The following is a 274583-nucleotide window of genomic DNA, read 5'->3' on the forward strand; positions in this document are numbered from 1 at the left end:
ACTTGTAAAAATAAAGGGGGGGATGGCGGCAATAAAAGTCGTGATGAGTCAAGGAGATAATTATGTGTGATAGCAGGGTTTCTTTGGCTGGGGACCAGCAAGAGGCACTGTCTGCATCCAGGCATCCAGCCCCTTTGGGATGAGGATGACAGAGCAGTTTGTGCGGCTCTGAGAGAATGCAAAATCTCCAGACAGGAGAAAGGTGAGGGAGAAGGCAGCAGTCTGAGATGGGGCTGGGCCTAATTCAGACACGCACAAGTCGTTAAGCTAATGTCTCTTGGCTAATTACACACACGGAGTCATATCCTGCAAGGAAAACAGCGCAAGAAGCAGCCTCATGGAATGGGCACTAAACAAACGCATTAGGCAGGGGAGCAGTAATCCCTTTTTGATGCCAGCGGGGTGTGAGGCATTTCTCATCCCCAGGACTGCAGCCATTCAGTCACGCTCAGCCCACGGGAATCCCACAGAAGCAAGAAGCTGCAAGAAGCTACAGGCCCCCCATCACCGCTTCACATACAAAGACTCGGGGCAAAGAGGAAGAGATCTGGCCGGTGATATGTGCCTGCTGTTAAACACACCTCCCTAAAAAGAGCTGAGAGCCCCTGGTTTAGATTTAGTAATAAGCCCCTGAAATGGGAACAGAGGAAGGAGGCTGATATTTCTGGGTATTGTTTGCAGCTCTGCCTGTGTTTGCTCAGTGATTCAACACAGCATTATTGGGGCTTTCAGATGGAGGCCATGAGTCACCCACAGAATTTCTTCCTTCCCTGCCTGGAAAACCCACAAGCCAGGAGGGTGAACATGGAGAACGACATTTTTCTTGATGAAACCATTCAGCCTCACAGGTTTCCCTATCTTATCTGATGTCAGGTGTCTGTATATCTCAAGCTCCTCCAAGCAGGAATGGAGTATACATAGCCTGATGCCCTCAGGGCTCAGTGCTGGGAAGTAGGACCTGCTGTTCTTCAAAGCCAAAACCAGAAGAGACCTCAGGAGCACAGTCCGCTTTCATACCTCCAAACAGCATCAGCTCTACCAGAGCCACTTCTGACAAGCGCTTGCCTCACCTCCAGCTTAAAAACTTCCAGAGGTGACAATTCAAGCACCTCGCTTCTCCACTACATGGCCATCCTCATTGCTGAGAAGTTGTTTCCTAACACACAACTGTAGAATAACTGAAGCTGGAAAGGACCTCTGCAGGTGTCTGCTCCAACCCCGACTCAAAGTAAGGCCAACCAACACCTAACCTGTACCTCCCTTGCTGCAGTTTCAACCATCACATTGTGTCAGGTGTGCCGTGGGTACAGGGAATTGATGAGACGCCTTCTCCTTACGGCAACCTCTTGCATACTTAAAAAAAAAAAAAAAGCCCTTCCTTCTCCAGATCCTTCAGACTTCACTCACAGGTCATGTTTTTGGGACTGCTGATCTTATACGCCTTATATGCCACAAACAATTGCAAGTTTCCAGCCACAGAGATCCTGGAATTGCCAACCTCATGAAGACTACTGGGAAAAGTTAGAAGCACGAGCCTCCACAGGCCTCCTCCACGGAGAAAAGAAGGCAGAGGAAAGGCAAGCAAAGCAGAAACAGCTCATCATACGCTCTGAACACCAGCCTTCCCTTGGGCCCCTTCCTCTCACGTCTCCCATAACCTCAAGCACAAAGACACATAAAAACCCAAGTCCTCGGTTCAGCTGTTGATAGCTGCGGTACTTCTGGCTGTGCCAACAATGCTGCATGCCCCATTTCTTCCCCAGGGCTAGCAGCATAAAAGAGTGGAAAACCTAACTCACGAGACATTCTTGTTATTGTTTTCTAACAGGACCATGCTAAAAACCCTCAGCCCAGAGGAAAGCCCATCTGTGCCATGAACAGGCCAAGCACACCCCTTGCCTCCAGCTGCTGACAGGCAAATGGGGAAGAGTGGCTCATGGACCAATGCTTTCCTCGATATCCAGAAAAATTAGGACCAGGCCACCCTTGGCTGGAGGCCCATGTGTGAATACCCTCTGCTCTGCAAACCCCTTAGCTGTGTCACCCCACACTCCTCCTGGCTCTGCTCTAAGAGCTCTGCTCTGCCATCCCTCCCTGCTTGCCCCGTTCTGCAGAGCATGTACAGCCTCAAGCAAGAGAAAAGCCCTCCTTGGACTTCTCTTTGAACCCAGTCCCGCATTCTCTCCACGTCCTCCCCTTCCCCAAATACACGTGCATTTTAGGGCTGAGAAACTCCAGTCAAAGAGAAGCAGCTTTAGGAGAGCAAGGCTTTGCATAGAAAGGGTCTTGCCATTTTAACCAGAGTCTCCTGCCAGCGAACAGCACAGCCCTTGAACGCGCAAGGAATTTTGACCTCACATAGTGAAATTTCCTAGAACTTTAAACCTTTGTTGTTGTTGTTGTTGTTGTCGTCGTTTCTTTGGCTCTCTCTCGCTTTTCAATTTTCCACTTGGCAACCGTGTTGAAATGATGCAAGGAAGTAGCCACTGCTTAACTGCAAGTTATTAATTAGATGCCAGGGTGTCTGTGCGTGACTGCACGCAGGGCACGGGGTGGGGGGAGTCCGTCCCCTGCATTACAAAATCAATGAACCAGATTGGTGTTTCTTTTCTGCCTAGAGATATAATTTAGAGGCACGTCTCTGTTTGCTTCAGCACCAATTCCTGAAAGAGAAGGTACTTGCACAGCCTACTGGGGAGGGGAAAGGGGAAGAAAAAAGCCCTCGGTGACCACGGGCTGATCCTTCAGCTGTTGAAACTCTTTCCTAAGAGTCTCAACCTCTGTTAAAACAAACGCTAATTGTTCCTCACTAGAAACAGTCCGAAGACGTGCTGCTGTAAAATACCAGTCTGACAAAATTGAGAAAGACTTCAGGCGCTCGGGGCTACCCAGCTCTCCAGGTTTTCCCAAGACTTACTGCCACCCCAGCGGGAGTTGACACCCCTCCACTGAGACAGCGTGTCTGGCCACACGCGCCCTCCCAGACTGCTGCCGCGCAATTGAAAGTAGATTTGCACAAGCCATGGCTGAAGGCGCTGCGGTTTTCGGTGTTGAACGTACACTTTGCCCTAGACACGTCTCTGCTCTGAGGATCTCATAGTTTAAATACCCAAGACCAGCAAACATCCCAGGGGGAATCTGTTCCAATGGGTAATTACCCTCATTGTTAAAAATTAACAACAAAACAATAATCGCAGACAGCTGGGCCTTTCGTGCCTTTTATAGCAACATTCCCATAGCTCTGCTAGGGACATTGTTTGGGATTTGTAAATAAATTTTCACCCCAATTCAGGATAAATCCTTAGTCGTCTATATCAGATGTTTTCCCAACAGGGAACGGCTGCTTCCCATGAGGCTCGAGCCATGCCATATCTTCCTGGCATGCACATCCCAAGAGGTAAGTCTAGGGTCTTTGATGCTTCAGAGAGATGAGTTCCAAGACAATGCTGGTGCACCCAGAGTTGCTGCAGCCCTCATTTTCTGCAAGGTTTAACCCATGGCGTTGGCCAGCATTGACACTGACAGAGGCTTGGGAGCCTTTGGTTGCATCCTTCCCTCGAGGTTCACTGGTGACAGATGGCCCAGGGCAAAGGGAGGCTCAAGGACAAGCGTAAGCATGAGAAAACTTGCAGCCAGCTCATCTTCAAGGGGGTAGGCGCAGGTGGCCAGGAAATGGACTTAATTGCAAAGAAAAACAACCCCATATCTTCCAAGCCAAGCTGATAACCCAGGAGAAGAATGGTGGAGGCCTGACAAGAAGGGTGGAGGGAGGTTGGTTAGCTGTAATGATGATGTGTACCCTACAAAATCAGAAGGCCATACTTGGTTTAGAGTGCTCCTGAGCGCCAAATCCTGAGTGGTTTCAGGACTGTCATTTGGAGGCAGACCTCCGCTGTCCCATTGTCACGTTGACTGTTAAAAGCAGTACCTAATTTTAGGTACTAGTTTTAAAACCAGTACCTAAAACGCAGTACCTAGTGAGCCAAGAGCACATCTAGAAAGCCTGGTTATCACCGTGGTAAGGATACTACACCCGGAAACCAACCTTTGACAGATCTTTCTCTCCCACCTTCACTTGCTCCTACATACTTGGCTGCAATCCCTTCTCTGGAGGCAGTTAGGTCAGAAAGGAGGAGGTAGAACATCTTTCTTTGGCCCTACATCATCATTTCGGGACTGTCAACTCAGCAAATGATGTGCTCTGCACCCTCAGAGCCCTTCCTTGCTCAAAGGACGTGTGGCTGGGGGAAGAAGGGGGTGATTCACTCTCCTTTCTGCATGTAAAACTCCTCGTGCAGCTTCCTGCGAACCCAGGGCTTCAACCTCAGGCTTGGGTCCCTCATCCTTCTACCACCCCATTCAACAACAACTCATATTTCTGTATGCCTGGAAGAGCTAGCCAAGACCAAGGGCGTGGGCTTGCAAGTGGCAAGAAAAAGCTGCTGCGGGTCCCCTAGACACAAAAAATGATCACCACCTTGCTGAAAAACCAGAGCAGCAGGATGACACAGCCCATCACATAGACACTGGCGGGGTCAGCAGGAACAGCCATTGCTCGGTCCCTGCCCCGAGAATCAGAAAGCCTCAGTAGTCCAGACCGAGAAACATCCCCAGGGAATCCGCTCCACTGGTTAATCACCATCGCTCTTAAAAATTAATAACAAAACAATAATAGTAGACAGCTGTGCTTTTCATGCCTTTTATAGCAACGTTCCCACAGCACAGCGAGGGACATCATTTGGGGTTCACAAGCAGCTTTGGGGCTGCGTTTGGGCCTTCTTCTCTTTTTCCATGGCCTACCTCTCACCTGCTAGCCTCTGCTGACCAGAAGGCAGCCAGCCTGCCACTTCCACTGCAATAAAATCAACCAGACAGCAGAAAAGCACACGCACACGCAGCAAGCTTGGTCCTAGCCTGAGTGAAGCTTAGCATTCCTTCACATTCTGGGTTGTGGAAAGAGTTGTTCAAACCAGGCTCATAGCAACCTTTTAGACGTCGTACTCAGAGTTATGTAAAATATTTTCCCTGCTTTGGTAGTTGGCAAACTTTGTTTTATAAGACAAATGGAATTTATTAATGCAAAATATTTATCAAGTCTTTGTATTTTTTTTCCAAGGGAGTGGAGAGGTTGACCAGGAGTCTTTCATCTTTGTTGGCTTCTGAATGTTAAAAATGCAGCTGATTTAGAGCAAGACCACAAGCCAGAGTCTCTTTCATTTCCACATAACCCCTTTTTCTGCAAGCGATAGCAAGCTCTGCCTTTGAGAAACGTGTCTTCTTCCTGCGGTGACGGCAGGGAACGCTCACGACGCGCATCCTCAAAAGCTTGGGTGATCTCCATCCTCCAGGTGAGCAACAGAGGTAAAAGACGGACAGCAGGCAGGTTCCTCTGTGCTCAGTCCTCCAAAGATGAGCAAAGTGAGATGTTCTGTGCCTCAGGGACCTCGCATCCCCCAGGAGAATGCATGTAAGGTGGGAACACAGAAGAAAGGGGGAGTAGCAAAAAAAGGGAGGACAGCACGTTGGCCAAACAAATCATCATCAAACAAGCACCCTCATCTTAAGCTGCCAGGCACTGCTTCCAGGACAATCAGATCACAAAGCACTTTCTTTAGGCTTCCATATCTGCCTGATGGTTTATCATCCACCTTTTCTTTGACTGTTTTCTTCAGTTTGATAGGTACCAGCATAGTCTTCACTGGAGGTTCATAAGGATTACCATGGCATATGTAACATTTTTGTCAGAGGTGGGTCCACTCTGGAATAAATATCTCTGCTTGCTACAGGAATTTGTATTTATTTTCTTCTTTTTCTTCATGCACAAAGAATAACAGTTTCAGGAGGCTAAGGTTAAAATCAGTTGTTTGATGCCTGGGTTATTTATTTGTTCCTCTTCTTCCCTTTCATGACTTGGGTCCGCTCTGCAATTAAGGTTTTAAATGTTCCTTTTTATCTCAAGTGCAATCCATTACAGTAAAAACAGTTTCAAGTCCAACAGCTTGAATGGAAACAGACATCGTTGTCAGAGACCAGGTTCCTATCTTTAGGCAATCAGTGTGGCCCCACAGCTGGGATCACAGAATCGGAGAATGGCTGAGGCTGGAAGGGACCTCAGGAGGCCACCTCATCCAAACCCTGCTCAAGCAGGGGCACCTCGAGGAGATTTCCCAGGACTGTGTCCAGATTTTGAAGATCTCCAAGGAGGAGACTCCACAGCCTCTCTGAGCAACCTGTGCCAGTGCTTCTTCGCCTGCCCAGCAAAGTGCTTCCTGGTGCTTAGACAGAACTTCTTGTGTTTGTGCACGTTGCCTCTTGTAAATAACGGGATATCAGGGAATCCTGCTCTGCATCAAATCTTCTCCCTTCAAAGGTGAGGTCCAGTAGTAGGTGGTGGCTCAGAAGAATTTTATTGAGTGAAGAAGCCAACGGCCCTCTTGGTTCACCACTTAGCGTCTCCTGGGAAATAATATTTATTTGGAAGAGTCAGGTCTTCTCTTCACACTTTCAAAGAACTGGAACTGGTCCAAAAATGCCTGAAGGGAAGAACAAAGCAGTGACTTGAAGGACATTTGTCTCAGGGTGGCCAGGCCTGCAGAATACAATGTTCCTCTTACAATATTAGACTTAATCAAAGAAATGGAGAGAGGTCACAGAGCAAATTCCTGACTCCAAATTCACGAGTTATAAATAAGTATTCCCTGGTGTGGACAGAGGTCCCTTCGGAAAAGCCCAGTGAGTCAAGGCTGAAAATATTCCATTTTGGTGGACAAAATACAAAAGAGAAGTCATCGTTAACATGAGAGCCAGAGGATCCATGAGAGACGGTCCCCTTCACGCCAGGTAAACAGCCCCACGTTGCAGGAATGGGCCCAAACCAGAAAGCCCCAAGCAGAGAGAAGACAGAAAAGAAGCAACCGAGTGTAAAAGGGGGAAGTCATCACCTGGCCTGGACCACCCTTCCAGTCGTCTCCTATCAGGTGTCTTCTGGGCCAAGGTCTGCTCTTGGCTGTCCACCCTCTGCTCACCTGGCTGTGATGGGACGAACGCAGGCTCCGCGGCCCCGCAGCTCGGTCTCCTCTGCAGCAGCTCCCCCACAGCCCCTTCTTCATGCTCTTGCCATGAAGAGCAGGCAGGACTCTGAACACAGGGGTGCCCAACATCTCCAGCCTGAGCAGAAACACGCAGTCCCGAAGCATATCCATTAGATGCCTGAAGGCCAGGAGAGGACATCTGAAGCCGAGCAAATTCCAGGGAAATCTTTTACATCACTCACATTTCAAAAGCACAGCCAAAGCCTCTGCTGGTGCAACCTGGCAAGAACGTGCCCCTCATTGCACAAAAATAAGAAACCCAGGCCAGCTCTCCCTCCGCCACCACAGGGGCAAGGGGCAGCCGTGACAGTGAGCACCACAGCAGAGCTGGGGAGGAGAAGCCGGCTCTGGTTTGCCTTTCCTGCTGAGAAATCAGGTGCATCCCTTGGGTTGGGGCGTGCTGCCAGCAGAGCCCTGAAGGTGCAGCACAAGGAAGCTCAGGAGCTTTCCCGGTGATGCTGCTCGTGCTCTAGGTCAGGAGAGGCACAGGGATGCATAGCAGGAGGTGAGCGATACAGGACGAGAAGAAAAAGAGGTGGGTGAAGCTCAAGAGGACACCAGCCCTTTGGTTCTCCAAAAAATGCTGCAAGACTGGCCCAGGTAGAGCTCAAGGGAAGTTTGTGGCCTGACATTGAGGGATGCCAGAGCCCAGGGAGGTTTCTTTTAGGCAGATATTGGGGTTTGGGCAATGCTGTGCTGGCTTCTCCCCCTTTTCTTTGCTTTTGTAGTTTGAGGTGCCATAGTGGCACTGCCCTTTGCTTGGGGAAGAGGGAGATGCTGAGGCCAGGCCTGAAGCTCCGTGCTGCAGCTCCGGGCATCCCAGCCCAGCCGCAGGCACCAGCTCCAGCACCAGTAGGCACACTGGGGGGAACAAAGAGGGGGCAGGCGAGCTCATTCAGTTGCTAATAGGCTACTGAAAGCAAGACATCACATTTATGATTGCCATGCAGGGATACGGTCCAGCTTGCTAAAATCAGAGGGAAAAGCATGACAGGGCAAGAGAGAAGAGGAAACAGATTGGGTTTTTCAGATGCACCCCAAAATCCACACAACTCGTAGGAGCCCCAGGAGGCCGAGCAGGGCAGTGACACTAAGCTGCTGAGCACCCAACAAGAGTTTTTCTCAGCTCTGGTTAGAGAAACCCTTTCCTGCAGAGCTGCCACTGTTCGTATGCTTGGAGCAACGCTGTACAGAAAGGAGAAGGGCTGTTTTTTTTGGGGGGGATGGGAAGGGGGAGCACAAACCCTGCGCTGGGAAAGCCACACCGATGAGCTTGTTAACATTTGAAGAGACTGCCTGGCGTGATTCCTTACACAGATCCCTGCCAAGAATTTGCAAGAGGAAAGTATATTTAGCAATCCAAGGCATGCCAAAGCCTTGTCAAGAGAAAAAAAAAAAAAAAAAAAAAAAAAAAAAACACTTTGAATATGTGGAATAGCAATTAGACATTTTCTAAGCAGCCATTTTCAAAATGCATCCAGGCATCTAATAAGGGCACCTGAGGCATATCCACAACCCCGCCACGCTCCGTGCCTCAAAAGACATCCGCTAAGGGGCGAATACACAGAGCAAGGGCACGTTAGCGATGGCAACTGCCCACTTGCAGGGCACTGGGGCTGGTGCTAAGCTTGTGATCCTCTGCCACCCCCCCGACCCACTGCGAACACACGGTCTCGTGCCACTGCGTGTTATTTCGCAGCATCCTCTGAGGAATGATTTCTCCTAAAGCCGTGAGCCGTGCTGCCTGAGCAGTTCGATGAGAGCTGTGCCGCCAGCTCTGTGATGCTTTGTGTCCCCAAAAGGAGCAGCTGGTGAAGCTCCAGGTGAGAGGAGCAGCAGCTGGAAGCTGGGACAAGGCGTAAAAGCAAATGGCAGCTTGCAGCCAACTACAGTGCCCCCAGCCCTGGTTGATTCTCCTCTTGGCCAACGTGCTGAGCTGTAAAAGTGTCAATAAACTTCATCGCTAAGCTCCTTTCTTGCTGGGGAGAGACCTGGATATGTCTTCCAGGACAGGGCACGTCTGCCCCAGGAAGGTCACTCACCTGCACTGATTCTGGAGCAGCTGCTGGGAGTTTCCCTGGGGTGCAGCACGGAGAAAGAGGCTCGGGGGAGCTCAGGAAAGCCACGGACACCTCTTGATCTCACCCAGGGATGAAGGCAGCCAAGCACGCAGCGAGGCCACGACCTTTGCTGCTCGTGGACGTGAGAAATCACACCAGGACGTGCTCCGTAGAGCGTGGCACAACGCCACAGCACCTTCCTAGGACGTAGAGATGCTTTTGACAGAGCAGCTCCACCAATTCCTGCCTGCTGACCACCGCTTCCCAGCCCCCCCGCTCCCGTTTATTCCTCCTCTTGGCGCCGAGCCCCCAAATCCTCACCCGGCTCCGTGCCAGGAGGGCGTGAGAAAGCAGCTGGGGAGGGGGACAGGTGAGCAGGGGACCCCCGAGGTGGGCAGGGAAGGACGGAGCCAGGCTCAGCCCCCAGCCGCAGCGCGGCAGTGGCGCCCGCTGGCCGCTCGCAGCATCGCCCCGGCCGCAGCAGCTCTCGGCTTCGTGCTCTCGGCTCCTGGCTCTGGGTTTCTCGCTCCTGGCAAGGCAGGAGCAGCTCAAACCCAAATCCCAGCCTCATTTTCTCTTCCCGTTTCCACCCTGCCCTTTTTCCACCCTCCGCCCACGCTAATCCCCAAGGGAATCAAGTCGTTTTGGGGTATCGAGGTAGTGCGGATGTATCCTCTGCACCTGCTACCGAGTGGCTATTTCATGCCAGGTGGGGAGGCTTTAATCAAAGCCACGTGCTTTAATTACGGTCTGTGCATTAATGAAGACAGAGGGCTGTTACATCACAACCACTAGAAATGAGGAAATGGAAGGAAACATCCCCAGCACCCCGAGTGGGGAACAAAAGGCAAAACACGCAGACCCCCACCTGTGCTTCTAGTGGCACCTCACGAGCTGGTACCACAACTTCCTACATCCATCACCACAGGCTTCAAGGGAGTTTTGGTGCAGTAGAAGCATCTTGTGCAGGAATCTCAGACCTCTTCCACACCCTCTCAGAGAGGAGAACGCTTTTTTGCTCCTTCCCTGATTGCCAAACCCGCTGCTCACAGTGCCTCCCTGTGGAAACAGCTCAAAACCCCGTGTTTTATCAGTGAAGGCTTCCATGGGATGAAGATGCAAAGCGAGGCACCAGCGCACAGCCAGGGCCTCATCACAATTTTCTGAGAAAAGGACTCCCGTTTTAAATGAAAACACCTTAATAAGGGAAATTGTCTTTATTTTGATGCAAGTTAAGCAAAAAAACAAAAAACACTTTCCTTTAGTAAGGGAAGCTTATAGCACTGAACTTTAAAATAAAAGGAAAGGGGTTCAGGGATGCCAAATTCAAACATTTGAGTTGCATGAAGACTTTTTGCGCTCCTATTTAAGTCCTCTTCTGAATACAACTTCCAAAGACATCGGGCTCATTAATGACATTGGCTTTATTGTTTTTAAGTTGGAGCAAGAGGACTTAAATATTACTTTACTATTTTTCTTTTAGCCCTTACCAAGGCTATTACTAAGACCTGTGTTTTCTGATGTGTATTGTGAAGGACCAGAGAAGTGTTGCAGTGACCAAAAAGCCCAGCTCATAATCCTGAACTAAATCAAAACTCACTTAACAAATCAACTGTAAAAAAAAATGTTCCAGTATCCCAAGCTTGATAGTCTAAGGAGGTGATTTGGAGGCAATTATTAGCCTAAACAGCAGCTTTTCCTCCAAGATTGATGGTCCCAGGAGTTGGCTCAACATGAAAAGCATGAAAATGGACTCAGGAACTTGAACACACAGAGATGAGAGCCCTACCACAAGTAGGGAGAGCAACCCAATCGCAGCATTTGTGCGCGCTGATATTGAGATCTGCACACAGCAGAAAACACCACGGGCTGAGGTAAGCCACCATCTGCAGCTGGCACTGAAAATGAGCAGCACCAGCCAGCAGCAGAGGATGACAGCTGCTCTTTATTCATTTCAGTCTCTGCCCTCAAGCCACGATGCTCTTTTCTCTCCTTGCAGCACATGCACGGCTCTCCCAAGCCCTCCTCAAAGACGAACAGGAGAAGGCAGGCTGATGTTCCACTTTCTCTCCTCTCCCCTTCCATCTGCTCGCTCCTCCACTCCTCCATTTGCTCTGTGCTATTCCTCAAGGCACAGACATCAAAAGGGCACCTCAAGATGTGCCCAAGTTCGCCTCACGTTCACCTCAGTGCATTAAAGCAACAGAACCAGAGTAGGAAATTAAATGGAATAGAAAATTGTTTTTTAATGACTTAACCAGTAATAAGAACTTTTCAACTACTGGATAGAAATACAAATGCCTCCGTAGTTATACCAATAAATAAGACAGCGCTTTCCATAGAAAGATGAACATGATTCCACTCCATATCACCTTTTATTGTTAAAGGGACAGATCTTGACAGTGGAGGAAACAAGCATGTTTCAGAAGGAGAGCAGGGTGCAGCATCTACTGGTCCTTCAGTTCCTTCAGCCTTCTGATCGCAGATTTGACTGTCACTGCAGAGGTGGTGCTGAAAGAAGCAGCAGAGTCATTTGCACAGCGCAGCACAACAACCCGCACCAGTTATTTTTTGGACAAAGCACTCATCAAATACTTCTCGCCCGACTGCATTGTCAACAGGAGGCTACCTCCACGTCGATTTTCCTGACAACAAGGCGTAGGCCCATGCCTACAGACGCGCACACAACTTCACAGCTACCTCTCAATCCAAATTACCCCGGCATCCAACAACTACGTGCACAAACGCGTGGGCTGAGTCCTAGCGACTGTCGTGTGGGGTAACCGCGTCCTCTACCAGAACGGGAGGGGGCAAGGAGGGTAAAGAAAGGCATGCAAGGGCACCATCACAATAAGAACTGTAATGATTCAATTGTTTTAGGGAAAAAAAGAAAGTTTTCTTTGGATTTCAACTATTGCACCTGTTTCTCTGAACTGGGAAGGCTACTGCAGTAACCACAAAAAGCGCTGCTTAAACTTCAAAATAAGGAGGTTGGAGTGTCTTTCCAAAACTACGCTATTTCTACAGCCAAGAAAACCAAGGGAGGAAAAATACACCCCAGATCAAAGACAATAATGCATCACAAGCTGTGAAAATATCTTTTTTTTAAATAGATTGGAAGGAGAGCTGTCAGGTCTCAGCCATGCAGCCTGTTCCACCCAGAGAACAGCTGAATGGATCAGCCTTTACCTCTGCTCCTTTCCCTCCAGCATCACCAGACAACTGGCCCACTCGGAATACTTCCTGTAAGCAAGAAGTATCGTTTGCATCTCCAGTAAGAGATGCTACTACAGCAGAGCCACAAGAGAGACTGCTTAGAAACAAATGTTTGCTTCCACATTTGCAGATGTTTGGATTTGTTGATTTCAAGTTTGGGAAAAGATGCAAAAATTGCTTGTTTTTTTCTTTAAAAAAAAAGAAAAACAAAAACAACTGCTTTGGTAAAGTCCAGAGAGATTATGAGATTTTTGGGAGGATACACCAAAACTAGCAGGAACTTCATGGCTGAAATGCAGTATTGGCAAAAGCTGCACAACAGATACTGGAAAGAACAGCAAGTGCTTCCGTCTGATCAAATTTTATTAACCAAATTGAGAAAAAAACACATCACTAATTCAGTACAGATCTACTTAATGATTAGCAGATTATAATTAAAAAATTTTAAAATCCCTCAGTTGTCTCAGTCACATGAAAATGAATGCTGATAGAAACTTCTTTACTGCCTTACTTGTAAGTCCAGGCACCACCAGCAACTGTCTTCATGCAGGATCCGCAGTGCCAGATCCCAACAGCCTTCCTCTTCATTTTGGTCTGTAACAGAAGAGAAAAAGACACACTCTCCAACAGCTGAAAAACCCACAACAACTCATACTGTTATCCTAAAACCCAACTTCAGGTGAGTAGTTCAGCATCACACCACAGCGCTGCCTGTAAGGCTGTGCTAAAACACACAAGGATCAGAGGTTTTCATTCCAATTTCTCAAAACGGAGAGATCATCTGAAATATTTTTTTTTTATTCGTATATGGAATAGAAGGGGGTTATTTCTAAATGCACCATCAAAAATCTATTTTTTTAAAGGAGAAAAAAATATTAAGGAGTTATACTGGTAATAACAACTGATATTCTCCCCTGGCATTATGACCAACGTTGCACTGCTGTTATTTGCCCTTTATGAACATCCCAGGATTGCTCTGAACCAAATGCTCTTTGCACCTAAGGAGTGGGCACTTCACTCTCTTCACCTGGGGAAGTCTCCATCATCTTGCGGAGATAACAACGGGTTTGCTCAGACCTACCTTGGTCTAAGCTATTCAGATGGAGATACCAATGTTCTCACTTCACATGTGAAAGCCATTAAGTATAAAAAAACAGACAAATTCTTACAGTTTTCTAGTCACCTACACATACCTACTTTACAGGTATCAATAGTCTGGGCAAAGAACAAGCTGCTGGGCCTCTCAAGCTGTCAAAGCCAAATTCAAGTGAATTGTGCTCACACATGAACAAGTAAGACTCCTCCTTATCAGTACTCATTCCCCATCCAGAGCTATAAAACACATACAGATGTAAACAACCAAGTGCAGTCAGAGTTGTAAGCGGGAAGAGAGAGGTCCCTTCCTCCCCAGGTATGCTGTAAAGTTAGTGAAGGAGGAAGAAGAAGGAAAAGGAAAAGGAAAAGAAAAAGGAAAAGGGAAAGAAGCCCAAGTCATGCCTTAATTATCAGGATTACAGATACGTTGTGTAAATTCTGCCAGGTCTTTTCATCAGATCCCTACAATACACAGTCTGGCAATAAAATAAAGATTTGTTTCCATTTAACTACCAACTGTGCATTCACCTGAAATGTCTATTAAGTCCTTTTATTTTATAAGGTGACCTAACGTTCACAAAAAAACTATTTATTTTCCTTAAACCAGCCAAGCAGAAAAAAATCCAGACGCAATCCATTCCCACCACCGCTAACAGGCCGATTTTTGAGTACAGCCGTAGGAAGCCGGGCGCCTCACCTTGCCGCAGAAGGAGCAGGTATACTTGGCGTGCTGGCTGATCTCGATCTTCTTCACCATCTTCCTCAAGGACGCGCCGTAGCGGGTCCCGTACTTACCCACGATCCCCACCTTCTTGGTGCGCTTGGCCTGCAGGGAGGCGAACAGCACCACACCGCCATCAGGCGCGGCTTCACCCAGCTCACCGCCTTCCCCAGCGCCTCCTCCAACAAACAGGGACCACCGCGAGTCCCAACCACCAAACCATCCCCTACCACGGCGCACACGGCGTTGTTTAATTAAATCCCAGCGCCTCGTGCTGCCGCCCCCCCCCCCCCCCCAAGCTTATACAGGATCCCTGCACCGCCATCCCCAGGCCCGGCCTCCCCCCTCCCCCCCCCCCCAAGGCCTCCGCTCGCTGCTCCCCCAGCGCCGCCCCGCCGGAGGCCGCCCCCCCGCCATCATTGTTCCCCCCGCCATCATCGATCCCCCCGCCATCCCCTGGCCGCTCCCCGCGGCCCCAGCGCGGCGGATGGCGGCGGATGGCAGCGGATGGCGGCGGCCCCCTCCCCGCTCACCATCTTGCCGCCCGGAGCCGCCGCGGAGAGAGGAAGGCGCAGGGCGCATGCGCGGGGAGGTGAAGCGGCGCCGCCGGAAGTCAGCGAGGGCAGAGAGGCCGGGCTTGTCTGCGCCGCTTGGAGGACTGAACTCTATGGTAGCCCCGCCTGACGGGGCTGAGGGGAGGCGCGGCCCCCGCTGAGGGGGCCCCCGAAAGAGCCCAAATTTGGGTTAAAATAGGGCGGTGGGAGGGCTGCGGGGGGGCACCTTCACCCCAACAAGAGGGCAGGGGAGGCAGCAGAGAAGCAGCCCTCGCCGTCCCCGCCTCCTTTCTGGTGGCTGTTAAATAGAAACGGGATAAAGGCTCAGCAGCCCCGCTGCAGGTGTAAAAGGAATAAATAAATAAATAAATAAATAAATAAGAACACATTCTAACCAGCCCTAAATTTCTAACAGCAGCCCTAAAAGCAGAGGTTTCAAAACGCCCAGCTCGCAATGCCCATACACCCGTGATTCCCTCCCGTGCCACCCCATACCCAAATAAATGGCCCCAAAACCCCCCTCAAAAAGGTGGAGGGGGTTCCCAAAATCCCAGCAGTGCCCCCCCCAGCTCCCCAAAACACCAATATCAAAAGAGCAAAGCAGTGCAGGGAGGGATTTCTCAGCCCGCTGCTGCTCTGCAGTGCTGCTAACAGGATTAACCACCCATTAACCCCCATTAGGAAATATAATCTCGTTAGCCCAAGTGCTTTTTAATGCTCAAAGCTGGCTGCAAATTCATCGCAGCCCCGAGGAGGGAGCCCAGGCGGCTGGGAGCCCACCTGCTGAAACCATTGCCAGGCACTTTTTTGCAGGTGCATTTTTCCGTAGGGCTGAATTTATGGGATTTAGCTCTCTGCTGAGTCAAAGTCTCATTTAACACAGCCTAGGAATATATTTGCCCTTTTCAGAACCTAATGATGACTCACGGGATACATCTTCAGTACCAATGTATTAAGAAATATATATAATAAAAGGTTCCTTTCGCTGCTTTGTGACTATTTGGTTGGAAAATAAAAATAAAAAGACAGCACATCCAGGACTGAGGATCTACCGCTGCTCTCCAGTCTGTATTTAGAGTTCAGGGTGGCTGTGGCAATACAGTCCACGGTCATATCCTTCACCTACAGTTATTCCAGACAGCTCTGCCAACAGCAAAATGCAACCAACCCTCTCACACTACAGCCTCTTCCAGCATTGAGAAAATAAATGCGTATTTCCAAGTGACAGGGACATGGATAGGCGCAGACAGGCCAGCAGAGCTCCCAGAGCTTTGCCTTTTCTCAGCCTACCGCCTCACCCTCTTCGGCATGTCCCAGGCTGTACAGCTTCACATACTGCTGCCGTCATTCAAACTGCTCCTTTTCAGTGCTCAAATACCCGTTGTTTCTAGTTGGGCGTCCTTCCTGAAAATGTCACCTCAGTAAAATGCTCCAAGCTCCAAGCTCAGCTCCACTACAGTAGCAGGCAGGCTGCAGTTCTGAGTCCGAATCTGGAAGGGCTTTTGGTGTATCCAAACACACACACAGTTACCTGGTAATTGGGGTTGCTCTGGTAGCGCCTCTTCCTTGTTTAAAAGAGTGGTCAGCATGTTTGTCACTTCCATTTGCGCTGACAGCACAAAGACATTCTGCTACAGTAGGTCGGGTAGGAAAGAGTCTTCTCGTTAAAAAGCTCCCAAGAACATACAAAAACCAAAACAAGTGGTAAGAACCGCAGAAGACACCCTACTGAAACAGTGAAGGCTGTAGGCCCATAGGAAGCCCCTGGTTTCACAAGCCTTGCCACGTGTCATTCCAGTTACATTACTGGGATTTAAAAATCAAGGCTCTAGTGTATTCGACGGGCAAATGTAAGAGTCCCCAAAGGGTTGCACACTCCTGAGGCTGCCTGGAGGTCTCGCTGCCAACCTGCACGCTACCTTGTACAGATTCTCATCAGCAAGCCTTGGAGGTCCTGTCGAAGCCTCCTGGCAGCATCCCAACCTCCTCCTCCTCCTATTAATGACAGACTAATGGTGTAATTGGGCTAAGGCACGCACAATTTTTTTCCAATGCCTTGATGTAATGACTAAAAGCACTTTGCTTCAAGATTCTTCTCCCTTTTTTTCATCTAGTACAGTTAAAGTGAATCTCAAGTGTACTTGAAGAGCCTTTGTAACTCCACAGCAATCCAGCTGAGATTTTTATGGGTCCTAACAAAGAAAGAGTGCACCTTGCATTCTTCTAGCAGGGCTGGGACTTATCAATATATGGGCAAGATAAATTGAGTTTATGAGAAGCAGAATTCTCCAAGGGTACTCTCAGCAGATTTCAGAAAAAATACTGTTTTGAAGTAGCTATAGCTTTACGAGGAGGAAGAGAATTACTCCTGTAGGAGATGACATTATGGGTACACAAATAATGCCTTCCATTTGTTTTTCAGCAGGCAGATGGCAACATTTCTCACCCCTTTCTCAGAACAACCTTCTCTACAAGTAGAAAGATCATGTGTCCTAGAAACAGATTAAATACTCCACATTCAAGAAGGAAGCCATTTAAAAGTGTTTAGAAGTGTGTATTCATCTCCTGGCCAACTGTTGGCACAGGAGAAATGATGTTTAGCTCTCACTCTTAAAATCCAGAGACTAAACACTTCCCACAGCTGGCCAGTCACACGATCTCTGGTCTGATGCCTCTGCGCTTGTACGCACATCAAAGCACCTTTTGCAGTCATGAATGAAAAGCCAGCACAATTGCAAACACAGCCTGTAGGGCATTTCCATGACGACACTTGCTGAAAACGGGGTAATCGAACCCTTTGAAGCAGGAAAAAAAATGTATCACGCTTACTATCAGCTTGATCTTGTAGCACAACCTTTTTTTTTTTGTCCTCAACCATGGAAGAGAGGGCTTTTGGCCACTGTCTGCTATCTATCTGTACACAGTCAAGCATGCTGCCTGCACAAAACGTTAGCTGCTGGTCTCCAGGAGCCGAACATAAGCCTTTAGTTTGCTGTTTCCTCACCCTTATCCACAGATTAAGGCTGTAAAACACATCTAACTGGTCCCTCTGAAATTTTATCTTCTGTACTCCCTGGTCACGTTTGTACAATGCTATCACGTTTCCAAGTATCTTCCAGTATTAAGATCAGAATTGGGAAAGACAGGAATTCTTGATTACGTTACGCTGCACTGGCAACAATATTCACACACGAAAAGACAACCACGCAGCACTGCCTGAAAAGACAAGTCATGATAAACAGAAATTTGCCTTTGTATCAAGCCCGCATTAAAAACGGACTCCAGAATTTTGGTTGAGCCATCACAAACCAGAAGTATCACCGCGTCAAGCAACAGTGCTGCTTTTGGCAGTCTCAGTGTAGCCTGCACAGAGCTGTAAGAGGAGTGAATAACAGGTCCTAACCACCCTGAGTATCTCAGGCATTAGCTGTCGATTCACCTCTAAACGAAGTATCGTGTGAGCTTCCCTTCATGTTTTAGGAAGCACAAAAAGCATCGCCAGACAAACCAAACCTTTTGGCCACTATAAATTAAAAAAAAAAAAAAAAACAACAAAAAACATCACCACACTAATTCCCACTACATCATGTACTTTTCAAAGTTAAGAACCAAATGGGCGACGAAATTCTAAGACAGAAAAAGCACTGGAAACTTGGGAAACATGAGTTAAAAACAACTTTTTATTTAAACAATTCAACCCGGAATCAGCTTCCTACAAAAACAGAAGTCTGCACATCCTCTTCTGCTCACTCATCTGTGGAAATGAGTCTCGAGTCTTAAAGAAAACACACACACACACGCGTTCCCCTGAGCAACCAGTCTTAATCCCTGACAGCGGGTGCAGGCTTCACCCTCCACTGAAGTGAGCATGTGCCATGGAGCTGGTCCTAAAATGTAGAGAACGAGGCCAGAGATCAGAGTGCTCACGCAGACTTGTGCTTATCAGGCAAGACGCACTTGCTAGCAGGCAGTTACACTGCTTGGTTTCAAGCTACCGACTGCCCTGCAGAGACACAAAACCTGGGTCTCTCCTTCCTCTCCCCCCACCTCCAAAAATGTTAAGATCTCTCTAGATCCCAGTTTCTTTTCTCCTCGCTACTCAAGTGAATAGCAGAGACAGTTCGTGAGGGCCTGTGAAGTGACTCCTCAAGATCCAGTCTGAGCTTCTCTGAGATGGAAGGCTCAGACATGAGTCCTCAAGAACAGCTCTGCAATGTGGACAGACAACAGTTACCTGCTTTCTAAATGAAACAGCTACAGAAGATGACTTACTAAAACAAAGCAGCATGCTACTTGCCCATGGCCACTCAGTCATCAGCAGAGGCAGGACTGCAAGACCTGCAGGCTGCCAGCTGTGCACTACTCATCCATCATGCTGTCAGATTGTCTCCTCATCCTTTGAGATGAAACACGCTAGAGATACAGAAAAGAGTCTTTTATTTCTGAAAATTCAAAAATAATACTTGATTCCTTTTGTTGTGTTTTTTTTTTTTTTTTTTTATATTAAAAACTGCTAGCCACCTTTTTTTTTTTTATGTTACACTTTCAAAAACCTCCTCAATACGCCGCTTTTTGGGGGAACTCACTGAACACCTCTCTTCGTTTGTGTCTTTACAGGCACTGCCAGAGTCAAACTCACAGCAAGCATCAGCTGCTTCCAAAAGCAAAAGTTCATCGTCGTCATCTCTGCAATCAGAGAAGGTCCTCTGGAAGAGTTCATAGATGGTCTTCTGCTTTGGATCTGGCTGAGAAATCAGAACAGGCAGAGTCTGTATATGCATTGTCACACACAGTGAAAGTAAGCAACCATCAAAGGGTAGTCCCATGGCCCTTGACCCATGACCCTCTGCCATTAAAGGCAGAACAGGTGTGAGGTCAGACTGCCCATCACATGCAAATCTAGAAATACAAAATCTCAAATGCATTCAGCCTCTCCCAGGGACCTCTGCCATTCCCTCAGGTCAGTTACCTTAGGACAGTAATCGGTGGATTCAGCTGTACTGGAAAAGTTGGTTTCCGAAAGACCAGCTTCCCCCAGCACTTTTATTTTCTCTTGAATCATTGGCCTAGGAGAGAGAAACAGATGTTATTGAAAGGAAGAAAATAACATGCCAGATTCAATGATCCATTGGGAAAGACACTGTCATTTACTACGTGTAGATGAAAAAACTATAACGGTATAAAGATGACTTTTCTTCCAAAGCTCATTAGCTCCTTAACCCGCCCTATTATTGTTTATGATGACTGTATGCTGTTTTGGGATATCAAATCTAAGGAAGCATCAATCCAATTTAAATGAGAAACAAGAAGAGGATGTGATTTCAGGCTACAAATATTTGGAAGGGTCGCATATCCAAGAGAGAAAGTGGCAAGACTAATGGTATGAAGTCAGAACAAGGAGATGCAGGTAAAAGGAGCCAAAATAGCCTGTCCTCCAAGGCAAGCAGCGATAATCCTCAGCAACAGATGCATCAGCATTTCTGGGGTACCTCCCAACGTACTGCAGGAGGAATAATCCCTCACTGGCCCATGAGGTCTACTGAGGTCCCAACTGCACCTCCACACTGGAGGCTTTGAAAGGGGCAAAGGCCACAGCACGACACCACATTTACCAAATAGCCTTGTCTTTTTCTTCTTTTTCTTGCTTTTAAAACAGATGCTCCTGTCCTTATTTGAAGAGCCATGCTTCCATCCAGTTAAGCATTAACGACTGCATGGACAGCATTTCACAAATAAAGGCAGAATTACTGTCATTAAATTTCCGTGAAACGTGGGCGACACATTAGTTTCCAGATCCCTTCATTGTAGGGTTATAATTATTTGCCATCATGATATTCTGGGAACTGCACAAGTTCACTTACTCCATTCGCTCCTTTAAATGAGGTAATAAAGAAGTAATTTTGGACTTTAAATGAACCAGCTGGTAGATGATTACTTTTCATCATTTGCAGGTCAGCTCCCTCGCAGCTTTAAGGATTCCCCAGATCCTCCATTCCCCCAGGATGTCAGATTCCCAGCCACAAGGACTGCTGCACACTGACTGCAGCCCGCAAGGCGCAGACCCCATTTCCCCAGAGCTGGGTCAACAGCACTTCTTTAATCCATCAAAGATCTCGCTGAAGAGCCAAGAGGAAAGCAACAGTGCAGTTCTCCTCCATAGCTCCCTGTCCAAGCACTCAAATGGACAGATTGCTCAGTGACTACTTTTATTCCTCCTTGCTTATCACCCACTTAATTATATCCGCTGTGGCCAGGCCGTGTCACCCACTTACAATCGGTTGGCAATTGCTGCTCCTCCCCTTGCAGGCTGTGGAGATCAGCACTACCATTAAGCAACTTACATCACGTGGGACAGACTGAAAACAGCCAGGAGGAGAACCAAAATGTTCCCCTCCACTTCCTACCATAAGAAGTCATCCGCTGTGCCTTTAGCCACCAGGTAGTGGACGTTAACGGAGCTGGTCTGTCCAATTCGATGTGCCCGATCTTCTGCTTGGATCAAAACCTTTACATAAAAAAGGTGACAAAGAGAATTAATTGAGAACTGCGATGTCGAAGAAATAACAAAAATGCTAGAGAACATATGTGGCTGAGATTAAGGGAAATAGATAAACAAACTAGGAAAAATCTATGCTCTCTTTGCCCATCACATCTCCTCCCAAAAGCCAGCATTTCTGCTCTCCAGGCAGCATCCAGCCCCTGACACTTCCAGGATACGTACCCCTGGATTCCAGAAGAGCTCTGCAAACACCACCAGGTCCGCAGCAGACAACGTCAGGCCCATGTTTGCGGCAGTGAGGGACAGAACGGCCACCGCCTGCTTCTCTGACAACTGGAACTTCTGGCACAGAGACTGCCGCTCAGCTGAAGAGGTGGAGCCATCAATGCGGATATATTCAACACGCTGAGAAAAGGCAGAGAAAGAAGATAGTACTTAGCAGCCTTGTGTCCCCTTTCCTGTCTTCTCCCTCCATATTTTAGTGGATTCCGTTTCCCTTCCCCATGCCAGAACCAAGAAAGTTAAAAATGCAACTGCTGTCTTTTTAAAACCTGTCACCATTTCAAGGCACTGTAGCTCAGCGTGTAATGTTCTTCCCCTCTGTCAACAACATCTGCCTCGCTCCTGTCCATTGCTCCCACACTGATCCGGAGCAACAGGAAGGACAGCAACCAGCTGGCAACTCAGGTACAGTGGAAAGAGAAGCAGCTTAGCAAAAAGCAGGATATTATCTGCACGCTGATGTTACAGCCTTTCCAGCCTGAAGTCTTCCTCTGTTTACAATGGAAGGAGATGGGATCTTACATATCTCAGTTGCTCTTCAGGAGAGGGATGATAAACTTGGATGAGGCAGGGCTGTAATTCACGAGCTCCAGGGCAGATGATGGAGATCAGTGAAGAACACTGAATACAACAAAAGCCATTCAGCTAATACAAAGTGCATCCCATGCTGCACTCCCCCGACAGCTCAGCTCCCTTGGTGAAGGGCACATTCAGAAGCACAGCAAGTAGAAATCATCTCTGCCCCTAACTTTAATAAACCAGCTGACCAGCCGTAACTCTGGGGAGCTCTTAAGCAGCTGTGAAGCTGGAATAGTGATAAAGTTAAGAAAACTCAGTTGTTACTTACTTTCTTCTCCAGCTCTTCAACTATTGCATCCAGCATTATCTTGTGATGAGCAAACACCAGGAATTTATCTTTTCCACTTTCTAGTAACTCCAAGATGTATTCTCTATATGAAAGAGAAAAAACATGAATTATGTGCTAAGATAATACAGACTTTGCCCAAACCAGATTTTAAAGAAACTTTTCATCCTACAGAAACTAGGAAATAGGTTAGCATAAAGCGCTGCAGTAAAATGCAAGTAGCAAGTCAAGTCTCCTACAGATTGAAAGAGATATAACACGAAAATCCACTCATTTTTCTTCATCCCAGCTGGACAGCTGCCTACATTTGTACTTGTATATCACTGAGAATCAATTTATTGCATCCTACCTTAATCATGACACCCCAAACCAAGGAACAGGAATCGCCTGTACGTTTTGACTAGTCCATCCAGCCTTCTGTATTTCTGACTTTTGCACGATCACAATACATTAAACTAATCTGTACACAGTGTTTACTTCGGATTGTTTTTATTTTAGAACAATAGGTGTCTAAACGCATGCATCAGGATATGGTAAAAACCTTTTTCTTGTAAGGGTTCATATTAATATTTACTACAGCTTAACCTATATACATCAGCTATTTCCAGGAAGCATCCATATGCATAAAGGCTAATGACAAATGAAAGGCAACTAGATTCAGTTCAAATCCAGTTAAACAGTGTTAATTAAATCAAAACGTCTGGCATTTGCCATGGAGTAATCACATGCATACCAGCTGAGTACCGAACACATGTCTATCTAGTAACTTGTGATACAACTAGGTCAACTAGAAACTAGAGCTCGAAAAACATCTAAAATCCTAAAATTTGTAAGTAAATATAGCAACAGCCTTCAGAGTAGATTATACAAATGCCTTCTTTTCTTTGGAATGGCAAAGTTGTTGCACGACCAGGAATACCAAGTTCTTTGCTAAATAAAAGACAGCTTAGGCCAGCAGCAACTGGCAGACAACACCAAGCAGGATTTCCAGCACCATACGAAGATGGATCAATGCTTTGCAGCCAGCTCCCTGGATTCTGTCATGTTCAGATCCCAATTACAGAATATCAGCTAAGAAAAAAAATCTCAGAGCAGGATTACTGGGTTTTAAAGTAAAATATCAAAGTGAACATTCAGTGTAGCAACCAGATGCCAACAAATCACAATTATTTTATAGCTCACCCCCATACACCCAGTTACAAAGTGGTTAGTCATTTCAGTGACTCCGCAGAGTGGCAATGAAAACTGTCATCAGGGGTAAGGAATGGGAGGTGCTAATGTTCATATGACAGCACCATTAGCTAGATGGAACTGTACATTAGCACCTTGTAATGTCTGATACTTTAAATGCTGCTAAACCCTAGAAAAAAGTGGACTAGCTCCTACTTCTCAGTGCCTGTAGAGTCAAGTAAACACTTCATGGTTTTGTATTCAGTTCACACTTGCAACTGAATATAAAAGGAAGAAACTCTACTAACTGTTCACTAACACAAAAGGAAGAAAGTCCTCTACAGAAATGAGAGCTGGGACTCTGAAGTGCAGTTCTGTGCCAAACAGACAGATTTTGCAGCAAGGTCTGAGATTGTGAAATCAGTGCACATTAGTTGGTCCTCGCGTTCAGAGGGCTGTGGAAAAGTAAACTGTTTTCATGTTCTTAGCATGCTTATTAAAAAGTCATGTTAAATGGCCTAAAGCAACTCCTTTGCAGTCCCAGCAGAAAGGCTAAGGATGAAAGGGCATGGAAAGTCATAGAAGGGAATTATTCCTACAGAAGACAGTTAAAAGCACATCTGTGAGAGAAAACTTTTGCTACTGAGGTCCCATGTGAGCTCTGTGGAAGTGCCAACAGTAGGGGCTGTGACACCCTCAGAGAACAGTATAACTAAAGCTCAGACCATTTCATAAGCTTTTTGGCTCAGGGCTCTTGCTGCAGTACTACTGCAGTATTTGTTTTCTCAAATTCTGTTGATACTTTTAGTTTCATTACTCCACCCCTCCTTAAATTGAAATAGGGTCTGGAGCAGGGAGCTTGATCCAAGTCCCAAACACCAAGTAATTTCAGACAGTTCAAATGACAGAGTTTAGAACCGTATCTGGAATGAAATCAGAAGACTTGTTCAGCCTAGGAATTCTAAGAGAAGAAAATGTTTAGTGCATTGTAATTAAAATCAATTTTATTTTTTTTTTAAGCTGGCTTGAGGCTATGCTTCATGTCCCTGCACTGTTATCTCTAAGGCACCATTTTCCTGTTCTCAGCGGAAAAAACACATTTTACTAGGCAAGAATGAAGGAGTGACATGCAGCTTACACGACTGAGTGGATTTTAGCTTCTGCTGTTCTGTTGTAGAAGAGGAGAAGAGCTTCTTTCTCCTGTTGTTTCTGCAGAGGGAAAGAAAAATAAATTTGAGTCCAAGAAATGGCTTTTCTACCTTCTTGCTTACAGATTTGCAATGTCTGTTGCTGCCCATATACACTTTGCTAGCAAAAAAAATATATCAGCCTAAAACCGTAAAACAAAAGGGGATTGGAGGGGGAAGTCTACACGCCACTGGGCATGGCAGATACTCACACTCCTACTTCTGACACCTCCATTCCTATCTCCCACTCAACTCCTACAAGTGGAATGACAAGCATAAGACAAACGCAGTTTGAGTTGATAAAGCACTTCCCAACTAAAATGGCAAGGAAAAACTCCCAGGTTATTACAGAACTGTATTAAGAATCTAGGCATCTAGAAAATGCTTTTGCCATCCATAGAAGAAAAAATTGCAAAAATCCAGTCTTTACATTTTTGGCTACTGCTGTACTCTGCAACTCAGCTTCAGCAAGGCTGTGTTTGTACGCCGAATGGAATTATAAGGCAAGATGGAAGAGTAAACAGACAATTAGAGGGGACTAACAAGAAGAAAGTGAGAATAAATGGTATTTGACACAAAGGGATAAAGCAGACCACTTAAAAGGAAAAAAAAGCAGATCTGTTTTGTGTTGTTTAAAACTGTGCCTTGAACAGTCTTCCACTGTGCCATGACATGAGGTGTGGCTCTGACTTTCTTTGAAACACAGGACACTGCTTTTCCACTGATGTTTTTAATTTGATTTAACAAAAAAAAAAATAAAAAAAAAAATCTCCTCATCTGAAAAATAAAGGCACCTGAAATACCAATGCTGCATCATGAAAATAGTTTCTGACTTACATTTCCATATCCTTTGGCCATCTTCTTTGCTTCAACTGCCAAGGCAGCTTTGGTCTTTGCATTAATGCCTTCGGGAGACACCACAACCATTTTGCGTTGCTTTGCTGGAAGCTGGGAAAGCACATCTGATTTAAGACGTCGTATCATGATGGATTCTTCCAGTAAAATTTTCAGTTCGGCTAAATTGGATGATCCAGAGTAGTCCCAACCCCACGGCATCTGGGAAAGACCAAAGCAGTTATGAGCGTCAAACTCAAGAGACTGACCCTCCTGGTCTGCAGGTGGAATAAACTTCCAGAGAAAACGGATAAAGAGAGAACTCGGCGATCAGTAGGAAGAGAGATTTGGTAAAATTGGTGGTAAAACAGAAGGGTACAAACCCACCCAACAAGAGAAGGCTACTTGGGTTCGGACAGGAGACCAGTAACGTTTTTAAAATGACTGAAAGGATAAAGAGCAATCTTTTTGCTGAAGTTTCACAAGTTAAGTGTATGAAATACAGCTACTATAATATTGAAAGCCAAGTAGGGGGGAAAATCTTCGCCACAGCTCTGATTCCAAGTCTTGCTAGCAGCGTCACCAAGAAGTACAAGTTCTGATCTTCAAACAATCCCAAGCAAGCAGCCCCTACACATTTGTACCTATAAACTCCTCGATGGCCTGTAACAGAAATGTGGGGAGCCTCAGCATGAACCCCTTTGATCTGCTGCTCTGTTCTAATTGTACCACCTGAATTGCTAAAATAAATTTAACCGGGAAAAAAAAAATAAAAAAATCTGTATTTCCTTTATTTGCCTTCCCCAAGAGAAAGCTGCTACGACAAGGAAATGGAATAAAATAGGAAAAAGCTCTCAAGTGTTCACTGCAACCTCTATCCTTCTGTAGAATGGAGGAGACCAAAATAAGAAAAATCATCCCAGACACATGGTTAAGCACTGCACTGACTGTATGAACGGATAGTGCTTTGGTGGAACAGGGGTGAGAACATGCTTTGAGACAGAACAAGGAGGAATCAAACCGGTCACAGGCAATTAAGACCACTGTGGTATCTGGAAGCAAATAGTCCTACTTCACGTAGAGACTTAACAGGACAATCTGCCATTCTATGGCCATATTGTAGTGCTGTGAACCATCAACTAACTACGGTTTCTGGCACCTATGGTCATCATTAAAACTCATTTGACTTAATCTATTCCTACATAATGATGGTGCCTTCTGATTATCTGTAGTTGGTTCATTAAAGCTAGAAATAATTCAAAACCCTGATACAAAGCCAGACTGGGTCCCATAGAGCAGAGAATTTGGCTCTGAGAACAGCACCGCGGTGTAGAGCTAGAGGTAATAAACCCACCTGGATCTAAGCCAAGCCCTCAAGAAGCCAACGTGGGTATTCCTGCTCTGCTTCCCTGAAGCCAGGAGTGCAATGCAGGTCCCTCAGGTCCACGAAAAGCTGGCTCGAGTCTAGCTGGGTTTATTAGCTGTAGGCAGGTGCTGCGTGAAAGCTGACAGGGCTGAGCCCCAGTCTTTTTGCCCCCTTTCCTGCCTTCAAGGCTTCAGGCTCAGCAGAGCAGATGTGCTGACCCGAGAAGGACCTGGTGCTGCACCCAGTGCAATAAGCTCCCTGGTCACACTGCTCAGCGCTCTGCCAGTGAAGGAGCAGGAACCAACGCTGAGGCTGCTGAGCAAGACCTGCTCTGGGACCTGGACACCTCCCGCAGGCTCATTCTACTCATGCAACCCACGTTATTCCCCTTTCCATTTCCCTACCAAACAAGCGATGCGTGTATTTTGCAGCCACGTAGCACAATTCATTTCCGAAGAGTAACATCACTCTGACTGAAAGAACAGGGCAGAAACGGAGCCAAGACACTCTCTGTTGTCATACTGAAGTACAGCCAGGCAGAATCCCAGCAGTATGCTCCTATAAGGTGACCGTGCTGCTGGAACAATTTGCAAACAAGGAAACATTCTGGTTCTGTGCTGCACCTAGGTGATGAGAATTATTTCTTGGAATTATTAAAATACATTTTAGTATGCACTGGGATGAAAAAAAAGAGAGAAAAAAGGACAATTATTTTGCCAAAATACACATCTGGCTTTGATCCATAACATTCCAGAACAAATGCATCCAACTGTGATTTTCTTACCAAAGTGTTACAGCATCTTACATGAGTCAGTAAACTTATTACAGCGTTAGCAGACGCTGCCAAACTCTTACAAATTCAGAGCATGTGCTCAGATAGAAATTATTTAATATTTGCCAACATCACCCAGTTTGAAAAATGAATTCACAGCATGTATTTTGGGAAACAGACTTGAGCTATTTTGTAAATAAGCAGGTGACATTTCACTTGCTGCATTTTTTAAGAGTATAGATGCTGGGAGGTTGAATTGCAAAGTGACAAACTTTTATTTTATATCCTTCCTAATCACATCTGCCAGGTATCTGCAATTTTCTGTCACGAAATCTATTCTCTTCAAACAGAAAGTTGTCAGGTTTTGGTTTTACATCGAATGGTTCAGGTTTGTCAATTTTTCATTAATCTTCTAATGCAACCAGATTTACAATTAACACCAAAATATTTTTACAGAGTACCTTTCATCCTGACAGATCTCCAAAAGCTTTGCAAAACCTCCCTGGTTTTGTGCCACTCCACCCCGCTTACAATGCGGCCACTTTCAGGGCAGAAGGAAGAACCTATTTGAGTAACACCAGCAAAAGTACCACAACGTTTTTTCAGAGAGCTTGTAACTCTTAACACAATCGCAGGTTAGAGCTGCAAAAACAAACATGAGGGACACACTGCAACCATGAGGGAAACACTACAATCATCAAAACACCTTTTAGTTTACTCAGAGCTGTGTGGATTTTCAGCAACCTAAAATGCAGCAGTCCTACTTTTATTTTCAAATACTATCCACATCTCTTCGTTTCCAGCAGTCCCACTTCTGGTCTAAATAAGCAAATTCCTTCTAGGTTCACGGTATCATTTACTGCCACTAACTGTAGCAGAAGTCCCAGGTGAGCACTGAGAAGACCAGTAACATCCAACTGTCTAGTAGAGGCGGCTCAAACAAAAACAAAATTGGACTAGAAACCCTGCAGAGGCTCTGAAGGGGAGCTGATACAGACTGTGACCTCCATGCTGAGTTCCATTGTAGGCTGAAAACTCATTTATAAAGAATACATTGGTACAACCTGGATCGTGCAGAACAATTTTATTTCTTTTATCCAATTCCACATCTTACCTGAGGTCCATATGCCTTGTAATTGAAGCAACAGCAAGTCATGCAGAACTTTACCCTCAAAGGGTTTATGAAACTCCAAACCTATTTACACTCAAAATTCACCCTCCCTTTTACTGCAGAAAGCCAACAAGATTAAACTGCATCTTTTCATTTCCCTCTAAAAAGCACACTGGACACTGCTCAGACAGGGATCTCTCAGCAAAGATAATGAAACTCAGTAGAAATTGCAGCCTTCTGCCTCCCATCCAACTCTTACTATGGATGGAGAAATTAGAAGTTCCACTCCTCTGCCATGAAAGCAGAGCTTTGCTAACATGAATGCTGTTATGTTCTCATTCTCTCTCTCTCTCTGTATATATATATAATCTATATGAACTTGGTTTGGGTTGGAAGGAACCATAAAGATCATTCCAACTTCCCTAACTCCCCTGCCATGGGCAGGGACACCTCCTACTACACCAGGTTGCTCAAAGCCTCATCTCCTGGCCTTGAACACTTCCAGGGATAAGAGAAGTATTCTTAGAAGTACTCCTAGAAGAGAAAAACACTTCCAGATAAGATAAATTAATTTATTTCCAAGTTTTGTTGGGCACCACATCCATTTCCTGAATTGGAAGAGGTGGAATACAGACTCTAAGTCTTAATTTTTTTACCTAGCTGGAGGCATGAAATCCAAAATCCTAAGCAACAGAAGCCTCACGTTGTTAGAACAGTCACTAAGCCAGACCAGAGACTGTTTTTCAATCAATTGGCCCAATCCTAGAGCTGCTTAAAAGGCCCACAGCCACTCTGCCCATTTAAAGCTGTCGTCAAATTCTTGTCAGAACAGGCTCCTTTCCCCACACTAAGGCCAATTCTGTTTTTAGCTTTTTATTTCTGTGCCCTTCCAGGGCAGCTTTTGACAAGAAGCTTTACTGCCTCCATATCTCAGGCCCACGATTTATTTGCAGCACCTACCGTTTCTAAGGCTGAGAGCTTTCAAAATATTACTTTGGAGTGAGACCTTCTCAAAAAGAACACATAATATCATAGGGGGAAAGGAGGGAGAGAAAAAAAAAACACTACTGCAGTTTAAGAAAACAAAACAATAAACCAAAATGCTGTCTGAAGAGTCTCACTGAAGTACCTGCTTCGCATCGCAGTAGCGGAGCCCGAAGGTGTGGAACTGAGGGAAGAAGCCTGGCTGGACAGCCGCGATCTGCGTGTAGAGCTCCATAGGCCGGGACATGGCAGGGGTTCCCGAAAGCAAGATCACTCTCCTGGCCGCCTGGGAAAGCAAAGTGGAACATCCCTTATCAGACAGCTCACGAGAGAGGCAGCACCTGCTAAGAAGTCATCCCCGGCCCCAAAAGCCATCGTTCAGGCACCCTAAATGGAAGGGTGTTTCACCTTCCAAAGCAGGACAGCCTGCAGCACGTCTTATTCATCATCCACATGCTGGAAGGGAAGGGGACATCAATTTTTATGACAGTACTTTCCAAATTTGCATTTAGGCACAAGGCACGTTGATGCCTTACGCCTGGCACAAGATTTCATTCGGCACCAGACGCCACAGGAGCATGACACACACACCCCTCGCAGGTACATCCTCACCTCCAGAATAAATCCTCTTGGAATAAACCATGCCATAAACAGACCGTCTTGCTCACAAAAGCAGAAGGCATCTAAAGAAGTAGGATTTTTCAGTCTGTTAGTTGGTTTTTTCTTTTTGATTTTTTTTTTCTTTTTAAGTTCTATTAGCAAGAAGAGATAGACGATGAAGAAAGGCCAGAAGATGTCTACCTAGCAGCCATGGCAAAAGGCACATAAGAATACTGTAAAAAAAAAAAAAAAAAAAAAAAAACAACAACAACAAAAAGCTTTGTGTCTGATACAGGAGGGGAACAGACAAACAAGCCTCACACGGTATCTAAAGTAGGTGTTCCCAAAATTGAGGGAAAATTATACCACAAACAAGTGCCTCCAAGATGCATTTCTAGCCTCTTATGTCCAGTATTATCTAATTCTATCATTAGATGCGAGAGATGAATTTCTCCTGCTGTAAATTCACCTATAGTAGTTAAATTACAAATGCCCTGTAATTTCCTGCATGGTTTAAAGCAGGTTCATTAAAATAACAAAAGGGATTCTTGAGTGACATCTGTACCAACAGCTCATTCACATTTAAATGAAAAAGAAAATGAAATTCTTTTATCATTTCACCGAGATCTACCAGTCACCCAAATCTATTCAGCTGATTCATCCACTCACCAACCAAAATCTGGTGGAAAAAGTTCACAGCTCAGCTACCGGAAATTAATTTCAGGACTTTATCAGATATATAGATATAGGTTGTAATGAAGGTGGGGCTTGCCTTCTCCCTCCAGCCCTATTAAACGTGTCAGAAGGCAATGCAGTCACCAAAAGGATCAGACAATTCCCACAAACATTTTTAAAAAGCAGGATGTTTATCGAACTAAGTAAGAGGAGGTGTCTAACCTTTAGACGTGTCAGAAGTTTAAGTGTTAGTTCACACAAGACAAAGGTCCCTGTCCTGCTCAAAGGGGGTATGGGTGAGAGAACCCAAAGATTTCAAATCCCATGAGGCAACAAAGTGATAAAAAAAGAAATTGGGTCAGTTTTCAAAATGAAGCTAGCAGTGGAGGACAACCAAGCAAAACCTAGACCATATCCAGTGCTTTGCAGAAGCCTTTGAGGAGTTAACTGAGGAGTTAACAGCACTGCTGGGACACTTCCAAGCAATGTGCATTCAAAACAAGCCCAGGACATGCTAAACGTAACGTAAAATCAACTGTGTTGAGAGGTCTTACACCATTCCCAAAACTCCCCCTCCTTGGAGGGGGCTCCTCAGGAGCTATGGAAGACCAGGTTGGAACACTAATTCCCCAGTAGTGAAGTCAGCTGGGCTCCTTGCTCCTTCTCCAATCCCAAAAAAAGGTACCAAGAGAGGGAATGATAAAGTTACAGGTTATCTGATTTTTAAACTTGTCCAATTGCTGCTTTTGTGTGCAACGTATTTTTGAACAGAGGTAGTTTCCAGCCACTGCAAGTGCTTACTAAGGGTTGTGATACCTAACCGCTAATCAACCATTTTAAAAATCAAGATAAGTAAACAAATCAAAAACAAGAACCACCACCACCACAACAAAAAAAAAAAAAAAAAAGAAAGAAAGAAAAGAGAGGTACAACCTAAGCAACAGCTGCTAAGAACGTGCAGAAATTAATTCCAGAAGTAGAACATAGGTGGTCTGACTCATTATCCCAATAATTCCCTTCAGTTTTAAAATCCATGACAGAAGAAGCCTAAGAGAGGGAAGAAAAATCCTAAGCTGAAGAGGTTTCAAGTGTTGAAGACTTTCTTAAATTCTGGATGAAAGCAACAGCTTTGATTCACGTTTCTTTTGCTACTGGCAACTCATTTTGAATAGATGCCAACAGAGATTTGCTCCTGTAGAGAAGTCTCTGCTGATCACTGCTTATTCTTGTTTTTCTGATGAACCTTCTGTGGTGTCAAAAGTGAGTGCTTACCCTCTTTCTTACAAGGTCTATCAGGACAACATGGATCAACAGCACAGAAAATACGAGCGCAGCGAGCAGCGAGGATTTTCCAGCAAAAACAGAGCTGTCAGCAACTGATACGCATCTCCATTGACACTTCAGCTACTTGTTTGCGTTTAGGTATGAAAATAAATCTTCGACAGGAGCCCTCCTCTCTCTCGTGTCCCTGTGACTATTCTTACAGCTACTTTCTTATGAAACTGCTTTAAGGAACTCTGACAATAGCTTGAAAAGGTGACACCTCTTCTGTAGCCCTCATTTACTAAGTCACCTAATTGTAGCATCACACCTGCACACGCACAGAACAGCAGCAAGAATTAATTCCACAGCTGTGATAACATTTACAAAAAAAATTACTTTTGAAAGTCAAAGGGGAATTTATTAACCCTGACGGCACTTTCAAAACCCAGCACCCAGCTGACTGGAAGGAGAGTGATTAGGGGGTGCTGGGGAGCGTTATGCCACAAAGAAGTAAGGGAACATGCAAAGAGCCTCATTAACATACAATGACTGTCTCTGTTTTAAATGAATTTCACAGCATGAGCTCTGCCATATGCTAACAGGCTGACAGACTTTTTTTTTTAAACATAAAAGTATGGCTGGTTCTGGCTATACAATTACTCGTGTCCCCAATTTTTGCTTACTTTGTAATTTTGAGCTGCTTAGCATAAGAATGCATTATCTTGTGAAATGAAAAATCTGAGAGTGGCCATAATATAATAGGGATAATACATAAAATAGAAGATTTGATAAAGGGAAAGGGCTGCAGCTGTTTTGGGGAGTCTATTTCTGTACCTGGGTCAGGTAGTGCTCTGCATTTTATAAGATGATCCTAGAGTGGTCATTCCAAAAATATATATATGCCTTTCCCTATTCTTAAGTGACACACAGAAAGAGAATGTGTGTCAGATAGTGATAAATCACTGTGACTGAAGCAAGTTACACTACCTCCCTACTTCGAGACGGAAGGGAAATTGGAAGGTGCCAACCGATCTGGAGATGCCTCCACAGCTTCTGTGATCTAAAGATGAAGTTCTTCCTCTCAGCAGGTGACAACAAGGAAAGGCTTTTTTTATCCAGTCCACGTGGATTTGTAATGCCTAAAGAAATCAGCTATTTATTCCCACCAGCGAGATTTTTCTCTTCCCTCCTCACCTTCTACCTTCAGCATTGATCTAATTCTCTTTCTTATTTTTAGGCATCTCTTTATTAAAACCAGCCCAGAGTATCGTATTCCAGCTACACAATGCATTTGGACTTCTGTAATAGAAACAAAGACCTTTAACCCTCCACAGATCAGGATGTGTGTCATGCTCTTAATCTGAGCAGCAGCTCAATACAAACAATTGCATGAGTAATATTATCCAAACGTCGGGGGGGAACATACAGAGAACAACAAAAATAAGCCCATTTTATGCCACTGGAATCTTTGATTAAATGCAACTATGTTTCTCAGTTTCTGATGCTGTTCTTCACTGAAAACTTACTGTCATGCCTCCAAAAAAAACAAAAAACTCATCCATATTCCAGCAGAACCTTCCCCAGTTTCCACTGCTTTGTGATACTCCACGCAATTGCAGAACAAAAACAACACAGCACTTTGGCTGGTTGAAGGATGTAGAATCCTTTTCACCCAAGTTCCCAAGAGATCCCTCCACAGATCAGTGAAAAATTTTGTTTTCTTCTTTCTCTGCTTCCCTTCGGGCTTTGGTGCTTTATGGATATTGGTAGCATGTACACTCCCTCGTCAATCCTCATGTCTCTGGGCCGGTGTGATCTCGAAAGGAACAAAATGCATACAGAAGATGTAACACCATGGGAAGCAGACGTAGGACAGAGGTAAAGGGAACAAGTACTGACAGTATGCCCAGGAGAACTTAGTCTGAAGCATGAGACTAAAGAAGAGAGCAAGGTGACAAAAGCAGGGCCTGCTACTGCTCACCTGCTGTCCTCAAGCAAAAAACTTCCCTGTATCTCCACCAGGGTAGCAACTAAGTAGGTCGTAAACAATCTTGAATACTACTCAAAGGTTTGTTTGGTGGGTTTTGTTGTTGTTGTTTGCTTTTTTAAATGTTTTGAAGATGTCTAGAAGTCCCCAACTGACAGACTTCGGCCGCATGTTTAATACATGGGCTCTGCTTGACAATTCCATACCACGCTTACCCTACCATATATTCAACAGAACAGGGAACGATAAATTATAACTGAGTGGTTAAAAATACCACTTCATTTTGAAAAATAATCAATGTCAGATATTAAAAGTAAAATGAGACTTTAAATGCTGTAACCATGGGTTAAATATTTCAAAGGTAGAGATTCAGCTTGGCTGTCTAATAAGGCAGATTCAAAATTAATACCCAAGGTAAGTCATCTTTATTATGAATGTATTGATTTAATCTGGTTATTGTGCAGTTCTGTCTAAACTCCCACAACAATTTTTATATTTTACTTGTTATTCAAATGGAGAAGTCACAGGAACAGATTCTACCAAGATGCAAGGAATTCATTAAGAACCAATGGAAAGGACTGAAACATTTCAGGCACGGGAATATTTTAATTTAGATCCATCCAGTGCCATTATGGACTCATAAATCTTTGTAACAAGTAAGGACAAAGGATCACATTTGTTTGTTTCTTTTCCCCAAATTTCAGCACAAGGCTAAGCTTTCATGCTTAAGGATGTTGAGGACCTCATAGAAAATAAAGGTAACTAAGAATTTAAGAAATTTTTGAGTAGTATGCTCCCAACAAGAGTTAGATCACCTAGACAAGGCATGAGTTGACTCCTCAGGTTCTTGTTACAGCACTGGCATGGCTTTGCACTTTGCACTACCCCCCAAGGTAGGGACTGATGGACAAGGAGCATTGTGCCTCTAAATGGTTTGTTTTGGATACAGCTTTTTGGGTCTCTTCTAAGAGACTCACTACTGCTCCTTTTAAATGTAAGGAAAGCAAGAGCAAGAATATTATCCTTAGTTCTCAAACTTCCAGCAACAATAAACTGCAGCCAACTTTATCAGTTCCTCTTATCCAACAATTTTGAAGTATCTTGTAACAGATACTGAAAATAATCCCATTTTTACCCCATTGACTATTTACTCTGCAGACAACAGGATAGCTTTTAAATCCAGTATTCAGGTCATGAAGGCTTGTCACATCTTGGTTGTTCTTTCAAATTAAACGTCGCTGTCATGTGCTCAGCATCACTCACTGGTAGCTGAGGACAAAGCTGCCAAATGGACTAGTTTTAGAACAAAACACACGTTGGAAAGCGAGGAGGGCAGAGGAGTGGCTATTACAGCAAATACTCACTCCAGAAGTTGTAGTCAACAAATAGGAAAACACAATTTATGTGAACACCAAGCAAGAAGTGCCTCTAAAGGTTCTGGTCCTTTCTTATTGTATGCTGTTCATGGGTGAGAAAGTGCATGAGGAGAACATGAAACCCGTAACGCTTTCAGAAGGGTGAAATTCAGCTTCAAGAGCAGCAGATCGCAACGCTGTCAGACCAGTGATGTGATAGCATAAAACTGTACATTCTCAGTAAGTTCATACAGACAATTAGCCTCCATTTAACAGGTACCATCTTTCATATCTTATAGCTTGCAAATAATTTTTATGAGGTGATCCTCGTAAAGCTACAAGGAAAGGATAAGAAAACTTTTTGAGCATTCCACAATGAGGTAAAAATTGTTATTTTTCCATCATTTTCGGACATAAAACTTAACTACTGTACTTAAAACTGCTTGTAAAATTGGACCTCCTACTGAGTTTGCAAACATTAAAAGCCTCAAGTGATTTGAAAGCAAAGAGAAGACAAGAGCCAGGCCTATAAAGAGAATGAAGAAGTTACCCAAGTACAACCACCTTTAACCTGCCATTAAAAATCTTGCATATAAAAGTCGGTTGCTGTAAAGCCATCACAGATCAAACCTTCTCTTTATGCACACTTACGGATAGCTGTTGAAAAAGCACTGCATTTATCTTGTTCTAATGTACAGACTCTGCAGTGCCTAGAAGCTACAGGTAACTTTAATCTCCTAGAGGCTACCAGGGACAATTTTATTCTTTGATTCGACACCAACAGGCAGAAATTAAAATTTACATTTCTCCTGCTATCACATACTTCAATATTCCTTCCCTTCTGGCGGCCACTTGTCTTGCTAACCTCCCATTCTGCTGTTTCCTGCTGGTTAAACGCAAAGAACTAGTAGGAGTGCTCTCATATGCCAGCCACACAAATACGTTGGAAGCTTGCAGTAACAAAGCAAAGGTCAAAACTAAAGCCAAGGACGGGACCTAGGTAACATCATTTTGATACACAGCAGCAATCTGAGTGCCAAGTAGTAAGTGATTATGATTTTACACTAAGCAAGCTGCGTTGATATGGCTATATTCTTTCTACTCTCCACTAATACATGTATTTTCAGTAAATTTTGACATTCCCTTTTTCCCCATCACCATAAAACATCAGCGTCGGTACCACAATTAGATCAAGGGAGTTTCTCAAGTTCTTTCGTTAGTTTTTACCATCTAACTTTTGTATTGAAATTAGTGGCTAAGATAAAGACAAATCTTGCTCTTGAATCAACAGTTACTTGGACTTCCACTGGTACAACAGCAGAATTCAGCGGCTGGCTCCTAAACTGGTAAAAAGAGCAGCACATGTTTCAGAAATCTAGCCTTAGCTGCTGGATGTTAGACACACAGCATACGTACCTTGAGTAGAGGCATGGCAGCTCGACATCGTGCAGTTTTTACGTTCTTTAGGTAATGAGATTCATCCTGAAACAAAACAGGAATTGAAATGAAGACAGCTCTGATCCATAGCCCAACTGCAGGATAAAGGACAAATTCCCAGTGTTCTCAGGTATCTAAAATATTAGATGCTTATCCTTCCAGAGGAAACTTCAAGCACTGGCATAGTCGCATCAAATTTTAAACATGAAGGCAGCACGTGGAGCAGCAGGCTTCCCACATTCAAACCCACAGTTGCACACAAACGAAATGGAAATCAAACCTTAAAGCCATGAATCTCAAATGACCACAGGCAAGTGACCAGAGGGGAGGAGGAAAGGGGAGGAGAAAGAGGAACATCATCTTCACCACCGATGCTCGTTTGCCCCTGCATGTCCTTTAAATGCAGCAAACACGGGAGGCCTACACAGTGCTACTTTCCTAACTGAAGGGTTAATGAAAACAACAAGGAAAAAAGAAATCTAATTAGGATCCAACTGCTCTGCTGATAGGGCTCACCAGGTGGATAACAGCCTCCTACTTGAGCCATCACCCCCAAACAGGCCTCATTTCTTCTGCTATAGCAAAGCAGATCTTGGACACAAAATCTAATCGGCACCCTCCAAGGTACATTCTCATCTCTCCACGTCTGGATGAGCAAGCAACCATGCGTGTAAAGACAATACAACTGCTTAGCCTCCCAGGCACAGTCCTCTCCCTCCTGATTAACAAATAAGCTACGTTGCTGGCCCCAGTCAGCAAAAGAATATCGGAAGTAAAAGCAGGAAACCTCAGCACTCAGTAGAGCTCCTAGCATCTGTAAAAACTTACAGAGTGTCCATATCTGAACATATAAACACAGGAAGAACGTTTTCCAGCTCAGGACTGGTAAAAGGTTCCAATGTAGTAGCCCTACAGTAGCCTGAGTCCCTTTACTGAAAGCAGCAGCCCACGTAAGATAATCTGCACTTCCACCCTGAGAGTAGCTTGGGGAGAAAAGGGGGGAAAAAAAATCAGTTCCCTCATGAGCAGTTCCGTCTCCAACCCTCTCTCCACACCCCCCACCCCCAACAACTTCCATATTCCCATCTGATGCTGAGAAACAAAAGGTCTGTTATGTTCCAAGGGTTATATTTTTGGGGACAGGTGCATCTGTTAACTGAAAGCTAGCCTGAGAACACGAAACACAGGAAGCTTTGTAGACACTTTTGGTCTTTATTGATCCAAGCTGGATTTGAAACACTGCGTGTTTTGAATTTTTACAAACTGAAATCTAGAAAAATGCCTTTTACCATGGCTCCTAGGAAGGTGAAAAAAATGGATTTCAAACTAATTTACAAAAGCAAAGATACTTGTGACTGGAGAAAGCTTAATGCACTCTGTCAGCGGAATCCAAACAAGGGGAGGTTTTTTTGATGCTTTACCCACATAGGTGGTGTTGAGAGGTTATCTGGCTTACTTGATAAACACTCAAGTCAACCTGAAGTCCATTTCCCTCAAAAAGATACAACTCCAAGACTATCACATGGATACAACACACCTTGCTCTCCAGCAAGGGACACGCTCAACCACAATGGAGCCAAAGGTGCACCTTAAGCATTAAGGCAGAACATACAGCCTCAGGAATCAAAAAAGTTTCATAAAATCCCACTGCTTTTGCTCCTGAAGAGATCTGTGATCACAGCCACAATTACAAGATAGTTTCAGTCCTAAAAAACCTCTGCCTCACGCTTCTCTGCTGTACCACACGAAGGATACATGACTTGCAACGTATAATTAACCTCAAAATTCCGGTGTACTACTTACAATAATAACTACTTGGAAAGTGTTCTTGAGTTGTTTGTCCATCTTGCTGAGGAGATCAAAGCTGATAATGTTAATCAAGCTTCCCGTCAGGTTGTCTTTGCCAGTCACGATGACGTTTGTGCTACCTGGACGCAAGGATGGAAGCCACCTGTGAAATGCCTGGAGGAGAAGAGAGAGCAATTTCATTCCGGTGCTCAAACCCTGTCAGGATCACAGAACCCATCACAAATTATAACACGAATGCTTACAACAAGGACTCACCCCACCCACTATCAGACATGAGCTGAGGGAACAGAAAGGGTCAGCAGCATTCCCGCGGCAGCACTGCCAGTCATGGGAAGATGAAGAATAGCACAAGGCTGTAAGGCCAAATCCACCTTCCACAGCCAGGAAGGCTCAAATTGATTTATTCTTGCTCCTTACTGAAAACAAAGTATGGTCTGCAATAGAAATGGGTGCCACCTCCTCACGATATTACTTGCTATGTTCACAGACAGAGAATGCAATAATTTCCAGTTCTCCCAACTCAGCAGGAAACTTAGGCTGTGAAGTTAGGCTGTGAACTTCTGAGAGGTAAACATCTCTCATTAATTAATTAATCTCTCATTGACAATAAAGCATAACACATCCAGACCAACAAAAACTCTTCCACTAGCCCTCCTTCTTGAAAAGTATACCAGAAAAAAACACAAAACCATTATAACAACAACAAAAAAGGAAGAAAAGATCAAGCCAACACCACACCATCTGCTCTGTGACAGCAAAATGAACTTCACGTGGTAATAGGCACTCAAAACAACCTCTTGAAATTCTCCACACCCCTTAGGAAGATATCCTTCTGCAAACCCATCTGTTAGGCACCGAGCACCTGCCCCTTCCCTTGTAAATCTGACCCCAGCGACACCAATCTCTCTGCAACATTTGAGTCCTGATGGCCTTGCTCTGCAGAGGACTGGCTGGGGCTCCACTAATCAGGATCTGGTCCCTAAAGAAATGTTTTCAAGCAGTGGTGATGGGAAACATCTCTGCCTCCAGGCCCTTCACTTGCAGAAATCCCCCAAGCCTCATTCTTCTCCTCCATGCAGCAACTACGTGTTGTAGTCAGGCGAGCCAAATACCAACAGCATGTGAGAAACCAACAGCTGGCTGTCAGGCACCACCTGTAAGCACCACAAACAAAATACACCGCCACATGGGCAAGGCTAGATTTCAACCAAAAAACACGTGGCTGATGCTACACAAACTTGAGTCAACGGCTGAAGCAGTGGGAAGGTATCTAGAAGCTCCTACTGTGCTGCTCTCTCCTCTTCTAAAGGTCACTCGCCTCATTCACACCATAAAAGTGATCCTATACTCGATGCTGAACTTTGCCTGGAACAAGGACTTTGAGCCCTGAATCCAGGTTAGGCGTTGAATCACAACTCCACAGGCCTTTGAAGTAAATCCTTTTCTTTCCCATCCGAAACACGAGGAGCATTACTCCCTTGTTCAGGCTTTTTTTTTCTTGCCACCCAGTGTTTTGTTGCACTACTGGATGTGAAAACACAAGCCGAGATGCTCTAACAACCAGATTTACAGAACAACACGAACAGAAAAAATGTAAGTAAATCCCCACCAATCTACTTCTCATCAATGAAGCATCACGGGGAAGACTAAACTCCCACCCTCTCCGACTCAGACATAAAGTTACAAGCTAAAACATCTGGCTTACATTTTTCTCCCACAATGAGCATCTCACTGGCCTATGGCAACCCAAGAGCCTGTGTCATGACTGATTTCTTTCAACAAATCACATTTCCCAACCACATGAGCTTTGTTGAGCTTCTGTTTAGCAGTGATAAAGGGCTCCAAGGACTTAGCATCACACAGTGGACATGCTAAAAGCCATGTTATGATAAACATTTAATGATGATGATAATGGGACCTCTTGGAAAGAAGGAAGAATAACAAGAAGCTCAGCATCTAAGTCCTGCTATAAAGGAATTGAATACAACAGGCAGTTGCTTCAATGCAACTATTGTCTTCGGCACTAATGAGTAAAATGCCTCCTTGGAGCTGGCTGACTTGCAGGAACAAAGTTAACAAAGGCTCACAGGACATATTTGCTCTAAATCTCCATCTTTTCAATAGATCAGCTGGACTGCAAGAAGAAAATCAGCCAGCAAAAGGCAGCAGGCTTCTATCACACGGTCAATGCCAATGCTACGCAATTTTGCCCATCTCAGGTTTCTAAACAGGGACAGATTTTGCCTTCTTACCCTTAAAAGCCATCTTAAAATTTGAACTTGCACAGACTGCAACACAGAATAAATCACCACACGTGCCCTCTACTGGCCATCTCCGTAATGCTAAACTCACGGTACCTCTGCCCACGTGAACCTCACAGAAGAAGGAGTCACCACCAGCAAGGGCCATTCCTTTCGGTAATAGGCAGCCACGCAGATCGCCTGGATGGTCTTGCCCAAGCCCATGTCGTCCGCAAGAAGTAAACGGCCATTTCTGAAAATTGCAAAACTGGGGGAAATAAGAGGCAAGAAATGGGTTACCGTCTCTCCTGGCGTCCAAGGTGAGCACAACTCAACAACTGTCTGAATCAGAGGAGAAGCACTTTCTAGAAAAATTGAGGAAAAAAAGAGAAAATCCTTCTGCAGATTGTGGATGACACCACAGTGAGCATCAACTGCAGTAAATATCTGTCGTGGTTTAACCCGGCTGGCAGCTAAACACCACGCAGCCGTTCGCTCACCCTCCCCCCTCCCTCTCTGGGACGGGGGAGAGAAATGGAAAGTGAAGCCCGTGAGTTGAGATAAAGACAGTTTAATAAGACAGGAAAAAAAAAAATAACAAAAATAATAATAACAATAATAATAATGATGATACAATGGTGATAATACGAAAGTAATAATAGTATGTACAAACAAGTGATGCACAATGCAATTGCTCACCACCCGCTGACCGATGCCCAGCCTAACCCCGAGCAGTCCGGCCCCCTCCCCCCGGCTAGCCACCCCTATATATTGTTTAGCATGACGTCAGATGGTATGGAATACCCCTTTGGCTAGTTTGGGTCACCTGTCCTGGGTCTGTCCCCTCCCAGCTCTTACTGCACCCCCCAGCCTGCCCGTTGGCAGGACAGAGCAAAGGCTGAGATGTCCTTGGCTTAGTATAAGCACTGCTCTGCAACAATTAAAGCATCGGGGTGTTATCAGCACTCTTCTCATTCTAAGCCAAAACACAGCATTCCACCAGCTACTAGGAAGAAAATTAATTCTGTGCTAACTGAAACCAGGACAATATCTTTAGCCTGCTGCATGGTACCCAATAAACTGGGGATGTTTTGTAGGTTAAGCCTACAACGTGAATTGCCTGGAAGTAATCTGGGTTCTTCAGTAAACCTGGACCTTCTCCATTAGTTTTAACATAAATAAGCAGCTCAAAATTCTTCTCCCAAAGCTTGGATGGTGCAGCCCAGACCTTAGAGACACTGATTTCATGCAAGAAGTAGATGCAAGACCTCACAATTATTTAAAGCACGTTTTCCGTGCTATTATTCATGCTCTGTCTGGGCTAAGAAAACATTAACAACAATGCCATTTAAATAGCAGTAAATACAGACCTTCCTGGGTTGCATCTTGAATTCAGCAGCTAATAGCTGTATATGGCACAGACAGGCACATTTAAAAGGTTCTCCCTACATACAGTTAGCCATTCCAAGCCTTTAATGACCAGAGTCCCATTTCCTGGCACTCTCCATGTACTTTAGGATTTGGAGAGGAAAAAAAAAAGTTACTTGGGTAAAAAAAATGACCTTACAAAAAAAAATCATATGACAATTAGGCACATATTGAATCGTGGGAGAGAGATCAGAGATGTACCATTTGAACAGTTCTGTAAGACTAGCAGGATGATATTTTTGTCCTGACTCATGATGAAAAATTCTAGCTAGAAACGAATAGATGTGTCATTCAATCAAACAAACAAAAAAAAAAAATCAAAGAAAACAAACCACACCAAACAACCAAGAGCCCAGACTGGCAGAGTGTGACAACCCAAGACTCCAGAGAAATGTAGAGCCCTCTGTGGAAGAGAACGTGGCCTGGGCACCGATATAAAGCATACAATTCCAGGCAAAGACCAGCTCTAACAGCATGCAAAAAGGACCTACTTCACACCTTCCCGCTGAAAGGGCATGAGGCTCGTCACAATTTTAGAGTCCACTACTGAAAGGTCAGCCTCGGGAAGGTCTGTCGTCTGCGACGTGGAGCTCTGAATTTGAGCAGCGAAGGTCTGCACTACTGCCTCGGGAAGTGGCTCCACTTGCACAGACGCGAGGCTCTGGAACATTTTCACTGCAAAGAACAGAGCAGTTTGTTAGCAGCCGAGGTGCCATGCACACGACTTACATTACTGACACGAGAGCACATCCCTTGACCTCATCTACAACATTATTTCCTACCCTGAAACAGCTGAAGAAAGCACTGCATCACGCACAGGTGTTGGCCTGGCCTCTTCCCTGAAGTCTATTTCAGCACCACATGATGAATCACATCCCCTCCCCTTGTATTTAGGCTTTATTATAAAAAACTGAAAGTCTGATGCCATCATTCAGAGATGATTGCTACTAATACAGCTGGAGCTGGATTATTCACATTGAGGGCAGTTTAGGGCACATTTTACTCAGGAATAAAAGTGTGGATTGGAACAAAAGAGCTCTTGAAGCCTAGAAAGTAAGAGCACCTTGATCCTGACCTTGGGATTCTGCACTAAATTTCTCTGAGGTCTCTACCACCCCTTAGTACGTGACCAGGAGTGACCTGAGACAGTTAAAGAAGGTCATATGAATCCTCAGCTTTGACAACTCTTCTTCTCCTCTTACCCAAATTCACACAGGTTCAGCTCTGACTAAAATGCACATCACCCCACTTTGAGCATATTTGGATAAGAAAACGGGCAGTGCCTCAAGACTCAGAGACCCTACCCTCGTACCACATTGTCAGTGGCACTCGGCCAGCCATCCTTGCCTCCCCGTCCCGTCCCAAAAGGGGATAAGTATGTCTTTTTAATCCAGCTGCGAGTTTCTATGAAAATAAATACAATTTTTAAACATGTGGGACCAGGAAATCAGGCTCAGTAATCAACCTGCGGCCACTGACCGAGGAACAAAAGACACCTCTACACTAGGAACACAAATGCATGTGCACGGATCCTTTCCTGTGAGGAGCCACTTTTACTTAGTGGCTTGTATAGGAAGTCAGGAAGATATAAAAACAACCCTGCTTGCAAAAATGACCAGTGCTACGCTCCCTGAAATAAGAACTCACTACACCAGCAGTAAACGCACCTCCAGAACCCAGCCAGGTATTCTCGTTTCAGTTAGCTCCAGGAGGAAAGCAGCATTATGGACCCCTGCCACATGAAGGGGGAAAGCAATTCAAAGGAATATACATATGAAAAGATTTCCATTTGCGGTTGGGCAATGGCCAAACTTTCTAAACTCTCCAGCTTAATTTATACTTCTTCAATAGCAGGAACTCTCTCCGCCCGAAGTAGAGCACAAGCTTGTTATTACACTCACAGACTGAGCTATGTGTTAGCATAATTGCTACAATTTGCTCACTGATAATTCTGTTGCTATTGTTCTGTACATGAGCTGGGAGAGTGATTAAGATATATCTGCCACCAGCGTGATTCATCCAACAGACACTTTTTACTGAAGTGACCTTTATATAAAGATGACTGAGCAACTAGGCAAAGAGACATTAACCTCTACAAACAGTTCCAAACTAACAGATATCACTGCTGGAAATGGCAACCAGCCTTTTAAAAACATTGTTTTTTTTTCCTGACGTAGGTAAATGAACAGGCACAAAGCGAATGCTGTCCCTCAGAAAGGCACATGCCACAGGAAGCCTCAAATGCCCTCACAAACTGAGCATCTCTGGAGGTTTTTGGTTCAGGATTTGGTGGTGGTGGTTTGGTTTGATTTTTCTTTAAATCTGTTGTATTCTGGATCCTTCATGCAATGTGTAAAACCGCCAGCACAGCAAAGAGAGTGACAGACTGGCAGATGATGCATTTGTTCTCACTACCTAGCTCTAGCTACAAGATCAGGCCCTTTGCACATACAAAAGATCCAGGTCTGTCAACAGACTGCCCCAGTCCTGGAGCTTCACAGCCTCCAACAAGGCACACGCAGTTGTTTTCATGATTTGCCATTCCTACAAGGCCTCACCACGTAGCTCTCAGCCCTACGACCATTATTAACATTCCTGAGGCACGCACCATAGCCACAGAGAGATGGTCAAGAAGCACGCTTCAGTATCCCATGGAAGCAGGAGCCTGCACTGAAAGAAAAACCACTCCGAGCATTTCAGCTCTGAAATGCTCAGTCCTACACAACATGCTTTCTAAGGATGAGTGCAGAGCACCTTGCTTATTATCTTTCTGCAGCTTACCCCAATCACACTCCACAGCCACACACCCTCCCGTAAGTAGCAAGGCAAACACAGCAGGCCAACTGGGATGATAAATAATAATTATAATACTTAGGACTTGCATAATGCTGTTCATCTCAAAGCACTCTATAAACTTCACTAAACATAAAAAAAAAAACAAAAAAACAACAACAACTAAGAAGCAGATGTGCTAGGAACACGCTGCTTAGACGGAATTGTTCTGCAAAGTGGCATCCATTAAAAAACAGCAACAAAACCCAAAACAAGAGTTCTGTGTTTCAGTTCAGCCACAGTTCCACCAGCACAGCGTGGATGCACTAAGGCAGGAGTCTAGCGGTCAACTTCTGCCAAGAAATGAACGGTGCAGCAACACCTTGTTCTTTGATTCCACTTGGGAGAAGAATAAACGATGTTCTTGAAAAGATTTTTTTGGGGCAAGCTTTCTTTTAAGCATCTATCAACTAACACTGAAGCATTCTAGTGGGATATGAAATTCTGCATCAAGACGACTACTTCGAGCAGATCTGCACACTCCTGCAAGAGAAACAAGCAGCTCTTCTTGTTTGGCCAACAACAAATACAGCTACGGGAGAAAGCTGAATTCTAACCTGCCTCGTACACCAGCTGGAAGCCTAACATTGTGTGACATCCGCAAAGACATTATTATTAACAGTAAAATGTATGCTGAACAAAACCAGCTGGAGCCAACACCCTAACTGTGCCCACACAGGAACTGTTGTTACAGAAATCATCGGCTGATTTGAAAACCTCGTGCTCTGACCTGAAAGACAGAATTTGCTAAGTGTGAAACAAAATAGCGTGACACCCTGCACACTACTGGAATATTGTAGCTAACTAAGAGGAAGAACTGGAAGTGAAACAGCCTGGTAAGCTTTGCTCTGTGCTCTTTTCTGAGCAACGGGTGGCTGTGCCAGTTTACAAATTGATATGTGAACAAGAGGGAGCAAAACATTATGGGCAGGCTGGCGCTGAGGATTAGAGGAGCACTCCTAAAAAGAGTCTGTAAGACAGAATTTCCGTGAGGACAAGAAGGCCTGGTTGCCACCATGCCTACCTGTTCAAATATGGCAGGAGAAGAGAGGAATTTGTTCTCCTGCAGCTCCTTAGAGTTCAAGTAGAGCTGCTGTATGTAGTAAGCAGGAAGATTTTTGTGATAGCAAATACTGAGACATCCTCTAAGAAGCTGTACAGAAATTCAGCACAGAATCTTATAGAACAGGGCCACTCGCCCAGTGAGATGGCACGAATAATACACATATATAAAGTTTTGAGTCTGGGGAAAAAAAAAGGAAGTCTGACAAAAGGGGAAGGTGGCCATTTCATAGTCTGTTAGCCACTCATCTCCCCAGAGTGGAAAGGCTTAGTCCACAAAATGAAGTTACAATTCATTCACCACTCCCAAAAATAGCCCTAGCCAGAAAAAAAAAAAAAAAAAAAAAAAAAAAAGCTGCAACTCACCCAGTTTGGGATAGTCCTCCAGCAAGAAATTCCACTTTCTGGTCTTTGCATCTGCAATCGTTACAACAAACACTGTCACAACTCTTAAAATAGACTGAGCTCTCTGTCCAGAGGAACACGGCCATCCATCCATGCCTCTTCATTTCAGAACTGAATTCACAGCACTCCAAAAGCAGCCCAAACAACAGCAAAATAATAACAGACTCACCGTAATTTCTAGAATTCATCTGTTTGAACACTCCAATAACTTCTGCAGAATATCCAATATCAACCTCAAAGCGGAAGCGAGAGATCAGCACACACTTCCCTTTGACGAGGGCTGAGGGTTTCTTCCAGTTCTTGCACATCTTCAAGAGGGACACCACATCAACCCCACTGTCACCGAAACGAGAGCCTGATGCCAAGCCAACCACATTTTCTCCTCCTTCCAGTGGTTCCAGAATCACTGAAGAAAGCCGATTCGCCGCTTCCACTAGGAAGAAAAACCATGAGATAGCATGGAAAGAACAAAGGACACGGATAAACGAGATGCACAGGATGCTTTGGAAAAGGATGACAAGTGGCTGACAAGCAAGCCAGACACCTTCACATTGAAAGGGAATAATGACTCCTTGCTTTAACTTGCAGGGACAAAGAATAGGGAGAGTGGTGGCTCAAATTGTGCAGGAGGGGCAGGGGAGCATGTGAGAATAGGGGAACTAAGGCCCAGTATTGTCATTGTGTGAGGCTTCTGCTATCAGCAGTCCCAAAATGTGGCTTACTAGGCCAGTGCAGGCAACCTGCAGAACCACACTGAGCAGTAAACTGCACGGTCACAACACGGTATTTTCACTTAAGAAGCCAAAGGGACAGGGGTATGGTGATCAATAGCATGCGCCTGGAAAGGCTGGAAGGTGCTTCTGCAAAGAGCAAAGGAGAAAGACCTGAACACAGCTGCCTCGTGTTTCATGTGGACCTCCGATACCCAGTAGGAATGCCCTATACTCATAATACTCTAGGAAGGAATCTAGGCCAAAACCTCAAATCTCCTCTGTTACAATTGAAGTCCATCACCCTTTATTCTAACACACCTTGCAGCTAGGCTTGTACTTGCCCCAGCCATCCGGGCTCCTCTCTTACCGATTACTAGCAACCACAGCTGTCACGATGCCAGGGCATGGGGAGAGAAGGGACAGATCATTTTGCAGCTGTTAGTCAAAGACCACGGCTAACAACGCTAACTAATGGCACATTTTTCCTTCTGCCTCTCTGCTAATCTATACCCATATGTTGTCTTTATTATTATCGTTCAACTGTGATGGTTTAAGGGAAAAAAAAAAGCCTGACATGACATGATTTCAAAAAAAAAAAAAAAACAACAACAACAAAAAAACATTCTCTTCATTTGCAAGCTCCTTGGTGCAGAGACTCTGCTCTCATCTGTACTTGACAAACTTCAAGTAAACCAGCAGCACTTAAATAATGAATGTGCGGCAACCCACATGGGAAGCTAAAATACCAGCACTCATCTGTGGGTTTTTCAAAGTGCTCAACACAGGCCCAGTTCTGTTCCCACTGAAATCAATAGTGATTTATCACTGGCTTCAATACAATGTGCTTTTGAAAAGCTTACCTGAACTGTTTGCCTCTGTCATCTCTCAATCTTTCCAGAACAAAATGACAGTAGACAAAAAAGATAAAACCATCCTTGCTATGTCAAAAAAGGCAACTTCATTTTCAGCCTTGCTCAGAGCTTTAAAGAACTGTATTTTTTCCTTTTCTGACACCCCAAAATTAACAGGAAAGTAAAAAAAAGATCTGTTTAAAAAGAAAATGCTTGAACAGACCTAGAAATTAATCATGAGCCAGAGGAAAATGCTCAGGTCTCCATACAGACTCTAATAAAGTATCCACACAGCAGATATTTTCCCTATGATATGGTTTGTTGACTCCTAAGCAATTCAGCAAGTGCAGGATTAAGTCTACGCTTGGCATTTATATTACCTCAAAAATCAAGTTATTTCTAATATACTACACCATGTCAGAAGAATGTTATGAGCTAGAAGTCGAAAAGACAGGCATTATGTTTGAGTACCACTGTTTCTTTTATTACTCCAGACAATAACAAAGCTAAATAACAATTATGGAAAGGTTGCAGGGGGGAATGTTAAGACTTAGATCTCTTTTTATCATTCAACAGTCCATTTACTTACTGAAACTGATGTAATCTTCCAGGCTGAAATTCCATTTTTTCATAGTAGGATCTAAAATAGGGCAGAATATGAGTCATTTAGGGTAGAATAAAGCGGTGCTATAAAACGTTCATGCCTGGCAAGATTGAATTCATTCTACTCATGCAAAGTTCTTGATACACATCTGAAAAACAGCATGCACAGGCTTACAGCTACCTGACACCAAAAAAAAGCCACAGGGCACATCAATACTAAAGCAAGAAGAATGCATCAATCATTCACAGGCAGCAACAACACAGGTGGGGAAACACAAGTAGAATGTAACAAATAAAGGCAGGGAGAAAAGATCAGAAGCAAGCTGAAAAGGTGGAAACTCCACTACTCTCAATAACCCAGTTAACAGAGCTAGCCCATCAACTCTGAACTACAGCTGAAGTGACCCATTTTCCCATACTAATTCATGGATAACTTCTCCTCCCTCATTCCCAAAAGGCTCTGACCAGCAGCCAACACTAACCTTATTGGAGCACTGTTCATAAAGCAAAAATTCTGGTTTCCTGGCTAAATCCAAGCTCAGGATATCTACACACAGAAATTCTTCCCAATTTCAGCTGCCTTCACTTGTGCAATCCCCCATTAATACCACATATGCCATCCCAACAGCAGCTGCACTAAGAGCTACTACAATTCCAGCAGATGCTGAAACTTCGATCCAACATTAAGACAGAGATAAAAGCAAACAATCAATTCTTACCATAGCTTTTGCTTGGTATTTTCTTAAACACAGCAATGAGTTCAGCGTTATACCCTATTTCAACCAGGAAACGGTCTTCTCCGTATTTCACACATTTTCCTTTTGTAACATTATTCACTTTCTTGCGAGAGGCAGCTTCAAAAGTAGAGCCTGCATCAGCAGAGCTGGGCAGCTTCTGCACCTTAGCACTGGCCTGAAAGGCACCACCTCCCCCCTGGCTTTCTGTTGGTCTGCTTCTGTTTATCAGTGTTTCTGAATCACTCGGGGTGGCGCTGCTCGGCGCTGAAACATATTTTATGGCAGATTTGCTCCAACTTTGTAAATCTTTAATACCATCAGGGTGCCCGTTATCAATTAATTTAGGATGAGATGGTTCTGCAGGGTTTTTGGAAGCTGGGTAGCATGTGGGCTGCTGGAATGTACCAAGATTAATTGAAGCTTGTTGTCTGTGTTTCTGACCATCGGCATCTGAGTTTTGTTGATGGGAATAACTCAGAGAATTTGGGATCGTTGTAGGGAACTGCTTAATGCCACTTGCTTGCTTAGCGTCCTCTGAACAATTCTTTTGTTGCTCTCCATGTGAACCAGCCATCTGTTGGTTTGCAGAGTAATGATTATAATTTTTCTGAAGATAGCTCTTCTGCTCTGCAGGACTGTGTGGATTCCGTTGGTCTTGGTTAATGAACCTGACATGATTGTTTTCTTGCTTCGAGTTTTCCCAATTGCCTGGACTCTGTTCTTTTACCTGAGGTCCCGCAATCCCCACCTGTCCGCCTCTCTGTGCTGCCAGCCTCTCTGCTCTCCTAGCCAAGGCCTTCTGGCGGTTCTCTTCAATTCTTTTCTTTTGCTCTTCTGTAAGGCCTGATGACATCTTCAACAATTCAAACAAACCCGAATCAAAACCGCGTCAGTATTTAATCACAGAGGCACCTGCTTCTTTACAGGAGTGGAGGCCAACCTACGTAAGAAAACAGCAGAGAAACACGAAGTTTCAACTCCATCCCCAACAAAGTTCTTATTGCAGTGACAGCTCAGTATTATTTGTGGTTAGATGTTACACTAACTGCTCCTACACAAAAATCTAGCTGTCAGACCAATGCTGAACCACTACCAGTGAGCGAACGCTGATAACCACCACTAGGGCTTTCCATGCTAGTCCCACATTGACAAAAAAGTATGGGGAAAAAAAAAAAAAAAAAGGGAAAAACCTCTATTTCCTAACAGCTCTGAGCACCCTCCTTGGCAAGTCCTAGCAGTTACCAGCCCTGATAAAACCACCCAGCATGGGGACAGCCTGCGAAGGCAAACGCGGGCAAAGCAGTAAGCCTCTGTGAGGTCTTATGCAGGAAGCATTTTATATGTCTGGTTCCTAATAACAGGACTGCACAATAACAAGGAGGCAGCTCCAGCCCAAGGCTTTCTTTTGGCTGCACCGGGCTCCCACCACACGTCCCCTCACGCCCTGAGGCGTCGCCCACCTCCTGCAGCGCCTGGCCACGGCCGTTCTCCACTCTCTGCACAAAACCAGGCTCCCCCCTTGCCTCCCCTACAAACTGGGGGATGTCCCGACCCCCTGGAGGCCCCGCTGCCGCCCCACAAGGAACCCCCCCCCCGGCCCCCCTCCATCCCGCTGCCTCCCCGCACCCTCCCGCTGCCCCCACACCCACCGGCGGGCAGAGGCCGGCCACGGCGCCAAAGGGCGCGCGGCCATGCAGGGACTACAACTCCCAGCAGCCCCCGCGCTCGCCGCCCAGCGGCATCGGAAAGCCGAGGGCGGGCGGCACGCCGGGAACTGAAATAAGGCGCGGGCCGCTGGGCACGCTGGGAAATGGAGTCTTCACAACCCGGCGCCATTTTAGGGGCGCTGAGGGGCTCGCTGGTGAATTAGGGGGCTGGAGGCAGCGCTAATTGTGTTGTTTGCCCCTGTCCTCTGCACGCATGCGGGGTGTGAGGTCCCTGCTGCAAGCCACGGGCTGGGGCTTTGTCCCCTAGTAGCACCCAGAGCTTGCTTACCAGCTGCCTCTTGGGCCTGGTGCACTGAGGCACCTGTCTGTTAAACAGGTGCAGAATTAAAAGTAGGAGTAACACATGGGCAACAGCGATGCTACCTTCATAATAATGCAATTAGTCATATTTGCATTACATTTCTGAATAAAAGTGTTTCCCTGGGTTTTTATTATACGCGGGGTGTAATCATACGCACGAAGCCATCCCTCCTGGACAGCTGTAATCCTTTCATGTGTGGCCAGAGTGGCTTTGGGGCAAAAAGGCAAGGAAACAGTCCCATGAAGTGCTGTGACCCCCTTCCATCGCACACTGTCACTGCCCTTCCCAGCAGCAGGTCTGGAGCTGCCATCCCTGTCCCCAAATGCCATTTTCTCTCACCCAACAGATCCCTCGGTTGGGGACACAGAAGCCAGCTGGCTGTTTCACAGTTTATTTATTCATTCTTCTCTCTGCTAGTTAATTAAAAAAGGTTATCCTTAAATTGCTTCCTGATTAAGCAGCAGTGACTGTCATTAGTCAGGAGCTCGTCAGCTTGAGAAAAACAAGGCAGGCGGTGAGAGCGAGGTGCGACCTGACATACAGCACAGCCCTGGGAGTGCTGTTACTCACCACGTGTACACACAGACCCTTGAAAACACACAACTTTTTTTTTTTTTTCTTAATTAATTTAAAAAAAAAAAAAAAAAAAAAAAAAAAGAACTGAGGAGATTCAGGTCCAGGATTTTGTCTCAGCTTCTCTTAGAAAGCAGGAAAATCTGCTTTCATAAAAGTTGGATGTTCCTCCAGACTGCAGCACCGTATAGCATGGAGTGCAAGAAAAGGGTGCTCAGCCCCATCATCTCCTCTCAAATCCTTTCTGTTTACTCCTTTCCCCCCTGCAAGCTGGCAGATTCCTGCTGGCTGTGTAGCAGGGAGAGAACAGAATGGATGAGAGACCTTTTTGTTCCTTCTTGTTACACTTTTAACTGCCCAAAGCTAAACCAAATCCCAGTGCCATGTATTGGCACGAGTGAGGACACACACAGAGCATAAGCCTGCAAGTATTTCCAGCCACCTTCTCCCTTCCAGTAACTATACAATTCCAGGTCTCACGTGATGGCTCCTTATACTGTAGGAGATGAGGGGGGTAAAAAACAACACTTGGGAAAAGTGGAGAAAAGCTGTTTTTGGGGTCTGTCCACAGCTCATGAGAACAATAAGAGCAGAGAATTGTTTGCAGAAAGAAGAGCTCTTGGGTTGCACGGTCAGGCAGACACACAGACAGACGTTAAAGCATTTGCTCCATATGGCACAACTTCAGCAAGGCACGAGGAACAGCTCAACCATGCAGAAAACAGGCCTACAAAATGAGAGGCTGTTTGCGAGCAGTTTGCTGGTAGCACTCCAGGTGTCCTTTTGGTCAGAACATGCTTCCAGCAGTGGCTTGGACTCACCCTCCATACACTGGGTCAGGGAGCAGGGATGCAGTAAGAAAATCCTGGGAGGACTGGTGGGTTAGCACACCCCAGCTCTGCTGGGGAAGAAATGGTTTGCTCGCTTCTGAAGATGCTCTCCCATCAGGAAAATATAAGGGACCCAAGCCCCCAGAGCTGTTCTGAAATCATCCTCTGAGTGTTTTTGAGCTGTTTGTGGAGATCCTACCACTGAATGTCCTGCTGAGCATGTCCCCTCTGCTCCACTTCCATTCCAACACACCTTCATGGTTCTCCACACGGGCAGAGCTGTCCACCTTCTTCCTGCAGTCTCTGCTGAGGCTGAAATGCACAGAGAGCCGATGTGTGCAAGATGTTTCAGGAGGTGATTGGGAAAGTTCAGCCCACATGGATGGCCCTTGGATGCCCCAGTTTCTCAGAGGTGTTTGGAAGCCCACACGCAAGCTCGGAAACACCATGTCCAAACATGCTAATCTTCAAACAGCTGGGAAGAGCTTGTAGTTGCTTCTTTTCAAAGAAATTAATTCCATGTCCATGAACGTTATCAGCACCTTCCCAGATAAAACCAGTCAAGTGACTGGACTGGGGGCAGGCAGGAAAGGTCTCAGGGCAGGAGAAAGGCCCCTGGACTTGTAGAATTTCTTCTGGTTGGGGGAACCATTTTGTCTGGTTTGTCTGCTTTTAGCATCTGACCTGAACACTTTCTATAGCACCTGTCCTCTGGAGGCTGAGGGGATGTGTTTGGGGTCTTCAGCAGGCCCTGAGCTTCCTAATGGGGTACCAGAGACCCAGGTTCAGAGTGCCAGAGGGTGCTCGGCCTGGTGCTTGGGTTTTGGGTTGGACTTCGGCACAGTAGCTGCCCCCACATCCCCCTATACCAGTTCTTCTAGGGTTTCTGTTGTTAGACAGCTGTTGATCCCCTGTGTTTTCCCTCTGCTGCTGTACATAAAAGACCGTAGCTTGCCCATTTGACAGCCCAGCTGCTACCACAAGTTGACTCTGAATCAAGCAATTTCCCTGAGCATCTCTGTATCACCAAAGACAAAAAATTGAGTTTGCTGAATCCAGCTGCCATTAAAACCTTGATGAACGATTTCCAGAGGCTTTTCTGTGAGTTTTTCTAGCATGAAAAGGTTGCTCCCCTCCTCTGACTGCTAGCTCAGTGAAGGCCACTTCTTTTTCCCTGCTCTTTGGCCACCCAGTGCAAGGAAAATTAGTTGCCGTCCACTCTTTTGAAGCAGCCTCTTTTATCTATGCAGCTTGTTCTTCCCTGGCACGCTGAAGCCTTCCTGCTCTTGTTTATAGTACAGCCCCTCCAACAGATTGCAGGGTCTCTTTTCTGCCTTCTGTCCTTCTTGGCTGGATTCCTCTCCACAGCTCCAGTCCAGAGCAATGGTCTGCACAGCACATGGCCTCCACTTGGCTGCCAGGCCACTGCCACACTCACATGGCTGCTGCAGGGCTGAGACGGCTCTTGATCTTTGATGTGATACAGCCCAGGTGTGGAGGACATTTCATTGGCACTCAGAACAAAGATTTAAAAAAAAAAAAAAAAAAAAAAAAAAAAAGAGAGAGAGAGAAAAAAAGAAAAAGAAAAAGGAAAAATAAAAAACCCGTAAGGATGCAAATGATGTTTCCAAAGCTACTGTGTTGCCAGCACTTAACACAACATGAGCTGTGATCCTGCTCAGGGAGGCACCGGCAATGTGGACCCTCTGATGTCCTATAGTATACTTGAGCTCAGGCCAGGGCATGTCCCTCTGCCCTACACAACTGCTTTATTTTTTTTCCTTTATTTTTTTATTTTTTTTCCCCAGACACTGAACAGATCTTTATCATGGTGAAACACAGCTGAACTGGCAGAAGGGTGCAAATGTAGAAGGGGAGACCCATGTGCACACAGAGAGTTTAATTGTATAAGCTTTATTTCCTTAGGAAACCAAGCTAAAGAAACAAAAGTTGCATTCCCAGTTCTATTCTGGAGCTTAAATTGCTGGCCTGGTTTTCAAGCTCAGAATAAGCAGCTAATCCTATCGCCTTAGTATTGATGTGAGGCCAACTTTTGAGATCCTGTTTGTTAAAGCTAACTCCAATTCTCTGTGTTTTCCCTTCTTGGGGGACAACAGACCCAGAGATACAGAGAAATTCTTTAAGCAGAATCATTAGAGGTCATTAATGGTAAATAATTAACTACCAATGTAATATGAATGGCCCTTTGCCCTTGCACAAGACCAGGACATCTCCTTGGAAGTTCTCAAAGCACATTTCAGACCAAGAGGACTTGGCCAAGAGGTTCTGAACTTCTTTGGGATGCAAAGTCTGATGCCAAAGGGGTTTCCAAGAGAGACCCAGGGTTGTAGCACACTAGAGACTTTCCTAAAATCCCTGATCTTACAGTGGATTCTGGTTCTGTTTTACCCACATCTGCTGTGGCCTTAGGAGCAACATATCACCACTGATTTACTGAGGAACATGGACTCAGCACAGGACTCTCTGCTACCTTAGTCTTCACTCAACCAATGATGCAAGAAGGTTGCTCTCATCTTAGAAACCTCCATGAATGCTATGCATGGAAAGTGAGACAGAATCTGGCCTTGGCAAACTGCAGACTTAAGGACACACTTAACCTGAAGTGTGTACTTAAGCTTGTTATTAAGCCTCCCCCTTCAACAGAGATGATTTTCCTTTATATTGGGAGTCTCATCTGCTACAGAAGGGGGGAGTCACAAGGTGATTTGTTTGTGATATTTTGTATAGCAGCCTGATCTGAAAAGCACTTGCTGTCAGCTGCAGTATTTTGCTACCAGCTTGTCTCAGTGACTTCCACTGGGCTCCTTGGGATGGCAATTATTGCACAACAGAAAGTGCTCTTGAAGTTTCAGGGCAGCATGCTCAAAAGGTGCTGCTGCAGTCTCTGCCTGGGTGGTGCTATACATCTCTCCTTATAAATAGCAAGGGCTGTGGGCACTGGGAACACACACGCCTTTATTTATGGGGGTATTTCCCCATTTTGATCACAGTAAGAGTCGTGATAGCCAGATCCTGAGAAACAGCTCCAAAGGTTCTGCTTAAAAGAATGTGACTACAGAAAGCAGATGCTCATCAAGTTAAATAAGGAATTTAATTAGCCTGCATTTTATCTTGTTTTCAGCAATATGATGACAAATCGCATCTTAATAAAATAACATTAGGGAGCAGCACAATTCCAGTGCTTCAGGAAATGAGAAGCAGTATAAGTTATAGGCCTGTTCCCACTGAAGAAGGCATTCTCATTCAGAAATCTGACATGATGTTAAGATGGGTGATGTTTTAGCAAAATGGTCCTTTGGCATTTAGAAAGATTTACAGCCACTTCCAGTTTTAAAAGGCTGAATGTAGGGTGATAGGGGAGAAAGAAGTGGCATGAAGAACTCAAGGGAGTAGTAGGGCAATTAATATTTTTTTATTCCTCCAGGAATGGAGGAATACGGCACAGGCATGCAGGGTTCTTTACAGGTAAATAAGAAGAGTTGTCCTTTCCTTTTACGGGGCTATAACTAAATATAGATACTGTACACTGTACAACAAGCAGCAGTTTTGCTTTTGTCATGTAGTCAGATATGTCCACATTCAATTACAAGCTCGCATTTGATCGAGGAAATCAGTTTTGTGTAACATCATTAGCATAAGACTCACCCTGGGAAAGGTTCATGAAGGATCTATAGAAATTTCATTCCAGTCGTGGCTTGAAGGCTGGAAAAGTTTGTCTAAGCTCAGCTGTAACTTCTGGGACTCAAGAAACTAGCATTATTTGGAATATTTCTGTCAAGTAAAAAGGGTTACAAAATGCAAGAGTTACAACAATTAAAGACGATGACAATTAGTTTCATTATAAGAATACAGGAACTATGCATGCCATTCAGAGTCCTTTCTTTTGTCTCTACCAGGGAGCAGATGCATGCTTTAAGTAATAGCTTGTGGGATTAGGTTTTTAATTGTCCACTATGAAATGCACTGTTTGATATCTCGAGGCAATAGATTTCACTTGCTGATCATGTGTTGTAACAACATTTATTCCTGGTGGTCCATTTGACATTTTCCATCTTTCAGATTCTCTGGATGCTCCATAGATCTTGTACTAGGAAAGGAAGAGAGTGCATGTGTTGTCTGATTAGACCATGTCATGTGAGGGTACGCATATACACAGTCAGTCCATGCATTAAGTTTATACATGTATGCAAACGTGTGTATATAAAAATATATATATATATATTTACTAATAGGGTCACTTTATGGTTTCATGACCTAATCTGTTAATCTGAGTTTATGCTGCTCTTGCTGATGATGGAAATCCTTCAGAGGTCATTGGTGAATTGGGAGTCTTCTGCCGATAACTTCTTGGCCTCAGTTTGGGTTAGGATGATGACGTTTGCAAGCCCTTCCTCTCTGACAGCTGTTTACTGATGTATGTGAAATGAGTTTATGATTCTTTCCTAGAAAACAGACATTCATGCTGCAAAACACACCTTTGTTATTTAGACCCTCACCAAGACCAACCGGAGGGATGTTGACAACTCTGCTCATCGGTGTTGGGCAGCCTTGTATCAGATAACTGCATAAATACGGGTTGGGAGCAGGCCTCATCCTTTAACAGGCACCAAATTCCTTTTCAAATGGTCTTGCAGGAGCTAGATTTAAGACTGAGAGTGAAATGGTAAGATTTTCCCTTCTGTCTATCAGTGGAAAAATTTTCGAAATGTATTGACCTGGAAAATCCAAGCTCAGAAGCAGCAGCTGGGTTTTCAGCAAGTCCCTTGCTTCTTTCCCTGTTGTCCATCTGGATTCATTGTAACACAGAGAAATCAAGCATTGCCTCAGAGGTCAAGTAAAGTTTGGAAATAGCCATCATTTCCATACAATTCTGCCAGGGTGGGTGGTGCTGCCCCATGCTTTGAGTACAGCACTTGCCAGATACGAAGGGCTCAGGTCTGCAAGGAATGGTGGGGTTGACTTTTCTCATTTGCAGAATTAGACCTTAAGCCCTCCTGGAGCACATTGTGAAGCAATGCACAAATCAAATCAAGATGCTGACAGTGACTGCATCGCAGCACAATATCATGCTGATAGAATTTGAGGCTAAGAGCACTGACATTCATGTCTAGCGATGTCTAATACATCATACGGTTGTAAAGTGACAACTGAGTCCTGGAGGACAAAGACTCACCCCCTGAAATGCCCCGCCAATATTTTCTACTCCACAAGCAAGTTAAAGATCAAGTCTTGAAAATCATTTGATGGAGTCTGAACTTGATCTCTTAACGGCAGAACAGGTAGTTCCCTCTGCATTTGCACATGCTGACAGGTTTTATTTACGGTCATGACACCATGTGGTATTAATGATCCCCATGGATGCAACCAACTTTTTTATAGATTTTCCAAACTTTCACTAGTTGCTTAATTGGTGCGCAGTAATATAATAAATGGAATGTGTTCCTATAGGACACTCATACTTCAGACAAGCACCAGACTATTTGCAAAGAGAATTAAAAACAAACAGGAGAAACATTTTCTGTTGTCCCTGATTCATCCCCAATTTCAGCAACAAAGCTGATATATTGCCATGTGCTGATCCCACTACCTGGGATTTGTCCAGGTTGAGAACTTATTAGTGCTCATTTGAGGGAAGGGAGAGAGAGAGAGAGAACACAGCCTGCATAAATCAGATTAAAGTATTGACAACTCCTAGGCAATGCTCATTCCAGGAACAGGCTCACTACGTGATAACGCCACTGCTATAAAAGTAGTGCATTTTGAATGCATGCCACTTTGCAAATACCTGCTGGGTCATGAGTTCCTGAGGCTTACTTCCTAGAAGAAAAAACGGGCTTCCTGGAAAAGACAAATACTCTAGATGAAGATTATCTGAATGATTTAATAGGTGAGAGACTCAACAGCCACCGGACCTTGCTTTGCCTGTAGCTGATAGTTCAGACTCATCTTGGGTCGGAGAACATTAGAAATTGTTACAGTTATTATGGACTACATGAAAAAATAAGGTCTTGCCCTGGGCGAGGTACACAAAGGATTGCAGTACATACCATGATCAGCTTCAGCTGGCACATTAAGCAGGAAAGGCACAGTTAAATGCAAGCCTAGAAGAGCAAACCCCTGTCTCTCTTCTCAGTGTGGATGCTGGATGTCAGGACCATGAAATATTAATAGTCAGTGGATGTTAAGTGTCCCCCATCTCTGCCTGGGCCACAGACAATGTGCATCTGTCTCTGCTTTCAGCCACAGAGCTCAGCTCAAGCTGCAGACGCTGGTGCTTTTCGCCTGGGAGCCCTTGATGCACTCGGCAGCACAGCAGCTTTGCCACTGGTGTTTAGTCTGGGCTTGGCAGATGGCTCCAGCTTTGTGACTACCACTCTGGCATCTTGCATTAGCACTGAAAACACTCTGTTAATTTTCATTTACATTAGATTATATTTTTTTCCCACAAAGCAGAACACCAGCAAAGTGTTGGAGGTAGTGTGACATGACCAGACCAGCGATGGAGAGTAGGGTGGTATGAAGGAACCAGGAGAGCTACAATTGAATATGGAGAGATCTTCAGTGGCTCTACCAGTATCCCAGCCCCTTTCCCTCTCCCTCCTTCATGCACACAAACAGGAATTTGAGCAGTGGTAGATAGGAAAAGAAAATAGATAAATAAAAGTGTCAGGAGGATGGATTGGTTTGCACTTGGTCTCCTCTCATCTCTCTGCATTTATCTGCTGGTATGTAAAGATCAGACAACCGAGGGACTTAACATTGACCCAGAAAATTTGTATCGCTTAAAATGAAAATGAATCAAGAAAATCCAAAAATATAGGGAAGGGATGGTCATGGAAGAGAACAAAAGGAGATTGGTTTTTGTTTCCATGCACATCAGGACTTGGGATTTCATCGGGACAGCAATTTTGTAAGAGTGCGTATTGCCAGTGCCACTGCGGGAGCAGCTCGGCCTCAGAGAAGAGACACCAGATGGGAAGGTTCTGCAGCTGAGATCCCCCGTGGTTTTAATCTTTATCAGCCTAAATGAGGGCACCTCAAAGGACATCAGAGCTGGACAGGGGTGAGCTCAGCAGCAGAATCCCAACACGTGAAGGATCCAGGCAAAGACACCCTGTTTCCCTCTGCGGGCTTCCCCTATATCACGCACCCAAACCAGACCAGGGGGGAAGCTGTACCTCAGGGTACTCTGAGCCAGTTCTGTGGTGGTTTTCCAATTTTCCAATAAGCTCAGTGCCCGGAGGAAACTCCTCTGCAGGGAACCTGAGCAGACTCCAGGCACTGTACCAGGTCAGGGTGATGGCTGGGAGCAGGGGAAACAACAGCCACCAGCTTCTCCAACAGGGCCACATTGGCCTCGAGCACTGGTCCCTTTTCCTCCAGGGCTAGATGGGGAGATATCAGGGCCATCCATGGGCTCCTGGGGCCACTCTCCAGGCCCCCAGGCATGGCATGGGAGCCTTGCCCATGGCCACAGGCAGGAGCAGGGCTGGGATGGGGTGATGCTTAAATTTGGCCTTGCCTTCTGCATGGCAACCTTCATTTTCAGAACATGCTGGAAACTTTTTTTTCCTACAGCACTCTCTATCCTCCAGGGCATCCTTTCCTCCTCTCATTGCTAGTTTCTACACAAATGCAGGATCTTTGGTGTTTAGTCACTCCGCTGTTCCTGCTGTTTATTTCCTCCGACGGGCGTAATTCTCCGCTCGGGAGGCCTCTGTGAGTTGCTGTGGAGGAGCCGTGGGCCGTTGTCATCCCGTTTCCAGGGGGCAATAAACAGCAGCAGTCAAACTTCCATGTAACAAAGATCGTGTGGTTATTCAGCTGTAAAAAAAAAAAAGAGAGAAGAAAAGCAGATATATATTGTGCGTGTGTTTATTTGCACATCACACAAAGATGTGCAAATTGCTCTCGGAGGAGAACCTTGCCATGAGGTAAAATAGGTCCCTACGTAGCACTTTGCTGCTGACTCAAATGAATATTTTTTTCTCTGTCCGTGCCTCAGTTTCTCTAAAGAAATCAAAGGGCTTATGGGTCTCCCCACATGTCAGGGCCAGGTGCTCAGTCATGCCCAGTCAGAAAGGAAGGGATGTGACTTTGGGGGTGACACGGGGGGGGGAAGTGTTTCTCAGGGTAACAGCATGTGTTTTCTCCCTCATCTTCAATGAGACCAAGTGTCTGTTCAGGAGGAAGACCCAGAGAAACTGCGTTGGTCTCAAGGTGAAAGGGGCCGGTATTGGAGCCAGTAGGCCACCACAGTGACCTGCATCTGACCCGAGGAATAAAAACCCACCGAGACAGCTAAAGCCCCTTAGGAAAGAAAATCCCCTTCATCATCAGGGAATTGATGCCTGCATGGAGGCACTGGCTCAGAAGGAAGCACTTTTGAGGGGCTGAGAGACTGAATACCTCAGTTCTGTGTGGCCAAGGCATCAACTGCTGTATGACCCCTAGGGCCCACGAGGATTTCCAGCCCATCAGGAGGGATGGTTCAGGCCTCTGCTCAGCACCTTCCCAGAGGTGTTCTGGCACCATCTATCCCGAAAATGTTCCCCCGGCCATAAAGTGTAATTATAAAACCCCTTAACTACATTAAACTTTATTCTAAATCAATTAATTATCTCGGCAAAAAAAATGTATATGGTTTTGAAATCTCTCTTTAATTAACACTAAGTCCGTTTGGGAGTGGTAAATCTGGGCCATCACTTGGAGGTAGCATTCTCTCGCTTGACGTGCTCCTGAAGACCTGGCAGAGTCACTGTGGTGCTGGAGCTCCCTTGTGAATGCTGTCCCTGGGCCACGTGCAGGGCCAAGACCCCTCCTTTCACAGCAAGGTTTCCAGGCTGATGTACTCTTGCGGGGTCCCTCCTTAAAAATGGAAGGGTCAGAAATCAAGTCTTCATTTCACGGGTGTAAATCCATTAGTTTTCCCCACTCACTGCTCTCTCGTGTTTCTCTGTTTCCATCTCCAACAGCCCGACCTTTAAATCCTATAATATTCTCCACTGTGTGCCTTTCTCTGACCTCCAGTGTCTCCCCCCTTCTCAAGACCCTATATGCAGTAAGGTCACTTAGGGGAGACCTAAAACACTCCTCATGTCTGGATCTTGGCCTCTGCCAACACAGAAACTCATCTCCTATTGATGAAACTAATAAGATTATCTGGCTTGTAAGTGACTTCACTGCCTTGTATTTATGCAGCGTACATGCATTTGCCTGCTGATCCAGAAACAAGCTGCTCTAGCTGAGGAAGTTATCTGGGCAGCCTAAGATGTTAAATCCTAAGATATGGATTTGTAAGACCTTGGGGAAACAGTGTCTCATGTTCAGCCTGCTCATTGTACTGAGGCAGAGCTGCAGCTCAAGAGGGGACCCGCCTCAGTGCAGGATTTATCTCCAGGACATCCCAGCACCGTGTCACTACATGTGACAATTTTGTGCCAGGAATGGGTGCTTCCATCTACCAACCTGATTGTGCGGGGCACAGAGGGACCCACCATGGGAGAGATGCCGTGGGGGCAGGCTGCATCCCGGAGCTGGATGTAAATTTGACATCCTGTGGTTCTCCAGTATCCTGTGGGGAAACAAACGTGTAGCACCATTTAAAACGGTTCCCCTTTTTTTTGGTGGGAAGCTGAGACACCAGCAGCCTGGATGAGGCCTCTACTTCTGGCCGAGCAGCAGTCTAGCTTTCTCCAGAGCTGCTTTCTCCAGAGTCTGGAGGCTCTGACCAGCAGAAATCCCCTGAGCCCCTGGCAGAGGTGAGACCTCAGGATTAGCCTTTGCTCTGTTCTTCCCCAGTGCATCTGGGGCTGGGGCTTCTTCGAGCTGTGAAGTGCAAATGGCCCAACAGCTTCTTCAGTTTCTCCCCAAAGGTTAAAGCGTCTCTGAGATGGATCTTTTGCTGAAAGACCCTCCTGAGGATAAACATTCAGTCTTCCCATACAAAGTTGCTTCTATTTCCTTAAGCTGAGTATGGCAGTTTTGTGCCACAGTAAAATCATGATGATCCTGTGGGGAATATCCTCGGTGTTACTGTGTCTGATTGTGAATCCCAGTAGCTAAGCAAGCATCTGATGACACGCTAGAACCTATCAGCTCACCTTAATTTGGGGAGCACCATGTATCTCTCAGGATCTGCCCCTAATGGACCTGTTTAACAACATTATTTTCTCTCTTAATCCCATGTCAGACAAGCAGAGCTAGTTCTAGGAGTGTTGCATGTCACCAAAATAACTGATACATCTGAGAATGCAATTAGAGACTTGCAACAAATGTGAGTTGACTCAGGAGAGAGAGTAGTTGGATTACACAAGGGATTCCTGTGATTATATGTTTTCTCTTTTTTTTTCTTTTTCTTTTTTTTTTTTTTTTTTAATGTCTAAAATTCCATGTCCTTTTATGTTTGGGATTTCGTGACAATCAGTGCATTCCTAGATAGTTAAAACCACTCAGCATCTGGCTAAATGCCTAATGAAGCTATCCTGAAATGCAGCATCTATTGCAACTGCTCTGTTCAAGTTCTGACTAGTCATCCTCAGGGACAAGAAATTCCCTTGCTATTGGTTACCGTAGGACTTGATACCAGGAAAGCCCCATGCTTGCTGTTGCCTAGTCCTGAAGAGTAGTGCTCTGCCTTTTGCAGGTTTGAATTTGAAATCCTAAAGGAGGAAACGTGGGTCTGTCCCCATCAACCTTTGTGTTGTGTCCTCACATACTCCTCATGCACTATGGCTAGCCTCAAGACAGCTTGCCTGAAAAAACAAAGACCTAAGCCCAAGGAAAAAGAGATGCGCAGTTGTGCTTCTTTGCTTGGACTCCTACTGCAGGACATGGCTGATTTAAAAATAAATAAATAAAATCCCTTCTCTTCCCACAGCAGAGAGCAAGCTGCTGTGGAAGTAGAAAAATTTGCTGTGTATCAGCTCAGAGGCAGACCACGATCCTCACAGGAAGAGAACAAATGCAAGTTCAGTCACCGCTTGGGGAAAAAGCAATAGCACGGGGACTCTCCAAGAGCAGAGCCATGCGCTTTGCTGCAGCCCAAGGCAGCAGGGAGACCAAGGCACAGCACTCCAGAAATTATTTCTGATCTCCTTTGCGAAGATCATTCCAATCAATACATGGATTATTTCTGGATGCTCGGAGGATGCGTAACCCCCCACCTGCTGAGCTCTGCTTCCCAGCAGCAGCATCCTTTGAGTCGGCACATATGCAACTGCCCAGCAAGAAAGACAGACCAAAGAAAATGTGCCAGAGCCCCCTCCAGCCCCCATCTGTATCTGCCCACAAGCTTCGTCAACTGAGTTATGGTAATTACATCACTTGAGATCTATTTAATATCTCCATCTAGGAAAAAGAACCGGGAAGTCTGGCTGTGACAAGCAATCAGAGGGTACTCAGCTGATGAGCAGCTCCCCATCACTGAGAGAGCAGTAGGAACCTTCGATGGATTGGATTTAAGTAATGGTGTGCCAGAGGGACGGGGCCCACACCACGGCAATCAAAGCTCCCCTGCACCATTAAGGAGCTGTAAGTGGAGCAGGAAGCGCAGTGCAGCTATTGACCGAGTAGGTGGGCATGAAAATGGGTTTAGGTAACTGTTTGCTTCCCGAGAGATGGAAAACACAAAGGGATGTTTCTCTGGCAGCTCTCTGATCCTGGCTGTCCACATCAGCATTTGTGTTGTTTGTCTCTCACATAGTCATGCACGATGACTGCTATGCTGTGTTCAGGCTGTAACGCTGCAGTCCACACAGAGTTTTCCTGCTTGCATTTGCCCTCTCAGTCTCTGCCTTTTTTTTTTTCTTCTTTTTTTTTTTTTTTTTTAATCTCTGGCCTGACAACATCAAAACAAACAAACAAACAAAAAAGATTTCCAATATGATCTGATATCAGACTGCCACACAGGCCGATAAGTATCGCTGCTTGCTCCAGCCACCCTCTTCCTTCCTTCCTTTCTCCACCCCTCTGCACTGAGCAATGGCTTGCACAGAGAGGTGAGGAGAACACATAACCAGCAACACGTCTTTTTTCCTTGAGGGGGTGGCAGCTAAGGGCCAGTGGGCCCACGCTCTGCTCCAGACGATAAGAATTGGGATATCTGCTGTGAGACCAACCTGCAGCCTGACCCCCAAACCCAACCTGACACGGGATCTGGAGCAAACTCACCTCCAGGTCTGTGCTGAGTTACCCGGGTGTCTCTGCTTCTGCCACCTCGTAACACGGCCTTGAGAGCCCACGGTGTGGATGGCAGCAGATGTGGTGCTGAGGCCCGGCCTGGATGGGTGTTTGATGGGTTCATCCCCTTTCCCAAGCCCTCTGCCCTATGCAGCGTAGAGGATGAAGATACTCTATGGGTTATTAACGCTACCGCTGTTCTTAACAATAATTAAGGGGGAAAGAGAGAGCATCGTGCCAGGATCCTGGCCTAATTTGAAGGAAGGAAGAAAAGCAGAGGAGAGGGCTCGTTGAAGGGAAGATCTGTCACTGACACAGAGAGCTAAAGGTCTGCAAAAGCTGGCTGGGCCATGCTTCTCAGTGCTCTGCAATGCCCTGACCCTCGGGTCGGTTGCATGGCCAGAGGGGGACGCTCACCCCAGCAGTCCTCACTGCCTGGTTCCTCTTCAGCAGCTGCAGAGCACAATCATTTCTCATTCCCAGATTTTGCAGAGTTCAGACGTCCCAGACTTTTGTTCTTTCTGTACCCAAGGAGGGCAGGATGCTCTGTGCCAACATTGGTGCCTCCAGTACGCTCCTTCCCAGTGTTACCCTCACGACTATTGATGGGTTCAAGAGACACAGGGTCAAAACTCCCAGAGTTTTCCATTTTCTGCTCCACGCTGCTTTATGTGGAGCAAAGTTAGGCAGCCTGCATTGCCCCCCTGCTCTTCTGGGATCTCACCAAGGAGGCTGAGGCCAGCTCCTTCTGGCCTGAGCTTTCTAAGCAAGGCACCTCCATCCGTATCAAAGGACCTGAATGCATCATCCATGTGTGAAAACATTGGCCACTGTCCCATTTACTGAAAGGAATAATAGTACCCACTCACCTCTGGGAAGCATACGGAGCACCTCCGATTTATTATTTGTTTTATTTATTTTGTCACATTTATCAGCCATTCAACTCTCTGGGCACACAGCCCATACATTAAAACCCTGAGTATAATACAAAGATCTCCTCTATCCTGAGCGCATCCTTTCTGAAAAACCAGGCATGGGCAGGAGGGAAGGATGAAAGATGCTTTGCACACGCAAAGGATGACAACAATATATTTGTCTCCAATTCTGTTTATTGATGGGACCACTCTGAAAACGTTAGCGACATCAGGACAATAGGATGAGGGTAATAACAAGAGGGAGGGGGGTTGGATGGAAAGCCATGCTGGAGGTTGGGCACTGAGACAGCTTCTAGCCAGCCTGTCTCATGCTCAGGAAGTTCCTAAAATGCTCTTTCCATTATTATTCCTCTAATGACCCCATTAGACACACGTGAAATTCTGAGAAGCCTTAAATATGTTGTAGAGATCCACACTGGCGAATCTGCCCAGCTTTTCTGAGAAACAGCAAGCTGCAATGATGAATGTTTTAACATTGCAGCATCCCAATGTGTAATTTATTTGCTGGAAATTAATTGCATGTGCTGGTTTCATTTTCCTGTAGCGAATAATCAGTTTTGCTCCCTTTTTAATTAGGTAGCAACGTAGATTCCTCTGCTGATCATGGCACAGGGGTTTTTGCATGTCTCATCTTATACTAAAGGAGATTTCAAATCATTGTCTAGGGCCCAACACAACTTTTGAGTGGGATTAGATTCTCCGCCAGCTGCACCTCCTGGGTCACCACTGGTGCAAACCCCTTTACATGCCCCTGCCTGAGAATCCAGCCTGGGTTTTGGTGGCCCTTCCACCCTGCCAACTAGGAGTTTGAAGAAACTCTGTGGAGAAGCCAAGTGAAGGAGCCCAATGCAATCCCAATGCTGCTGACATGATTTCACCAAAAAAGCGTGTCCCATCTGGAGGCGGTCCGCTGGCCCACGAGCTGTGACACCGCACCGATGCTTGCAGGACCTCATAGCCTAGAAGCTTTTGGATAATCTGTATCATTAATAGGGTTGGTCCACACCACACCCAGCACCTCTCTGAGCTCTTCCAGCAGGACTGAGTGCCATCGGCAGCCTCGTGTTTGTTGGGCAGCCGGATGGGGCTGTGTGGACACACGGAGCACGTGAAGGCTGAGAAAGCCACCTCTGCTGACGTGTGCAGGGGAAAGCTTGACGGACTCCAGCCGCTGCTACTTAAAATGTTCGAATGGGATGAGGAGAGTAAAAACTTTCAGCTCCAGCTGCCCTTGGTCGCTTTTGTTGACAGCAAATGTTGAATTAAGCTGCAGCGGTCAGCCGGATTTAGCTTCCATGGGGGTACAAGGCACCCATGCTTCTGAAATACACTCTCCTGAAGCCAAACAAACCTACCGGTGAACCAACGCAGCCGGGGTGAAACGAGAACAACCGCTTCCCATCGCCGCCAACCCGCGAAATCCTCCGCCACGAATTAATCTGCAAGGGAAAAGTTAGTTAGCGGGGATTCCTGCTGCCTGCTGGGGGCCTGCCAAGCGGGGCCCCTATCCCCGGGGCACCCCCAAAAACCGCTGGATTTCCTCGTTCCTGGGGGCGAGCAGCCCGTGTGTGTGCCCCGCTGCTGGTGGTGGCGGCGGGAGCGCGCAGCGCGGGGGCGCGCCGAGGCGCCGTGCCCGCGCCCGGCGGAGCTGTCCGCGGCTCGTGGTGCTGAAGCCGCAGCGGCCGCCCAGCCCCTGCCTCCGCCCCCCGCCTTCCTCCCCGGCGGGGGCTCCTGCAGCCAGCCCGGGGCATCAAAGGCTGGGGAGGGTCCTCCCTTTGATTCTTCCTCTTCTCCCCCTCCCTTCCTCATCTTCACCCCGCCTTTTCTCTTATTTTTTATTTTTTATTTTTTTATTTTTTTTTTTTCTAAAAGCCGGGGGAGGGAGGAGAGCGCGGCCACGTTCCACCCCTCCCTTCCTGCGAATCCCCGCTTGCACTGCAAACAATCTGCCTTCCCCATTGCATCCAAGGGAGATAGCAACAGCAACATCATCACCGCAAGCCGGATGGGAGAGCAGAGAGGAGGCTGCTGAGGGAGAAAGGCACACACGCACACGCCAGCTCGGTGTTGCCAAAGCGGTGGGAGCCGCACGAAAAATAAGCCATGCTGCCCCGTGTGTCTGGCGCATTGTGCTCCACCGGAGCCTTTTAGGAGGAAGAAGAGAATTATCTGCTCCGATTTTTTATTTTTTATTTTATTTTTTTCCTGCCAGCGAGAGTGCGACAGACTTGCGATGGTTGAATGTCAATGCCTGTGAGAGAGAACAACAGTCAGAGGAGGAGGAGGACAGAAGGGGAGGAAAATGAAGGTGGGGACGGTGGTGGAGAGAAAGAAGGAGCCTCGTCCAATGCATCAAAAGGAGGTCCCTGCAATCGCCGATAGAGCCCTGGCCGCCTTGCCATCCACAATGGTCTGTACAAGCTGCCAATGCGTTTGATGACGTTCCTGTTTTGTGAAAGGAGGAAAGGAAACGTGACCATGTAAGATCCACGTTTCTCCGGTCAATTACATGCGAAGAATAGATCCGATTTCGACGGGTTTTTTGGTCCAGGATGGTAACAGCTTAGGGAATAATACAGCTGCCTTCCCTCACCGATTTTGCTCTGATTATTTTTGGTGTGGTCCAGACAGCTGCTGGAAGAGAGAAGGTCAGAATATATAAATAAATATAAAAATATATATGATATATATAATATATATTATATATATATAATATATTTATCTCAGTACCTCTGGGATTAAGCTCATTGAATGCTAATTATTTCTTTCAGGACTTTTAATATTTACAATGAAATCTTTTAAATGCAACGCTAAAATCTGAAGCCACCTGGGAGTACAGTGTTGGAAACGTAGGGTGTTTTCCCACAAACAATGTGAAGGTCTTTTTGTCAAAGAGGCAATTTTGATAATAACGACAGCTACCAGTTTTGCATTTTGCTAGCCAGACTGGCTGCTATTTTGTCTGGGTGCACACCGGGTCTCGCGTGATCGAGTTCGATTTTTTTTATTCGAAAAAAAAAAAAAAAAAAAAAGAAGAAGAAAAAGGAAAATTACTTGAGATGCCAAATACTGTCGACGGAACCACGGCCTCCCTCTACCCCAAACCCACCGGAGACGCGGACCCTTCTTTTTTCCAGGCTTAGGAGTTGCCGGAGCAGAGCCGGGGCTGTCTCCCGGGAGCGCCGCACCCCGCGGTGCCCGCCGCCGCCCCTCGCCCCCGGACCCTTTGGGCGTGGGAGCTGCCTGGGCGCCCCCCGCCGCTGCCAAACAAACTTGAGGAGGAATCCACCCCGCCGGAGGGGGGAGAAGGGCGATAAAAAAAAATCCCCCGGGGAGCGTGGAGCCGGTCGCTTTATTTATTTAATTCTTTTTTTTTTTTTTTTTTTTTTGTAATTATTCCGACCGCTGTTGCTAGCCTCGCACGGTTGCTGCCGGGGATTTCCCCCCCCCCCCCTCCCCGCCCTCCGGCCCCTCTTTTGTCGTCTCCCAACCTGCGAGCGCATCCCATCCCCGCAGCGCTGAGACCCCAGCAGAGCCCCCCGCCCTCGGGGCTCCCGGCTCCTGCCCTTTCTTTTCCCCCCCCCGTCTCCTCCAGCCCAGGAAAGGCACATGTTAATACCACCCGGCGCTCTCCTTTTCTGCTACTGCTGCTGCGGGCTCCTCCGTCCGAGACAGATGTTGCGAAACCAAGGCCTCCTCAAGTGCCGCTGCCGCATGCTCTTCAATGACCTGAAGGTCTTCTTGCTGCGGAGACCCCCCGCCCCTCCGCCGCCCTCGCCGCCGCCGCCGCTCCCCATGCCCGGCGGCGCAGAGGCGGGGGCCGGCGGCACCGCTGCGGCCGGGGGGCGCGGGGCCGGCTGGCGGGGGGCAGCGGGCAGCCCGGGAGCCGAGGAGTGGGGGAGCCCCGCCGGGGAGCCCCCGGCCTCCCTGCCCAGCAGCACCTCTTCGGATGACTTCGGCAAGGGCAAGGCCGAGGACCGCTACTCGCTGGGCAGCAGCGTCGACAGCGGCATCCGCACCCCGCTCTGTAGGATCTGCTTCCAGGGGCCCGAGCAGGTGAGGCCGAGGAGGGCGGTTGGGGTGGGTTGGGGTTGGGGTTGGGGTGCTGGATGGGTTCTCCAAGGGAATATGGGGTGGGGGAAGGCTACACGTCCCCCTCGCTGCAGCTCGTCTCCAGTCTTAGGGCCGTGGTGGGGACTCGTGGACTCGGTGTCGGGGGCTCCTTGTCCCCAAGTGGGGTCCTGGATGTGCTGATCCCAGGAATGATGCCGAGGTTGTGTTTAACGTGCTGTTTGCTCTGAAAAATGCGACGGGTCTGTGTAAACACGTGGCGGGAGGCAAACCCACCTCGGCAGCAGCGCCTGGGAATGGCCAGCAAGAGCTCTGCAGGTTGGCCAACGCGGCCATGCTCCCGGCTGCACTACCTGGGGGAGGAAACCGCTGGCTGCAAGTGTGCCTGCTGGAGCTGCAGCCTGGAAATGCCCCTTGGTACAGCCCGAGGTTGGGCCGGGGAAGTTTGCTTCCCCCAAACAGGAGAATGACACAAATGCAGCCTCACCATAACATCAGGTGCCAACCCGGGGCGTTATTCTCCCCATTTAATGACAGCTGCAAGAGGCTCATGTATTTTCAGGCTGGCAGTAACACAGCAACATTTGTGCTTAACGTGTCACAACTGTAGGCAGCAGGGAAGGCTGCAGACCTCTACTTGTAGGATCAAGCCCGGATAATATGCAGATAAACCTTATTGCCCAGGGTAGGTCTGTTACCTCTGGTGATAAGCGATCCTTGCACGAGCATGGGCTGTGAGGTTGGACTTGGCTGACACCCAGTCCCGTTTTAGGCGCGGATCCTGGCACAGAAGGTAATATCTTGAGACCTTGAGCAAAACAGGCTTTGCTCCAAGTCTTCTTTCCCCTTGGTGGACCTGTGTGCTCTGCTAAGGAAAGCCAGCACACGCCTGATGGTGGCCACACTTGGGCACACACCCTGCCAGCCCGGAGGGCAATGCCCACGTCTGCTGGGCAGTCATCGTGTTTTCCATGGTGCCAGCCCAAGGATGGGAGGGAGATTAGGGAAAGTGGGGAATGGGCTCACGTTCGTCTTTGGAAGAAGCAGGGCCAGCCACCAACTCATCCTAACACCCCTAGGTCTCACAGATCAGAGCTCAGTGGACTGTAGCCTTCTCTAAGAGCTTCTGCAGCTGACCGATAGCTGTGAGAGATGGTTTTCACCATAGGCTTTTAGATGTGGGTAGGGGAAATCATTCTTTTTCAGAGATGCTCTATGCCTTCCTCACTTGACTGTCTCCTCCCCTGTCTCTTCTGAAAGTTGGAAGCCGTGCAACTCCCTGACTGGGAATTTGCATTATTCCACGTTTCTAGTACTCGTCCCTGGCTTACCATTCTGCTGTGTACACGAGACGTAGCGCCCGCAAGATTGGCTTGCGTGTGTGAACAAATAGAGCCGAAGCAGAATTAAAATAGAGGCAACTCGCATCCTTGGCGAACATCAATGCTTGAAAATAATTGGATGCTAATTTTCACACTTAAAACCTGTGTAGGTTGCATTGTAAAAGTGGGACTATTTGCTGACCATCTGCCAGCCTACCTGAGTGAGAAGCTGAGCAGACGTGACTGGCATCTAATAGAGTTTCAGCAGGATTTCTCTTCTTTGCTTCTCACAGTTCCTGACTGATATAATAAGACACTTACAGCTGGATTCTGCCAGTCGTCCTTGAGTAGTACCTCATTCTGCAAATAATTTCTTCTTCACCAGCATGTCGAGGAGTGCCTGAAACCCTTTGCCCTGCAGCAGCTGGGAAGTGCCAGTCATAATGTAGGCCCAAGGTGTGGGGCTGTAAAACACGGTCAGATCCTGACACAGTTCCCTAGAAGTACAATTCAGAACAACCGAGAGCTGAACCAGTGCTACTCGAGACCTGCAGTTTGGTTTATTTGTCCCTTACATCCGACAGGGCTAACTCCTGAATTCCATGTTCTTTCTTGTTATGGTAGTTACTGCTGGTTTAGCCTTTATTTCCCATTTGTTTTCCAGCTGAACTGCTGAGCACGGACCTTCATGTTTCAGACCCTTGCAGCCATAGATGTCACAAATGCACATAATTCCATACCACCCTTGCCAAGATTGTCATGAAAATATCTCCGCTTGGAAACAAAATGTAATTGCTAGTTCTTTACTGTGCAGATTAATAACAATGACAGAAATAAGCAGTTTTATTTACCTGTCAAAAACATCTGAAACTGCTGCAGCTGTGGGCAAATTTGCAGGGCTGCATCACAGTACCAAGAACAAAAGCCTTCATTATAAATTGACTGTTAGGCGCTCTAAGCTTATTTACCCAGATAAAATGACAGTGAGTCTCCAAAAGATGTTTTAATCCTTTTTTTTTTTTTTTTTTAAATACAACAGCCAGAAAGGTTTCTTACTAATCTGGCTTCACAAGTGGATTTTATTTAATATCTAATGCAAACCAAAATCTGTAGGGATTTTCACTTTAAATTTATGATTGCCCAACATGCATAATACTTCAGGCTACTGAATTGCTTATATCTTAAGCTCCTCGTGTTTGTTTGTGGCTGCTATGGGTAAACTGATTCTTTCATTTAGAAATGTGCTGAGGGCTGTAGGAAGGAGTAAATCTCATTATTGTAAAACTGCTCCCATCCTTTCATGTTACTCGAGAGAAATCAGTAATGCAGATGAGAAAGAGTGGATCTGATGACCAGGTGAATGCACTGTCTGGGCTCCCATTTTGAGGGTACAAAGAGCAAGCTCTGCTTAGGTCTGGCAGTTGAAAGAGGCCAATTGCTTTTATTGAAGACTAGGGCATGAAAACTGGTGGGGTGGACTCTGCACTTGGGAATGGCATTGCCTGTCAGGGACTTGCTTGGCATTTTCAAATGTTTCACTCAGTAAATGTCCTGCACCATTGTGTCAGCTAATTCTGAGGCTGTGGATGGAAAGGCGAAGCTTGGGGGAGAAAGTGAGAAAGCAAGATGCTGGAATATTTTCTTCTGTTTTGGTTAATGCTCTGTGTTTGCAGAATTGTGTCTGCTTTCCTGGATCTTTGACAATGTTCTGCAAGAGAAGGAAACTAAGATGAGCTCTGCTCTCACAGATGTTTCCTAGTGCTTGGTATAGATCCAAGCTGAAAGCAAATCATGGCGAGTAGCAGGAAAAGACATGGGTGAAAAGTCCCTTCACATCAGCAGATAAAGTGTTTGCCCATGTCACAAGAAGTTAGCAGTACGGCAGGGCTTAGGATCTCCGAGTTGGTGCTGGCTGTGCCAAAAAAAATAGAAAAGCTTTCTTAGATGAAACTGAGATCATTTGGAAATCAGTGTCTCAAGGATTGCTTGTCAGTCAGAGTGTGCATGCATCTTTTCTTACCTGTCGGTTTCTGTCTGTGTTTCTCTACTTCTCTGTTCAGAGGAAAAATACCATAAAGATGGGGATTTGAAAAGTCAGTGTGGATAGGATTGGTTGGCTGAGGAGGATCAGGGAGAACAGACTGTGACTCTTTTGCCAGCAGGCTGCTAGCTTGGACGTAGCTCAGTACTCAAAAGAAATGTTTGAAAATAGACTATTCTTCCTCCCAAAGTCCCCTCCAGACTTTAGGGAAATCAGCTCATTAATATGTGAACACGAAGACCTACAAGGAAACTGGAAGGGAAGACAACTGACATGGATAGTAGGACATGCATTTCTATGTGATATGTCATTAGGCAGTGGAGCTCCTTGCTGCAGGACATTAGCAGGACAAAGTGCTTAACTAAGTTTAATAACGGTTGTAAAGCCATGTGGATACCAAAGGATCTGGAGTCATCAGAATTAATGATAACACATCTGAAAGTAAAATCCATGCTTTAGGTCTGAATCTCAAGATCAGGATAATACTGAAGAGGAGCAGAGCCCCAGGGCTGGTCTCTAGCCCCAGGGCTCACCAGCCCCTTGTGCACAGCTGGTGAGATCTGCCCCTCCAGGTGCATGTCTGGGTTTCATGCCTGTGCACGTTCATGTGGGTACCTGCCACACTCAGGATGTCTCTGGAGCTAAGATGGCCACAGATGTGAAGAGAGTCCCTTCCCCTGCACCAGGACTGCACCAGGGTACGCACAAAGCAGCTCTGCCCCCACCTGGCAATTCCTTCCTTGTTCCTGCTCCTAATTCCTCAGTCTGGATGAAAATGCTATTCTTGGTGGTCCCAAGTAGACGCAATGCCTGCTTAGTACCGCTGAGTCAGGATGTGCCACTGGAAATAACAAGTGACAACCTCAACCCCGTTCCTGTTGCAAATACAGGGACACGCAAAAGCCATCATTAGCTTGCTACCTGGTAGTGTCTGAAGTCATGAACTAAGCCAGGAAATATTGCCACTCTACAGACTGGGTATCTCAGTAACACAGAGGAGTGCAGTAAATCACTGGGATGCTTGATTTCTGATTTACAACATTGTAAGACAGGGCAGAATTAGGTACCTCCTTCCTGGAGTGAGATAAAGAGGAAAAGAGGTAACCTGTGGCAGAATTTAGGGCACGAGCGTAGTAATGAATGAGAGGAAGAAGAAACAACTGCACAAGTAGCATTACAAGCAAGTGGAAAGCCGGGCAAGCTCAGGAAAGGAGATGCAGGTGTTTGGTGGGATCTGTCTAAAGTGGCTAGAACATCAGCACACTGTTTTCGAACATGTTGAATCACATAATGACAGTGCAGGCGTCCCATCCGAGTCCTTTTCATAGGTGTGTTCCCACATGATTCATTTACATGGTGTTTGAAGGAGAATTATTCATTGGAAAACAGCCAGTCCTGCTAAAAATGAAGTCTAAGAGATCCTGGGATGCAGCCCTTTAGATTTCAATCTGTATATTGAAATACATGGCAGAAAGGGAAAGAGAAAGCTTCCTGTGACATTCAATCCACCTCTCTGCTTTCCTGTCTTTGACTTTCAACACCTCTATGGCTAGTGTCCCCGGATCAAATCTCTACTGTGCAGGCAGAACTTTTTTGGCTTCAGCAAAAGCTTTGCTTGAGCCATCAACTGAATGGAGCCCAGGATGTCATCTATTTTAGATTTAGACTCTGTTGCCACAGAGTTGATTGGCAAAGCTCCCATTAACTTCAACAGCAAAAGGGTAGGCATCCAGTAGCAGGGACTTGACCCCTGTATTTCAATAATGTTGTGCACACAGCGGGGTTTCTATAAATAATACTGAAGGCCACTAATCCCATTGACTTTTAATTGCTCCAGGAGACAGGGTTTTCACCTTTTGTGCCTCCTGAAACTCTGATGCCTGACCCATTTATTTTAGTGCCACCAGCTAGCCTGAGGAGCAGTTTTTCTTTTCTTTCACTTTCCCCCATATAAAAGGCGTCGTGAAGGAACTTGTCTGTGTTTGTGTCACTGTTTCTTAAATATACATTTCAGACCATGATTAACAGTGGCTGATGTCAGTTAGTGACAGAACAAGCAATGCACAAGCATGTAGCTTCTTTGTTTGCATCTGTAAAGTCACTGATATTCCCACAAAGGCAACACTTGCTCCTGGAAGGGCTCTGTTTGTACAAAACCGACTTGCATTCAGGTTGTCTTTCAAGCAAATATTCATTCACAGCAAGGGCCTCCTGTGTGGCAGCCTTTTCCTCACATTGGTGTTTTTCCATTCAAGGATGGTCCAGAAGTCAGAAGTACGGTTGTGCCAGAATCTGGATGATTGATAGTGTCTGTGATGCTCTGTGTCCTATGTGTCCACTGCGCACGCAGCTCCAAGTCAATGAAAGGTGAATGCATCTGTAAAGCTTCCAGCTTTGACTGCACTCCTAGAGACAGGCCTTGGTCTAAGGCTTCTAGATAGAAGCTGTCCTTGTATCACTTCCCGAGGAGCTGAAAGTGCTCAGCAGCCCTTCAGGTTATGCCCACAGAGATCCATTGCCGAGGGGAGGAATAAACCAATTGGAGATCATGCTATATGCGTTTATTTTTATGCAAGAGACAGCAGCTGAACTACCAGCCCCACACCTAAACCGCTGCTTTTGCTGGCCAGAGAAGGAGGACACACCAGTCTCCTTCTAAAGAGGCATTTCAACCTCCGCAGGCAGTTTACTACACTTTAGCTCCCAGCAGAATACCCGCCATGGGGAGGGATGATTTAATGATGTGGACTGAGTTAAAATAATCTGAGCTGAAAAGTGGGTTATGTTTTCCTCACTCCTGGAGTAAGAAAATAAGATAGACCACAATCAGTATTGGTCCATATCTGTGGCTAACCTGTCTCTCTTATTGCTGATTACGAAAGTCAAAAAGCCAAGTGAAGGTGTTAGTTGTTAGACTGTATGCTCATCAGATCTTCTCTACACCTTTTGGTTGATTTCAGTCAGGTTTGGCAGGGAGTGGAGATCTGAAAGGTGTTAAATTCCTGCAAGTTTCAAGAAAACCAGCTGGATGAAGAAGAAGAAAACTAGTAGTGTCCTGTGTGGGAAGGGTTGAGCCATTGTCTCCGATGCACTATACACGGTAGAGTCCATGCAGCAGGACAGAGCTTCAGCTGGAACCAAAGCTTTAACTGGATCATGTACCCCATTAGACAAGGGAAAAAAAAAAGAAAAAAGGGTATGGTTTCCATGGAAAACCAGACTCAAATAATACAGAATAGCTTGTTAACTTTTTATCCTTTTCCTTTTCCTTTGTTAATCAGGGTTACTTGCCTAAAAGGAGTTGCTTGATGTTGAAGACTTATTTAGCTTCCCCCATCCTTTAACAACTGACCTTTTATCCTTTTCTGCTTTATCAGTGGTTACAGTAGAACAGATTAGTTTGTTGGCAGTGAAGAGTGATGAGTGATGGCTTTCCTCTGGTGAGGAAAATAAGAGCAAGACCTGGAAACCTATGCAGGTAATAAATCTGCTGTTGCTCTACCCCTTTGTGAAAAGTGATGAGATAAGGCAAAATGTTGGTGGGCAGACTGGCTCCAATGACAAGGCCCAGGTCCTGAAATCCTCACACATCAGTTCTTCTGTCATGGTTTTAAGTTCTTTGGTGCTTCTCTCTCAATTCCTTCTCTTCATCTTGGTCAAAGTCCAAAGATAAACCAGACCTTGGTGTATCTCACCAGACCACCCGTCCCATCTGGCTCTGCTCTGTATAGGTTCTCTGGCGGTCTATGTTACTGTCTTATCCAAGCACCCTCTATTTGCAGCTCAAACACTGGTGGTGCACTAGGTGTCATCTCCCATAACAGTCACATAAGTTTAACCTACTTCCCTGGGTGGGAATGAAGAAAGGGATGGTGCAGAATGGAAGAAGGGTAACCAAAACTATGTTTTGCAATTTGTTTTATTCTTTCGTATGGAGGCCAAAGACTGCTACTGTCTTTGTGGTGTCCCATTGTGACATGTCACCCTTAGCAGATGTTTACCAGGAGTTGGCTGACATGATGTTTATGTTAAAGGCGAGGTGAAGAGGTCACCTTTGCAGAAAATACAAATCATTTGGGATCACCTTTAAAGTCTGTAGTGCACTGAGCATTTTGGAATGTCTGCCACCATGTGATGAAGGCAGCCCAGAAGCTGTAGCCTCTGTAAAGTCTTTTCCTGTGACTACCGGAATAACCTCTGCTGCTACGTGGGTTTAGCTTCTGTTACTTAATCCATGCACTGATTCTGCCCAAGCACTAGGCAATGCCCAGGTCTCAAGAGATCAATTAGTCCACCTATCCAAAATCCTGACAGAGGCTGTTCTAACCAGTTCTTAAGGGTAAGCGTGGCTGGAGACTCCAGTTGTCCCTAGGCACTCTGTTCTAGGACTTCACGATCCTTCTTGTTAGCAAATTTTATATAAAGTCTGACCTGAATCTTTCCTGCTGCAGCCCATTTCTTCTCGCACTGCCCATTAGGATGGCAGCAGATTATTTTTGCCTTTTGCTTTTCTTTTCCAAGTGGCAAGTAATTGAAGGTGTTATCCAGTAGTTGGATGTAAATATAGCAAAAATTGATCTGCTGAGGACTTAGCAAGTTGAAGTGACACATAAAGGCATGATGCTTCGTGTTCCTCTGTAGGCCAAACAATCGCAAATCTACCTTTGCTCTTATGACATGCTTTCTAGACCTCTGATCATCCTTGGTGTTCTCCTCTGGATTTTCACCAGATGGTCCATATTTTGCTTTAAATGCACTGACTGAAGTAAGAAACAATCATCCAGTTGAGTTCTTGTCAATGCTGAGCCGTGCAGAAAGGTTTTGAGTCCTCTTTAACAGATAATACACGCCATCCATTTCAGGGTGATGTTTGCCCTCTCTTTTAATTAATTAATTTTTTTGAGCAGCAAAAAGTTATTGATTGTTTTCAACTCATGAACCCATATCATCTCCATGTCCTTCAGAACTGCTCCATCTGTCAGTTCTCCATCCTAGATCTGTGCAGTTGAAATTGCTGCCTTGGTGGAGGACCTATATGTGGCCCTACTGAATTTCATCATTTTTTTCAGTTTTCTCCATAGCAGCAGCCCCTTCCAGGTAGGCCTGCAGATGCAGTACACACTCACTGTATTGAATCTTCCATGTCATTAATGAGTTGATCTCTTCTCCCCTGAGTCTTGGAGAGAGCTGGGAGGAAGAGGCTGGAGGAGCAGCTTTAAGGATCCCCCGTCTGTCAGAGATGAGCCTTATGGATGGGACTCTTCCTGTCACTGCTCACATATAGCCATGTGTAGGATGGGAGAAGGGATCCCCACTATTTCATTGCAGGTGTCTATGCTCTGCCCCCAGCTAAAGTCACTCCCAGTAAGGCTGAATATGGTCTTTCTTGGCAAATCCTCCAGCCAGTCCTGCCTGAAATGTTGATCCAGCTACCTATTTCTCTCCTGCTTCTGCAGTCACTCTGTCACTGGTGGGATGGCTAACATTTCCTCCACAGTCCCTTCATGAATTCCACAAAGCTCCTTTCTCTTTGTCCTTCCCATTTTTCTCCAGCTTGTCTACTTCCTCCATTATGCCAGCCCTTAAGGCAGGTTTCATTCATTTCAGTCCAACCCCAGAGGTCTTTCTATTTCCCAGACTTCTCTTGCTGAATGATCTGGCATCACCTCAGATTTCTTTTATCCAGCATTTTCCTCTGTGTCCACCTTTTTTTCTGCCTTTTCTTGGGCCGGCACTGTCACTCAGGGCATTAACCTTACCCTCAGCTTAAGCTTCTTTCATTTCCCAGCTATGTGTACAGGTTGTGCTCAGATCTTTTGGTGCTTTCTTCCGTGTCACACAAACACTTGCTCAGATCCTCATCTCTTGACTTCATTTCTGTGATCTTTTTTTCTCCAACCTCCCCAGCGCAGACATTGCCTTCCTTTAGTTGAGTCAAGACCAAGATGTGAAGATCATTTTCTTTGATTGGTACTTTGATAGAAGAAGAGGTTCCCCTGAGAACCGCCACGTGCGCCTCCCCTCCCAACAGCGCTCACTGTCATTACCCAGGTGGATCCTGTCCAGTTTTTACTCCAGTCCCCAGTCATTGGCAGAGCCAAGAAAACCTTGTAAATGAAACCAATGAAGACACATTATACAGCATGGACACTCAGACATCCTGCTGATATTTCACTTATGTCATATCAGCATCTACCCTGGCAATTTCATGTGGGTGATGAACTAAAAGTTCAAGGGGGGTTTGCGTTTTCCACAAGTACAGGGCCATGAGCTAAACCTGCTCCTCCAAACACCCCAGAACCTTTAGTTATGTCAGGCCTTCTTCTCAGTCTTGCATGACCTTGCCCTGTCCAGTGGATGAAGTTCTTTCCGTCTCCTTTTCCCCTGGTTAAGCGCAGTAGGACCTGTCAGGATTAAAGGTGCTGGGGAAGTACAAGCTGATTATTATCCCATTCCAAGTGATATTAAAAGAACATTAAGATGGATCAGATGAGCATTCAAGAAAAGTAGGTAATAATAAAGTATTATATCAGCAGAGAAATGGCAGTTAAGTAATTAAAGAGAAGGGTTTGCACAAGAGGCAGAAGTAAAGGTATGGGTGCTTCTGGCCTCTAGACCATTCTTTATTTTAATACTGTGGTAACCTTTAGAGGGTGTCAGTATGTCAAGCACCGTACCAAGAAGGGAAGCAAGGCTTTTCCTGTACTAGAGAGCACACAATTTAGCACATAGAAAAAGAAAAAAGAAAAAAAAAAAAAAAAGAAAAAGAAAGAAACAACAACAACAAACATTTCCTTAACATTGAAGGGAGGTGAATTCTGACAAGATTTAAGGCCAGAGGGGTATTATTGGACTAGTATAGTCTGAACCTCCTTATAATTGCAGTGAAAGAAGTTCAACCAGTGAAATTCATGCTTGAAGGTTACTAGCTGAGCAAGGGCAAGAGGAGAAATACCCCATCCTAATTTCAAAATCTCTAACAATGGGAAGTTGTTGCAGTGCCCAAGGAGAAAATCTGGGGAAATAGAGAACTGAAATTGTCTTTGCATATAAACTTTTGTCTTTTCTGTCACAGAAAGGACCAAATACTTTGTACAAAAAAACAGCTTCTGTAACCCTTGGGCTGCCTGGCAAAGGTTTCCAGGTTTCCCTCATGGAGAAGCTTTGTGTTTGAAGACAGTTTTACTCCACATCAGATTAAAAACAAGAAAGTTTCAGACTGGGCAAACATGCATGGGATTCAGCAAGTTAGGAAAAATCAGTTCATAGCCTCCTCTGACATATGAGAGCAGAAATGTTGTCACCTACATTTAACCCACATTTGGAAAATTTTCTTCATAGACAGGATGGCTACATCATTTCTAAGAAAAAGCTTTCTACAGCCCCCATAGCCTGCAGGGAGGACTCCCGCATAAAATTCAGCTTACTAAACTGCCATGACCTGACCCAGCTGCCATCAGCTTTCTCTTTCCCAGTCCTCTTGGGTTTCTTCCTTGCCCTTCATGCAAACATGAAAATCTACAGAAGAGCCCCTGGCCATGCTATCTTGCAGCTATTCAAGAGATTTCCTCTCTCACCTTTTACTTTATGTTGCCAGGCAAGAAGAGCTTTACCTCTTCAGAGGTGTGCTCAAGCATATGGTGGTGTGCTCAAACATAAGAGGACAGTGGCAATTCTGAGTGTCATAGCTCAGGTCAAACAAAATTACATGACCGCAGAATTATTTAGGGTGCAGGAATCTCTGGAGGCCTTCGTCTCCAACCTCCTGCTCAAGCAATTCGTCCTAGGTCAGGTTGCACAGGGCATTGTCAAGCTGAGAGCTGGGTACCTCCAAGGATGGTTGTTGCACTTACCTCTCTGGGCCCCCGGTCCGGTATTTGAATTCCCTCCTGGTGATTTATTTTTTTTTTCTGATTTCTAATCAGAATGTCTTATGTTCCAAATTGCATCTGTTGCCTCTTGTCATAACCACGTACCTTCGAGAAGGGTCTAGCTCTGTCTTCACTCTGCCTTTCTGTGAGAAGGCTGAAGACAGCCTCCCCTTAGCCTTTACAGTGAATTTAGGAGGAGGTATATAAAAGATAGGATTAAATGTCTGCTCTAGCTCCCCAGGGTGGATTTGGACAGGGGTTGAAATTTTTGTAATGGTAGTCAGATAAATATCAAGGGAAACTAGCTGCCCAGCCACAGATTGAAGAACGAGAACAAACATTGCTAATAATAGCTAAGGCTCAGATATTTCTGTTTGTCATAGCCAAGACATTTCTTGATCCAATAATCACTAAACCTCCAAGAGGTGATACTATTTCAAAACCAAGTCACAGGAAAACCGGTCGTAGAAAAGCTTGATCGAGCAAGAACTATTTCTGTTTAAATTGAACAGAAGGATAAGCAAAAAGAGATTTGTAACTAAGGTTTTCAACTTCGCAAAAGTAGATTTTGAAAAATTAGGAATCTTTAAAAATATGCAATATAGCAGAAATTTATTTTACATTGTCTAATGACTACCAAAACAGCCATTAGTCTCTTTATAACAAACAAAAGCATTCTGTTACAATTGCTGCTTTCTGGCAGCTCACAGTCATTCTCCCTTCTACGGGCTATTTTTGCTTTCTGCTTTCACTTAATTTGACTGGAAAGCTGGAAAGCTTCAAAGCCTGTCCCAAGATGTATTTTAATAAAAATAAAAATAAAAAAAGAATATTCTTCTCTACCTCTAGCTTGCTTTTCTAAGCAACAGTGCTTATCCATGTAAGTTCTGTTTATAAATCCATTAGACGCACTCAATAACAATTAAACTTCTTGGCCAAAGTCAGCCACCTTTGACAAATAAAGGGTGCAGAATTCTCAAGCTCTTATGAATTTCATGAAAACATGTGGCCAAGTGGGACATACCCCCACGCTGGGTTTGTGATGCCATGGAAGAGAACTGTCATAAGAGGTTCACCCCTACTAGACATCAAAGAAGCCACCTTACTCCCAGGTACAAATGTGAGAGAACCTACACTTCATTTGGCTCCATTGCCCATTGCTCTCAGAATTTTTTTTATTTATTTTTTTTCTCTGTTCTGTTAGAAGAGTCAAGAAAAAGATCCATCTGCTAACAGAGGCTGAGCATAGTAAGTTTGAATATCTACATATTTCAGAAAATTATACATTTCGGAAAACCAAGGAGCCGCATAGTAAAAGTTTTGGATCTTCTCCACTGATCACAGTCCAGGAGCTGTTATTTCAATTATTCTCTTCCAAGAGCACTTCACAACAGGGTGGTCGCACCCACCCAAAACAGTTACCCCTCAGACAGTGCAGACATGAAGGTTAATGTATTGCCACACAGGCAGCCCTGAAAGCCTGAACCAGCATCTTTGGTACTTGGTTGATGGCAGCACCTCTTCCCCAAGCCTGCAGAGCCGTGTGTGTCACTCAGTGGCTGTAGCAAACCCAACTGGAGCGGAGAGCCAGGCGCTGGGGTGGGGGGCAATTGCAGACCACTTGAGTATGCACTGTATGGGTGCGTACTCAGAAATATATCAGAAATAATTCTGTCCTACTTAGTGAGAGGAGGAACTTTGATAAGAGGCAGCCAAAGTGCCTCTGTAAGTGGGAAAGTGAAGTAAGCTGCTGGAACTCTTCAGAAGTTGATATTGTTGTGGTAAACCAAGGGCAGTGCCGAGACACTTACAAGGCTACAGCCTTGCGGATTTCCACAGAGCAGTCCAAGAGGCTCCACATCAGAGATTATTTGCAAACGCAAGGCATACAAATGTGTGTGTGTGTAACCGAGCTGCTCTCTGTGTGTTCAGGAGGATCAGAAACATACGGGGTGAATGTTGCAATCTCCTCTGGAGCTGGCAGGAGGTTTGCTACCATATCAGGGCTCTGTTTTCTGTTTGGGTTGGATCCAGTTATTTTTCCCTATAGTGGATGTGAGGAGGCCACTGAGATCAAGTTTCTCTGGTAAAGCAGAAAGTGCAGGCGGGTGATCATGGCAGACTGGAAGCCAGAAAATGCGTGCTCTGCTTCTCCAACCAGCACCAGGCTGTGTTGTACCTGCTGGAGCTTCCCCTGTGTGCTCCTGAGGGGACCCCCCCACCACCAGGAGAGCCCAGTTACATCCATCTTCCACAGCCCTTGCTTCTTTGTGTCACTCCCAGTTCTCCCATCCCTGTTTGTGTAACTCCTTCCACAGGATTTATCACATCGCCCCTCTCCAGGTAATGTCCCTTTGACAAACCAGGGGGATTTAGCTCACTGTCTTTTTTCACCAGACAATCCTCTGCCCCTAAGCGCTACGATCAGAGCAGCAGTGCCAGCCCTGCAAGACTACAAGGGAGGTTTTCACCTGCTCTAACTACATCCTGAATGTTCCCAGTTTTTCAGCGTGCTCTGCATTTCGGCCTGATTAGGCTATTTGTTCTGTTGTATTGCAGAAACAAGGAGTGGTACTTAGGCACAGGAGAGTATGTTCCCTCTGTATCCTGTAAAATAAGATAAAATTTGCTCAGCTGGAAATGAAACAACCTGGAGTTCAAAATTCACTTCCACGGACAGCTGTTCTGCATTTTCCATATGCTTACCAGCCATCAGTGTTGGCCAAGGTCTCTCCCCCAGAGTAAATGCCCCCAAGGCATTTAGCCATTTGTATGCTGGAGATGCCGATGAGGCAACAAGAGGCTGTACAAGCACATGGAGATGGGGAAAAACATCCAGATCTCTGCCATTCAGCCTGCCTTAATCTATGTCAGGGGCAAGTCTGGGTCCAGTGAGTCACCTGTCTCAGACTGCCCTGTTGTCTTCTGTTCCCAGAGGTGAAATAAAATCTCTGAGTCCTCCTTGCCCACACTCTGCTGCTAGAGTTCGGTAACCCTCTGACACAGCCTCGGATGATGTACCAGGTCCCTCAGTTATGGGTGGGTGGCAGCATGAATAATAGCCCTTCCCAAGATTTATATGCTGTGGGGGGAGAGGGAGGGATCTTTGCCATATATATATCTACCTATAAATGCATATGGCATAACTGCTGGGACCCAGCTGCACTCACATGACTGTCTTTAATCTGTTTCCTTTTAAATCACTGTGTCTACATTGCCTTGAGCTGTTTTTCTTCCATCCTGAAATGCACACACAGCATTTGAGGTAGGTACCTTCAGTGCACTGCTCCCTCCTGGACTATAAAACCCTCCAGGGTTTTCTTGAGATGCTGGAGGTCGGGGACTTGGGTTCCCACTAACACACTCCCGGACCCCTCTGTATTTCAAGGATCAGTGTGATTTCCAAGCAGCAGCCACACACTGTCGCAGTGTGCACTGAGCCCAGTGCTCATTATTAGGCAGGGATTTGCTGTGCACAGATTTGCGGCAGTGCAGTGGAAGGCAGATGCCACGTGGCTGAGCCAAATTGGATAGAGAAGGAGATTAAACGGTCACTTGTGGGTCAGCTTTTCCTGCAGAGGGTGGCCTGGGGCCATGGTGCACATCTGGGCTGTTAAGCAGAAGCAGCAGTTTCAGGCTATTGCAAGGCACTTTCTTGGAGGTCTCTCTGGAGCTCACCACAGGACTGGAGACACCACACACCAACCAAGAGCTCCCCATCCAGGGATGTTCCCCTGCAGAAAGCAGTCATTTTGGAAGGTGACTACTCCTCGCTGTTGCTGGTATGCTTGTACTCAGAGACCAGCTCTTCGGCTGTTTCTGCCAGTACCGTATGCATGGCACGTCCAGTGCAGCTTGTGGTGATTTGCAGTTTGTGGTGATTCGCAGTTTGTCACAACTGGGCTGAATCACACCAGCCCACGGGCTAGGCCTGAGTGTCTTTTGTTGTTTTTCTAACCCCTATAATGGTGCTCTGTGACCATCCACTGAAAAATGTCTTTCCATCTGGCTGGTCAGCTGTCAGGTTCACCAGGTCATGTGTACAGGCTGGCCTGGACGTATTTAAGACATTATGACTTGGAGACCAGGAGCTAAGAGGCTGAGGTGATCATTTAGGATACATAGATCTGATGTGCTATGCAGAGTTGAGCACATTCTGACACTGGGATGGATGTCAGGGCTTGACTGTGAAACAGCAGTGAGCCCTTGCTGGACAATACAAGTGGTAAAGAAAACTTCTCGATCGGGACAGTTTTTAACCCATGTGGGGACTCCTCTCAGCAAACAGCACATCATGAAATGGAGGAAAAGCACACAGCCTGCCCCCGTGAGTGCCCAGAAATGGGCAACTCTGCTTTGTGAGGAGCCAGGCTTTGCCTTTCTGCTGGGGAAAAAAAAAAGTTACAACAAAGGGTGAGGGGAACTGAGCAGCAAACACAGCCCTGTAGGCTGATAGTTACCCTAGAAATCAGTATTAGCAAAGACCAGGTATTAGGGTCAAGGTGGCAGCTCGGTCACTGGTTACTAAACAAGCCCCAGCCCAGGTGCAGGGAGGACACGTTTAGAGTAGTTTCACAGTGACAGCTTGACTGGAGGTTCCTCTTCCAGTTCAAGGGGATGAAGGAAGATGAACAACAACCCAAGAATCTCAGCTTCTCCTCTGAGCTCTGTAAACAATCCCTGATCCTGGGCACATCATCAATGCGGGATGCAGCTCCAGACTGCAGACACCTCAACGTGAGTGTCGCAACGTAGGTGTTTGCATGTGGACTGGGTGTCTAGGCAGTGAAAATCAAGAGCTTGACTCATGCCCACACAATGATTTCTTAGTGGAAAACATCTCAAGGTAGGTAATTGAATCGTGCCCCTAGTCAATACAGTCAGTGGAGCTGGAGAGCTAGACACCTACATTTGCTCAGCTGACTCACTCGTGGGGCTGCACTGTCAGCATTGACTAGACCTCCATCGATTATACGGAGCACAGATACCCACTGCGCATATAGCTACTGCTTCTAGATATAGTCTGTCTGGACCTGGATTCACCTATGGTGATACATACAGCCATTTCATCCCGTCATAAAATGAAAGTAGGACTATTCAGTTCCCCCAAGGAAAGCTGTAAAGATCCTTCCTCGCCTCTACCACACCTAAACCCCTTCAAAGCTAGGTGCTCCGTGGATGCAGAGTGATTGCATTATTGTAAGTAAGCAGTAATTTGGAAATGCATGCAAAACATTGAAGAGTAGTAAACAGATGGGAGACGCTGCCAAGTAAGGCCACGCTGAAGTGGTGAGCGAAAATAAGTGTTAGAGACAGTCTGACATCTTTATAAGGAGACAGACGTGGCCAGGGTTTGAAGTGTATAGCAATGAAATGGGGTCAAGGAGGTGAGCTGCCTTTCCTTGGCCAAGTTCTCCTCCTGCGGGGCAGTCCCTTCTGCACTCGGACCAGCAAGTGCACCTCTCTGCTGGCCTGACTGGGAGTTTTCGAGATGATCCCAGCCTGACCCAGCTCCAGTGGGCAAGGCAGGAAAGATGATCCTGTTTATGATGAGCTGCTGTGTGGGAGAGTAGAGATTTTAAACACATCCTTGAAGTCACCAGGTTACACCAGCTCTGGGCTGAGTTGAACTGACAGGTACTAATTACGGAGAGAAAAATGACTCACTAAAAACCAATAATAATTGTCTTACATCTAATTAAAATGGATGATTTACAGTCAAATAGAAGACTACAGTCTAGGCACAGGGGACACGCAGGATGTGATGGACAACCTGCAGCCCCACATAGCTCTTGCAGAAAGAAAAGTTCAGAAGTTGTGCGAGGCGTGCTCTATTTCAATTAACCGGAGCCCAGAAAGGCTGTTCTGCAAACCTAGGCAGAAACTGCACATCAGGACTTCCCGGCACAACGCTGAAAGTCCAGCCTGATGCTGCTAGCAGCAAAACTTCCCTGGCTTCTGAGGAGTCAATATATTCCCTTTTCTGGAATATGTATTTGATATATATTCAATATATCAATATATATTCAATATATTCAATATATTTGATATATATTCGATATATTCCAGTTCTGGAACTGCTGCTGGAAATGCTCCCATGGGGAAAGGAGAACATCGGCATCTCATAGAGAAATGGTGAGGGGGGCAGGCGTAGTAAGTGTGTGACAGGCATTTCTGAAAATTCACGTGCCTGTTGAAGGCGTTAAAACTATTTCCTGTTGGTGTGATAAGAACGTATGAAATATCTGGAGGGATTTACACATGCGTGGATTATAAGGAAAGCTCTTGTATTTTAAAGGATTACATACTTTATTAGAGTATACGCTGCATAAGTAATACTGAGAAGAGTTCCTGTGTATGTGTGTGCTGTGAAGGAGTAGTAAGCAAAAGACAAGTGGTTGTCCGTGCTTGTAGGTGTAATTTGGATGAATAGGCACAGTTTCTCTCTTTTTGGCATACAGAATTTTCTCAGCTCCACAAAGTGACCTGTGGCCTGTAAGAAATCTGAGCTGGCAGCGTTGAGGCTCTCCCTCTTTGGGTGTAAATGCCTCCACCACACTTCATGGGCATCAGAGCTCAGGGGACCCGTCTCTGGATCCCAACTCACTTTTTAACCTTGGGCAGGTCATTTCCAATCCCTGTTTGGGGAGAGATTGCTCAGCAGACCTAGGTGCTGAATTTCAAGCTGCTGGGCCCACTCAGCAACCAGAGATGTCTGCTGGGGAGCAAGGCACTCAGCACCTCTGGAAACTGCACCGTCAGTTCAATGTCATTTTCTTCCAGAAAAAAAGTTGGCTTGGCCTTTCAGTTACTGTTACCTTTCCACGTGTATGTTGATAATTCCTTGTCATTGGATCATTCCTGTTGGTAAAGCACTTTAAGGTCCCTTTGTACAGTTCAAGGCCAGCGTGGGACATGTGCTTCCCTGAGACAGAGATGTCCTGTTTGTCTCCTCTTCTCTCTCTTTCTCTCTTGCAATTGCTTGAAAGTTCCCTCAGGATCTTGGTTTTATGGTTTGCCCTGGACTAAGAATAGTAACAGCTTTAATCCAGGGGACTTCTCTAATCCTGGGGTCCGAGTGGGAGGCAAGTGATTGCTCTGAGCAGCAAGCCCATTTCTGCAAAGTGTTTCATTCTCTCAGCATCACTGTAGAGGAAGGACGAGATTAGAAGGATATCACTGGCAAAGTGACTAAGAGATTTATATTATTCATAGGCTTGGCTCATACTTAAGGAATTTACATTATTGGGATTTTTCAAAATCTGAGCTGGCTGAATCTGTCCTTCTTCCAGCAGCATCACAGACATTCAAGGGCTGTTTTTCTGTTTCTAGTTCATACCTTCCAGCACAGATGCATTGCTCTCATTTCTTTCTCTGTTGTTTTTCCACGATTGTTCCCAAATAGCAGGAGTCGCACAGCCTCCGCCAAGTCCCTAAGAAATTACCATAAGGCAATTCAGTGTCAAGATATTTTCCCAGATATTCAGCCTGTTTTTTTGGTTTGTTTTGTTTTGTTTTTCTTTTGCTTAATTAATTTCTTCCTGATTTGTCTGGTTAATACTGTTGGGAAGGATTAAGAGGGGTACATCTCCCTCTGACACTGACATGTCTGGATATTTATAACAAAGAAGAGTTGGGTCTCCTTGAAATTTCTAGGTGAGAGAGCTCCTCTAGAAAGGGAGCTGGGCCTGATCACAGGATGGAGGAAGATGTTTCGGTGCATCTGTCCTGAGTGGAAACCCTCAGGAGGGGATCTCAGGGAGCCCTGGGGTGGGATGCCAGCGCTAGCTCTCAGCTTGCAACACTAAGGGAAGTCCTGGAGTGCCTTTTCTCTGCAAGTAGCCTGTATTCAGCCAGCTTACTTCTGAAATTGTATCAGGAAAAAAAGCCATACTCCTCTGCTAATAAAGGCTGACACCTTGTTGGTGGCTTCAGAGAGGTGACAGGCTGAGTTGGGTGCAGGGTGGGGGTGGCAGGACTGGGCTGACACAGACGAGTTGCTCTGAGGAAAGGCTGCACGGTACGAGACGTGCAGTGCTGGAAGCAAAATGTCCATGGTGAACAAAGTCAGACTGAAGTCAGCTCAGAAACTGTGTCCTCCCAGCGTGGTGTCTCCCTGCTCAGTGACTGAACCAGGAGCCGCAGGGACATGCCCATGAAAAATAAAGGAGTTCCTGAAGTTAAATGAGAGAAGATGGGTATCACTGAAAGGAGGCAAAATCTATAGCCCTTTCCTCAGCATTTCAGTGACTTTCTGGTCTCTTGGTGGCGTGTGTTCACGAGCAAGCTGAGCCCGTCTAAGCCCATGCTGCTACAGTGAGCAGCAACCTCAGCATTGCACTTCCACCCTCCCCAAGCTTTAGCACCACTGACCATACAGCCAGGGACTTGATCCAACAAGAATCCTTTTTTTTTTTTTTTTTCCCTTTTGAATTTTGATTAGCTTTTGCTTGGACCAGCTCCTGGATCTGATGGACAACCCAGCCACCAAGCACCAGCACGGAGGGGCAGGGCAGTACATCAGTGGGCGAGGGGAAGGGAGAGATGGCAGCACGGACTTGGGCTGAGTGTGGAACTGCATCTTAATAGCAAGGATTTAGCTACTCCTTTCTAACGATGATGAAATTTAAGTATATTTGAAGATACACCATGGCAATTTCAAGGAGATTATCGTAAATTCAGCCCAGTGAGAAAGAGCAAGTTTGGGCTCAGCTCTTCTAGAAAACAAGCTCCCTGCCTGGCCTGAGATCTGTGAAACTATCCCAGAAGGGTGTCCCTTTCTAACCCTGTAAAAAGGAGAAGAAAACCAGTGGCACTGGGGGCATGGAGCCATGCTATTTGTGCTCTCACACACTGTATTTTTTTTCCTGTGCAACCCTGAAGTTGTTCCCACTCCTTGCAAGCGGTTGGTCTCTCTCCACATCTCATAGAGCAGGAACCCAGGGTCCAGGACAGACACATGGACACATGCACCCGCCCACTTGCCTGCCTTCAGATGTGGCTGTGCCTGCAGTTTTCCCAGTGGTGTCCCAGCTCCTGTCTTACTGACCTTTACACGCCTCATCTGGCCCGGCGTGAGAGCCTGCCATAATGAGCACAGCAGAGGCAAGGCCTCGCCGCTGCTTCCCCCCAGCAGCAGAGCAGGGCTGGTGATGGGGCCATGCGCTGAGCTCCACATGGTGATGCCACCCTCGTGGTGACTCTTTAAAATATTCTTTAAAAATGTTACTAATTTCCTCTTTTTGGAATGTTCTCCCATGCTGATTTGGATCAGGTTCCTGCCCCAAATCCTCGGTTCACGGAGGAGCCGTCCTCCTGGTGTCGGCTCGGGGCTGGGCTCGTGCTCAGGCTGCCCTGAAAGGAGAGGAGGCACCAGGGAATGGGTACGAGGCCCCCGGGGAGCTAGACCCAAGCAGAAGTGTGAAATGTCACTGTGCTGGTGGGGAAGGAGGAAGAAAGTGTGCTAATGCTTTCGAGAAGCACGGTCAGGCCGCAGACTTCATTTCTCAGCCATCCACCTCGCTGTGCTGCTCGGCAAACCGCAAATAGTAACACCTCCCTCCCGCCCGCCCTCCGGAGAGTAGGGAAGCAAAATTAACTATTGCAAAGCCCGCCAGGCATAGGAAACAAAGAGCCCAGAACCTTTCCACGGTGTAAATTCTCACCTTTGACGTATTTCAGGCTTTTCATTTAAAAACCAAAAAAAAAAAAAAGTAAAAGGAGAGACGAACCAACTGCCGGCGTGCAGAGCTGGGCGCGTGTGCAGGGCGGGTTTTGGCTCAAAGCAGGCTCTGCTCCTCGGCTTGCAGAAAGGAGCCCGGCCTCGCGTTGTGCTGTAAGAGACAGAGCACAAAAGGACGCGTTCTGCGACGAAGCAGCGCTGCCTTTCTCTGCCACCATTGTTCCACCTTCGTTAGGGCAGCGCGCCGCCGGCAGCAATTAGGCAGAACGCGTTTTGTTCTCGCCCAGAGCACGGGCGTCAGCGCGGCTCTCGTGGAAAGGTTGCTTTTTGCTGCGAAAACGTGGCTTGGCTCAGGAATTTGCTTTGTTAAGCGGTGCTGCCACGCAGGGCAGGGCCGGCAGGTTTTGTTCGGAAGGCGATGAATGCGAAGCCGCGGAGGGGGGGGGTATGGTCCGGTTAAAATGCAGCGTGGTGGGAAGGACGGATGCTGGCACTTGGAAGTTCATGGTGCAAATCCCAGCTCCACCAGAGACACCTCCCACGTGTCCTCCAGTGCATCCCTGCCCGTGTGCCAGCACCCGGGGACACCGTGCTGTCCCTTCTCCCTGGGGAGCCCGCAAAGGTAAAGGCATCGCCCATCACACGTCCCCCAGACAGCAAGAAAAAGGGAGACACGCACATGCTCCAGATAGCCACTATTAACCTTGCCTTATTTTATATATTTTTACAGCTGCAGCAGATGTCTGTGTGCCTCCCTGGAGGGACATTAGGTACTTAGAGCCCTTTCAGAGCTGCCTAGAGGAGCTGATGGCTTCTGCCCTGGCTCTGCCAGGCTCCCTGCTCACGGGCAGGCTGATTGAAGCCGGCTGAAATGTCCCTGCCTTGAAAGGGAATCGCCTGCGAGAGCACGGCTGGATTGCAGCAGCCAGGTCAGTGCTGGCAGCCGCTCACCCAGCTCTAATTGCAAGCTGGGGACATAAATAAGACAAAGGATAAATAAGGAGGGATACGCTGGGAAGCCTCACAAGAGGAAATAAGGATATTATTATTGATTAATAAAGATAATAACAATAGTTGTTATTGACTCAGTGTTGCAGTGCCGGGCACACCAGCCATGTTGTGCTAATGCAGGAGAAGCGAGAGGTGCAGCAACCCCTGCACACCAATCACGCAGCTCATTTGCTCTCGCTGAGCGGAGCTGGAGGGAGCACATTTGTAAAATGCAGCCTGAATATCGCAAGCTAAAGTGACCTGTAGGATTTTCCCACTACAGCTTGCAGCAGTAGGCCAGAAATATTTTTTCCATGGCATCAGAGCAGAGGGCTGTGGGGACCAGCCGTGCTGCCTGTGCCCATACATCCACCCCACAATTGCCTGGCCCCACCTGGGCTCCCCCTAGCAGAGCACAGATGATGCCCATGCCTGAGACTTGCTCTTCCAGGCAACCCGGATTGAGCAGGGACTCAAAACAGCCAGGAGCTGGATGCCCTGGTGGGCAGCTCCCCACCCCATTCATGGCCCCAGCATGGGCTTCTCTAGTCCCGGTCCTGCCTCCCACTTTCTTCACTGGCTCGGTTTCCAAAATGCCAGTAGCTACCTGGAAATCCCCGTGTCAGAGTAAAGGAATTTCCCAGCCCCTGGAGTTGTTTTGTAGGGCAGGTTTGGATGCAGGATAGCCAGAGCCCTGGCACATCCCATCTCTGCAGTTTGCAGCTGCTCCGTTTGCCCTGCTGCTGCCTCACCTTCCATTGTATGGGAAGGACAAATGAGAGTAGCCAGCTTTGAGAGGTGCTTGGATGCTTAATGCATTAAAGATCGCATGGCATTTAGATAGCCTTGGATGAAAGCAAATGGAAAATGGCTCCACATGTCTATTAACATCTGCATTTCTTACCCTGCGCTGTGTGCTGCCTCCCCAGGGCTACCAAGTCTCTCGCAGACCCAGTACAGGTCTCGTACTGGGCAGTGCAGGGATGCTGTGGGACCAGTTACATGGCCCTGCTGTGAAATGGGGGGGCTCAACGCTGGCACAGCTGTCCCTGGAGATGTTGTGTTGCAGGACACATCCCTCCCACTATGACTCCCACATCCTGGCCCCTGCCCGTGGTGGGACTCAGCCCCTTCTGCGGGGCAGGGAGAGCACCCAGCTGCCCACACAGCCTTGCAGGAGCTGCAGGAAACCTCCTCACCTGTCCCATTTGTAAGGCAGGTAGCTTATAATTGAGGAAAGAGCTGCTGGGAAGCTGCAGCAGCTGCTGGCTTGGAAAAACAAGTTACAAACAACCTGGGAGGGGAGGAACAAAGAGCGCAGCTGAGCTGGCAGGTGACCCTGGTGCACGGGGATGGCAGCAGCCGTGACCCGGGTACCAGGCTCACAAGTCTTAGGGTGTCAGGCTGTGTGGCATCAACCCCGGTTTGCTTCGTCCTCCCGCCCCTAAATGTGATGCAGGATGGCCTCATCTAATTGGAAAATTGCTTTATTTCCCATTCCTTTGGTGTTTTGGCCACCCTGCTAGTGCGTGGATGCGCGTGTGCGCGGAGGGGTGGTAAGCCCTTTGGAGCATGAAATGTGCTCGTCCTCCCCGCATGCGGTGAACCTGCGCTGCAAAGGGAGGTGGAATTAATTGCACAAACCAGAGAAGCTGCCTGACAACATCACAGCGGTGGGGAGGTAAGTCTGCAAAGGGGTGAACTTTATCAAAAAGCTGAGAATCGGCTTAATCGGGAGGGTTTTTCTTCAGCCCTGAGTGGGTAGCTGGAGAGCAAACACATCTGAGGGCATTGGTGCCTGAAGGCACGTAGGGAAGTTGGCCACAGATAAATCCCTGGGAATGCAGGGTACAAACGAGGGCTTGAGATGGAGCTGAAATCCCAGATTTAAGAGTGAATGTTGCAGGTGGCAGTTCTTGGAGGAATCTGACCTGGCTCAGAGGATAAGGGATCCTTAGCTGCCAATGCCACGTGAGATTCAGGCTGGTGTTTCTGGTCTTAGAGCATGGAGCTACTGCTCCAGGGTAAGGCACGGTGCCAGCTGGAGTTGCCTTTACCATGCCATAGGCAACACGGACCCTAATCTGCCCTCTGACCCTCTACCCATTGCAGGAGGCTTTATCGATTATCACCATAAACCCCAACCATTTTGCAAAACGTACCAATTTGGGTTCCCCATTAGGACCCGTTCCTCTGCATCCCCAACCTGGAGCCTGTCCCTCCTCAGTGGCACCATGGAGAGGTTTCCTCGCATACGACCACCCAGGCTGCTCACTCCAAGGCACACCGTACTGACAAACTGCCCCATGGCTCTGCCTTTTGTTGCAGGGCTATCGCCACCTTGCCCGTGACATGCACATGAATCATTCTGCCCAGTGGTTGGGAACAGCCTCCTCCAGAACTGCTGCTGGTTACTCATGCACAGCAGTGCTACGTGCTGGCTTAGCGCCCCAGGTGTCCTCTCCAGCTGTAGCTTCAAGATGCAATTTGGAGGGGACTTAGACCTGCCCCATGCCATAGCTGATTGGGGTCAAGGCCTTAAATGTGCAGAAAGAGGGGTAGCAAATCGCCCCTGTGTCTTTATGGAGAGCAATGCTGCTCAGGGGTTCTGCTGAGCATAAGGAAGAACCAAAATTTCCATCCTTGCATAAAATCTTCCAGGCTGATCTCAGCAGGGGCAGGACTGGGCAGCAGGACCCTCAGCCCCACTTCAGCTCAGAGCTGCTTCACCACCTGACACAGGAAAATGAACTCGGGTTTGTTGTCAGCAGAGACTTTCTCCCCACACTAATCTGGTCTGGCAGGGGAGGCAGAGCGAGGTGCCAAAATGGGGCTTTTTTCATTTCTTTTCCATCCTCATTTTAAATGGCAGTTCAGCTGATGGGCAAAACACGGCCTAGAGTAGCATTTCAGGCAGCAGAAAATTAGTTCAGCTTTTACCCTCATTAGCTGATTGCCAGTAATTAACATTTTGTCATTAACTACAGATGTTTATGGCCTGGAAGAGAAGTTTGGGTGTCTCCACATTAGCTCTCAGAAATGCACTGATTATCTCCATTTAATTGGCTGGCTGTGCCTCAGTTTCCTTATCAGCTCAGGGAAAAAAAAGATTCTCATGACTCATCCCCATCCTCTACTTCACATCCCAGCCTATAAGGGCTGTCAAAGGAGAACCTGCTGCCTTTGGATATGGGTCTTTTTAGGAAGTTCAGCTTGAGGAAATGGATTTTTTCACTCCCTCTAGCTTGCCAGCCCTGGCCTTTAATGAGCCTCATTGTCCAATAGATCATAATCTCCTTGGCATTAAGTATCTTTCCATTGAGTTCCTGGGGCTTTATTCAAACTATTATCTTCAAATGAGTGTAGATGCCCACAGGTTCATTAATGCCTGTGTGTTTTTTTTTTTTTTTTTCACAGCACCAGTCTCTTTTGCAACTGGTAACACTGAGGTGCTTTAATGAACCATAGCTGTGGCCCAGGTGGACCTTCCCACCCTGAAGACCCCACTTCTGGTCTGGAAACACACGTGCAGCCCAGCACGTGGGCCCCAAACCCAGTGGGATACTGCTCAGAGGCGGTGACAGGCTTGGGTACGAGGGGACCGTGAGATTTCTGGTTCAGAGGAGCTCGGCCGTTCGCAGCACGGGCAGGGCGAGTTTGCCTGTGCCAGCAAAATGGCACAACGATTCAGCCTCACACACCTGCAAAGCTGCTTTGGCTGCCGAGGCTGTATTTATATCACAGCGGCACCCAAGCCGCGCTGTTAATAGGCGTCAGCATCAGCAGAAGCAGATCTGACAGCCCCCGGGGAGAGCGTGTCGGATGGATCAAGACGTGAGGGCACGAGAGGTGTCCGGGCTGGGGCTATTCAAGGCAGGATGGAAATGTTGGTGTGGGAGGTCAAGCACAAGCCTGTGTGGAGGGCAGGAGCAATGGGCTTCCTGTGATGATGCCCAATCCTTGGGTTTTCTTGCCCCGTTTCCTTCCCTCAGGCAAAGGGCATGGTATGGCCACGCCTGACCTGGGTTGTGCTGGCTGTCCCACAAAAGCTTTTTCTCACTATTTTATTTTTCTAATAAAAAAATTTAGTTCAGTCCATTGATTTTCCTACATTGGTGTTTTTTGTCTCTTCTATGTAGTTCCCTATTTTCAAGAAATAACAGCAAATTTATTATCTTGAAGACCTCTAGCTCTTGACAAATTTGGTCATACTTAAAGACTACATACCAAAGACTTAAAAAGGAGTTAGTGGGTGGTACACAAACATTACCAGCAATGTAATAAACCCCATTAACATTATTTTTATTAAACAATGTAGTAAACCCCATTAAACATTACAAATTGTGCTAAAAAAGGGACAAGCAAAACCTGGTGGGACCCCATGATATCTGATGAAATGAAAAAGTGGTGATGGGGGGAGACAGGAGCTTATACAGTTGGCATTGATAAGAGAGCAGAGGTGTGGTAGTCCTGAGCACACAGGAGAGATGGAAGAATTAAATTTGGCAGTGCGTGAGGCCACTGAACTTGAGGGATGTGTCTGATGTACTCAGGCCAGAGCGTGTGCTGGGATAACCAAAAAGACTCTGCAGTTCTGGCCAAAGGTTGATAGTTCAGGAGTGACTGAGCACTAGTCTGAAAGCCTCCATGCTAAGATCCTGTGGATGTCCTGGAGTTCAAGCTGCACAACCCGGACAGACCTTTGGCAGGCACTGGGAATGTCAGAGCAGGGCACTGAGTGGTGCACACATTTCTGCACACGTTATTGCACAAGCGCATTATGCCCTGGGGAAGGGCTTCAAGGTTGGACTGCCAAGGTGTCTCAAAGAGTTTGGAGACGAAGGTCTCTGGCAGGTGCTCCGTGTGCCAATGAGAATGGAAAATGCCTGTGGGACATCTCATTGCATAACTGTGAAAGAATTGCCTTGATTCTCTTGACAGCACTCCCGTGTCCCTTTGGTCACCAGATGGATACCAGCAGGACCATTTTGCTTCTGAGAAGTGTTTCAGTTATTCAGAGCATAACGACTTATCCAGAACAACCACTTCCAGGTGGGGCTGGAGAGGCATCTGGGACTCAATTGTGAGCCTCTGCAGCACATGGAGATCCTCGCCATGCCCCAGCAAGCATGAAAACAGGGATCACAATGTGGAAACACGTTGTGAATGGGGATCCAGATGTTCTGGCTGGCTCAAGGCACACTCACAGCCTCTGAGCAGATCCAGGGGGGAGGCAGAAATGTAAGCACCAAAGAGATCTGGGGGGAAAAGAATGCAAAAAGAACGTGGGAACAGACTAAAAGAGCTGGCAGGTTATTCTGGTCATGTACAGGTGTGGAGAAGAGGTCACAGTTACTGTAGGGCCCTTGAAAACTGAAGCAGGAGAGGAGGAGTATGTGCAGGTGATTAAGAGCCTGATTAACATCCTCCCATGGAGAATATGTGTAACCACACGATGCACAACTCATGGCTGGAAGGCAACAGCTATTATACCGAAATTCAGAAGCCTTTAGGAAGCAAAGGTAAATTCACAGATTTTTAAGTGGGTCTTTTATGAACCAGCTGTAGTGATTTCTATGTGAAATCGTAGCAGGTCCCCTCACTTCAGACCTGGTGACATCTATCATTTCAAACATAATGAGGTTTTGTTTAAGACTTAAGGAGCTGGGGGACCTGGTGCGTCTCTCCATAGGTTCTTTAATGGCTAATTGCTTTCACTGCTTCAAACAAAAATGCACCTTATTTCTAGACTGTAGCTGCCCACCTTCATCTTCCGTCCACGGGATCTCATTCTGCCTGACTGCCGGATTAAAAAGCCCTCCACTGTTAAAAGCCTTCTCCCAGTGGTAGTACTTAACAGATTGCAGTCACGTCACGTCTTCACCTTCTCTTCATTAAGCTAAGCAGATTAAGCTTCTCTCTCCACTCACCAGAGAGGCAGGTTTTCACAAACATGGACACGCAGCTCTGCTTTCCACTGCTGAAACTGGAGCAGGGCTGTGGGGAGTCAGGGTATGCTCCAGATGGCCCAGATGGCCAGACTAACCTTAAGTCTTGAGGATAAGGTGCTGGCTGCTTATGAGGCCCTGAGCATGCTCTGAGATGCTGATTTGCCAGAGTCTGGTCTGTGGAGATGAAGTATCATGGAGTATGGTCATGGAGACCCTTCCTCTCCACTGTATCCTCTTCCAGGAAGTTTTTATAGGAATTGGAGGTCCAAGAACATTTCTTAACTTTCCTGACTTACAGTGGGTCCTCCCCATGTCTGGCACTCCTTGGGTTAATCTTGCACTTGGAAGTTTACTGATTTGCAGAAATCTCCTGTTTATTTCTTGTGTACACTTTGTTAAGGAGAGGCCCATATGTCCTGTCTGCTCAGCTAGCATGAAGAGGATTGACACAAATGAGTGGTGCCATCCACAGCCTGATCATACTTGGCATCCTTGCATTTGGCAGAGGCTATGGATCTAGTTTTAAAAAAGAAGAAAGAAGAAAAAAATGTACGATGCTGTCAGCTCAGCTTTCCTAAAGGGCTTATTAGAAAGTATGTTGTAAGAATCTGCTCAGCATTTTTGTGATTTGATCAAGAGTACCCAGGAGGGATGAGTGAAGCAATCTGGAAGGAATAAGAATTGATCTGAGGCTCAGCCTGAAACTTATTGGGAGCCTGTAAGTTTGAGCAGATTCACGTAACTGTTCCCATCACTGGTTTTGTGAGCTCCTGCCTTGCTAACATGGGGAGCAGGGTCCCAAATAACAGCAGAGCTGCTTTAAAACCAGGAGATGCCCTGCCTGACCAGGCAGGCCAAGACTTGAAAAGGATCTCTGGCTGTGGGATTTCCGGCCAAGCCACACTCCTAGACCACATGTTCCTCCCCCGGTGTAAATGCACATTTTCTCATCCAGGCAGTCTGAGAACATGCTGTCACTGCTGCCACCCGGAGCAGTGGGTGGGATAGGCCTCTGAGCTGGGGACTGAAAGGTGTCCAATTCTGCATCTTCGCATGTTGTTTGTGACGTTGTCTTTGAAGCATGAATCCCTTTTTAGCTCACTCAGTTTAGTTCACTCAGATCATTTTTTGTCTCAGGTACCCAAAGTGTTTCTGGTCCTCTTCTCTCTGAGGAGACTGGAAAGGGATGTCTGACCAAAACCTTGGAGACTGCCCAAATTTGCCAAGGACTGAAGTGTCCTCAAGTGGGATGGCCAAGAAAGATGTAGTGAGGGAGAAGACTAAGAAGAAAAAAACTCCGATCTTCAGTGGGGAGAAAAGGAGTGCTGTTGTGGTTGGAAGTGATCCCAGTGTCACTGTAACAAGCCTGCCTGCTGCTTGGGGACCCCCTCAGAACAGACCAACAGACTGCCTGAAGCAGCATTATTGAGTTAAGCAGTTATCCCCCACCTGCCACCAGTCCCCAGGGTGGTGTTAGGGCTTGTGTTTGTCTCAAGAAACCTGCTTTTGATCAGAGTGGAAGTGCCCGGTCCCACCAGCAGGAGTGAAAACTCTCATGATGCTTTTGGAAAGGACATCCAAAGAACAGCGTCCTGGTGAAAGGGCATCCAAACAGCAATGTGCTGGCCACTCGCCAGGCTGGGGAAATCACTGCTCTTGCAGTCTGCCTACATCTCTCCTTAGAGATTTTAAATTGTTGGAGGCCTACCAACACTGGTAGCACTGAGGGTAAATTACTACTTTTAGTAGCAGTCTGTCGCCTCTCTGCTTTGGGTCCTAATCTAACATGTTTTTAGGTACCTACTGACATACGGACACCTCCTATCCAAGTGTCACGTAGGTAAGATATACACTGAGCAGAAAATTCAGTGCCTTCAGGTGGCATTGGACCTTGCAGAACAATTCGTCTCCTTTCCCAGGGGGTGATATGGTGACAGTTGGGCAGCAGCCCAGGGAATGCCTCCCATGTGTCACACCATGCGATGGAGAAGTGGTTGCAGGATTTTACGCCTAGCGTGTGAAGCTCAGCAGATACAAGGCTACATGTTAATCGTGGAGTTGTGCAAATACCACCTGCAAAAACAGGGCCCAATTCCCTTTCTCTCCTGTTAGCACAGCAGAAGTGAAAGGTATTAGGTATGTTACCCACTGAGCTGAAGCGCAGATACACTCAGTTATGGACAATGTTCAGACTAAAAATAATTAATCCTTATGAATGCTGAGAAGGAGTTTAAGGAGCCACCTGTCTGTTTGATTATAAATCCTAACTAAATTCATTTACCACAGTCAATCAAATATGTCACTTAACACATGGTATATTTCTTAATAAGCAATGAGATAATCAGGTGTCTGGGCAGGAAGAGTGGATCAGCGTTGGTCCTTAGAAGTCACCACTCCTGGGGTGGTTAAAATGCCCCCTCCAGCTTCAAGTCATGGGTGATAACTTGAAGCCTGAGGAGGCCTGTGAATGCTATACCTACTAAGACTACAGAAATTACTGATCAGCTTTGAGGAAATCTTCTGCCACTGCCTTTTCCACAGAGAGCTCAGGGGTGTTCATAGTATATACCTGTACAGATTCACCTTCCTTTTTGCACCTTAAAATCACAGAATGTGAGAAGGTTGGGAAAACACAAGGTGTAAAAATAAAAGGGTTTCTTTGCAGAGTCAAAGAAATAGTGACCACGGCATGGGCAACCTCTTCTGGGGGAGCCTGGGCAGAGGATGGCTTCTAAGGTGGCCATGGGCACGAAGACCCCACATGATGAGAGGAAGTCATCAACGACATGTTTAGCCTAAGAAAGTAAAGTCTGAAGGAGAGAAGCTAGGTTATTCTGGCTCTCCTGGGGGTGGCAAACCACAGCATGAAAGAGAGATATAAGCTGGGTATTCAGGAAACAGGAGAAATTGCTTGTGGTTAGAAGAGAGCTTCTAACCAGCAAAGGCAAGTCCAAAGTAGAGCCTCTCAGTAAGAATAATAAGGAACAGCAAATGACTTTTATGAGGGGCTTGACTCCTTTATTCTGGATTCAGGCCTTTGTTGGGTGTCGTGTGACTTGATCTATCCAAGTTCAAAGTCTCTTCTACATAAATGGTCATTTCAGAAAAGTGTTATATGTATCAGCCTCCCAGAGCGTATACCCCAGAGCCTGTAATCCTATTGTTCACCAACGCAGCACCCATTTGCCAAAGATAACACGTAAGCTGGCTACAGGTAGGAAGAAGGTAAGATAAGGTTTTATTTGAGAGAAGATTTGCAATCCCAACATTAAGTACATATTTCTTTATGTACAGCTGATAAATTCCAGCTGGGTTTGTTTGTTTTAGTCATTCAAGTCATCCACTAGCAAAAATAAAAATAACTTCAAACTTATGACTATTTCATCATCTCTGGTTTCTTCTTCCTGATCAAAAACTAGAGATATAAATTAGTTCATCTTTGAAATCCACATCCAGATAAAGAAATGTTCCTCTGAACACAGAGCATTAAATATGGGAAAGGTCTAGGTCTCCACACATGCTCTTCATCACACCAAAGTAGCCTGGTCTGCTGTCAGAAGGTGTGGAGAGGAGCTGAGACTTGCTGTGGTCCAGTTCCTGCTCTTGCAAACAATGGCACAGCAAGCAGATGCAGTGCCACGTCCTGGCTTTGCCTCAGCTCTCATAGCAAGAAGAAAAACAAGACACAAGTCATTCAGGTCCATATTTAAACTTCCACTCGCTGTGCAACTGGTGGTCTGCCAAGATATGGCTATCTAAGGACACCTCCAGTTAATCAGCAGACAAGTGGGTTTTGTCTTAGCTGTAGCTAATTACCTCTAACTAGTGCAGGCTCTTCAGAGGTAGTGTCGAGTGATGGTCCCATTGTTGTCCCTCAGCCATCTGTGCAAGGCAGTGCAACCTCTCCAGTACCTGAAGCTATGAACGTACCTAAAGCCCTCTGCTCGAAAATAAGCAAAACACTCCCAGGAAGTGCACCTGGGAATCAAGCTCTCTGCACAGGCCTAATCGAGGGGCACCAGATGCTATTCCTCAAGCTCTCGTTCCCTCTTTCTTCCACCCAGGCCTCAGCATCATACTCTTTGCTGAGTATCAGCCAGCTGTGTAAGGGCTTGCTGCCCAGCTCTGCTGTAGGTTCATTGCAGGACACCCCTCACCTCCACGTCACACTCCCAGCTCCTGCCCAGTTGGCACAGCCTTGCCAGGGCACAGTGGACCCACTGCACAGGCTGCTTTGTCCACAGCTCCTTTGCCCCTCAGCTCCAGCATGGACTTAGGAAAGAGCCCTCAGTTCTTCCCAGCTGAACACTTAATGGCTTGAGTGCGCCCTGCCCTCAGCCTGTGCTGTGGAGAGGTATAAATTACCCAGCCCCTGCCAGCTGCATTGAGAGCATTAAATGACTCACTAGGCTTTTCTGCCAATTTGGGCTATTTTTTTTTTTTTTAAATCTTTTTTATTATTATTTAGCCTGAAAAAGCATTTTTGGAATCCTCTTGTCTGCTTTTAACAGAATGCATTTAGATTTCCTTTTTTTTTTTTTTTTTAATTATTATTATTTTTTTAACCCAAGATTAAAGCAGGATTTTCTGTTTTTAGACTTGGGGTGGTCATTATCTCTGTCAAAATTTTTGGTATGTCTGTGGTTTCTTTTCCGTGTACGTTAGAGAGCGATGGACTTGAAGCAAGAACAGGCGTCTTACATTTAGACACCGTGCCTGCCATGAAAACCATCTCTTTTTGAAATGAAATCTCGTTATCTCAAAGATGCCTCTTATTTCTACTGTGGCAGCTGCCAGAGAAAAAGCATTCTCCTTCCAGCTTATGCAGTGTGGTTGTGGTGGTGTGTGTAGGAAGGGAGGAGCATTTTTCTGGAAGGACCCTTTCCCCGGCTGCGGATGCCCTTCCAGCATAAAATCCTTGCAACTGGGACAAGGGACATCACGAGCAGGGAAGGTGGTGTTTGCTCCTCAGGAAAACATGGGAAGAGTAATTGAGATGAATGGTGTGAGCGTGTTGCATTTTTAGGAAGTCTTTACTTTCACTCGGCACTGGCTAAGGCTGCCATGCCTGTCTAGGGGGACAAAGGGCCTCTCAATGCCTCCGAGAGGAGCAGCACAGTGCTCAGTGCCCACCTACACAACAGCACATCGAGGTCTCATTCCCAGCCTTTCCTGAAGCCTTCGCCAGCCCTGGAGATGGAGGCGTGTGTGGATGAGACGGGTGCCTCTCGGTGCAGCTCTCCGAATTACATCACTGGAAAAAAAAACAACAAGGAATGCAGGCAGGGCGCAGGGGAGGCAAATTGGAAGGATGAACCCAGGAGAAGGCAGGGGAGAGGAGCTCAGCAGGATGCCAGGAGCAGAGGCCAAAAGATCGCTCAGTGCTGTTGCCTCAAGCCTGCACGCAGCCCAGGAGGATCAGACATGGAGCTTGGGGGTCCCGAGGACTGTGTGTGGCTGCGCTGGGACGTGTGGGTGTATTTGTTATCTGGCAGAGCCTGTGCAGCAGCAGTAGCATCTCTATCTAATATCCTGATTGTGATTAATGCTGTTACATGGCGTATCCAATGAATTTACTATGGCTTCCCACTTGTGGCAGCTCCCAGCCCGGCAAGTACATCAGCTCCTGCCTGGCAGGTGCTGGCACTGGTGTTGCTGGTCCCAAGAGCAGAGCTCCCCGCTGTGGTAACACGGTAGCTGGGGCACTAGCAAAAGGGCTGGAGGAGATGTGCAAAAGGCCCATGTTGGTGGCAAACCCAGCTTTGTCACAGGACGAGCAGGATGGCCCATTGTGCCAGCAGAAATGACAGCAAAGGAACAGCTTGCCGGTTGAGTGGAGCAGAAGGCTTGGGGAAGTACGAGTTGCCCATCGGGATCAGGATCCTGCATGCCTGCATCTCCCCTCTTCTGCTCTCAAAAGCCTTCCTGGTCCTTTGCCCACTGGCAGCCACGTGGGAACAAAGGAGGGTGGTGGATTAACAGCCGCCAGTGCCTCCCGTTGCAGAGGATGGGTCTCCCTCTGCCTTCCCCTCACCCAGGGACAAAGCCACCCTTTGGCATCCCCTTCCCTGCTGCCCCCCCATTGCCATCACTCCATGTGATGTCTATTTTTTGTGGATGGTTTTTGATAGCTGATAACCTGTTACCATGACAACCAGCCTCTGTTGTGACATCGGTCTCGAAGCGAGCCCAGTCCCACGGTTTTCAAAGTTCCTGCATGTCTCGAGCAGTCAGAGGGCTGCCTTTGTGCCCTCGTACATCCCTGGCATGGCTCCGAGGCCGAGAGGAGGAGGCTAAAGTTTCCCTTTAATGAGGGCAGTGGGTGCCTGGCTACATTTTTATGTATTAGTGACTCAGAGAAAGATTAAAAGAAAGAGGCTCCACTGAAGGATTAGCAGATTTGGGTATTCAACTATCTGTTTAAATTATTATCCCTTTAATTATGAGTATGATGAAAGTCCACTTGGTGAGGGATTAGAAAAGTCAGATACAGCACTTGGGGCTCTTGTGCTAGCGCCTGGCTCTGGAGAAGATCTCCATGTCGTGCTTTTGTCTGCTCTGCTCTGCCCTTTCTCATATGAGGTGGGGAACAACTCACTGAAATGTGGGGCTGAGGCCTGGAGATTTTTTTTATTTTTTATTTTTTTTCTGCTCTGAACCCAGTGAGATCTCCCATGTGTAGGCAAGCAGGGGAAAAACAAAGGTGGGCAGGACCCCCATCCCCTTCCTGGCTCCCTGTCATCTCCCTTTGCTTCCATCTCTGTTTGAACACGGTTTCTTTGTCTTCCCACCTCACGACACGATCAGAGCCTCGCCATCATTTGCAGAACCCCTCGGAGTCCTCACATATGCTCCAGACACAAAAATTATTAGCGTTTAAAACCCATTCGATCTTTTCTACGTGCAGTTCTTTTGCATCTGCTGCATTATTTTCCACTTAAAGGGCTTCAAGGACAGGACTCGGGTTCCTGCAGCTGATGGTGCCGGCGGTGGGAGGGAAGCAGAAGGCGACTGCCACCAAAGACACAACAGGTCAAACAGGGCCAGACATGGGCAGCGTTTGGGAAAGGAGTGAACAGAAGGACAGGGATTTGCTTCTAGGAGGAAAGCTGAAATTTGGGCAGGAGTTAGGGACCAACCCACCTATGCCTGCAACGTGCATGCAGAGAGGCTGTAGGACCCTTTGGGGTGCTGTTACCCATTTTCCTTGCAAGCTGGCACGCTCCTTCCTGGCAGTCTGTGGAGGCTGGAGTGGGGAATCAACCAAGAGGCAGAGTTGAGCACCGGGGACCAGAAACAGGCCTCAACTCATGACTTGTTCTAGTTAAGCTGCCAGTTACCTGCACGGAGGATTCATGCACCCTCCAGAAACTGAGGAGGGCCGGGAAGAGGGAGAAACATCTGGGGTCAGCAAGGCTGGGTTTTGGCAGAGCCCCATCCCACAGGACAGGCAGACCTTGCTGGCAGCTGAGAGGGGGACCCTACAGCCCTGTGTGAATTGTACCTGCCCTAGAGGTCTAGGGACAGCGTATCAGGAGCCCCAAACCCAGCCACTGCAGTGTGGGCTCGCAACATGTTTGACTGAATAAAATCTTTTTTTGGCTTTGGGCGTTTGGGGGTGGGGGAGAGAAGGGTAAATAACTGGCAAGAAATGGAAACGCAGCAATTAATAGGATTAAAGTGTCATGTTTTACAGGACTGCGTACATGATTTACTATAATGGGAGTTGTAATTATAAGCACTCCCAACTGACGGGGAAGGCGCAGCTCCGCGAGTCAGAGCGCCTTATCCAGCACGCCACAGCATCCCTTTGGGACGGGGAGGAAATGAGCAGCACTGCCTGGGAGCGGTGTCATTTTGGGAGAGGAGAGGAGCTGTTACATCAGCTCGTAGGTGAAAGCTGAGTGGTCCCAGGTGGGGGAATGGAAACCCCATCCAAAGCAGCATGGGCAGCTGAGCATCATCATCATCATCGGACTACCAGGCTCCAGGTTATGTCACGGTGACCACAGCAGTGTTGCTTCCAAACAGTGCTAACCGTGGTGTTGCTGAGCTGTTTGCAGAGGACAGGGGAGAAGATCAGAGAGGAGGTGAGAGACCATGCTTAGATCACTGCTTTGGCTCAGCAGAGATGCGTGATCTTCTGGTTTCTCTACAGCAGGGACTTTAGGTTTGTGCATCTGGTGGAATGAGAGGGGATGGCATGCAAAGAGCACTACAGCCAGAGGGGATGGCAGCTCAGGGGACTTAAAGGGCTCCTTGGGCAGGACTAAGACCCAGTGCCTCACGCCACAGACATCTTCCCACCCATGTCTCTGCATTCTCCCCAAGGTGGCTCCATGCTCAAAGGGAAGGTCTATGGGGTCTGCTTAAACCATTAACAAAAGCTGAATTTTACCTGCTAGTTTGCAGTCCTGGCACTGGTTTTGTGCTTCTGTTGTGCTGTGGCAGGTCCAGACTCAACTGGGACTGAACCAAGAGCCTGTGCTCCTCAGCACCACGGTGATTTACACCTGCTCCCATGCCAGCACTGTAGGAGCAAGGACATTCAGGCAGGATCTGCCCCTTTTGTTTGCCTGCCAGAAAGCAGTGGAGCTTCCCATAAATTGTTCCCTCAGTACCACGAGTACAGTCCATAAAGGTCTCATATTTCCAGAAAGGAAGCCAGGATCAGTTTCCCCATAAAGATCAGCCTTGGCATCAGCAAGTCTCCAGCTGCAAATAGGGTCAGGCTGCTCTCTGCATTGTCTAAAACACCAGAGCTGCGACCTCTGGCTCAGTAGGTCCCAAATTAGGGCTTTTCTTAGACAGTGGGGTCATGAGCCCCTTGGAAATACATTCACAAAGCTATGAAATGAAGCCAGAAATGGTCTAGGAAGTGGATCGTTCATATGAAAGTCCAGAGGGTGGGCCAGGTTTCCTCAAATCCAATTTAGCTGAGATTTTTGTATGTGTTTACTCTGAAATTCACAGCAAGGACTGAACGGAGCTCGTGCAACACCGGCTTCGGCAAAAATAAGTGAGCAGCTCCACCCTGGGGGGCTAATTCCCTATGGACAAGGAGAGCAGGAAAGCAAACCTTCTCCAGGAGGTGACATGCCCACCTTCCTGCAAGGTGCTCAGCAAAATCAGGCCCCTCCTAGCTCCATGCAGGTGTTGTCCCTGCTCCAGTTCTCCTCCAGGCTGGTTTTCTGATGTCCAGCACAAAGCAGAGCAACTGCAAGCTCCCTGCCTCTTCAGGCAAAGGCTTTTCCACCGTGTTTCAGTCGCAGCATTCAAAGTCACACTCTGCATGGATTTAAAGTCTCCCTCTCACTGATTTAAGTGTTTCACAGCTTGCAGAGCCTTAAATGAGTTGTGTATTATGAACAACAAATTACATCACAGCATGTGCAATTGGGCTCAGCCTAAACATGAAACACTCCTCTTCCTGAGTCAGCGAGTTTTCCTGGATAACTTTTAAGGCCATTTGTGTTTAAATGTCATCCGCACAGAGGATTTGGGACCTGTCTCATCAAATGCTGAGGCCAGTAGCTGCCTGCTGAATGCCAGCAAGAGCAGAAAGGATGCCAGTTATCCCCACTCCTTTTGCCAAGGAGCTTATTGCTTTTTTCACAGAAGTTGTGTGTGCTGGGGCTATTATATGGGATACAATATTATACATTATAAAATATGACAGGAGATTGCACTGTTTGGTGGCTGGAGATCTGCGCTCTGTTTTGGGTTTGACTCTCAAGTCCATATTTAGTCCCCTGAGGCATTTACTCCTCCCATGACTCAGTTTCCCCATTGGGAAATTGGAAGCAGTCGTAGACCCTCCATATAAACTGCTATGATGCAGTTCTGGAAAACATTTCAAGAAAGAAGGGTTATATTTCTCAATACAGTGTTAATAAATACTGCAATAGGAATTATTTGGTAGCCTTATATATAATTATATACGCTCCTTAATTATTGAGCAGATGTTTTAATAAAACATGAATCAAATAAAATCTATTCAAGGAAAATAGATGTGAAAAAATTCTTCCTGTAAATATGTACAAAAAATAATCTGTGTATTATTTAAAAATCAGAGCTGTCCCTTGCTCTATCTATAGAGAATAATTGAATAGAAAAATATTGAAGTTAGTAAACAGCAAATTAATAATTCACGCAGTATTTACAGTCACCGTAGACCATATTTTCTACCAAGTGCACACTCTCTTTTCACCAGTCAACTGAAGAGATGCTGCAGTTGAAGGCACCAGTGGCCAGGCACTTTCGTGAGCTGTTTTATGGCCAGGGGATGCTGCTGTGAGAGGACTTGTCAAGTTGTCCTTCTGGCATCGTGACTGATGGACACTTGCCAATGTGGAAAGCCAAACACTGACCAGAGATCTGCAATGTTTCAGCTGCAGCATCTGGAGCAGAGCACATGCCCTGCTTCATTTGAGGGCTAATGATCTCATTTGCATACTCTGCATCCTGGTGCCGGTATCACAGACTGGACCCAGCTTATGGCATGCAGAGAAATTGATTTTAAATGATTTTGTTCAATCCTGGCTCTGCAATGGTCAATGTTGGAGGTGATTGTCCTGTGTTAACATTAATTTAAGGTGCTCATTTAAAGAGGAAACAAGGGTAGGAACCCAACTATCCCCTGACCACCTGTGGGATCTTGGTGAATCACTCACAGCCAGCTGGAAACCATCACTGCAATGTGTGAGATAAGGCAAAAAAGGCCTAATTTGGGTCACCTGCTCTCCTGAGAGGCCTGCACCCTTCCTACCTAGATACAGGGTGCTGAGGTCTTAGTGCTGAAACAGGGCTGTAAAGGGGGTGGTTGGAAAGCCATTGCTCAATTGTGGCAAGACAAGAAGGTGTCTGTGGAGCACGTTGTGGACAATCACCTCGTATCCCCCAAATCCATCAGCCTGGGCATCGCCCCCATCCTTGTCCCCAGCCACAAAAGGAGGAAGCCGTCCTCTCTCCCCTTTTACCAGAACAACTCAGACAGATTTAATGTGGGCAGCCCTTTGGGGAGGGCTCCAGACTTGAACTCAGCAGCTTTTGGACTCCTTCTGTTAGGATCTTCTCCAACTTTCTGCCTTTTTTTTTTTTTTTTTCCCCTAACAACACTACCCAGGGCAGGTCTCCAGAGTTCAGTGTGTTTAAAAGCCATCCTTTTCTGGTCCTAAATCTTGGGGCTGAAAGCCTTTTTAGAGGCTCTTTGAACAGGTTTTTCTAAGATCTAGGCTTCCATTGTGCTCCTTCCCTTTCTTCAGGTCTGAAAATTAAGTGCTGCCTGACTTTTCCAGGAATTTATCCCCCGAGCGCTCAGGTTTCGCTTCCTTTCTGAAAACCCAGAACATTCACAGCATCGGTGAACTCAGGGGTCTGAAAACGAGGAAAAAAATAAAGGTTTCTCCTTTCCAGCTCACTGTCAGGAGAGGAGCTGAACCCTTCAGCCAGGATTTAGGAAAGGGCTCAGCCCACAGGGGTGGAGGTGTCTCCCGGCCACACGACTCCAGGCCGCGAGCCCTCAGCGGGAGCGTCTGGATCTGTTGATGAGGGTGGGGAGACGAATCACCAGAGACCAGCATCGGGGGTTATTTTTTCAATCAGGTTCCTCTCCTGTTTCCTCCCGAGAGCCCCTGAGCGGCAGCTCTCCGGCAGGGAATCGTGTGGTGCTGTCAGTCATTCATTACCGCTGGAGACGTTACGTGCTGACGGCAGCCGCATAGGAGCAGGGGGTGTCTGAGGGACAGGAGGTAAATTTACCTCCATCTATCATCTCCCCCTCCTTGCTGGGGCTCGCGTGACTTTGTATCCACCTCGCAAAGCCAGGGCTATTATCTTCTTTTCTGTGACCGGATTTTAATGAGGCGACTCTTTTATTTCTGCTTTACATTCACTGAATGCCTGGATGCAGAGAGGAGGCATTGCACAAGGATTAAACCAGTAGCAAATCTGCCAAAGTGGCAAGCCAGAGCTGCCATCCACATTCCCCATCCCAAATCTCCCACAGGGGCTGTGGTGGCCACCTGGCTCCAACCCACAGTCTGGGGTTGTGGTAGGGGATGGTCAGGGGTTTTGGGTGAAAGCTGCCCTTGAAAACCCACTTCTTACTCTTCAGGATTAAGGCTGTAAGACTACAGAGCACAAAAGACAGCCATTGTTTTCACAAATGTTGCTTCGCCACCCCTGCAGATAAAGGATCTGGGCAGAGATAATGACAGGAGACTCCGCTTGTGCTCCTATGTGGTGAGAGCTGGTAGTGCTGAGACTAGAGATATATTGGTTACATCCTGGTGGAAATGAACCCTTTGGTTCCTCTCCTCTTGTGAGTTCGCCTGGATGCACAGAACCACATGAGATAAAGCAGAGGAAAGTGAAATGATGTAAGCCATACAGCAGCACCCACTATTTTCCCATTCTCCATGCTCTCCCACATGTTTGATTCCCATCATCTGTAACCTTTTGCTTGGTCAGAGTCCCCACTACAAGCCTTGCCTTGGCCAGAGCAGGATCTGGAGAAAGATGCTGTGGGTTCTACATGGCTGTCCCTGGCAGTAAGATCTCCTCTAACATCCAGGTGGAACCTTCCCTTTTTTAAGGGGATGCTCCGACCCTTTATAGTTTTATCACTGCAAATACTTTACATTGCTACCATAAGAACCCTTTTTCTGAGCCTTTGGCATGTATTTAATGTATTTAGCATCTGCTTCATGCTAATGCTGCTGTTTGTGTTTGCTTATGTGAGAGCACCAAAAGAACTGGTGAGGTACAGATTTTTTGTTCTCCCAGAAATATAAAGGGTATTATTCACAGTAAAGATATATTTAAATCAACTGCAACAGAAAGTCCATCTCCTACTTTATGTACATATAATGTAATTTCAACTACAATCTAAAAATGAGGAAATTTATCCCTATGAAAGCTAATTATATTCAAAGACAATTAGTATAAATGAGATGTCAAGTGATCAAAAATATTTTTGCATTTATAAGATTTATATTCTACTCAGCCTGATTGTGCAGGAAAAAATAATGTCACATTTCAGATTTCTTGATTGAATTTCTGCCACTGAGATCCAAGAAGAGAAATTTCCAGGCGCACAGGGAAGGTGACCATGCTGCATCCTGTATACTTCCAGAAATGTCCAGAAACCAAGCAGAGTTGGCCCAGGGCACTATTCTCAGTGATTACTCAGGGATTAATAACAGATATGGCACAGTGAGGGAGCATCAAGACTAATTCATTGGCCATGGCTACTTAAAGGTTACTGCTACAGCTCACAGCCTGAGTCTCATTTGAGTATCATCACATCAAAAAGCAGGTGCCTGCATCTGCCTCAGCCTCCATTAGGGCTGCAGGGCAGGAATCATCTCCCCAAAAATAAGTCAAACCAACCCTGCCCTCTCTCACCTGTCTTGGCAAGCCCCTAAATCAGGGGCACAGGGAGACAGCCTCAGATAGAGATGTCTGCACAGGAACATTGCATGTTAGATGTGATAAATCTCACCCTCTGTATCTCTCAATTGAGGCATTTCTCTTGCTGTCAGTGACTTTCTCAATATTCCTCTCTATTTCAGGTTTTTTAAAAAAGGCTGATGTTGTTGCTATCTATAGGTTATGCAAATGAAACTTTTTCCCAAAAATACACTACCTTGCTTTGCTATGTTTCTAGATAGAAGGCAGCTAAATAACTAGATCACCTTGACTTGGCAAAGGAATAATAGTGGGGGACTATAGGATATAAATATAAAATTAAGGGTAGAGTAGAAGAGAACCCGTAACAATTAATTATTCACTGCTTCTTCCAATCTAAACCAAAGGAAGTCCAGATACCTGGTCTGAACACAATAACAGGAAAGTGATCCCACAGTGCATCAGCTAGGCAACTCATTTCCTCAAGATGTTGCAGGAGTGGAAAAAAAAAAAGACACCTGAAAAATGGATTGGAAGTTATTAAACTCAGTAGTTCAGAAGTGACCTCTGTGAACTTTTGGTATGGCCCTGTTCTTACAAAGATTGCTGGTGTGAAACATCAGCTCCAACCACTACCACAACCCCAAGAGGGATGCTAATTAAAATGCAGTTCTCCAGTCCAGGGCAGAAGGTGCCTGGTGGTGATGGGAGGAGATTCAACAGATATTAGCAGCTTTAGAGGCAACATGGTCTTCTGTCAAAAAGACAAGGAGCCCAGCTGGACTCTAGGAAATGGGAGGCTGATCTGCTGTGTGGCCTCAGGCAAACCATTTCCTTGGTATTGTTCTTGACCCCAGTCTGTTTTATTAATATGATGGTAACCCCTGTAGGGCAGGAGCAATATTTTACCACTTGTGTGTTCATTTCTTAGGAGAAAACAACCCATCTCTCAGACAGGGCCTCTCATTGTGCTTGCAATATAGACCCAAATGGATAATTTGGTCTTTTAAGGAAAAAAATCCATTCCAATGTGTATTTTACCCTGCATATTTGAAGCTGTTCCATTTACAGACACCCTCCATGTGTCACTCCACTTAGAGTCTCTGATGCAGATGGTTCAATTATTTATTAATTTGGTTTTCAAAATATCCTCAGAGCATTTCAGCAGGAGACACTTCCTTCAAGGTCCCATTTCCACTAGTCACTAAGAGTTTTGCTGTTGAATTTGATGAAGATCAGGATCAAGACTTCTCCCATCCTTTCTGACATTTCCTTTCACACACAAACAGCATCTTGGACCCGGAAAGGTCAGTTACTCTTGTGATGCACTGATATTTTTAAAATGTCTAAAACTGTGAGGATTACAGCTTAAATTTCTACTTCCATCCCTAGAGTGTCCTCACATCCTCATAAGCCATGGCAGCATGGACATGAAAAAAGGCATGAAAAGTTATGTAAATTATGTGCTGAAAAGCTGGTTTTCTTTCTGCAGTCCATCCCAGAAGACTCAGGACATCTGGGATGTTGGCTACAGGCACTGGTTTTAGTGGCAGCTCTTTGGATTTTGCCCCACTCTTTGCCAGAACATGAAGCTGACCAGGCAGTTCATCCAACTACAGCTGGATTGGGCATGCCCATGACTCAGGGTTTTTCCTTGCTGTAACATCAAAGATGTCTCACTGAAGAATAAGCATGGCCCATCTCCATTAACTAGCCATGGAGCAGGCCACCAGATGCACTGATGTGCTAGGACAGAGCACGGAAACCCAAAGGCCAAATTCATCTGAACCATGGGGGATTCAATCATCAGCTTGGGTATTATGCCCTTTCTGTGGGAGGAAAAAAAAAAGGTAGGGGGAAGATGCACAAAAGGGGTCCAGAAGGCACTTGATCTATGCCAGCAAGCTCAGTGCCCTGCCCCACATGCAGGAGCAGCTGGAGAGGTATGGAGGACATGGACAGGTCCTTGTTTGGCCCCATGCCCTGACCCGCCTCTCAGAGTGCCTGTCATCCAAATTCAGCCACAGCCAGGTTAAGCCCCCTTTTGATGCACTGAGTAAATTTAGAAGCAGTTAGTTAATTGGTACATTTGTCTCACACACACTGAATTACAGCACAGCAAAAAAAAAAAAAAAAGAAAAGAAAAAAGATTTACCAGGAATAAAATAATTGTGGAAAATGAAAGGAACTGTTTAATTACCTTCTGCAATGAATTATTTGGACAATCCAACATTTGAACCAAGGAGCAGCAAACAAAGGAGTTCTGCTGTTCAGAAGCGCAGGTTCCCCTGGCACTGGTCCCCCACGTCCTGGGTATGAGCATCACTACACCTCAGGAGGAAACAGACCATGTAATGCCACAGAGACATAAAACAGGGCTTTGTTGAAGGAAATCTTCAGCTCGCCTGGGCTTTTGCGGCTGTGCCACTTCATGTTTTTCCTCATTTTTTAAACCTCCTTGTAACCAGGGGTTTCTGCCATATAACAACACTTTGTGCTTTAGGAATAGCTCAGATCCTTGCTCTGCCACTAAAGGAGGCAGCATGCAAGGGAACAACTCAGGGTTCAGTCCCAGATGGGACTTTGGCTGGTCTGGAGTTGATCTACTGGTGAGCAGTGCCAGAGATGTGGCACCCTCTCAGAAAACCTAAGTCCCTAATGCACAAATATTAGAAGTTTGATAAACATGAAATTTTCCAAGATAACTTCTGAAGTAGGCTGGTCTCACAAGGCTCTGATTTACAAGGTACTGTACAAATAATATTCCTACACTTGCTACTGTAAAGTCCTGCAACACATCATAGGAAGGAAGATGTTCATTTTCTTGTGTCAGACATTTCTGTCCCCAGAAAACTGAAAACAGCAGAGAAAAGGTAACTGAGCTCCTTGAGGAAGCCTGGTATCAGCTCACTTGTAACACAAAGACCTTGGTGGAATAGTTGAACATCAAGGTATTTTTGAATGACCACAGTGCTTATGGGCTGGAAAAACACAAGTATGATCCTGCAACATGGTGAAAAACAGTCCCCTGCATCATCTGAGCAGTATTAATGCCTCTGTCTGGCAGCTGGGAGGGCTGTGCAAGGCACAGATCACCCCTTCCTAAAGGAGTGCTTCAGTCCAGGATCAAGACCGAGTGCTTCAAGGACCTCAACGTCTCTCAACGCCCCTCCCCAAAATATTTTGCAACAGGAATACAGTGGCTAGAGGTACAGCTGGAATGTATTTAAGTTGGAAACTTATAAGTAAGTTTCTAAGTGACAAAGTAGAGAGGTTTCCAGAAGTTGGGGCATCAAATTGAACTGATTTTATAGTGAGCAGAGCACATTTGCAAGCAAATTTATATGGCATGCAATAACAGGAGGCTGAAGCTGGCTGCTGAAGCAATCTCTGCAATCTTTTATCTGCCTGTTCAAAGCAGACTCCAATTTCTTGAAGTACAGGTGATTTCTCAGTTAGCAAGGGGAGATGCGTGGCTGTCCACCTGCACCAGGACCTTTCCCCATAGCCCAAATCTGCTCCCCACCATCTGGGATCTTTGTGGATATGGACTGGAGGATGACAGGTCTATGGAGATAGAGTCAAGGTAGAGGACAGAGCAACAGAAACCTCTGCACAAAAGAAATGCCTTCCTTCTAAAGTCAAACCAGCTGTGCTCTTCCCAGAATAATCTTCCTCAAATGCCTTTGGGCCTGTTTCTCTGGCTACAGGGATAGAGGTGTGATTTTTAATCCAGAAGCTGTTCAGAAAAGGCATTATGGCTCATGATACATGACGGTGGGCCAGAGTCAGAGCAAGGAGACAACCCTGCCCAGGAGAGCATCACCCAGGTTAAGGTGGCCCCATTTCTTCACTTTCTCACATTGCTTTTCTTTGACCTTTGCTAAATAAGCAGTTTTTCTCCCTGGTCCCGCAGCTCTCAGCAGGCCACATTTACACTGGGCTACCTGTTCCTCTCCAGCCTTTTGGAGGACTTCTAGCACAGGCATTCTCCTCTCCTCCAAGTTTTGTAAGCTTGAGTCAGGGCAAGCGATCCTCAGGTAACCACTGAAAGCAACCAGCTCTAAACTTGCACACTTGTGAGGGATGAAGTAGACTCCAAATTGGTAAACAGCTTATTGCTGTTATTATCATTCAGCAAAGCTCCTAGTTCACTAATATAACTGGGTGATTTAATTCCAATTACCATTGAATTGATGGGAAACAATTGCTAAGGAGCATCCTCCAAAATCATTCTAGGTAGGTGGCACTTGCCTAGCAGACAGCTCTGAGCATCCCCCAAGTGAAACAAGTTCTGTTTCCACCCAAATAGGATTTAGCAAGCCACTCAGGAGAACAGAAAAAGAGTCTAGGAGAAGAGTCATTGCTCTGAAGAAAACATCCCAAAGAAAAAAAACAGCCTCTCCAGCCTGCTGCTGGCAGAACTTGCCCCTTGGATAATACAGGTCAAGAAGTAGTTTTATGAAAGTTATGAAAGTGTGAGAACTAGTTGCTCGGTTTCCTTGAAGAGTAGTATTACAGCCCCAAAGCTTACCTTGAATAACCCATCTGCTCTATTGTAGACCCATCCCAAGCAGTTGCTGAGCAGCAAGACTTTAGAGGAGGAACAGAATATTGCAGCCAAACCCTAACCCTCCCCTCTTTTCTGCTCTTAAAGGGTATACATGGGATGCTCAGGTTCATCTAATAATGAGGGACCAGGCTGGGGAAATGAGCCCGGTGACATGGCACAAGTGTTTTTAATAACTAAATTAAGGAGAAGTCCTGGGTGGAAGTCCTAAGACCCATTTTGGATATGTGTGTTGTTGCAGCAGCTGCAGGGTGGCACTTCATGAAAGCTTGCATGGCATGAGGGAAGATAACATTTTGGAAACAAAATTTTAAAAAATCATCTGCTACTGCTCATCCACTTCAAACAAGGACACAAAAATCAGACTAAGGATTTGTGTGTGAATGTATTGAACAGGAAAAGTCCCTGACTACACGGACGTGCAGGGCTACGATAACTTCTTTTCCCTCAAAGGATCTTTTCCCTTCCACACAACATTGGCAGTGCTCTGAAGGGCTTTCCACATAAACAGGTGGACAGGGCTGCCCAAATGGACAGAGCAGACATGGGCTGCCCTGGTACTCAAGGCCAGGGCATGCTCTGACTGCCTTGGCAGCAAATGCGTGCCAGCAGAGCTCATTTTCCACACAGTCTGGTGGCTGGCCACATTTAATCACCTGCACTTCAACAGCCTCCCTTATTCAAGATTTCAAAGCCCCTGACAAATGCTGATAAATGAAGCATCCGATCGGCTGTGTGCAGTGGATAAGCATCATTATCCCTGGATAAAGCCAGGCTCAGGGCATGGAAATTGCCCCAAACCCAATGCCACCAGAGCTGCAGGAGGGGCTGGGGCCTGCCCATGTTGGCCCGGGGGCACCGCGGGCCACGAGGAGAGCTCGTGGCTGCTGCAGCTCTTTCCCATTCCCACAGCATCACCGTGGAGGGTGATGGCTGGTAATGAGTTTCTTTAGTTTTGGCTGAATGCTTTCAGCTCTGCAGACACAACTTCTCTGTGTTCAGCACCAAAGAGCAGATGAGTAGCTGATTACACACTACCTTGCCCTGAACACAAATCTTCACAATTAGTGGGACTTCTCTAGGTAATACACATCTGTAAATAGTGATCATTTCTCTGCTCATCTCTTTACCAATCCCAGTTCTGCAAGGGCTGGGGAAAAAGAAATGGGAACTTGCAAAAACCTCTGAAAATCCTTCTAGAATAACAAAGTGCAGGAATGGTGTGCTCACAGATCTCAGGGCCCTGTCAGGGCCCAATCCTCAAGCCTGTCAGCTGGGCCCGTGTCAACCTCATGAAGTGCAACAAGGTCAAGTGCAAGGTCCTGCACAATGGTCGGGGCTATGTCACTGTCATCCATCGTTGACACATGGTAGCTGGGATGAAACTTTTGGGTAAGAGTGTTGAATGTAGGAAGAAAGGAAAAAAGTGATGCTTTTAGCTCAGGGAAGGATGGAAGGCTGGGAAGGACATTGCCAAGGCAAAAGAAAAGCCCAACCAGGATGAGGCACTTGGACATTCCCTGTGCAGAAACACAACTTGCTAAGGTAACTGCAAGTTTTTATGGAGCAGATGTGTTGTTTGAGAGGAAAGCAGCCTAATTCCTAGCCGAGGAATATGTGGGAAGGCCCTTCGCAGCCCAGAGACTGAATTAAATAATCTAATCCAGGTGTGGTAGGAAGAACTTCACATGGCAGAAAAAGGTTCCATATTTGATAGAGCAAAAGCTATGGGGAGGGAGCAGGAGAAGTGATCTGATAGTGTACAATAAAGACCAACAACAGAGAGGCTAATAATTCATATTTCAATAGGGCATCTTTCACGCTGAAGGATACAAATGAGTTTTTCCTTTTGGCCACTGTTTGAAATTCAGCCACCTCTGGAGCGGAACATAGCCATGCATAACATCTGACACTGCCTCAATGTTGATGTATCTGTTAATATGCAAATTGCCAATCAGTATATCTTCAAAAGGTTATTGCAGAGTCAGATAATAAATCAGCCCTATGTAATGCTTATTATCTGTATGCTGACAGTGCCAAAACCTCGGAGTCCTGGCATTGTTTATGTACACACACGTCTCTGTGTGTCATTCAGTATGCCTGATATTGTTCTTCTGCAAAAGGAGGACCAAAAGAAAGAAATAGAAAATGGCCTTTGCAACCCACTTCACTGCAGTTACTTCACTGCAGTTACGGCTGTTCTGACATTAGTTTCTGCCTTTTCTCCTCTCTGTTTTATATTGTCTGCAAAAGGGAAGGCTGCCTGCATTCTCCAGGTGGAGGAGGAAAACACAAGGCTTTCCACCAGGAGGCATGTGCAGGCGAAGTCTAAAACACGTAGATTCACACAGCTTTGGATACAGGAGGTCTTTGGCCAGGGCAGCACCAGAAAACCAGAATTAATGTAGTGCAGCTTCTCCCAGCACAGCGTATCTGGCACCTTCATTCGGTCCTCTTGAGCTTCTCTCGGCTGCAAAGTTGTCATGTGAGGCGAAGGGATTTGGGGGTTGAGCCTCCCGCTCTCCTTTCCCATGGTCTATTTTTGCTGCCGGCACCACAGACATTTCCCAGGCTGTCCTACAACTCCTTCCCCTGACCCCACCAGGTGGTGTGACCAACTCTGCTGGGGAAACACTCAGTGCTGCTGGCTGGTTTCTAGCCCACTGCCAGGAAAGGCAGCTCAGCCTCGTGCAGTAGCTACAGCATTTCCAAAAGAGCTCTGCCTCTGGTGCATATTCTTTCCAGCAAGTGTTTTGAATTTTCTCCAAATATTTAAGTGACCTTCTGGCAAGATGTGAAGGCTGGGCTCTTCAGCTCCATCACCTACAGTCCCCAGGAGCCAGGATCCTCCCCTCCACTACTTTCCTGGTGTATTTTTATTTAGTATCTCTGCTTGCAGGGCTGCCTGAGACTTTAAAAAGAAATGCCTTCCCCACTAAGATACTCTGTAGTAATAAGGAACTTGATCTCACACAAATTGGGATGTTCTGAGAACCGTTTTAATTTCTGCTAATCGGCAGATGAAAAATGAATTACTTCAGATGTCATGTACTGCCGCGTGAACCTCGTAACGTTTGGAAAAGCTGTAACAGAGTTATCCAGTAATTGAAGGGCTTTACATGACTGAACTTTGTAATTGCATATTCTTCTCCTTGGCTCTGGAAGGCAGAAAGGAAAAGCAGATCAGGCCTTGTTTTAATGAAACAGTTGAGTCCTACAGTGCTACCAAAGCTAAAAGTAACCAAACTGCTCTCGTTATTAGGTATTGCAGCTCCCTACACCAGAGCATGTTGGGCCCTGGCACCCCTGGGTGCACCGCAGACCAGCTCCCAGCTGGGATATGCTGGGAACACTGGGAAGATCCTCTGTGCTTTTGTCTTCACGCCATTACTGGGTTCCTCTTATTTAACATGCATGCAGACCCACTGGTCCCCTGCCCTTTGTCCGGGCTGGGGGCCACTTGGTGTTGCAATGTCAAGCAAGGACAAATATTGCAGAATTGGGATTCTCTCAACTGTTGTGGTAAAAGGTTTTTCAGCTTTCTTAGGGGAAAAAAAAATAAAAAAAATATATATATATATATATATATATATATATATAAATAATCCATTGCTGTTTATTTCTTTATCTTTGAAAGCAGGATCTATCATCCGAAGAATCCAAGCAGCATCTATTTCTGTGGATACTCCACGGCTGCTCCTTAGTGGCTGATGGCATAACGTTGTCTGAGATGGCCATTAGCTGAGTATCGTTATGAACAGCTTCCCAGGGAAGTAGCTGCAAAGTTCAATTTGCTGAATTATGAGCACATCTCTGAGAAGAATTGCATTATATGGTACTTGCATGCTGAAAGCATTAACTTTATACTTTGAACTTTTAAAATACTCATTGATGGATCTGATGAGGATTGAAGAAGTAGAAAGGTGAAGGTCTCAATGGATTAGAGATAATAAGGAATAATTGGTATCTTTTTTCCAAGAAAAAGAAGTGGTATACTTAGTAGAATTCTATTTTCCTGAGGCTTTTTCACTAGAAGGAAAAAAAATTAAAAAAAAAATTAAAAAGCCATTTGTATAAAAAAATTAATGGAAAATCTCTGTAATTGGTACAAACCATAACTTAAGGGCACTTGATTTGTGCTGAAGAGCTATTTGGCTTCATGGAGTCACATCAGATTTACCCCAGCATCCTTGGGAGGTACACTCTTGTATCTCATGCAGAATAAATCTAAGTGTTGTCTAAAATACTTTATTTTTTAATTAAGAAGAAGCAGAGTGAAACAACAGTGAATTTCTCTTTCAGAAGAGACTAGATCATTCTGTCCCACAAAATGGATGGGGTCCACAAAAAAAAAAAAATTCTCCAGAAGTTTAAAACCTGGGTGAAAGCCCAGGAGCTATAGACTCGGACACTTCTTCTCGGTGCTGAGACAGCTCCCGCTCTGTATTCAGCGCCAGTCGGCAGCTGAACGCGCTCCAACACCCAGGAGCTCAGGGGTATTCAGGTAGCTTGATTTCACATGCGCAGCGCCGTGATTTCTGTGCACCGAAGGCACTTCATTTAATCGGTGCTATTATCACACCTGATGAGGCACAGCAGGTGATATTTGAGATGCTTGCCTTTTGATGCCTTGCAACTGAGCAACATTTAGCAAGAATTACTTAAATCAGCTAATCAAAAACAAGTTCAATGACATTAGGATGAAGTGGGCTTCAGAACACCTAAGCAAAGTTATTTATCTTGTGGAAATCCTTCTTTAGAAGGAAAAGCAAATAATTCCCAATGTGATCTATAAGCTCTCTGCTCTTTGGGCAATGGATAAGCAGATATAATTCCTGAAAATCCTTTTGTTATTCCATATTTCAGGCAGTGTTTGAGGTTGTTCTTGTGGAACAGATCTTATAACCCTGTACAGCCTGGAGCCTGCCTCTTGGAGCCAGGGAAGCGGGGTGGTGGGGCTGCTCGCAGGTGGGATTTTGGTGCTGATGCATGCAGTCGGCGGTAAGGCACAGGGCTGCCCTGGGGGTGACAGCGGCTTGCCCAGAAATCCACCTTCGACCCCATTCCCAGCAATGGGGGTGGCCCAAAGGGACCCTTAGGGACTGTCCTCCCCTCTCCCTCCTTCAGCAGGAGCTGTCCCTAAGCAGAGCCAGCCCCCTGCATCCCCACCGCCCTCCTTTCACAGCTGGGTGGGGTTTGCATCGCTCTCTGCCCTTCACCAGCCCGAAACCAGAGTGTCAAAATCCTCCAGAGCCCATTGAATGAAAAACGCCCTGTGATTCTCTGCTGCTTGGAAAAAATGTGTGTTTTCTGCTGCTTTAAAGTGCTTCTCCTTAAAGGAAATTGATGTTAAGCCATGAGACACCTGGTCCCACCTCCCTCTGGCCTTTCCCAGCGGAGGCAGGGATGCGCCCAGAGCTGGTGCACTGTGCCTGCCTGCAGGCAAACGCATCGGCAAGTTACTGTCAGCTAAATATTGAAACAGCTCGACCGAGCTCTTTTTCTTTCTTTGTTTCCTTTTTTTTTTTTTTTTTTTTTTTTTACAGAGCCCTGTGTGGGTGCTGCTCCAGGCAGCATCAGTACTCCCAGGCCAAAATCCCACACCAAAACCTTCGGGTGGGCAGCCACAGGCTGAAAACCTTTCCTCTGAGGCTCTGTGTGCCCTTCTGGCCTCCCAAAACCTTTCACCCCCATCCAGCCCCAAGCTGGAGGGCAATGGTTATCCTTCAGAGCAAGGCTCCCATGGCTTACAGACCTGGCCACAAGGCTGGGAACCATTTAGGAGTCCTGGAGAGATGCCACCCATGTGGCAGTGCTTGGTGATGTCCCCGCAATGTGGGAGACACGTCTGGGACACATTGGGTCCACTCACTGAGCCCACACTTAGCGTCAATCTCTGACAATACCAGAGAATTTCATTCAGCACACACATATTTATATCCTTTAATAGCTGAGAGAGAAAGCACAATGGAAACATGTGGCTTCAGGTTTTCGGAGGTAGTTATTAAGTGTCCCCTGTTGTCTGTTGCTGGCTGGCACAGCGCTCGCACACGGGAGGGGACACAGGGGAAGCATTTGAGATGCTGGTAGCAATGCGCGTGTTTAGGTTTAAAAGGATGGAGGGGCAGCTCCTGTAAGTGAGTGTGAAGACAGAGCAATTATTAGCACATATTTATTGGAGTTTACCAGCTCTGTAACAATGGGTTTCTCTTTGCCATCAGACTTAATTCCTCTGTAATTATGTTCCTAATATAGAAATCATTTGGCATTTATTTGCCATAATAAAACTTCCCATTGCATTTAAATTCAATGTGAAGTTAAGTGTATTTAGGAGACTCAGCTGAAGACCTGAAATTAAATATTCTTGGTTTCCTTTTCCAAATGAGACAAACTCCGAGGAACCCTAGCAGTCGGGTCCACGTGTGCAGCTGCTCCTGTGAGCAGTGGATGCTGCATGCAGGTACCCAGCGGGAGGTGCCAGCCCTGCTTCCCCCTGCCCTGCTCTTCCCTGGGGCACTCATCCTGCAGGCGATGCTAACACCTGATGCTACTTTTTGGAGCTGAGCAGGGAAAAGGCTCAGCCGAGGAAACGCTGCAGGTGTTAGGACCACCACCAGCCGTCCCAGTTAGCAGTACAGCTCGCACTGGTTTTCAAACTGCTGGCTCTAGTAGCTGGGGAAAGAGGAGGCTGTGAACAGGGCTCTTCCCAGCCGAGCTGGCACGTGGTTGACTCTGATGTAGGTCAGCATGGCCACGTCCTTGCCCAATGCCACCACGGGCCCCAGCCCATGACCACCAGCTGGCAGGCGAGCAGCCACAGCTTCAGCAGCAGCCTGCAGATGGGTTCCCAGCACTGGTAAATGACAAATAAAATGGCCAGGGCACCACACTGCCATCAGCATGCAGGAGGGCTGACGCTGATCCTGACGTCAGTATTTTCTCCCTGGATATATCGAGCGTCAGAAGTGCGCGCTGGCAGTAATGTTTTTCCCATCCTTTCTCTGAATTCCTCCCAACAGGCGGAGAACAGCAGGGCCCAGGCAATCCTTAACCACTCTGCTGTGCCGCAACGGGCTCAGAGTGGGGTTTTGGATGGAGAGGGCAGAGCTGGGACAGCCCCGGTTCATCTCCGGCAGTGTGCTCCTCCCCGGGGTGAAGCCAGGCCATCCTCTCCTTGCCTTGCTGCTCCTGAAGACAAGCTCCCATCCTGGATAACAAACAGCAAGGCAGGTGAATTCAAAGCCTGCTTGGTTATTCCAGGGGGACAAGATGGTACTGAGCAAGCTGAGGATGGATGAGCCAGGGAGCATTTCTCCACCAGCTGCTGCCAAAGCCAACATGCTGCTTCAGCTGATCCGAGCGAAGGGATGGAACTCTACAAAAGGAAAACTGCCAAAAAAAATATGTTGGGAACGATTTTCTCCCTTCAAAGGGTCTTTGGAGAACAGTCTCCAAATGGGATTGGTGGGAATGCCATTGTCTGAAGCACTGGAGGGAGCGCTGTGCAGAGCCGTCTGCTGTAAACCTGCAGGAACAGACGTGGGGTTTAATTCCCAGCTCTCGGGGCTGCGATCTGTGCCTCGCTCTGGGCTTGCTTTTGTGCCTTCTTCGCAGAGGTCCCTGCGCAGTGATTCCTCCGTGCCTGTCACAGCCAATGGGCCGTTCCTAAGCTGGCTGTGCAGCCGGCGACAAGGCTCCTTCCCCTCTGCTGTACAAAGGATTTATTCCTTTAATATGCCCCCGGTGTTTATTTTTCTGCTGGTACACGAGCGCCTGTGCCCGCGTGTGCATGCGGCAGTGCTTTACGAACGCCTGCTGTGGACAGAATTGGGCTTCACAGTATGCAAAGATAGCTGTGTGCCACACACAAGGATATCATCCTTCACACGGCTGGAGAAAATGCGATAAATCAGGTTTTTGCTGGATTGGCAAAAATGAAGAAATTGGGGGGTTCATCTCCACGGTCAGCCCTGAGCCCTTGCAGGAGGTGGCTGGGCTGTCTGGGATGCAGCATCCCAGTTAGGGGAGGGGGACAAGGTCCCCACGGTGGTGTGGGATGTTTATGGGCATCTCTTGGCTCCGAAGAAGTCAGATTTCTTTGTCGCATTTACTCCAGAGACCAATAAGACACAGCAAGTCTCCCCTGTGCACCCCCACAGCTCATTAGACAACACCCGGGTCATTCGCTCGCTCCGTGGAGCCCCACAGGAGACCCTGGTGTGTGGTGTGGTGTCCTGAATAAAAGTTCACGGATCCTAAAGCCTTCCTTGCTTCCCCCTCTTTTAGTCCCCTCTGGTGTGTGATGGAAATCAGTGGCAGGTAGAGCCGAGCCTGGTTTTGTAATGTAAACAGTTATTTACAGTTGTGCTGAAATTTCACGGAAGATGACATTTTTAGGTCACCTCGCCGAAGCAAATGAAATGATTAATGCGTTTGCATTAGGTTTCATAAAAAAAGGCATCACTCTTGCCCAGCGTGACTCTTGCTTCCTTGGGCCCTCAGACCCTGAAAGCGAAGGCAGCTTCCCACCGGGTTTGGCAGGAGCAGGATTTGGCCTCCTAACCTCGGGCAGCTGGGGCGGTGGGCATCATTGCTGCATCCAGCAGCCTCAGGTGGTCACACTGGGGAGGACCACGGGGCTGATCAAGGTATGTAAGAAGAAGAATCCTCTCTCTGGCACCAGAAATGTGATGCCAGCCTTCCCCATCCTATTGACATTCTCATCCTGCCTTTAAAAGCTTTTAAACCTTGGGGCCCAGCTAAACAAACGCCCAACTGGGGGCTCTGCTGTGGCTTCTAAACGCGGAGAGGCAGGGGGTAAAACTCTTATTTAGGTTCTTCCCTAAATAAGCGACAGCAAATGACTGTGAAATGAGCTCTGAGCTTGGTGTGCAGAGGGGAATGTAGTCCTGCGGTGAACAGGATGACAGCACCTGGGTCAGAATAATATCGGGGTTTGCTGGGTACCCCTGCTTGAGCTATACCAGGAGCAAGGGAGCGAGGCAGGAGGGCAGGGCTTTGGTCACTGCTTGTAAACCAGCAGCCTTGCTCTGGAAGCAGAGGGCCAGAGGCCTGAGCAGTGGCTTCCAGTTTCCAGCCGAGCCGCATCCACTTGTTGAGGTCTGGTGTGGATGCTCTGGTGTCTAGGAAGAGCTGTGCTCGCGGAGCTTTTCCGCTAGCAGTGATATTAGGAGTCTCTCACCTACCCGGGTTTTTCTTTTCACAGAAACTGTAAAGTGTGAGTAGCTCAGACCTCTACATCTCTGTCAAACTGTGTTCGCATCACCCAAGAATTACTGGAGGTAAAAACTGATGAAAGCAGCCCTATTACCCAAGCCAAACCAGGGGAAGCGGGACCGAGAGCGAATGGGTGGCTGAAGGAGCGCCTTGGCCAGCTTCTGTGCACGGCCTCCTTGCCGTGTGGGAGGAGGGAGCCCCGCTGATGCCGTCTCTCTTTTGCAGGGGGAGTTGCTGAGCCCGTGTCGATGCGACGGATCGGTGAAATGCACGCACCAGCCATGTCTGATCAAATGGATTAGTGAGAGGGGCTGCTGGAGCTGCGAGCTGTGTTACTACAAGTATCACGTCATTGCCATAAGCACAAAGAACCCTCTGCAGGTAAAGGTACTAGAGACATTTCAAAGTCTATTTATTCTTGTTCCTCTTTTTGTTTCTGGGAGCAACTAGGTTTTGCTGGCGTGGGTTTTGTCTCCTGGCACTGCGATCCACGCGTCTGAGCCGTGTAGGAAGGGCTGTGGGGGCTGCTCCAATGAAGCCCCACGTCCTGCCTGGTGGTACGGGGGGCATCCCTCAAGGGTCTGCTCTCTCTGACCTTTGACAACTCCCACATCCATTTTCTTCCTGCTTAAAACACCAGTGCGGCTATGGTAGTGCTGTAACACCTCACAGCCCTTCAAATGCGTTTATTTTTTTGGAGACCACAGGTATGCCACCATCTCCCAGCACAGATGGGGACACGAATTTGAAAGAGTGTTGGTGCGAGGGACAGAGGGGGTGAAGGGAGGGCTCTTCCAGCTCTCCTCCTGCCACCCTTTTCACTTCACTGCTCCCCAGGATCAAATGTGTCCCAGCACAGTGCTAGAGGCCCTGGCTCTGGTGCTCTGGTCTCAGTGGATATACACAGGTGTGCACACAGCAGGTAAAGCCCATCTTGATGTACGTGTCTGTGAAAGGCAGCCGAGGACCCGCCTTCTTTCTCGTGTGAGTTCAAAAGCACCGCAGCTTATTAAATCCCACTGCAGGCTAGTAATTCAAAACCAAGATACAGAACGGGGGAAAACTGTGTGACTGTTAAAAATGGGATAATTTATCCTTAATAGCTATTGATTTATTGCTGGAGCAACACCTGAAGACGGACTAATTGCTGCACGCCTTTGCTGAGCACCATTAGTGCCTCAGACGTAAGGAAGCATATTAGACTCAGGCACTACCATTTAATTAGCATCATCTGGGCTGGAGAGACATCGCAACAGCATGCTGTGCTTTAGACACCGGAGCAGTGTCTGTAGGGATGTCTGTCCGTCCAGCACCTGGCTGCACTGGCTCTCTGGTCTTCTCTTTCTCCAACAGCCTTTGCCAGTGATGGTGCCCAGCTGTATGGGGTGGGGGACACACAAATCCCTGCTCTCTCCTCCAAATTGCCCTCTCTGTGTGTCTTTCTCCGGGCCTGAGGTCACTGAACACAGTGAAGAAAGAGGCACAGCCCTCCAGGGCTCCATACTGAAATGAAGCAGCAAAATTAGTGGGACGTCGTGGGGCAATTTTGCTGGGGGGAAGGAAAAGCCTCCCTGCTCTCTGCAAGTCCCTGCAGCTTCCGATTCGATTTTCCCTGTGCCGTGGCCTGGAGAGATCAGTAGTTTCATCCCAAGCCCCAGACCCAGGGTGCTTTAGTTTCTTGGCTCCAGTAACTCAGACCAGATTGAAACACAGGGTGGGAGATGTGGACACAGCAGCTTTTGTTTGTTTCTGGAAATCTGGTCCATGAGTGCCCTCATGCTTCATGCATCTCGGGCTGGGGGAGCGATGCTGAGCAGTGCTTGTGGCCGCAGATTTGTGAGCTTGTGTGTGGCCAGCACTGCCTTTTACCTCCGGATGCTCTTCTCCGGAGGAAGAAGCAACTGGAGTGAAAAGCCACTCGCTCTGGGATAAATACAGCCTGTGTGGAGCCGCAGCTGTGTGCTCAGGCACCCTGTCTGGTGTCAGCACGAAGGCACTGCTGCGAAGCAGGTGCTACACCAGCACCAGCACGTGAAATCCTGTGGGAACTGGTTCATGGACGAGACCCAGACTTCCCAAGAGGACGAAGGGGCTTGGGACCCTGTAACACATCACCCTGCACATCGCCGTGCTCCTCGGTGGTTCTCACCATCCTCCAGCATTGCAGCATGGGTGGGTGGGAAGCGTGTCCTTTCTGCTCAGCCTTCTCCCCACGTGTGGACACCAGGACACGCTGGCATGTCTCTAAGCAAAGCAACAATCCCTGGCCTTTCTCCTTGGGGTCCGCTGGAATTTCTACCCAGCTTTATTCCTCTTAGAAAGCTCTGAATTTCTCAGGCGCAGGTTTTGGAAGGTAAATGCTGTAGGAATTCAGGGCCGTCTGTTTATTCCAGACTAACTGTCACACAGGCAAGGCCCACCCAAAACTCACCTTGGAGTCAGCTTGGCAAAAGTCAAATGAAGTTAGGTTCAGATAATGCTCTGAGCCTGGCTAGATCTTGCCCATCAAGGTGGCCCTGCCTGCCCTGTGTGACTGTCCCTGTGTCCTCTCGTGGGACAGCCCACAGGCAGCTGGCAGGCCCTGGGCTGCCTGGGCCACGTCCAACCGGGCAGAGCAGAGCAGCACACCCAACACCCCCGTGTTTCCCGGGATGTGCATGGATGTACATCATTCTCTGCTCATTTTGACGTGTGCTGCACATTTTCTGGAGAGCCTAGGAGCACGGCATGGGCCAGATGTGCACGGCATGGGCAGAGAAGCTACAGCGAGGGGAGCACGGTTCATACATAATTAACACGGATTCCTTCCAGCCTCCAGGCTGTTATGCTGTCTCATACCAGAGAGGGGCCTCCAGTCCGGTATTTCGACAGAACAAATCTCTATAAATTAACCCGCCAGCCCTGGATTGCTGGGATTTAAGAGCAAAAGTCTTCAAGCAGCAACACTGCAAACCTGCTGAGACTGGAGGATTAAAGTTGTTGGAGAATCTGGCAAGTGTCTTGCCAAGCTGTGGTCAGTCAGCAAGTGAGCAAACACCTCCCGCAGGCTGTGGGCGATCGGAAGGTCCAGAGCCTTCATCTGTCCATCCGTCTGTCCATCTATCCATCCCCGCTGTCTTCCAGTCACTGAGACAAGAGATATAGGCATGGGGCTCTAAACGCTCCTCTCCACTGCAGTATTTGTGCAAAGCCCATGACTTTAATAATGCCTTGAAGACACAGGGTTTTGGAAGCAGGTACCTGCTGCAACAGGACTCTGCAGTGGATCTCATTCACACAGCTCCTTTGCAGTTGCTCCTGAGCCAGGTTCATTCCGATGCTCTGATTTTAACAAGTACAAGATCAATTTGAATCAACTTCCCAGACCTACTGCTGTCTGCAGTCTTGGGGAGTTCAACACTGCTTCAAGGTTTTTATCTCTGATTTTTCCTGTTTTGTGGGTTATTTCAACTCTGAAGGTCCTCAGTTATGGAGTGTTGGGGTTGGGATCACATCCCAGTTCTCCTCTGGCTCTATTTTGACTTTGGAGATGCTCTGTTAAGAGCTGATGAGTGTTCATTTATATGGCCTCTTCATCGGGACCCCCACATCTGCAAGAAATGTGGCCGAGCTTCCAAAGTGTTTGAACTTCAGCCTGAACTCCTGAGCTAAAAAAGCTTGAGATGAGTTCACTGGGGTCTCCTGATTGTCCCAGCTTGCTGGGTCACTTGTCATGAGTATGAGCCCTGGCTGGTGCCTGCTGAGCTCTTCCCTCCAGCTGCAGCCTGCAAGCAAGAGACACCGTGGGCTGTGGCTCATAACAGGAGCTTTTTAGGATGTCAGCACTGTAGCCTGAATCTTACCAGATGCTCTGGCACACAGAGAAGAAGGAATTTCATCACAGCCCTGGAGCTTTGGTAATGGGCCCTCCTTTCTCCCTGCTCTCTTTCTTGCGCCTGAATAAGCCAAAGCACCTAGAAATGTACAGCAAGGAAGCTACCACAGCTTTTAGGATAAATTTGCTTGGTGAAATCACAAAAAGTAAAGCCATCCTCCTAAAGATAATTGAGGAGGTTAGCCAGGGCCTCGGGACACCATTGAAGAGAGAGCCAGACCTAAGCCGTGATGGGAGTGGGCCCCTCCATCCTTCTAGGAAAACCTCTGCTCGCTTGTGATCCTGGGTCTGAAGTGAAATCGCTGACTAGCAGAGCTCAGGATGTTAATGATACGTACTAAGGGGACGTATCAGATACAGCAATAAAAATAAACCGAACTGCCTGAGGCAGGCATGGAGGAGCTCTCAGAGGAGTGTAGGAAGGCTTTTCTAGCAAGCAAAGCTTCTAAGCAAGCTGCTGCAGTAAGACGTAGATATCTTCTGCAGGCAAATATGTGCCTTGGATCTGCTCACACTGGTGCTTGGAGTCTTCGGAGGCTGCTGGTGCCAAAAGAAAGGGAAATATGGATGAGGCCCTAAGTACTACATTAATGACATTATTAATTGGTGTTACATTAGCAGCGAGGATTTTTGGTCACAAGGCTCTGAGCAGAAGCACTGAAGCAAACAGAGGAGCAGGCTTGTCCCAAGTATAAGCCGTCAAGTATGAAACAATGCAAGAGATCAAGCGTGATATGACAGCCAGGCACCAGTCCTGTCCTGGCCTCTAAGTTTGTCACAGTCCTGGGATCCTAAGAGACCTTTTCAGAGGCGTGTGGGACCCAGAGGTTTGCAATCTGACCACCTGTAGGGCTTTCCACCTGCCTAAAACCACGGTCTTGGTTGACAACGTGGGTGAGCTGCCAGCTGGTAAAGGTGTGCTTCAGCAGAGCCCAGCAGCTAACTGGGCTCAACTCGTTATCAGCTGAGAAAGGCAGTGCTCGTTTTAGGTCTCTCCCCTGCAGGGTGGGATTGCTGGACACTGTGACATCGCGAGGGCTTGAACTTTTGAGCCGGAGATTTTGGAGGGAGGGGATTGCGTCTGCAGCCAGGCATCTGAATAAACAGCCTTGAGGGTTTCAGGCATGCTGCTAAAGGGAATCTGCAGTGTCACTGAGCCCTTTCTTGGCAGCTCTAGCAGCGTCCCACTAAATCCCTGTCTGCTGGCTGTACTAATTGTGGAGTGGGGTTAGGAGAACAGGTGACTTCTACAGGCTGCTGTGGAACCTGAAAGGCCCCGTGCTGTGATAGAGATGGGCTCCTAAGGCTGCTGGTGCAGGCATGCATCAGGCTTAGCTCCTACAGCTAAAATTCATCATGTTCCACCTCTGAGCCGCTCTTGGACTCTGGCTTGCTCCGTTCTTTCTCTCTGAACAAACCTCTTACCATGGAATGTGTAACAACATGGAAATAAAAGATGAAAAATAATGACCCCAGTTATTGGTAGCTTGAGCTAGATGTGTGACACTCAATTGCAGTTCTCAGAATTTCCAGAGAGGAAAGACAACATTTATTGGGGCTTGGGGTTGTTTTCTTTTTTCTTTTTTTTTTCCTTTCCTTTTCTTTCTTTTTTTTTTTTTTTTTCTTTCCCTCTATTTTTTTTTTGGTTATTTTTCCCAGCATTCAGCTCTGACCCATTTACCTCTTTGCCAGAGGGTAACCACCTTCTGAGCAGAGTGCCACCTCCTGAACAGAGTCAGGACTGCTGCTGTGCGTGTCGCTGCCGCTCAGTGCCAGCTGCCGGGGGAGAGCCTCTTTCATGACCAGCACCGGGCAGCAGCCTTGCCTGTGTTCCAGCATCTCTGTTCCCATCCAAAGGGAGGTTTGAAGCTGGTGTTCAAGTGTAGCTTTTCTGTGCCCTGACTCACATCCCGTTTGAAAGTAGAATATATTTAATACCGTATCGATGCCTCTCTGTCTCTGTAAAACAGTGGTGCCAGCTGTACGCAGCTGCTAGCTGTAAAAAATATCTCCTTCTTCTTCTTCTCTCTTTAATTGCTACCTTGGAAGGACCTGTTGCTGCCACAGGCCTTGCAGTGTGCCAGACAGATGGTGAGGAGCCAGTCCATTACCTCCTCTCGAGAGAGAAATGATGCAGAATGATTTGGCTGGCACAGGCGCACGCAGGTCAGCATGAGGGACCCGCAGCAAAACCATGGCAGGCAGCACTAGGAAAGGCTCCCTGCGCTCCCATCCCCTCAGCATCTGCCAGAGTTCGTGGAAGGGGATAGGAGGTCTGGGGAGAGCTGCAAAAGTGAGGGTGCAACCCCACGCACCTACCCAACCCAGTGCCTCTTCATGCCTCTCGTCCTGGAGCTCTGAGCTGATGGCACCATTGCAAATTTGTTCCTCTTCAAAACCAGCCCTTTGCAGGGACTGCATTCAGTTCAAGGGTCTGGTAGCAATGCTATGTATTCCTTTCCCAGCACAACTCACCTTCTTGTCCTTCAAGTAGGGTTCAAAGTCCTCCCTACTGCCCAAAAATATGAGTGACTCCTGGCTGGCCTGGGCATTAAAGAGCAACATAGCAACTGAACTGCTTTCTTGCCCTGCAAAATGAGGGGATGGGGCTTGACAGGTGACCCTGGTGTCCCAGGATGTGTTTGACAAATGGGCAGGGTGCTCAGGACTCTCCAGAGCTGTCACCTCACAAGAACACTGAATTTGACCTGAATCCAGGCTAAACATTTTCAGTTCCTCTGAATCCTCTCCACCTGCATGACGTTGAAGTCTACTTTTATTTATCCTACTACCAGTCCCACTGAGATTTCAAGGGCATGTATCTTACTGCTAAAGGTGGCCTATATACTTTAATGCCAGGAGACACTATCTCTCCACGGCCAGTTTACACATTTGATTTCTGATTTGCAGGAGGCATTGTGGACGATGTCCCCGAGTCTTGTCAGAGAAAGCAATTTCAGCTCTTGGTTTTTACTGGGCAGTTCCCTCAGAAGTGTAAATCTGAGTAAGGAGGTTTTATTCTAGATGACACAGAAAAGTCTGGGCTTAGGATATTTATACTGTAGCTTATACAAAGCTGTTTGACATAGTGAATGGATTTGGGGAAGTTACTTTTTTTTTTTTTTTTCTTCTTCTGAGGAAGAAGCATTGTCGTTTACCTTGGAAAACAGCCTGAATGTGTCATCACCTAAAGGCAGGGAGCCTTGGTGGCAGCAACCTGTGTTGTTTGTAACATGTTTTGTGGGGTGTGTGTTGCCTCCACAAGAGCCTACCTAGTGTTGTCATCCCGTCACATTTCAAAGTAGCACCGAGCCAGCTCATGGCTTACCTGGGAGGCCTCCAAGCATGGAAAAGCATGGCTAGCTGAGACACTTCCCATGGTACCAGGATACCCTAGCCAAAGCTGGTGTCTGGCTTCCATTTGAGATAGCAACTGGATGTCCTGGCTTGTGATGGCCAGCACAGATCCACTGTTCTGGAGATGGTATTTTCAGGGTCTTGCCCACAGACCTTCCTGACTCCTACTGGTCTTTGTGGTTTCCTGGTGAGATGCAGGATTCCTCCCTATTTGCTTTTTAGCAGCAGTGTCAAAAAACATGGGGCCGTGCACTGTCAAACAACTGCCACGCTCCACCGTAGAGGTGGACCAGGTGAAGGCATCTATGTGTAGGATACACATATAAGTCACAGGTGATCTTTGGGATCTCCAGAACCACCACCACTAAGAAAAACAGCAGTGTCTATCAAGTAACTATTTTCTTCTCTTTTTTTTCCCTCCTCCCTCCCCCTTGCGCCCTCTCCTCTCCCTGTTGCTGTCCCTTGCAGTGGCAAGCCATCTCTCTGACGGTCATTGAGAAGGTTCAGATAGCAGCGGCCATCCTGGGTTCCCTCTTCCTCATCGCCAGTATCTCGTGGCTCATCTGGTCGACCTTCAGTCCTTCAGCCAAATGGCAGCGCCAGGACCTGCTCTTCCAGATCTGCTATGGAATGTACGGCTTCATGGACATTGTCTGTATAGGTGGGTGAATGCATCTCACGGCACAGCTGAGGGCACCAGCCCACCCGCTCGCTGGCAGAGAGGAGTGGGAGATGGTGTGGAGAGCCGGCTGGTACAGCTCTGCTCCCGGATTGAACCTCCCCTGCTTTCCCCCCACCTTTTTTTTTTTTCTTTTTTTTTTTTTTAATACCTTTTTTTGCAGTGCTCTCTGCTTATATGTGCAGCCCTGGGGTATCTCCTTGGCTGGGCTGGCAGAGGGACCTGCAGCAACCCCAGAGGGAAACAAATTTATCTTCATTGGGCAAGGAAGTGGGGGGGAGGCTGGGCAGTATTGATTAACAGTGGGAAAGAAACTCCTTCCTTTCTGGAACAGCTAATTTAGGGACTGCCCTGTGTGTGGGTACGGCAGGGTCCGGCCTGCACCTCGCAGCCAGCACCTCGCTCTCTCCACATGAAGTCCCAGCTCCTCAGTCTGGTCTCTCAGCCCGGCAGGGGCGGCTGCCCCTTCTTTGGATGGGTTGAGAGCAAGACCTCTGCCCCCTCAAGCATCCTGGGCCTAGCAGGGTCTTTGAGCTGTAGGCCCAGTGCAGGCATGCAGGGTTGGGGAGGACATAGCTGGTGATGCCTAAGGGCAGAGGAACCCACCAGCCAGGCCACTGAAAGAGCAGTGGTTACCGAAATAATCAAGTGAACACCAACCACCTCCAAACACTGAGTAATACCCACCCAAGCACAGGCCACCAGATCATGGCAATTCAAGTGACCCTGCCAGGAAGATAAGAGGGTTCCAGAGAGCTCCTTACGTCTGGTTTCTTCCATTGTTGGTATACATGCAGAAGGAGCTTCCCCCACCAAAAAAAAAATATATATATATATAAGAAATAATAATTAAAAAAAAAAAAAAAAGTGGGACAAGACAGTACTCTTGCCTTGGTGGATTTGTGTTTGTATAGGTAGAGCCACTCCTGAAGAAAGGAGCACAGCCCCCCAGGTCAACCCTCAGAAAGAGCAGGACAGACCATCCGAGTAGCAGTTGGTGAAATTGGAGTACAGAAGTAAAACAAATGAAGCGTCAGGGAGAGAGGTCTGGACAGCACACCCCAGGTCTGGGTTTAAATGGCTCTTGGTTTCAGCATCCTTCCAGCACAAGACTTAGGCCTCCTGAAACCCAGCTTGGTGCTTCCCACTGTTGCCATCATTGCACGGACGAGAGCTGAGCTTGGCCTGCCCCTCCATGAGGTGCTGGTGCAGCTAGCACAGCTCAACAAGGGGTGGCCAAGGAGGGTGAAAGAGAGGCAGGTAGCACCCACATGCTGGCATAGCAGACACTGGTGACATCCTCTTATCGGTGGGATTGGGACTAGAAAAAAACGATCCCTCTGTGTGTGTGTGTCGCCTTGTTGGCAGAAGACAGCACTGGAGAGCTCTGGCCTGGGCGGACATCAGTAACATGATTAACTGGCTTTGATAAAGCTTCAAGAGCTGAGGGGAACTGATTAGCTCATCTGTCAATAGATGCTAAATCCTCCCACATGGCAGAGAATAAACTATGCCAGCTATGAACTGAAGGGGAACTGGGCAGACAGATTCAGATTTGAGTTTTTCTGCTGCTTTCTTCTTTACTTTTTTTAAGGATCTGGCCTCTGTTTCCCCTATCCACCTTCTATAGGGAGGTAAGAGCCCCCTTGCATCTCCAGTGATATCACCAGTAAGCACACTGGCCTAAGCTGTGAGCTTCGATTTTTCCAGCCAAAGAGCAAGAGGCCGTCCCATTCCCAGGAATATTTCAGAGCTGTGGCTGAGGACAGCCCTTTGCCTTAAGCCCGCCCTGCACAGCTGGCAGCTGTTGTGGGCCAGACATGACTGTTTTTCCCACAAACACAAAAGCAAGTGGAAAGCACTGCAGATGAAGTAACTTAGTGTGTCTGTATGTGGCTTCTCTTGCCCAGCACCTCAGAGCAGTGCCCACCCATGGCTGGCTCCAGTTGTGTTGTGTGCAGCTCGGTGCTGCCAAGCAGCCCACCCATGGTCAACCAGGAGAGATGATGTTTTGGGCCTTGAGAGCCTTTGTACACACTTCATACATTTCCCTAGAAAAGCTGATATGTGCATGCAGCCAGCCCTCTGCCCCTACCGCTCTCCAGTGTAAAAGTTGCTTGTATTGTGCCCTCAGTGCTAGCTGAGATCTGCTGGTCCCTCTCCTCCCCGCCTCCTCCTCTTTCTCTACCCAGGTTGAAGCAAGTGACAAATGAGGGCACCGCTGAGAGCTGTGACTCCCTGGCTGTCGACACCGTCAGGTCTCTTCTCTAGGTGACATCTCTCCAGCTCTGCTGATTTCAGAGAGCTGCACTAGTGCTAGCCAAAAGGCCAGTCTGTCTGTGGAGAGGCCAGGCCAGGTCAGCAGAAAGAGCTGACCAAATGGTCCATGACTGGGTTTAATTCCTCATTCATTGCAGCTTTCCTTGACTGTGATAGATGCAGCAGTGGCAGCTCCCTACAAGGCTCGCAGTGAGTTCCTCACTGCAGAACAGCTCTTTTCCCTCTCTTTATCCTTCTTCCAAACCTTGCAGCCTTGTGCAATGTCTTTGATCACTGCTGGGCAAAGCTGGCTGTGGAGATTCAGAGTTCTGCTCCCGACTGCTAGCATGGCCTGAAGCCTATTGTTCCTCCACTTCTGCAAGTTCAGGATAAAACCTCTCACGGATAATTGTAGTGACAAGGATTCTTGAAATACCAGGGTGCTGTCTATGCATTTCAGTGACTCTTCCTCCACAGTCCAGCCCTCTTCCCCTTTTGCTTTCCAGCCTGTGGGTGGATAGGAAGAATTTAGGAACTAAGAAATGCTCAGTGATGGGGAAACAGCAGGACATTAGATGCACTCAGTTCTGTTACTCTTATGTTTTGTTTTGTTTTGTTTTTTTTCAGCTAATGTAACACACACGTTGTTTGTGCATTGTTTGGTAACAGGCTGGGCAGCCTTAGCTTGCAGATGTTAAACTGCAGGACCTACACTAATTGTGTGAATTCCAAGTGCTCTTTCCACCACTTTGACCCCAAGTTTTGCTTTCACTGGCAGAGAACTGGAGGTCTGAGAGACAAGGTATTTATTAAAGGGCAGATGTGCTAAAGCAGAGCTCCTCAGCAGTTCCTGCCAGTTCGCACTTTGGTTGCTCTTGGGTCTCTCAAGTCCATTGAGGAGCCAGTGCAATGTGTCCAGGAGAACAGCTTACTCTCACTGGAGGTACATGCACTCAGATGCATGTGCAAACTGGGATTCACACCGATCATTTGATTGTTGTTATCCTCTCAAGCTGCATTTGCTCTGAAACAGTCTGATCTGCTCCAAACTGAGCTTTCAAAATACAGCTGTTAACTCAGAGACTACTGAACCATGCATCAAAATCCGGAGACCGTGGGTTTGACCCTCAGCCACTCACATGCAGTAATACACTACTTTGCTTTGGACTTTGCCAGATCCTAGCATGCTCAGCAAAGACAGCTGGAATAGACAGACAGCATTTGCTATCCCTTTACCCACCACGGAAACAAAACCACAACCAAAATACAATGAATCTGCTCCTCACAAGCAGCAAGACAGACGGTATGGCTCCAAGTGCCAGAAGTTATAGCCATCTGGGCAAGGCATGCGAGATGGTCTTTCAACATTGTTCTCCCCTTGCTCTCGGATACCAAGCGGGAGGGCAGGATGCACTGGAAAGGTTTGCTTAGGACTTGTGGGAGTCTCCGACACTGGAATTTTATAAGAACCTGATAGAAAAAACATATGTCAAGAACAGGTTGCTGAGGGATGATCCCAGTTTGTGAAGGAGGAACAGACTAAATGCTTCTTGATATCCAGCCAGCCTCGCTGTCTTTGATTCTGATCTCTCTCTCGTGTATGCTGCTTCTGGTCATGTCTATAGGACAGATATGAGACCTGTATTAAACTACAAACTGGCAATGGTGCCAGCACAGGTATTGCTGTGCTACGAAGTCATCTACAACATAGGCACTTCAGATCGGTAGCCAGGAGGTGAATGAGAAGTGAGATGGGGACAGTTCATTTGACGAACTGCTTTCCCCACGGGTTCCTGAGAAGTAAATCCAGAAACCTGGCATAGAGAGGGATTAGCAGAAATGCAGGTATTGAAATGTAAAGATAAGTGGAGTGAGCCTGAGTTACTGAGTAGACAGAGTGGCAGCTTAGAGCTGGGCTGTAAATCCTGAGAGATACCTGCCTGTTAATTAAATGACAGTCCTTGGAGGGGGGAGGAGGGGGTTGTCTCTCTCTCTCTCTCTGTCAAGGTGCAATTAGGGAAAGTCGGCGTTTGTAGATTAAAGTGTCATTTGGGGTCAGAAGGACGGGAAACAATCTCCTGTTAAACAAGGAGTAACTGCCAGCTAATGAGAGCATGTCACAGACTAAGCTTCAGAAATCACCGGGTCTGCTCCGAGGGGGAAATGCAGCTCAGGAAGGCCATTAGCAGGCTGGTGCGTGCAGGGCTGTCACTGTCATGGTGTGTGTGCACAGTCCCACTTGTGCTCACACATATGATAGCCCCATGATTGGCATGTAGAAGCAAAAGCAACCTGGTCAGCCTCTCCTGGGATCACTGGTGGGGCCTGATGCTTCATCCATGCCCAAGCACTCCTTGCACTCTGACTCACCCTGCCTTGGTGCTGACAGCCGCTCACTTTTGTAGGCACTAAATCCCCATGTTCTTTGAAGCTTTTCCCTCGCTTTCCTTGGCAGCCAGTCCCTGAGGGTATTTGCCTTCACAACAATAACTGCACTGCAGCTCGATAGCACAAGAGACAGGCGAAGCAGGACCATTCATCCTGCCAACGATTTTTGTTGGCACACCATGGTAATCCATTACAGATCAGGAAGTGTGTGCCCGCTGTTTTTAATCCCAGCTGCCAGCAAGTATAATCAAAAGCATCCAGTACGTCTGACGGCATCTCAGCACAACCGTAGGTAATAACATAAGAAATCAATAGCCAATTAAAACTGATCCACAGCATTTGATCTTTCATAGTGCAATGGGAACAGTAATTAATGGCGCTTCCTTGAGACGGTCACAATTCAAGCTTCCTGCCAAGACTAATGTGGTTTTGTTTTAAATGAGCTTTGCTTCCTAGAGGAAATGCCAGGCTGAGATAGCCTTGGGGTGTTTTCTAGCCGGGTCACTTGGGCCCTGATCATTCAAAGGATTTAGGAGCTAAAGTCCCAATAAAAATAAGGAGAAACTGAGAAGTTAAGTGTCTTCAGAGTCTTGGTCTTCATCTGTATTGATGGTCTGATTCTCAAAATGAACGGAGATGTTTTCATTCAGGTCTGCGTAGTCCCCCAAAGCACAAAGTAGGAAGAATTGCTACAGCAATAGCAAATAAGTTTTGGGGAAGCCCATGTGTTCTTGATGACACTCTATACATGGAGCACGACACAGCGAAACTCAGCAGATGTCTTCAAAGGAGAAAACTGAGTCCAACCCAGACAGCAAATGTCTGGCTTCAACATACCTGGAAGAGACCCATGTGAGTATGAAGAAGTCTTCTACTCCCTTCAGGTTAATGCACTGCTTGCCACAGTGTTCACACTCTTTTTGACCCATTTCACAGGTGCAAGAAAATCTGGGAGCATGGTCCCAGGTTAGCCAGTCCCAAGAGGTCTCTTTAAAAGCAGATGTAGCCAAGATGCCCCTGCAGTCTGAGAGGTCTCTCTCAGCTAGCATTGAAAATGCAGCCAACGGGCCAGGAGACAGAAAGGCAGTCCCATGAGGCGGAGGATAGACAGACCAGCTTTGTGTGCCAGTCGTGACTGAAAGGGGCTGTTAGCCTGTTAGACATCTCCCTGCCTGTTGCAGAGCAGTTGTGGAGCCTATGGTCATGCATCAGTAGTTCTGTGGAGGCAAGGTATAGAGAACACGGCACTTTCCCTCTCACAACAAACTCCTAAATGACATTTCCCTGCTTTTGTTATTTCTCCTCATTCTGAACTCACTCTCTGTGTCTGAGCTCTCTGTTCTTGCTGTGGAAACCATGGGGAGGAGAGGGTCCTTCTATGGCAGTGTGATCCGAGGAACCCCCATCCTAATGCTTCTCCTCGGGTTATGGGATCTGGCAGCTCATGGGGTCTGTCTGGCTGGACAGTCAGCGATAAGCAGCACGCCTGTTTGGGAAACATGGATGGAAGTTGCCCCTCTAATTTTGTAATCAGGTTCCTCTTCCTCATCACCTTCTACCCCACACTTTTTCCTGCTCTCATTCCCCAGATTAACATTATCCCTCCAGTTTTCCTTGGAGCTACAAGGAGCTAACTGGAGTGATGAGATCCAGGCCCTGTCAGCAGAGCAGGCAGCTGGGAAAAAAAGACAAGCAGTTCGCTCCCCTTTTTACACCATGAATCTTGGTTTGCATACATTTGGCCACCGTGTGCGTGCTCAAAAAATCTCCCAGCAAATCATTGATTTATCAGCTGTAAAGGGGAGCGTGGAGACAGGAGCAGTCCCCACGGGGCGTGTGGTGGGGCTCTCGATCCAGATGGGCAGGGACCGTCCCTCAACACCAGTCAGCCAGGGCCCTGTCCCTGGGCCAGCAGCAGCAGAAGCAGGGCTGCACAGCTGATCTGTGCCGACCGACTTCTTGGCCGCTGTCCAGGAACAGAGGATGTTCGGCAAAGCCGAGAGATGCCACCCCTCCGTTCCTGAAAGATGGGACCTATTTTTATCTAATGCTGCATTGATTATTCAATAAGAGAGCAGAGCGGGCCAGCCAGCCTGCGTGCATGTGTGCTGCTTTTACCAGTGGGCATTTCTGCAGAGGCTGAACGCTCATCCTAAACTCCAGCGCAGCTCTGGCAGCCCTCTGTAAAGCAAGCATGTCACTGCTGAGCAAGAGCCACGGGGTTTGGACCTGGATCTGAGCTCCCTCCTTTTTTTTCAGGGCAGGGCCTTGGCCTCCAGCATCATCGTAGCAGCACCTGGCCTTTCACCTGTGTCCTTTCAGCTCCACAGTCCTTCACCACATCTATCTTCATACAGTTCCCCACCGTTGCAACAGGGCTCTGGAGATGTATTTTGTCACAAATAACCATATGGTGCTCTCTGCTCCAGTGGATCAATGTGTTTAGCATTTAGCGAGGGCAACATAATTAACATTTTTCTAAGGGGGAAAAGAAATCCTTCTGCCTCGTGAACTGCATCCCGTGCTTCAGAGGGTGATATGTTATAATCAGAATGTCGCTGCCCTCTCACTCGATCGTTTGCTGGCAGCAAGTGCCTGATGTCACTGGGTTAAGTTCCCATCCCTGGGCAGAGGCAGAAGCACACACCTGCCTGTCATAGCTTCTACACCACAGCAGGAGATTCCCTCACAGGCAGCTGGCAGGACCTCCTGCACCAGCTGCATGAATTGTGCTGTGTAGTAAGGACGGGAAAAGTCCTCAGATCTGTGCCAGGCTATGCTTTTCTGGCTGTTTTCTGCTCCTACCACAGCCTCCATCCCAGCATACATGTTACTGCTGGAGGTGAGAGGCTGGAGTCCATGGCAGGCCATTGTAGCCACAGCAAGTCAACTCTGTAGTCAAAGATGGGACCATAGTGGGGTCAACCCTTGTGCAGAATGGATGAGGTCTGTTCCCAGCTCTTTAGAGGTAAGAAGAGATCAACATGAAGCCACGTTAACCAGCCCTGGGATCACTTCTTAAAGTGGTAACTAATTAATTCTTCTCCTGGGGGTTGGCTACCCTACCAACACAGCCATCTTTCAGACCCAGACACAACAGCTCAGTGACAAAAATACTGCAAACAGGCCCACAGGTGATTTCAGGTCAAGCACTGCTGGTTTTCCTTACTAATAGGAAAAAGTCTTGGGTTTGCTAAGCTTATTCAGCCTGGAAATTGCTCCCTGAAGCAGTGCTTTTCTTCCTGAAGCAAAACCCACTGGTGGCAGTCACAGCCTGAGTCTGTCTGCCCAGAGGCAGAGCTGGATCCACAATAACCATATGACAATGCAATGAAATAATAGACCTGGCCCTTGTCCTCTTGGCTCCTATCTCCTTCCTTAGTTCCGAATAGTTAGTGGAAGAGTGCTTTGGTAGCTGAAGTAGTCGCAACAGATCTTGATCATGCATCCCTTACGAGAAAAAAAAAAAAAGTAAATTATAAATAAATAAATAAATAAATAAACAGTGAAATCATACCCACTTTCCCTTACAGAATTTCATTTCCTATTAAAAATAGAGAGGGAGACATTAGTTCTGCCTTCAATAAGCAAATGTCCTATTTTGATCATTACTGAACAAAGCATTTTGATTTGGCATTTAGAGATGACTGCTCATGCTGAGTATTTTAAATTCAGCATCAGAATTGGAATACATTAAAAAAAAAATCAAGTCTAAATGAAACATTCTCATCTGTCTGAAAACATATATGTATACTTCCATTCTGGGGGACAGCATGACTTTTTCAAGTCTTGCTCCAAGTTGGTGTGAAGCCAGATTTCAGAGCCCTACAAAAAACAGTGCTGTTGCTCAGCTTTGCCATTAAAGAAATGTCCCAGGAATGTCTAAGGATACAGCATGACTGCAAAGGCAACACCTCGGTCAAAGCATCTTTAGCTATAGGATAAAAATGTTCAGGACCCTGACCTGGAGGACTGACCACTGTGGCACAAATGTAGCATCCACCTCCTTGGACTTCTGTTAAGGAAATGTCTGGAAACCTGAAGATATAAGAGACCCATAAAATCACCAGGATACCAGGGTGTGCATCTGGCCAGTGCTCTGTTAATCCAGTTTAATTTTCTACTCCCCTCTCTTAAAGATCTAATTGTATCTGTCATGTGCACAACCGGTCTCATGCACAAAGCCCTTTCAAGATGTGGGGTGTTGCCATCCCCTCCATTTTAAATCTAGGAAGAAAAAATATACCCAAAGGGTCCATAACATCCTAGCAATGAAGCAAGGAGGAGAAATTTTAAGAGAGCAGGGGGATATATGGATAATGCCTCTAAGCCCCATCCCTCCTGTACTGGCACAGTTATGGGTAGACTCACAAGTGAGGAATGCTGCTGGAGATGTATGATTCAGGAGCAGGAGTGTTCTGCTGGTGGAGCTCGTCTTTATTTATTTATTTGCTTTTTCCTAGAAGAGTCTCAGTTTGTTGGTTTTTTTTTTTTTTTTTCTGTTTTTGTTTGTTTGTTTGTTTGTTGTTTTTGTTTTTTTGTTGTTTTTTTTTTGTTTTTTTTTGCCTGCATAGCTAGAAACTGCCCTTTAATCCCATGCTTTATCGTGTGCTGTGAATTAAATACCACAGGAGTACAAGAGCCCTCAAGGGCACAACATCCATTTTACTGTAGCTGTCCACAGCCAGCTGAGCTTTCTGGAACGCTTTTCTTTATGGTTTGTCTATTTCCTAAGTGAGGATTATGTAGAGTTTTATGTTCCCAGTTTTTTGCTGTTTTTTCTTGGTTTGTTTGTTTGTTTTGTCCAGGTTTTGAGGCAGGGAGTAAAAGTGCTAGTCTGGGCAGGGCAGGAGAAAGTTGAGGAGGTTGGTAGCTCATATGCTTGGAGCTGAAAATGCTGTGGCATTTCTAGAGCGATGGTGCTGCTGTGTGTGGTTCCCAGGGTCAGCCCAGCTCCTCTGTCACAGATGGCATCCTGCAGAAAACCGATGTTGTTTTCCCATTGCAAACAAACCACGTGGGAGTGCTAAGTGAAAAGGAATTTCCTGTCCTTTGGACACCTTCCACTAGCTCCTAAATTTTGCCAGCCTTTCCTCATTTTGGGGCTTACCAGCTCAGCCCAAGAAGGACCAACCCATGTGTTGTAGAGGAGCACAAGGCTGGGCAGTGGACGTGACTGAGGATGGCTGCCTGGGATGGATGGAGGTAGTAGCTCTCAGAGAAGCTGGCATCTGCCTGGCAGCCTTAAAAGCTCAGTGCTGCTCCTACAACGTATTGACAGCTCCCACCAGCTCCACAAGCCCCACAAAAGTCAGTCTCTAACCTGTTCTCTCCATTCATCCCCAAAAGTATTGGATAAAGTGGATAAAGTATTCCTCCTCCTGCAGCTGCAGATGCTGTGTGTGTGAGACGGGTTGCTCCTGCTTCTGAGGGGAACCTGTAGCATCCCCTGTGCGTAGGGCTCACTGCTGCATACACGCCCGAAATCGCCACACAAATACGACACGTTGCAGTGTCGCGACCTGGAAATTGTCTCTTGCTGTACAGCTCAGCAGCATCCTGCAAAATCACAGTGCTGCCTGGAGGAGAAGCTCTCCCAGCTGTCATGCCGAGCCCTCCCATCAGTGCCTCAGGCGGATTTAATAAAAAGAGCTGCCTCCTCTCCAGGAGGAAAGGAGGAAACGGCTCTGCCCCAGCACGGCATGGGGCGAGGTCTGCCACGATTGCCCTCCATGGTGGAACAGCAACTGCGGTGACCTTCTGAGACGCCTGCATGCTGGATCCTTCTCCCACCCAGCAGGGCTCTTGCTGAGTCTGGGGGTGGTGTTAATGGCTGTGCAGAGCTTGGGGCCTAGCACAGCCACCCGCTGTGGGGCCTGCTGCTCCTGGTGCTCTGCCAGATGGAGCGGAGGAGGCAGGGAAGGAGAAGGGCTCCTGCTGCCTTTGCGGGGTGTCCTGGCCCACCTGGGGATGAGGAAGCGTTGAGGCAGAGCTGTCCTTGAACCCCAGCTTGCACGAGAGGAGCCAAGCCATACCAAGCACAAGGTTTGCTGGTTCCTCAGCGACTGAAGGCTTGGGGGGAAGCCTGTTTGTGCTGTTTCCAGTGACTGGAAAGGGAAGAGTCCATACCTGCAGAAAATACCTCACCAAGAGAGCTGGGAGCAGCTTGTCTGCACACACTGGTGGAGCACTCACTCTACATACTCTGCCCAGGCAACAGGTCTGGCCACAGGGACCAGAAACTGGTTCAGTTTTGCCAGAGCTGTGGCCTATGTGACCTGCAGGGAGCCAAGCATGAGACGTACATTACAGCAAATACACTTAAAGGGTGATGGGGAGAAGAAGGAGAATTTTTTCCCCAGGCCCACGGGCTCCATGATATCCAGTGACTGACAGCCACAAACAGGGCCTGGCCATGCAGCCACCCCCGGTTCTGCTCAGCCAAAGCACAGCTCACCCTTCTGCATATTTAATCAGTTATCTAGGTATTAAAAAAAAATGTGCACGGAGAATGACTGATAATAAAGTGCCTGATTATAATCAGCTATTTTTTTTTCCCATATGGTAAGCATTCACCCAACCTCAAATTTTTATGAATTTTCAGTGCATGCTGTGTATCTTTCAATACCGGCCATTTCCCAGCTTGCACACCCTCCTTGTGTAGTTCGAGCAATATTCAGAGCACACCTTTGCTAGACATCCTGTGGACTAGAAGTATTTTGTTCGCTGGGCAGACTACCAGAAATGTCTAAAGGATGGCACCAGAGGTCTCAGGTCATCCATTACCTGGACTTCCCCGGTATTCAGAGTAGACTGTCCACTAAGCTCTTGAAACATGCTGTGGATGAAATTTATGTTTTGGAAAACAGAGGTGAGAGTTGTGAAGGAATCTGTCCTTCCTACTTGATTTTGCCTGAAAGCAAAGAATCCCTGAAAATCTGAACGTAGCAGCAGTTTGTGCGAAAAGTGACTGTGCGATGAAAGCATTCCTGAGCTGAAGAGATCTATGATGTGAGGATAATGGACTCCAGAAAAGCAGCGGCAGCAGCCTCAGGGGACCAGAGCAGGGAGTGTCTCTTGGGAAGAGAATCTGAAGGATGAAAGAGCTGTGAACAGCTCGCAGTTGCCAAAAGGGATGATACTAAAGGCACAACAGCAAACTGTGCCTGTGCAGGGGAGAGCTCAGAAGCGTGGGAAGAGAGCACTGAGGCTGCATCGGGAACTCTTTGAGGACCCAAAATCAGAAGCTGAAAACACAAAAAGGCAGAGAGAAGAGCCTGCAACTAATGGCAAGTCTCTAGGAATCACACAGCCATGGGGAGCAGTCAGACCTGAGCCTCAGGATGACCGTTCAGAGAGAGAGACGGCAGCAAGAAACGGGTCTGTAAGCTTATGCTAAGACAAGTCTAAGAGCCCAAATAATATTTGATGCAAAAAAGGCCAAACATTAAACGTTGCCTTTGTCTCAGTCTTCAAAACTTAACTAAAATAATTTTAATGAGGAGAAAGGAGCCCAGGGCAGAATCCAAAAAGAACAGACTCAAAAACATTTAGATGAGTTTGCTGTGTCCTTGTCAGCACGTCCTAATGAACTTCAGAGGAAGCCGCAGGAGCAATCCCTGACCCGTGAGCACTTTATCCTCACGAACTCAGGAAGGATGCAGGAGGTGCCAGGCAGCTGGGGAAATGCAAGCAGAGTACCTAGCTTTAAATATAATCTCTATCATTAAAGGAGGTGTGAACAGAAAATCACGCAAAGTAAAGGGCAAATCGGTTTAACTGATTCATAGAAAGATACTGGAAGAAACCATTAACTGATCAATTGATGAGAAAAGGAGTAAAACCTCATCCAATCTGGGAGGATAACTCTCCTGGTGGCTAAGGAGGAAGCAGTGGTTTGATATCCCATGACTTGGGCAACACGTTAGATGTTTTGCCTTCAGATTCCCCTAAATAAAACAGAGAAATGTGATTTAGATTAAAAAACTGTAAAGCAGATGTACAACCAATTGAAAAACTGCTTTCATAGTAGTAGTCAGTGTTGTACTATAAACTGGAAACACATTTCAATTAGGACTGTTTTGGACTCTACTCTCTTTATTATTTTTATTAATGGCTTAGATAATGAAATAGAAAGTGCTGTTATAAAATTTGCAGATGACACCAGGCTTGGAAAGGCTGCAAGCACTCTGGAGGATCAGATCAGAATTTGAAATGATCTTGCCAAATTGGAGAAATCAACAAGATGAAATTCAATAAAGAGAAGTGCAAAGTGCTACCCTTAGGAAGGAGAAATCAAACTCCCAAACACAAGCTGGGCCAGGCAGTCACACTGCCAAAGACAGTGATGCTTTGACAAGACATCAGTTTGTTTCGTCAGGGTACTGAAAGGAAGGCAGGGTTACATTATTATTCTGCACCTTTCTTCTGGGGACTGCACCCTCTTCGGGACCTTGCTTGCAGAAAAGGGGGGACAAACTGAAGAGATTCTGGAGACGATGAACAGGAATGAGGAGAGGGCAGGAAAGACTCGATTCCCAACATGATGAACTCTGATATTCACATCTCCCATCCCAAATCCAGCCAAGTGCAGAGTCCCACTGATGCCATGACATTACTTTCAAGGATAAATGTACCTCTCCCCACTCTCTGGTTTGCCCGCTTCCCCACTGCCTGCTGAGCAGAGCTCTGCAGCCTTGAGCCTTGTCCCTTGGGGCTTTAAGGATGTTAGGTTGTTTAAAGAACTTGTCAGACTCAGCTGGAACAGTCCCTGACTCAACGCAGAGGGATAACAGATACTAGGTGTCCCTTTCCCAGCCCATATTTCCAGGAAAAGTTCCATCTGGTTCTTTTTTCCAGGTTTATCACCAAGAGCTACCTTGCACCATTAATGAGGGATAAAATACCAGGGATTGCACTGAAAAGTAGTATGGACTGGAAGGGCCCACTGGGAGATTGGTGACTCATCTCCCGTGTACCACGAACTTGTGAAGTTGACAGAAGGCAGAGATTCATTGCTATTTCTAAAGCGCTTTTTGGCATGGAGCTATCTCATGGAGACTACGAGAATTTGGGGTGTGGAGGGCCAGCCTGACTTGAGCAAACACAGAGCTCAGAGCAAAAGTCAGTGCACTTTACTGTAGTACATTAGAAACCTATAATGAGGGAACATCACTAAGCCTAAAGAGACCATCTGTGGCTGGGCATGTCCCCACAGAGCCCATCAGGGAAAAGTCACTCTTCTGGCTTTGTTTTTACACCACTCCTTGTGTGGTTGGCCACTGCTGGCGGCAGGATGCTACCGTAGCCAGACCCCTTCTCTGAACTCGTACAGCCACTTTACTGCTATTAGGGGAAGATAAAAGGAGGATAAGGATGGAGCATGTAGGATGAGATAAAGGCAAAGAGATAAGTGAAGGCTGAGCTGCAGGAGCTTTGGAAACAAAGGTGGGGGAACTTGAAATCGCCACAAAAGATGAAAGAATGCAGGGAAAGGGAGTGAAGGGTTAGTGTGTGCAATGATGTCAGCAGAGGGAAAGCCCAGCAATGAAAGCCTTGTCTCCCAGGAGGATTGGTTTGCCTTGGCCTGAGCCATCGCTGCCGTGGATGCAAATATTAAGCTGCCATAATCTTCCCCTGACACCCAGCAATGAAAGGGACTGAAACAGGCAAAAGCAAGGCAGCTCTCTGGCTGAGGTGAAACCACATTGTGTAAGGAAACCAAAGGGCAGAAGAGCTGCTGATGGTGGAAACGAGGTTTCCACCTTTTCACAAAGCCCCTGCCCTATGCTCACACAGCAGGGCAGGGGCTTTATGAGAAGCAAGACAGAGTAACTGGCTAGAAGGGGCTGTGATTTTTGTTCCTGTAGATGAGTGACAGCACAAGGGTAAAGTACGACACTGCAGAAACCTTCTCTTCATGGTTTCTCAGTGGCAAACAGGAGAAACAGTTTCTGCCCCAAGAACTTACCTGTCTCCTTCAAGAAAATGCACAGCGAGCATTGAAATGAGAGGAAGGTTAATTAGAAGCTGAAAGTCCTGGAGAAAAGATTGCTTGGTGGCAGAGGCTGACAATGTGCACAGGGTGACTGCTTGTCATTTCTGGGAAGCTGCTGCTCCAAAGCTCTTTTAAATTGAAGGCTCACAGCCACTCAGGTTAATCTCACGGGATGGTGGTACCTCAGCTGATTCCCCCTTGCCTATCCGGAGGCACTAACCCAGGTCTCTTCACATCTATTTTATGCCCGTGCTCTGCCAGCAGCCCCTCTGACTACTCTCTTGACCAGTCTTGGGCAGGTATTGCATGGTACTCACCGTGGTCACACTCTCCTTCTCAAATCTTGCGTGTTAAGCATGCAGAAGCTCAGGGTTAGCTGTGGCGATCAGTAGAACATGGGAATTGAACTGCTTTCACCAGTGCTAGCTTTGTTGCAGACTGCAACTTGATCATCTGGAAAAAAAAAATGCAGAGACACCAGTCAGATCTGGGCATGAGAAAATGGGAATGAGAACAGCACATCTTCAGTGCCCATGTTCTCTAGGAGCTTCATTCCACCACCACCACAAAAAGGGATTTCATACACCAGGCAACAATCTGGACCAACATGGATTTGTGTGAAACTCACAGAGATTTTCCCTCTGAAGAGGCCGTCTTTCACACAGGATGCGTTGAGAACAGATTTCGTGGAGCAGAAAAGGGAAAGATAAACTTGGGAGGAGTGGGAAAGGATTAAGACGCTACTGGCAATGCATCTAAAATTCTCACTTAGACATTTCTGAGTTCATAGAATTATAGAATGGTTGGGTTGGAAGGGACCTTAAAGATCATCCAATTCCAGTCCCATGCCATGGGCAGGGACACCTCCCCAGCTTTCCTGTAGGTCCCCTTTAGGTACAGGATTAGGAGTGGGATGGACTGAGGTTTCCCTCCTCCATTAATAATAGTTTAAAGTCCTAGTTGAAAGAAGTTCAAAAAGGAAGAAGTTCACACCAACCTGCTACTTTCCCTGCTTATAGAGGATTTGGCTTACAGAAAAATTGCTTCTAGCTGGTTGCTTCCAGTTGCATACAGTTCTTCCTGAAGGATTTTCCACTTACATCTGGCCTTAAATTGAAAAGATTCAGCTCTGTTAACCAGACTGAACCTTGAGGGAGGGGTGTTTCTGGAAGGGGGTACACGCAGCTGAACATAGGAATTCCAATCCTAATTTAACTCAGGCAGACAAAATTTGTTTCAATGGGAGCATTAAGCTTCCTGCAGGTTGTTATAAACTGATGGACTCTTGCTTAATCTTAGCATTCACTGTTGCAAATGAATCACTGTTACTTCCACCTCCCTGCCCACCCCTCTGCTTGGTTCCTTTTTAATTTTACAGCTTCCTGAGCCTGACACTGGGAAATCGATAAGTAATTTAGAGCCCCGTAAATACAGAGGGAAACAAGTTATTTTGTACTTTTATAAATATTTTGAAACCAAAATTATCTAAGAAAACAGGTGCTCAGTTGACTCAGCAACCCATCCATCAGCATCACACAGTTAATTGCATAAGATCATAAACATTTATAATTAGAAGGCAAACAAACAAGAATTTTATAAACAGCCCTCTTGAATCAGGCTGTGCATTAAATATTTGTGATAAGGTAATTAAGAATAGATTTACAATCCTGGCTCAGTGTTTAATACTTCGGAGAATGGATTTGATTCTATGGAGGATGTTCTACAGCCAAGGAGAAAATATTTGATTTTGGTTCTTTTATCCAAGGCTTAAAGAGGTCTCAAAGAAACATTGGCTCTGTCATTGATCAGACTGGAATTTCATTCATTACAGATCAGACAGCTCATTTAAATATGTGTCTAATGTCCCTTGCCTTGGGCCAATCCACTTTAGGCCTGCTTCAAAGCTGTCTCCTTGGCTGGATCTGTAGGCTTTCCCTAAGTCCCGCTTTTTATGGTTGTGCTTTGATCAGATGTCAGAATTCCCAACCACGTTCCAAAGCAGGGAGGAAAAAAACAAATTTTTCTGTGATGGCATCACGCTATTTGGCTATGAAAAACTGACATCACTACAGGACTACACCTGTGTAACTTCAGTGGTCTATGGGAACCGGAATAGAGATCTCTCTTGTACTGTAAGTCTGAGTACCCACCTATATTTGCTGTCCCAGAATAGCCAGGCTTGAATACTTCAACTCATGGAATTTCTTCAGCAGCCAGTAAGGAGACTCAGCACCATATTAAGATGAATGTGAGAGTCTCCCTGAAGCTAAGCTGTGATCAAGTCAGCAAGGTTTCTAATTATGCTTAGAATCAGAAAGGCTAGAAACTCGGATTGTAGCGAACCTGGAACTTACATTCAGTAAAATCAAATGTAAAAACCAGGTGGCTGAGAAACTAGATGGCTGCACTCCATCAGTGAGTAAAGGGGAGGTCAGCCCTAAGTGTAGGATGACCTTCAGTTGTTTTTTTTTATTATTATTATTATTCTTTTATACAGAATAGGTTTACTCCAGTATTCAGCTGTCATCCGAAACTAGAACAGTCTGGAAAAGCTGGGTGAAGGATAAAGCCCTAGCATCTGATTCATCAGAAATAGCAGCAAACCTCTTTATTCTGTGGTGACCATCATCACCCCTCACTGGTCAAGGCAACCTCCTCATTTTCACATTTGTATTTATGCTCCTGGAACAAGTAGGCAAGAGAGTTGCTCTTCCTGGAAATGTTTCTAATAATCCTGATACTGACCAAGAATGGTGAAGTCATCACTATTAAGAAAAATTAAATTATTTGTATGCTAACTCAACAAGTACATGCCCTATCTGCTGCTCTGGCTTCAGATACATGGGACTCAAAGACACTTTCCTAACAGACAGATCGCTGCAAAACCAGGACACCCAGACCCTCTCATTCTGCATAAATCCCATTCTCCGTTAAAGCTTATTAATTATATTGCAGTGTATCAGCTAAGCCAGTCTACATGAGAAGTTGCAGCTTCGCTCAGCCTCAGTGGGTAAGAACAACACAGGTGCTGCTGTTTCCATTGCATTCAAAGGGCCAAAGCCTGGTAGCTTTAAAATAACAAAGCTAAATAGTCAAATAATATCATCTTCAAAACAACTTCGACCATTATCTAATCCTCCCAGCCCTCTTTCAAGTGTGGGGAGGATGACAGCGAGCTCTGGGAGGTGAGCTAACTGCTAGGTGGAAGGGCCTGAGCTGCTCGTTCTCTTCCAAATGTGAAGACCACGAGAAGGCAAGTGTCCCAAAGCCTGGCTGCCACCCCAGCGATATCAGCTCTGCCGTATGCAGACGGGTGACGGGACAGACGCGCTCTCTGCGTACTCAGAGCAGACACTGTGTGAGTGCATCATCTGCACTTTCTTCCAAGCGTGCTGTTTTCTCCCCTTGGAAGCAATAATGTACGATGAGGTACCTGGTTTGCCAACGAGCAAATGCTTGCACAGGATGACAAACTGCTTACAGGTACAGCCTGCCCCGCGTTGTCTTTCATTGCCGTCTCTGGCCCCCATGTGCGTGTCTGCTCCACCGCTGCGTGTGTGGGGAGATGTGGTCTGTGCCCGCTCGTGACGTTGATGCAGCAGACGTCACCGGCACGTCAGCTCCAGCTACACCCCCTCCAAGCACACGCCGCTAGCTCGGTGAATCATGCCTATGCAGCGTGCAAAAGTAGCCCAGCGATAGATAAACCTCGGGCGTTTATTGGTAAACAGACACTGTTTTTGCTGTAGGAGCATAACTCACTCTGCTGCATTTAAGACCTGTTTATTGATTGCTGAAATAAAGCTGTAATCCTTTTAATTCAAGGGAAAAGGGATCCAGCCGAGCAGGAGCACCGGTGCTCTGCCAGTCAGTAATTAAAAACATGATTTATCACTGAATATACACTGGCGAAGGGAGAACTGAGCTAACCAGCTAGCTAGAGGGCACGATGCTGGGGTAGGCTTATGGTTCTTTCTAAAGTTTTGTTCTGTTTTATGTTTATTTCTTTCCCCCTTCCCTCCAGGTCTAATAATACATGAAGGGCCCTCGGTTTACCGGATTTTTAAACGGTGGCAGGCGGTCAATCAGCAGTGGAAAGTGCTGAACTATGACAAAACAAAGGACATGGAGGAGCAAAAAACAGGGACCAGGACAAATCAGCGCCCCTCCTCCCAAACCACCCACTCGTCCTCCACTGGTGGTACAGCCACTAACTCCGCTCCAGCCGACAGCGGGGCCCGGGCTGCCGGCCAAGCCACAGGCACCCTCTCTGACCACCACTGTGCTTACACCATCCTGCATATACTCAGCCACCTGAGGCCTCACGAACAGAGGAGTCAGTCTAGTAGTAACAGAGAGCTCGTCATGAGGGTCACGACGGTCTGAGCCGAGGAATTCAGGAGGCCTTAACACGGAGCGGAGGAGACAAAGAACTCATAACGCAGAGGAGCATGGTGTGCCTTTTTCTTTCTCTTCCCTTTTTTTTTTTTTTTTTTTTTTTTTTTGTTTTGTTTTGTTTTCTTCTTCTGTTCCTTCTTTTCTTTTTCGGTAACTGCACAAGATATAAGAGGCGGCACCTGGCCAGCTGAGGAAAAAGCAGGTGGAGGGAAAGCTGCACACTCATGCTAAAGAGGTTAATGTTTTCCAGCCAGTTTAAAAAAAAAAAATACAAAAAAATGAAACAAAACAGAAAAAAAAAAACACAAATCAAAAAAAAAAAAAAGAAAAAAAAAGAAAACAACAACAAAACAAGTGCAATACAGACTAAAAACTGAGTAGGCAGAGTTCTGGGGGAGCAGAGGAACAGACGGTTTAGCATGTCTTACAAACCCTATTACCTGGAATAGGTAACGCTCTGTACACACACCCCATGCACACACACACGCACACACACGCACACGTGTGAGATTTACAAAAACAAGGAAGGGAATGAAATATTTGGAGTAGTTTTTTTCCAGACTGTGATTAACCAGGGCTATGAGTCGTTTTGTTCATGAGTCACTATGGAACCTTGTTTGATTTACCATAGGATTTCTGAAGTGAAATGGCTGGGAACGTTTCGGTAGTGATTTACAGATTGAATCATCTCGCCAAGAAAATGTGACAAAACCCAGGTGTGCCCAAATTTCACCAAAACAAAAATCCTGATTTTTCGTAACGTTCCTGACAAAGGGTTTGTAAGGGTGGAGTTGGGAGGGGGGGAGGGCGTTCCATGACCTTTATTCGACGTATAGGCATTTCTGGCAAATTTTGTACAAACTCTCCACAGGTGTTTCAAGCACAAGTACTAGTGTGATTTATGCCTTCATAACCCCAAATCCAGCATCCAAATCGTCCCACTGACACACATCATTTTCCATGCAGACATCCCAGGTTAATTTCCTTCCATTTCACTCCAGTCACAAGAAGCTGACCCACCTCCGGGGGGTTCCTACTACTTTGCTGATTCAGACACTCATACATCCGAGATGTACATTTTTTTCCAGTGTCTTTATCCCTGCTGCTCAATTTGTAACAATCTCACTCAGTCATGTAGGCTGAGCCTTTCACATCCAGTTTGTTTATTACAGAGTCTATTCCGTTCAATCATTCAACAGAGAGTTAGTCTGAAGAGGGAGCACAGTTGCTGATTGAATATATAACACTTCTAATAAGTCTCCTTCTCTGGGATATATCCACGAAGGTACTGGTTGCTCTTCAGGAACATTCTCTTTCAATGCACAATGGCTGAATCATTTGTGGATATTAAAGGGACACTGTCAAGTACTTTTTAAATAGTTTTTAGGGTTTGGGCTTTTTTTACTCTCCATTGTTTGTAATATTCTCTTACAATCTTGAAAATAAAATTTCTTTCCCTACTGATATTGTTCTTTTCCATTTGGGCATGTAGCGTTCTCTCTACTCACCCCATTCCTTTCACCATCCCCGTCCTTCTCTCCACCTTTCATCTGCAACAGGAAGAAATCCATGTGACTGATTTCCTGCTCACTGTCCTCACTCCATGGAGGGTAACTCCCAGCTCTGCGGGGTTGAGCCGTTTTGCCACAAATCAAGTGTAAGAGTAGGAAACCTAAAAATACAGAGATCAGCTAATTGAGGAGCACCAGTTCAGCAGTCCCAAAACAATGAGCCTGCAGCAATCGAGCCTGAATCCAGCCCTTCCCAAAATTACTCTAAGGACTTCAGCCAAGCTGAAGCACTGAGCAACATTGCACGATGGCTGTGTCTGACTGCCCTTCGTCGTTGTACCAGCACCTCTCACAGCTTTTACTGGAGCCATGGCAAACACAAGTCACCGGCTCCTTCGGCAGCTAGGCTGTCATGGGCCAGGTGTTTCTGGCCTGGGGAAGGTCTCAAACTTTAACCTCCAGGTTTGAACGTACCAGCCATTCTGCAATGTTGAAGGTGGAGGTTAATGTCTTAAGGCAGGTCATTTTTTTTTTCATCTAGATTACTTGACAGTGTCCCTTTGAATATCAGAATGCAACAGAACAGGTACTTCTCTGGCAGAGAGTGTGGGAGGTGAAACACCAGCCGAGAAAGCTGACTTACTGAGGACCAATGTGAACAGCATGGTTTCTGAGGCCACTGTACCTTTATCTGACCAACCTTATTTATTATCTACCAAAGAGTGCTTTTGGCGGTGAGGTGAGGGAAGAGATGTTGGTGGGAGGAGGGAGAGGGAAGGGGCAATTCTGATGATCTGTAAAAGCAGCTACCCCTAGACTGAAAGTGTTGCAGTGAATGGTCTCTGGAAGAACCGCTTCTGATCCACAGTAGAGAGAGAAACCTGGTCAAAGGAAGCAAACTTAACAGCCTCTCGCCCCCATGCCTGTCCTGGAAACTGTGCTCATTCCCAGAGACAGGTAATTGCGGTGGTTTTGGGAAGGGGGAGGCAGACACCAACGAAGAGAAGGCTGTCAGACATAATGTTGTTTCCCTCCCTGTCCTCCACTTGTTTAATATGGAGAAGTCAAATTCCTTTAATTTGGCAAAAGGTTAAAAGTTTTTAAAGTCAGAAGCACAACTGCCGTGAAGGAGTGGTGTGACCTAGTGGTCTGATCACACAGGACTCTGCGTACTCTCGCTCCAGCTCTGCCACCGACTCTGTAGCCTTGGGCTGTTTGGCTCAGTCCCCCACCCACACAAAAGGGGGAATAACAATACGTACCTACCTCACAGGGGTGTTGTGAGAATCCACGTTTCGTAAAGCCTGCTGAAGTGCTAAGTCGCGTGCGTGCGTGCCACAGGTAGTCCCGAGGCGCGTGGTTGGGGGTGAGCAGCACTGCCCTTTTGCTGGTTACAGCCTGAATCGCTCAGCAGGAGTCCCACGGGCCCTCTCCTGCTTGGAGATCCTCCTTGATCCGAAGCAGAGGGTGTCGTCTGAGTGCCCTCTCCTCCATTGCATGACATTTTAAGCAGCTGTGAGGTGCAGGGTAGTGACCAACATGAAGTCCTACTTGACCAGGGATTTGCTACAACGTTTTCTATATCTGTGGGGTTTGTTGGTTTGGTTTTTCCATATATTGTGCTTAGAAATAAACTTTCCACTTAGGGCTGGCGGTTCGGGGTCTCTTCTGTTGCATGGCAATGTATACAAGTCTTATTGTCTGTCTTACTGTGCAAATGATCCCGCAGCCCAATTTCAAAGATGGGTATGGTCTGAGCCTTTTCATAGCGGCAGAAGACTCAAAAGCCTGTCTAGATTGTTTAATATTTAAACACCACTATGAACTTGTCAATTGTATGTGTTCTGTGCAATACGAAGCATGTCATTACCTGGCTTGATGGGCAGAGGGGCTAAAGGAAGGTCAAAACTTGTTCAAAGAGCTTCATACACATGCCAGCTTGGAGCCGAAGGGCTGCCACCAGCAAAGCAAACTCGGTGAAGCCATTGCAAACTGTTTTCAGGACAGTTTATTCCAGAACAAGGTCATTCCGAGTTTATGAACTTCTAGGCTGCCGGCCTGAGAGAACAAGTGCAAATTTAGCGTGGGGTTTGGGCTTTGGGATTTTCTTTTTTACAACTCCCCAAAGAATTGATGGCAGAAATACCGACGAGGATCTCTTCCTTCCATAGCACAGTTCTCTTGACTCCTACCACTTCCTTTTGCCATTCCCTTTGTGCTACTATGCAGGACTCTAAAAGATGCAAATAGAGATAGTACACTCCTGAGACATGCAAAATACATTGTGTATCAGAGGATTCTAGCAGACAGAAGAGATGAGGTTGGCCCATGTTGCAGGTCTCTATTCTTCCCCCACATCTTTCCTCCAGTCTTGTCTGCCGGGTTCCTAAAGAAATGTTATCTCTATTTTGTTACAGAGCAGCCACATCAGCTTCCACCGACAAACAAAGCTGAGTTTGGCAGCTGTTTCTCCCACTGGAGAAAAATTCCAGGTCCTATCACTGTGGAGACCCCTCAGTTCTTGGGCTTTGTGGTCCTCCAACACCACTTGGGGTGGAGGCCTGTGTTCAGCCATCATCAGAAGTTGTGTGTGTGTGGTCCTGCTCATTCTTGTGATTTCTGCTAGTCTCCTGATTTTACATCTATTTTGACAGGTCTTTCTGGTAATGCTCTTCTAGTTATGCTCTTCTGAGACGTTCTGCTCTATGTCAGTTCTCACCGCTGTTATCACCTATTACATCAGTGCTGGCCTCCAGCTTCCACAGCTTTCCCATTCTTGCCATGCCCCTTCTTGCTAGATATCTGCTACCAAGTCCTGACCCTCTTCCTCTGTGCCTGCAACAGCTCAAGCATATGCACCAAGGGTGATCAGAAAACATTGGGACCATTAAGATTCTGTATCAACAGTCAGGTTCAATAAAAGTCACTCAGTCCTCTTTGATATATATTTACTTTGCCAATCTTGGTGCTTGCTGTTAATTGGCTGCCACAGAAGACCATAATACCAGCAAAATCCATACACCCAGCTAACTCTTGGTTTCTTATTTCAAATATTGGAAGTGATGGGCTGTTTTTCAAGTAAATCAGGTGTGTTCCCTGTTGTGGTTCCCTGAACAAGGTGCTGTAGAAGTTAATGTCCTACCAGACCATGATGGATGACCATCCAAGAACAAGTCAGCAGCAGAGCTTTGAGTAAATGGATGTGTCGGCTGCCCACTGCATTTTCAATTGGGGAGACAAGGAAAATACTGGTCATGTTTGCCAGTCCCCTAACACTGCTCAAAGCACCTGTATCTGGCAGCAGTAAAACATCAGAGCCAACACCTGTACATGGAAAAAATCCTGAAGACTTTCCAGATCTGAAGGCTACCCTACTCACATCTGGTAGGCAGTCATTCAAACTTCTTTTCTTTGTTTTCCTCAAGAGAAAAATGTTCACTTTGACTAAACAAAGCACCGCTACTCTTGAGTAAAGGAGTAGGCTGCAGCATTTGCATTTCCACTCCGAGGATCATCCACCAGGACTCCTATACATCTCGTTGTGAGAATGCAAAGCCAGAAAACCTATTCCTTTCCCTTACTATTATCTGTCAGTTAAGGAGGGAAAATTCCTGCAGTAATTGACTCAATAGCAGTACAATTGCCTTAGTGGCAGGGTATCCTAACCTTCTCTTTGCTATTCACCTATAACTCCTCATTCTTGAGCCAACAGACTCCTCACTCTCTCTATTTCCCTAAACTCCAGCTCTGGAGATCCCCAGTCAGACACAGGCACTGGGTTCCTTACAGACTTGCTTTAAAGTCTTGCTTCATCCTTCATGCATTCAGACAAGCAAATTAATTTCATTGATAGACAATGACAAATTTGATTCCTGAGAGGAGAAATCAGCGTAGGAACTTATTGCGTTGACCTTCACCTCCCCTTCCACATTGAGGGAGATACAGTGAAAATATCAATTGGCTTTCATATGACAGCAATGAGCTGATCTCTCTAGGAACGTTTCCCTCAATAATGCAAGTCTGACATGCTGCCGTTACTGAAGGCAGTCTTTGATCTCACATCTATCATGTAGGATACAAGGAGAACAGAATCTGACACTTCTGCGCTGTTTACACAAACATCAAAAACTAGCTTAGTTCATTATTCAAATTACCTCCAGGTCAGTGGGTGAATTTCTCCTTTGATGAAAGAAGGATGTTTTCTCTTCCAGAGATGGAATTGCAAGTTAAAGTATATGTACACATATACATATATATTTATAAATGTTATGCTGCAAACAGAAAGAAAAGAAAGAGGAAAACAAATAAACCTGAAAGAATACTTAACTGTATTGAAAAAGTCTTGACAGGAGCTAGGGAGTTACCGTCTGGAAAGTACTACGTATGACTTGACTTCAGGCAAAGAGAATACAGAAGAGTGAAATGCTTTTATGGGATCTCTGGCCTGCCTCTGGTTCGTCTTCATTACTGTATAGCACTTAATTAGCGCATAAGTATGTGGAAAACAGACGCTCAGCTCCAGCAGTGGGAAACAGACTGAAGACTCCTCAAACTTATCTGAGCCATACTCAAACAAGCACAATGATGCAAAAGCACAAGCACCTGCCATTACAAATGTTTGGCAAGAGATGGATTTCCAGACAGATACCAGGACCCAGAGATAAATTATTTTCCAAGCTACACTGACAACATTTTTCTTAACTTGTTTGCTTCCTATTGTTACCCCATTTTTTCAAGCACCTTGGGTAAAAGAAAAAAAAAAAAAAAGAAGAAGAAAGAAAACAAAAAAGATTCTGGTACCCATGACATAAAAAGAATTAAATAACAGTAGAAAAGAAGTACTAAGGTGAGATGCTTCTTTATATATTATGTTGTGCATCAAGATGTGCTTTACCACACAGAATTAGTTTCTTGCTTGCTAAAAGAAAGTCTGAGTGATTGAGTCTGCTCATAATCAAGGAGCCTTCCTAGAGCATAACCTTCTATAGGGGACCACAGATTCCCCCTGGATAGGATAGCCAGCATCATTCAGAGGTGTTTTGTTTCCTCTTGTTCCCTTCTTTGGCAGGATGACCACCTGTTTGCTACTACATCTTATCTACACCATGTGAGCTGGCGTCTGTGGGCTCAAACATTGCATGAAGGTCAGGCATATCATTTGTGTATGGTCACTGGCAACTGCTCAAGAAGAAAGCTTTTTTCCAAGAGGGAGAAGGCTGCTGTTAGCAGGTCACTGTTGGGCAGCAGGAACATTTATCAGCTTATATCAGTTTTGATATCAACAATAACAGGAATGGCAAATGCCCAGCGTACCCTCACAAGTGGCCTATCGCATCCTTTTACAGTTCAAGTTGGTGGCTCTCTTTATTGCTCTTCCTTACAAGACAGCTTTCCTTTAAAATCTAGCTTGCCACATTTCTCTGGAAGTTTTTCCACTGCACATTACAGAGGTTCAGTTTAGTCCTTTTTCCTAGAAGGACAGACAGACTTCTACCTAACCCACCTGATCTTCTTTCCTAACTACAGAGACAAAAAATTGATGTCCTATAACAGTTGGTCTCAGTATCTGTGTTCCCTTTCCCTCACTACTCCCTAATCTTTGCTTTCCCTTGGAAAGGGGCGATTCATTGCTACTAAGGGAGCATGGACAGCCCTTCTCCTCCTTGCTGAGCTAAGAGGCACACAAACCTTCCTCCAACTCCCTCCAGGCTGGTGTGGCCAGCAGAACCCTTATTCGGAGTTTAGCTTCTTGACCCAGAAGAGCAAACACTTTCAGACATTTCCTTCACTGGTGTAGAGCTGTGGAATAATGGCGCGGGGAATCTTTTGTTTCTTAGCCTCAGGGTAACGAGAGTGGATGATGTACCTGAGCCAAAAACACAGTGAAGACAAAGCACTTGTGTTTTGGATGGTGATAAAACTGGGTGAGGTTTGCCCAGATGAGAGAGAAGCAAGAATCTTTGTCAGATTTATATGGCAGCAAAAGAAAATGGCCTTGTCCCTACTGTTTTTAGCTCATACACATCAGCTCTCCGTTATAAACAAACCCTCTGCAGGCAAAGCAGGCCAGGCTTAGGGAGAAAATCTTCCTCATACCAGAAGCACAACCAGCCCATAGCTATGCATCAACCCCTTCAGGACTTTTGCCCCAGCGAGGCTGAGAAGAAGAAGGGAGGTAGCTAATGGGGGTGGCAAGAACACTTCCCTGGATCGTCATCCCTAATGGGCACAGTCCCCAGTAGGCTAATTCGACATCTTATCACACGAGCCCCCTTTGAAATCACTCCCAAGGACTACGGACTGATCCTTCACTATTGCAGGGTCTGCCCAGGAGAGAGAGCAGTGTTTCTGCATGGATCTCCAAGGTCTTGGTAGGGTCCCGAGCTGGGCCTGGAACAAATCCCCATGCCCACCGAGGGATGAGATGGGTCAGTGGTGTAACCACGCAGAAATGCTCTCGTTGAGATTTTCCACAAAGATGTCTGTGGGGTTGGGGAGAGGGAGGGGGTTGCTTTTGTTCAGGGCAGGAAGCACGGGGAAGGGAAGGCTGCGGTGTCCGAAACAATCAGCCACAAGGGAGGGGTTGACTGAGAGGAATGACCATGTCAACTGTGTTACTGTCCCGTCATTCTCCTGAACGCAGAATGGAAACTTCCAAGTGCTCTTCATGAGCTTACGTTTATTAGAAAACTATTCCTGGGTGTTTAAGGTTGTTTTCTAATGAAAATATACATAATAAAAAAAAAAAAAAAGGCAAATGAAAGACTCCTGTTAATCTTTTCCTCTCCTTCTCTGTTAACCTGTAACACACTGTGAAACTTACCTCCTCCTTTGTTTACTGCCATTCCTGGTCAATAAAACCTCTTTCTTTCTGGGCACAATCTGCACAGGGCCCTATACAGTAAGCTTTCATTTTCTGCCTACACATCAGAGATCAAGACTTCATGTAAACAAATTTGGAAAACAAAACAAACCAAAACAAACAAACAAACAAAAAAATGTGGCTTGGCATTAACAGCACAACATGTTAGCACTTTGATTTACTATTTGTTTACAGCATGAAACAGCTAAAAATGTTTACCAAACACTACTATAAGGTTCATGTGTAGTGCCTTCCCTACGTGCAAGGGAGAAGCTCAAGGCAAGTGGGGTAAGTACCTGCAGCACTGAAGGAAATGCTGCTGTTTTCTGAATACCTGCTCTAGTGTGCTAAGTCCTTCCTGGGGACAATACAGAATGGCCCTTGACAATAAGCATCTCCCATCGAAACAGTACTGCAGTCAGCCCTTACTCCACAGCTGTATCATCCACAAATTGTTGTGTGAGCTTCAACACACAGGGAAGGTTTTGGCATTGTCTACTAAAAGCTCTGAACATCACTTATTTTTTAGCTGATGTGCCCACAAGCACATTGCAACCAGCTGCACGCTCTTCCCCGTGGCAGAAGAAAGGCAGGGGCAGCTTTTCATCAGACACAGGGCTCACAAAAGACACACACACACACAAGAAGCTCTGAAAACTCGTCTTCTGCTGAAGGGCCACAGAGCTTTCTCGTGGTTGGACACGTGAGGATTCTGCCCTGGAGAAGCTGACAGACTCTCTTCCTTGTTCTTTTCCTGGAAATAAGATAAGCTCTTTTTTTCTATTTTTTTAATGTTTATATATATATACACACACCTAAAAGCGTATAGGAATACACAGAGACACAGAGAGAAGGGAACAAATAGAGAAAAAGAAATGGACAAGACAAAGAGCTGGCTGGAAAGAAACAGCTCTACTAATCAGAAAGTAGAAACATATGGAGGACAGAAGAAACAAGGGGAGGGGATATGACAACAGGAGCAGCCACACACAGGGGAGAAGATAGGGAGCAGGGACAGGACTGGCAGAGAGAAGGGAGGAGTGTGGTGTGAAGAGGCTGGTGGCAACTATTGATTACTGCAGCAACACAGATGGTTTGGAGAAAAAGAGGGCATGACAGGCTCTAGAGGATCCTTGAGGAAAGGAAAAAGGAGCTATAAAACACTGGTAGACTGGACTTCGAGTTCTGTCCTGCCAGCACTTCTATGAGTTCAGGACCAAAGCTGGGTCTTCTACACATTGTAGCCTGGTTTGTTTTATTCTGTACACACAGATGCATTGTTTAAAAAAAAAAGAAATTTATATGGCCTGCACCTGATCAGACCAAAATTAATTTTCTACACCAGCCAGCCAGAGATATGCTGAATTGTAGTAGTTGTAACACACTATGGGTTTCAGAAGATCTGGGATAGTGAAATGCCATTTTGCTCTAAAGAAGGTTTTCTGTAAAAGAAGGTTTTAGTGACACTGCAGCCTGGATTCCCTCGCACACAGACAGGAGTGTTGCCAAAACATTGGAATCTGAGCTCAAGCTGCAAAATTCACAGCAGAATTGTAAAAATCACAGGCTTGAGAGTAAAAAGAATTTCAGGCAAGGTGGTAACAGGAAGAGGTTTTAACCACACGGAATGTGAAACTATTTTGGTTTGGATATGAGTGAAAGTTTCAAAGTCTATCCTGCAGTGAATCTAGATGCAAGGAGGATATATTTACCTGAATCTTAAAGAAAAAATAATTTGTTTGGGGAATTTTAAGCAGTGCACAACGGTGTCTCCCCTGCAGAAATTACTGGTCAGTTCCAGATGTGATACAACCGCCTTCTGCTCCATGTCCAGAAGAGGATGGCAAACTGGAGATCTGCAATCTCAGTGATAAAATTCCAAAAGTAATGTAGGTCTATCAGACACCTAATGTATTAATTTCAAAAGATCATAACTTCATAATGTCACTAAAATCTTGTCGCGCTTTGGAGCAGTCTCAGATTTGGGCACAATGGATCATTTTCAAGGTTACAAGCAGAAGGAGGCTAAATCACTTCACTAGATTCCCACTGTCACGTACAATCCACATGCTTGTCCTTTCCATTCGGACTCGTTTTAGGTGAAAGATGCCAGATGTGGAATAGTTTCTGATCCCAGCACGTGGAATGACCCTGGAACCTGCATCTGTCCTCAATCTCCAGAAACCACCCCTATGAGTTGAGTAATGCTTGGGTTGTACACACAGGGCATATATTTCATCCTACCTCTGGAGGTATGCAACCTAGGTATCTACAGCTACATCTCAACCAACTTTATATTCATCTAAAGGCCACTTGTCAAATTCTAAGCTGTTTTTGTAATCTTCAGAGAAAAATAGGAGCCTCCTAAGAATTATTCATCCCAATTGTATTCAGCACCAAACTGCCTACACAGTTGTCTAGTATGATTTGAGATGCTCGACTGGCCTCCAGTGTTTCAATTTTAAATTCACACCCATCTCTAAAGTTAGGAACAAAGCACCCACCCCTCATTTTGCATGGACTGGGGAGCCAGCAGTCAAATTAGTTGTCTTTTTCCCTGACTTTATTAATCCTAGGAAATAAGTTCGGTTATTAATCATATTAATCATAGACCAACTTAGTAGGTTAGGCTGCCCAGGCTGAATCCAAGATGTGGTCCCTGAAACACTGGTTTATTCAATCATCTTACTTAAAAAAGGAGAAGGAAGGCTAAGGGATTTTTGAGGTGCTCTTACCATCCACAGATTCCAACCACCAAATATCTTAGCCATGCAATTAGTTGTGCTTATGGCTTGCAGCTCCAGAAATGTTTTCTGGAGGAAAAAAAAAAAAAAAAGCTAAAAAGCTTAAAAAAGCACAACCACACACACACCAAAGGAAAAAAAAAATACACACACACACACCAACAAAAACTCTCTGTAGGCGTGGGTTAGGGCCCTCAAATTACTGCTACCTTCTAGGCCTGAATTCCTAAACACAAAAGGGAAAAACAGCCTTTCTTAAACAGCAAACTCTGCAAGGCTGTGAAGGAGACCTGGCAAAAAGCTGTTCTCTAAACAGCCAGGCAGCTGGTTCTGTGACTGCCACAATTTGTGGCTCGTGATACTGCGGAGAGCTCTAATCATTACAGTGCATCTTGTATCAGAAGCGTCTTTCAGAGCTTTGGGGAACTGCTTGTTTGCTTGTTTAAAGACTGCAGTACAGGGAGAGAGAAAAAAAAAAAAAGAAAACAAAAAACTGACAAAACAGAGAAGGGATGGTTGAGAGAGGGTGAACACTCAGTCAGAAGGGAGTCAGTACAGCCACTCTATTCAGCTAACTGGCCTGATGGAAAATACAGCCTTATGGAAAGAAGAGAAACCCTAGATTAGAAACCATCCCTGGGAATGTTTAACTAAAGCATTTGCCTGGTAGTCAAAGCAAACAAGAAGAATACAGGGATGCACTGAGGCTTTAAAACACTGCTTGCAAGGTTGAAGGGGATCAGGGGATAAACACACCAAAACTATTGATGCCCGTTTTATTCTCCAGAGTAACCAGTCTATAAAGGCAATTGGCCCACATCCCCACACAACAGGCAGTGATGATTACTGACCACAATGAACTAGTGAGCAACATTCCTCAAACAAGGAAAAAGACCTTCATGTTTTGCAGGGACAGCCCCACAGCCTGAAGACATTCCTTGTATCACCTCTCTCATCTATGCAAGCAGCAGGACTCCTCTCCTATCACTTGACCTGCAGTCTCAGTCTCTCCTTGTGGAGAGCCAAGGCTCCCTGTTCTTCAGAGCAGGGGCAGACCTCACTAGCTCCCAATTAGCCCTCCATCCCCACCACAAATGGGCCTCAGGGCTGGAGCTCATAAGCACTGACACCTGTGCTGGCATCACATTTGCACTTCAGTTGAGCACCAGCAATCCTATTCCTTTTCCTGGGCTTGATTTGAACGCATCACGTTAGGCTAAGAGTACAGACCATGGGGTATTTGAAGCATTCACTGTACATCTCTAAGCATACTGTTCAGAGCACGTGTAAAACAAAACAAAACAAACATTACCTCTCAAAAAAAAAAAAGAAAAAAAGTCCACTGTTTCTTTGGTATCTGTCTCCACAGTTCGACCACACTTTTCTTGGGGCTTGTGGTGGCATTCGCTGCTGTTACCAAGATGCACATGATTATGTAATGCAACTGTCTAGCATGTTGATTTAATCAGCTAGGGGAAAAAAAAATGTTCCACATTCTATTAATAACCGACAGTCAGCTCCCTCCCTCCCTCCCCAAATTCCCACAGAAGGAGGATCACAGACAGATCCCTGCGAGCACAAACAAACAGCCTGACTGGATCAATACCATCCGTGGATCCAATTTTGCAATGAATTCCGGGTAATTAATCTGCCAAGGGAAGGGAATCTTAATTAAGGAAAGCCAGGCTGGTCTTTTCCCAAATCTTTTGATTAACAAAGCCCCAGGATCGGTTTGGCTGAGGATTTTTGTCTAAATTTTAATAGTTTTGTTGTTGCCGTTCCTACTAAATGGTTTTGAAAACAACTGTGCAGGCAGCAGGAGAGTCTTCAAGCAGCAGAGGGATAAATTCTTCACTTTGGCTTCTTGGCATCATACTAAGGCAAATGTTCTCGTTGTTTAGAATATGGCACCAGTACTAGGGAAATGCACCAGCCTCACATCTTGGATGGACAGTGTCGTGGAGAGGCTGCCCCATCACCATGTAAAGTGGCCTCAGCTGGGCTAAGGCTGGGGCCCTCCCTCCATTTCTTCTCAGGAAGACAAAAAGCTTCCTCAGAAGGCCAAAGGTCCGGCTTGCACATCTCATTCAGGTAATCCTGGAAATATCATTTGGAAGCAAAAGCAATCTGCCAGCGCCCACACTAGGTTGCAAGCAGCCATTTGGGGATGAACTTCCAAGGAAGGTCGCTTCCAAGTTCCTGAAGCAGCTGTCGTGAGGCAGTCATGAGTCTCCCCAGGCAACCTGTGAAGATTTAGGAGGAGTATGGGGTGTATTTCAGAGACATAGGATTTAGGTTCTCAGTTCTTTTACTTCTGGTTCTACTTCAAATTCCTCATTTTGTCACGTGTAGTATCTATAACAACACATCCCAGTGCGCTTAATGTGCTCAGGACTTTCCTCTGGTGCTAATGCTAATGGGCACAACCTCACCTGAGTCCAAACTACTTTTATTCCTCGGGGCAACAGAGGTCAAAGGGTGCCACACCAAAACTGCCTATTGCTTGTGACCTCTTGAAACATGTTGAGTACTCTTTGGGAGATAGCCTGGGCCAAAAAACATGGCAAAAGTTAAGCTAACAACTTATCAAGACAGTTCCAACTTCTGAAACTGTTCCCTAGCACTAATTCATTAGTATGGGCAGAGCCTGCTTACCTTAGCCTGTTCGTAAAATGGGAATCAAATGCCTTTATCTCATGGTGATATTAAAATATTCACCTTGAATCTTCAGTGTTCACCATTCATGGCAGAGGACACATCTCAAACCACTTTGGCACAGCACGTTCAGAATGACCCAGGAAACTCCCCCCAAAGGAGGGTTATCCCCCAGCAAGGGCTTTGTCAGCTGCAAGCAAAACTCTCCTGCAGCAATTTGCACATCCCGTTCTGACAGCCTAAGAACGTGTCTTCTTTTTATTTCCCCCAAGATAAGAAGGCTCATCTGTGAAAAATGTGACAATTGATCATGTTTCTATCCTGACATGGTGCAAAGAGCCAGGAGACCAGACAGCTCAAGGCACAGGATGTTTCTGGAGGTCCTAGGAGAGCTGGGTGAGTAGCAATGAAATGCCAGAGATTTTCAAAGGGAACTCAGCTTTCACCAGCCCTGTTTATCTTCACAGGTCAAACCCTACTCACCTGTCTGAAGCCAAGGAGGGCCTCACATATTTATTGCCAAAAATTAGCATTTTCCCTGATGGTATCCTGGATACAGGGTAATTATGGTAAAGACTGATGAAAATCATTTAACTCCTGCTATGGGGACAGCATGATGGCAGCTAGATTAAAGATGTCCTTTATAAACCGTCACAGAGCAAGAGAACATGATAATGAATGAGTTAATTACACCAGCATTCGAGGTTGATACTACCCATCTGCCGCTTTGATTAATTAAAACTCTGACAGACGACAACGAGGCCTTCTCAGGTCTGAAAGTAATTAATTGCCAAAGTCCTCAATAAATCTAACAGCATCACTGACCGAACTGGCGGAAGGAATCACTCTGAGCAGCTCCCGAACTGAGGCAGCAAAGCAGATTAGGGAGCCTGAAGTATCCTCAGCACGATGCATTACTGCATGGATGTAACACAGAGCTGCGGCCTAGCAATTCCAACTTTCTCTTTGAACTCCTCCCCTCTCTCTCTCTTTCCTCTCAAGATCAGATGAAGGAGTCTCACTAATGGATACGAACTGCTAAAGGGGTTGGTAAGAAGACAGTGGCCCTTTTTGGTCTTTGTCCAGGCTTCCAAGCGATAGCGAACTGGTTCAATTTGTTTCTCTCGTATGTCTGCTCTCCTCAGACCAGTGGAAACCAGTCCTGACAGAGGGGCGTTTTGGAAATGCAACGAAGAGCTGAACTCTTCTAGTGCTTTCCCTGTTCATCATTCAAAGGATGACAAAATGCAGCAGCAGTTGCCCAGACACAAGTGGCAAATCAAGTCCCCCTATGAGCAGGAGAGACCCAGCACAGAGCAGGAACCCGAGGAGCCATATACAGGCTGGGGGGAGCAGGAGCAAAGGCAGGGCAAAGGGAACAGAAGATGAACCTGATCAAAGGACTTCCTATCGTGAGAAATACCAGACTCCAGAAGCGCTTTCCAAGGTAGATAGAAATGGAAAGCACTGGTACACAACCACTTAAGAGCAAAAAAGTCAGTCAACTGCAGAGAAAACTGGTCACAGCCAGCAGAGAGGGAAGAAAATCGTGCTTTTCACTTCTCACTCTTTGTCTACACTGAATGTGAATCTTGCAAAATAAGCCCAGCTAGGACACAGTGGGATTTTGAGGCAACACCACGAAAGATCTCTTCCTTTTGCAGCAAACAGTGCTAGAGGACAACAAACCATCCTCAGTCAGTACAGTTCAGACGTGTGCTTTTGAGACCTTTCACTACTAGGTGCTGCTTTTTCAGAGATGGAAGGGAAAAAATATTTCATGTTTCCTTCCATTTTTATCTTAGCTTATACGTTGTTAAGCATCTGTTGCATTTCACCTCGAACAGTTACAGTTGAAGAACTAAAGCTTCTTCATAACACAGATCCAAGACAATGATTAATAACAATTATCAGCAGTGATTAGCTAATACGACCAGAATACAACAATCCCACTGCCTGCCAGTCATTTGCAGGCATCAGCACTGACGCATGACAGCTGTTCTTATTAAATCCTGCCTCAGTCCTGAGGCCAGAAGGAGAATCCTCTTTGCAGCAGCACCCTCAGCCGAATGCGATACAGGCTGCAGCTTCCCATGCTGAAACGGGACAGGAAAGAGTGAGTTTAGCAATACTGAACTCAACACAGAAATCTTTATAACCCTGTTAGAGAGAGGGGTAAGCATGTCCTGGGTGCGTGGCTTTCCTGCTTTGTGCATTATTGCTGACTCTTTGGTTGAGTGACTGAAAAAGAACCACATATAAAAGGGTTATCAGGGGTAACTAAGCAAAGGACAAAAAAAGGGTTTATTTACAGTGTGCCTGTTTTAATTTACAGAAGCTGATCCTTGCAAAAGGGTTCCCTAAGGAAAGGAACTTGTAATGTGCAAGTGCAGGAAACAACAGACCAATTTCCCAGTTACAGAACAGGAAACTAGTTCAGGAAAGAACCCCCTGAAAGGGGTAGTAGGAAGGCACTTCCCACCAGATGAAGTGGACGTTTGCAAAAACTACTAAATCTTTGTCTCCATGTACACAAAGGAGGCTGAGAGACAGATGTCACATACATACCTAGATTTCCCAGGAGAATAATGAAAGAGAAATTAGGATAGAACAGATGTTCCAGGAATTAAAATTTTGAAGGGTAACCCAAACACCCAAGGAGCTGCTCAGGTGAGCTCCAGCTGCCTCAAGGTATGCCTATATCACACGGTACAGAAGCTTACAGCTGTGCCCTATGCACCTCAGAAAAGCCTGCTAGGTTGGGGTCATGCAAATATCTCTTCGGAGCACTGCACCCTGAGCCCAAAGGGCAAGAGAAGGCTAATGTTCTGCCAGGCCATTTTAAGCCATCTTCAGGAAGCAGATAAGAAGGCGCATCCCTGCAGATCATTTGATGACAGATACGTACAGACGTGTGCATCCACTGCAGAGTGAATCCATCATTCAGCCTGAGATTTGGGTCAGGTTTTCTGGCTCAACCTGAAACTCAACTGATGACCACTCAAAAAAAAAAAAAAAAAAAAGAAAGAAAGAGGGACAAGAATGGGGATGGGGAGCAAGAGGTGGTTGTTTTCACACATTTTTGCTTCCTGTCCTTTCTAAATGTCACACATTTGCCTCATGTTACTTGGAAGTCCCTTCTTTGTAGCCAGCAAGAGAACACACTTTCAGGAAGGGAACTGAGAAACCATTCAAGGGCAGGGATTTTTTGTCCAAGTTTCAGGCTTAAACCCATTTCACATATGGCCTGTAATGTTAAAGACATGATAACTCCCTCCAAAACCCACACAATTTAGAATTTTTTTTTTTTCTTTTTAGCAACCTTGAAATCTTACAGCATACCAGGTGACAAACAACTGTTCCAAGCTCCCTGCCATATCTGGCTGTTGCAAGTTAAGATGACGATGTGACGAGGTATAACTTTATCTTTGAATTTCTTTCTGATCAATGTCAATTCAAGACAAGCTCTGATGTCGTTTTCTTCTCCACTGAATAGACCAGGTGCTACAGAAGCACTTGGTGTAGCCTGACACACTGCAAAACAAGTGTCGTATTGAATTAGCAATTCTCTACTACACTTCTCTTCCTCTACAAGCAGGCACGTAGTAGAAGCATAATCAAAAAAAAAAAAAAAACAAAACAAAAACACACAAAACCCTACCACTTTCTAACTCCTATTTTATAGGGCAATGAATACCTTCACTTGCATAGCATTATTGTCATGGACTGTAAAGAGAAGCATTAATTAGACTAGCACATTAGACACTTGTTAATTACAATCTCAGTTCTCAATGTCAGGAGAGTTTCATTTGTGCCTTCAGAAGCTGTGAAAGGAGGAAAGATCTATCTTTGGGGGAAAAAAGAAAAACTGTTCTCTGATGTGTAGTTTTTGAGTTGGGTAACCAGCTACTCAGCGTAGCTGTCTTATTTTTGTCACAGGCATCTGGATATTTGGGTGGACTGATTTTATCCAGAAGAATACACAAACTCAGCATCTCTGAGCTGAAGTCAATGAAACCGTGTTAGTATGTAAAGCACCAAAACTAAAATCAAACCACAACACTCATTACTCCTAACTTTTTAATCTTGATCTGAGATTTGCATTCACAGATGAAGTTTCAGAGTATCCATACACGTCTCAAATTGAGCAGTCATTTCAGACAACTTCAGCTGATAAGAACTCAGTTCAAGAGACAAAACACAACCTAGGTTTGAAGGAATTACTTCTAGTGTTTTTGATGCAGACTTAACTCTGACTTGAACAGATTTTCCCCTCACCCATGCATATTAATACCTTCCTCTCCCACAGATTTTTACTCTATTTCCACACCTCTCCAACTTCTGTATGAAATGCAATATACTGCATTTTCACAGCTCTTTCACAGGTGGTCTCTGAGCCAGATATCCCTTCTGAAATTCTCTGAAGCATAGAAAAAAGGATAGCTGCCCAGGAAAAAAGATATGTTGAATGTACCAAAGGACTTGAGAACTGACTGGTAGGTTGCACTCAAACAAAGGAGCACTGAAAAGAGGAAAAATCTAGGATTAAAGTCAACATCCATCTTGCACAAAAACTGAACAAAGCGATGGGCGTACCAGCAGCAATGGCAGGCAAGCTCACGCACAGAGTAGCACTGGAAACGGTCCGGTTAAATTTCTGCTCAACGCTCTGCTCACACAATTGACCAGAACCACTTGCCTCTGGGGGCAGACAGATAACTCACAGCAAAACGAGCAGAACTCAGAGGTCCCAGTCACAAATCTCACCAGTTAACTACCTGCACATAAAGTCCGTCTGTAGGTACATATGGTCTTTGAACTGCTTTTGTATGCTTTGACTCACTGGGAATAGAAACTCCACCTTCAGGTTCACGTTCTCATACTGCCTCTCCATCAGCCAAGCTGAACAGGCAGCGAAGAGCACACGAACAATTGAACTCTTGCAATGAGGCACTTGTGTCTGGAGCCCTTTTGCAAGCTCTCGCACAATTATGTGCAAATAGATTATTAGACTCCTCTGAAAGTTTTGGAAATGTTCTTTGAGACTTTTTTTTATAAGCAATCAAGGGAGTGCAGGCCTAGCTGAAAGGGAGTATGTTTGGTCCCTTCGGAGTGAGGACTGCAGGCAGCTGCGTCAGACAAGCCCCTATACACTGGGCTTCAGCAAAATGCCCAGAGAACAGCCTCATATTGAAACGTGCTGTGCATAAAGCAATACAGGCTTTCTGTACCTCTTGCTTTTTAACTGTTTGTTTTTCCTGATGGAAAAGGGCCATACATGTTGGCTTCTACTAGCACGGCAACCTTCTTAAGATGCTTTACAAAGGATCAGTGAACCTACCTCGAACAAAAATGAGACGTTTGTTCTTCCTCCATTGATTGCATGGGAGAAAAGTTGCCCTTTCAATAGCTTGCATTAGCTGCTACCAATCTATGCCATTGTTCTATCTTACAGGAGAGATCTGAGGCAAAATAATCTGCTCCCAGCTGCCTTCTTCTCTGTTCAAGCATGCAAGGGAAAGCTTGTGCAGAATCTTGGATTTCTAGGAGGAGAAGCAACAATTGGATTATACATTCTGACTTCTTCCAAGCCCCTTAGCTCTTTTGGCTAGTAATGCATTTCCCATAAAACCATCCAAAGCACTGATGTGAAGGCTTCAGAATGTGTAAAAATCCATCAGTTTCCTCCGTATTTTGATCTAAACTGTCAGCCAGGAATCTGGTCTCTCCAGTTCTTCTCCCTTTGCTGCTTTTAATTATGAGACCTGCAGCAAATCACTTAACTACACATTACCAACTTCAAACAGAGAGACCAAAGGTGGCTCTCTACCAGCCCACCAAAGTGCAGGGGGATCACCACAAGTAACACAACATCCAATTAAATGCAGATTGTCTAGAATTCAAGCACTGTCTGCAAAGTGAATCAAAAATTAAAGGTGTTACTACAGACAAATACATGTGCATAGAAACAACATTTCTTTGGCTACATCCACTGTCTCTCACAGTTGCATCCTATATTTAACAAGGGAAGCAGCAAGACATGCTTACTTTCAAAGTGCATTTCATGAGAGAGAATTTGCTACACCATGCCCACAAAAGAGGCTCAGATAGCAGCAAGAAGATGAGTTGGTAGCAAAGTCTGGCTTATATTAGGCTCGGTAACATTTGATTAGAGAGCTATCGAAGGCTGGATTGTGACAGATGACAGGAGAATGCTAGACTCAACATAGGCACATTTTGAACCCACAGACACACAGTCTGTTACCAGGAACAGCAAGGGTATTTTTGGAGTCACTCAGAATCTGCCTTGTAGCAATGTCTTGTCGCCCTTCTCTTCACCCTCACGTGCTTTCTCCATCTCTTCTCCAAATGTGCAGTGCAGGGAAAGTTTGGATTTTTGCATTATTTACATCCCTAAGGGCAGGTGACCTTCCAGTTGCCACTTTCTGTATCTTTCTACTGACAAACCAGCACTGAAAATGATTTGCTGGTAGAGCGAAGCCCAGTACTAAACACCTTAACCACAGAGAAAGGACTCCAAAGGCATACCAGATGCTTATCTTTTACAATCATAATGGACCTCAAGAAGTCCCTTAAGGCTTTTGTTGCCACATTTGAGGTTGGGCAAGGTGTGATTCTGTATCAGTGGCACAGAGAAGACTAACATCACTTCCCACCTGCTTTGACTTGCCCAGGTCTACCACGAAGAGCCAGCCCACAAAGGTCTGTAGGAAAAACGTGACTTCCCTTTGTCAGCCTAGAGCCCTAGCTGAGGGATGGATACACCTCCCTTCCTTTAACAGGCACAGTCGAAGAAATAGGTGCATGGGGTGACAGTGTTTAATTTGTGTTTAGACCTGGGTTTTACAGATCCCCAATTTTTGCTTCTACCAGAGTTGTGCACAAGCCAGCTGGATGCCAACAAATAAGGAGAGTCCTATGTAAAGTTTGCTTTAACCAGACCAGCACCCTGCTCACTGCTTGATGGACCAAGGGCAGGTGCTGTCTTATTTCCATTACATAAACTCAGACATGGCTGATCCAGGCAACACAGTGACCCAAAAAGCCTCAGTGACATGGGCTCAGCTCAATGCCATCTGCTCTGCAGAGTAGGGGGAGCCAGCATCACATGAACTGGCTGGAGCTGTTGCTTTAGGATCAAGATCCTAACTTGGTTCTTTTAAAGCCTGTACTACCTCTTGGTCTTGAAAGCTGACTTGGGTGATGCTCTTTCTTTCCTCCTGCTGATCTACAGATCAATCTGAACCTCTTCATTTATCTAATTATAGCTGCAGGGGGCTTTTTGCAGCTCGAGTGCATTTGTCTCCTGTGCTGCTAATACAATCAGGCACAAAGATCACTTCATTAAAAGATCATCTACGCTTCGTCTTATTTGAGCTATAAAAATCACTCCTTCATCACACAAACTGGACGGCAAAAAGTGCAAAACTTGATGACTCGAGTTAGCCCAAAGAGCAGAGTTCAGCTCCAAAGGGCAGCGGGAGGAGGAACTGTCACCAAGTAAATGCAGCACTTCCACCGTGATTCAGATGGAGCTACGGGCACCACCCTCCAAGCCCCAGCTAGCCTTGGAATGGAAATGTAAGCATCGTCCAAAGCCAGCCAGCTTTGATCATCACCAGCAGAGGTGCCTGCACCAGCCTAGCTGAGTTTGCAAAGCAAGGATTTAGGCTGCACCTCCTTCTTCACAGAGCTGCTGGTGAGAAGGACAAGCCTCCAGCAAAGCAGCAGTGCTGCAACAAAGCCAGAGCAGCAGTCTTCAGCCACCTCTGCTGGACTCCAGCAAGGACACTCATCTCTGCACAACAGGGCTCAGCTATTGCACAGATAAATTAGCGCTCTGCAATCAGGTATGGGGGGAAATGAGGGTACGTTGAATGTAAGGTGCAGATTATCTGCGTCAGAACGCCAAACTGACTCCAGCTCTCCTGTGTTGTATATTGATGTCTTCTTTTATTCCTCACTCCAGCCGTGCTCCTCTGCTTTCCTGATGCATATCCTGCCTGAAATGCAAATTGCAGGGCTTGTGCAATCAGGCAGACACTGTCCTCAGAACAAAAGAGGTTTTCTTTTAAGTAGCTGCTGGTTTAGAGAGGATGTTATCTAAAAAGGAGGCTGGGAATGCCCCAGCAAACACATCTGCAGGTTTGTACTTAACACTCACCTGACAGATGTAGCTTCTGGCTTGTTACCCAGAGGATATTTATTACAAAAAAGAGCACATCTTCAGCAGTGAAGTCTAAGAGACAAGATTATCATCCAAAAGAAAACAGGTAGGGGAAGGATTTGAATTTGAGACTTCAATATCACTAGAAAATGCTTTAACCTCTTGGCTAGAGGAGGCATTACAGAGGCAAAGGAGCAGCACAACCAGCCTGTCTTCACTGATTTGTTTTCAGATCTAACCTATTTTTGCAGACATCATCTGAGGACACCTACCCCTCAGGCCTGTGAGTTAAGAACACTTCCTTTGTGAATTCTGCAGAGAAAGCAATGCACCCTTGAGACATGGATGGTAGAGCATGTGCACAGAATATGCAGGCAAAGCACCGCCTGTGCTGCTGCGTCCCAGGCTGAAAAGGACATCTTCAAAATCCTCCAAAACATCTTGCCCTGCCACTGACCTGTTTGTGTGGATATTACCTATACTGTAATTCACTCAGCTGAAAAATAGGAGGAGCAACTCAACCTTCTTTTAAAAACCTAAGGATGAAAGCAAGCTATTACTGTACCATTAAATTTGTTAATAAAATACAGAGAAAGTCCGGAAATATTTTTAACCAGTTGTCACTGGAGGGAGAAAAAAAAAAAAAAAAAGGCACCTTTACATGCTCACAGGAAAGCCTAAACCCATGATTCATTGTGCATAGAAATTTCTGGACATTAATTAAATACACATGCTTGACACCAGGAGTGTCAACCTTATACAGTGGCACCCTAATGCAAAGTAGTCTCACCTGATTGCTAGAACGATATTCGGGAACTAGTGATCAGGAAAAAATTCAGGGACAGATAATTATAGGCCACCAGAATGACGCTGGTCCCAGAAAGCAGAGATTATTTGCTCAATGGAAACAAGCTCGAGCTGTAACGGAGCATCCTAGCACTACGAAGCCAAATTGTCAAGAACTCTACCATGCAGCCCTGGAGAGAGAGATAGATGGTTTGAAGCCTCCTGGGTACCCTTCTGGAGAATTGAATTTTGAAAAGCCATTGAGTCAGAAGGACTTGAGAGGTCTCGTTCCAGCCCCCAGGGTTCAGAATCACATGGCAATTCCCTGCAACCTGTAGTTTTGCTGCCCAAATCTGGAACTGTAGCAGACACTGCTGATTTCAGCTGAAGTTCAGAGATGGGAACGAAGCACGTCTGCAAAACGTTGGAGGCAGCAGTGAGATGGGTGGAGCTGCAAGGGGCCAAAAAGGAAAAGTCAGAGCAAGTCCTGGATAGAGGAAGGCCGATGCAGTACTTCTTTGCGAGGTCACCTCTGCAGAAAGCATCGTGTCGTTGCTTCCCACTGATCAGCAAGGCAGTGATGTTTACAGCATACATCCATGCTCTCAGTCTATACTAATTCATAAGCCACTCGCTGTTTCTAATCCCAAATTACAGCAGCAACCCCCACAGCCAGGTCCTGTACCGTGAGGAGGCACAGTACCAAGTACTGAGCAAAACCATGTCCCTTACAAATCCCATACAGGGTTTGCTGTCAAAGCCACCTTGATTTTTACATAGGCACCTTCCACCAAATGCTCTGTCATTCTTTCTACCTGATCTCTTTCAGCACCTTTAAAAATTAGGGCTCACACTACTTCTCCCCCAGACCAGGGCCTAGTGGAGCTCTGCATTCTCAGAGGCAAGAGATTCACGTCCAGGCAGAAGCAGTGTGACAGCTACCGTGCAAGGGGCCTAACATGCTGACCATAGCAAACAGATAACAGGCACAGGGCAATGGCAAGGGAGGACAGAGAAAACATCAGAGACTCCCAGCAAACAGGGCTGGACCAGGTTACTCCCACCTCACAGTGATGGTATTTCCCTGTCTCTTCACATTAAAGCCCAGAGCTGTTCAAAGAACCAACCAGCAAAGCCACTGTCACTCAAAGCACTGTCTTTCCTTTCAAATCTCACAGAGAAATAACATCAAGCTGAATATCAATCACGCGCAAGAGGCTTAGGCTGGGAGCACATTTTGTGCCCAAAGGTACACTGAGATTGAGAGAAGTAAGAATGCATCTCTGGGCTCTGTTAGCAAATGTAAAATATGCATTTAATTCCTTGGTGTTAACAGTCAACCGGTCAGCAAATCAGCCTGTTAATAATCTCAGGACACCAGTTAAAAAAATAAAAATAAAAAAAAAATCATACACTTAAGCCTATGGTATGGCACCTCATAAACCATTCATTGTTCCTTACCCCCAAATTAGAGGAAGACACAAAGACAGGGAAAGGGTACAACCCACCTATTTTACATTTTAAAAATTAATTTTGGAGATGTCAGTTTCTGTTGTGTGCTCTATAGGAAGAACAACCATGCTGAGGGCAGCAGGCCAGCACCACGACACAGAGCTAGAAGATTCCTCAGATCTGATACCCTGACCGTGGATCCCCATACCTGCATACAGACAAGCCATCTACACCTTTTAGGGTTTCTACAGCAATACCAGCAGAAGGGACAATCTTGCCTTGAATTAGCCAAGTGGACAAATGCAGGACAATGGAGCTGTATGGCCCATTTAGGAAAAGACTGATGGACTACAGAAACTGTGGAGCTTTACGTCGTTGCTTCTATGCAAAATGCCCTTAGCAAGCAATCCAAGCTGGGTAATCGTTGTTAAAAGCATCCCATTAAAGGACTGCAGCTCTAGGACAGACGGGTGTTATCTACAAACAGCTAATGTGCATTAATACAGACTGGTTTATACATTGCAAATATTGACAAGCCCCATGCATAGCAGCTACAAGACTTCTCTGTCACCAAGTAGTATTTTGAGTTGATGACATACAGCTAAATCTTGAAAGACACACAAAATCCAAGAAAGCTTTTTTATTTTTTTTTATTTTTATTTTCTGAAGTACTGTACTCCTTAGGGCCTGAGTGCATCCATTTAGATGAATCTTAAGGGGGACGTACTTGCTTAAATGATTTGCCTACTTATAGTAAATATTATGCCCTCATCTATTCAATTCCTTCCCTTCTTATCAATTTCTTCCCTCCTTGTCTTGAAACACTATTTTTCAGTTAATTTGTGATCCCTGCGTGTATGTGGTTGAAGTTACCTTTCACTTTTCCTCCTTTCCCAATCCCCTTGCATATAGGAGAGGGATTGTGCTCCACAGATGCAGCTGGATTGCTGGGTACCCCCCAAATGCCAACACAAGTGCAGCGGAATAGAATTCAAAGCAGTTGCCCAAGCTTCCCTGAACACTGATGCCAGAGCATTTTGAACGGGAGCAACTGGGCTGCAAATTCTGGGCATAGCTGGTGATACTGCCTTTGTGTCTTTCTCAGTCCTCTCTGTGAATGAATGCTACGTAGGGGAGGGGAAAGATGCCCAAGATAACTGTGGTGCAACGAAGTTGTAACATGTGCCCTGACAGAGGGTTTCACATCACCTCTGAGGGCACACGGGAAATCTTCACAGATATTTTTGTACAATGAAGACTGCAAACGTGGATAAATTATCTTCAGATTCATCTGCTCTCCTAGGATATGGGAGGTGGAGTTGGTTGTTTCTCTAAAACCGAGCAAAATACAGAATTGCACCCATCAATTCTGGTTATTCTGTAGCAAGCAAGAGAATCACAATTGCTTATTTTTTTTTTTGTTCCACTGCTTCCACGGTTTTTGTACTAGTCTGGAACCATTCATAGTCTGGCCTAGAGTCATTTTTAGGAATGCATACTGGAAACGTAAAGACCAGATCCCATCACATTGAATTCCTTCACAAAATCTTCAGCAGTTAAACTTAAGAGAAAGAGACGATTACCTTTAAGGACCCAACACAGGCTTTTTTCATGTAGCTGGAACCTGCTTTTTTATTTTCTTTACCCCACAGAAAATCTCCCTGGGTATGCATCACACCTCTTGTCTTTCAAGTTACAGAGACCTGTTGTAAAAAATGGTCATTCCTGCACGCTTTTCTCTCTTCACATTTGTTCTTTCAAATATCAGAACTGCTGTGTGATGGAGGATATCTGAGTCATCATCAGCATCGGGTTAATGGGGATTATACACAATCTCATGGGTAAACCTAGAGCTGAGAGTCATTCAAATGTCAAAGCCTCTATCACTCCCATCTTCTGAGGATTGCAGAAAAAATCTCTCCTGGACAAGCTACAACCCAATTACATTACATCGTCTTTCTGGGTTAACTCTATTCCTCCTACAATGATTTTGTCACTGCCTGAAGGGAACTTTGTAACTATTTGCATTTTTAAATAGGTCAATGTGCGTCCGGGAGAAGACTAAGTAGATGTTCATTGTGTAAAATAGCTCACTCTTTCTGGATTGTGAGAGATATAGCAAGCCTATCCCTTCTCATAATAAGCTTTGAAACCTCATCTGTTTCCTCTCCTTGCTTTTCAAAGTCATTAAGGGAAGTAACTGATTGTTATTTCTCAATAATACCTTGGTCTTGTCTGTTTAATGTCTGCCTCGCATATATTCCTGCTGCCTGCGAGACACTTACTGGAATTCCCTCTGCTCCACTTCTCAAGACTAATGATCGTGTTCTCCTCATCTCCCAGGGAGCACCACGATAACTTGCTTTTTGTCTTCATTTCCTTCCCCCCCCCAACTCTTTCTCCACTAACCTTTTGCACTCACATATCCTCTCTATATGAAGTCTTTATTCAACCCAGGTCTCTCAAAACTCTTTCAACTACCTTCTCTACAAGACAGCATGAGTAATCAACTTCCCCATTCGAAAAGGAAAGGTAATCAAGAGGCAGACAGGTTGAATAAGTGGCCCCAGATGGGTCTTTGGCAGTAATCCTGCTGTTGCTGTCCCCCAAGAGTGAATCAGAAGAGCAGCCATCATGCCTTCTTATGAAGCACGTCATTTTTTTTGTTTTGTTTTTACTAAAGCTAATGGACACACAAACTGTTTCTCTGATTCTTCAACCTTCAGGCTGACTGAGTATTGCCTACATCACTCAAAGATTCTGCCTGTTACAGAAAACACCCTGTGCAGAGTACCTCCTTGATCTTCTAAGAAGCCTGACCACCAAATCTCACCAAGTTGCAAATCATCCGTTTTGATCTGTCTTAATAGATCCACGGACTTCTTTAAAACACTGGTTGTTATCCTTGTTAAAACCTCCAACAAGACAATGAAGTGAAGCAGCAAGCCTAGCTTCTAGAGACTCTGGCGATACATAAATTTTTACACTACCCAGCACAATTTGGTAAAAGATGCATCGATATTGCTTATGTTACATTCTTCCTGGACAGCAAACAGACTTCCAAACCTTGGGGATGGGCTCAAACATAGAATTATTACACCTGATAACAGCTGGAAACAACTCCCTAATGAAACAAATTCAAGGTGGACACCCAGCAACAGAAATGCTCCAAATCACAATGACCATTTCCACTGGGGTTCTGTTTGTCCCAAGATCCAAGTCAGTCAGGTAGGTTTTCAGCATACAGAAGGGACTGCGAAACGGGGAATATCCATTAAAATTGGACAGAGTATTAAAGGACTCATTGTGAGGGTACACTAGGGTGAATAACCTACATCCCAAATCACTGACAAAGAGGGTCATGTAATTTTTCATCTCAGCTTTGCTAAGATGAAAAATTTTTATTTTTTATCCTCTGTAGGATATTTATCCACAGAGATGTGTCATTCCATGGGAATTCTGGAAGGCTTAGGACTAGAAGATGAAATTCACATAGGATTCACACATCGTGTTAAGGGATGAGAGGGAAAAACTTTGGGTCAACTCTTATGCATTCAGATTAGGACTTTCCATACTGGCCGGCTTGGGACCAAATTAAAAAACCTTTTCCCCTCTTTCTCGGTAAGTAAAGGGTCCCTAAGAATTCTGATAAAGCTGCTGTAATTCTTGGGAAAATCCACCGAAGTGCAGAGGTCTATATGCTATTTCTTCACATTATGGATGTACCTTACTCCATGGGGAGAGAGCATTTATAATTTGACTACCGGCATTAGCAAGCTGGCAAAGGAATTCTCACACATCCAACCTATATAAAACTCCCAACAATCAGGTGCTTACAGCTACTTTACCTTATTTTACCTAGCATTATTTCTGATCCACATGCTTCAGGCAAAAGTATCTGCATCACAGTTGGTCTCCTCAGGGGCTTGTGCTCCCTTTATGCGTTGTCTCAGACAGCAGATAGAAAATGTTTCTAGCTATAGCCCACACTGGAGATATTTCTGCTTTCTGTTATATCTTGAAAGCTCCCTTCTGAAGGAAGAGGAAATGACAGTTATTACTAGCTATTACTGCCCATCAAAATAGGAAGAAAGCGTAAGACAGGATTAGAATTGAGTAAAAATAAAAAGAAAAAACCCTTTGGCTTGATACATTGAAAACAACATCAAAAGTATTTCTATGGTCAACCTACCAATTCCATCACAGTCTTCCAAAACTTTCCAGTACCTGAGTTCATACAGATGACTTGGTGTATACACAGGGGTCCTAAGAATTAGTACCCCCAGCAAATGTACATATGACCAAATTTACATACATTTCAGTGCTGTGAAATAATTCCTGATTTGGTAACAGCAAAAAGCAGATTCTCTTATTCACACAGAGCATGTGTGTTTAGGCTACCAGGAGTGGAGCTATTCCTTTTGTTTTGTAAAGCTACTTGTTTGTCAGCGTGCCTCTGAGCATGGAGCCAAGCTCAGCTCATCTCTACCTTGAGCAACATACCACAGGAAAATAAAAAAAAAAAAAAAAGGAGGTAAATAAAGGAGGTTCTTTCTGACAGCTCGTCTGTGAGTACTCCAGGCTGCTGGTAAAGGAGATACTTTTGACAGTCAAAAGCTGAGAAGTGTATGGTGAGGCACAGAAGGAACAGGATTCACTGCACGGTCTTAGTTCTGTTGGCTTCACAAAGTTACCGGGAAGAAGCAGCAAATTAATTTCTGTCCAAATTAAATCAGTGAAGCACTGTAAGCATACGCTGAAAAAGTCAGGTGAGTGAAGGGACTATTTTAAGACATTCAGCTCAAAGATGCACTGAAATTATGTCTGGTCTGTAAAAACTAGAGAAAGGGACAGGTTTTCTAGTTCTTGTTTAGTTCTCTTATTTTCATAAATGTAAGCACTATTCCAGTACAGTAAAACATGGGGGTGAGGGCAGGGTGGAGAGCTAATTTTTCAACTTAAAGCTTGCTACATGGAAAAATAGCTTAGTGATATTGTTTAGTGGAGGACTTGTTAATGTTAGGTCAGAGGTTGGACTCGATGATCTTGGAGGTCTCTTCCAACCTAGATGATTCTGTAATTCTGTGAATATGGTTAAACTTTAACCTAAACTATATTCAAATGTTTTCTAAGTTCCTTGTAAGGACAAAGTACCTCTGCCTCTATGCCAAATTTTTATGTGGAGTTCAGAGTTTGTTCATCCTTTGTGAAGGGTAACAGGTTAAAAAAAACATGCTTTGACCTCTTAACATATGTATTTTAGTTCTTCATATGTGACTATGACAGTACTACAAAAGAAAGTTTCAGCTATTTTTTTTCTTATTATATGGTAATCTATTCCTCTAAAGTTTCAGGTTCAATAGCTACAAAAAAAAAAAAAAAAAAAAAAAAAAAGAAAAGAGCCCAAGCTGATACAGAGCTTTTCCCAAAGCTGCTTGGCAGGACATTTAGCTCACCCGAGGGACAACTCTGCCTTTCAAACAGTGCACAGATATGCTACATACATTAACACCATCTAAAAGGACAAGCAACCTCTTGCAGAAGTCAGTGTCTTCACTGACCAGCACCTTGCCATTGGTAGGGCTTACAAAGTCAACCGTTCTTTTCTAGGCAGTAGTTCTTCAAAGAATTTAGAAACACAGGCCTAGAAGGCATCACAGAAGTCAAGAAGAAGAAAATCTACCCCTGCAACCAAGTGACCATAGTGCAGTAGTATAGGATCTCCTCCCATTGGGGGTGCTTTGATAGCATGTGTCATACTTAGTGTGAAATTTTCATAACTGTCTGTGAGCACAAAATGGATTTCTGAGCACTGAATAAAGAAAGCAAGACAAGAAGTGCATTACAGAGTCAGCAGACCCCACTCCTCAGTGACAGAGCAACCTGTTTCATTACCAGCAGAACTAATATAAGCCTGGTTGCTAATAGATTCATGTCCCATTCCTCCTACACTGCTACTGGAAGAACTTTGCTTTGCCTCTGTGGCTCCCAAAAACACTCTGTTGTCCTTTCTGTATTCACAGTTCCAGGCTGCACCCCCAGCTCCCTCCCATACTCATTACACCTCCTGGTTTAATACCTCTGAATACTTTCCACTTCCCAAAGTCCACCCTGCAAAATATCTTTTCGAGTCCAAGTTCCTCATCTAATTGGGGAAAGAAGGAGGAGAGGACCTGCAGAGTAGGCAACTTATGATACTGCTGATGCAACGTGATGATTAGCCTGCTAGCTGATACTCTCAGCTGTAAGGCCAGCCAAACAGGGAATAAAGGCTGAGAATTTCATTTCTTTCTCTTCCACCTCTTCATAGCATTAACTTTCATAAAACCTTTTTTTAGTTATATCATACTGAAATCACTGCCTCCCCGTTGAAGCTGACTGATACTGTCCATTAAGTTAAAGTCATATCAGAGTGGTAGATTACAAAGACGCAACACAATCACAAGTTTTGATCTTTTGGCCAAAAAAAAGCCAACCAAGGTTGTTGTCCCATATTATTATTATTACCAGAACTTTCCAGAACTACTCCTTCCAAGAAAAAAATAATTCGGTAACATAAAACAAAAGTCACAGCCATTATCTCTTTTTTAGGAAGATGCCTTGATAATTCCTACAGCTATGAAGTACAGGACAGGGAATGTTACACTGCTTGCAAGAGATTTGCATGGTGTTTTCTGCATGTTTGGTTTTGAGTGGGTGACTAACAGCTCTATTGCTTTTGAAGTTTTGAAGACTGGTCAGTATTGCAATTCAGAATGAGCATCTTCAGCTTAAAACAGTAAGTAACTATGTCAGAATTCATAACTGAAAACGTGAGCATAGACTGAGTGGAAGATATCTTCCAGTCATTTAACTTTTTCAGTTGAAAGCTGATTCTTTGGCACAGAACAAGTATAAAATCAGGTTGCTATCTGATCAACTCTCACTAATGCGTATCGCAAGCTTCTGATGACTGATGCCTGGAAGGCTGGGCAGAATTAAAGATATTTTGCTTGCCTTCTGAGAATTCACTTTCACTTAATTTAACTACAATTCAAATTCCCATTGCCCTCTTCAGTCCTATCAACTCAGTTACTATACTGAGCCTAAATGTGCTTTATAGGCATCAAGAAGACATATGAAATACTCTGCGCACTCCTAAATGCTTATTGCTTGACAGAAACAATACACTCTAAAAATGTGGCCAACTAGTTCAGAAGAAATTGAAAGCTCTAATCCTTGTTTTGATTGCAAAATGTCTTGTCCAGTCTTGACCAAGACTTATCTCTGCAAAATAATACAAATGAATTTATTGGGTGTGTTGTGAAGTTTCGTGTTTGTAAAATATTGAAAAAGTAATTACATTCAACTCCTGTGGAAGGCTTTCAATGTTCGATGTTTTCACTGTATGCCTGGAAAAGGGTTTTTCAGTAGTCTCACCTAGGTACTGCATAGGTAGTTAATGATCTGACTTTAGCAAACATGGTTACAAAGAAAACAAAAGCAATCCATTAAGTATTTTATTAATCAAACTAATTAAAAAAAATTAAAAAACACCAGTGCTACACTCCATAAATCAGCCTAAAAATAGATGGTCAAAACCATGGAGTTACCAACAATTTCTTATTTACAATTCAGAAAAATAACTTTACACGAAACAAATGATCTAAAGGCCTGGAAACGTTACCTACTGCCTGCCTTCTGCACTTGAGAGAGCTCTTCAAAGTCTGCATGAACTCAATCAAGATAAGACAAAAGAAAGAAGAGAGCAAGTCTCTGTGTAGGGAAATGTGGGGAAAAGCAATTGCTGTTTCACACACAGGAGCTGTTCAGTATAAAGGGCAGATATTCCAAAACATCTTTTAATTTAGCTTATGATTTTTTTTATATGATACTACCACCACTTTGCACAGTACTTTTATACATTTGCAATAATAAAGAACAGCTTTTAAAGGAATTAATCTGGCTGTAACAAGCATCTGTGAAGCTGTCATTAGTTTCTCTTCAGATCTGTAAATCAAATTTGAGTATCTCTTTCTAAGCAGTATTTGACAACTTTGGATTGCTTTGTGTAGCTAGTACACCATTTCGGTTACCAATGTTAACTATCATCAGTTATCTATCACAAGTGTCAGTGTACAGCTTTCACGTATTCCTCTGCTCTGCATTACCAGCATTGTATTAAATAGACATATAACAGAGTCTTTTATCCTTTTAGCACCAGGAGTACTACAGGAATCACAGGTAAAAGTCTTAATAAAATAATAATTTTGAGGATCTTTAACTCTGCTGTTGAGCTGACATGAAAGAGAACTTGGAGCACAGAAAAGTGACCACAATTGTTGATTTGGGTACAGCGTCACAAGATCAGTACACTTGGCTTTGTTGTATGTTTTAGCTTCTGCTGTTCATTTCAAACCATTACTTTGTGAATCCCTGGCCTAGAATTTTTTCAATACCCCCCCCCCCCCTTTTTTTTCCTCTCTGCAGGGAAAAAGAATGAAAATACAATCTTTCTCCTTCTGCAGCAATAATGCTATGGAGTTATGTCCACTAAAGATTCTATATTACCTGGTAACCTCACTGTGACATTTCTGTCTTCCTTCTCAGGGAATATAACAAGAATTTGAGGCACAAACACAGGCTCTCATTAAATTTAGTGGCGTTTAACTAGAAGCAGTTCCACAGATAAACCAGGTTCTCTGTGCTAAAGAAAAAAAGAGAGACCCCTTAAAGATATCAATCCTCTGTTCTAGTTTTAAAAAGTCAGATGACATTTACACCAACTGAAAATGTCTTGGACTTCTGCTCTCATTTGAGAAAAATAAAGATGGCTATACAGTCTTCTCATTAGCATCCTATTTGTGTGCCATCTTACAGGGAGATTTCTTCCATAACTTCGTTTATTCAATCCCAATGTATCATGCAGTCACATCATGTCCAGCTGCAAACAGAAGCAACAGACTTAGAAGAATAGGTATTGAATTCAAGTAATTTCTTGTGTTTACTGCTTAGAAAATAAAGCAAATTCAGAAATCCTTATAAGGATTCCAACATAAGAAATCCAACATAAGTGGACCACATGGAACTTAATACTAAAAGTACAAAAACAAACCTTAAATCTCATCTTCGCATAATCATATGTGCAATTTGGAGACTTAAAAAAAGAAGTACAGTCCAAAAGTAAAAATATGCCTGCTATTGAAACTTCATTAGAACTGTCTACACCATCAATTTAAGCTTCAGAGACAGATTTGTAATGACTCATCCTGTACAGAAATGGCTAAAATGTTTATCAAAAAAACCCTCTTGAAATCCTTGAATTTAAGCAAGTTAGTATAAAAGAAGGTTAACTGAGAAGATTAAAGCATCTTTTAATTTTAAATGACTTTTAGGTTTCAACCCACATAAATAGCTGTTCTAGATCTACAAGCTTTGTTAAACGCTATTGCTATTATAGTAAATTACAATCTACCAAACACGCAGCCTCATTGGGTCTTTTAAATACACAAGAGGACAGGACTAATCTATGTAAACACCCATGTTACTACACAGCCTTTTATTTGCCATCATAAAATTACACATCTGGTTGTGTTTTACAATAGTAAACAAACAATTTCACATGGCTCTTTTCTGACTCAGTTCCCTGAGGTGTTTTCTAAGACATGTGATCTACTGCTTTAAGAAGCTCTTTCTTACTGCAACTTTCACCTATAACTGAATTCTACAGCCACATCATGTCTTTATTGTACTCACCAAGTCATCAACATCACCACCTTCATCTGTAGCAGGCAGAGGTTCATTTTTCTTTTCTTTCGGAGCCAAGAACTGAAAATACAAGTTTTCTTACGTTAGACTGATGAAACTCTGACTCAATGTTAAATGAACTTAGTGATATTTAGTGGAGAACTTGTTAGTGTTAGGTCAGAGGTTGGACTCGATCTTGAGGTCTCTTCCAACCTAGACAATTCTGTGATTCTGTGGACAGAACTTGTCCTTTCCATGTCAAAACTAATCTGCCTATAATGAAAAATTATCAGCAAGTCCATTCTGGTTTCCACCCTTCAAAACCACACAAAAACAAAAACAGGGAATTTCCTAAGTCTTGCTTTTAAGGGATTTTATAGCAGATTGTTAAAAATTGACAAAGAATGTGGTTCTTCAGACAATGCACAGTTAAGCTGCAGAATGCTATTTAGTAAGGATGCTGCAAATATTAGTACTTAGTCTCAGAGGAGATGAGGAAAGTTCATAGGAGAGAAATACTTTGAAGTCCAAAGAAACAGCCTCAAGCACAGGAAGTACGTGAGATGTCAGTGGCTGGAGCCATGGGCTAGATGGAAATTTTGTTCATCAGAGTATGGCCATTTTTATGTTCTTAAAAGGGTAATTTTAAAAGCACTATCATGTGTAGCTACAAGCTGCCAGGACAGGGACAAAAAAATTGTCCCTATTAGTATTAATACATATGTAAGTTGATTAACAACTTGGTTAGTAAAGACCTTAAGTATGACAACCTAGTTCTGTGTGGAACTCAGTAGCTTTTCACTTAATTCAATGAACATTTAATAGATGAACAAAGACATGAATTTAAAAAACACTCTCAAAACATGCAAGATGGTTCGAATGCTGGTCTTTAAAAATAGAACAGTCATTATGTAAAATTCTTTTGCAGTAGCTGCTGATACAAACACACCATATGCCCTTCATTTAAAGCACAGCATCAATAAACAGAAGATAAAGCTAACTTGCTTAGATACTGTAACTACTGAAATCAAACACACAGACAATATCTGGAGTACAACCACCTACAAATTATTTTTATTTTAACCTAACAGTGGAAAAAAAATAGTAATTTAGCTATAATAGTAAAAAAAACAATACAAATATGTGCCTCCTGAAAAGTGTCCAGTTGTCTACAAGTTTTAGTTGTAGCCTCTTTAACAGGATAGAAAATAGAAAATCTCTGGTTACAAAATAATGATATTAAACAGGCTATGAATATTGGTTTTGAGCTCAGGTAACATTTTTCTTTTCTGTGGAAACAACTGGTTTCTGAAAGCAAATTACTGTTTATCTGAGGACTTAGCTTTTACAGACGTGGAGGTCATGTAAAAGGCCCTGGGATCCCTATCAGTGCTACTCATCTCCAAGACAACGTACTTGGACTGTAAAAAGCTTAAATGTTATTTTACTTAAACGGTTCTGATCCTGTTCTAGAGCAGCGTCAGCTTTAGACAGGGGGTAAAACACCGAGAAGTTGCCTGCCTCGTTCTCCCATCATATCAAGATGTGATCTAATGCTTTAATGCCTGAGTTCACAGTTTGAATCACTGGAAAAGGCATTCTCTCCAGCTCCCTCTGCTAGGTAAAGCATCAATAAATTAATGTTGTAGGAAAGAACCAAATAATACATCCAATAGGATGAAAAGCAAATATATTGCATTTGGTTAACACCAAAGATGAAGGATACAGACAATGTCTGCCTCGTTGTCTCATTAGCCAAAGGTCAAATCTTTTCTACATCCTGAAGAGCAATAACCTAGAGTGCTGCAGAAAACTTGCTGCACAGACACCACTCATGTTTTAATGTTAACTTCATCTTACCTTACAAGTTTTGTAGCTGCACTAACAAGGATGGAACAAATTAGAATTTTAAGATGTCGCATGCCTGTCTGTCTTTTTTGCTGGAAAAGTTCTCAATCTAGTAGTAATACAAAGCACGTATTATGAAACTAAAAGCTAGTGACATTGTCAGCTCTGAAAGGCATTTTATGCCAAACCAAATTTCATTTTACGCACTTAATTAAGAGTCAAATGATATTTCCAAAAAGTAGCACATTTTTGAAGCTTTCAAAATTAGCTTTCTAGCACTAAATTAGGTGAAGTCAAAAGCTACAGAAATACAGGATGAAAATTTGTAACCGGAAGTTTTCATCAAATTCTACACATTTAAAACTTTTTTTTTTAAACAAAATCTGTTTTGCATTAATGCAAAAACAGATTATACATGTATGTACTAGTTGTGTTGAAATCCATTATCTTTCCCAAATTAATCACCAAAAGCACTTGACGTTGCTGCTTTTTTAACCTATCATCCTTACACTCTAAAAAGAGTGTACTACTATCACAGGGTTAAAAAAAGCCTACACAGAACTATTTTTCTCAATGATATGAAGAAAGGAAAACATGCAAGGATAACCTAGCTCAACCAAAACAAAACAAAACAAAAAATTACGTTACCTCTCTAATAAACAGCCTTTAAAGTTAAGTTTTTATTACAAAACAGTAATTCTATGAAAAATGAGCCTTATATCCAATACACACCTGAAAAAGCTACCAGCTAGTGACCTTCACATACAAGAAAAGGTTTCAAAGGCTTTTGTGTCACAGAAGACCACACTGATAGTGAATCCCTGGACCTACAAGCTTGGAATTATGAGCATTTGACCTATTACAGAGGTGAAGAAAAATTTAATCTTATACGTGATATTTTAAAAGATCCAATATAACCCTTTAATGAAGGTTTTGGCCTTCATTGTAGAAAACAAATAAACCTTTTTAGCAATCTGCTGTAGATCTAGGAAAGCGCTGCCTTCACACGCCACAGCAAACTTGCAGCACAGTTTAACTAGACCAAGACTAGACATAATATCAGCCTCATAAACTGAAGACAAAATTTCAATCTCTCTAGAACTTATTCCAACAACATACAGTCTTCCAGTTTCATATGTTAAAAGTCATACAAACCCTTGACAGAAAATGACAGTTCCTTAAGGGTTCTGGTTTTGGCTCTGGAGAGTGGGGAGGTTATCTAGTAAATAACTGGGACTGCCAACAGCCTAGTTAAGCAGAGGGATGCAAGCCATTTATTCTGAAATGCAAGGTTATCTGTCACATTAGCGAACTCTTGCACTCTCAGCAGCCCAGAGCTGATTCCATGCAATCTTTGTTATTCCCTTACTTTAACGGGAAGTTATGGCTGTCACAAGACCTTCAATCAATCACAGAAGAATTTCTTCCTTTATTGCAACACCTGGCTGACTGCAGGATGATGTTAAAAAGAAAAAAGTCCTTCTAAAGTCAGTCTACAATGTTTTGTTCCAGCTTAGCCTGACAGCTGTAACTCTGCTCCTTGCTACTCTTCATAATTTCTGCTGCATTCCTATGCAGACACAGTATTTCTTAGCCACCATAAGATCATAGTTCAGAGATCTGTGCTCTGTAAGGTCTTTATGGCTAGTAGAGATTTCCTTCAGGAATAGAGGCTATTTCATGCAGCTTTATCACATTTTGAACACCAATGACAGTTTCAGACTAAAAAGTGAAGTTCAAGAAACAAATGCTCCTGTGAAGTTTCAAAGTAAACTCATAGCACTCAGAATATGTAACAAAACCTGATATTCTTTAAAACTGCTGGTTTTAAAGAACAGAAGAATGTTCTATACAGTTATGCATGATGAGAAACAACCAGCAGGTCCTTCACGTGTACAACAAAAAGTCACTCTGACATTTGCACTCTGTATATGAGTTTAGATTTGGGGTTCTTAGGAACTTGTTTAGATTTTCATTCATCTTCTTTACCTCGAGATAAATTGTTACAGATTAAAAAACAGTTTCTAAAATAAAACTTCATACCTACTTTTTAATTCATTCATGAAGAACCTACTTCAAGCCCCTTGTTATTGCTAATGTAAGGCCCAGAAGTTGTAAAAATCAATATAGCATCTTTTAACAAAGCTGCTTCTTTGCAAAGTAGAAGGATTTTACCTACGTTTACATTGAGGGGTCTGTAATACTGAGACTTCCCTTCTTCTAAACTCTTCAAAGTCATATGGCAAGCAGCAGCCTGATACAGAAATGCCCGTCCTATCCTCTCTATCCAAACACAATTTTTGACAGCAAATCTGAATTATATCTTCTTTCAAACAGGCACCATTCTGTCTTTTAGAAGTCACTCCTCTGTAACTGTAGAATCCTTCATTCATCACTGCAGTTACTGAAATGCTTTATTTCTGTAGGAAGAATACCTGCAAATACCCCAAATTTCTTTTTCTGAAAGAAGCCAATATGACCACCAATAATAATAGCATAATCCATGACGTCCAATCCACAAGACCTCAATAAAGTAGAAATTACTGCTATCACTGCATATATGATGAAAACAAGCTATGACAGCTTTATTTTGCTAGAGTTAGCAAAGCTTTTAGACCAAAAAAAATCCTGATTTTTGAACTAGCATGTTAACAACAAGATCACAGCTCTTTATACAAAGTTCAAATAGCAATCTTGCATATAAAATTTATTGCTGTTCCATTAAACTGAGCTCCTGAAATTCCTGTTCTTCAGAAAGGATGTTTTCAGATAATGATGTACATGCTACTTTCTAAAGACCAATTAAAATATAATGCTGTGGTACATGCCATGGAATTATTTTTGCTCTAGAATAGGGTATTATTAATTCTACAGCAAAAGGGCAATATTCTTCCTTTATATGGATCCTATTTCATTCACCTAAAGATTTATACGCATCATAAAGAATTTTCTGTTCCACAGCAAGGGCTCTACACAAATAGATGCTCATTAAAAAATGATACCTTTTCAGCTTCTTCACTAGTCACAGAACTTCCCTCTGCTTCATCTTTAGTGATCAAAGAAATTCTGTCTAAAAAAATGAAAGATATAAAAGTATCATTAGAAGGCTTCCCAAAACCAGACTTAACATTAGAAATGAAATAAGTCCTCCAAATTTCAACTTCTCAATGTGTCATCATCACCACCACCAAAAATAAAAAAATATCGCTCAAAGGAAGATGTGACTTGCATAAATGAGTCAACTATGATATAAAAATAAATTAATGAGAATATTCATAAGCTTGTGGAAGTATCCATTTAGGAAACTGTTAATATTATGACAATCAAACTAATGAGACACTGAAATCATAGATCACAGATGAAATGCTGAAAATCTATCAGAAATTACACTTTTAGTCATTCACAGCATGCTCTTCAGTCCTTAACAGCCTTACAAAAATTAACTCCTACCATACAAACACTGATGCTGTGGTTCTACAGAATGACTACACCAAAGTGCTGGTCCTGCCCTGGTTGTGTCTGCACCACCATCCTGTGCAGTGACCCACAAAAACAAAAGAAAAACACTCAATTACTTTTCATCCCAATTATTTTCCCAATCTAGCCATCACTTGGCTACACAAATGCTTGTTGCCAAATTAAGAATCTGTGGGTGTGAGAGGAAAGAACAGTAGGTTCAGAAAGGTTTAGCAGCATCACAAGTTTAATGCCACCTTAACATGCCCACAGAGCTACACAGCAGGGTTTCACGAGATGAGTGAGCTTATCAAATAGATCTGCCTTGCTCCTGCTCCAAGAATCACTAACTCATTAACTCACATCCATCCTCTCGGTGATTGCAGTGGCACATAACAAGGCCCAATGCCACATTTAGAGGAAAAAAAAGGGCATGTGTTATGTCACAAGAAGCAGGGAAAACAGGACTTCTGCTTTTGATAGCAGCAAATGAAAAGCAATTTCAGCTACTCAGCAAGACCAGCTCGTTGGATTATCCATAAAGCATCATGATTTTATCATCTTCTCAGAAGATAATCTGCTTTGTATGAAAATATCATCCCTGTTAGTATTTGTGAATTATTTTCTGAGAAATATAGTCCAGTTTGTTGAAAACTCTGGTTTGAACCAACTAAAAATATTAAAACAGTATTCTAAGCATGACTTAAAAAGATCCAAGTTTCCTACTTCCAAAGGTTGTTTTTTTTTGTGTGTGTTTTGGTTTTTTCCCCTCTTCAGATTTGTTCAGAGACAGTACCCTACAATAGCCTTTGAGAGTTGCCTTGTGCTGTTGGTTTTGGTTAATAAACAAATTCCCATCCTATATTTCGAAATTTTTGAAATAGTTAGATAAAGCAGGCATTAAACACAGTCTGGAGTCCTTCATTTTGAGAGGTGCTATATAAAAGCATATAATTGCATTTTATAGCATGCACCCTTAAATACACAGTTAGGCATTTAACAGATTTTCCTAGCACTGATTCCAATTAAAAACAAGAGTATGATGTAAAAGATGTTTTTTATAGCCCACCATGTTTCATATTTGTGAAAATGTTCCTTTATTTATCACTTGCGTAGTCTCTGAAGCTCTTTTGGAATTGCATTGCCCTGTATCTCCCAGTTTAATCATAGGTAGGTGTCATATTACCACATATTTGGTTCTTCAAGTTGCTTAAATAGAAAACAATCAGTGACATATTTCAATGTTATTCATGCCTTTTTTGAGGCTTAATTTGGAAGCATCTTTTTATATATAAACTGCACAAGTTTTTCCACTTATCTTCAAATTCACCTGAAATCCTATCTCGTTCTCCTTACCTTGTGACATTTAATTTGTCTCTTTTCTTACACAATTCGTTTACTATTTTAACACGACTCGGCAAGACACTGATAGGAAACAATTAGGACAAAAAAAGGAAGCTGTAATGTGAAAGAAATGGATGTTGCTGTTGTGATTGTTTAGGTTTTTTTCCTTTTTGCAGAGGCTGCAGGAATGACCTAGATCAAAATGTTGCTCTAGGTTTAGTTTCAGTGTCCCATTGCTAACATAAGGTTTTGTCCTACATAACGAATAATAAAAGTAGAAATACTTTAAAAAGTGAAATGCCATCATACCTTGTACCACAATCTCCCAGAAATCAACTAAGGCTTTGTCTTCCACCTTTGATTTCAGGGCCTGCAGAAAATCATTAAAGCACTGCACCTTGGACAGCTGAAAAAATAACAGCCATGATTACAGGGCAATATGGAAATAGCTGCAAACATTAATTTTTCATGAAGTCATATAAAATGGTGAGCATAAATCATTACACATTTTAATTCTACTAGAACCAAGAGTTCTAAGGAAAAGCGAGCCACAAAAAACAGAACTACAAATCTCTGTAGCTTTTTGAAACTTGTTTTAATAGAACTTTGTGCAATAGCATATTTTTCTTTTTTAAACATCAGGCCACAGGCCTTGTGATTTTATGTTTCAAAGAACAAAAATAACAGTGTGTAACACCACAGAATCTAGTCCTTATTCAAGTTAAGAATAAAAGAAACACAAATGGAAATATATTTCTAAACTTTCAAACAGTATAAGCGATTAAAATCTTTTTAATCTACTTCTCCTGTAGCAATAAATTACCACGTTTTCAATATAGCAAATAGGCCCATCATATCTTCAATTTGGAAGAGTTTAGAGTTTTCACATATTAACATTACCTTTATGGACTCCTCTCTGAAAACTCTGATACAATTGATCCCTTTCATGTAGTACTGTGAACTTTTATGTTCCAAAAACTGATCAATGCGGTTTATCAGCTGCTGACTCACTGAAAGACAAGGAGGAATAAATAAGCAAACCAAATAATGCACAATTCCTCAGCAAATTAAATAAATACATTCATTTGCATCTCTTTCTATTCTACCTTGACAGGCATCAAAAGAGTTAATCACACCCATACTGCCTCAAACAACTCAATTTCATAATTGACAGTATCTAAGCTACTGACAATTACTGCAGCCTCCTTGAAAGAGCTAGGTATACTGGAAAGAAACTCAAGCACAGCCAAGGTAAAATTCCAAACCTAAAAGCCAAAAAAAAAAGCACTGGCCTAACTTTTTTCACAGGAAGTAAAACTAGAATATTTGGGATCCTAAAGCTGAGCGATGTTATATTTTACAACTCTAAAAAACATAGCCCAAAAACATCCTTTGAAATACATGCTTATTTCAATGAAAGGGTTAAATTTACAATGAAGGTGTAATAACATCAAAGCAAGCGCTGTATTCCACCATGCTTACCATAATCATGGATGTAACAGCCAGTACTTACTGTTTTCTATTAAATGCCTAACTGAACTGGATCTGAAGGATACCACCTCTGAAGAGATGAGTGAAACGAGAAGTGTTTGATATTCTCCCACTAGCTTTTGACTCCAGTGAGTTGCTAGAAAAGGAGGCAGAGAGCGGGTCTGTCCAACAGCAGCTATCACACAAGAAAGTGTGCTAAATTGCCTACTGCTCCAGAGGTGATCAACTCACTCTTTATTTATATTACCAGTAGCTGACAAACTAAATTGAAGTCTCACTACTTAAGCTCCTCGAGTTAAGTCAGTCCATTTTTTTCATGGTTAACGATTTTCTCATTAAATGTTCTAATTTCTTACGAATTGCACTAATAAAAGCAAGTCCTGCTGCTGGTGGTGGGTTGTTGTTGTGTTTCTTTTTCTTTTTTTTTTTTTTTTTGGTTTGTTTTTTTTAAATGCTGCCTTTTCATTGATGTGTTAAATTAAAACCCCAGGCGCTACCAGGGTGCAATAAAAGTCTTTATTGTCAGAATGATTCCAGCGAACTGCTTGGAGTTATCAGATCCTCTACTTCTTTTGCATTACTTTTTTTTTTTTTTTTTTTTTGTAAGAAACCTTTTCTATTTGATTGCCCTGGCAGGCATCAGAAGAACACTGTTTCTTCCTACTGCCTGTGAGCTCCTTTTTGAAATCTGTTTCCAAATCTGAAACAAACAAAAAAAAAAAAGCCCTGCAGTATTTTAATAGGCAACAAAACATCAAAATTATGCAGAAAACATGGCAACAATAAGTCATACTCTTTTAATGTCTTGAAACAACTTGGGTCTAAAATTGGGTCTGTCCACTGGGCCTGCACTAAATGACAGACCAATGATTAACGAACACAAACCAGAATTTTTGTGCTCTGACTGGACTACCAAATTACTGCAGGGGGACAGAGAAAATACTGGAGACAGCAGAACAGGATTATTACTGGAACTTCTCCAAAGTGGACTTTGTGCCATTACACCTACAGGTCTGAGAATTTTGTTTATTTTTCTTCCCTTTCTTCTGCTACCTATCATCTGCCTTTCCATTAGTCTGAGTATTTGCTTTCGGGTGATGCAAAAAGTGAGTACAGAGTGGAGAACTACAAGTAAAAATACTTCAGTAGAAGATCTTAATTCATTCAGAAATTAATCACTGCCCACTGGCACTGAGGCACATTTCGTACTCTAAAATACATTCACCAGTGCTGTTACTTCTTGTGAAATATGCCATGAACAATTATATTCACTTGTTATCTGAATAGTTACGGTACAAAAGCGTAGTTATATTCTCACATTTCTTCAATTTGTGGTCTTGATTACTATGCCAAACAGAATGCAGCTTAATAATAGTTGAGACTGTGTTATTGTCCAGGTTCAATTCCTTGTTGATACCTTTAATTCCAAGGTGATTCCTTGTTAAAAACATAGCTCCTTCTGTAGACAAATGACTCCTATTATTAGCAACCTTTTGACTTATCCAGTGGTGGTGATAATGATTTGTATTAATGGACAGTGTTTAAAGTAAGAGTCACTGACAAATGAGTTAAACTACCTGATAATGGACTTTAAACAGCTGCTCTGTGAGGATGATCTTTTAGTACCTGACAAGAAGAAACAGTTTCTAAACTGAAAAGTGTCCTAATTTTTAAGTATTTCCTCCATCTTTAAGTCAAGAAATAAGGCCCTTACCAAGAGCTACTAAGCTACTGCAGTGTGCTGTAAGGTACTGCTTAGCTTTGGGATGGTCTCTCTATATGGCCAGTAACTGTGGGTATGGATAAGGATGATTTAAAACTGGATATCCAAAGGATGTTTGGCCCAAACCCCACTTAGATCAAGGTCCTGGTGCTACAGTGCTCCAAGCAATTTAGTTTCAAGTAGCTCTAAAAACGGAGTCTCCAAGTTGTCCAGGCCCCTCTTTTCATGTTTGACTACCATCGCTGTGATTTTTCTCCCCCCTATCTAATCCAAATTCTGTTTGTTGCTACTCAGAGCTCCGTGTCTCACCCAATTGCTACGCCCTTCAAAGAAAAGTCTGGCTTCATCTTCTCTGTGAAGCAGACAGAGAGAAAACTTCAGTGATTTTTTTTTTATACTCAAGTATTTGGTCACAGTCTTCTCATGACTGAATCGCTTCCATTAAACCAGTCATTGCACTTGGCCTAACTAGCAATAGCGTATGAATACTCTGCTATATACAAATATATCCAGTCAGATAAAAATAGAGACAAACAGCAAAGACATGCCAATAAAAAGCAAACACTAGTGTTTTGTTTTAAATGTATCTTTGGTCTAGAAAGGTAGCTAACTGAACACCTTCCTAGAGAAAATCTGTAAATAAAATATCTGTCTAATAAGTTTCCATTGCAAATCTGTTATACACAATTCTTTTCTGCACATAAAGCACCCAGTGTGAAATGCTCTGGTTACAAATTTTACTAAGAAATGATCTACATGCCATGGCAAGAGTGTCACCTCAGGCAAGATGGAGTATTTACCAAAATCTACACATGCAATTGCTGACTGACTCAACCTTATTTTCCCAAAAATGCCTAGGAAAAAAAAAATATTGACAAACTTACTGCAAACATAAAAACAGAGTCAAGTGCAATTTCTCTCTGGACACTTTTTCTAGCATCCATAAACTGTACAGTTATCACTGCAGATTTATCTCTGGCAATCAGTAAAAACAAAAAAAAAAAGCTTTCAGCTACAAACACCATGTTCTCAGAGAGTAGTCCTATAAGTGCCAACAATATCTGACCTATAACTTCCACATAACATTTAGAAACCAAAGAAAATGCTACGTGTGTCACTATCTCTTTACTTAAAGCCATTCTATCTTCTACAGAACTGTATGAAAACACTACACCCTATACCAGACGCTATCTGCTTCCCAGAAATACAGACATGAATGGAAATCTGTAAATAGGCCAACAGGATTGAAATAGTAGTCATGGGGCTATTTCTTCCACAGTACGAAGGTGGCAAACAGTCACTGCATTTGAGAGTCTTCTCTGCAGGCACAATGATGATGAAGTTCATCGTACAGCCATGAGAATAACGATTCTACTCAGGCACACTCATCTATTTCATTTGCATTCATTGATAAAAACGTCAGAAGTAGTTATCAGAAAACTGCTCTTTGTGATGACTGCGCACTTGTAACCTGTTCAAAAGAAGACCTGCATAAAATGACAGATCTGTGGCCATGCATGCAAACGAGGAAGTAAAGACATCTAGAGAGGAAACTCAATGCTCCTTACGTGAGCAATGAACACGAACCTGTACGTTGGCACCCTCACACACAACTCATCATGTGAACTCTAAGTGCGTCCCTACTATAATATACACAGATGTCAATTAAAAATGAAGTTGATAAAATTTTGAGTTCAGAATTTGAGCTGCTAGTCTCCGAAAACCTACCCCTGAGACCCTTGCCAATATGAAATTCTTCATTTTTCTAGAGAATGTATTAACACGTTACCAAAACAGACATTACTCTACTTGCTAGGAATAAATATGCTATTTCTCCTGCTCTGGTCTGCTGTGGTACACAGCACATAGACACTGTGCAAGCTGCACTTCGGCTTCTCCTATGAATGGCAGAAGCCCTGACCATCAAATACCAGTGAGGCCACTGCAGCAGATGGTAACTCACAGCTTAATTAAGATCCTTGCTGACAGTCTCTAAACTACAATTCTTCCTATTGCTACAGCTTCTCTATCTACCAAAAAAAAAACAAACCAAAACAAAACACAACCTTCATCCACTTCCATGCAAACAGTTAAAAGGCCTCTGTCTTCTGAATAAATCTATAAAAAAATTTTGAAGTCAACTTTTTCCCATATCCCTCAATTTTATTGGCTTCCACTGTTCTATGGAGGGATTTTGTTGCTGTTTTTCAGGGAGGGAAGGAAGAAGGAACTGCTGCCTTTTTTCAAACGAGAACGTGGGCTCTAACCAGTTTGAAGACTACACTGGATCATCTTTTTATATTGCAAAGAAACAAAACAGGGTACAACCTGTCTGCATGTTGACACATAAAACTGCTACATATAAGCTACTGACTACAATAAACTACTAGATTGCCTGCAATAGATTACCCTTTCCTGAAAGGACATTTTAAATTTTACATGCTCTAGCAGGGTTAAAAAAGTGTTTCCTCATTAAATTTGATATAAAACTATATTTAAGAAAAAACTCTGTTAGAAACACTGAATAGTTTTAAAACATAATTTACTATTTATATAACCAGAATGTCATACAGCAAGCCATTAAAAACACGCCTGCAATGTTTTATGTACTAAGCCAACTAAAAAGCTCTGAAGAAGAAAAAGGATTATGCAGAAGAGAAAAATCATATGCAGAGCATGTTTTTATTTATATCGACTTCTCTCTCTCCTTTAAATGGGTGACTGCACTACATTTTGTCTAGATATATATTTATATATAATAGATCGTATACATAAAAGCAGATTTCTCAAAATTTCAGAAGCTATCCCAACATGTACTGCAGTTACGTCCAGAACAGCTGCTGAGTGGACATATTTAAGCACTCTTCACTTAAATGATCTTCACTGGTAATCACTACATTTATTTCTGCCTTAAAACTTTCCTACGTGATAAAACTAATTACTATAAAAAGTAGTCAATTTTTCAGTTTCAATATTTTAGTGTCTTGTACAATGCTTTTTACTACATCTTAATATATCTGAGACACAAGAACACAATTCCCAACATTTTTTCCCAATAAACATGATTGGTACTGCTAAATCCATGCACAAAGCTGGCCACCTGCCTGATAGTTCTGGAAAATCTGAAGAGAAGTAACTATATAAGCTTTACAAGGCTATCGTAAAATAATATACTACTTAACATACTCCTCAAACTAAGTCCAAAAGGAGCAAAGGCATAGTTGAAATAACCAGCATCTGTCTTCTTCAGAACCCCTTCAAATATTTCCTTTGAAAAGAAATTGTACATTAGTGGCCATTGGGCAGATGAGATTTACCTTGCCACAACCTTCAAATCAGCATTTATGAGGAAAAAGGACCCCACTCACCTTGTACACCCTTTTTAAGATAGCTTTGGATTACATACATCTCTGTATAGATATTCCACTAGGAAAATACTGTGCAAACAACAATTCCTTCGCACTTTCAGACTTAGAGGATGCCAGACCAATAAGACCGTGGCTGACCTGAGCTTTTTATTCTTCCTCGCCTCTGCATCAAAACCCCATCTTTCTGTGTGCTGAGCGATAGATTCAGTGCATACAGAGCCTGCTCACACCTCTTGAGGTGCTAGCTGGTTATTACATCCCTTCTACACATTTTGCTTTGCTCACAAGCAGTAACAAATTATTTTTGCATGTAAATATTTAAAGCCCAGACATCTGATTCTTATTTCTCCATAAAGCAAGATTAAGTAGGCAGAAGACAGGACTGTCAACACAATGCCCATTCAACAAGCCTCCACTTCAAGCTAGAAAGATCACATATAGTCAGACGAGAAGCTGATAAACAGTTTGAATAAGGTAGTCAGTGTGAAAGGATCTTCTGTTTGAAACAGCTAAGTTGTTACTCAGATGCCTCAGTGTAGCTGTCTGGTGCCATCTTACACAAGCAAGGGTATTTGAGACTTACAAGTGCTACCCCTCATTAAGCAACACTGGAAACTAGGCAGTATAGTCCAAAGTATCTCACATAGCACCAGAAACCTGTTTTTAGGAAAACGGATCACTTTAGCTCTGAAGATGCTGCTAAATATAGTTACGATAGATAAAAGTCATTTACCATCTTTGAAGTCAGCATTTTTCTGCCTCACCAGAATTCGGAAGTCTTCTGCTGGGTTAACACTGCCAACCTACAAAAGGTCCAAAACCAACAGAATTGTCTGTCAATATCCATCTCTTTCTTCTTGTGAGGCAATAGGGACCTTTAGATTTCTTTTTAACATGGAAACAGAACCTCTACACTTCTCTGCATGCAGATATAAAAAACACGATGTGTGTTAAACATGCACTACTCCTAGCAAAGGTTAGTTATGACACTAGCCAGATGAATTACACTTACAACACTGCACTTTTATAGGCCAACTATATTCTCTGGGGTTTAAGAGGTCAGAGCACAGTAATTCAGGCTGTTAGTTCAGCTCTGAAACAGACCTCTCACTAATCTTGATAGACAATTAATGAGGAATGGGGCTCTCTTAACAGGAGCCCCCCGGGCATGTGGGTACAAAATCTTTGGCTTGGCAAGCCAACAGGAAGCTCAAAATTAAAAGCTCATACTCAGTTCATTCACCTCTTCTGGCCCACTCTAGTATCTTAAAGATGAAGTTTTAAATGGGCATACACGTACAGAAACCTTACAAAAGAACTAAAACCACAGTAAATATAAATGTTTACTAAAAAATGGATACAATAATCTCAGAATGAAAATTTACCGTGCTTACCATTTCCTGGCAGAAATCAAAGCTGTTGTAAAAATATACTTACAGAGGTGACATTGCCTTCAGCAAGTTTTATGATGCTAAAGCTATCTTCCTCATCTTCAATTTTTTGTTTCTTAGGATTGTGTCCATCTTCATTGCTGCAAATGAGGATGACAAAAATGAACAGAAACACTAAATCAAAGTAAACTGCTCTGCCTACTCAATAAGAAGTCAGTACATTTGCAAAGTACACACTGAACACTGGACCAAAATTCGTTATACAGCTGTTCCCAAATTAACAATAAACCATACTTCATTTCTCCCACAGTCTTCACAAAGCAGACAGTAGAGACAAATCAAATTTTATCTTAGCATAAATGGAAGCTACTGTTTGTCGAAAGTACAGGATTATTGATACTTATTTCAGGAGTGAATTTACTCATACACCTCTTTACCACATTTCAGAATACAGGCTGGCTCTCTCTAGTTGCTTTATTTGGAACCAGTACATTGAGTTGACCTTGCTGATTCACTGCACACTGTAAATCAATAATCACATGTGACATTTGGTATTCTCAACAGATTCCTTTTAAACAGATTGCAATTTTATGGAATAAAAAAGGAATAAAAAACTTAAATATTAAGAAATCCATTTACTCTTTAAAAATTACCTGCAAGTTCCTGTCTTGGAACTGATAGCTACTACTTATCTGCTCACACTGACTTTTGAGTCTCATAACCCATATTCTCCATCAGCACACAAGTGCTTTATAAACTTCTACTTCTAGCAGTCCAAACCTGCTAGACAAACCCCAAATAAGAATTTGCTCAGAACAATCTCAAGCTACCCCTCAAAATGCTTTCAAAAGACATGTTTTTAAAAAACTAATCGTGTTTTTAGGCTACTTTCTACCTTTGCCCACACACATATATCAAGGTGTATGCGACCAACGCTTCAAATGAGAAGCTTCATTTTAAGTTCCAATCTTACAAAACTTTGGATCACGTTCTGGCAACAGGAGAAACTGTAGTTTATCAGAAAAGGGGAAGAAAAGTGGACACTGCTTTGTGTTGTTTAATGTAACAGGCTTACACAGAATAGATTTGAGTTTAAGAATGACCGAAAGTTATCATCTAAATGATCTAAACTGCAGTATTTACCTTTGAGCAATCCCAACACAAAAATAAAAAGTTACTCTAAAACATCCTGCTACTGCAATAAAAAGAAGAAACTGCTTCATAAATCAGGGATAAAAACAGAGATCATGGACTAGGTGCCATGTTGCGTTCTTCAAAGTTACAACTCATCTTAAAAGTTGTTGCCTGCTACTGAAGCAACCAGCTATTAAATAGAAATAGTACAGACTTCCTTTTTACTTTCTATAGCACACTCCTCCCCTGCTTCGCAATCAACATCTATCCCACTTCATTTCTGTAGTCTCATCATTCCTTTTACTTAATTTTGTCACTACTGAAATGAAAGCCCTTCTCCTCAGCAACTCCTGTCATCCAACATCACCCTACTTATCACTCTAGGAGAAGCGATGACTTTGGTGATGCCTTAGGACAAGGAGACTAGGATACCCTGCTTTGTTCCCAGCTCTGCTGACTTTCTGGCTGACCCTGAACAAGTTGCTTTATTGTTTTGGACAGCCACTATCCCTGTCTGTATAATGGAAAAACTTATCTAACACCAGAGTTCAGAGCTTCTACTTGAACAGAACTTCTTGTGTGCACTGAGATGGTTCGCTGATAAGTGCAAAAAAAACCAAACAAACAAACAAACACAAATTCTCATTTTTTCCCTCAAAAGTTGCTTTGTAGTTCCTTGCAATGCCTTGAAATATTTTTTCTCCTGCATTATTTTTGCTGATTCCAAATGCTTTGGGACTGGAGGTAGGAAGAGAACAAAATGAAAATAACTGAATTTAACTGCCTAGGACCAAACCTACAGCCATTATTATTAGTGCAGTACAGCTGAAACTAATGAATCTATACCCATTAATACCAGCCAATAATCTGACATTTAAAATTTGTTACTGATAACGCCCTGATTAGCAGTATTTTTTAACTATGAAGTGTGCGACTGCTCTAAGACAAATTAATAAAATACACGACTAATTTAAAACACCCACTTCTACACTTAGACAGAGGCCTCACATACTGCAAAACTGGGTGAGGTAACAGCCTCTCCAAAGTCATCCTAAGAAGGAAATCTAATACAATCAAAAGTATTGATTTTTTTTTTTTAAACTACACAGAGCTTAACAAAAATGAAAGAAAATATAATTTTTAACCTTTAGCATTAATAAGATGTGCCTGTATTTATGTTGCTTTAGTCCCAAATAGACCTTAAGAATTAGGCAGAGAAATCAGGTCAACAGCAAGACAGGGATATCAAATAGAAGAGACCAAAACAGTACAAATCAGTTTTAGAAAAAAAAAAAAATAGCCGAGAGAGCTTCTAGCAAACTTTTTCAGTACTCTTCAGTGCAAATTGTCTAGATCTGTCAGTTTTAAAAAGGTGAATGTTACCTGCTGTTTAATGTTTTCCTTATCCTGTTGTACTGACACTTTTTTCTCCTCAAGTGATTTAACTAAATCACTCAGCTTGTCCCACACACAAAACAATGTCACTACTGTTCCCATTCATTACATTTAATCCATTTTTTATTCAGATCTTTTCATTGTTCATTACATTATTCATTTTTTTTTGCATAGTTGAGTTTCTATTCTTTTGCCTCCCTTACAAAACCCCTTTTTTCCCCTAAATCATTTTATAACACCCCACACCAATTCCTATCTTAATTATTTTTATAGTTGCTTTCATCTCCCCTCTAAAGCCAACCAGTTTATAATGAAAATAGCTTTCCTTCTTGCTTATCAAATCGAAGCCTTTGGGATATATGTTTTTCAGCAACTACCAGTAATGTGTCACAGCTTTTTGTTTAAATTCTCTTCCTGGCTTGCTTGAGCCCAAGTTTTGTAGGCTATTTTGGTTTCTTTTTTCTTTTTTTTTTTTTTTTTTTTTGCACCTGGTTCTATAGTTTTCTTCTCTCTACTTTTTAATATACATATATAAATATTTGTATGTGTACGTATATACAGCACACATGATTAGGGCACAGAGCAAGGACAAGATAATTTAATCAGTGTGAATTCACCAAGGCAAGACAGGCACACACAGCAGTGAACAAAGCAAAAAGCAATGTATTTCCCAATCTGTATACAGAAACGTGGCCATTTTCCCAGAGCAACAGCCCTAGAAGTCCAATGCTGTGTCTTCCCAAAGATAACATCAGGAGGCTCTATCCAAACAGAAGTAAAGGATACGTGGCAGCTCAGCTTAGTCGGGCCTTAAAGTGGCCCAAAGGCATTGCTCCTAGTGCTGAAAAAACAGCTAAAAATGACAAAAAGGGGAGGAACTGAGATCTGTCCAACATGCCAGGGGACCAGCCAGTTTTATTATAGGCATTCTATAAATTGGATTTTGTCTGAACAAAATTGACTTGGCTGGGAAAACAGTACCAATGCAGTACCAATTAAGCATTTATTTTTCGTATTTATAGCACAGATAACGTAAACAGAGCGTATGTACTACCAAAAGCCAAGAGTTTTAGTTTAAAAACAGTTGAGAATATAGATGTTCCAGAAAAAGTCTATAGCATTTTTCAAGACATTCATGTTTTCTGCACAGCATATGATAATTAAGCTGCTTTTCTTTTGATTTGGTATTCAAAATGAAAGCTGTAGAACAGAGTACGCTGGGATGGAATTTTCATCCTGACAGGTAGTGTAAAGCTCCTTGGAATTTCATGTAAACTGATACGTTTGATACTGAATTCACTTCTGTTATTCTTATCCAACCCATTTTGTCCAACCACTGGTAGGACAAACTCTTTGGTCACTAGGCAGTCAAGCACTGCAACAGGTTGCCCAGAGAGGCTGTGCAGCCTCCATCCTTGGATATCTCCAAAACCAGACTGGATGGAGCCCTGAGTTACCAGTTCAGATCTGTAACCCTGCTTTGTGCAGCAGGTTGAACTAGAGAGCCCTCCTGAGGTCCCCTCCAAACTAACTGATGGATTCTGCAGTTCTGTATTAGCATATAATGATGTCAGAGAGGGGCAGACCTAATCCTAGCATGACTTTCACAGCAGTAAGACCACTACTTTCAAAATAGCCCAGACAGTGTGGTTCCACAACATTCTCAACCCATCAGTACTTTGTAAGTATGTAACTCATTGATTAAAATGCTCCTGAGCCTGCTACATTCACCAAAATTAATTTGAAGTGCAAAAAAGTGTTTTTTTGTTTGTTTTTGTTTTGTTGTTTTGTTGTTTGTTTGTTTTTTTAATCAATATTAAATCTCTAACTTACTCATCTTTAAAGATGTCTTGAGCAGTCTTCTCTTCTTTTTTCTTGCCAACATCCTTTAGAGGGAAGAGTGCTTTTACTTTCTCAAGAGGAACCTGACACCTTTCTTTCACCACGCAGGGCATCTCCAGCATCTCTAGAAGGTGCGGTTCAATTGGTGGTAGTGGCTCATCAGGGTGAAAAGCCTTATGTTGCAAACACTGTAAGAAACAATTTTAGCAAAGAAAAACTCTAAGGTTACGTACTTTTAGAATAATATGCCTGTATATGTAACATCATATGGTACATGCAAAGTATCTTCCATATTAAAGAAGCTACCTTAATAATGCTGAGAAATATTCCAGCTCATGATTGGATGAGTGGAGTCAAATCATCAGCTGTTTACGGAGATTAATAATGATATTAAACTAGAATACTGATGCATACGAGTGCACCCACACTCACTGTAATGACTTCTATGAAAATTATTAAGAAAATTATACGAATGCAGTAATCATCAGCATCTATTCAGCTTTTTAACTTCAATTTACCTTTAAAAAGCAGTTCTCTTACAAAACACAGTGATATGGGAGAGATTATTGACATTCTAAAATCAGGAAGCAAGACATGTACCACAACCTTATATTCCATTTACCATCGTGATTTATTGTCCCTCAAAGAAAGCCTCTCTTCTTGGCCAAAAAAGCTCAGTTTGCGTAACATGAGAAATCTTCACCCATTCAAGAGCAAGTAGTAAGAGAGAAGTTAAAAGCGCATAGGTGAGGCACAGAATATAGGTATGTTTGCATATGAACTTTGGAAAGAGCAATGCAATGAAGACCCCTGACGGATGAACATAAAGGTTGGAAGAGATGGCAGGAGCTACAGAGAGGGAGCTTTCACACAGTCAGGAAACTTCCCAAGAAACCAGGAAAAGAGGAGAGTTGCTCCTTTGTTGGCTGTCAGACTTGACCTTAATTAAAAAAAAACCCACAAACCTCTATTCATGCTGAAAAGCTGCCAGTAAAAAACATCCAGGCCATATGCTACACATCAATACTGATGTGCTTTCATGCTGCCATTAAGATTCCAATCTATATTAGAACATACTTTCAAAAGGAGGCAGTCACACAAGGCTACTGATTTGAAAACACTTGCAATGATTTAAGGCATAATTATTTTGAAAGAGTCTAAAAATGTTGCTGGAAGCTGCAGTAATGGCTTTTGTGATACAAAAAAGAATATCAAAACAGCATTAGTGGATTGAATTGAACAAAAAATCTAAGTTTCCTGTTGTGAATGTGTTTTTCAGGCTTTTGTATCTGAAATCTCTACACGAGTTGCAAAAGCTGAGCAGACTGCAGCGACAGCCATCACTTGCTCCTGTTTTTCAGAGCAGCTGACCAGCTCTGAGATGGCAGCTACCTTCAGAACTCAGGTGTTAAATGAAGATGAAGTTGAACAGATTTAGCCTGAAGCATCTGATGCCAAATAGGAACTGACTACATAATAAGTAATGGCATAAATGCCTGAACAGACAAGAATTTACTGCAAGAAAGCATTCTGTCTTGTTCCCTTCCACACAGTATCTATGAACACATTTTTATAAGAAAATATTTTAGCAAATCTATAAAGCCTGTGGGAACCAAACTGCCTTTAAAGCCTCAGAACATCAGACAGAGATTCGTTTGTCTAAAAGATAAGCACTGAGTCCAAGCCAGTCACCTACTCATTCTCCACAACCATTTTGTGCTCATGGTGTCCAAAAGCTGAAGGACCACTCATTTTCTCAAGGCTTTTTTTTTTTTATATATGGATCACGAAGCAGGCTTGGACAACTCAGCTTACATTAGTTGTCTAGCTTTTGGGTAACTAAATGTATGAACTGAATCCCAACGCGAGTGTCTTAGAGTTCAGTTCACACTTCGTTTGTGACAAGTTCAAAATGATGTTCCAGCAGATAAACCCACTACATTCAACTGAAGATAAGATTACTTGTTGCTGAAAGCCCTTAAAGACTTACTCCAAGGTACCTCCTGTCCCCCTGCAGCTTTGCTTTAAGTCCAACAACTTACAAATTAGCCCAGACCAACAGAGTCACTTACACACGGTCTAAAAAGAGTTCTGACACATTTAGTTGTGGACTTCACAGCCGGATCCCATGAACTATTAAATGCTGCAGGTCACTGTCCCCACAGACAGTCCCCCCAGGTCTGTTTCAGTATCAAACAATCTCTGATAAGCCATTTGTTTGTATGAAAAAACCATACTGCATTCGACAAGTGTCTTATCTGCTTCAAATCCCCATACTGAAGAGGAACAACTAAAATAACAAGGTTGGAAGTCTACCACCAAGAAAGCTAAGGAAGTTTGTTTAGGCTTTTCTGGAAGCAAGAAATAAGAGCTCTGGATATAGGATAGTCCTCATCTTCTACCCCAGCAAGCATCAGCAACTCCTTTCCACCCACTCTGTCATCTTCTGATGCCTACCACTACTTCCAGAGTTATAATTTGACTTGACGTTTCTGTTTAAATTCTGTTTTAATTCCAAACATCCTCAAGAGACAAAAGAGAGAGGAAATGAAGGGGAAGCTCATCCTTTCTTCAGGACTGTTTTTCTAAACAATTTATAGGTCCTGTTCAACCCAATCAATTTCCCGGCTACATTCAAAAGATGAAGTATATTTTTTGTTTGTAAATCTTAAGAAACAAGAAGTGCCACTTGTTCCTCAAGCAAAATAGTAAGAACCTGGAACACATTTCCAACAAATTAAAGGAAAGAACAGTCTTTCCTTCTCAAGTCTGCAACTTGTATGGGTTAATAAACAGCACTGTAAACATGACAAAACATAGGGGCTGCATGAGGGTAAAAGAAAGTGCTAAAAGGACCAGTAATTTAAGGCTCTGTAAACAGCAAGCACTGTGGACAGAACTGCACACTACCCAGCATTGAAACAGTAAATACATTTTCTACCAGCAGCAATCACCCTTGCAAAGTCTTATTATTCCCCAACAAAATTGTGTGAGTGAGGTAGTTACCCTCTCCTGGCAGCACTTGACTCAACCATTGGGACAATACCATCATATTATTTCAAAAGACAGATGTAAGGCCTGAAAAAACACCTTCCAGTGAGAGGCAAAATCCCCTGAATTAAAAGAGTGCAAAAGTGTACCTAGCTATGTAGGAGGAAATACTATCTCCTGCATGTTTCATTTGCAAGCAAAACTGTATTTTTGTTTCATACTACCCAAACAAACTTTATGATCCTTCCTAATATACAAGTAATGCAGAGGTCAATCCATTTTAAGCTCTTTCCTAGCAATAACCTTCTGCTGACCAGATCTTGCATTAAGTTTACACTGTCTTGTCAATGTGACTGGCAGAATCTGGAGGGAACATTGAGTTCTTCAGGTGTCAAACAGGGTAGGATTTGAAGACATTGGGATTATGTGTTTCCTGAGACATAAGTATGACCTTCAGATTCGTTGTTACTTCTGACAACACCAAAGCAGTGTGGCCTTCGGAATCTAGGGTAAGTTTTTTGTTTAAAAAAAAAAAAAAAAAAAAAAAAGAAAAAAAAAAGAAAAACATCGTTCTACTTGTGAAATGAAAAAAAAAAATTTGAATTGTTGAGACGTAATAAACATATAATACCATTTCTGGTCAATTTTCAGAGTGGAATCACACACTCAATATATCTCCATAGTCCTGTATACAACGTATTTCAGCAGCTGCATAAATTACATCATAGTTTTCCTTATTTTTGAATTTGCTGTGTCATTTTTTTTGAACACTTGAATTCCAAAGCATAATTAAGTCTCTCATCCTGACAGTTGCAAATAAAATCTTCATGATATGAAAGGAATGTGAATCAGAATGTAGACAGTTTGAAATGATAACTGCAAGAAGTGTGAACTCTTCTTCTTGCCCATAAAACACATTAACTCAGTCACCCAAATGGAGTACTTTAAACGTCAACCCTGTTAACCATTTACTACTGATCAAGTTTACCTCAGACTGATTTATTTTGGTACCACTGCTAGACAAAACAATGAATAAAGAAGTGACTCTGCTCAGGATTTGATGAGACCCAGAATGAGGAGCTAAAATCCTCCACGACTGTCAGGTAATTTCTCTCTCTGCGCAGAAACTGAAGTCTGAGTCTTTGTCTGCATCATAGATCATTGCCATACAGCACAGAGATGAGATAACCAAGCAAGTTTTAACTTATCTAGCCTTGGTACCCCTAAGTACCAGTGATGCTGTTGTGGACTTCTCAGCACAGATGTAATTTCCCTTCCTTCCTGGAAACCAGAAATTACTGGAAACATGGAACAAAATATGTGTCAGACAACATGGAAATTGCCAGCTACCCCATACTTCAATACAAAACATTTTCATGGGACTCATCACAATGGAGATCATTCCAAGGTGAATCAGAGAGACAGAAAGGTGAAAGGCTTCAAGAAAATAATGTTTCTTTAAATGTCATATAGTTCATCATCTCACCTGATATAACCTCTGAAAATGAGGGTTTGGGATTTTGCTGGGCTTAAACAGGTCCTCAAAAGTTTCTCCATCATCATCTTCATAAACCAAATTCATAGAATCAATCAAAGAGTCGACTGCAGATAACTGATCCGCTAAGGCAGCAATTGTATACAAAGAAAGATCAAATACACTTGCAGATGAATGCATTTCTTGAAACAATTTGCAGATGAAGATTCACTTCATAATGGGAGACTCTGACCAAACCATTAAGTGTCACAGAATACACTTCATATACAGACGTGCCAAAAATGAATATGGGTAGTGGACACAAATAAAAACCCTGCTTTGTTTATGGACTACAGCATAAAGTCAAAGAGTTTTTTGTTGTTGTTATTTAAGACCTCATTTATTGCTGCCTTCCTGCTTCCATTTGTCTTCTTTTCAAGATGTTTTTATTTGCAACAGAAGGTTTATAGGCCCCTTAGAAAATGAGAACAGTTGATTTGATAAACTAAACTGAGTAAAATAAATCTTAAAAGTTAGGATTGCGAAGTAACTCAGTTCACAATAGTCAACGATTGTTTTGGTAAAAACAAATTTCAGATTTGTTCTCAAACTGCTAGTTATAGAAACTATTTCAGAAACAACCCAGCACGCTTTATATGCCCTGATGTGCAGGTAGATCACACAACAAATTAAAGAATTGGAAGTGATTTCAAACTACATTCATTAATGCTCATTACTGAGAAAATTCACAGAACAGTTAATCGAGCTTTACGTGGCTGCGTGGTCTATGGCTCTCCAAAGACACCCACCCTTGAACCTGGACACCATTTAGTGCATGCTTCACAAAAAACATCACACCACAGAAAACACAGTTCAGCCTTTTTGTCTTTGTGTTGTGACCTATTGATGTAATGTACAAGTGGCTGCAAAACCAGCTTGTTTGGAGCTGATTCCTCTATTCTAATCCTAGCTAACTCATTACATACTGCAAATCCCATACAGTTTGGCCATCTCTTACAAATGAGTTCAAAGATCAAGGGTTATGGAGGACTAACTCTCAGATGTGTGACTTAAAATCAGATAAAATCTGAGCCACAAGACATTCAACAAGACAGCCTTAAAAAACTGCCAGCAAACCCCTCAAGACTGCTCAGCCTGCAACTAAACTGCTGAAGTTTTGTTACAGGCTTCATGCTTCAAGATGACATCACCATAACTTATTTCCATAGGACTGTCAGTATTTGGGTTTAGGAAAAAAAAATAATGTTTTCATTGGAAGGCCAAATATCCTAGCTATTTTAGAATGTCTTAAAAGAAGAGCAATGAGGTACTTTGTCAAGTTGCACAGGAAAGGACTATCTTACCTGTAGGACTGAATTTTTTATTGTTTTTCAGGGATGAAAACATGTACTGTCTTACATCTTCCATGTAGGGTAACTGCACATAGATGAGACACTGAGCAAAAAGAAAGTAAGAAAAAAAAATCAGGAAGCAACTGAGCCTAAAGAAATACAAAGTATCCCAAAGTGGGATATCAGGGCAATACAAACAGTAAAAATTAAAAGATCTAATATCAGTGTATATCAAAGCAATTCAGCAAAATATTTATAGAGCAACATTGTTTTAAGTAGCATAAAACAAAAGATGATTCAAGAATACAGCGATAGCTACACTTCTCATCTTTCTATAGGCTGAATAAAGACCTTTGAGGTCATCCAATCCTTTTTCTTATGTAGATTTCCATCCAGCCACACTTTAAATATCCCATACATTGGAGCTCTGGGAGGCTTTATCTCAGCTTACTGCATTTCAAAGTCATTTTTTCCTAACATTCTCATGCTAATTTTCTCTCTATTCAAATACCTCCTCCAGTTCATACCACCCTAAATAATTCCTTTCCATCCTTGATGTTTATAACCTTCAAAAGCCTGAAGACTTCTGTCCACCCCCACCTTAGTCATTGCTTAGCCACGCTATAAATATATTTAGCTCTTTCAGTAGTGTCTCGTAAGAAAGATTGGTGGAAACATGCAGCAAAAAAATCTTACAAACTACGTTACTTTGGGTCTCAGAACTTTTAAAGAAATTATTTCAAATGCGATTGTTGGTTCCTTTTTTAAGAAAAAGACTAGAAGTTTTGTACATTTTTTTTAAATAACCTTTTCAAGTAAATGGATATACTACTGTCTTCCTGACTCTCCATATGAATTTCATCAGTAGCTCTAAATGGTGTTAGCTCCTTCCCTCATTCCCCATTGACTCAGAAACCTAATGACAACAACGTAGTTGGATGTGCCTGAAATGCCAGTTATAAATTCAAGTTTTGCACTACCAAGCAACCCAGAGATAATTCTGCAGTTAAAGACAATGAAAGAATCTACCACAACTTTGGATTGTACTCTGAAAGGTAGTTAGTAATACAGACAAGTTACCATTGTTTTCTTGCTAAGTACCTTTCTTAGATGCCAACAGATTCAGATTTCCAGGATTACAAAATTAAATTATTATTAATGAAATATAAATTACTTAAATCACTAATATAGAGGACAGTATAATTATTTACTACCTCCTTATCTTAATACTTGGTATTATTTCATAAAATTACTACAACAATCACATTGGTTTCCTCTGGTATTACACAACACCGCCAATTCATATCGTTCAATTATGATCATTCATTAATTAGCATTTCAAAGTAACAATAAGGAGGCTCTCTAAACACGGAAAAAGTGAAAAATTACCTCATACGCATCCTTAATATACGGAAAAGCCACACCAATTTGTGGGTTACATCTTCTATCATAAACATAACGCACTATAGCTACTACTTTCAATTCATCCAAGGCATGAACAAGGGCAGAAAAAGCAACTGCTGCATTCTGGAAAGAAAATAAATCTGTAGTCATGAAAGTTCTCATTAGTCTGCTGAAATACACCTTTCACAGCAAATTCAACGGCACTGACTTAGTCAAAATTACTTGCCATTTCAGCAATAAATGACACAAGCATTTTCATGTTCAAGAAAAAAATAAAAAGAAGTTCAAATCCCAACATAGTAGCTTGTCCATTGAAACTTTAGATCCTGAACATACCATCTTTTCCGCTACGTGTGAAAAAATCCGAAATTTTATGAGACAAAGGACAAGCAGTCAGACCCTTAAAGGGAAGGCATCTCAGCTCTCCAGTGAAGATTTTACTTCTTATGTTTAAAATAATTTGGAGGTGTGATCTAAACAATACAATGAGATTCCCCATGTCCTTGCACAATGAATGCCATATCTCATGGACAATGATAAACTGGTAAATATGGCATTCATGTGGGGTCTAAGCCAAAGTCTTTTTATGTTAATGGGTAATGGAACAATACTGCAAGCTGCATTAAGAATCTTTCTGTTTCATTAACATGGAAAGAAGGAATAATCTCAAGCACCACTACTATTCTTTTCTGTTCCATGGTAAATTGCTTTCAGTGTTAAACGTGAGTTCACCTTACCTCATCATCTTTCGCAGCAAAGACCTTGAGAACCTGGTTGCCCATGTAACAGTGCCTCTGAATCTACAGATTCAAATGGTCAGGGGTTAGCTTGATCTAAAACAAATGTTGTTAATGCACCTGGACCAATTAAATTATTAAACAACCAAGGCATTAATCAAATGAGAAGCCATAAACTTTAATTACTGTGCATATCAGCTAAAGCCCTGCGTGTGTTTCGTAACTCCATTTCTCACTCGTTATGGATACTCAGGCATATTCTGCGGGACATTCCCTTGTCCTTCCCACTGATGAGCAGGAATGAAAGCCTACAGTACTTGCAGCTGTTACAAGTCTGGATACCACTGCAATAATTCAATAGTCAGTGTGAAAAGCTACAGTAGTTAACAGAACACCTAAACTTAACCGACACTATGCTGTGCCTATACTATCAAATTTTGCTAGCAAAAATAAAGGAAAAAGGACCTGAAGAAAGTCACATCCTTAGTTAATAAAGGGTGATGATTGGACCAGATAATCTTGAAAGTCTTTTCTAACCTTAATGATTCTATGGCTGACAAAAAAAAAAGTTTCATTAATGGGCATTGCTCCAACAGCTGGAGCTGCAGAGGCTGAGACACACCTGGAGAATCACTGCAACAGCAGAAAAGGAGGGGTTGGAACTAAATGGTCTTTAAAAGGTCCCTTCTAAGCCAAGCCACTCTATGAAGAGCAGCCACAAAAGACTGCACAGTACTAAGAACGCTCGTTAAAATGAACTTTCTTTGTTAAAGAAAATCTCTTCAAATTACACCAACTCCAAACTACCCGGAGTTTCATTTTGTAGCAAATTACCATAATGCTGTTGAAGTCAGTGACAACTTATACCTGAGCAGATCACTTTTATGTATTACAGAACAATTCTTGAACTCAAATTACTCTACCTGCAATTATTCTTTGCTCTTCTGTCTTAAAAAGCTGAGGCATTTTATGTTCAGTATAAATACCAAGATATGTGCATCACTGCACCTTTTCTGTTTGCCACAGAAATGGGTCCTTTGTAATATTTTCAAGTATTATTTCTTGATTTACACAGCATTGCTTATAAATTAAAAATCAAAGTTTAAGCGGCCTCTGATCTTTTTTTTTTTTTCCTGAGGGATATGAATAACTAAGAAAATAATACGAGGTGGTTCTACTCCTTCTTTAATTATGCATTTGGAGCTGCTCCAGTTAACTCATCTTTTCTCCAAAGTTCAAAAAAAAAATAAAACCAAGCATACATTCAGATAGTGTTAGGATTATGACTCCAAACAATAAAATTCAAAAGCCAAAACATAAGGAAAGCACACAACTTGTAAATTCTAGTAGTATATTCTCCTGATACCATTATCTGTACAAAGTAATTTTAATCCTGCAATCAACACCTCAGTAACTTCATTCCACTGAGGTATTTGCAACCACTATTTGGCTTAATTACTCATACTCCCAGTTACAGGAACAGAGCACACACTGTTTAGGATGTAGTTCCATTCCTGTTTGTTATCAAATCCAGACAGGAGAAGCACGTCATAAAAACTGTCAAAAGCAATATTTTGTGCATTGAAAAATACAAAATTTCTTAATTCTTTGAGGCACATTTATGTGAATCAAAACACTATTCCTACACTAAATTATATACAGGCAATCTGAAAGTGTTACCACACTCCCGACCAACAGTGGAAAAACATGCAAATGAAAAGACTGCTCACTTAGAGGAGCATGGCACTTCTCATCTGCTTTCAACTCAGTTTCTCTTTTCAATAAAAGTCAGACTTCAAGCTGAAATAGGAGGCAAGCCTCCAGCTGAGAAAGCACCACACACAGTGAAACAGATCTTAAAGAACGAAATGAAGACAATAAGGCTCAGCTGTAAACTAGGAAAATGTGAAAAGATAAAAACAAAACAAAAAACACCTGTCTCATTAAAACCCCGAGTTCAGACACAAAGTTTCATACATTAGACTTAGTTCCTGGTACAGGGTTTAGCAGCCCTTACATCTCTCTGCCCTGGCCAATTCAGGGTATATAAACTCAAGCCTGACGTGTTTCCTTGATCAATTATTTTCAGCACATAAGTTACTGTGTTACTTAAATTTAAATCCTGACTGTCCTCAAGGAGCAGTAAGGTTACAGGTCTCATTTAGGCTGGCTTCTAATTTTAAGTAATTGAGTGTAACTTCCTAGCTCCTCAGGTAACAATATGCTTTAGATCATCACACTGCAATTGTCTACCAAGGTATTGATACACAGGGTTATCTGTGCCACTTACACTGTAGAGAAAAAATACGTTTAGTTAAAGAAATATATTTAGTTAAAAACAGTTGGGATACAGATACTTCCTATTTCATTAGCACCTTTCCTTCCTGGAAAAGGTAACGATTCCTCAGCCTTTTATCAAGCGTTCTACTTTGTAGAGGCAGTGAGACATTTCAAAGAAGAGCAGGAGGTCTGGGAGCCTTTAGAACAGAAGGCAGAGTTACCCTATGATTTTGTTTAAGCTTTGGGTGAACTTCACTCTAAGATGGAGTAAAGTTTCAGTCACCCTGTGCAATGTCCTGGAAAAGAAAGAGTAGAGGCAGCTTATAATTTCTAGAAATTATTGGCTCTCACATTTCTGTATTTCCTCATATATCCCATTTCAGGAAGGTTTTTTTTTAAGCCTCCAGGTAAAACAGATGACAAAATTAATACCAGAAGTACAGCTAAGTGCATACAGTCACAAAAAAGAGATTTCATTGGGATATGGAGAGTTTTTGAGTGATGCATCTAAATTCTCTCTTATGTAGAGAGAACGTAGAACAGAGTTCTACATTTAATTTTTGTTATAGTAGAAGCAAAAAAGAAAGACACAGTTCATCAACTAATACTTATGGAAACAAGAATGAATGGAGTTAGCTCTCAAGCTTTCTTTAACATTTCCGTAACACTGAGGAAGAGGTTTCTTCTGTTAGAAAGTAAAAAGAACACACTCACAACTGGACAAGGCCCGAGAAGGCTTCTGCATAACCTGAACAGAAGAGAGACCATCTTCTGTTGCAGAGTTGTCAACGCTATTTAATTTACTCTGATGAAATGAGACTACAGTACATCTGCAGCCACTTTGTAGAGATCTGAGATCAGTGGCTCTTGCTTTTCTTGAACACCTCATGTCCATATTTATTAATGTCTCTTCTTCACAAGACTACATACATGTAAAGTCACTCCTGTCACACCTGACAGCAGATGCCCCATTCCCAGTACAATAAAACACCTTCAGCAAATTCAAATGGAAGTCACATGTCTGTAACAACTCAGCAAGTTGAATGAAAAGAAGTTTAGTAACGTACCTGAGAAGCTCTGCTGAATCCCAAAACAGAAAAACATTTTGCTTCAGCTTTGTATTTCATTTGCTCTTCATCTTCTTTGGAAAAAGGAATGATATCGCTCCCATAGCGAAACCCTGGAGAACAAGAGAGGAGCATCTGGTAAGCATATGGGCCTACCATTCTAACACTGAAATCAGCACTCTGAATATTTTAACAATGCACGCATGCCCTACAGCTACACTCCACACACTGAAATTACTTTCCCTGTTAACAAAAAAAAGCACACACCCCACAGACACATTTTGTACTTTATGAACAGCACTTGCACCCCTTGTACATCATTTTATGTAACATAACTGCCCTCATAGAGAGCAAGAAAGCAAATAAGGGAACTGAACATCTTGCCTAACAAAGTTATGCTCACAGAATAGATTTAAGCAAATAAACTACAACACTCCGCACAAGTGTAATAGAAAAAGCATACCACAAATTATGGAAAGGAAATGACACCACAAGGGATTCACAGAACAAATGTGTTAACAGTGGAAGCGCGATACACCATCACACGAGGGAAAATCAAAATACCCTTGCATGGAAAAGCGGCCTTTCTATATATTTCTGTTTTACTTTCCTCGCCTTACATTGCATTACCTGCATGAATTAGGAACCTGTTAGTTTTTCAACTATCACCTGTTCCAGCTGCTTATTATTCCCCCACCCTAAGTTATATTACTCAGTAACATTATCATTTTATTTTACTGTCTCTGGCGTATCTTCAGGTGAGGTAAGGAACAGAAGTAAATCCTTGGATGAAAAGCCTATACGCAAACAAATTTTCCTATAAACTGAAAAGCAAAGAAGCAGGCAGACCAAAAGATACTTTAGTATGTGTACTAAATGCAAAATATTGTCTAATTATGCCAATTCTCAAAATGGCCACAGAAGTCCATGAGGCATCACCTGCTCTTTACCTATAAAAATATTTTATAGGTAAAAAAAAATATTTACACAGAAATTCATGGTCTCTTTTGTTCACATGGGACTCTTCACCGCTTCTGTTTACTAGCATCCCACAGTCAATTCACCAGCTGGGGCATTCAAGGACATCAGCAAAGAACAGTCACAAAAGCTTCAAAATATTCATTATTAAAAGTGGATATTATCATTTCAAATCTTTTAGTAAATCTAGAAAAAAAGTCAGAGTGCTACCCGTTATTTCTGTTTAAAAAAAAAAAACTGCACTGATTTTTTTTCAATTTGCTATTACTGCAAAACACCTCTGCTAAAGTGCAAAGAGGTTAAATAAAAACCACAGTATTTGTCTCCATTTCACAATTTATTTTATTCTTTAACAGCAATTTCTATACTGTTATCTGAATAGTTCTGCCCTTTGTAGCTAATGTTTGCCCTACTTGTGTGGGACTCAAAGAGTAAACTGGATAGCAAAAAAATCAGTAACAAAATATAGTCACAAAAAATACACATTTGATTAACTCCACTTTTAAAAAGTAGATTTCATAATGCTTCTGGGACCTTTAGTCTTCCCATGAACTTAACCTACTCAGCAAGATAGAGAAGAAGTACTCTGCAGAAGAAATACTACTTCAAATCAGACTACTCATGAAATGTAAAGGTAAGACTCTTCAACACTGCCCCTTACTTCAATGGTTTTCTCTCTCATCTGCAGACTATCTAGAAACAAAAACAGTGCTATGAAAGTATTCATGTTACCCATACAACTGAAGATTTGAAGAGTAAAGGTAGCATGAATACTGAGTACAGAATTCAGACGGTCTTCCAGAGTACAGTTTAGTAAGCTGTAGTCCCTTCCAACTTCCACATGGTGGGACTATTACTGCTAGTCCTATTAGTAGGAAAAATAAGAATTTTTAGAATATGCAAAGACTCATTAGCTCTGTGTTCCAATGGCTTACAGAGTTTGCAGTCTAATATCACAGACTTCTAACCATACAACTAAAAAGCACTTAGATGATTTAAAAGTACAATCTTCGGTTTGCCTCCAGGGTGCACATAAAGGAGTCATACCTTGAATAGTATCATCTTTCTGAACCTCTGTCTCGTCATCATCATTCAAGCAGTAAACAGTTTCTCTTTGTACATCTTCTTTTTTGAGGGTTTTAGCATCTACAACCATCCACATTTTTTTCACCTTCTCTTCTGTAACCTTTATATAAGAATGTAAAGGAACAGGAACATTTCAGTTGGATACAGAGTGCTGACTACAACACAAAAAATATTCTTAGACCAAGTGCTACATTATTTTGCCAGTAAGGGAGGAATAATGACAGCCAAAACATACATCCCTGACTGCTACTGCAGTGCTTTCAGCACACTGTTTTATCTGTATGAGAGCTGTCAAACATTAAGCTATATCATACTGACTGCATTCTTACCTTGGTTGTTTGTTAAAGTCATGGCTAGGTCATTTGTGAAAGTCTTTTAGTCACAGGCTAACATGCAACTTGCTCACTAGGTATTTTACTTCCTACACACACACACACGTGCACATTTTTACAAAATATTAAGGTATATGTTAATGATAAAAGAAGACTCAACACTCAGTAAGCCCATTTATTCAAGTTTTGTGTCACATTACTATACTACAGCATAAAAATGTTACTGTAACTTCCCCAAACACCAGAAAAAGATACAAGCTGTATTACAGGACTGGGAAGGGAAAGAAGGAAAAATGTATCTGCAATGAGCAAATGTTTCCTAACTACAGGGAAAGAAATATGCTTTCTTCTCTATTTAAGTGAAATTGATGGAGAAGTAAATGAATAAGAATAAAAATGGAGAATTGGGCAGAACACAAAAAAAGACAGAATGGATTACGGCAGTGGACATCAGAAGTCTACTGCTAGCCTTCATTCAACTGCTGTGTGACCTCATACTAGCCACTTGGTTCATGTTGCTTCTTCACAAGCTTCATTTATTTTGTGTGTGAACACCTTTGGGAAGGGACTCTGTGGATTTGTACATGTCTACAAGAATATCCTGATCAAACATATTTATGAATAAGTATAAAAAGAAAGCTGGCAGCAGAGAGCTCTTTAAAGGCTAGTACACCTATCTTTCAAAATCAAGTATACATCCACTTCTAAATACATCTTAAAACCTTACAATACTGGTCAAACTCTTAGTCTTGGATTCAAGTAACAAACCAACCAATCTCCATCTCACAACATTCATCAGTACTGCCACACTAGTTACCTAGTAATTCTTCAGTTACTGGAATTTTGTACTTTTTTATGCTTAAATACACATCTTCCTAGCACTGTATGAAGGAACCAAAGAAACTACATGGGAAATAGACGACACATAAGCTCTGTCAAACATTATAAAGCAAACAAGCTGAAAAAAATAAACTTTTTTCAAGTCTGAACTAACAATAGATGTTACTTGGAACAATAGCTGGTAAAACTTCTACACCCACCATTTTACACACACACACAATTCCTCTCATGCCTAGGAGTTAAGAAAATATTTATTAAGTCCCACTGAGCTGCAGACATTTCATTTATGCTGAATGGAAAGCTTCACACAAGAGCAGGTTCATCAGCTTAAACACCATAAAGCTTCACAGTGTAGACAGCAATTGCTTCTATTTCTATACATCATGAATTTTTGTTCTTTACCATATGTGTACAATGTGGTACAGCTAGGAGTTGATGCGGGAACCACAGTTTCAGATGAACTAACTTCTAAACACAGGACCTCTACCATTATTATTTTGGATGTTTAATGTCTCTTTCCTTAAAGGTTAAAAAAATAAAAATGCAGCTGCACCTAACTGCTTGCTAAAGTACACTAAAACATACGATTTTAAGAACTTACTGATTTGTAGGCCACAATCCTTATAGACAAATTGGAACCAATAGTTAACTGGCAGGACCAAGGTGCAGGTCTTCTTTCTATTTTCTTAAACATTGAAAGACGCTCCAGGCTCTCTCTAAATGATGGAATCAAGAAAACAGAAATAAACTCTTTGGTGAACTGTAATAAAATATTGCAGACAATACACTCTCTTCAGGGAGATGCAGGAGCCCAATTGTTTCAACTTAAACTGCACAAAGCATTATAAAATAAACTGTGTGAATAATCTTGTCATTAACCGTTGTGAGAAAAGAGAAGGAACAAAGGAGGTGGCACAGTAGATTATTCCCATCTTGAGCCTTTATGACGGTGTGACATTAGGGCTTTAAGACAGCACTGTAGGTCTTCTGAGGAAACTACACAATTGCTTATTAAGCATTTTACATTTATCTGTGCTCACCCAATTAAGGCATGTAGTTAGCTGAACAACCTAAATTAGAAAAGGCTTCACCAGGTGGTGAAATGTTTTCTGCAGTGGAGGTGAAAAAAATACAGAATCCAGTTTCAATTAACGTGATTTTGTTTGTGTGGTAATTAACTTTTGACTTTTTTTTTTTTTTTAATACAGTGCTAATGAACTCATTTTTCCCAGAGCATTCAGTCAGAATGAAACAAGTTACTCTGATTATTTCTTGCCTAAACAGCATATGTGCAAGTTCATAAAAATAAAAAAGGGAACTTTAATAAATTTATACCAAAAAGTGTTTATTCAATTGCTCAAATTTAAGCACTGTAGTCCAAAATTTAAAAGCTGGAAATAAAAGTGATTTATGTTCTATTATAGTAAAATCAAACAGACTTAATTGTTGCACACTAGAATAACAAACTGTATTAGCTATTTTGCTATGTAATTTCAGTGCAAAGTGCTCAAACAATGCCATTTTTATTGCATGACAAGGCAAAACACCCTTTTCACATCATGATAAAACCCAAAACATACATCTCATAATTGAAAGAGTTTGCCTAGCAGAAATTAAGATCAGGTCTTAAAAATATTAGTAGTGCTCCACTTGGTCTTCTATTTTTCAACTTCCTTAGCATAAGCAGTGTTGTTTGGTTTTTGTTTTAAATTCTAACAGAAGCACTATGAAAGGAAAAAACACATTGGGATTTTATAATGACAAACATTAAATTTCCCTTTTTTTTTTTCCCCCTGGAAGGAAGGAAGGGAAGGAAGACAACAGAAACATCAATATATGAGTTTTAAAAGGAATTTGTGACTACGTTATTAAAATTACTGCAACACATGTCCAAGTCAGGATGTGAAGATCAAATACCTGAAACTGACAAATGCCTAAAAAAGTCAGCTAAGCTTAATTAATTCTATCTTTTAATTTCTTGTATTTATAGAAGAAAAACACTCCGTATTAGTGAAGACCATTCAGCCAATAGAACACTTGTAAATGCACACTAGTACTTCAAAAAAGTTTTTTCCCTCTGCTTTCCTTACACTTCCTCCAAAAAACTGAGGCAACAGAAGGAACTCTTGCCTGATAGCCAGAATATCAAACCCTAAAACAACACAAGAAAATTATCTTGCTTACTTTACGCAAACAAATTAGTCATGCAAGGAAGACTTAATACTTTTTTTTTTTTTTTTTTTTTTTTTTTTTTTACACCAGCAGGAATAATTAATATAGGAAAACAGAGAGTGCATCTGAGCTGGTAAATTATCATGATGGCTTTGCAAGGCTGACTTCTTAAAGCTTGATAAGCAACTTAACTGCATCGAAAAACCTCACATATTCTTAAACAACTAAAGCTTGCATCTATTAGCCAAATGCCTATTTAAGCAAAGATTTTGGATTACCCCTCAAAGCATGGCACAAATACAGCTTACAAAGTAGCAGGAGTCTGCAATAAAAAAAAAAAAAGGGGGGGGGGAGCAAGCCACAACGCAGCTTAATGCATATGGATTATCCTAAAGGATAAATGGACCCAGAAAGATACTGCTTTTCTAGACAATCTTTTGATGCAATGACAAAACCTGCTTTTTTCTACAGACTCAGGCTGCCCTGTAGTATGACACTACTGCTCAAGCAACAGTTTAATTGGCTGCTGTTATACAAACCAGATCAGTTGGGCAGGGTGAGAGAAAAACTTCACAAATAAAATTATTAATAACAACAATCAAAACAGTTGTGGGAGCTTGACAAACGAGCAAGTTACAAGAAGTCTCAGACCAAGAAACAAAGACTATCATTAAATGCAAATGCATCCTATCACAAATTCCTACTCTTTCAAAAACATGCTTTAAAAATCTCATTTATAGAAACCTTCCCTCAAAGGTGCTCAAACACTGAAGATGAAGGAAAATCAGTTTTCTTCTTTAAATATAGATATGTAAGACAGATTTCCACTGAAATCTGTAAGCATTTCTTATCTATTTTAGAGCTACAGACAAAGCTGTTTGAAAGGGACTGAAGGTACAAAGTTGTAAAATTCACCAACTTCAGCGAAACTGTAAGTGGCTATTTAACTCATTTAATCTTTCCGGGGAGAAAATATAAAGTAAGTTTAGAGCATGATAAAGAGGACTAACCAAGTTTACCTGAAAGTATAAATTTCTTCTAGCCCTCCTCCTTCGTCCAAAGTATGCATTAATTTGGTCACCACATCAACTCCTTCCTTCTGCTGCTCAGTTAGCCCCTTTCTTGGGAATGAATTTTGGTGCAAATGAGAATGTACGTGGGCACTTGTATCTCCACCTCCATCATCATCGTTCACTGGAAATGGTAGACTAAGAACACAAGGAGTAGTAATCAGAAAATTGATTATAATTCAGAAGAAAACTAACAAAACAAAAATTGCATCAAGATTCACATTTTCTAACTAATTGCAGTTATAAGTACAAAGAGCTGCATGGCTTGCAGAACACCTGAATTAATACTTCAGGTCTACTTGGCTTTGGTAATCTCTTGACTAGAGTGCTGCACCAATTCTGGGCATCATACTTCAGTAAAGATGTCTACCAAGAGGGAGGGATAAGAGAGTAAAGACAAGGCAGATTGAAAAACAGTATCTGTTAAGAAATTGAACTGAAGAAAGCTCATAGAGAAGGGTGTCTGAGGGCAACAGTCCTAAATATAAGAGACTGGTGCAGAAAGGAAAGAAACAATCTGATCAAGAGGACTTGGAATTCATGGTACATGTAATTCATTTAAGTACTTATAACAAGCATATTGCATTTTGGTACTCTATAGAAACAACATACCAAATGATCACCAGGTCATCATTAAAAAGAATAACTAGTTCCCTTTAAACTGGCATTCTGTATAACAGCTAAATCCATACTTACAAAAACTGAAGTGAAGTTCCTGTTTTCTTCAAATTAGCAACAATAATTTCCAGCTGATCCTCACTGACAGGACTATTAAGGTCTGTAAACAGTTCAATGTGTCTCTTCTCAAATTTCTTTCCTCTTAAAATACAAAAAAAGAACATTTACGTATGTTGGAAATATTATCTAGAAGGCCTTTTTTAACTCTTTGCTTACAAAAAATGAAACTATAATAATATATTTGTAACAACAACAACAACAACTACTAGGAAGAAGCTGCTATTTCATTTTTCTTATCATTTAGGGTAAGTTTACACTTTCATATTATTCCCCCAGCACACTCTTACCCCCCAAAACTCAGGACTCTTGTGCTATGACTTTGCACATCACTACTTCTAAGTGAGTGGAATTCTACCAATTTTCAACAATTAAGGTACGATGCTAATAAAATGCATTAGAGTATTTATTGATTTTATTGGTTATTTCCTTTGCAGCTGTAAATCTGTCCTTGTGAAAATGGAACAGGCTTGCTTAACTTACCCACAAGGTAATAAAGGCAGTTGTTCCATAGGTATTCAAGGTTACACTGCTATAAATACCATCATTTTAATTTAAGGCTCAACTTTAACTGTTAGATTGATACATCTTTCCATGCAGATTAACTGTATTCATAAAAATACAAACTTGCATCACAGAGTACAGTCCTCTGCATTCACAATTAGATCATTCAGTATTATCAGCAGTCTTCAATCTCTTTTTTAAGAAAAAGATTCTCTTCCCTTCCCTGCACTCCTATTGGAACACCAGTCCGCTGGTAGTTACAGTCTAAGTACATTTGCTGACAATTCTGTAACACTTGTTCTTGTGCCAACGTTTTCCTCCAGTTTAAACAATGTTTATCTTGCACATTTATCTCCTACATGCTGGGTATTTACAAACAGTTACATTATCTCCAACAGCCTTTATTTTGCTAGGCTGAACGCACCGTTCTAGTTTTGTTTTCTTTTTTCTTTGTAAGATTTGCCACCACCTCTATAAATTTGGTAGTGCTTTTCTGTACTTTTTAACATCTGAATTACTGTTTTTATTAAAACATCACAAGAAAAGCAATGCTATTTAAGTGAAGCATTAGTGCCTTGTATAATGGCGTTAGTTATCTCATGAATCTTACTGAAAAGCTCCCAGTTGAATCAAAGATTATCCAGAGAAGCTAGATGTCTCCTGGGAATTCTTTAAGGACAGAGTTGTGTAGTGTGTTGTTTGGTTGGTTAATTTAAAACAAAACAAATTTTCCATATTTACACAATACTTTAATAAAAGAAATCTGATCAACTCCAAATTGGAAGTTCAGAATTCTGTAAAGGCCTTTACATTACATACTTACACCGTTTCCTTCTGAAGCAAGTCCATACACACAATAATTGCATCCAGAACTAAGCAAAATTAAGAAAAACCTCATTCAGAACATGAATCATGTCACAAAGTTGTTCCATCTATGAAACAATATTCTGTTTTCCACTGTTCCCTCCCCCAGCACTGACAAACATGCATTTTAGGTAATAAGCAACGCTTTGAGTTCAGACTCTTCAAACATCTACTGTGCAAGAGGTTCCTATATGACCTGTCTGGTTTGCAATCTTGTCTCTTCCCCATTTATCTGATGAAACAGGAAGAAGATTGATGCAGGACCTGAGTTTAACTGACAGTGAGGAGGCAAACCTGAACCCAGTTTACAGCACTGACTTCCAGTCTCCTACTTAGCTGAGTCAGTTCAAGTGCTCTACAACAAAAGGATACAATCTGCTTGTTGAGAGCCTGGTTGAATCACAGTTTGAATGTCTTCCAGCAAATCAAAATCTGGTAGCATTAGTGACCTATGTACAGTAATGTTTTGATACTGATCTTCACTGGCAAGGCCATTCCTAGTACCATCTGTGCCAAACAAAACTACAGCAACTTCATCTTTACTCTCAGCAAAAACCTGGAAGGAGAGAAAATTCAATACAGATATAAGAACACAGATTCATACACATCTATGTTAGACAGACAGCAAGCTGAGCTGATTTTAAAATAACAGCAAGTACAGTGGATTTACCTTTCGGTTCCATCCTACCAAAATGCAATCCTACAGGGAGATCACTAATTTAGATAAAATTAAGCTAACAGACTGACATGAGCATGTCTGGGATAACACACATAAAATCGGTTGACTCATTTCTTGAGGTGAGTCTTCACTGTGCTAAATCTTAAGAATGAATGATGAAATATTTTAGACAAACAGCTGTTTTTATCCCCAACCTGAAAAAGAAGTGGCCAATTCAACTGCCAGGTCTCACCCATAGAAGTATAGCTGAAAGAGCACTGTTACTTCTACATGAGAAACAAGTAATTCTTGCTCATGTCTCATTTATTTCAATTATTAGTAAATGAGAAAAAATAACTTCACTGATGTCATTGTTTCCTCTCCCTTTTTACCAGGTTTTTGTTTTGGTTGGTTGGTTGATTGTGGGTTCTCTCCCTCCCCCTCCTTTTTTTTTTTTTTTTTTTTTTTTTTTAACACTTCTGCAAATTCACAAATACCTGTCGCTGCACAAATTTTGTCATAACCTTCTTGGCTTGTTCAAGTGACGACTCCTCGCCAGGATAAGAATTACTCATTGTAAAGCCTACATCCAGACACAGCACTATGGCTGCCTAGAAAGGAAACACAATAGCAAATACGAATGTAAGAGGGCCACTATAAGCATGGAGGGGTTAGTTCAGATCCTTGATTGTACAAAACATAAAAATGATCAAAGTACTTCACTACTGGTTCCTTTTACAGTAACTATTAACGTGCCCCAATGCTGGAGGACAGGACCAATACAACTACACTGAAATGCAAATCATTTAATCTTGTACCACATTCCAGGTATCTCGATGGAAAATACGAAAAATCCTATCTTACACAATAAGATGTCAATAAGAGCAAATTCTATTCAACCCCATGAACACATAACAGATTCTAAAGGCGCTTCTTCACCAGCAAATAAATCAGAGATGCTTCATTTGAGTGTTACCAGCACAACACAGTATATCCACACAACACAATACAAACTTGCTTGATCTAATTCAAGAACACAAAAATGAATGTGCTCCCAGGGTTTCCAGCAAGAGCCAGAACACTCATTGCTACTGGAGGTGTCTCTGCAGTGAGCACCAGTGCCTGCAGCACACAGCGGTACTCTTAACGCATTACAAGAACAAATTCCCATTTCAACTTAGGGGTTTAAATCCCACCAGCCAGCACACATATTTGCATTTCTGATCACTGCTTTAACTGAACTATATGCAACAATGCTTACGTTTTCTCCTTAACCGATTTATAAACTAGCATACAAATAAAATCAAATTGATTCTTCTGAGTTCTGTTGTTCAACATTTATTAACATTGTCCGCAGCATGTTGTCCATTCAGCTAGCTTTGTTAATTTCCCCTGAAGTTTTAACAGACTCTACTTACCTTGTTTAATCTACGTAATTTTACAATCCAGCTAAATGAAGCTACAAGAGGAATTCAGCAAAACTATGCCCTGCATCTCCAAAGATACTGACAACAGGCCAGCTCATATCTGTGGCCACTGATTAAACCATGGTTCTTTAAAAACATGCCAAAATCTTACCTAGTAGACAGCAAATAGCTTAAATTATACTGCTTATAAAAAAAAAAAAAAAATCATTTGCTGGAATACAGGAAATTTACATAGTACCTAGTATTTTAAAATAAGGAACTGGCTTCAAACAAAATGCATACAAGTCTCTATGAAGTGAAGCTGCCAAAAAGGTTGTGAGCAATAAAGCAGAACATTGAGAATCAAGAGATATGAAGCGTATAGAGTGCTTTTGGAGAGGGAATGAATAGCCACAAAAGATGGTAAGGGTTGGCCTCACCTAGTTTGCATGGCCCCACAAGAACCTTTTAAACATTTAGCCCTGATTATTTATGTCCCCTAAAGAGATATATTTTTAAAACACTAACTTTATAGGAACAGTTTGCCCAGTTTAGTTGTTTAATACTTTGCATTAGCAGCTCTCAAACTATTTTATCTTTCTCCTTTTCCCAAAATACACCATGTACATCTCCTGTCATTTTAATAAGCACTTCTTTAGCTCCCTTCACATACACTGCACGAAACACGGGGAGGAAGGAAAGAAGGCTCGGCAGCAGGTCATCTAGCAGGTTATACCTGTCTCAATACCCCATTGCTCACTCTGCCTTCCCTAGGAGCTTGCCTGGGAGCCAGAAATTAATGTCTGAGGCAGCCAGGTCTGCAGATGCCAAGAGCAGAACAGGGGCAGTAACCGAGGCTGTGCTACTCCCCCAGCTTCAGTAACTGCACACACTCTGCTTGTAGCTGTCCTGCCTTAAGACACAGGTGAATTAACCCTGCTGTCCAAAGCGTAACATGCTTTTTACAGCTAGCAAGATGAAAGCAAGGAAGCCGAGCAGGGGCTGGTTGGTGAGCTATGGTTTTGCAGGAAAGGAAACGCTCAGGCACCAACCACCACCATGCTCTTCTGAGAGCCGAGCTCTGCCCCAATGGATAATCCTTCTTCAGGAAGGGGCAGGGCTCTTGAACACATTAAATTTTCAGTAATCCTCCTCTATACGTCTATTCATCCGTTATTAATCTGTCTTTGGGTATCTTTGAGCATCCAGGACTGCCATTTTCGGGTGCAGGACACTAAGCTACCTTTGTACGATGCTCGGGATGTGGCACTGTAGGACCACGCTGATGCTAGCGCAGGTGTACCAGCCTGCCTCACTCCGGGTGAAAGCAACAGAAACCCCCCTTTGCCTCCAACCTCTCAGTGCTACATCACTTTAGCACCACCGACTGAGACACCAGGCTGCCACCACAACCGAGACCACAGCACAGCCTTCTCCAACAGCCCTCGCACGCTTCCGTAACACGGCAAAAACCCTCCCTGTTATTTCAGGAGGAGCACCGGCAGCTGCTATAACCACACCCGCGCTCCGAGGGCACCGAATTAGCGTCGTACCACCAGCAGCAGCCGCGATTTCAGAGGCAGCCCCCACCGAAAAGCCCGCAGGCACCTCACAGCCGCGGCCGCCCCCCCCCCTTCTCCCCTCACCTTGCTGCGCGCCATCTTGTCCCGGCCGCCCTGCGCCGTGCCCAGCTCCCGGCCCCCGGCAGCGCCACCCAGCTGCGGGCGGGGACCGGAGCGGGGCTGAGGGAACAGGCGGGGCCGGGTGGCACCGTGAGGCTTCGTGTTTTTATTTTTTATTTATTTTTTTTTTTCTCCTAGTGAAATTCCAGGTGTTTCGCAAAATGTCCCCGTGGGGCTGGCCGCGGAGCGGGGCCGAGCCCGAGCCCGCTGAGGAGAGGCGGCGCGGGGCTGTGGGGCCGGGCACTGACTGTGACAGTGTCATCATCAGTGTATTTAGAAAAAATAAAAAGTGCCACATTGTCCAAAATTATTATCAAAACAGCGTGTGAAGCGATGATATTAATATAGCTACAAAAATCTCCCACAAACACATTAAAAACCTTATACCGGAACACTCACCCTACAAAGGCAAGCACTTCCTTTTCATATTGAATGATATCTGGAGGAAAAAATAAATAAGTAAATATATAAATAAAATCACACCTCACCTTCTGACAGCAGCATGCTTTATAAATACCGGTGCTTATTGAGAGATTTCTCTCTTCAAAGGAACAGAGGAGCTTGGCAATGTGACAAACATTTTATGTTTGTCACAAAACCCTTTACAGTCATCCCTGAATCCTAGCATTGACACAAGAGCTGGATCCCAGGCTTTGGTCCAAGCTCTCAAAGCTAGCACAGTTATTGCAAATGTTACCCAAAGAAACTTAATTTGGGCATGAACTAGGAAACTTTTTTTTTTTTTTGCAAATGCTTTTCAGGAAGGTTGAAGCGCCTGGCCCAGGTACAGCATTCTGTTCCCTTATAAAATTGGAATAAAACTAAGGTAAATATGAACCGAACCTGTAACCACGAAACTCCATCTGTGATCTGCTAATGCATTAGCTCTCAATCTGGCGTAAATGGGGCCTTACAACCCTCTTGATAAAATATACAAACAATAAAACCAAACATTCCCCCTTTATACCTCCATACTGCCAAACTTCTTCAGATATATTTCCAACATTCAAAGGAAAACTGGCTGATAATTTCTGAGGCAAATTTTAATCCCTATTTCCTTTTACCTTTGCAAGTCTGCAAAGTGCTCCCTTATAGGTAATTATCAGATTTGATTAATGAACTCCATCTGGGGACACTGGGGCTTTGTCAGCCTGGATTAAGACCTGAAGATCTTTGCTTGTAAATGCTTGCCAAAAGATGCTTGTGATTAATCGGCTATTTCCATTTTACAGAATGCCAGTCTCCAGGCATAAATAATAAATACGTGAAGTCTCCAAGGTCTCAGCATGTAGGGTGATCAACCGTAATCTCCTTTGCAACAAAGTGTGTCAGACCTCAGTCCCAGTGAGGTTCTCGCTCATTTCTATACTTTCTCTTTTTTGGTTACTTTTCTTCTTGCAAAAAGCAGCCTGGATAAAACGAGCGCACTCTCAGGAAGCAGCAACAAGGAGTCTGTCTTGTGTTTAACTTTGCTCGATGTTACAAGACAATAAGGAAAATGGCTTCCCTGTTTTGTTACAAGAAGGATTGTATTATCCAGAGAGTTGCAGCTGGGACCCAGCTGCTCATGACGGCTCTGCACAAACGTGAATGGGTTCAATGTAAAAGCAGAAAGATGACTTTGCCTTTCTACCTCTTGGAGCCAATGCCTACAGAGTAAAACTTTGGATAAACACCTGGTAGAAAGGGCAATACTGTAGCCTTCTAGAATCTAGCCCAATAGTTTTATTGAAATACATATGCAAACCAAAACTTTCCATGGAAGAATTAACGTTGAAGCCAGGAGAGGCATAGGTAATGACTGCATAGGTAGAGGTGGGCACTAACAGGAATTAAGAACTGAATTTCCTAAGGGCAGAAAGGAAGGAGTGCAAGGACAGTGATACCGATCAGTTTCAGGAAACAATCTGAAACATGAAGCATGCAGGAAATTGACACACAAAGCAAAACAGAGCATCAAGGCACCTGTCAGCATCTTCCTGCATTGCAGCTTCACAAATAGTACGAGGTATGCACAGTTGCCTTCCCCTCAAGAGGTCTTTCCAAACGCCTGCAGACACAAGCCGGATCTGTGCTGCAGACCAGCACCAGTATTTATGATGGCTGATCAGTGACTGCTGATGGTCTTCCTCAGAGGTGCAAACCTCAGGCCCAGAGTTTGCTTAGTTGCTTCTGTGGGAAGCACCTGCGGGGAAAAGATCTCAAACACTGGTTTTACTCTTAAGAAAAAACAGCCTTTCACTTCAAGCTCTAACCCTGCTGCAAGTCCACAGGGCCTGTCCTCTGCCTGGCTATGACTGACAAACACTTGGCACATTACAGAACTACACCTTTCATAAAGGATTTTCTTTTTTTTCTTTTCTTCTTCTTTTTTTTTTTTTTTTTTTTTTTAAGTGGGGATTTAACAGTTCCCATCTGTTGGTCTACCTGCTCAGTCCATTTCCATTTTAGTTCATGCAATGAAAGGAAATGATTTGACCAGGAAACCAAGATAAATTATTGTGCTAGGAGAATTAGAAAGCAAAATAGAAGGGATTGTATTATACCATCCAGCCTCACCTTAAAAAAGAAAGGGAAGGAAAATGTAATGAGGAGATATAATAAGCAACAAGAATGCATTGATTTAGTGTATCCTGCCAAGTACATTCTAGCTTAAGGGCTCCCAGACTGTGGCAAGTAGAAGAATCACTGCTGATGTACAGACTACCCGAGGAGCACACCCAAAACTCCCAGTTCCACACCACCACAGGGGAGACAGGAGACACTTCACAAATGACTCCACAAATCCTTCTGCACAGAGCTGAGAGGCTCTGAGGCCCCACATTCGTAGTTCCTCTTCCAAAAGAGGACATCACTGTGCCTCTTCCTCCTCACTGCCCCCTGAAGAAGCTGCTGAATTTACAGCCTCCTTTTTCCCTTTAACCAGTCCCTTTCTCTTTCCTGGATTTCTCAGTTAATGCACAGTTTTTTAGAAAAGCAAAAGCTTCCACTGGATGGAGTATGCCAGCAGAGGCCTTATTAAGCGCCACAGAGAAGGAAAGTGTGAAATCACAAGCTAGCTCTGTTTACAACCCATTTTTCCCCACACAACATTTGCTTTTCACACTACCATGGACTCACATTGAGAACAACAATCTTCTGTAAAATGCATGCACTATTCTGAAGAATTGCTGCCCATCCAGCAGTTCTTCCACCTGATGTTAGTAATTCCCAAAGAATAGCACATTTTCCTAACAAGTTGTGTTCTATTTTTCTTTTAGAGCACTTATGAAACCTGTGAAGATTTATTTTTAGTTCTAATCTCTGCCACCATGCTTGCTATCCCCCTCAGTTCAGCATCATTAACCAATATCACATATTCTCTCCCCATCCTTTTTAAAGGTAGATGTTAAATTTGTGATCTCACCTACCCTCTCTTTTTAAGGAAAATCATTATTAACAGTGAGATTGCTTTAGGCTGTTTTATATTTGCCTTGAATGAAACTCACTTGGCTCAGCTGATCTGAGAACACCTCTGCTGTTTAAGTACCACTTACTCTTTTCCTGTTGAATCCCTTTTTGGGATGTATTGAATTAGCTCAAGTGGCAGAAGCCTATGCTGTGGATCCAAAGGCTTCAGCCTAACTAATGACCCGTGTCAGGAAAAGATGATATAAAGGAATTTCAGCTGCTTAACTTTGATTGCTTTAGTGCCTTTTTCTTTAATGAGTAAGGAGAATTTTTAGATTAAGAGGCCTAGCTCCAAGAAATGAGAAATTCTAACATTAAAACTTCCCTTGTAACTTTAATCTAATGCTTTGTGTTTATATATTGTGATACTGATTTGACTATGGGAGCAGGTACTTTATTGTCCTATAATGCCATAGCCTTGTTCAATACGTGTTCATGTTCTGTGCTGTGCACTAAGAAGTCCTAGGACTTGCCTCATTTTTTAGAGAAAGTAGAAGATGTAGTAGGAAAGAAGAAATTCTTATGATTGTGGTAGCTGAAGGATGCTTGAAGAAAGAAATTCTCTGATTTCCTTCAACAGGTTGCTAATGTTCTGATTTACAAATCACTGGCACCCCTGTTTCTTGCCAGTAGGCACTGGTTATGTGAGTCGTATTTTCTTAGTGCTTAGTCTGAGATATCAGTCAGATCTGTAAACATGCTGAGCAGGTGTTCACAAAAAGAGCTTTATTTTCAACACAGAAAATGCTAAATTATGCTAAATTCTGGAAAAAAAAAAAAAAAAAAAGAAAAAAAAGCTGCATTCTGAAAAATTAGCTCAAAGGGGCACTGAGACTCCAAAGACATTTATACCTTTTAAAATCCATGTTCCTTTGTTGCTACATGTGACTTTATTGGGATTTATGTCACATCCTATTGCCAGAAACAAACAAGCAATTGGTATTTATGTGAAGCATTGGGGTGTTTCAGTGGCATGTAGTATTGGGAGATTGCTTTGTGTGAGCTGTGATAAAAGGGGTTTGACCACGCTTTGAAATATGAGGGCTAATCAAGATGCTGGATTGGATTCTAGTTAAATGCTTTTACGTGCCCCACAATACAAATCTGGCAAAATATGAGTCAGAGAAGGTATAGCGTGAACTCTCATGAGTGAAGATTGCTTTGGAACACGTACCTGTAAGGAACATGGGGGGGGGGAGGAATTAATTTTGTATGGATATCGTTAAAATTGTCAAGATGTAGCTTCTCAGTATCTGCCATTGTACCTTCACGATGTACAAATCTCTTTTGGTTGTATTTATACGGCAGGAGAAAAAAATTGTATTTTTTTTCCCTCTGTTTTTCAGTTCAGCCACTGGAGGGCAACCTGAGCTCAGTCACCTGGGCAGATGAAGCACCACAGCCTGAAGAACTCAGCACCCAGCAAGAACAACCAAAGTCAGGAAAGGAATTTCTGCAGAAAGGTGTGACAAAAATCAGACGATAAATATATTAAAATAAATAAATAAATAAAAAGTTTGTATCTTTACATTTTATTTATTTATTTATTTATTTATTTTGAAAGTCAATGTAAAAATTTCTTCCTACACCTAAACCTATTAATCTTAAATTTAGGATGTTTTAATGAGTTCTAAATCACTGGATTAGACAAAGCGTTTCTAAAGGACATCATGCAAGGCCCACTCAGCCTCGTATCACAAGAGGTGAAATATTTCACACTGCTAAGTGACTGAAAACCTGAGACGTGTTTCTACTCACTCTGGCAGACTTTTCTGGATTAGTTGTTGCAGCATATGATTTCTTTGCTGTGTTTTAGAAGACTATCAGCGGTGTAAGTCTGATTTTCTTTAAAATAAATATAAATAGTTGGGCTAAAAATACAGAAGAGAAATAGTTTGGAGCCCAGAGCACCTGGGTTCCTGGAGAGGACCTGAAAATTCATGTCAAATACTCTTGTGTTGGGAAAAGCAAAAACCTAGCAAAAAAAAAAAAAAGTATAAGAGTGTTTGGAAAAAAAAAAATAATAATAATAAAGTCAGCCTTTTAGGAAAAGGTATAAAAAAGGTACAAAAGTACAGAGTGGATGCCAATAAAAAGAAATGGCACCTTAAAAGGCAAGAGAAAACACTGGCTGCTGTATAGGGTGTAGCAAAACAATGTTTTGCCCAGGAATCTTGTATTGGTTACTACTGGGTTATCTCAGAAGCCAAATCTCATCTTTTTCTCCCCATGCTCTTGGTTTCACAGTCTTCCTCGCCTCTCTTGTGCTGTAAAGTTTTGTTCGTTGCCGTTACCAATGCAGTGGTGTTTTTGGAAAGCACTTTCCTGCAGGGACATTGTTCTGGACAAAATAGCTAAGATAACTCACTGCGTGACAGATCTGCTCTGTGGATACAGCAGCACAAGCCTTTAGGACCCTCCCTGTTCCCCAGAAGCCCCCCCACCAGCAACACACGTGTATGCCCACACATGCTCTAGCTAATGGTCCAATTTAATCCTCGTAGCACAAGGATTTGTCCCCTATCCATTCAGCCGGCTTGTGTGAGGGGACAGGGAGCATTCAGCTGCTACACAAGGCTCTTTCCAAGCTTGGAGGGAGAGGATTCCTTTTTAAATCCCCATTTGTTTATCTGCACCTGGAAGCAGATTGAAGTCACACTGAAAGGATGGAGCTCTGGAGCTTTAAAGAAATAATAACTTGTAAAAATGGAGCACTGTGGTCATGGAGGACACGACGTCACGTTTTAAAGCTTTGAATTCTTTTGAGTTTCAGGTTTGTGCTTTTCTGGAGGGGTAGAGTAGCAGTGTGAAGAAGGGAGCTGCTGTCTGATAGGATGGAAGAAAGACATTTATTTTTTTTTTTTATTTACATGGATTGATGCTAGCCCAGGACACTAGCAGATATGTGACAGTGTCAGATGGTAAGGCAGGGAAAGAGTAATTTCACATTTTCCCTGCCTGTTGTTTTTGGCAGGAATTCCTTGGAGGGAGATAAGTTGATGGCAACTGTTGAATTTGTTGTTTGGTTGCTGGTTTTTTTTTTGTTTGTTTGTTTTGTACTAGACAAAACAGATATTCATTTTTTTAAAATAATTTCCTATTGAAATAAGTGGCAAATTCAACCATCAGAAGAGGCTTGATTTTAGAGTGGAAATGGAGCCTCGGAACAATCCTGCTGTGATCACAAGGCTGGGTAAGGTTGCAACCACCAAATGAACTCTTGTCTTGGAGACTGTTTCAATATTCACGTTCAGTAATTGCATTGTAGAGGAGTCAGCCTTATTATTTGCTTTCAGTCTCTAACTTTAGCTCTGCTGACACATTCTTGGTGAGAGCAGAGCTGGCATTTAGTAATGGCCCTACACGTGCCCTGGGATGCTGCTGCGTACTCTATTTCACTTTCTTTTCTGCTCATTTCTTAAGTCACAGGGGAGCTCACATGACTAAATTAATGAAGGTTAAAATGACTCGTGTTTATTAATTCTGTGTGCAACTCTTGTATGGTTAAAACATCAAGGAAAATCTGCATTATGACGGAAGGATATTCCAGTAATTGCCTGTAATTACAAGGGCAGGTCACTACAAACACAGTTAAATGCATCATAGTGACAGACAGTAGAAGCTGACACTTCCGTGGTTCAGGACAAGTCTTGCATTTCAGAAAGACTGAACAAATGCCATGTTCTCCCTCGGCCAACTGACCCGGGAGCTGTTGGATTCGTGCCCAGCAATGACACTATAAAAGCCATTCAGTTTACTTACAGTATTTGGGGTTGTTAGGAACACAACTGCAGGTGATTCAAACAACCAGGCTAGAATAAATTAAGCTATATTTGTGTTCTGTCACAAGGAGCTGATTTGCTGTTATTTTATAGTCGAAATAAATGACTCACTCACCTTACCGCTGTAGTAGCAGAAAGATTTTGGCGTATATATGAAGACAGTCAAAGGCACCCTTAAATATATTGGTTTTAATATACCTTACTGATGGAGGAACTTCTAATAAACCAAGCCCTGAGGGAACGTGTTGCCTAGGAGGTGCATTTTTTTCCTATTTGCTGAAGAAAATGTTATCAAATCCAGTATGTCTTTTTTTAATCTTGAAAGGTAAATTTCTGGCTGAACGAGGTGGTTGGAAGAAGGATCCCTAAAACAAGGAGATCAATTTAGGGCAGAAACTTTTTTATCTTACAAGGCTCCAGGTCAAATTAATCCCTGGCATACCTAATTTCAATGGATGCAAACCAGAGCAGGTGCTATGTTGTGGGGGAAAGTTTTTATGCTCACTAAAAGCAAAGGCATTTTTTTAACACAAGGACAAACACATTTTTGGCCTAACTCAGATGTTCTCTTTATTTTAATGCCTTCTGACAGACTTCAGCTACCAAGTGATGACAAGAAATTAGGGAGACTAAAAGTTAATAGAACTGGGGGCTTAATGACCAAGGGGGATCCATGAGAGACGCTCAAGCCTTGTTTCTCTGGGCTGCCTGTGTAAATGCACTTACACTTCACCCATTTGCATGGAAGGGTGGTTTGGGGGCTTTTTGAACCCTATGGCAAATTATTTTGTTACCAAACACACAGCCACAAGTCCTCCCTCATCATTAAGTGGCTGCCTATTGGAAGAGTGAGCATGTTTTATTGCTAAAGACAAGTAAGCCTTTATCTACGTGATGCCCCTTCTAGTTCATCAAAGTAATTGAAAGGTTGACTTATCAAGTGAATTGTGTCCTTTTTTGGGGGTAAAGACATTTATTTGGGAAAGGTCTGAATTTGCTTCAACCTCTCACTTTTTTTTGAGTTTTCATTTCAAATTTCAATACAGGGAATAAATTTGGATGGACTAATCAACTTCAGAGATGAACCTGCATTAAACTCACCTTCTGTACATTGACACATCTTTAGAAAGAAGTGGGAAGGGCACTGGTCCTACAGGCAATTCATTGCCTGGGACAAAAAGGTTTACATAAACTTTGAGTGAAATTATGTCTGTCACAGGGCACTGTGCATCCTCATTTCCTCCCTTTAGTGCTACTCTAGTTGTGTGCTTTGGTGTGCAAGAGCAGTTTGGGGTGGCTTTTTTTTTTAACTACCGGTTGCAGCTTCAAAAAGCTATCCAGATATTAAAAGATACTTAACGTAGAGTTAAATGTACTTCCTATTTTGGTGTGGAAGCACGTCTTTGCCTACAGGTCCTTGGGGCTAAAGTCAGATACCCAGTAGGTGAAATTAAATCAAAATCTAATCATTTTTGTGTGCTATGAAGTAAAAACAAAACAGAGCCCAGAGATAAGACTGTTCTGGATAAGCACAGGTTAAGAGGTAAAACAGAACCATTTCAGACACACTTTAAGCTGTGTCTCTGAAGATAATGACTTGAAATCAATTATCAGCATAGAACAACAGTGCTTACCCCATAGCACAGTTTTTCTCACAAAGTCAAGCAGAAGCATGAGTGTACTCTTCTAAGCCACATCCATCTTTATTCTCCACCCAGGCCAGCAAGGATGGGGAAAGTGCAACTAAAAATAACAATCAATAAACACACACTATCTGTATTTAAAAAAAATTCAGACTACAGCAGCCAGAAACACACTCAACAATCAAGTAACTGGTATTCCCTGCAGTTTGGCAGTGGCATGTGAGCAGAAATTATTTGTGAGTTTCTGAAAGCAAAGGTAGAACAAGACAGAAACTTGTGCTTTCTTCTATTACAACACGTGATTATGATTATATATTTTGCAGCAGGCAAAGAGCTCCAATGGATAACAGGCAAGAGAAAAAGCTATCCAGAGTTGTTTTGAGAAAAGTCTGAATAAAACTTTTAAAAATAGCACCAGAACTAACCCCAAGCTTAAAGTAGCCCCCATCAAAATCAGGGGCAGAACACCCTGATCTCATCAGGAGGAGGCAAGCTTGGTTGAATATGTAATGAAGTAGAAAACACACGATGGATTGTTCCAGCTTTTACCCCGAAAGGTGGACTCCAAGTGGTTTCTCTATACCCAGAAGCACAGCTGCCATGGCACAGAGGGGGGAACACACCTCTTCGGATGCTCCTTTGCGTTCACATAGCAGCAAGAGGCACAGATTTGGTTTTGTCTCGGTTCTGGCAGGCTGGTTGCAAGCCTGAAAGCAATCCTACAGCTCAGCAGACGTTTCACATAGCTGCGCTCTGTACTTATCACTCAAACCCTCTGTAAGCTGAAGGCTCGTTGTGCTACTGACCCCAGCCTTTCGCTCAGCCCTGAACAGCTGCTGTTTGGCAGTGACAGCTGAACTCTCACCCTCTGAACTTTCTCCCAGTGAACTGGTCCCAGTGGCACAGGTCATCTTTGAACCCCACAGAATTACTTCCCGTTGCCTCGCAGGCTGGGGACTTTTTTTTTCTTTCTTTTTGCTGGAAGTTGGCCATTGCCTTTAGAGACCCCGTCAGTAAAAGTTCTGCATAAGGAAGTAGCAAATGCAGCCTGGCTGTACCTGAGCACAGGGACACCTCTGCTTTGTCGGTAAGCTGTAGGGCCAAGCCAGCTCTTCCTATTCGGCTCGCACACTGCTCACACTGGTAATTCTCAAACCAGTGCTAAGAGGCTTCTTTGGCTGGACATCTCAGAAGGGGACGGACCAAGGATGCGGCAGGAACTTCGCTTATTTCTCTGTGTCAGGCCCAGAGCATCCAATGGACTTCTTCATCCATCGCAGGCTCCCTTAGTGTCGCCTTGGGATCATCCTCGAAACGCGATATGAAGCATTAGCTCCTCTGAAATCCAGTTTCCCAATGCTTCTCTTTGACACCCTAAAACTCGAGCAGCTCCTCTTCTAGCAGGGGAGTGAAACCCCAATCCAGACATGAGTGGCACACTATGAACTAGCTACCTACACGCATGCAAATGGTGGGCCCCTCTGGGCTGGGGCTGAGGCAGACTTTCTAGCAGCACCAGCTGAACTAGAGCGCTCAGGAAATTAGTGATGTTGCAGACATTTCTAACTCAGTCCCCGTTACAGTCCATTAAACCTCTCCTTCTCTTTCCTTGTGCCCTCAGGCTGAGACCTCAACAACCATGCTCCATTCAGACAAAAACTTTCCTGCTTGTGATTTTTTTTAAAAAAGACAATTAAAATTTCTCTGGCCTATGGTGTCCACCTCAGCCCAGCCTGGGAGCCCGCTAAGATGCCACGCAAAGTCCCAAAAGGAGGGAAGTCAATTACGAAAATGAGACATGATGGGAGGAGGATGTACAATCTGTTGCTCTTCCATGTAATTAAGCAGGAGGCAGGGGGTGGAGGAGCAGATTTCTGGAGCGGTGGCACTGATGCAGCTTGCACTGGTGCTAAGAGGTTCAGGCTCAGAGAAGCCCCATTCTGCACAGGATGGTTCAGCGTCTGCTCCGTAACAGCAACTTGAAAAACGGAACGACCATTTCAGTGAGACCTTCCCATCTCAAGCATCTTCAACACCACCTTCCTAAACTGAGGTGCCACTTTTTCAGCAGTTAGCAGACCTGAAAGGTTTTTGCATTATTTTTTTTTTTTTGGAAGAACTGAAAAAGGATCTAGGAAAACTGCAGGAACATCACAAATGTTGCAATTTATCCTTCCCTTCTGAATGAGTTTTCGATCTCCTGAAGTTCATCCCCTGCATATAGACTTCTTTTCGCTGGGTTGGCAGGTCTCTATTATGTCCTATTCTCTAAAAGTGAAGTCTAACTTTACAGAAGAGGTCTTTTCGCCATATACCTCTGTCACCTGCAAAACAGCCTGAGCCCCACAGCCCTGGGTTTTCTCACTGTTCCCCAAAGTTGTAATTAGCTAAAACAGATGACAAATCACTGGAGAGCCATGCACCTCCCCACAAACACAACGTGAAGCTAGCACACTTGCATTCTGTGACATTTAAAGAGCACTCCCAGCCTGATATTTTATTTGTGTTTAAATATATGTATATATATATATCTATAAAATCACTGTGTTATTTCCTAGGGGAAAACCACTCACATATGACCAAAATAGTCAGGACAAAGGCTCAGACTGCTGAAGTCTCAACACCCTGCGCAGAGCTCTTGCCAGAGAGACTACCTGAGATATTATCCGAATCTAGCAGCTCAACAATGCTGTACGGAGAACAATCTTCCAAACCCAGCTTGCTGCAGAGCCAGCCACAGAAGCCCTTCTCCATATCCCTGACAGCATGCCACCAGTCCGCAAAGGACCATGATACCTGGGTCACAGCCGAGTACAGGCCTAGGGAAAAAGACACAACCATGATTATAATTGGGTAGAAGATGATCAAAAAGGGGCAGAAGGTGATTTTGTGCCAGAAGGTCCTCTCTTCATTGTATACCAAGAAAATGTTGTACCATGTAATGGTTCCATAGTAGAATGAAACCACGAAGGACACCACGAAAATAACGGGGAGGCAGACGATGGTCCAGAGGATGATGTGGGGCCCCCTGTCCAGCCCAACATCACATTTCTTTTTCTTCTCAAGTACGTCTTCTTTAGGAGGTTCCTTTGACTTAGTCAGTTCCTGCAGCTCTTTGTCTGTTAGTGTGACATGGATGTCCACCATCTGACCCTTCTTCTTTCCTCTGGTGATTGTTCCAGTCAAGGTGACGTATCGGCTGTCTAAAGGCATGTTCCAGACACCTACGAACACAGATAAACTCATCCACATTAGATTTCTTTTCTTTGTGGAGTATTTTTATGTAAATCCCCAAAGACCCTGAAATGAATCAGTGCAGACGGAGTAATAGTTAAATAAAAAGAAGATGGAATGCAAGAACCAGTGCAGTATAGATACAATTATTGCAGAAGAAATTGGAAGAGAAGCCAATGAGATGACAGAAATCACAAGGGAGAAGACACCAACATCTGTACTGGGGACAATATATGAAAGAAAAGTGCTGCAGGAGCATATGGGAAAGAGACAAGACAGAGCAACTGACTAAAAACCAGTAAGCCTCTTTTCCCTGCTACCCTCAGAGATTTATTCCTGAACAGCAGGGATACTTGGCGTAAATGTGCTAAATATGAATAAGGCTCTAGGACTGGAATCAGCACATGCACCCATGGAGGTGTACTTGAATAGTTGTTATTCTACTTCATATTTGCACTGTATCTCAATCCAAATTATTTTTAAAATCTTTAGAATATCACAACGTCTCATATTCGCTAAGTCTCATACAATTACACTTGCATTTTAAGGGATCAAGAACAGCACCCAACAGGAAAGTGTTGGGATGTGTGTTCAGATCACACTTTTTGGTTTAGGATGGTCCCTGCAGTGGCATGGGGCGTAAACTCGTCTGTGGGGCAAAGATACGCTTCCTTCTGGACTTAATTCCAACTTGTGAAGGAACTCCGAGGAATTTGTCATGCTCCTAAAGGGAGAGGTTTGAAGTGGCCCACACAAACAGGAAGGCAGCAGGGAAGCGTGAGGGTTGGGGTTAGGATCACGGGGAATCCAGGGTGGCTGAAGGACCAGGAGTGGGCATTCGCATTAAACCCTTCAGAGCCCGCAGAGCTCACTCATGGGTTAGCCACGGGACCGGCCTCACACGCTTCTTCCCTCCGAGGGCAGCCAGGACAAACATCAGAAGTGAAAGTGGCTCTGAGATGGCCTACGATGACCTTGCCAAATAATCAGTCTTAAAGAGGAAGCTGTGCTGAGATTATGCAAGCAGAAGGCAAACAGCAAATCCTAGATAATGAGTAAAGCTCCCTAGCACAGGTAGAGCCCCTCAATCCATCTGCTGCCATCCTTTCACTTAACATGCAGTTGTTTCAGGCACAGATTGGGGCTTGACCACAGCATCACTGGCATAAAGTATGCTCAGCACTTTGGATCATCCCTAACCAGGGCATACATTTAAAACGAAGCACAGGGCGATGACTTACATCTGCAAAGAACTGCAGGAGACACCCCAAATCAGGCTGTAGTGCTTTTTGTTTTCATTTATGAACTCAAACTCTCCTTGCCTGCGGTCTTGGCGGTCCCACAGTCACCTCCCGCTGAGCTCAGCTCACGCTGGCATCAAGAAGGGTGGCTCTGCCACTGCCTCCCCTCTCCCTGGCCCTGCATTCCTGTTTGGGGTCTGCACTGCACAGGACCCACAGAGCGAGGAAGGGGACCCTGTGCTTCTGTGCCTGTAGCTCCCACCGTCAGCCTCTGTAACCTACCTCAATAAATCTCGTGAATCCAAGCAGAGGTGTAAAAAGCATGAATTTCCCAGAATGCAGGTATTCCTAATCTGCGTTTCTAAATGGCAGCAAGCACCCCAACCTCTTCCCTGAATCTGTCGTGGCTGTCAGTGACATGTTTATGGGAAGTGGATGTTCCCAGGGATACGTACCATCTGCCGAGGACTGACCCAGAAACTTTGAGCCTTCCTCTGAGTTCCTCTCCCCTCCTTCTTCATCTGCCTGCTCCTCTTCCACCTTATTCTCGTTCTCCGACCGATACACTATTACTGACTCGGGTCGGGACTCTTTCTTCTTCTTTTTCCTCCGGTCCATAGTGGCTTCCCCATCAAAGGTGACCGTGGTTGCCACCGCCTTCCTCGCGGAGCTGTGGCGAGGGCTGTGGGTCCCGGACTTGCTCTCTTTCTGCACCGTCTCCTCCATCCCACTGCTGCTCTCAAGCACCTCACTTGGCATCTTGTAGGGCTTGTTTCCAGGCTAACAGCTCCTGCACTTAGAAGCCACTGATTAGACAACGGTCCCAGGGATGCTTTGTTCTGGTAAAATGTCCCACTGCTGACATCCAAACTGTGCGCTCCATCCCCAGCCTAAAATGAAAGAGAAGGCAGAAAAAGTGTCTGCTTCACACCAAGCAGAAAAAAAATGACATAACTTTTCTTTAAAGGGTTACTTTCCAACCGGTTTAAATGTCATCTGAAGATCTGATCCTCATTACTGTCCTGCACATCAATTTTATTCCATGGGTGCATGTTTTCTCATATCACCTAATCCTGATTCTTCGGTTCCAATTTTAAATATTAAAAAATAAAAAAAAAGCTATTTGAAGAGGAAAGAGTTTAAAACATTTGTAAGAAGAGATTAAACAAGCACAGCTTATTGTGTGACTTTAACATTCCTCTGCAATGCTGGAAGCAAGCAGAAGACAATGTTTTTGGCTGATGTGAAAAAGAAATACTGAAATCACAGACAAAAATCAAGCTGAATAATTTAAAGGACTGGCCTTTTCTGATAGCTCTGGTGGTGCCAGCCTCTCGAGCTCTGAGTGTCTTCTGATTTACTGCCCATTGCAAGGATGTTACCAAGAGCAATCAAATGATGTCAAAATGAATGAGATTTCAAACCCTACCAGTTTAGCATTGTGCACTTCTGTCAAACCTTAAAATGCAACGTATACAGTAGATTTAAAGGAAAATTGCTATTAAGATGACTTCACTGGGGAGGGATTTTGAAACCACAGCACAGCCTCCTTACTGTGCAGGGAAAAAACAACAACAAATTTTCATAAATATTTATAACAGATATAAGGACTCGGTTTCTGCTCATTCAAGCAAAACTACCACTAATACCAAGTGACAGAGTTATCTATGGGAATGCTGCCTAAGAACACACCACATGATTAAACACGCATCAAGGCAGACAAGTCCTGCTCCTTGAACCTACAAAACACGGGATTAATGCTTCTCAGATTTCGTAACATTTACAAACACAACTGCCAAATATTCATAAAGTATTTATGTACACGTCTAAGTACAAGAAATAATGTTTTAACAACCCTGAAGAGCTCTGTTGAATGGCTCAGATAATAGGTAGAAATTTATATATATCAATATATATATATCCATATATATATTTTTTATATATATATATATTCCAATAATAAAATTTCTGCCTATTATCTGAGTCATGTCTTTAAGAGGAAACCAAGAAACACAGTTATCATAACGTATAGCCCAATAAATGCCGGGGAAATTGTTTTACTTGAACAGAGAAAAATGTTGAGCATGTTTAGATCTGGTATTATGGTCCCCATCTTCCCAGTTATAAGGTTTTACTGCTTTGTTTTGAAATTTTTTTTGCAGAACTTTAGGTCAACTGCTTATGCCTCGCACGCTCACACACACGGATGCACACAACTGTTACCTGTATCGCTTTCACCTGAAGGCTACGGCCAGTTGGCTTTGTGTGGTTTTCAAAAAAATCAACAGTTCAGATTATTTTTTGCATTACAGAAAATAAATCTTCCCTGGTGAGCAGAGGAGACATAAAACGGAATTCCAAAATCATTCGGCACATCCCAGAAGTCAGATCCTAAATCACTGGGCACAGGGATATTTTGGCCAGCTCTGCAACATGGCTGGAAACAGACTGTTTGGATTGCCATCCGAGTTCACACCTGCCATGCAAAAAACGTATGCCTCGATTTGCAGACATGCTGGAAAACAGCTCTGTAAAATACTGAATTTACCACAAATACTGTCCCTTCACTGCATCAGCCACTCTATGAAATCCTAAAATCACCTGATTAAGCCTAGCAAGCCCCTGAGACAGCAGCAAATTTCCCCTGCTGCAAACGGGGTAAAAAAAAAAGAAGACTCGGAGTCACTGAGAAGCTGAAAGCATCACTGTTGGGATGACCTACTAAAAGTCTGGAGACATGGAAGTTAATTTGGGATTAGATTTCCAAAATTCCTGGCTGTAGTTCCAGGCTCAGCCCATACCGCCTTGAAAAGGGGACAACTTGCCAGTAATATTTAAAAACAACCCAAAACTAAAAGCAAAGATTTGTGTTTGTTTGTTTGTTTTTACGAAGTTTATCTAGCTGTGAGCTTCATTAACTCACAGTAGATGAAAACCTAATGTCATTTCTTGGTGTAATGTCAAAGCCTAAAGGGCTACGTCAGTTTTGGCCAGGCAGCGAGGAGCAACGCGATGTTATTTGTCAATTTGGCACGGGTGGGATTGCTACTGGAAATCTGCGTCCAGTTCTTGCGCTCACCAGTCAGGCAAGATGCCGAATACTCATCAGATCTGTGTGCTTTACATCAGGAACAAAAACGTGGTGAAGAAGATCCCTCGAATCCAGCAGAGGAGGATGGAGCAAGATAAAAAGCCGACATACAAATACAGAGCAGACGTTAGGTAGGTGTTTTAACAAAGCGTAGGTGTCCCTCGACGTACATCTCTGGGGGCTGCGGAGAATTGTACCGTCAAGGCAACTTCCAAATCTGGACCGGGTATCTTGGTTACTGGTACTTGACCAGAAGAGGTGTTAATGTAGGGAAGTCTGACTTGTATTAAAAGATCACAAAGATCCTTCCTGATTTAAGCTTTCAGAGCAGATGTTTCCTCTTTTCTTCTGGTCCTGACCCTGTGAAGACAGCACCTTGAAACACCACCATCAGCCCCACACCCCTCAGGGCTGCTGCTGAGTCAAACAGGTTCACACCCCCGGCCCATTTTGTTGAGAACATTTTCTGTGGTTTCCAACAAAAACTGGTCTCTTGCAGAAATCCCAGTAGCGGACACAAAGCGTGTTCTTCCTCTGGTCTTTATTTGCAGTAAGAATGAGGCCAGCCCGCAGCACACCACAGCCACCCATGGCACCAACTCTTTCAGCCATACGCTGAGATCTCGACCCCTTAAAAGCCTTGCTGTGGGGCTGAAGCAGGACATGTGAGTGATGACCGTCTCCAGGTGGGAGCGCAGAGGGAGAGCAGAATCTCCTAACTGTCCGTGTGAGAAAAGGAAAAGAAATGGTGACATTCGAGAGATAGCAGGGAGCGTTTTATTAGCCAAACAATTTGATATTAATCTCTGTGTGAAAACAGATGGAAAACCCTGGGGAGGCAGCTCTGCAAAAACACGCTGAAGACGAATTTTTAGAAGCCAAGTCTTCTGTTACTATGCAGGAAAGCTACTGCTGCTTACGCTTCCCAAGCATGAGTCTTTGACACACAAAACAGGAGCCTAAGAGCTTGGTCTTGCACCATGTAGGTCAAAGGAAGTTTTTCCATCGGCTTTCAGGGACTGCTGCTGCTGCTGCTGCTAACAGAGGAGAAATTATCCGGTTTGAACGCAGACAGGAAGGAAGTGCCTCCCCCCAAGCTAATAAAATCCTTGATCTCGAATCCCTGCTACTGCACAAATAACCTTTTTACGACTGCTCAGAGGAGACATGAGAGGAAAAAATGCAGACTGTAAGCAGTGAGGAGCATCAACTTTTATTTTTATAGTCACATAACATGTACAACACGTAACAAGAACTGGCACTGTGTCTTCACTCCCATCACGCGGGGGTTAGCTGCAGGAACAAAAAGCAACCGGTACTTTAGAAGCACCGTGAGTTACCCACAGGATGGGGAAGAGATCAGGGAAAATTTACCCTAGACATCTAGCTTGAGAGAGAGCTCCCCAGCCACAGGTCCCCCTCCTCCTGCCTCATTCACTCCAAAGCATCCCCACTCCCCATCCCCAACCTTTCCTCTGATTTTGTGCCTGCATCTGTGTTGCTTAGGTGCACGTTAGCCAAAGGATTAGTTCCAATCCCTAGTATTTTTAAAGGGCTTATCTGCTTGCTGTCAGATTGTACATATGAAAAATGGATGGTATCAGAGGCATCCAGCTGTTGGGACAGATCTGTCTGTCACCAATCAATGTTATGACAAAATGCACTGGTCCGATGCAGGATATACAGCCCCAGACCCTACAAAAATAGGTGGCAAGACCTATATAAGAAAGCACATTTAATTCAGACCTTGTGCTGGGAGAGGGACGAACAGTAGGACTTACCTCAGTGATTTGACGTGATCTTTTACATACGCATCCTCACTGTACCCTGCTGAAGCAGGGAACAATGCCTGTCTCCATTTCACAGTGAAATAGCTCAAATTAGATTACAGTTCCTTGAATCCAGCAAATACACAGGCTGTGATGAATGATCCGTTAGAAGGCAAGGTGGGAACAGCTCCTCCCTACCAGTGCTAGTGTCTGTGCAGCCTGCGGTGAACTTGACAGGGGGATTTATCTCACTGAAAACAAGCCTTTTGCATTTTAAAAGAAAATAAAATGTTATTTTCAGCCAGATTAATTCCCTCATCAAGTTCACCATGCAGCCACCACTAGAGGAAGAAATGTTCAAGGAAGGGGTGGGGAAAAAAACCCTTACAGCAGCAGCCCATAGCAAGCTGCTTTAAGTGTCTGTGCAATGATAGCAAAAGCACAAAGGAAAACACCTGCCTGTGGCCTGCCAGCAAAATAGGAGATAGGAAGCAACAAAGCTCATAGATCACACCCACCTTTCCCTCCCTGTTTAATCCACAAGCTTCAAGGCACTTTTATTTTTTAAGGAAAGAGAGAGGCAAGAAAAAAAGGCCACGGTCTGAGTGTGCATCCAAGCAGGATCAGACCCCAAACTGGACTGCCAAAAGCACCGAGTCCGACACAGTAAGGTGACCCCTTCCACCAAAACCTTCATGGGTTTGGTAATGGAGCTGACCATCAGGATGTGGGGATGCTAAAAGCAACGGGAAGACCGGGCAAGCCACACAATCTGCAGTCAGGCACAGCCAGACCCAATTTTGGCCAGTCCCGAGTTATAACCGGCAAACGCAGTCATTCATTTCTCGCTGTCAGCACTCGGTGCTGGTGCTGCCCCACGCTGAGGCTGCCGAGAAGCTCCTGGACCACCGCAGGTGGTGACAAGAGCCTGGCCAGCACAGGACGGCCTGCGCTGAAGCTGCAGTTCAGCACGGACAGAATGCTTTGGGCTCGCATCGAGGGCTCACCAGCTCCGCTGCCAAGCTGCGTGGCTCAGGGGCGCTGCTCTCCCTGCAGTCCTTCGTCCTCCGTGTGAGGCACCCAAACGCCTGCTGGTGGTACTCCAAAGATACAGGCAAAATAAAAATAAAAGTAGTGAAGAGGAGCTTTCCAAAGCATCACTAAATTGTTTCTGGATGACATTTTCAATGACTTTTTTTTAAAAGTCAAGGGCATTTTACAGAATATCTGTTTTATGAGTCAGATCTTTTTTTTTCCCTCTGCTGTTCCGTAACTTTTCCAAATGTCAGGGAATGATAAATGCTGTCTAGATCAGTATTACTGAAGTCTGAGAAATGGCATACAAGAACAGCTGTGCATTTTAATTTTATACTAAACAAATTAGTCAATTTTTTTTGCATGCTAACTTATTCAGAATTCCTAAACACTGCTGGTCTACCTTTTTTTTAGAGCTAAAGTCTGAAGTGCTGTCTCTGCCTTGTCTCCACATTCTTTGTCCAGACTGCTAAATGAGAAATGAAGACAAAGCACTCAAAGTTTCCCACTGCTTCCAGGGATGAGATCTGTTTCCTTACGTTTATTATACTCTGTGGAAAACTTCTGTGAGTGGCATGTACATAAGAGTCTTTAAAGACAACCAAGACTTTAAAAGGAGCACGCCTTGAAGGATGGTTTGAAATCCTCAAAGCAATTCAAGTGGATTCCAAAGCAGGCTTGAATAAACTTAACAGAAATGCTTACATTTTTAGGAAAAAGATCCTGATGATAAAGCAAAGCTGTGTTCTCTCTCTTTTCCGCTATTCTACCCCTCACTTCTGCATTTGCCCAAAGTGGGTCATCCTGCACCTTGAACCAGCAGGTGCCTATTGCAATTCCTTCCCATCCACCAGGACCCTGCCATATTACACGGTGCCATCCGTAGGAGCTGCAGAACACAGTCGGTCACGCCAACGTGAGCGCAGCGTCCCGCCTCCACAGCAACGCCCTCAGCCCGGGACCTGGCAGCGCATCTGTTTTTATTTCAGTAAAAGAGTAAATGTTATTTCAGTAAAAGAACCACAAGATCTCCGTTTCCCTTCCTTAGGAACTCAAGCAGCACTCTTGCCAGGATGTTTTAATGCGTATTGGACTCCCGCCTGACCTTTACAGTAACTAAAAACGAGGATCCTGCATTAGCACCTCAGGCTCTTTTTCCATCCCTTCCTACTCAGAAGATGCCTGTGTCTTGGTCCCCTCTCCCTCCTGGCCCTGCTCTCTGCTGCAAGAAAATCAAGCACGCCAGTGCCTTACTCAGAGAAAATGAGGAGACCCCAAAGAGCAAAACCTGCAATTCGAGAGCAAGGAGCTGGAGCCATGCAGTGCAATGGAAAACACAGTCAATTCTAAATCCAGTACGGGAAGAAGGTATCTGAAAAATCCTGACACAAAACCGCACCTTGGAGTTCTTATCTGGGTCAGATGCTCAGGGGCTGCAGATCAGAGCTTCCTCTAACACCTGGCTGCAGCCCAGGAGTTGCTGAAGAGCCAAACTGTACAGAGCAAGAACTGGAAGGTCCCCCGGGAGTGATTCAGGATTGCTTAATGCATTGCACAGTAAATATAATCTAAGATACTTAGACAGTATCTCTTGCAGCAGGAATTAGTTGGCTCAGGGGACTCGCAATCGGATAAAAGTGCAGATACAGATCCACGATGCCAGGGTATTAAGGACGCAGCACTTTCAATTGCAGACAAGGAAATGCTCCAGCATCATTAATACAGTGTCAGTGGGGTGCTTGATTATTTAGAACATGTACCCGTGTACCGGTGCCAAACTGATACCCTACATCTGCCCTGACTACAAACTCTACTTTGAGTATGGTGCCTGTCTTCAGTATCTCCTTTTTTTTTTTTTTTTTTTTAATTAAGTCACTGGAATGAAATTCCTACAGGCAATGATGAAAGCTAGTGAAATCCTGATTATCTCCTACTTAGACTGACGTACCTCCAGATATCCCTGCGAGCAAAGTATCTGCCCGGTGGGGAAGTCCCTGAGGAGATGAATTGGCCAGGGAATCTAACCATCAGATAGAGCTGACCAGGAAGGCAGAAGTCATGAAATAGAAAGGCTCTCATGTACCAGTGAGAGGAGATGAAAAGGAAAACCAGCCACAGCAGAGAATGCACAGACAGGAGGCGAAAGTGGCAGGGACTTCAGGGGAGGCCTTTGGTGTAATCCCATGGGAGAGTCCAGAGAGGTATGGGAACAGAAACTCATACCCTTTTCTGTTAAGTTATGGCTCCACCCTCATATTTCTGGTAATAATCATAGGGATTGTATAGGGAGTAAAAGGGATTGCTGTTATACTTTGTGCAATTTGGTATTCCAGGAGAAGAAAGCCATAAACCTGGAGCATCCATGGGAGTGGGGCCTGGGAAAGCAGCAGCAGCCAGAGCTGCAGGTTGATCTTCCTCCAGGCTAACTAGCAGAAACCCTCCGTCATAAATCATCTTTGACCTTAAGGTTTTATATGTAGCGCTAGGATGCTTTTCATTAAATCTCCTCTGCTTTCACCTCCCTGCGAGACTGCTGGTCCCAGGGACACCTCTCCTGGGATCTGGATGCCACAGAGGTTTCTCTCCTGTTTGGAGCCATCTGTCTCTCTCCTCAGTTTGGTATTTAACAACTCGGAGACCTTCCCCCTTGCCAACATGGATTACAAGATATGGGGGGGGCCACAAACAGGGTGAATGCACAACCCCCCCAAAGGACAGCAGGCTGTAAGGAATATTAAAGCAGTAAATATTGCTGCCAGGACTTCTAAAGCATGGCAGCAAGCTGGACTGGCAGATGTCATCAGCTGAATAGCTAAGCCATAGGCTGGCAAAGCACAAAATCTGCCTTTGACAAAAGTAGCCTTCTCTGAAAATGCAGAGTTTCCCATTCATCTCAACAAATCGAACTAGTTCATTCAAAGCTGAGACACAATCTGGGAGCTGAAAAAAAACACACAACAGAGAGCTAGTTCTTTCCTAGTCAATCTATAAATACAAAAGTAGATGCTAAAGAATGAAGTGCTAATTGCACAACTCTGAAGGGCTGACAAGCGGAAAAAAGCAACTACTGATGCATTCTTTTTTCTAAATGTGCCATTTTGAATTTGGAATGTTAATGTTTTTAGGTGATAGATACATCAAGGAAACAAAATTAAGCAGGTTTTAGCATCAAAAAAAAAATAAAAGTGAAGACTGAGGATTTAAATGGCGATTTATTTTCATCCAAATGCAAGGTGACACATACTGCAAGTTAAAACATAATAAAATTAAGAATTTTCTGTCTAATCAGACACTGCTTCCCAATACATATCCACACATTACATTTATAGAATAACATAAAGGAATAGCCTTCTGCTTACTGACTTTACTGCTCTGGCTGCATGTAGTGACAGACCAACATGTTTTAATGCTACCAACAAAAGAAAATGAACATTCCTTTGTGACTAAGAAAGTACAAGTGTAAGAGAAGATTAAAATTGATTTCAGTTAATAAGATTTTCTTCTTTTCAGCTTAAATCATTCTGAATCTAAAACACGGGAGTAAAATCAATTCACACAACGATACACTCAAGCCTTGTTTCAAAGACAACCCCCACAACACTGACTAGAAGACACTGGCTTGCTGAAAATATCTGTGAAAATTGGTTATCTCGGCTCAGTTCTTTGTGGATGGGTTTTGTAGCAGAAGGGGCTACCCTCCATTCAGGCCAAGGAATGGATGTCTCCTTCCCTTGCCTCTTTACTCTCTGATCTTTATGCCTTTCCCCTTTATCCTCCCACCCATCGCTCACACAACCTTAACCGAATGCGTTAAGCCTCTTATTTATGGCTATTGAGAAATTCCAAAAGCTTGCAGAAAACAAGAAACTTATCTCAATAGGGAAGAAAAAAAAATCATTTGAGGGGGCTCTCCAGGAAATCTAACAAGTAAGTAATGAACAGAGAGGCCAGACGGATTTTCCTGGGCGGCCTGTGGCTCAGCCGGGATGGTGGGCAGGTTAGAGTAGGAAAATCTAGTTCACTAGCACAGACGAGTGCTTCTCCCTGGGATTAATTAAAGATCTCTCTGATGCAGCCTGCCTAAAATATGTAGGGCAGCCAGAGATAACTCACGGGGAGCTGTGGAGGCTCACGATGATTAAAAGTGGGGAAAGTATTTCTTGCAGCGTCAGCCGCAGCACTTCACGTCTTGCCTCCTGGAAGTAACACGGTGCTTTAAAAAAAAAATCAAAGTGCTCTGCCAACATTAACCTATCTGGAAGGCGACTTTGTCCAGCGGTTGCCTCATGGGTCTAAGCCCCCACACTGAAGTCTGTTTCTGCCTTGTCCCCCTTTGCTGAATGACCCTGGACACAAGTGAACTCCCACACGACGGGGAGGTCACACAGCTTCCTTTGGCACACACTGACCTTCGGGGCGAGGATGCTCCTTTACAATTCGCTTTGATTTCATGAGTTCAAACTTGAAACATGCTCTGGGTGAGGCAAACGACTCCGGCTAACAAAGGAGAAAGCCAAAAGGGACACGGGGATTCTCCCCCACCTGGCTGATGCGCGCCTCAAGATGGCTCTGTGAGGGACGCGCCTCTGGAAAATGGTGCCCCCTCCGCCACCCCCCGGCTCCCCGCGGCCGCCTTACCTGCCGGCTCCACCCGCGGGGCCCCGCTGCCGCTCCGTGCGGCCAGGGGGAGCTCCTCGGGGCCCCGGGAGAGCCGCTGCCCTCCGCCTTTCCCCGCTGACACAGCCCCGGTCCCGGGGCGCGGCATGGGGCGGAGCGGCGGCTCGGGAGAAAGGGGGGGGGGAAAATGGCGGCGGCGCGGGGGCTGCTGGCGGCGGGGCTCTTCAGCGGGCGGGTGGCCATCGTCACCGGCGGCGGCACCGGCATCGGCAAGGCTATCGCCGCCGACCTGCTGGCCTTAGGTGGGCGGGCAGGGCGTGAGGTGGACGGGCAGAGGGTCGGGGTGGTGGTGGTGGGGAACGGAAGAGGGGACCCGGAGGGATAGCGGGAGCCGGGCAGGGGTGCTCGTGTGGGGCTGGGGGGCGTTTGGGGTCGTGGCGGGCGGTGCGTGGGTTTGTGGGGTTCTGGGGGTGGTGTTTTAAGGGATGGGCTTTAAGGGATGGAAATGGGGACTCGTGCCCACTCTGAAGTTAGTTTTCTTCGTAATGCTGCTGGGCTGAGTTGAACTGAACGCCTCGCTGCTGCTGAAGCTGAGCAGGCTTTTGAACTGTTGTCCCCGTGTTAAGCTTGGAGAAATTCCCTGTCAGTGCTTGTGACAACGAAGTCTTGAAGTTCAAGTATTGTACTTCAGCATGTGCTTTGTAGGCTTTCTTTCAATGCTGGTTAAAGGTAAGTGATGAAATCTGGAGGAAAAGGCACACTCTGTGGAAACATCTCGGTAATCTACCTTGCACCACCTTTTCTGCAGCTTCCAACATAAAATGTCAGGGTTCATTGGCGTCTGACTGGTTTCAGGTAATGTTAGATAAACATGATTAGGATAAATAACACCAAGTGTTATGCCCCACCACGTTGGGTGCGTTGTGTTGTTTAAATGTACACTGTGCACAGGGAAGAACTTTGTTAAGACTCTGTACTGGGAGGCATCTCTTCCCCTGGCCCTTGTTGTCCAGCTTTCCACTTGTTCTGTGGAGCTGAAATAAGGGCTCGTTCTGCTGCCTTTGGGTTACCAAGGAACAAAACATTATTTTTTTTTTAAGGTGTTTTTAGCTAGTGCCTTAAGAAGGTGCTTTTTTAAGCATCATTGTCACAATGTTCGTCAGTATTACCCAGTTACCTTAAAACTGTTCTTAACTTGATCAGCATTATTTATCTCAAGCAAAATGCAAATAACAAAAATGTCTCTCCGTGACATCCTAAATGGAAAACAAGGCTGCGAATCTCTAGTAAGTGTGTTGAGAAAATGGAGAAGGATCTGTGGCTTAAATCTGTCAAATGTAACTTTCATCTGCAGACATACTGCCTATTCCTACAAGATGATGACCGGGAACTATATCCATTTATACCTTGTACTTCAGGCTGTATTTTTTTGGAAAGGAGGCTGGTTGGACAGAGAATGCTTGTAGGAGCAGTGACAGATAATGCTGGTCACAATGTACATTGTTTGTTTTTATAACCAATCTTCTTCAAAGCCTTCTGGAGAGATTTAAACCATTTGTCTGGAACTGCATCTGTCTCTTCTCCCCTCAACCCTATCATGAAAAGGTCTGGTCATTCTTTGTGAAGAAAAGTAAGGACTTCAGTGAAGCAGTACCAGTTTGTGCTGTAGGTACCAGGTCTTCCCCGCTAATTAGAATCTCCCTGCTCATATTTAGCATATCTGGCACATTAGCATATCTAGCAAAGATAGTCTCCTACTGGACTTTATTCTTCGGTGTATTAATAAGCACTTAAGTTGATAAATGACACCGTGCTACAGAAAATCAGTGTTTTGTGTTAATTGGTGATTGCGTGTCATTTTATGAACTCTACTGTAGGGTTAGTCAGGTTATTGTGCAAATGACCGAGTCCTTAATCTAAAAAATTAGGAGACTTTAGAGACTAACATCTTTACCTGTGTTATTTTAAGATGGCCAACTACCAAAGGTGGAAACCTCATTCCTAGGGATATGTAGTTGCAGCGTTTCCTTCTATAAGTTTGGCTCCTTCTTTCCTTTTTTATTTTTTTTTTTCTTTTTAATTTAATTTGATGTATAGTTTCACAAGAGAGCCTGAGCCAAATGAACAGCTTGCTGCTCTTTACTCCCACTAGTTATTTTGGGTTGATTCTCATGTTTGTTTGATCACATGAGAGGCCAAATTCCACTCAGTAAAATAGCAACAAAAGAAAAAAAGGCACCTGGCAAAATGTTAACGTTTTTTTGGCTGGTTTACTTTGTTGAATTAATTTATGCTTAAGCAGATGAGCACCAGAGCTGGTGTGAGGAAAGAATGGCTTCTGTGGGGATACGAGGATTATGATGATGGGGAAGTGAGAGCAAGACCTCCCTCTCTGCCCACTTGGCAGTGGCAAGCTAGTAATTTGCTCATGCATAGTATGAAATTGCATGTCTAGTGGATTTGTACGAGGGATTAATCTAGTATGATCTCTTTCAGTCTGTGTAGTAGCAATCACCGAAGACTTAAAGCTGTCCTGAGCCCTCTGGTGACAAAGGAGACGAGACTGCAGTGCAAGTGCTTACTGTTAATTTGGTGCCTGCATTGCTGGCTCTGTAGAATGAGTCCTTCAGCCTCCAAATGCTGACACAAGCAGAAGGCTTGAGCTCCTGACTAGTATTTTTCTCTGCTTTCTGAGCTAGGATTATAAAGCATGTGCAAGTGCTGTGGGAAAGCCTCTGTTCCTGCTGTCTGCAGATAAGAGTTAATCTTGCAGCGGTATCATCCTTTCTTTCAGGCTCTGTAGGGTTAAAAAGCAGAATATTAGATTTGCTCACTACTAGTCAAAATTACAGCCAGAGTTACAGTAAGATTATTTTTGTGGTTTTAGGTGCAAATGTTTTTTTTGTAATCAAGACTAGCTAAAACATCTTTAAATCATGTAATCGATGAATGAGGCAGCCTTCAGCAGAAGCCGCAAAAGTCATGTCTGAAAGCTGCTTTGCTGACTCTGCAACTCACTGGCTGTCTCCCTTTCTGCAGGAAGGAGAGTGAACCTTTTTGTTGTTTTTCTTGATTGCTCTTTTCCTGGCACAGTGGGATCTTGTTGCTAAGAAGCACCTGACATCAGTCATTTCTCTCTCTCTTTCTAGAACTTCTTTGTTGTATTTTCCAGCCAGTGACTAAGAAATGCACATCCTACAAAATGTCTCCGTGATGTTATGAACTAGGGTAACTGCAGCTTTGACTGCTAGCTGAAGGATTTTTCATTCTGTCTCTACAGGTTGCAGTGTTGTTATTGCCTCTCGTAAATTTGACCGATTAAAAGCCACTGCAGAAGAACTGAATAATGCATTTTCTTCCGTGAGTCCTGCCAAAGTGACTCCCTTGCAGTGCAATATCCGCAAAGAAGAGGAGGTAACGACTAGTGATCTTGTTTTGGGGTTTAACATGTCATGAGTATATCATGTATATAAATTCTCAGACCTCCAAATTCAGCTCTGGCCCTCTCAGGAGTACTCTAGGTGCAGTAAAAATCTATTAAATTGATCTAGATAAAGCTGTGTATTTCCAAGGAAAGACTGTTTGTTAGCAACCTAAGCAAGAAAGCATTTGTAAATGCGAATATTTTTCTGACTGCACCTACTTATTTCAAATATTTTTAAGAGAAGCAGGCTTTGGAGCTTTTATGTTCTAGGGCTGAGCTGGAGCCTACGTGATGTGGTTCTGTGTCACATTTTTGTGACACCAGTGGGGGGGTGGTTACTTGTGAAGATGGAGACCTTCAGACTTGCATCTTCAAACAGGAAGTCAGAGCATGGAATCTCAATGCTTGTGAGGTGACAAATTAAGTTACTGAGACGGTTCCTGTGTAGTCAATTTTGCTCATATTAAGAAGAAAAAAATCCTAGCCATGTTTCAAATTTTGGTTACAATTTGAGCCATGCAAAACTATTGCTCTCAATCCTTATTACAATCACAGTTGAGATTTTTGTCACAAAAATTGAAAGATCAGGAGCAGAAGTACTCCATCCATGTCCTTCATATCCTGCATTCATCTTCTATTTTTTTTCTGTGTAAAAATTGTAAAGTCCAACCTGACAATGGACTTTTATCTCAAGACTGCTATAAAACATTCCAGTTTTTTTTTTTTCTTAACCTTTCAAAGTCTCTGTTAAAATCTAGCAAAACTTAAAGAAACATTAATGACCTTCAGTAGCTATGTGAATTCTGGAAGTATCCTAATATACAAGCACAAGCCAAATAAAAATAAAAATTCTTCCTCCATGGGACAACTCAGGACATAAAATATTTATACTGACATACTTAAAGGTTTTTTTTTCCTAAAGGAGAAGAACCCTGAGGCTGTGCAATATGTCACTTCACCTACTAGTGGATTTTAGGTTTGTATTTACCAGGATCAGCAATATGATATAATAGTTTATGACAGATGTCAGAGGGCAACTTACGTGATTAAAGCTACACGAAAGCAAAGAGCTTCTTCCATGAAAGTGTTCTTCCATGTCACTGTGCCTGCAGAGAGTAGTCTGGCATGCTTAATAATTTTCTGCAGGTGAATCTTATTTTTGCATCAACTTAAAAGTGAGGTAGTGGTGACTGCAGCGTTGTGTAAAGTGGTAGAGGACTGGGATGGTAAAATGAGGCAATCTCTACCAAAGAAACTGCCATTCCTTCTTTGTTTCATATTTTAAAAATACAGATTTGTCAAAACAGCCATAGCAACTTTAAAAGTTTTCAAAGCCAGTTTTGAAGCTGTTAAAGCCTGGTGTGTTGTGCTGTGTGAAACGCTTAGGCATTATCTTATAGTACAGCTAGCCACAATGGCACGTGGAGAAACTTGGTGTCTCTTCTGTTATCTGGGAGTTCCATCACGGAGTTATTGTCTTCCATTTAGTTTTAAGCTCTAATCATTTCCAGATACACCAGAACTTTCTTAGGGCTTCTTCATGCTGTATCGCAGCACCCTCTGTCAGGTACCTTCTGCTAGAGAAAGTGCTCATAAACCGCATCCACAGTAGCCCCTATAGGGCTGTGCTCTGCACTTACAGCTAGAACAGCACCGCTATTGCACCGCTGTTTTGTGTGTTGCTGAGCAGTGCTGGCACAGCATTGCTTTCTCTTTCCAGACCTCCCCAAAAGCCAGCAGGCTGGGGGTGGGCAAGAGGTGAGTAGGGAACATCGCCAGGGCAGCTGACCGAAACCAACCAAAGGGATATCCCATACCGGATGGTGTCACGTGCAGCAATAAAAGGTGAGAAAGGGGGAGGCTCCTGTTGTGAAGATGCTGTCCTCCCAAACAGCTGCTCTGCGTATTGCAGACCTGCTTCCCAGTACAGGGCCAAACATTGCTTCTTGATGGGAAGTAGAAAATAATTGTTTTTTCTCTCTCTCTGCTTCCATGTGACCTGTGCTTTTATTATTATTATTATTATTATTATTATTTTCTCTTTCTTTTCCCTTTAATTAAATTATCCTTATCTCAACCCATCAGCCTTTTTCTGTCCCATCATACTTTCTCCCTCCCCCCCCTTTGACTTTGAGCTGGATGTATGTTTTTTTTGTTTGTTTGTTTTTGCCTCCTCAAAGTAACTTTGAAGACAGCAGAGCTCATTCCTCTTGTGTGCACTAGTTTGGATCTGTGAAATTCAAACATGAGAAGGTTCATCTCTCATCAAGGAGTGCAATATGGCTGTTAGAGCTCTTTCTGGCTTGGGAAGACCCTAAAGAAGGTGCACTGAATTAATTGCTGCAGAAGCTTGCTGGCAGATATCCTGGGGATAGCTTAATGAATGTACATTTTAAAGTCTCTTAATCTTCATCCTCAGAGGCCCTCCATCTTTCTAGCAAAGCTTACTTTTCAGTTAATATGCAAAAAATAATCTTGCTTGATAGAGGATTTTCAACCACTGGTATAACCTGTCAGACTTATTTCAGTCAAAAGAGTCTGCTGCTTCTTTTGGCTAGTTTTCCATTGACTGCTTTGTGAAGGATAACAAAACTGTTTTGTTTTTAAATATGGAGAAGTAAAGAGTTTTGGGATGCCCGCTTTGGGTGCACCTGAGGTTTCCGTGTTCTGTCTTCAAGTGGCTTTATCCTGAAGCAGTGGTGGTGCATCCACCCCTTATCCTGAGGTCTGGAGCTTATTTAGTGAAAACAGCAGTTCAAAATTCTCTGCTGTTTCCCCTTTCCACATTGAGCTCCATCAGCAGCTGCTGCTGGAGCAGACCCTGAGGCTAAAACCTATCATTTGGACACCTGACAAATAAGAATCCTTGGGAAGGACTCAATACAGTACTATTTAGCACTTTACCTTCTGTCTGAGTTCACTAGTAACTTTTCTTTTCCAATAAACATTATAGCTTAGCACAGTCTCAGCTGGTATATAAATACTTAATGCCTGTGTGAAGCCTGTAGTGGAAGAGTGCAGCTTGGCGGGGAGTTGCAGATAAGAGATTCCTGTTGTCTTACTTCAAAATTACACAGCAATAACACAAAAATGCCTGTTTTCCCTGTGCAAGGATACCTACTGAAGAGCTAGTTGAGGACTAGAAGTAGCAGGTAATTTACCTCTTGAGTTCTAATACCACTCAGAGGTCCCTTGAATTTACGTGGGCATTTGCCCTTTTTCTCTTGGTGTCAGCGAGTGCTGTCATCCCAGTAATCTGGGAGAGCATGCTATTACATAGTATTTTGGAACTGCAGTCACACACACAAAAAAAAAAAAAGGCCCATATTGAAGAGCTCCAGTTTTCTGGTTATGTCTGAAGTGCCTGAATTTGTTCTTTTTTTTTCTTTTTTTCCTTTTTTTTTTTTCCAAAAGTATGTCCTAAGCTGTTAGCTAAACCTTCTGGAGTCCCTCTCTGCTTCCAAGGAGAGTCTAGTATCTTTTTTATGAAGTTCTTCCTGTGTGGGTTTTGATTACTTTGTAATGAAAGCTATCATCTTTAGTTCTCACTGTGATTTAAATGTGTTCCACCAGATCCTTTTTCTCACTCTGCTGGTGGCTGCTGTCACCATGTTTACTGTAATTGGGAGAAGCACTGCAAGCAATACTTCTTCTTCGACATTGTGGAGATTGCTTCAGATGGAACCATCTGAGCAGTGACTGGAGAGCCTGCCAGCCTTTGCTGTCTTTCAGAAAACAGAATTGTTTAATATTATTGTTGTTGCTGTTGCTGTTTTTTGGTTGTTTGGTTGTTTTTTTTTCTTTGTTTTCTGTGGTCACAAATACTAGATTAAATCCTTACATATGCTTGGGTAGACTAACTGATCCATGGTTTCTGGCTGTGATAGCTATTGCAAACACAGGAAACCCTTGTCCAGTTTCTTGAGGTAAATATTGAATTATTAAGTGGCTGTTATAGATGTCTGATCGCTATTTTGTAATAGGAAAAACACATCCACTTCGGTATCTGCAAAAACCTTGAATGCTTTAGAATACATCCCCCATTGGAAGTTCTCCTGTGTTTAGCGTGAGCGTGTGAGGATGCTGCTGTACTTCCAAAACAGAAAACAATGCAGAAGGTTGAACTTACAGCCTGTAGCTTAGATTTGGTCACTATTAGAGCTAGGTTTAGCATCTCAAATATCTTTCTCCCATATGAAATTAAGACACCCCTCTTCTGCACTGACAGCTCCTTGAGTAAGTGAATAAAATGTCTATTGATATTTGCTATTAATACCCTCTCAGAGTACCCAAAGGTAAATAGTACCAGACAGTGCTCTTAATCGTAAGTATTCATCCTGCTTATAAAATATCTGCTTAGTCACATACTCACCTTTCTTTTGCTGAAGAAGACAAGTTACGTCACTTCCAGCACTTCCTAGAGTTCATGTTCTGTTTGGTAATGACCTAAGTCTCTTGCTCTGTCGAAGGTCATTAGCTGTTGCTTACTCCTATGTCAGAGCTTTAGTGAATACTCAAAACTTCTGCATTAGAAAGTTAGTTTCACATGTTTACTTGCATTTTCTATTCAAAAACACTCAGGTATATGGGTCAGATGAAAGAAAATCCATAGCTATCTTATATGGAGTTCTTCCAGCATCTGATGTGAATGCCCCTGCGCTTGTAGAAAATGTCAGTAGGTCTTAAGTAGCAGGCTTTTATGTTTGTTTTTACAAACCTTCAGCAGCAAAGATCCCTTCTTCTTTCAGTGCAGTATACCAGGAAGATTTCCTAAGTAAACACAGATACAGACTAATCTTAAATCCTCACTAAACCTGTCATACCAAGTGTTTGAGCTTTTCTGAAGTCTGGTACCTCCTCCTTATGTGTGGAAAAGGGTATGAGAGAGAAAACGTGTGAAAAGGAGACTGGGTATATAGCTTAAGCTGCACTTTGCCATACTTCAAAAACATACTGTTTTAGGTAGAAACTCTGGTGAAGACTACACTGAATCTGCATGGGAAGATTGATTTCCTGGTGAATAATGGAGGGGGCCAGTTCGTGAGTCCTTCTGAAGCTATCAGTGCAAAAGGCTGGAATGCTGTCATAGAAACAAATCTGACAGGGACTTTCTACTGCTGCAAAGCAGGTGAGGACTGAACATTATGAATGTTTGTCTGTTTGTTTTGTTTTGTTTTTTTACAGCAATAACAGAAGACAAAAAAATATAGTTTCCCTATAGCCACTATAGTTAGTAACACAGGAGGAGACTTCGCTCCCATCAGGAGTGTAAATTTAAAGTTAAATTTAAAGTGTGATCTGTGATTCTTAGATAACATTAGGAAAGTGGAAATGAAAGTAATTTACATGGAAGGCACAAGATCTTGATGTCCACAAAAGGCTCTCGCCAAATGCTGGGCAAGGCTGCGTGTGCTGTCTTACTGATCAGGTGGAGAGGCTGTGGTAGAGAGCAGGTTGTTATCTAAACCTGCACTGGAAGCCTGTAGGGTGATTGGAGTTGGACTTACTTGGCTTCCAGTTGGCAAGTTCATTCGTGTGCATTTCCTCTGATATTTATAGGTTATCTTCCTCCTTCATACAGTGTACAATGCCTGGATGCAGAAGCATGGAGGAGTCATTGTCAACATTACTGCTGCCGTGACAATTGGGTTTCCTGGAATGTCGTAATATAAATAATTATTTTATTTTTTGCATTTTTCTATATTCTTCCCCTAGAACTATTAATTACTCCTAAATACTTCATATTGGAAAGGTGTGCAATGGGCAGCAGCTCAGTATAGAAATACACTAGTTAATGTCAAGAGAGAGCAGTAATGATACCTGGCTGTACGTGCAAGGGTCTTTTTATTAATCCAGTAAGAGACCTCAAGGTGAAAGACATCTCTGGTCTCTGTCAGCTACTTTGTAAGAAACTATGAAGCAAGAGTTGTCAGCAAAGCTTTCACTGGGAATGGGATGCTGGTGGGACTAGTTGCACTGAAATACAACCTTTGCTTCTTCCCTCTCCAAATTGCTAGTGGGTTTGTAAGAACTTGGCACCTCTTTTCTTCTTCTACTGTCAGTTTACAAGTTTTGATGGCATAATTAGTTACAGGAGTTGGATGGGGAGTAAGAGGAACATACCTAGCGTGTTACCAAGTTTTGGTTTTGTCCTTCAGGCCACATAGTGCCTACCTTTCCTGTTTTCCTCTTTACTGCCACTTTGTAGCTATCCTTCTTGGAGAAAGTCTGTGATGCAGTTCTGTTTCCTCTGCTACTTTCTTGACTGGGAGAAGGTATAAAAAATGCAACATTTACATTTCTTTTATACTGACAAAAAATATCACAGCTGTCTGCATTAAAATACAGCATCCACTCCATAGGCATATGTTTACCGTATTTGTTCTATTTTTTTCTTTTAACCTTCTAAATGAATGTGAGCCAGAGCCTTCTGGATGAATTTTTATGCCAAAAAGTTCCGATTTGTTGAAAAAAAAAAATTTTCAGAAAATGATTTTTTTCAAAGTAAAGTTTGAAGATGTGAAAATGCTGTACTTTGACAGGTTCCTAAGTGGAAAAAATCTGAGCTTCTTTTCTGAAGCTATGTTTTTAAATATTGAGTTTCTATTGAAGAAAATATAAAAATATATACATAATTTGAACACGTGTTACATTATTTTTCTTTGTCCTGATTCAGGGTTGAAAGTTTTCAAAATCTTAAATTTTCAAGGAATGGGGTGATATTTTTTCATTACCTCGTTCTTGTTTAGCTTATACAGAATAAATGTGGAGATCCACAGGGTGGTGCTGAAGCTACAATTGTTAAAGTTTCTCTGCTCTTCAGAAATCTGGATGAACTGTCGCTGTGATTGTTAGAATAAATTGTTAGAATATTTGCCAGTTGAACCAAGAAATAACTAATTCTGAATAACAGTGGAACAAAATTTCCAAAATAAAATTGTATATAAATGTGGATGGATAGGCAAGGCTACTTTCAAATTAAATTCCTGCTGAATTGACACGTGTTTAAGGAAATTATAGCATAACTCATTTAAACTTGATCACAGTTTCACAGTTCAAGAACTAGAAAATCCTTCTGCATCTTGGGTGGCTGGTCCAGCCATAGGACAGTGCTCTGACTGAGTGAGGCTTTAGTGGGATTAACATTGGGCACTGTTAGCTGAAGGAGGAGATGCTTCTTTTGCTTTCTTTTCTCAATAGGCACTCAGGAGCTGCAAGAGCTGCAGTGAATAACCTAACCAAGACGTTAGCTTTGGAATGGGCCCACAGTGGAGTAAGAATCAACAGTGTTGCTCCTGTAAGTAATCGCAAATGCTGTGATTACACTTAGCCACCACACGTATTTATGGTTAAACCTTTCAGACTGAAAGGGATTTTAAAAGCTAGAGCCTCCAACTGTTTGTGGACTTTTATTTATGTGTTTTTAATTCTCTCATCTACGTTTCTCAGGTCCTTTGAGAGCATTTTATATTGTTTGGATGACAAGTCAGAGACGTGGGGTAAAATTGCTTCTGCTTTGAACTGGCACTCTGCCGCTCTAGCTTAATGAAAAGAAGATACCTGTGAGGAGTTGGGGACCTGTTTTACAAAATCCTCACATAAAATTACTGAATGTTTTGTCTTTCAGTAGTAACACAATCACATCTGAGTTCACAATTATTTTTCTGTATGAGGTTCATGTATGATTGTGGCTTCCTCCTGTATTTAAAAAATTATTATGCCATACATTCAGAGATTCTCAAAACTTCTTTTACTTTGGCTTCTGCATGCCAAGTTAGGTTAGTTTTAGTCATAAAAAGACTGTGTTTGGAGTGGACCTTCTCCAGATGTATGTTCTGATATTTACATGCATTTCTTTTTTCTTATCAAGTATATGCAGACAGGAAACCACTACACAGGTCATCTAAAATATGCCTGACGTGTTTCTAAGGAAGTAGGTAGCATGTAGCAATTGTTTTAAATAATCTTATAGAAAGACCAGATATATTTTTGTAGTGCACAGTGCTGCAGATGCAGAGGTTATATAGAGGCCCTAGCTTTGAAGTCTGAGATGACATCTGTTGTGATTTGTGTAACCTTCACTCTTAATAACAATTTACTTTGCACATTTACTTTCTTGAAAACAAAAGGAAGAAGGTAAACTCCGTCCAACTACTTCACAGAATTTCTAGGTTGGAAGAGACCTCAAGATCATCGAGTCCAACCTCTACTTCTACATTCAGAGTTTATTTCACAGTACAATAAATGTCAGATCCTTCTAGGAAGATCTTCCTGCCGTCTGTGGAATAAAAGTAACATGATACACAGAAATCCTGTGCTAAAACACCTGGTTTGGTTTCTTTTGGCATACCATAGAATGCTTAATGGAAAATGAGTAATGTTCTCTCAGGTAACGGCTCTTAGGTAGCCTCTGTGAGGCCCAATTCATCTGGAGACTTGTTAAATATTAAGGTCTACTGGCTTGTTTTTCCTGTCTGTTTTGTGATTTATCAAGTCTTTAGGAAATAAGTAATTAGGACACCATTTTTACGTGTGTATATTCTTAAGGCATGCTAATTACTTAATGAATCATAATAATTATAGCATGTGTCAAATGAGACTTTTGACAGGCAAACACTTCAGTGGTTTGGATTTATTTTTTCTTTTCTCCATCTGTGTTACTGTGCTGGTGACAAAAATATATGGTCTAGTTAGGGTGATACTTTATATCTTTCTGTTACCTTTGCCAAACGACAGTTGCTCACATCTCACACATTTTAGAAGAGAAATATTCTTCATGAATGAATTACAATGTTGTTATCTTATATAAATTTGAGTCCAAAATGTTCTGTCAGAACTCATCTACATAGCCTTATGTTCCTATTGCTGTAGCCTTCATCTTCCCACTTGAGTCTAAGCTGGACTGTGTAATCAGGAAGGTCTCCTTTCACTTCTTCTGTAGCAGCTAAGTAGAGAGAGTCTGAAATGTGACTGCAAAATATGGCTGCTTCCATAATTCACAGTAAAGTCATTCTAGTATTCGTGCAGATTACCAATAAATAAATAAAAGTTAAGAACTTGTTCTTGGGGTTTTATAGTTTTCTGTTGCAAGCTTATTTGAAATGCTTGTTATTTCTAAACAGTCTTTCAGTCTTTATACTCTTCATTGTTATTGGAGTGACAGTGAAGATTTGGAATAATCTGAATTATTCTGCTTGAATAGACATATGGCTATCCGTTAAATTATGTTTTTAATTTATAAACTATACTATTTCATCCAATTTAAAAACTTGCATTCAAGTGCTGTTTAGATGATTAGTCCAACAGAAAATCTGAAGAACTTTAAAATTTTCCAGCAATCACAACTTGAACATGTGAAAGAGAACTTAACTTTGTTTTGTTTTAATACAGGGAATAGTATTTTCAGAAACTGCTGTTGCCAACTATGGAGAACAAGGTGCAGCAATGTGGTTAAGGAGCATACCAAAGGTTCCTGCCAAGAGATCAGCTGTTCCTGAGGAGGTAATGTATTTCAGAGTATTTGTGATGCTCCTATTTCTGTGTCTCTATTTTTACACCACTTTGTTATATGGAGAACAGTAAAGACTTGATTTTGAACTGTGGTAGAGTATGAAGAAAGGAAAAAGCTTGTAATAGCATGTAGTAGTGTCATCCAAGAGACTAACTCAGTACTCACTGTTTCACCAAAATTTAATTTATGTGCCTCTTACAGCTAAAATATTTCGTATTTGGCATTGGTTTCTGGAAAGGTTGACTTCTAGCAGAGAGGACCAAAAGAATGAAGATGAATATGGGAAAAAAGTGTATTTTAAAAGTACTAGAAAGCTTACAGTTGTTGAACTGTTATGTTCCTGATGTTTGTAGCTGGAAATGTGGTTTTAATATTGTGGTGGTTTTTGTTACTGGGAAGAAAACATAGCTGTGTCTTGCCTGTGTCAGTTTTCAGAAGCATCTTGGACACAAGCAATTGGTAGAAGTTTAAGAAAGATTAAAATTGTCATTCTTTTTATTAGATCTCTCCTGTAGTGTGTTTTCTGCTGTCTCCAGCTGCTTCTTACATAACTGGGATAACCGTGGTTGTAGATGGTGGCCAAAGTTTATATCGCAATACCATAGAAATACCAGGTAAGAAATGGGCTAAAAATAATGCCCTTCAAGTGACTGAAGTTGGGCTATGGCAGCACACAAAAATAAAATGCCTGCTTCCTCCATCAACTAAGTCCATTGTTTTGTTTTCCTCAGATCATGACAGATGGCCTTCCCCACCAGAAGGAAGAAATTCTGAAATGCTTAAGAAGCTTCTTTCTGGCGACTTCAAGCCAAAGCTGTAGTAAAATGAGATTTCACCTTATTCCCAGTTGCACAGTTCCTGGTAATCCTGCTTTGTGACTTGGGCTTACAACTGTCAGTAATCTGAAGTTTTTGCACCTATGTAACTACATCAAGTGCCTTGACTTCCATTGTGTTTAAAACTTGAAAAACTGTACGTAGTACATCTTCTTCTCTGACAACACTCACTGCCTCCTGGGAAGGAAAGATGTAAAAGACAAATTCTTCATTTGCACTGGCATTAAGTTATGAAGGATCTCAGAAGCGATTAAAAAAATGCTTAGTTCCAAGTGAAGGGGTAGAGAGGGAATGTTGCAGAATCATTCTACTCTAAATATGGGGAGGAGAAGATTTAAATCTTTGTTATTGCTACCTGCATCACTAACCCTTGAGGTAGCTGTTAGGTATTTACTCTTTGTGTTCGACCACGCACGGAGTGATCAACAATGATTTTAAAGATTGATTAGAGTAGGTATTTCTCTGAGGTGGGGGGGAATTAAAATAAAACGGTGGTTGGTAAAGCAGCAGAACACTGCTTTTACAGCTTCAAACTAATAAGGCATTTCAGAAATGTTTCCAGTTGTTTGCAGATATAATGACATAAAGAGATGAGCTGGCTGCCACTTAAGTTTGATAATAGAATAATCAAGTAATAAACTTTAAAATACAGTGATGGAAAACAATATTGATTCAGTAATTTAACAGCGAAGTCTTGAAGCACAAGCTGTGGTGTGTATTGCAGTGCTTTTTGCAATATGGGTATGCCGTTGAAAGAAAAACTTGGAATCCTTCATTTATCAGTTTAAACACCTTCTGTCTATACTGTGTTCTGTACTGATATGCTGTGTTCTTATGACAAAACATCAGTGTCTCTAAAGCAGGCATGATTTTTGTGCTCAATGGAGCATTTTAGATGCTTCCATTTAAAAAACAAATGAAAACAACAACAGAAACCCAGCCTCTTCAAGTGATACATTGTAAGACTTCTGTGTTTGTCCTAATTATTCACTATGTTCCCATGTCTGGTAAGCTTAACTTTTTTTTTTTTTTTTTAATATGGCAAATAAGTGATGAGTGTGGTAAAAACTAGAATTTGTCAGGACAACTTCTGTCCCAAGGGTTGGTTTTACTCGGCTGGGCGGCTGAGCTCTACCACAACCACTCTCTCACTCCCCCTCCTCAAAGGGAAAAGGGGAGAAAAATACAATGCAAAGGGCTCAAGGGTTGAGATAAGGACGGGGAGATCACTCAACAATTATCATGATGGGCAAAACAGACTCAGCACAGGGAGACAGTAAAATTTATTGCCTATTACTAACAAGCTAGAGAAGTGGGAAACAAAGGAAAGAAACCAAAAGCACCTTCCTCCCATCTTCCCACTTCCACCTCTCGCCCCGACATGGTGAAGGGGAATGGGGGTTATGGTCAGTCTACAGTGCTTCTCCACTGCTCCTTCTTGGTCACTCTCTCTCATCCCCTGTGCTGTGGGGTCCCTCCCACGGGATGCAGTCCTTCATGAACTGATCTGGCATGGGCTTCCCACAGGCAGCAGCTCTTTCGGAACTGCTCCAGATATGGGTCCGTACCACAGGGTCCATCCCTCAGGAGGAAACTGCTCCAACCTGGGTCCCCCACAGGCAGCAGCTCCTGCCAGGTCACCTGCTGCTGCGTGGGCTCCTCTCCACGGGCTACAGGTCCGGCCTGGAATCTGCTCTGGCAGGTGTCCTCCACAGGCCACAGCCTCCGTCGGTGCAGGGCCACCTGCTCCACCGTGGTCTCCTCCACGGGCTGCAGCGTGGAACCCTGCTCTACCGTGGTACTCCATGGGCTGCAGGGGGACGTCCTGCTCCACCATGGTCCTCACCACAGGCCCCAGGGGACTTCTGCTCCGGCGCCTGGAGCACCTCTCCCCCTCCTTCACTGATCTTGGCGCCTGCAAGGCTGTTCCTCACTCCTCTCACTCTCCCAGCTGCTGTGAAGCACAGCGGTTTTGTTTGTTTTCCCTGTCTTAAATATGCTGTCACAGAGGTGCAAGCACTATCACTTACTGGCCCAGCTCAGGTCAGCAGTGGGGCCCTTACCTAACATGGGGCAGCTTCTAGATTCTTCTCACAGAAGCCACCCCTATGGCCCCCTGCTACCAAAACCTTGCCACATAAACCCACTACAGTCCCAGAACTCTGTCCCAGAACTTTAGTTTGACTATTTACTGTTAAAAAGAATTTGTAATTCCTAAACATGGCATCTTCTGGGGAGGAAGGTCCGTGGTGCACAACATATCCAAGCCACAGCTGTGATCTCAAGCTGTCACCTCAGCTTGACTGGCTCAGTGACTACGTCCCTGGGGAGCCTGTTCCAGTGTGTGACCACCCTCTCGGTGAAGAACCTCTTCCTGATGTCCAGCCTGAACCTCCCCTACCTCAGCTTGACACCATTCCTGCAGGTCCTGTCAGTGGTGACTAAAGAGAGTAGAACAGTGCCTGCCCCTCCGCTCCCCCTCATGAGGAAGCTGTAGACCGTGATGAGGTCCCCCCTCAGCCTCCTCTTCTCCAGACCCAAGGCCCTCAGCCACTCCTCGTATATCTTCCCCTCTAGGCCCTTCACCACCTTCACCATCACCCTCCTCTGGACACCCTGCAACAATTTTACATCCTTTTTGTGCTGTGGTGCCCAGCACTGCACACAGTACTCGAGGTGAGGCTGCACCAGCACAGAGCAGAGCGGGACAATCACACTCCCTCCACCCACTAGCGATGCCGTGCTTGGTGCACCCCAGGGTACGGTTGGCCCTCCTGGCTGGCCAGCTGTTTGTTCTCTTCAAAGGTGCTCGACTTTCTCTGTATTTAATTAAAATATTTGAATTTGTTTAGGTATAAGTGTTTTTCATGATATCTTCAATTCCTTTTTTTTTTTTTTTTTTTTTTTGGAGGGGGAGGCAGGGGAGGTACATGGGGCTTGAGCAGAAAATCAAAATACATTCTTCATTTCCATCCGGTTTATTCTCTTTTCTTAGTAGCTGAGTAATTATTTGTCTGTGATACAGAGATAGAATCAACTTTTTTCAAACCTTACGTGGAAGTTATATTTTGATGATTGCAGATATTAATTCAGGGCACACAGCAAGAGAATTCCTGGATAAAACGCAACTTTTAGATAGCTAACTCTAGTAGCCTAACTACTTAATTTAAGTGTAATTAAGAATACAGAAATAATTTCTCAATGAACTGAATAATGTATTTTTTTTTTTTGTAAAAGAATATTAATTGTAGTTAAACAGGCTAGAGACTTTGAGAAACTAAATTTAATGTTTGACTGCAAGCTCCTGTAACATGTGAACTGTAGATTTGACACAAAATAGAAGTAATTTGGTAAAACAATTACTTTTATTATATTCCAGAAACACTCTCTACAGGCTTTGAGCTCAAAACTGGAAATAACTATTTTAAACTTGCAAATTTGTTCTTTTACTTTGGAATATGAATGTCCATGAGGAGGGGAAGTTTACACGTAATCGTGGTGAAACGCATCATTTACCTCTGAAATGGAGTATTAGAAAGGACAGGGTTCTCTGGTGTGAGTCATGCAGCCTGCAATAAACTCCTCTGCAAGTAAGAACTACAACAAACCTTTTTGGTTGCGCTGAGTACAAGGAACTTTATTTGATCTTGCCTTCTTCAACCTCCATGCAAAGCCATGGACGTCTTTAGGAGATCTAAGCTAGTTCTTTAGGAGAGACTTATTCCTGCATGTGTTTTCCTTCCCCGACAAGAAGGTGAAACAGGCAACATGTGGAGCCATAATGCACTGAGGCGTACTGCAGTAGGAGAGGATACTCACAGTAATCTAAGGGTTAGTACAGTGTAGGAATACAGAAGATACATCCTTGAAAGGTGAAGGGAAAAGAGAATGCTCAAACGCTCTCTGCTGTGTGGTTTGTTTTCTGTTTTTGTTTTGTTTTGTTTTTTAATTATTATTTTTTTAAGTAATAATATTACTGCCCTCTGTGTGTTGAGGTTTACTGTGAACATTATTAATATACGTGACATTATATTGGATATTACAATAGTAACTGCCGTGCTGTAATAGTTTTGCAGTGGTCACAGCTTCTTTCCCCCTACTTCTTGCACCAGAGAGAAGTGTAAATGCTTAATTCTCAGAAGGGAGGATTTAGTTTGGTCCTTGGCCCCTTTGTCCCCTTTTATGCCAATTAAAGCCATTTAAAAAGTTTTACAGCACCTTACAGAAAGCTGGTGTTGTGTCAGCTGCCAGCATGAATGTTTCAGGTTTCTGCTGTTCATACAGATAATATCAGCTGAAGCAAAGCTCTTCCTATGCCATTGTGATAACAGCTCCTGATCAAAGGGCATTCACAGTTGCGGTGGATTTTTTTCTTTCCTTTTTTTTTAAAGGGAGGAAGAAAGAGTGTGATAATAAAAACATCGTTGACCTGTATAGGATTCGGGTGTCTGAAGTTCAGAGAAGACTTCTGATTTTACGTGGGAAGTGAATATGGCAAAAGGGCTGTGAGGAACCTCAGGAGGAATTAAGGAGACTGAGGGACCAAACGCTGACACTTAGACGTATACGGCACAGTGCAAATGACAGGGAGAAGAATGTCAGAATGACGGTTAGTTTTACCATTCTGTTAAAATCTCCTAAGTTGCTTTAACATTTACCTCTGGCTAAACCTTCACCTGTGCTGCCTCCCCTTTCTCATATATTCATTAGACTGATTAATTGGTGCTTTTCAACTTCTACCTTGCTGCACCGTCTGGTATTACACCTGAATATCCATTGTAGAACTTTACATTTATGAAACCAGCGTAGTTCCACGAAGGGGAATTTTTATAAACTGTACGTGTCTTATGTTTTCAGATACCTTTAAGCAGAACATTGATATTAATAGCATTTAATTACTGTAAAATGAAGTCTGTGTTGTAAAAGAGGAAAAAAAATCCTCATTCTCTAAAGGTTAATAACTCACTGTTGTTTGCTAAACAGAATATAGTCTGTGCAGTATCACTCTGCAGTAACATGCACTTGTCTGCCTTAAAAATGTAGATGAACAAATGCAAGGCAAGAGTTGCCTGTTACAAGGTTTTATGGCTGTCGTCTTAGTCTTCTGAACAGTTGTATAGAATATCCTGTACAATGTCTAAGAAAGCACGCTATTTGCCTGACCGTGTAATTTCATATACTTCTAATCAGCATCTCCGACATCTCTTGACATCTTGAATAGTTGACTTGTGCTAAATGGCCAAGTAATGTAGACATACAGGGAATAATCTTATTAGTAAAGTCAACAGTGTCTGTGTTCTGAATTACTGAATATAAGCTGAGTCCTGAAGGCATATGAGCTGCTTCATGAACTTCCATGATGGGGTTAGAGCAAACAAGCCTATCAGTACTGCTGCCCAGTCTCATTTATTGTGTGATTTTTCTAGAAAAGCAACTCCATAACTGAATGACCACTGTATTTTTCTCATAGTTTGTTCTGTTTCAAGTATTAGGGACAGGTCAATAGCTGACTGCTTTTTATTTGTTTTGTTCTGGAGATAAGCTTACATGAATGCATCCTGAAATGAAAAATACGAAGTGTGACGGGAGATTTCAGTTGTGGTAAGAAATGCAGTGCTAGTTGGGAGGAAGAAGTCTCTCGTCAGAGAGTTGAGACTGAAACAATCAGAATTACAAACAAGGCTGTTTTCTGTATCGTTCCTTTTTATTTTAGCTTAAGTCTATTAAAGTGCTTGGGAATAAAAGCTTCCCAAGGTATTACCTCTTAACACAAAGTCAGTTTGGCCTCTTTGCTATACTCATGCAGAATAACTTTTTCTCCTGTGTTGCAGTGAAAAGAAGTTGCTGTAAAGCTATGGTTAGCAGTTATGAAATCTGAAGAATCTGCTTTTCACTTCAAACCTATAGGTCTAGACTTCTAGCTGGAAAGGTGTAATAAATCTTGCAGCAGTCATTTAGGACTGTCCTCCCCTAAGGTACTTGTTCTTTGTCTTTTGGCATCAGCCTGACAATGATGGCCTATTTGTATTTGGAGGAACTGGAATTACAGAGATGCAAGCACACACTTCCTCCTTCTGTTATGGAAGGGCAGAGCAGCAGAGCAGGCATGTAGGACCAACATGGGCTTGGACTAGTAATGTTGTTTGCTCAGTCCATGTGAGCTGGATGTAAATTAATGAACAGAATGTCAGCTCTTCTCCCTATGAGGAAGGACTCTTGATTATATTATAACATTCTGGCATCACAAACTTCACATTACTGCCATTCCTAGAAGAAGCCATCTTGACTTCCCTTATCTATTCTGTTTCCAACAGCTTGTTGGTTTGCCAGTTATTCCACCTTTAGATTAAATAAGCGATTAATTTAATATGGCTTTAACTAGATCATTTTCTGGATGTAGTTCAAAACACGCTAACAACATTTCAGTGCCAGCTATATGAAGGAGTAGTGGGGAGACAGAGAGACTGGTGGGGAAGGGGAACAGAGGACAATGGCCTAGCTGCTAGAAGGAGCTAGTTTATTCCTATTTGAAGTATTTGAAAGCTGTGGCTTTAGTGTTAACTACTACAGGCACGTGCAGACTCAAGCAGTATGTCTAGAAGGTGAGAACCTCTTACTGCAATGAGGTATTGATTCTGGAATCAAGGCACAGCCATACTGCCTGATTGCAGTCAATTACTTGAGTAGACTATCCTAAAATGTGCTTACCCTGTAATTTTCACCCCCCACTCTTCCCAACTTCCATTGCCTGTGTAGGGCTTGCACTGGAATTAGTTATGGAATGCATCCATAACTAATATGCTTTATTGCAACTTCTGACATCTATTTTTATGCCCCTCTCTTCCATATCAGCAGTTACGCTGTTCTGATAAGCACCGTTTCGCTCCAGTAGCGTAACGCATTATCTCAGAACCGTGCCCCTGGGTTTGGGCTGAGCTCAGTGTGAGTCAGTGTTTTAAGTGCTGGTCCCTAATGTGGATAGACAGACATACATATTTTTAATCTCAAAGTTGATATTTGGCTGTTTATCTTGCTCCTGATAGTGAAGATGCTCTATTTCAGGAATTATGCCACAGTAACGGTGATGCCAGTGGAGATGTACGTAACCTCAGCAAAGAGCTCTTGGATGGCACTGATAGTGCAGCGAGAGTGCCTGGTGCTAAGAGGGTTTTGTGCAGAAATACCGAGGACATGGGCAGAGGAAAAGGGCAAACAAGGATGATTGTCCACAGCCCTGGCTAGCTTGTTGTATAGTGAAGGAACCCAGTCTTCAAAACTTATTTTCCACTACCCCTTCCTTTGCAAGATGCTGGAAGTGACAAATGGCCGTGCACTGGGACATTAAGGTGGGGGAACACCGGGTGTTTTCAGAGCTGTGTAAGCAGCTGTGGATCATTGCTCTTGCTTGATGGCGCAGGAGCACCACACACCATCAGCGTTTCTCTTGGGCTCTTCCCCTCTCACTTAGCACAAAAGGTCACCTTTTTACCTTTCTGGCTACAGACTTTGGGTCACGGCCGACATCCCATAAACATGGCTGACAATTTTTGCCAGCTGCGGCTACAAGCCACTGAGTTTTGAGGGACAAGCGAGCCTGCCTCAGGTTGGCTTGGGAGTTATTCACCAGTGCCGGTCAGAGGCAGTGCTTCATCAGTCGGTCTTTACCACAGCCCTCTTAAAATTTTAACACACATATATATATTTTTAAAAGTTGACAGTCGTTTTTATCATCCTGATGTGTATTTCTATGGAACATATCCCCTCAGAGAGTGGTTTGCTGCCCCCCCCCAGCTCCCCTCACGACGCTGAGGGAGCCACCCCCCTCCCCACCACGCATGCGCCGCCCTCCGCGGGCTTCCCCCTTGGCGCCTCCTCCTCCTCCTCCTCCCCCTGCGCCGTGACGCCGCCGCCGCCGCGGTGACGCCTCACGCTCC

The 274583-nt window shown here is 44.0% G+C and overlaps 6 protein-coding genes and 1 long non-coding RNA gene across 8 annotated transcripts; 3 read left to right on the forward strand and 4 right to left on the reverse strand.

The window, feature by feature from the left end:
• Nucleotides 1–11372: 11372 nt before the first annotated feature.
• On the reverse strand, nucleotides 11373–14771 carry RPL37A (ribosomal protein L37a). Its single transcript, XM_032190560.1, has 4 exons — nucleotides 14717–14771; nucleotides 14160–14288; nucleotides 12879–12961; nucleotides 11373–11662 (listed from the first exon to the last, which is right to left on the reverse strand). Exons 1-4 carry the CDS (start codon nucleotides 14717–14719, stop codon nucleotides 11599–11601), a joined length of 279 nt encoding a protein of 92 aa, XP_032046451.1. The 5' UTR covers nucleotides 14720–14771; the 3' UTR covers nucleotides 11373–11598.
• Nucleotides 14772–19224: 4453 nt separating this feature from the next.
• On the reverse strand, nucleotides 19225–51497 carry SMARCAL1 (SWI/SNF related, matrix associated, actin dependent regulator of chromatin, subfamily a like 1). Of its 2 annotated transcripts, XM_032190517.1 has the most exons (17): nucleotides 51454–51497; nucleotides 49787–50744; nucleotides 49054–49104; nucleotides 47070–47333; nucleotides 46862–46912; nucleotides 43093–43276; nucleotides 41291–41441; nucleotides 38928–39086; nucleotides 37104–37169; nucleotides 29953–30093; nucleotides 25578–25796; nucleotides 24692–24762; nucleotides 22366–22468; nucleotides 21459–21641; nucleotides 21142–21242; nucleotides 19707–19803; nucleotides 19225–19482 (listed from the first exon to the last, which is right to left on the reverse strand). In XM_032190517.1, exons 2-17 carry the CDS (start codon nucleotides 50655–50657, stop codon nucleotides 19270–19272), a joined length of 2925 nt encoding a protein of 974 aa, XP_032046408.1. In that variant the 5' UTR covers nucleotides 50658–50744; nucleotides 51454–51497; the 3' UTR covers nucleotides 19225–19269. The 2 variants fall into 2 exon arrangements, with proteins under 2 accessions (XP_032046408.1, XP_032046409.1); XM_032190518.1 differs by lacking the exon at nucleotides 51454–51497 and having other exon boundaries at nucleotides 49787–50860.
• A 16760-nt stretch (nucleotides 51498–68257) lies between these two features.
• On the forward strand, nucleotides 68258–69392 carry LOC116490756. Its single transcript, XR_004253403.1, has 2 exons — nucleotides 68258–69019; nucleotides 69143–69392. It is a non-coding gene; the product is annotated as an uncharacterized LOC116490756 (long non-coding RNA).
• Nucleotides 69393–69771: 379 nt separating this feature from the next.
• On the forward strand, nucleotides 69772–152541 carry MARCHF4 (membrane associated ring-CH-type finger 4). The gene is made up of 4 exons (XM_032190437.1): nucleotides 69772–70427; nucleotides 125742–125897; nucleotides 133216–133408; nucleotides 152095–152541. The coding sequence occupies exons 1-4, from the start codon at nucleotides 69981–69983 to the stop codon at nucleotides 152454–152456; spliced, it is 1158 nt and encodes a 385-aa protein (XP_032046328.1). The 5' UTR covers nucleotides 69772–69980; the 3' UTR covers nucleotides 152457–152541.
• Nucleotides 152542–184151: 31610 nt separating this feature from the next.
• Nucleotides 184152–229022, reverse strand: XRCC5 (X-ray repair cross complementing 5). The gene is made up of 21 exons (XM_032190290.1): nucleotides 228981–229022; nucleotides 226426–226539; nucleotides 225643–225826; nucleotides 225230–225278; nucleotides 223864–223986; nucleotides 223117–223305; nucleotides 220527–220641; nucleotides 218715–218853; nucleotides 216690–216802; nucleotides 213343–213405; nucleotides 212591–212728; nucleotides 211214–211304; nucleotides 209862–209995; nucleotides 205376–205572; nucleotides 201060–201153; nucleotides 200356–200425; nucleotides 193941–194050; nucleotides 193350–193446; nucleotides 191243–191310; nucleotides 186402–186473; nucleotides 184152–185589 (listed from the first exon to the last, which is right to left on the reverse strand). Exons 1-21 carry the CDS (start codon nucleotides 228993–228995, stop codon nucleotides 185575–185577), a joined length of 2190 nt encoding a protein of 729 aa, XP_032046181.1. The 5' UTR covers nucleotides 228996–229022; the 3' UTR covers nucleotides 184152–185574.
• An 8905-nt stretch (nucleotides 229023–237927) lies between these two features.
• TMEM169 (transmembrane protein 169) lies at nucleotides 237928–253011 on the reverse strand. The gene is made up of 3 exons (XM_032190311.1): nucleotides 252900–253011; nucleotides 242822–243256; nucleotides 237928–241115 (listed from the first exon to the last, which is right to left on the reverse strand). The coding sequence occupies exons 2-3, from the start codon at nucleotides 243123–243125 to the stop codon at nucleotides 240493–240495; spliced, it is 927 nt and encodes a 308-aa protein (XP_032046202.1). The 5' UTR covers nucleotides 243126–243256; nucleotides 252900–253011; the 3' UTR covers nucleotides 237928–240492.
• A 54-nt stretch (nucleotides 253012–253065) lies between these two features.
• PECR (peroxisomal trans-2-enoyl-CoA reductase) lies at nucleotides 253066–267643 on the forward strand. Its single transcript, XM_032190579.1, has 8 exons — nucleotides 253066–253180; nucleotides 256159–256292; nucleotides 261265–261430; nucleotides 261884–261965; nucleotides 263503–263599; nucleotides 265693–265803; nucleotides 266316–266427; nucleotides 266545–267643. The coding sequence occupies exons 1-8, from the start codon at nucleotides 253066–253068 to the stop codon at nucleotides 266631–266633; spliced, it is 906 nt and encodes a 301-aa protein (XP_032046470.1). The 3' UTR covers nucleotides 266634–267643.
• Nucleotides 267644–274583: the final 6940 nt, after the last annotated feature.

The sequence above is a fragment of the Aythya fuligula genome, chromosome 6, assembly GCF_009819795.1.
Source record: "Aythya fuligula isolate bAytFul2 chromosome 6, bAytFul2.pri, whole genome shotgun sequence".
Classification (NCBI taxonomy): Eukaryota; Metazoa; Chordata; class Aves; order Anseriformes; family Anatidae; genus Aythya; species Aythya fuligula.

Bases quoted from the DNA above. Each gene is read 5' to 3' on its own strand.
- RPL37A (XM_032190560.1), bottom strand. The intron at 12,962-14,159 runs GTGAGGCGCCCG...CTTCTGTTACAG, and splicing joins CCTGCTCCTTCTGCGGCAAG to ACCAAAATGAAGAGGAAGGC. The intron at 11,663-12,878 runs GTAAGGCAGTAA...TGCTTCTTTCAG, and splicing joins GGTGGTGCCTGGACTTACAA to CACCACCTCTGCAGTGACAG.
- SMARCAL1 (XM_032190517.1), bottom strand. From the start codon at position 50,657: ATGTCATCAGGCCTTACAGAAGAGCAAAAGAAAAGAATTGAAGAGAAC. The intron at 49,105-49,786 runs GTAAGAATTGAT...GCCCTATTTTAG, and splicing joins AATACCAAGCAAAAGCTATG to ATCCTACTATGAAAAAATGG. The intron at 19,483-19,706 runs GTAACTGACCTG...CTGATTTCTCAG, and splicing joins CCACCGATTACTGTCCTAAG to CCAGATCCAAAGCAGAAGAC.
- MARCHF4 (XM_032190437.1), top strand. From the start codon at position 69,981: ATGTTAATACCACCCGGCGCTCTCCTTTTCTGCTACTGCTGCTGCGGG. The intron at 125,898-133,215 runs GTAAAGGTACTA...TGTCCCTTGCAG, and splicing joins GCACAAAGAACCCTCTGCAG to TGGCAAGCCATCTCTCTGAC. The intron at 133,409-152,094 runs GTGGGTGAATGC...CCTTCCCTCCAG, and splicing joins CATGGACATTGTCTGTATAG to GTCTAATAATACATGAAGGG.
- XRCC5 (XM_032190290.1), bottom strand. The intron at 191,311-193,349 runs GTATGATGGCAT...TCATTTTTTTAG, and splicing joins CTGGGAGATTGTGGTACAAG to ACAGAATTTCTTTGATCACT. The intron at 186,474-191,242 runs GTATCATTTTTT...TTGTATTTTCAG, and splicing joins CTAGTGAAGAAGCTGAAAAG to TTCTTGGCTCCGAAAGAAAA.
- TMEM169 (XM_032190311.1), bottom strand. From the start codon at position 243,125: ATGCCAAGTGAGGTGCTTGAGAGCAGCAGTGGGATGGAGGAGACGGTG. The intron at 241,116-242,821 runs GTACGTATCCCT...CTGTGTTCGTAG, and splicing joins GGGTCAGTCCTCGGCAGATG to GTGTCTGGAACATGCCTTTA.
- PECR (XM_032190579.1), top strand. From the start codon at position 253,066: ATGGCGGCGGCGCGGGGGCTGCTGGCGGCGGGGCTCTTCAGCGGGCGG. The intron at 261,966-263,502 runs GTAATATAAATA...TTTTCTCAATAG, and splicing joins ATTGGGTTTCCTGGAATGTC to GCACTCAGGAGCTGCAAGAG. The intron at 265,804-266,315 runs GTAATGTATTTC...TCTTTTTATTAG, and splicing joins GATCAGCTGTTCCTGAGGAG to ATCTCTCCTGTAGTGTGTTT.